Raw genomic sequence first — 288,358 nt, forward strand, 5'->3', positions numbered from 1 at the left:
TGTGGCCCATTGGCGATCTCTTCCACTATCTCTCCCTGGCAGGGCGGCTTTATTTAAAATGTTGGCGCTCCCACGTTTCTTGTACGCCATGCAGAATTGTCCCTTCCAGATCCCCGATTCTTATTTTAGTGCTGTGGAGGGTGACTCCTATTATGGGACGGTGGTGCAGCCCGTATCGCCTTACGCAAACTCTGCCAAAGCTGGTACGACGGTGGTATCACCTTGCCTAACCTGCGCCTCTACTATTGGGCGTCACAACTGGTGGCCGTTAACCAATGGATACATGGTTCGCCCATGAATATGGCCTTCCTCCTCGACAGAAGCCAGACCAGGCGAGAGGGCTACCTGGGCGCCCATTATAGCAAACCGGTTAGGAATAGATATGTTGGACCCATGGCACACACAGTCGCAATCTGGCATAGAGCAAACAAAAGTATGGGGTGGTCGGAGAAACTTACTGCGGCAACACGGCTATGGTCGTCGCAACAATTGGGCTCCCTCTGCTTCCTTCGAGGATTCGACAAATGGGACACGATAGGCATTTCAACGGTGGGCGACTTAATACATAGGGGTAAAATACTGACGTTCGCTGAGCTACAGGCCAGACACTCCCTCTCATTGACAGAATCTTTCCGCTATCTTCAAATCAAACATGCCATCCATGCCGCCATCCCCGACCTCACATCCATACCCGAGACCTCCCCCCTGGAGGATAGACTGCTATCAGAACCCCTCCCTTCGAAGGCTATCTCCTACACATACGGCAAGCTCTGTAATAACCTTCCTGACACCTTCCAGCCACTGCGGGACAAATGGGAGGCGGACCTGGGTCCGTTGGATGACACGGAATGGCAGGCGGCCTTAATGTCCCCTAGAGAGGCGGCAATCTGCCATTGGTTTTGGCTAATCCAACTGAAAGTACTACACAGGGCCTACATGTCTGCTCCGCCGCTAGCCAAAATCGGTAGGCGCCCTGATGAGCTGTGCCTACGGGGCTGCGGCCTACCTGGCACCTTCTACCACACCCTCTGGGTAGGCCTGGTGGTACAGAGATTCTGGGAGGGAACACATCGCAAAATGGGTGACTCCCTGGGTAAGCCAGTCCCACTATCGCCCAAAGAATGTGTCCTTAATGTATGGGGGGCCACCGATTAGAACGACCTGGAGCTACAATGGGCGGCGTTGGGTTTCCTGCTTGTTAAGCGCTCCATAGCTATGAAGTGGGATGCTCCCGGGAGGCCGCTGGTGGTGGGCTGGATGGCTGAGATGGATCGCTGCATGCTTGCCGAAAAAACTGTTTATAAAATCAGAGGCTGCTCCACGAAGTGTGACAAAAAATGGGGACATTGGAACAAATACCATGGCGAACTCTGTGAATCCCCGACGATGGAGCTGGCAATGGCCAGAGTTGGGCCTATATGACGGAATGCATGCAAATCTTTTTCTTGATTATGGTAACCTTGACTCAATTGTGTCGATATACATGTGACTGATTTCATGACTCTGCTTTTTTCTAATAAAAAATTATGTTAAAAAAAAAAAGCTGCATGCAAACTGCAAGGTATATTTTAGAGCTATATGTTTTTGTACAGTCTTTCATTATCCTAATATTTCCAAAAGGGTTCATTTGGGTAGAAAACAAAATCTTACTATTAAAGAGAACCACTAACAGTGGTGTTACGTTTTAAATTTTGAATTTGTGCTTTTCCAGAGTAAGGACTATTTTGCCTATCAGTATCAATGACATGTCACTCCTACACTACACCTTGTAGTCCTGTCTGATGTAAAATTCCCTATACACTGATTTATACACATATGATTGGCTCTGTGCAATGTCTGTGTGATGTAAAGTCCTCCGACACCTTACACTTGTACGAGTGGGGCTAAAAAACTAAATTAATCTGAGAGGCAGTGGTTATGGAGACCTGAGGGTCACGGTTAAAGAGTGCTAGTGAGGGAATCCGTGGCAGAGGTAGCCATTGGGGGGCGCCAACAAATATTGTAGCACAGGGCACCACCAGTGTTATAGCTGGCCCTGCGGGTGACTGACTACGTGACCTGCAGGTCACATCGTGCGTGCGCTCCAATCGATTTTAAGCCAGTCCGGAATTGTTTTGGTTCTCTCGTTGGGACTCCCCCTATGTGTGACACTCCAGACTGCTGAAGGTAAGACCTTCACCACTACTGTCATCAACCGGAGCTTTCCACACCAACCAACCAGCTCCTCATTATGCGCACATGCTTGCCTCCCTCTCCCTTCTCAAATTCCTGGGTGAATGCACACCGCTTCGTTTTCCCACCTGGTTGGTCACCGACGTGCATAGGTTCCCCTGGAGCGCTCCTGCTGAAGTCGAGCAAGACCAGACCCTTAAGTTATGGTCATCCCGGAAGCTCAGTCCAGGACTTACTGCCGGACACCCATAGTTTACCCCTCTTGTACCCTGGGCATATGCATGCTGGGACATTTTCCCGCCTCAGTCTCTATTGTTTGGCATAGGCGCCCTTAATAACCACCGAGTGACACACACCCTCAAGGTTGTTGATGTTATCGCAACTCACTTTGGCCCCTCCATGCTTGTAACAATACAACAAAACTGATTACGTTCAAATGAGACAAAATCATGTTGAGTATTTTTTATGGTTTTTTTCTGTTTTTCGCTCTTCTATCATAGCTGTGCCTCACAGTGGTGTCACCTCAGACTCCCCAGGATATAGCGGCATGGATTAGCAAATTTAGAGGCACAAATATGGAAATTTAGAGGCACTAATATGGAAATTTAGTGGCCTTTTTGCAGCACTTTATTTTACGCATAATCATTCATTCTCAGCCTTGAATCAATGGAAACTGTTTAACCAGAGTATTCTGCTTTGAAATAGTCAACCTGGGATATGGAACAGAGGTAGCAGCCCACAGGTGAAGGCTGTTATCCCTTGTAAATGCAACCTTCCATTTGCTTTAGCATCTTCCATGCGTCGGACGGCCTCGGCCATCCGATGTCACGGTGGGCCTGTGCGGAGGACAGCCGTTGGCCATCCGTTCAGCGCGCGCGTGGAATTCTCCCGCACGGCAGGGGAATTCCAGCCGCGTCGAAGTGGTTAGAATAGATTCTGAGAAGCCCATCAAAGATGGCCTGGTAGCATCCCATAGGAAATGGCATTCCAGAACCTACCTTAGTGAAATTAAATATTTGCCTAAGATCACACAATTTCAGCATGGAAGCCATGATTTTATCCAAATTTTCTGGTTTCACTCTGTAGTGCGGTGAGAGGCCCCCGGGCAGTGAGAGTCAGTGCCCCATTTGTGGTGGGGCCCAGGGCCCTGTTGTGTGTTGAGAGGACCCCGAGCACTGACAGTCAGTGCCTCCTTTGGGGTGGGACCAGGGGCCCTGGTATGCGGTGAAAGGCCCCCTGTCCGCCCTTGCAGTGCGACCTTTGTGATGGAACCATAAGATGTGCCCACCCCTAGAAATGGCAGGAGTGTGGTATGAAGCACTATATACAAATAAGTCGATGTTACTATCACAATCACTCCGTGACTGCATAGTACCTGGGATAACCCTGCTTTATTTGATTCCGGCTTGCAGGGTTTGCTGATCTGTTACTGTTTGTCTTCGAAGATCATTGCGCCTGCACGGGCTTGGGCCCGTTTTGCTACCTCCGCCCTTCATGACGCAACAAGGTAGTTTTTGTGGGCAGGATATGAGCTGCTTGTACAACTGTTTTTAAAGAGTTCTGAACATGTGAAAATGTCACAAGGGAGAGTTTGATGAAGAGGAATGAAAAAACCCACCAGATTAATTGCATCACCTTACTGGCTGGGAGCGGGCACTCCAGACAGCGCGGTGGCCTGGGAAGTGTAGGCTGCTGCGGGTAGAGCACCTCGTCTCCCCCACATTCGGGGTGCCATGTTACAGCCAGCTTGGAAAGCCAAGGTCAGGCAGCCCAGGCCAGGACCTTTGTAGGACCCTTTAACTCTGTTCCATGATGACCCTCAGCATCCCTTCTCTTGTCTTGTGGGTTGTGTCTGCTCTTGGGGGCCGAGTGAAGGGGCAGTTGTGAGGGCCTGTGACCGGCTGGGAGCACTATATGCGGCCCTCGTAGAATTTTCAAAACGCTGGGAGCAGTGAACTGCGCGTGCCCCAATTCCATATCAAAAAGCATCCTCAGGGCGGGCTTCTGCTAAGAAATCACTGGCAGGGTCCCGGATGCGCAGAAGCGGCGAGTTTAATGCGCTGGAGCAAAGTTCCTGCTAACTACAAAATCCGTTTGTAAGCTCATCAAAGCAAAGGCACCGGAGATGCCCATTAGGCAGCTCTGTCCAAGACTAAAACCTCAACACTGACAGATGCACGGCTCAAGAAATAAAGAATGTAGCGACTACACAAAAGTATTTAAAAACAGTAAAGCTGCATGAGCTAATTAAACACTTTCATATCAATCAATCAATCAATCAGGTCATTTGTAGAGCGCACTACTCACCCGTAGGGTCTCAAGGCGCTGGGAGGGGGGGGGGTGCCGCTACTGCTCGAACAGCCAGGTCTTGAGCTTCTTCCTGAAGGAGAGGTGGTCTTGGGTCAGGCGCAGATTGGTCGGAAGTGAGTTCCAGGTCTTGGCGGCCAGGTAGGAAAAGGATCTTCCTCCTGTTGTCGCTCTTCGGATGCGGGGGACGGCGGCGAGGGCGTGGTTGGTTGATCTGAGGAGGCGCTTGGGAGTGTAGAAGTTGATCCGGTTGTTGAGGTAGCTCGGGCCTTGGTCGTGTAGGGCTTTGTGCGCGTGGGTGAGGAGCCGGAAGGTGATTCTCTTGTTGACCGGGAGCCAGTGCAGATCTCTCAGGTGTCCGGAGATGTGGCTGCGTCGGGGGATGTCGAGGATGAGTCTCGCCGAGGCGTTCTGGATCCGCTGGAGTCTCTTCTGGAGTTTGGCAGTGGTTCCGGCGTAGAGGGCGTTGCCGTAGTCCAGTCGGCTGGTGACGAGGGCTTGGGTGACCGTCTTCCTCGTCTCGGTGGGGATCCACCGGAAGATCTTACGTAGCATGCGCAGGATGTTGAAGCATGACGAGGAGACGGCGTTGACTTGTCTGGTCATGGAGAGGGAGGAGTCCAGGATGAAGCCCAGGTTGCGTGCGTGGTCCGTCGGTTTGGGTGCGGTGCCCAGGGCGGGGGGCCACCAGGAGTCGTCCCAGGCGGAGGGCGTGGAGCCCAGGATGAGGACCTCCGTCTTGTCTGAGTTCAGTTTCAGGCGGCTGGTCGTCATCCATTCGGCTACGTCTCTCATCCCTTCGTGCAGGTTGGCTCTGGCGGTGGCGGGGTCGTTGGTCAGGGAGAGGATCAGCTGGGTGTCGTCGGCGTAGGAGATGATGTTCAGGTTGTGTTGGCGTGCGATGGCCGCGAGGGGGCTCATGTAGACGTTGAAGAGGGTTGGGCTCAGCGAGGATCCTTGGGGTACGCCGCAGATGACTTTGGTGGCCTCTGACTTGTACGGTGGTAGGCGGACTCTTTGTGTTCTTCCGTCGAGGAAGGAGGTGATCCATTCCAGTGCCTTCTCCTGGATTCCGATGTTGCTGAGGCGCTGTACTAGGGTGCGGTGGCAGACAGTGTCGAAAGCCGCGGAGAGGTCCAGGAGGATGAGGGCCGCTGTTTCTCCGTTGTCCATCAGAGTTCGAAGGTCGTCGGTGGCGGCGATGAGGGCGGTCTCGGTGCTGTGGTTCGCTCGGAAGCCGGACTGTGAGGGGTCGAGGGATCCATTCGTCTCGAGGAAGGCGGCCAGCTGTTTGTTGACGGTCTTCTCGATGACTTTGGCCGGGAACGGGAGGAGCGAGATGGGACGGTAGTTCTTGAGGTCGGTGGGGTCTGCTGTGGGTTTCTTGAGGAGAGCGCTGAGTTCGGCGTGCTTCCAGCTCTCAGGGAAGGTGGCGGAGTCGAAGGAGGTGTTGATGATGTCCCGCAGGTGGGGTGCGAGGACAGCGTCGGCCTTGTTGAAGACGTGGTGAGGGCAGGGGTCAGTCGGAGATCCGGAATGGATGGAGTTCATGGTGCGGATGGATTCTTCGGTGCTGATCGGGGTCCAGGTGCGGAGGGTGGTGGATGGTGGCGTCGTTGCGGTTGTGGCTTGCGTTGGTTGGTTGTTGAAGCTGTTGTGTATGTCCGTGATCTTGTTGTGGAAGTAGGACGCGAGGGAGTTGCAGAGGTCTTGCGACGGTGTGATGTCGTTGTTTCCGGCGTTGGGGTTGGAGAGCTCTTTCACGATGTTGAAGAGTTCCTTGCAGTTGTGTGCGTTGTTGTCCAGCCGGTCCTTGTATGCATTTTTCTTGGTGGCGCGGATCAGTTGGTGGTGTTTCCGGGTGGCGAGCTTGAGGGTAGTCATGTTGTCCGTCGTTGGTTCCCTTCTCCAGGCTTTCTCGAGGGCTCGACAGTTCTTCTTGGAGCTCTTGAGTTCGTCGGTGAACCATGGTGTTTTTCTGCTGCAGGATCTGCTGGGCGGGGTCCTTAGAGGGGCGAGTTCGTCCGCGCAGTTGCTGATCCACTTCGTGAGGTTGTCGGCGGCCTGGCTGGGGTTCGCTGAGTTGGCGGGAGGGTGCTGGCTCAGGGAGGCGGTGAGCTGGTCGGCTGTGATCTTGTTCCAGCTTCTTCGAGCAACCTGTTGCTGGAGGTGGTGGATCGTCGTTCTTCTGAAGGTGAAGTGGACGCAGCTGTGGTCCGTCCAGTGGAGTCCTGTTGCGTGGCTGAAGGTGACGTCTTTGCTGGATGAGAAGACGGCGTCGAGTGTGTGTCCGGCGAGGTGGGTGGGGGTGGTCACCAGTTGCTTGAGTCCGAGGTTGTCGAGGTTGTCGAGCAGGGTGATGGTGTTGCGGTCGTTGTTGTTCTCCAGGTGGAAGTTGAGGTCCCCCAGGAGGATGTAGTCGGCGGAGGGGAGAGCGTGCGGGCTGACGAAGTCGGCGATGTCCTCGCTGAATCGTGTGCGCGGTCCCGGGGGTCGGTAGATCAGGGTGCCTCTGAGGGTGGTCTTCGGGTTGGTGTGGATCTGGAAGTGCAGGTGTTCAGCGGTGGTGAGGGTGTCGTCGGTGTTGGTCGTGATGCGGATGGTGTCTCTGTGGATGATGGCGATGCCTCCTCCGGTCTGGTTGTCGCGGTCCCTCCGGGTGATCTTGTATCCCTCTGGGATGGCGATGGCGATGTCTGGGGCTGAGGAGGCGTTCATCCAGGTCTCGGTGATGAAGGCAACGTCGGGGGCGGTGGTGTCGAGCAGGTTCCAGAGTTCTACGGCGTGTCTGTGGACGGAGCGGGTGTTGAGTAGGATGCACTTGAGGTGGGTGCTGCTGGAGTTCGGCTTGTCGGGTGCAGGGAAGGTCCGGATGCAGGTGAACTTGCAGGCGAGGCAGCTGAAGGGTCCGTGGGTGTGCTTCGGGGCGGCTCGGTGACATCCTGGGATGTGGCCGGTGTTGAGTGCGGTGAGGTCGGCGGCGCTGTAGGTTCGTCGGGTCGGCTTCCGTCGGTGGGGGCCAGGGGTCCTGGCGCTGGTCGCGTTCCGGTCGCGGACGGGCGCAGACGGGCTTACCTTTGGCGCGCCTTCGGCGCACAATCGGCGCGCCCGCTGCGCGTCACCGCTGCGCGTTCGCACGGTCGCCATTTAAGGCGAAGTGCGCGGGTGGGCGGAGCAGCTGGGAGGCGGGAGCGGGGAGGGTTACAGAAGGCAAAAAGGGGCGTGGCTAAGCGGCGGTGGCGGGAAGGGAGGGCGGGGGGCGTCGAGGAAGGCGGTAGGCGGACAACAAGGAAGGAGGGCAACACGGAGGAGAAAACAAAGTAGAAAACAGGCACAAATGCACGCAAAAGCGGGGAAAAACAAGGGAAAACAAGTTACAAAAGACAAGCACAAATCACTGTAAAAAAAAAAAAATAGTACAAAAAACCACTCGCAGCGGCGGGAGCCGGCAACGAGGCGGCAGCGAGGCAGAGGCGGCTGGGGGCACACGCAGCAGCTGGTGGCCGTGCGGCGCGGGGGTGTCCCACAAGTGGGTCACACTCACCTGCGTCGCACGGTCGCCATTTAAGGCCAAGTGCGCGGGTGGGCGGAGCAGCTGGGAGGCGGGAGCGGGGAGGGTTACAGAAGGCAAAAAGGGGCGTGGCTAAGCGGCGGTGGCGGGAAGGGAGGGCGGGGGGCGTCGAGGAAGGCGGTAGGCGGACAACAAGGAAGGAGGGCAACACGGAGGAGAAAACAAAGTAGAAAACAGGCACAAATGCACGCAAAAGCGGGGAAAAACAAGGGAAAACAAGTTACAAAAGACAAGCACAAATCACTGTAAAAAAAAAAAATAGTACAAAAAACCACTCGCAGCGGCGGGAGCCGGCAACGAGGCGGCAGCGAGGCAGAGGCGGCTGGGGGCACACGCAGCAGCTGGTGGCCGTGCGGCGCGGGGGAGGTTGAAGATGCAATGGGCGCACTGAGAAAAAATAGATAAATAAGTACTTATTCCGCGGGCACTTTTGTAAACATCACGGCATTTTTACAAAAGTGACGATTTAGTAGGCACTTTTGTAAAAATCACTGCATCTTTACAAAAGTGCTGATTTTGCAGCAAATCGCGAAATCCTGGAGGGTCTGACCTATGTGACTTGAGAGAGGTTACATCAGATCACTATATAGTTAAGCTAACATTAGAGGGCTTACACCCCTGACTTTCAATAACCATGTTGCTTTTTGATAAAGAGACTTCTTCATTAGTCCTTGGTTGTTATATGTTTATGGTTTTTTTTTGCTTGTTTATTTCAGATAGACGGTTTACCCCTCCTAATTACTTGGGCCATCGCTTGAGCTTGATTCAAGCACATAGGTGGGCTTGGAAATGGTATGGATAGAGCAGGTGATAGAGAGCAGCAGATGGTGCTGCAGAGGGCCCTACTCTCAGTGTCATTGAGTCCACACCTGGCCCTTTTACTTGAAACCGCTGCTTCCATTCGATACCACCAAAAAGCCAAAATTTGATAACGTTTTTTTACTATTTCATCAATGTCCTATATCTTACCATCTGATTAAGGCATTAGCAATCGATTTCAAGCTAATGCTGAACATCGACTATGAAAGGAACATCTTCAACCAAGCCAGACAGCAAGACTGGAGGCCCTCATTAAGCATTGCAAGTTCAATTAATGAAGAAGCTGTCTGTCTCAGAGTCATCGATGGTTGCCTCTCTGACTCGTTCAGCCGACGTATGCTGTGTGAGACACTCAGTCTGGAGAGAGAGTGCGCATGGTTGCGAGAATAGAAGAGAGTGCAGATCGACAATCTGCTGATATGGAAGCTGGAGTAGCCCAGAGCGAAACAGCATTAAACATGAAAAGTAAGCCACAACACAAGGTCAAGGGCGATGAAGTGATGTCTTGGAGGAAAAAGAAAGTGTGTGTCTGATGCAGATTCTCCTTTCTGCATGAGGGTAGATGTCCTGCAATTGGATAAACTTGCAAACGGTGTGGGAAAGAAAACATTTTGTAATAGTTTGCAAAGTGAAAGAGAAACCAACTGCATCGTGTCAAGAAGAGAAAATGGACACCAGAAAGTTCTAGAAACTCTCTAGCCACGCCCACGCCCACGAGATGAAGTGTTGACACTAATTGAGGCAAGTGGAAACCAAACCAAAACGAAGTCTATCGTCATCAAATTAATCTTCCAATGGTTCATCAACGTTATTGTCGAGCGATAAGTGAAGACGATGGTTGTGCGATCATGGTGTTGACTACTGAACGGCATGAGCACGTGGATTTGGCTTCATGAAGAGAAGAGTCCAAGTCCAAGCAAGATAGTCACATGAAACAACCACGTTCCTTTGGACATTGCCTTAAAATCACACTAAAGGTGAATGGTTGTTCCATACCTTTTATCATCGATAGTGATACATCAATAAACATCATGCCAGAAGACAAATGCAATGAACGGTCACCAGTGCTCCGTCTCATAATGTCAAAGACAAACGTATGCATGTGGGCGGCCTCCATGCCATTGCAAAGTAATGGAACGTTTGTAGTAACCATGCAACACAAGAAGACGAAGGTACATGCACATATTTATGTTCTTAAAGGTACTTTGTCAAGTGCAAGTTTACTTAGTTTCAGTACTGCTGCAGACATGGGTCTGATTTCCATCAACTATACCATAAATGCACATGCAGACATAGTAAGTCAGTTCCTGTCATTGTTTCGTCGCTTCTGAAAGCTTAAGACCATGAATGTACAACTTCATATCAATGAGGACATTCACCTGTTGCTCAACGACATTGTGGAATTGCTTTTCACAACAGGAAGTTGTTGAGAAAGAACTGGAAATACTGTTAAAACATGATATCATTATACTTTCTACTGGTCCAACATTGAACGCTCTACTGGTCCAACACCATGGGTTTTACCCATAGTGGTAGTGCCCAAAAAAACTATGGCAGTGCTGTGCGCATCTGTGTTGGCATGTGCCAAGCTAACAAGGCAATTGTGAGAGAACCAATGCTTAATTTGTGCCAGTGGGTTCCGGTGCTTAGCACTGGAACTTATTTCTCAGGGTGGGGTCTACACTGGACGGCTGCTATTAATGGGCTGCCTCACCAAGAGTAAATAGAAATACCCACGGAGTTGCTTTCATGAAAGGCTACGTGGTGCTTATTTCAGGCAGTTCATAACCTAAATCTTGTTTTTTAGCACTTTGAAAGTGGATGCAGCTGTGCATGTGTGAACCTAGGTGATAGTTTACTCGCCCTGGAGGCACAAGCAGGGTTGTGCCATCAGGATGGTGACATGATTGGAGTAAGTGGAGGAGTGGCCCTAGCCGCTGCTGTGCTACATTCTCCAGGGCTTCTAGGCCCTGGCAGCCCGGGCTCTGCTTCTTTCTCTGGGGCTGCCGTGGCAGCTGTGACGGGGACTGGCAGACGGGGCAGTGGCTCCCATCTGACTTTCCAGAGCTGCTTTCACTTTCAGTTCCAAGCGTGGCCTCCACTTTGAGGCACAGAGTACTGGGAGGTGTAAGGCCATGCTGAGGGGCACTGATCCCAACCCTGGGACCAGCCAGCCAGGCGTCTCCCAAAAGAGGCTGAAACTCTACTGGGAATGGAGGCACAGGTGCTGTGGCCGATGCCTGAGGCTCTAGTGCTGAGCAAGGTGTTACAGTCGTGGAAGGACCTGGAGGCGGTGCGGGCTGATGGTGAGTTGAGGGGGTGAACCACTGCACTGACTGGGGCATGGAGTGAGGGAGGGGAACTACCTTGAGACCTCCAGGCGACAATCATGAGCTTTGCTTACGAGGATTAGTTATGCTGGGGGTGGGGGGGCAGGGGTGTCATTTTTTTGAACACATATTTTATTGAAGGTTTTCTTCATGCAACAATATCTCAATAATCCACACCTTCAATGGCCAAACATGTCCTTAGTTACATTCCAAGAAACCAAACCGTACCCCCCTGCCCCCCAAGTGGTGTGGGCGTGTCAGTACAAAAGGAATATCATGTGTTATGCAGTAGATGTTGGTAAGTGCGCAATGCAATCGGGATTCTGGATGTCGTTCATGCAATCCTAGTGCTCTAGCTTACTTCCTCCACCAGCAGGTCTGATAAGGCCAATACCAGCGTTTCCGATGCTCTCGCGTGCTCCAATGCCTTTTCTTGTTTGGAGCGCCGAGCCTGTCACAACCGGACAGTGCTCTCGGGGTTGACATTTAGGGAGAGGAGCGCAGTGGGGTTCACCTAGCTTCCAATGTGCGCTCCCACCAGGGCCATAAAAGTGTCAAAGAACGGAACCAAGCTGTGGAGAAATACATTGCTCACATTAAAAACTGTAGGAGAAAAAATCTGTAACGAAAGGTTGTTTTATTTCAGAAATGTTTCATGCAAACAACATTTCAGACATAAACTTTCCCCTCCCAGAAGTTTGCCGTCCGCCGAAAGTGTAAAAGTTGTCCGATTTCCAGCAGAGCTTGAAAAGCTGCTTGCTCTGGACAATGTACCAATAATTTAACCTGTGCTGCAATCGAAAAAAAGTTACTCCTGGAAGTCTTAAATTTGGGTAGTGAAGGAGTGGCAACGAAAACTCAAAAAGAAGCCTGACCGGTCAATTCATATTTTATTTTTTTAACTCTTCTACCACAAAGAATTGGCAACAAGGGGAAATGTGATAGTGAATGTGGGCACCATTAATTCTCTCACAGCAGTGCCCTTGCACGGATGGTCACAAGCAGTGCTGGTCACAGGTCTTTCAGCTGCTATTATTCAAGGCGCCTCTAACTGAGAGGAACTGATGCCAATAGGTCTTGCGTATGCGGGATCTATTGGCTTTGTCAATGTTCTTTAGTGGTTTATTGCATTGTGGTGTGGTATGCAATGGCCTGTCATTCCATAGTATTGTATGATATGGCCTTTCATTCTGTAGTATAGTATGTGAGCAGTGTGCCCGCATGAGTGCAGGGTGACTGGTGAATCTGTATGAGTGCAGGGTGAGTGGTGTGCCTGCATGGCAGCAGGGTGAGCACTGTGTCTGTATGAGTGTAGGGGGACTGGTGTGCCTGTATGAATGCAGGAGGAGCAGTGTGCATGTATGAATGCAGGATGAGCTGTATGAGTACAGGGTTAGCAATGTGTCTGTATGACTTCAAGGGGAGCACTGTTTCTGAATGAGTGCAATGGGGAACACTATGCCTGTATGAGTGCAGGTTGGGCACTGTACCCTAATGAGTGCAGGGTGAGCACTGTGTCTGTATGAGTGCACGGGGAGCACTGTGCCTGTATCAGAGCAGGGGGGACACTGTGCTTGTATGTGTGTAGGGTGAGCACTGTGCCTGTATGTGTGCATGGTGAGCGGTGTGCCTGTTTGAATACAGGGTGAGCGGTGTGCCTGTTTGAATGCAGGGTGAGCTGTATGAGTGCAGGGTGAGCACTGTGTCTGTATGAGTCCAAAGAGAGCACTGTGCCTGTATTAGTGTAGCTGGAACACTGTGCCTATATGTGTGCAGGGTAAGCACTGTGCCTGTAGGAGTGCAGGGGGACTGGTGTGTCTGTATGAGTGCAGGGTGAGCAATGTGCCTGTATGAATGCAGGATGAGCTGTACGAGTGCAGGGTTAGCACTGTGTCTGTATGACTTCAAGGGGAGCACTGTTTCTGTATGAGTGCAGGGGGAACACTGTGCCTGTATGAGTGCAGGGTGAGCACTGTGCATCTATATGTGCAGGGTGAGTGGTGTGTCTGGATGAGTGATGTGTCTGTATGACTGCAACTTAGTAGTGTACCTGTATGTGTGCATGGTGAGCGGTATGCCTCTATGAGTACAGGGTGAGCAGTGTACCTGTATGAGTGCAGGGTGTGAGGTATGCCAGTATGACAGCAGGCTGAGCGGTGTGCCTTTACGACTGCAGGGTAGGCACTGTGCCTGTTTTAGTGCAGGATGTGGACTGTGTCTGTATGAGTGCAGGACGAGCGCAGGGTGAGTAGTCCAAACAGAAGCCTGCATTGATTGACATTTCTGGCTCGGGTATGTGCAGTTTGCAGACCTCCATTATTTGCGTTGTGATGCTTAAGTCATTTGTACATCTGAAAAGTGTACTTTTCAGATACCACAGCATTACATACTGTGCATATTAAGGGGTCGATTCCGATTCGGGAAACAAATCCGTACGACGATTCATATTCATAGACGTTTCCGTACGAATCGTACAGATCCGTCCGAATCGCGTAGTACGATCTGTTGCAAGAAAACACATCCGAATCATTGCGAACCGTACAAAAATGAAGTGTAAATCCGCACAACATCAACCCGCACATTGAACCGTACGATTCGTAAAAATGCTGTACGACCCGCCAAGTACGATCCGGACCGGGGAATGAGTACGTGATTCGTACGGTAAACGTCACGTATGAGCAATTCGTACATAGGGCAAAACTATCACATACACACCGTACCCCTAAAGTCAAGGGGTGTACGCACAGGGTGTACGCACCGTACACCTACGACCTTGGGGTGTTCGAACCGTACCCCTACGGTCCATATACCTACGATCATGGGGTGTACGCACGGGGACATACCCACCATACCCCTGAAATCCAGGGGTGTACGCAAAGTACCCCGATGCACCGTACCCCTGCAATCCTGGGGTGTACGCACCGCACCCGGGGGGTGTCCGTTTTGTACACATTTCTAGGCAAAATCTGCTTTTACGGACGTTTTAAGCTCCCGTAGAAAAAGAGTCATACGGAGTGTTGTCGATACAATTCGTACTTGCTGGGTTGGAAAATGCAGCTTCGATCCGTACGGACATCGCGTACTGCGCATTCCGAATGTGATTCTTATGGATTTGTGAGTTGTACGGTCTTCGGTACGATTCGTACGGAGAACTCCTTTGGGTACACATTGTACTACATTGTACGTATGGGTACGGTACTACATACGATTCGTACGGGAAAAAAGCTCCGTATGGCTATTCTGAGGGCATTTTACTGAATCGGAATCGACCTACAAGGGTCCGTATTGTATAATTTATACATATCTGTGGTATTGCATTTTACATGAGACTATGTTATATTTGCATTTTACTTGAGACTATGTTATATTCACATTTTTGAGATCTGAAATATGCATTTAATCAGAGGTTTTAGATGTCCATATTGGGCACATTACAGGACTGAATGATATGCATAAATCAGCAACAGGTCATTCATATGCCAGAGAGGTGCATATTTTGCATCATGTCATATATCCTTTGGCAACAAAATGTACATATACCAGTGGCAAATTCCCCAAATTCTCAGAGCAAAAGAATTGAAAACTGTACAAGGTGTGGTGCTGTCTTTTGCTAATAGACTGGTCCGGGGTAGTTTAGGGTGTTATTTGAAAATCAAGCCTGGGGAGACACAAAATACAACAGAAGTTGATATTCATTTCAGCATAACTTTAGAGTCAGACCTGTCATGGTCAGAAAAGTTCATTATGTTTGGTTAAAAAAGTCATGACATCCAGTCTCATTTTAGGTCAACCATCATATTACCAAGTTAGGAATTCAGATAGGGGTTACATCTGGCTTTCAGCAGTGCCAATTGAGGATGTGGGTGGAGCCAATAGAATGAATTGGTGGAGTCAGTGAAGGGCATGGGAGGGGCCAGGGGAAGTGGGCGTGGCCTCCTACAATCATCTGAGCACCTAGACTTAATATTTTACAAATTAAGGACTCGAGAGAACAACATCCCGCTTCGCACATTGCAGATATGAATACACAGCTGAATGGTTCCAAAGTCTTTTCTCGTCTTGATTTGAACAAGGGGTATCATTAACTCAAACTAGAGGAAAATTGTTTTTTTGAGATATAAAAGACTACGGTTTGGGGTGTCGTTAGCTGCAGTAGTTTTTCAGGATGCCATTCACCCCATAATACAGACTGTCACACATGCTTTTAATTATAGTGATGATATACTGGTATTTAGGGCCACTCAAATAGAACATGACAAAGCCCTTACAGAAGTATGCTGCTTTCAGGCTCATGCCAGTCTCACTTTGAATGCATAAAAGTCTGAGTTTCACAAAACAAATCTCAAATTCTTTGAGCATATTTTCTCCGAAAAGGGGATGACACGAGATCCAGCTAAAGTACAAGCCTTATCGTCCACTACTCCACCACAAGATGTGACCGGATGTATGACGTTACAACGCAGGCTATTACAACGCCTGCCTTTACAACGCGGTTTTTACATCGCATACCATTACAACGCATAGCGCTTTTGAGTGTTGGATAGTGAATAGTTTAATTTACTATTCCAACTCCAGTCCCCGTGGACACTAGGGAAGGTTACTGGATAGTAAATTAACCTATTCCCTATCCTAGAGCGCCCCCCAGTGCAATGCGTTGTAATAGTTTGCGTTGTAATGACCGCGTTGTAATGGTAGTGCGTTGTAAAAGTTTCGTTGCAAGTGATGTTTACCGATGTGACCATGCTGCGATCCTTCCTTGGCATGGGAAGTCACTGTCCCTATACTCGCACCCCTCCCGGGGCGTGGCCTGTCATCCCTCTGACCCCTGAAAGATACTCGATAGTCTTGAGTCAGGAGAGAAAAGTGCCTTTATTTGTGGGGAACCTTTATCTGTTCTGCACAGTGCTTTCCAGGTTTTTTACTGCACAGATGGTTTGGAGGCTCAGAGGAGGGGTAGGGTCAAGAAACAACTGAATGAGTGGTTGTCTTAGAGTGACGCTGAGTCTGGAGGGGTCCTTCCTGGTCCTTCTGGCTGTCTTTGATCCAGGTCTGGTCGACTCTTGGGGTGAGGGGGTCCGTCTCCTTGGATCGGGAACCGGAAGAAAACAACAAAAGAACAAAAGAAATGTTAGGTCTCTCTCCTGGATTTTTACAATGCTGTAAGGGTTAGTGCTGCTGCCACTTGATCCTACCCGTGTGGTGCCTAAGTGAGGGAAGGGATTGGTGAATTAATGTGCTGTGCCCCGTATTCCCACCCACTTACCCCTAAACGAAAAAGAGCCCGGCACTTGCCTGGACCCACGATCCTCCTGGGCCGTGGGGAGGGGAGTCGCAGCCTCTGCTTCCGCCTCCCCTGCTGGAGTACCGGACTCAGGGGCGCTGCTCCCAGAGCTGTTGTCCTCATTGGTCTTCTCCTCAGGTCGGGGCAGGTCCTGCCGTCGCGGTGCTTCCTCTGCCTTTGTGTGCTCAGGTTCAGGGCTTACCTCCGCGTGTTCAGGGTCCGCACTGTCCTCCTTCTCTCGTCTCTTTTTCTCCTCCACTTCTCCCCTCAGCACGAACAAGCTATTTTAGCCCCTCCTTCGGGACTTGCAGCTACCGGCCTGTGAGTTCCGGAATGAGCGTCTAGACCGCTCAGTCCACTTTCTGTTTGGGGTCCATTGCCCACCATGTTGGAGGGGTCATTGTCGTCAGGTCAGGATGAGAAACCTTCACATTGCCTTCCGTCCAGGAATGGATGAGTTGGTCATTCAGTCGCAGGATATCTGGAGAGGAAGTCCACCTGCAGTTTCCCGGGGACATGTAAGGTACAACAAGAAAAGGTTGCAATGCAAGAAAACACCTGAGTACCTTTGGGTTTGAGTCCTTATGCATGGAGAGCCAGGTCAAGGGGGCATGGTCGGTCAATAGAAGGAATCGCTTACTAAGGAAATAATATTGCAATGCTTCCACAGCCCACTTGATGGCCAAGCACTCATTTTCTATTGTGGCGTATTGTGTTTTCCTAGGGAAAAGCTTCCTGCTTAGAAAAAGGATAGGATGCAGGTCACACTTTTCTTCTGGCTGGGATAGGACAGCCCCAAGCCCCCTCCCGGAAGCGTCGGTCTGAAGGACAAATGTTTTGGTGTGGTCAGGACAGGTAAGGACCGGAGCATTGAATACATTGTCTTCAGTAGTGCGAAACTATGTTCCTGAGGGTGGGACCATTGGAAGGGTTTCCCGGTCGTGGTTTTAGTTAGGAGGTTGTAACAAGGCGAGGCTGAGTGACAACGAGGGGTGGTGGACTCCTGGAAATGACCCCGTAATGCCTCCTTCATTACAGACGGACTCCTGGGATTCAGGTCAGGACGGGCTCGAAGAAGAGGAACACGGCGCCTTTAATTGGGAGTTCACGGAGGAGGAGGACACACCTTCGGCATACGTCAGCGATGCTGGATTGGATAAACACCAGGAAGTGATGTTCGCGGCGTGTGACATCACCCCGGAGGAGAAGGCGAGGAGCGCTGTTGGCGAGCGGAGGACCGAAGAGTGCAGCAACGAAGAAGTACGAGGAAGAGACGAAGAACTACACCGAGAAGGCGGAGAAGAGTCCCACGGAGAGCCAGGAGGCCAACGACCCCGTGAGCCGCCGTGCCACTCTCCCGGGGGAGGAGCGTGGCTATCCCAGGTACGGGAGCGTATGGCGGCTTTGGTGGGAAAACGTGTGTAAATAGTGTAAAAAGCCCCGTGATTGTTCTTCCTCGTCTCCCCACCCTCTCATTTCCTTTACCCCGCGTTTAACCCTCACTGTCTGTAAGACCCGCCTCACCTCACTGACTTGTATAGAAATACTTGGTCACCGGTGATTCCCTCCAGTCTCACAACACACGGTCCCTAGGGAAAACTCCCCCCAGTAGACAGTGGAACTAACGGCTCCCTCTCTGTTGGTCTTCTTTTGCATGGGAAACCGGAGCCAAGGGAGTCGCTACATTGACCACATTGACCAGACCTTGATGTGACAACAACAACAACCGGAAAGACGAAAGGTCCCAGACCAGAACGCCACAACGGATCCCAGTCAGTTTGCTAAGGAAAGACTTACCTTTAGAACCCGAAGAACTTTGATGTTACCATCGAAACGCTTGATACCAATAAAACCGTCTTTACCCACACGACCCGGTGTTACTCTCGTTCCTGACCCGCAGTCTGGTACATCAGTCACCCCAGAACCTCAATCCCAGTTCACAGAGGTCAATAAGGGGGGAGGCTGCGTCAGAAAAACAGGGAATATATCTCCTGTAATAACCTACCAACACCAGGAAGGAACGGACATCCTTAACATTTCTCACCTATCTCCTTACCCCATCACCATATCCATGCCATTTCTCCCTCTACTTTACTTCTCTTGCTAAACTTTTCTATTTACCTCTCTGTCTTTCTTTTGTTTTACTCCCGGATCCACCAACCCTCCCGACATTTCTTATTCAGAAGAGCCACAATTCACTGTTCAGCCAGAGAAGGGCACATACAAAGAAAGAAGAGTGGCAGACTAGCCAAGGAACGAGAATTAAGAAGACAATGATCAGATTACACCCGATGGAATGATGAAAACCCTAGGAGCAGTGCTTTGATTTTCACTGTTTCAGTGAGAATGCCAGTTGTGAAGGGTGATTTATTTGTGTACATGAATTTCTGGCAAGTAAAGCTACAATTTCAAGCATTCTTTTCATAGTTCCAGGCATTAGGCCGGTTAGCATCAACTAAGTCGCATTTACTGTATCTTGTATCCAGTTGGACGAACAGGATGTTTAAAAAACGAATTTCACATGAATATCATTGTTTTAAGGTAAAAATCTACATCTAAGGCTGGAAAGACATGGCTTCATGGGTATCTGTCCAGGATGTCTTTGGCTGCTACTTGGCTGGCGCATGCACTCCATCCTGAGCTTTGTAATGGTTTCCTGTGCCTCCATTTCTGAAAGTGTAACATATTGTTTATTGTTTGGCATCAGCATGTTTAAATGAGATGAAAATAGGTAATACATTGAAAGTTGCTCTGAGAGGGGTGCCTCAAAAAGTTATTTTGCTCAGAGCCCAACAACACTTATGATGGGACTGTTGATGCCTTGGGGCTCTTGACCGTTGAAGTTTATTCCAGGTCGAATTGGAATTTCTCCTCTGGACCTCAAGGCTACTCGTTGTACCTGAATGATACCAACACATGTGACGTTATTCTGGATGTGGGACCCGGGAGTCTTCAATTCCTGGTGGTATGGGGTGGGGATACCTGAATGGGGGCATTGATAAGGACAGTATAAAGGATTGCAAATGTGTTAAGTCATAAAATAGTGTAGTTGATTTAAAGGACAGGGTAGAGGTGGAGTGGTCAAGGCTGAAATGAGGTGTATGACTTCATTTTTTTCAGGTATGATTACTAACGTTAAATCACTTTCAGTTAGTATTGCAATGATCGAATTATAGATCCACAGAAGGAGGCTAGGAAGCGTAAAACAACTGCAACAGTATCAGATGGTTTGCTGGATGATTGTTTCAGGGCACGCAAGGACACGCAAGATGATACATATTTGAGTACAAAATTCAGAGCCAAGTTTAAATTGATTTTATTTGGCAGTATAGTCACTTAATTGTCTGGACACAGTGATTCTCTCACTTGTTTTCTCTGAATACTCCACTATTCATCTAGCCTGCTCAACAGGTTAAGGAGGAAGAGAAGGGTGGAGGGTGGATATGATCTTATTCGCAGAATCAGGATTTGAAGACGTGTGCAGCTGACTAATAGTTTTCTAAATAAATACCGGATCTAATGAGTAAACAATAAGTGTGGAATATTCCGATTATTTCGAGTAATTTATATGTCTCTTAGTCATACTCGTCACAATGAAGTAAATTCTAACTCAGGGGACAAGAACATTTCAGAAATATTGAAAATACAAGCCCCGCCCACCCATGCTGGGCACCATAAAAGGGTTAGTATTCCCCGCACCCTCCTGTCACTACCAAGCACCGTTTAATGCCATGATAGTGAGGGAGGGTGCGGAGTAAAGTCTGTGATGAGGATAAGTAGGACTATGTGTCATAAAGATAACCAGAAAAGTATGAAGGTATTAATTAAGGGACAAACTATGGCCCTCATCCCAGTCATTAGTAATGAGGTATACCCAAGCTTAGACTTTCTACCAGCACAGCAAGATGCACAAAAGCAATTCTGTAACTTTTTAATATACTCAGTGACCCAAAACACCCTCCAAAGAAACTAAATCACAATACAAGTCTCTGAACATATTTACGAATGCGGTGCATCCAAAAATGGACACGCAATGGGAATGCCAAAAACAGTTCCAGCACAGCATGGACCGAACATGTTGTGCTCCCTCCTGCATGCATCCTCATGCGAAGGTGGGACAGGGAGCCCTGCAGGGCCTGCTTTGTTCCCTCTCCACCACAGTGTTCATGGAGTAGGAACTTCTATGACACTGCTGGCGGACAGGAAACTCATAATCTGCTTGGAGGAAATGCAGTGGTCTCGCCAAGACTATTGCTGCCTCCTGAGTACTGCAACACCACCAGGGAACGGCACATCCCTGGCAGCAGACCAATGGCAGTCCAACCGCCCTAGCTGTAATAGCCCCTTCGACAGTAGTGAAAGTGGTACACATAACTGCCTGAACAGAAGCAACAGTTTTGGCCTTTGGCAATCTATTTGAAGCTAACCCCTTACACATGTTCCAAGCTAGTGGGTCAGACCCTAGCCTTTAACACTGCAATAAGCACTGTAGAACAGGTCTGGGCCTGTGGTGCAGAGGTGTCTTAGATTACATTATACATAATGAATGGTCTGAGCAGGGGTAGGAGATCAATGCCCCAGCTTTACTTAGCACTAACAACCATGACAGGAGTGTCTCTTCAGGCATTAAGAGACTCATGGACCTAAGATATAGAAATTTTTATAGATGCAGCTTGGAGGTGAGTGCAGGACTATCCAAAAGCAGTCTAGAAATGCCAGATTTAAGTACTGATTCAATATAATCTGCTGTACGACACCGTCTTGGCTACATATGTTTTACTCATCTCTTTTTTTGCAACATTTATTAATTTGTATATTAAAATTCAAGAGGAAATCCATCAACAGGAACACAAATAGGAAAATACTCCAAACATTGCATAAAGGATATAACAATTGTGCCTGCATAGGAAAGATGTACAGGTTATGCACACTTCAAAATGTCCAAGGGTGGTGGCAAGGGGTAGTGGACAGTAGAACACAGAGGGATACGTGAGGACAGAGCACTCAATATGGGGTCAGCCACACAGATTAGCCATAGAGTAGCTCCTAGTACTTTATTAAGAAAGAACAAGGATAAGTGGCATCATGAGAGGTTGGCATTGTCCCCTACCAGGAAGGACCCTCATGCTGCATCAAAGACATGTAGTTTATCATTAGGTTTGTAGGCAGTTTGGTCATGGCTAGCTACTCTGTGGAGATAAATCAGCAACTCTTTACGTGAATGAGGGTAGATTGTCACCTGTGATGGAGTTTGTAAAGCTTGGCCACTGCGAGTGAAGTTGCCAGCCAATGATGCTCATGTGTTGTCAGGTCTTGGAGCTTGGATTTGTTATGGGAAATAGCTAGCTGGGGATAGGGGGATAGCGAGAAAGATGCTATGGCGGGGAGAGGTGTAGCCGAACATTCACCCAGTAACTGATTAGGTCTGAGCAGGACCAGAGAATGTGGAACATGTTGTAGTGGTCAGTAGCACAGTTCCAGCAGCAGTTATGAGGCATGAGCATAACTCTTTAAGTTTGATGGTGATCAATGCCAGTCAGTAAAAATTTTGAAATATAAAAATTTCAGACTGGACTGTCTGAGACCTCTTTCATGATCCAGAAGTTCTGTTGTCTAATGCTCTGGTGAGTAATCCTTGCCCATGAGCTTCTGCCATGTGAATCTAGTTGTGTTATGGGAAGTGCCTGAGTGCAACCTTTTAATAAGGACACCCCAAAAATGGCCCAACATGTGAAGGTATTAGAGAATAGGTCATAGGAAGAGCTTCACAGGCAGTGCCATATATGCACACATAAGCAGTGGACTAGTTTGAAGTACTCCCAGAGATCTGTATTCCGGAGCCCAAATTCTGTTTGTAAGGCTGGGAATGTTTAGACAGTCCACTGGCATACATTTGTTCCACTCGTCCCAGGCCTTTCTCGTGCTAGGACACCCAGTAGAATGATTTTCCACTGATGCAGAGGGCCACATTGTGCCATTGTGATGTTCTTATGTTGTATCCTGAGCCTGTGTTTCTTCCTCCAGGCCACGACCATTGCAGTTAGGATCGGATTCATGACTTCCACGTGATTAGAGGTAGTTTAATATGTCGGAAGGGACATGTTCGGGCAATTAAAGAGATATCATTCTAAACTCACCGGAGTGGAATCTCCCTTGTGAGGCTCAGATATGCAGCCAATTGTGAAAGATGAAAGGCCAGGCAACAAGATTTCATGTGGGGCAAGTTTCAGGCCTCGAGCCTCACTGTTCACCTGTTGTCGAGGTGCTCTAATCCTCGGCTTGTGCCTGCTCCAGATATAGGACCTAAGGTCTGATTTTATGCCAGTCAGGAGTTCTTGAGAACCCTGGCGGTATAGTATACTGTAAAAATAATTCAATCGGAGCGCCACCATTATTTTATTAGGGACAGGCTGAGGTGTGTCCACTTCAAAAAGTACTACTTCGTGCATCCTGTCATGGGTAGAATCTTCTCATCTAGCATACAGAAGAGTCCCTGTGAAACAAATTCTTAGGTATTCAATACTTTCCTGTACCAATCTCATCTTATAGCCATTTATGCAAGCATTAGTAGTACTAAACATAGGAAGGGCATCGCAATTTTCCCCGTTGACAATAATGAACATCGCTGCAGCTATCGAGGATTTAGAATTGAAAAAAAGGAGCAAAATATTGTCAGAATATAACAGAGTTTTTACCTCTTCATGCTTGGTGGAAATACCCTCCACTTCCTGTGCAATTGGGATTTTTTCCTCTAGGGGTTCCAGAGCCAGTAGAAAGAGGAGAGGGGATAGGGAACATCCTGTTAGGTCCCACAGTCAATCCTAAGGACCCCTGAGAGGAATCCCCCACATATGACCTTTGCTGTAGGCACATGGTAAAAGAGGCAAACCTTGTGTAATTTATAACACTTATAATTTATTTATCGTTGTTTTATACACTGATTATCATTACTGAAAGTAACCCGCTATCAGTACTTATTTATGTTTATTTTTATGTGAAGGACCTATGTCATGAATTATAGAATAGCGCGATTACCCACAACATGGCTGCCTCCACACTATCTACACTTTAGTCAGTTTTTAGTTTCCTGCCATAGAAGCCCGCGTCACATGCTACGCCCATAATAATGATGTCAGACGCCAGGCACAACACAATACACAGAATGCCGTGTAACGGGACGGCTCGTATTTTGCAATAGAAGACATAACGGTAAGACCCTCAGAATGGAATACTAGTGCAAAGTGCGTTGCGCACCGACATGTAATATGATTCTTAATAACTGGAGACGATCTAAACGCCACAAGTTAAACTTATTTCATCACGAGTATGTTAGGGATGGTAGTACGACAGACATGCTTGCTTGTATTTTGTCCAAACTGAGTTGGGGTATGATACCAATTTCGACCATGAGTTTCCTTCATTTTTTCAGCAGTCACTATCTAAAAATATTGGAATAATCGTATCATTTATGCTGCAATAAGTGAGTTACTGACACATTTGTATACACTTAAATCACAAGTGTTTACTAACCAGACTGACAATCACGATTGGTTTAAATACTGCTATGTACATGTTATACAAAGATTGACGCCTCAACACAATGAGATTAAGCATTATATTATTTATTTACTTTTTTAGTTTGACTTCCTGATGAAGAGCACAGGGATGCTCGAAATGCATTGGAGATTGGGAGATTTCAATTGATGAATTTGCAAGTTGTATACAATACAAAAAAGCGCATATGGAACGTAATATGCAGGAACTTGAATGAAGCATTGAATGAATAAACTGTTTACTGAAGAAAGTAAATTGATTTTGAACTTTTTTGGAGCCTAATGACCTATAGGAGTGCTCCAATAAGGGATTTGCGATTAAGTACGCTTGGAAGCAAAAGAGATATTTCCATTCCCCTCGGTCAAATGCTTTCTCCTCATCTAATGAAAGCCCCAGCAACTCTGCCACATCACTCCTCGTCTGCCATAAAAGATGTGCGAGTTCCATAAATGATTGTGGAAGCTACTGCCTGAGACAAACCCCAACTTAGATTTGTGTATAAGTTGGAGAATCACTTTACCTAGGCGCGTCACTAATATTTTGGCCATGATCTATTATTCCTTATTAAGTAGAGAGATCGGGCAGTAGCTGGCACAGTCTAATGGATCTTAATTTTCGCAAGAATGTTTGGAATCAGCACTCATCAAGAAATGACATAACATTCCTTTCACGTTGGGTCAGTCCAAAAAAGTAATATAAGAGGCAGGTCCAGAATCCACTGATGGTCGGAATAAATTCTTTATTAGTTGATCCAAACAATAAGATCCAAGTACACAAGTGATTCTCTTTTAGCCAACGCGCTTCGTCTCTTAATCAAGACTTCTTCACGGCTAAAGATAAAACATACACTAATTACTAAAAACAATATATACATATGTACACTATAAAAAACAGATATATATTACAGTAAAAAAGTTTAAACAATATCGAGTTAGCTATTGTACTGAGATTGTATGGAATGTTCTTGAGGACAGCATGAACAATGGTTGATAGAAAGGTATAGGAAGGCAGAAGGAAGGCATTCTTTCTAATTCAACAACTTTGCTTATACAGTCATTTTTATACATCACATTTCCATAAAGTATGGTACCTGTCAGAACATTTATGTTCTTAAGGACAGCATGAACAATGGTTAACAGAAAGGTATAAAAAGGCAAAAGGACGGCATACTTTCTGATTCAACAACGATTCAGCAACTTAGCTTATACAGTCATTTCTATTAATTACATTACCATAAAGTATAGGGCCTATCACAACATTCATGTTAAATATAATTTGATTAAACATGTCACCAAATTAACTCAAACTGTCTGTCACACCTTTAATGATGTATACACTGTGAGAAAATATTAGCACATACCTCAAAAAATAGCGTTTGATCAATTATAAGATATCACTCTTAGTGAGATAAAGCACAATGAGAAACATCAGTTATATCAGTTATATTCCTTTCATTTCTGCAAAGTAGTAAAGCAGAGTGAATAATAATTAATTTAAATTCAACGAAATTATGAGTAATGTTATATAAATAGCACGTATAGTAAATTCTATGCAGTATAAAACTAGACCAAATATAGAGGTATTCTTGTAGAATTTTTAAAGAAAAATAACGTGTTCAGTACAAGCTTGTAAAAATGACACATCTTATGTTATGTAAGACAGCTCCGAATATACAAAGCAATAGTTGTTAGAGACACAAAGTTTTTAAAGGAATATATTGATGAGCAACCTTGTAGCGTATAACCTAAAGAGGTTCTGATCAAAAGAATATTCCAAAAAACATTTGTAAACTATGTATAGAGTCATATCCCACCTATCAATTAATATTTTAAAAGACAAAAATCGATTCAATCAATCAATCAATCATGGCATTTATATAGCGCACTACTCACACGGAGGGTCTCAAGGCGCTGGGGTGGGGGGTCCGCTACTGCTCGAACAGCCAGGTCTTGAGCTGCTTCCTGAAGGCGAGGTGGTCCTGGGTCAGGCGGAGGTGGGTCGGAAGGGAGTTCCAAGTCATGGCAGCCAGGTAGGAGAAGGACCTTCCTCCTGTGGTGGCTCTTCGGATGCGGGGGATGGTGGCGAGGGCGTGGCTGGTCGATCGAAGCTGGCGTTTGGGAGCGTAGAAGTTGAGGCGGCTGTTGAGGTATCCTGGTCCTTGGTTGTGTAGGGCTTTGTGTGCGTGGGTGAGGAGCCGGAAGGTGATTCTCTTGTTGACCGGGAGCCAGTGCAGGTCTCTCAGGTGTCCGGAGATGTGGCTGCGGCGGGGGATGTCCAGGATGAGACGTGCTGAGGTGTTCTGGATCCGCTGGAGTCTTTTCTGGAGTTTGGCGGTGGTTCCAGCGTAGAGGGAGTTGCCGTAGTCCAGACGGCTGGTGACGAGGGCCTGGGTGACCGTCTTCCTGGTCTCGGTGGGGATCCATCGGAAGATCTTTCGTAGCATGCGCAGGATGTTGAAGCATGACGAGGAGACGGCGTTGACTTGTCTGGTCATGGAGAGGGAGGAGTCCAGGATGAAGCCCAGGTTGCGTGCGTGGTCTGTTGGTTTGGGTGCGCTGCCCAGGGCGGGGGGCCACCAGGAGTCGTCCCAGGCGGAGGGTGAGGATCCCAGGATGAGGACTTCCGTCTTGTCTGAGTTCAGTTTCAGGCGGCTTTCCGACATCCATTTGGCTACGTCTGTCATCCCTTCGTGCAGGTTGGCTCTGGCGGTGGCGGGGTCGTTAGTGAGGGAGAGGATCAGCTGGGTGTCGTCGGCGTAGGAGATGATGTTCAGGTTGTGTTGGCGTGCGATGGCTGCGAGGGGGCTCATGTAGACGTTGAAGAGTGTTGGGCTGAGCGAGGAGCCTTGAGGGACGCCGCAGATGACTTCGGTGGCTTCCGATCTGAACGGGGGGAGGCGGACTCTCTGTGTCCTTCCGGCGAGGAAGGAGGTGATCCACTCCAGTGCCTTCTCCTGGATTCCGACGTTACTGAGGCGCTGTACTAGGGTACGGTGGCAGACAGTGTCGAAGGCCGCGGAGAGGTCCAGGAGGATGAGGGCCGCTGTTTCTCCGTTGTCGAGCAGGGCTCGGATGTCGTCGGTGGCTGCGATCAGGGCGGTCTCGGTGCTGTGGTTGGACCGGAAGCCAGACTGCGAGAGGTCGAGGGATCCGTTCGTCTCGAGGAAGGCGGCCAGTTGCTTGTTGACGGTCTTCTCGATGACTTTGGCTGGAAACGGGAGCAGCGAGATGGGGCGGTAGTTCTTGAGGTCGGTTGGGTCTCCTGATGGTTTCTTGAGGAGAGCGCTGAGTTCGGCGTGCTTCCAGCTCTCCGGGAAGGTGGCGGTGTCGAAGGAGGTATTGATGATGTCCCGCAGGTGGGGTGCGATGACAGCGTCGGCCTTGTTGAAGACGTGGTGAGGGCAGGGGTCTGTCGGAGATCCGGAGTGGATGGAGTTCATCGTGCGGATGGTGTCTTTTCGGTGCTGATCGGGGTCCAGGCGCGGAGGGTGGTGGTGGGGGGCGGTGGTTCGGTCGTGGCGTGCGTCGGTTGGGTGCTGAAGCTGTTGTGTATATCTGCGATTTTGTTGTGGAAGTAGGAGGCGAGGGAGTTGCAGAGGTCTTGCAAAGGGGTGATGTCGTTGTTTCCGGCGTTGGGGTTGGAGAGCTCTTTCACGATGTTGAAGAGTTCCTTGCTGTTGTGTGCGTTGTTGTCCAGTCGTTCCTTGAATGCGGTTTTCTTGGTGGCGTGGATCAGCTGGTGGTGTTTTCGGGTGGCGAGCTTGAGGGCAGTCATGTTGTCCGGTGTTGGGTCTCTACGCCAGGTTTTCTCGAGTGCTCTGCAGTTCTTCTTGGAGCTCTTGAGGTCGTCGTTAAACCATGGGGCTTTCTTGCTGCCGGGTCTGCTCGGCGGGGTCTTCAGCGGGGCGAGGTCGTCTGCGCAGTCGCTGATCCATTTCGTGAGGTTGGTGGCTGCTTGGCTGGGGTTCGTTGTGCTGGTGGGAGGGTTCTTGTTCAGGGAAGTAGCGAGCTGGTCCGCAGTGATCTTGTTCCAGCTTCTGCGGGGAGCCTGTTGCTGGTGATGGTGGAGCGTGGTCCTTCTGAAGCTGAAGTGGACGCAGCTGTGGTCCGTCCAGTGGAGCCCCGTGGCGTGGCTGAAGGCGATGTCCTTGCTGGAGGAGAGAATCGGGTCGAGAGTGTGTCCGGCGTAGTGGGTGGGGGTGGTCACCAGTTGCTTGAGTCCGAGGTTGGCGAGGTTGTCCAGCAGGGTGGTGGTGTTGTGGTCGTTGTTGTTCTCCAGGTGGAAGTTGAGGTCCCCGAGGAGGATGTAGTCGGCGGAGGGGAGGGCGTGTGGGCTGATGAAGTTGGCGATGTCCTCGCTGAATTGTGTGCGTGGTCCCGGGGGTCTGTAGATGAGGGTGCCTCTGAGGGTGGTCTTGGGGTTGACGTGGATCTGGAAGTGCAGGTGTTCGGCGGGTGCGAGGGTGTCGTCGGTGTTGGTCGTGATGCGGATGGTGTTCCTGTGGATGATGGCGATGCCTCCTCCTCTTTGGTTGACGCGGTCCCTCCAGATGATCTTGTATCCGTCTGGAATGGCGATGGCGATGTCGGGCGCTGAGGAGTCGTTCATCCAGGTTTCCGTGAGGAAGGCGACGTCTGGGACTGTGGTGTCGAGCAGGTTCCAGAGCTCGACGGCGTGTCTGTGGACGGATCGGGTGTTGAGCAGGATGCACTTCAGGTGGGTGCTGCTGGAGGTCGGCTTGGTGGGTGCTGGTGTGGCGTGGGTCCTGTTGCAGGTGAACTTGCAGGTGTGGCAGCTGAAGGGTCCGTGGGTGCGTCTCGGTGTGGCTCGGTAGCAGCCTGGGGTTCGGCCGGTGTTGAGTGCGTTGAGCTCGGTGGCGTCGTAGGTCCGTCGGGTCGGTTTCCGTCGGTGGGGGCCAGGGGTCCTGGCACTGGGCGCGGTCCAGGCGCGGACGGGCGCAGACGGGCTTACCTTTGGCGCACCTTCGGCGCTCAATCGGTGCTCCCGCTGCGCGCGTCCGCTGCGCGCGTCCGCTGCGCGGTCGCTCTGGGGGCGTCATAAGTAAGGAGCCGGGTGGGCGGGTCAGCTGGGTTGCGGGAGCGGGGCGGCCAATGGGCTGGATGTGGGCGGGGCCGCAGGGAGGCAGCGGCGGGAACCTCTGGGCGTCCGGCGGCGGCTCTGGGTCACTGGGTCCAGCGAGGTTGGCAGGGGGAGATCCGGGCGGCCCAGCGGCGGCTGGGGCGTTCAGCAGCGGAGAAGCAGGAGGCAGGAGGTAGGCAGCGGCAGCGGCAGGAAGCAAGGGGGGTGACCCGGCCTAGTTAAAGGCGCAGTGGTCACTCCCTGTCTGACCCCGCAGGACTCCTTAAGTAAGGAGCCGGGTGGGCGGGTCAGCTGGGTGGCGGGAGCGGGGCGGCCAATTGGCTGGATGTGGGCGGGGCCGCAGGAAGGCAGCGGCGGGAACCTCTGGGCGTCCGGCGGCGGCTCTGGGTCACTGGGTCCAGCGAGGTGGGCAGGGGGAGATCCGGGCGGCCCAGCGGCGGCTGGGGCGTTCAGCAGCGGAGAAGCAGGAGGCAGGAGGTAGGCAGCGGCAGCGGCAGCGGCAGGAAGCAAGGGGGGTGACCCGGCCTAGTTAAAGGCGCAGTGGTCACTCCCTGTCTGACCCCGCAGGACCCCTTAAGTAAGGAGCCGGGTGGGCAGGTCAGCTGGGTGGCGGGAGCGGGGCGGCCAATGGGCTGGATGTGGGCGGGGCTGCAGGGAGGCAGCGGCGGGAACCTCTGGGCGTCCGGCGGCGGCTCTGGGTCACTGGGTCCAGCGAGGTGGGCAGGGGGAGATCTGGGCAGCCCAGCGGCGGCTGGGCCGTTCAGCAGCGGAGAAGCAGGAGGCAGGAGGTAGGCAGCGGCAGCGGCAGGAAGCAAGGGGGGTGACCCGGCCTAGTTAAAGGCACAGTGGTCACTCCCTGTCTGACCCCGCAGGACCCCTTAAGTAAGGAGCCGGGTGGGCGGGTCAGCTGGGTGGCGGGAGCGGGGCGGCCAATGGGCTGGATGTGGGCGGGGCCGCAGGGAGGCAGCGGTGGGAACCTCTGGGCGTCCGGCGGCGGCTCTGGGTCACTGGGTCCAGCGAGGTGGGCAGGGGGAGATCCGGGCGGCCTAGCGGCGGCTGGGGCGTTCAGCAGCGGAGAAGCAGGAGGCAGGAGGTAGGCAGCGGCAGCGGCAGGAAGCAAGGGGGGTGACCCGGCCTAGTTAAAGGCGCAGTGGTCATTCTAATATAATGCATCAGCATATATATGTGCATATCGCAATATGTAGTCCAAAACCTCATGAAGGTGCAAGTTATATATAAAAAAAATTGTATTATATATTAGAGAAGCCAAAGTATAGCCTTATCATATGTTAATAAATATCTTAAGATCAAGTACAGAGAAACCTCAAAAAGGGTAAAGCAAAAAAAATCTTATTGTATATACCCCAAAAGGATGACAAAGGAATTATTAAAATATATGTACCTGTCATATTCATAGTAAACTGGTTTTAGCTGTAAAGAAAAAAGAAAGAGAAAAGAGAAAAAAAGCAAGTGATTCAAGTGCTAAAGCAACACAAAGAAACTCGAAATAGATAAATAAAACCGGGCCACGAGTGTCAAAGCAGCTAGTGGAACTCACTGAATTGAGGCATGGTGGTGTTGCTTAGTTAATTGATTATCAGTTAAGTAAATTGTGTTATACTTATTTATTTTAGTTAGATTTAAAGTGTGGGCTCTAGATTTGTGGGGTATAGTGTAGGAAGGTAATTAAGTAATAAATGAATTACACTTTTTTGACTAATAATTATGAAACTGTTTAGTGATGATGTACATTGTTTATTATTTTTTATATACATAATGTATTTTGGGTTAATTAATAATGTTAATATTAACCCCTTCGTTGCATCCAACTGCCGTCGCGAGCACTACCTCCGTAGTGCTGTGCACGTCCGTTGGCCGATGCGGCCCGCCAACTCCGCTAAACCGCCGCACCGCAGCGGAATTGCCGACGCGGTTAAGCAGTTAAGAGTTTTATATTTGCTTTAAGTTAATAGGGTTATTCAAATATGTAATGTGTTTAGAGTGAAGTACTTCCCTACTGTTGCACATACTGAAGTGGGAATAGTGAATTTAACCGCTACAAAAATCCAACACTTTCCCTAATGTTGCACAGACTGAAGTGGGAATAGTAAATGTAATCCCTCCGAAGTCCATTGCTTTCCCTACTGTTGCACAGACTGGTGTGGGAATAGTAAATCTTACCCTTCCGAAGTCCAACGCTGTCTCCTCAGTTCTCAGAGTACTTTTTAGCTAAACCCAAGTGTTGGATTTTGGCTATCTGGGCACCTTTTGCACCACTACCAAGGGTCAAGGATTGGAAAGGCACCACTTGGGGGGTCAGGACTCACTCAGGCTGGGTCAAGGTATGAGTTCAAGATGGTTGGAGCCTTTTCTGTCCCCGAGGTTCTGATCAGGAGGGCAGCCAACTAGCCCTTGGAGTCAATCTGGTAGTCCTGCGTTCATGAAGTCGAACAGGGCTCAAGCAGGTGGAAAGGCCTCTGAGGGTTCAAGGCAGGCTTCAGGCAGCAGAACAGTCCTTAAAGTTGCAGCAAAGCAGTCTTCTGAAGTAAAAAGCATGAGGCAGTCCTCTGAGAGACCGTCCACGTTTCTGAAAGTGAACTGAAATGTGGGTCTGAGGTTCCTATAGCTGGCGCCTTCTTTGTAGTAGGGGAAGTTTCTAGAGATCTTCCTTTAAAATGCTTGGAATTTCTTGCCTCCCCTGCCCTGGCTCCAGCCTGACTACAGGCGCAATGAAGTGATGTAAAGTCCATTGAGTTAAGGCAGGGCACAGCCTATTGATTTACAAATGGGGCTGTGCCCAGCTCCTCCCCTCGCCCTGACAGTGATGGCCCATCCAGGCACACTTAATTTCTCTATTTTGTGGCTGTCTGGGAGGAATAAACAAAGTCCAACTGCCACTCTACCCAGTCTCGTGACCGAGTAACAGTTTGAAGGCACCAAATAGGGCAGGAAAATGCTAACTTTCTAAAAGTGGCATTTTCAAACTTGTGACTTAAAATCTGATTTTACAGTTTAAGAGGATTTTAAGTTACAATTTCTCAGACACCAAACATGAAACTCCTACTTGCTCTCAAACAAATATTAGCACATATTAAATGTAATAAGGCAATCCACTACCGGATAGGTAAAACTTAAAAGTACATGTCCAACCTTTTAATTACAATGCACCCTGCCCTAGAGACGGCCTATTGCCTGCATTAAGGGTGTAATAAAAGGGGATTTTAAGCCCTGGCAAGGGAGTTATTTTGTGTAATATACAAAAATCCCCTTGGATCACATATCACTCATAATCACCATTCTTACCATACATCCATATCAATGCCAAAAAGAGAACCCCCGTCCAACTGTGGATACAAGCACAACAAAATTGAAGCTCCCAAATTTAAGAAAATATATCATTATATTTTCGTAGTTGGTATCAAAAAGAATGGTGATTATGAGTGATATGTGATCCAAGGGGATTTTTGTATATTACACTGGTTGTGTTGGTACCCTGTTCCTTGGATAGCTGGGCCACTCCCTTTGTCATTTTCAGGAAGGGAGTTATTTTGCCAAGTCAATTTGACAGTTTGAAGCTACCAGCAGGGTCAAATGGCAGACCTGAGACATGTTGTAAGGGGTTACTTTATGTGCGTGGGACAAATAGTGCTGTAGGCCCACTACTAGACCTGAGTATATGGTATACCACTTTTAGAGGGACTTATAACTAAAATAAATATGCCAATGAGGTATAATACAATTTTACTATGTTTTAGAGAGTGGGCACAATCACTTTAGCACTGGTTAGCAGTAGTAAAGTGCACAGTGTCCTAAGGCCAACAAAACCAATCTCAGATAAAATAGGAGGGGTGAAAGCAAAAGGTTTCGGGGTGACCCTGCAGAGAGGACCAAGTATAACAGTAGATAACGCCAAAGTCATGTTGTTCCCAGACTACACCATAGAGGTTCATCAACACCAGGTCTTGTTTGTGGCGGTGAAATGCAGACTGAGGAAGGCAGGGCAGAAATTTTACTTTTCCCTGAGCCTCTCATAGTGATAGTGAGAGGCAAATGTCACTTTCTTGATGACCTTACGAAGGCTTGGGATTGGGCAGATGAACGAGGACTACAACCAGATGATCTGCCCCAGGATTAACCACCACAGCCCAAATGATGAAAAAGACAGATATGGACAAAAACATGGAATGCCCTACTAGAGAGCAAGCCTGCCTGGAGCAAAAGGCTATAGGAGAGGCAATGAGCAAAACACTGGATCATAGCTCCAACACGAACTGTGGGATAGATGGTGGAGAGTCGGATGAGGCTTCATTTCCTGATAGTGAGGAGAACCTTCTTGCGCTCAATCTTACAGGGACAGTCGGCCTGATCTAGAACTGGAATGCTGACTAGTGGTAAAGGTACATAGAACAGACTAAATAGGGGCTATACAACCAAGCTCAAAGGGAGGCTTAACACTCCGAGTGAACTGTGAGTGCTAAGAATGAAATTTATTTGTGACAGCTTATAATAAGTGAGGGTCTGTTTTTGCACTGATCGTGTTGCAGAACCAGACGTCAACATCCTTTTGGAAGAAGATATCCCTATCATCATAACTACAAAGGTAGTGTTGTGTCATTTTCTCTGCTTCTTCAGCACTATCACAGTGTATGCACCTAGACTATAGTTTACTGAAATAGAAACCACACTGACTGATATTAAATGGGGTAGGCACAGCATGAAGTGTCTCTTGATAAGCCCCAACAACTAATTGAGTAGGGAAGGCTAAGGGCCTCATTCTGACTTAGGCGGTGCCAGGTCCGCCCTTCTACACTGCCAAAGCCGTGGTCAGACCACCCGCCAGATTAGGAGTTTCCTCCTGACTGGTGGACTGGTTTATGGTGTTCCGACGGCAGAGCATCCAAAAATGGGCACGCAATGGGAATGCCCAAAACAGTTCCAGCACAGCATGGACTGTACATGTTGTGCTCCCCCCTGCATGCATCCTCATGCGAAGGTGGGACAGGGAGATCTGCAGGGCCAGCTTTGTTCCCTCTCCACCACAGTGTTCATGGAGTAGGAACTTCTATGACACTGCTGGCGGACAGGAAACTCATAATCTGCTTGGAGGAAATTCAGTGGTCTCGCCAAGCCTATTGCTGCCTCCTGAGTGCTGCAACACCACCAAGGAACAGCAGATCCCTGGCAGCAGGCCAATGGCAGTCCAACCGCCCTAACTCTAATAGCCCCTTCAACAGTAGCGCATAACTGCCTGAACAGAAGCAACAGTTTTGGCTTTTGGCAATCTATTTGAAGCGAACCCCTTACACATGTTCCAAACTAGTGGGTCAGGCCCTAGCCTTTAACACTGCAATAAGCACTGTAGAACAGGTCTGGGCCTGTGGTGCAGAGGTGTCTTAGATTACATTATACATAATGAATGGTCTGAGCAGGGGTAGGAGATCAATGCCCCAGCTTTACTTAGCACTAACGACCATGACAGGAGTGTCTCTTCAGGCATTAAGAGACTCATGGACCTAGGATATAGAAGTTTTTATAGATGCAGCGTGGAGGTGAGTTCAGGACTATCCAAAAGCAGTCTAGAAATGCCAGATTTAAGTACTGATTCAATATAAACTGCTGTACGACACCGTCTTGGCTACATATATTTTAATCATCCCTTTTTTGCAACATTTATTAATTTGTTTATTAAAATTCAAGACGAAATCCACCAACAGGAACACAAATAGGAAAATACTCCAAACATTGCATAAAGGATATGACAATTGTGCCTGCATAGGAAAGATGTACAGGTTATGCACACTTCAAAATGTTTGAGGGTGGTGGCAAGGGGTAGGGAACAGTAGAACACAGAGGGATACGTGAGGACAGAGCACTCAATATGGGGTCAGCCACACAGATTAGCCATAGAGTAGCTCCTAGTACTTTATTAAGAAAGAACAAGGATAAGTGGCTTCATGAGGGGTTGGCATTGTCACCTACCAGGAAGGACCCTCATGCTGCATCAAAGACATGTAGTTTATCATTAAGTTTGTAGGCAGTTTGGTAATGGCTAGCTACTCTGTGGAGGTAAATCAGCAAATTCTTACGTGAATGAGGGTAGATTGTCACCTGTGATGGAGTTTGTAAAGCTTGGCCACTGCGAGTGAAGTTGCCAGCCAACGATGCTCATGTGCTGTCAGGTCTTGGAGCTTGGATTTGTTATGGGAAATAGCTAGCTGGGGATAGGGGGATAGCGAGAAAGATGCTATGCCGGGGAGAGGTGTAGCCAGACATTCACCCAGTAACTGATTAGGTCTGAACAGGACCAGAGAATGTGGAAAATGTTGTAGTGGTCAGTAGCAAAGTTCCAGCAGCAGTTATGAGGCAGGAGCATAACTCTTTAAGTTTGATGGTGATCAATGCCAGTCAGTAAACATTTTTTTTTTTCACAACAGATTTTATTGAGTGAATCAAGCAAAGCAATTAATGTGGCGGCCTACAGTCAGGAGAAACCACCAAACATGTTGATACAAGGTATATCTCAGGTTCTGAGTCCAAACTAGGACCGTGGCATAACATGTATATTGTAAACTACCCCCCCTCCACCCCTACCCCAACACCCACCACCCACAGCCCATCCCTCCCCGGTGTCCCTCCCTAACCCCGTGCACGTGTGTAAAGGAACAACTGTATGCGAGCATGGTGCGGCGGGCATGGTGTAAGTCACAGGCCCATGCACAAGTGGATGCCTAGAGCTCTTCCTCAGGTTCGACTGGGGGATCCAGCGTCAAATCTCTATAATCAGCCCACCTCTTCCATATCTTAAAGTGTTTGCGGGGGCACCCTCGTGCTTCGAATATAGGTCGCTCCAGCCCCATGCAAAAATCCAATCCTGCTTTCCATGCACACAAAGGAGGGGCCCTAACGTCCTTCCAAGCTCGTGCCAGGTCTCTTTTGGCTAGAACCAGCCCCAGTAGTAATAAATGACGTTTATAAACATTTCCCCCCACCCCCTCAAGAATATGAAGCATGCCTAATCGATGGGTGCGCGGCAGGTCCCAATTCAACACTTCAGACAGGCAGCTCCACACACCTCTCCAAAACCCAGCTATCCTCGGACACATCCATACAGTATGGAGCAGTGAGCCTACCTCCACCCCACAGCGCAGGCATTCCGGCGACTCAATCAGTCCAGCCTTCCACAATCGCTCGCGGGTGTAGTAAGCCCTGTGGAGAATTTTAAATTGGATGAATCTGAGCCGCATTGCTATTGCAGTCCCACGTGTGGACTCCAGGGCTTCCCGCCAATCGTCCTCGTCCATGGGGCCAATGTCTGCCTCCCAAGCCGTCCGCAGGGGAAGGAGGTCAGAAGAGCAGTGGGTGACCATCGTTTGATATATGCGGGACACTTTTTTGTCTCCGAGATCTCCCATAAACAACTTCGCCTCAATGGGGCTAAATTCGGGGAGCGAGTCTAAGTTAGCAATGCTAGGTGTGAGCGCATGCCGAAGCTGCAGGTACCGAAAGAACTGGGTCCGTGGCATGTGGAACTCCGCACTGAGGTCCTGGAATGACCTGAGGGTAACCCCGGACATCACATGTCCCAGCGACGAGATCCCAATCGCGTCCCAGCCATCGAAGCCCGATAGTGAGGCCAGTGCAGGCAGTCGACCATTAAGTCAGTAAACATTTTGAAATATAAAACTTTCAGACTGGACTGTCTGAGACCTCTTTCATGATCCAGAAGTACTGTTGTCTAATGCTCTGGTGAGTAATCCTTGCCCATGAGCTTCTGCCATGTGAATCTACTTGTATTAAGGGAAGTGCCTGAGTGCAACGTTTTAATAAGGACACCCCAAAACTGGCCCAACACGTGAAGGTATTAGAAAATAGGTCATAGGAAGAGCTTCACAGGCAGTGCCATATATGCACACATAAGCAGTGGACTAGTTTGAAGTACTCCCAGAGATCTGTATTCCGGAGCCCAAATTCTGTTTGTAAGGCTGGGAATGTTTAGACAGTCCACTGTCATACATTTGATCCACTCGTTCCAGGCCTTTCTCGTGCTAGGACACCCAGTAGAATGATTTTCCACTGATGCAGAGGGCCACATTGTGCCATTGTGATGTTCTTATGTTGTATCCTGAGCCTGTGTGTCTTCCTCCAGGCCACGACCATTGCAGTTAGGATCGGATTCATGACTTTCATGTGATTAGAGGTGGTTTAATATGTCGGAAGGGACATGTTCGGGCAATTAAAGAGATGTCATTCTAAACTCACCGGAGTGGAGTCTCCCTTGTGAGGCTCAGATATGCAGCCAATTGTGACAGATGAAAGGCCAGGCAACAAGATTTCATGTGGGGCAAGTTTCAGGCCTCGAGCCCCACTGTTCACCTGTTGTCGAGGTGCTCTAATTCTGGGGTTGAGCCTGCTCCAGATATAGGACCTAAGGTCTGATTTTATGCCAGTCAGGAGTTGTTGAGGACTCTGGCGGTATAGTATACTGTAAAAATAATTAAATGGGCGCGCCACTATTATTTTTACCATCTGTACTTATCTCCACAGGGACAGGCTGAGGTGTGTCCACTTCAAAAAGTACTACTTCTTGCATCCTGTCATGGGTAGAATATTCTCATCTGACATACAGAAGAGTCCCTGTGAAACAAATTCTTAGGTATTCAATACTTTCCGGTACCAATCTCATCTTCTAGCCATTTAAGCAAGCATTAGTAGTACTAAACATAGGAAGGGCATCGCAATTTTCCCCGTTGACAGGTGGAAGGGGTCCTCAATAATGAACATCGCTGCAGCTATCGAGGATTTAGGATTGAAAAGAAGGAGCAAAATATTGTCAGAATATAACAGAGTTTTTACCTCTTCATGCTTAGTGGAAATACCCTCCACTTCCTGTGCAATGGGGATTTTTTCCTCTAGGCGTTCCAGAGCCAGTAGAAAGAGGAGAGGGGATAGGGAACATCCTGTCAGATCCCACAGCCAATCCTAAGGACCCCTGAGAGGAATCCCCCACATGTGACCTTTGCTGTAGGCACATGGTAAAAGAGGCAAACCTTGTGTATGAAGTCCTCACAAAGACCCATATAAAACATGACGCAAAAGAGATATTGCCATTCCCCTCGGTCAAATGCTTTCTCCTCATCTAATGAAAGCCCCAGCAACTCTGCCACATCACCCCTCGTCTGCCATAAAAGATGTGCTAGTTCCATAAATGATTGTGGAAGCTACTGCCTGAGACAAACCCCAACTTAGATTTGTGTATCACTTTACCTAGGCGCGTCACTAATATTTTGGCCATGATCTTTTATTCCTTATTAAGTAGAGAGATCGGGCAGTAGCTCGCACAGTCTAATGGATCTTAATTTTCGCAAGAATTTTTGGAATCAGCACTCATCAAGAAATGACATAACATTCCTTTCACGTTGGGTCAGTCCAAAAAAGTAATATAAGAAGCAGGTCCAGAATCCACTGATGGTCGGAATAAATTCTATATTAGTTGATCCAAACAATAAGATCCAAGTACACAAGTGATTCTCTTTTAGCCAACGCGTTTCGTCTCTTAATCGAGACTTCTTCAGGGCCAAAGATTAAACATACACTAATTACTAAAAACAACATATACATATGTACACTATAAAAAACAGATATATATTACAGTAAAAAAAGTTTCAACAATATCGAGTTAGCTATTGTACTGAGATTGTATGGAATGTTCTTGAGGACAGCATGAACAATGGTTGATAGAAAGGTATAGGAAGACAGAAGGAAGGCATACTTTCTAATTCAACAACTTTGCTTATACAGTCATTTTTATACATCACATTTCCCTAAAGTATGGTACCTGTCACAACATTTATGTTCTTAAGGACAGCATGAACAATGGTTAACAGAAAGATATAAAAAGACAAAAGGAAGGCATACTTTCTGATTCAACAACTTAGCTTATACAGTCATTTCTATTAATCACATTACCATAAAGTATAGTGCCTATCACAACATTTATGTTAAATATAATTTGATTAAACATGTCACCAAATTAACTCAAACTGTCTGTCACACCTTTAATGATATATACACTGTGAGAAAATATTAGCACATACCTCATAAAATAGCGTTTGATCAATTGTAAGATATCACTCTTAGTGAGATAAAGCACAACGCGAAACATCAGTTATTTTCCTTTAATTTCTGCAAAGTAGTAAAGCAGAGTGAATAATAATTTATTTAAATTCAACAAAATTATGAGTAATGTTATATAAATAGCACGTATAGTAAATTCTATGCAGTATAAAACTAGACCAAATATAGAGGTATTCTTGGAGATTTTTTTATAGAAAAATAACCTGTTAAGTACAAGCTTGTAAAAATGACACATCTTATGTTATGTAAGACTGCAACGAATATACAAAGCAATAGTTGTTAGAGACACAACATTTTTAAAGGAATATATTGATGAGCAACCTTGTAGCGTATAACCTAAAGAGGTTCTGATCAAAACAATATTCCAAAAAACATTTGTAAACTATGTATAGAGTCATATCCCACCTATCAATTAATATTTTAAAGGACAAAAATCAATTCTAATATAATGCATCAGCATATATATGTGCATATCGCAATATGTAGTCCAAAACCTCATGAAAGTACAAGTTATATATAAAAAAATATTTATTATATATTAGAGAAGCCAAAGTATAGCCTTATCATATGTTAATAAATATCTTAAGATCAAGTACAGAGAAACCTCAGAAAGGGTAAAACAAAACAAATCTTATTGTCTATATACCCCAAAAGGGTGACAAAGGAATCATTAAAATATATGTACCTGTCATATTCATAGTAAACTGGTTTTAGCTGTAAAGCTGTAAAGAAAAAAGAAAGAGAAAAGAGAAAAAAGAAAGTGATTCAAGTGCTAAAGCAACACAAAGAAACTCGGAATAGATAAATAAAACCGGGCCACGAGCGTCAAAGCAGCTAGTGGAACTCACTGAATTGAGGAATGGTGGCCAGCAACAAAATCAGCGTCCGTGTTCGAGCAGGAAAGAACCCAACACTGTGAAGTTGCCCATTATCTAGCAACTGTTGATGGACAACATTAAAACACCTGTGTGGGGGTGTGTCACAAGACGCCGTGTTGTTTCAAACAGGATGTATACATAAAACCATGGTTATACCACCAGAGAAAAGGGTGTTGGCCATATTGGAACGGGAAAACAAAATAATGCAGTAAAGCATATCCCGATAAATCGGCATATCTTATATGTGTGAAACTATATAGAATAAAGACTAACCTAGATATAGAGCACCTGTGTGGGTGTAGCGATTGCCTGCCCGTTTCGCCGCCTCCAGGAATGTGCGCATTGGTCTGACATGCCACGAATATGCTGGCACTACAGGTACCAGAAGGCCATGGGGCAAGCATCATGGAGGAAAAGGCGGATCAGTTATAAGCACCTCCCCTGCAATGGGAAGGTGCTTGACAATTGTACTTTGTTTTGCGGATGGCGGATTGTGTGTCCCCGCCGGATTCCAGCGAGAACAGGAAAGCCGTGATTACCGAGACATTCACGCTCCTGCTCATCTTCTCTGCATTTAAAGAACTTGGCTGCAGTTTCCGCCGAGAAACAGGTATCAGAGAGGAGTGCGGGCTCGCCTCCTTTCGTCAAGCTACTGTTTGCTATAAACTCTGTTACTGTGTTCTTGATCCCGCAGTCCACAGCTGATACTCTTTAAACTCTCTATCTGTGGCAACGAGACTTTATGTGCCTAGCGCATTTATAATTTAAGGCCTCAAGACTATTGCAGTTATTTCCAGAGCCTTGTGGTTGTGGTAAAAGGCAGTATCAGAGTAATATTGACACAACCTTGATTTATCATTTTCATTTTGGTAGTAAGAGGATCGCTGAGTTGAAGCGCTCTTCATTATGGATGGTATTCATCATTTGTCTGGATATTCATGAACAAAGGAATTACCTTGAGGTTCTATTGAAGATTATTACTTTAAAGCATATTTGGAGCACATTTATTTTTCGTGTTGTGTGACTTAACAACGCTGAACTTTGTGCCTGCTGTATTTGGTGTATTCTACTCTAAAGGTCTTATTATTTAGCAGAAAAGAATACATGGTGAGTGAACCTATATACAAGGCATATTGGATATCAGAGTGTCATATAGAGAGTGCATTCCTCACTTGTGTTATTTCTGTATTCCTGTTCTGCAGTACCCTCATCCTTACGGTTGCTGTACAGTCCCTCTCACCAGACCCAGACGAGATTTCAGAAGTTTTCTGCTACTTTATCATTTTATCCACTTCCCCTTTTCCCCAGAGCGCAATTTCACGCAGTAGGATATACTCTTCTGTTGGAGGTTGTGTTTAGGGAACTGGGGGGGCTATTCATCTTCCATCGCCCCCGCTGGCCACAAGATAGAAAGGTTAGTGGCATTTTACATTTCTTCAGCTACTGACTATCTCGACAGAGAAAAGCGTGTCGGCCATATTAGGAACAGGAAAACAAAATACTGCAATAAAGCATATCCCGATAAATCGCCATATCTTATATTTGTGAAACTATATAGAGTAAAGACTAACCAAGATATAGACCTTCAAAATGTGGCTAACAGAAACATATTAGATAATATTAGAAATATAGTTCAAAGGAAAGAAAAGCTGTTTGAATGTCAAATTGCGTGATATTGCCTAGAGTGAAGGAACTCGTTCCTCAGCTTGTTAGATATTAAAGAAACAAGAAAAGTAAAAAAGCAAATCATGTGGACTCCAGCTGTCTGAGAGCTAACTCTCTATTGCCGCCCCTTTCGTTGGCTTTGACATGTGCAATGGCATGGAACTCAATATTCTTTTCATTTGGATGTTCTGTACAGATATGGCTAGCCATAGGATATTTTAGATCACCATTCCCAATTGCCCAAACATGTTCCTGTATGCGTATTTTTAGGCTACGAATACTACTGCCAACATATGTTTTCCCACAGAAACATATCAGAACATAGATGGTGAAAGTGGTGTTACAATTGATGAATTGATCTACCACAAATTGTTTCGAGCGATTGTACGAAAAGCTAGTGGTTTTATTTTTTCCAAATTTGCAGATACAGCAGCCTCCACATACAAAGAACCCCCGTGGTTTCTCTGGGAGCCACATTTTTTTGCATTGTCCAGATTTGACGTAACTGGGACATTGGGTGTCTCTTAATGTTGGTCCCCGTTTATAGTAATTTTGAAAAAACTTATAGCAAACAATAAATTAATAAATGCCAAACCTCTCAACCACACACTAGTGAATACAGCTACAAACACTCATACGACCTTATATATATACGGTAACAAAATATATAATGATATACAAAAAACTTTTTATTATAGATAAATAGTTGCTTAGTTTCTTTCGTTTGTCCTATATATACAGTTTACATACAGATAATTATTTCAGTGCAAAATTCAATTATACACAGTTAAAAAGAAAACAAAAATTATATAACATGAAACATAGACATATATTACGGAAAGTCAACAATGGATCGGTCAGTATTCTATTGTAGTAGGCAAAAGCGGTGAATTTTGACTACGCGCGTTTCGGCATTCTGCCTTCATCAGGTGACCGTCATTCGCATATAGACTCAACAGGACAACAAACTAAAAAATACAAAATATACATATATACATATTAGAGATTTTAAGGTCGTAACATAATATTATTACAATCCAATAAAAGAAAGCATTAGAGAGAATAGGTCATTATTTACAAAAAAATATATATATACATGTTCTATAATACATTATTTACATAAAGCAGCTCATATGGTGAGAAAGTCCCCCTCATATCTACCTAAGTGAGAAAGTTATTCTATCTACATATATATATTTTAGTTGTTCTAATGTGTTTGCACATTACATCTCAGTTCGTGGAGGCCATCTTGGCATAATATGTGGCTCATTTCCAGATAGCCGACACTTCACATCAGACCATTATCACATATAGTTCAAATGTATCACTCTATACAAGGGCCTGAGATTGAATAATAATAAGGTGGTAATTAGGAGACTGTTAGCTACTCTGGCTGTTTACATTTAAAGATAAGGCCCAGTATCAAGAGCATTTTCATAGATGGATATATGGCACACTCCAATTGCACCTACTTTTTGTTATATCGAGTCTGTTGATAGCGATGGAATATTTTATGGAGACCACATCTATTTTCTTTCTAGTTGATTTAGATCAGATGTAGCTCAGATGTAGCGACAATTTCTGAATAGAAAGAGAGTACATAAATGTTAATGTATCCTATATAAGGGATCACTGTAACTCCATACACACATTTAAGTTCCTGCAAAGTATTTCATCATTATCTTCAATGTATAATATATACAGGGTGTTGACTATGAAGGGGTCTACCTATCTAGTAACTATTGCTGGGGAGAATTAAATTTATTTATGTTAAAGTTCTTATTTACCGTTTTCGTTGGTGTTCTTATGAAAAACATAAGACATGGAAATCCAGTCTTCAGTCGAGATAGTAAGTAGAGTTGTAATCAGGGACTGTGCCCAAAAATCGATGCTACAATTAGTTCTACATCAAAGGAAATATACATAAATAAATTGTGTATACAGCTCCAGTCTAAGTCAGGAATTTTATACTCATACAGATTGGGATATTTTAAAGTCCGGATAAAATAGTTTACCTTTTAGTTGAACAATAGGGGGACAAAAACACCCTAGGGGATTCACGGAGGCCGGCAAATATACTTGATATATATCGAGATGATCCTCTTTTCTGTCGAGATAAAAAGAGCGAATATGTGTCTCTAGAGAAAGATGATTTATAACTACTAGATACAGAGTGGCTCAAAACGGGGACAAATAGATAATGTATTACCTAAACAGGATAGACGGATCCTTATTGCGTATTTACTTCTCAAATAGCGACGTGCACCATGTGGAAGAATGATGAAACATTCTGCAGGGGCAAGATGTAAACCAACAGTCAGGGACATGCTAATGTCGGCCATGGAGTCCTAATGGCAAAACTATTTAACTATCTTAGTCTTGTCAGAAACGTGCTTACCGTTGTACAGATAGTTGTGCTCCGAAGCCAAACCTCCCGGCGGTGTGCTGATTGCTCCAGAATGATATTCACTAAAAGCCGATATTATATACCTAGAGCGAGCCCGCCGAAAAGATGTAGAATTGATTTCACCTGACACATTCCTGGCGCACTTTCAATGACGTCATACGTCTGAGACTATGTTCCGTAAAGATACAGCGGACTAGTCCGGACTAACCCTGGAACGGAGCAAATTCGGAATGGATATAGAGAACAGACTGCTCGTAAAGCGTTTACGCAGTACTATTAGTATAGCCCGTTCTATTAGAATATAGCTATGTATATAGCGGGACGTCCTCTACAAATGTTAGATAGTAACATATTGTGATTTTCAAAAAACGGAATGGTCTAAACAACGAAATTAATTATGATGATCATGTGTCATTCATTATAGACCGATGGTATAGAGATATCCTAGGTCTGCAATATGTGGCTATATATGGTATAAATGATAATGACTATATTGATATTCATGGTCATATATAGATGGGTAAATTAGATAGATAATAATGGAAGATGTAGAAGGAAAAAATTGTGTGTCTATTACATAGTATAGTATATATTAGGTTACAGGATATAAGATGTACTAATTATCCTAGACATAGATTTAGTAATAAATTATCCATAGATGAATACTACTCATAATTTACAAATTAAGTAAATATGAGGTATTAGGATACTTAATGTACTAATAGTCCCAGATATAAATTTAGTGACACATTACCCATTAATTAATATTTCTCATAATTTATATGATAGCTTGCTCCCATGGGATGTCCTGATTAAGGCCTTTAGCAAAAGTATTCAGAGAAAAAATCCAGAAAACTTCACGTTTTTTGCGAATTTTGTCTGGGCAAAGGCCATCACGTGCCTCAATGTGTTCCAAGATTATCCAACGGATATCTTCTGGTTTATGATTTTGCTCAACAAAATGGCCCACCATAGGTGCATTCAACTTGTGAGTCCTTATTGCAGATTTGTGTTCTGTGAGCCTGGTATATAGAGACCTAGAGGACTCACCAACGTAGCCCAAATTGCAGGGGCATAGGAGTAAATAGACGATATTTTTCGTTTTACAGTTAACCATACCTGCAATTTGAATTTTGACTCCATTGTGTACAATTTCCTTGGTTTCGATCGCCTGAGGACATACTTTGCATGTTCCACATTTGTAATTGCCAGTGACTGGATCTAGGTTGGTTAGACTTCTTTGAGTGTGTTTCACGGATGTGGACATGCGTGATCTAACCACCATATCTTTGAGATTTTTGTTTTTACGGTATGCAAAGAGTGGTTTTGGCAATTTTTCTTGGGTTGTCTTATTCGCATTCAAAATGTGCCAATTGGAGTAGATTATTTGGCGTACTTGGTTGTTAAGAATGGAATGTCTTGAAACGAATACCAAGTTAGTCATTTGTTTAGGTTTAGTACCTTGTAGTAAGTGTTGGCGGTCATAGAATCATGCCCTTTTAAAGGATTCTCGTACCAGTCGATGGGGGTAGCCACGCTCCTCAAATTTTTTCCTCATCGTTATTGCTCGTTCATCATAGTCCTTCAACTTCGTACAGTTCCTTCTCAGCCTTAAAAATTGGCTAAAAGGGATACTGTTTTTCTGGTTGGATGGATGGAAGCTATCGTAGTGAAGGATAGTGTTACGAGCTGAGGGTTTTACAAAAAGGTCCATGAATAACTGACCTTGATCATGTTTTATAATAATGTCAAGGAATTCTATTTCAGTGTTGTTAATGTGTGCGGTGAACCTCAAATTTGGGTCCCGTTTATAGACCACTTTACGTTTCGCTGAGACAATGTCCTTTGGGATGCTGTCTGAATTTAGAAGGTGACAGTTTTTTCTGAGCACATTTTAGACCTGGCTACTGTACGAGTTGTACTCCGTGATAAACGTTACTTGTCTCGCATTTGAAACAATATCCTTATTCTGTTTGCTGGTAGGTAGGGAACATGGCACCAATCTGAAGAGACAGACAATATAGGTTCTAACTCAGTAACTGATTTAGATGACAATATGACTTTGAATGATGTAAGTGTGGTTAACTTATCTTGTAGAGAACTTACAAAGAATGAAATAGATGTTTTATGTAAAGGTCTCAATGTTTGTCTTTCAAACAAATGTAATTTCATATTGTCATCTAAATCAGTTACTGAGTTAGAACCTAACAGGAACATGTTAGGGCAATTAGGAATGGTGATCTAAAATATCCTATGGCTAACCGTATCTGTACAGAACATCCAAATGAAAAGAATATTGAGTTCCATGCCATTGCACATGTCAAAGCCAACGAAAGGGGCGGCAATAGAGAGTTAGCTCTCAGACAACTGGAGTCCACATGGATTTGTCGCCTTAGAAGTGTAAAATTTGGTTTTATCAGAATAATAAGTTCCATTATTTCCTGCAATAAATAATGCTAATATTTGTAAATATGCAACAACTTATTTCCCAATATGGATTACATAAATCTGGCCATTGATGAACTTTTGTGATATTGTTCAATATGTGTGAAGCAATGCTGCCCTTCAGTAATACTGTGTCTTAGTCTTAGTCTTAATATGTGAGAGATTATGTTTCTAACGTGTTTTTCTTAAATGTTTTATATAGTCTTTTGGATATAGGCTTCTTTTTTTATAGTTATTTTTATTTATTATTATGGTACATTTCTATGCAGTATATATTTGAATCGTTACATCAATAATGGCCGTCTTTTCATTATTTGGTGGCCAAATGATCTTTACCTATAGTTTATCTTACACTCGTAGTGTTTTTTATGCATCATAGAGTTATCCAAAACTTTACACCTTTTTGTATGCTATGACCTTTGGTCTTGGACTACATTCCAACATGGCTGCCAACCGCGCCTGCTGGGGCTTATATATGTATTGATATTCTCACCACTGGTCCCATTTGTTATAATCTTGAATCGATATATCTTGTAGAGTGGAGAAGTGTAGAGTGGAGAAGTGTGGCTCACTGGTTAGAGGCGGCAGACCCGTAAGCAGAGAAAGGCCCGGGACCAGGGTTCGATTCCCGATGCGGCAGGGTCGTGGACCAGGGTCAGCGGGCTCGATAATTCTCGCCTCGGTGCCTACTCTAGTCAGAGACCACACGCGGCAACTCTGGGCATCAGCTTGCCTCATCTTCACAACGGCCCCCCCAGATCGCCGGGGATGCTTGGTCGCACCTTAGAGATACCCATCTGGGACCATCTCTCAGGGTGAGCCAGGACGGGTTCCCCAGCGGTCGAAGCGTGGAGATACTCCTCCGGGAGTCGATTCCTAGCGCTATATAAACCCGCAATTAAATTGTATTTGAGATATTTCATATAACGCTACCTTTTTTGATTTGCTTTTTACTTTTCTTCTTTTTTCTTTAATATCTAACAAGCTTAGTAATGAGTTCCGGTCCTGGACCACATTCCAATATGGCCGCCAACCGCGCCTGCTGGGTCTTATATGTGTATTGATATTTTCACCACTGGTCCTATTTGTTACAATCTCGAATCGATATATCTTATAGTTGAGATATTTTGTATAACGCTACAGTTTTAGATTTGCTTTTTTACTTTTCTTCTTTCTTTAATATCTAACAAGCTGAGAAACGAGTTCCTTCGCTCTAGGCAATATCACGCAATTTGAAATTCAAACAGCTTTTCTTTCCTTTGAGCTATATTTCTAATAGTATCGAATATGTTTCTGTTAGCCACATTTTGAAGGTATATATCTTTACTCTATATAGTTTCACACATATAAGATATGCCGATTTATCGGGATATGCTTTACTGCATTATTTTGTTTTCCCTTTCCAATATGGCCGACACGCTTTTCTCCGGTGGTGTAACCATGGTTTTATGTATACATCCTGTTTGAAACAACACGGCGTCTTGCGACACACCCCCACACAGGTCTTTTAATTTTGTCCATCAACAGTTGCTATATAATGGGCAACTTCTCAGTGTTGGGTTCTTCCCTGCTCGAACACAGACGCTGATTTTGTTGCTGGCCACCATGCCTCAATTCGGTTTTATTTATCTATTCCTTCCTTCTTTGTGTTGCTTTAGCACTTGAATCACTTTCTTTTTTCTCTTTTCTCTTTCTTTTTTCTTTACAGCTAAAACCAGTTTACTATGAATATGACAGGTACATATATTTTAATAATTCCTTTGTCATCCTTTTGGGATATATACAATAAGATTTGTTTTGTTCTAACCTTTTTGAGGTTTCTCTTTACTTCATCTTAAGATATTTATTAACATACGATAAGGCTATACTTTATACTTTATTTTATATGTAACTTGCACTTTCATGAGGTTTTGGACTACATATTGCGATATGCACATATATATGCTAATGCATGATATTATAATCGATTTTTGTCCTTTAAAATATTAATTGATAGGTGGGATATGACTGTATACATAGTTTACAAATGTTTTTTGGAATATTCTTTTGATCAGAACCTCCTTAGGTTATACGGTACAAGGTTGCTCATCAATATATTCCTTTAAAAATGTTGTGTCTCTAACAACTATTGCTTTGTATATTCGGTGCTGTCTTACATAACATAAGATGTGTCATTTTTACAAGCTTGTACTTAACATGTCATTTTTCTATAAAAAATCTCCAGGAATACCTCTATATTTGGTCTAGTTTTATACTGCATAGAATTTACTATACGTGCTATTTATATAACATTACTCATAATTTCGTTGAATTTAAATTAATTATTATTCACTCTGCTTTACTACTTTGCAGAAATGAAAGGAATATAACTGATGTTTCTCATTGTGTTTTATCTCACTAAGAGTGATATTTTATAATTGATGAAAAGCTATTTTTTGAGGTATGTGCTAATATTGTCTCACAGTGTATACATCATTAAAGGTGTGACAGACAGTTTGAGTTAATTTGGTGACAAGTTTAATCAAATTATATTTAACATAAATGTTGTGAGAAGCACCATACTTTATGGTAATGTCATTAATGGAAATGACTGTATAAGCTAAGTTGTTGAATCAGAAAGGACAACACAATGGTTTCCCTATCATTGGTGGGGCCCTTCACCTAGGATTTCTGTTTCTTATTCTTCTTTCCTTTTCCTCACATGGGTGACTTTTTGCACCCCTATGCATGGGTGACTTTTTGCACCTTGCATTAGGAACAGTGTCCCTTTTTTGGTATACATATTCAATTATGGAGCATGGACACTGGACCTTGTAAAAGCTCCTTGGTCCCCCCTCTTTTTTGTTGAAGTAATTTATGCACGGCGGATCAGCCGTGGGACCGTACTATCCCCTTTTCTTTTCTTTTCTTTTCATTACAGAGCCATGAGACAACATCCTTTCTGACAGTGACGATTGCCTTGACCCTGCATCCGCATAATTGCTGACACGGCATCCACTAAACATTATGTATTTCCACTTATTTGGATGAGACAGGAATTATGTTGGCATTTATATCGTGAATGACACTTTACCCCAGCCCTCTGTACCCTACCACTTTGTCAGTATGAAGTTCATGTATTGGTAAAATCCTCGTGTGCAGGCATTGACAAGTGTGACCCCTTTGGATCTACTGGATTTATCAACAGACTAGAGAAATTGTACTCATACGAGTAGTTCTGACAACCGTCTTTATGGTTTATCAGCCCGAGTTAAGTCGAGCAGAGTCTGTTTTTCTAAAGTCAATTATTATCGTGTTGAACCTGCACATAACTTATGATTCACGGTATGAGTACATTAGGACTAATAGCGCTTTTACAGCGCATGCGTTGGGGAGTAGTCTACTCTATTACTACACATGAGCAGTATGTTTAAGCCCCTGAGCATGCGCGTTGAGTTTCCTGTTCAAACGGGATATCCCGGAAAGGGTCTACGCCTAGCACACCTGACCCCTGTGATCCCTTTTTAAAACAAGTTGCCGTGGATGTCTAAATCATTTCCCTGGCAGACGAATTGATGGGGCAGGTTCAGAGGAATCAGCACTCGGGTGAATATGTGAGTAGCTTGTTTTTATTGCAACGGGCATCGCGACCAATTTTATGCTTTACATAGCACTTTCCGTGCCCGTTTGCTAACTCCCGCTGACCATTTGTTATATTCACAGCCCGGCATTTTGGCGGCGTCCATTGCCTTTGCCAGTTGTGGCCTTTCCTCATTATTGCGAGGTAAGCACGCATTAAGAGACTATACCTTAAGGGCGCCCACCAATTAGGGTGCCGCTCGTATATTACATTTCTTAGTGGTTGAGACCTCTGATTACAAAGTATACATGGACGCTAGTAGGTTCCTGTTCTCCCCTGTATTTTGACATGAGAGGAGCGGCTCTCTTCGTTTATGCTCACATGGGGCCCACCCTTTCCTTTTTGCACGTATTCATGCTCTATTGGGCAAGGGCATTTCTGATACACTGCTGTGAATTTGTGTCTCATGCATCTGTTATTCTTTATGTTTTTATGTATAGAATGTGCACACAGTGGTGGCACACTATGTAGCATCAAGGTGTTCCTGATGTTGAAATCTGTGTCCTATCTTGTTTTGCTTTTCTTTCCTAGGTACTGATCAGGAGCGGTTACATCATGCAGCTGTAGCCAGAAGTTGGGTATACAGGTTACTGCTCCGCCCTGATCGATTTTGAGGGTATTTTAACTTGGTTTTCACGTGCACTTTACATTTTATAACTTTGGACCTGAAGAAGCGCCAACGACCCTTATGGCGATATAGGCGCGAAACATGTTGACCTATGTCCTTCTACACCCGGGCATAGTATGCCATTGGGGCTAGATTTTATTTAGCAGTTGAGTCTGCTCTGGGTACATCATTTTAACAATTGCTGCATGGTGACCCTTTTCTTTGAATTTCACATTACACTTGCACGCACTTATTACCACCCTAATTGAACACAAACAACCCCTCCACCCCACACACCAGCATGCACCATCCGGCAGTCCTATAAAAGATCTCCCATAAAGAGACCCTTTGGGGGACCCGTAGGGAATTGCAGCGCCGGCCCTACGAGGAGCAACTGCCCAATGATGAAGCATGACACCTTCCGAGGTGTGTGAGGGCAACAGAGGACAACACAATGGTTTCCCTATCATTGGTGGGGCCCTTCACCTAGGATTTCTGTTTCTTATTCTTCTTTCCTTTTCCTCACATGGGTGACTTTTTGCACCCCTATGCATGGGTGACTTTTTGCACCTTGCATTAGGAACAGTGTCCCTTTTTTGGTATACATATTCAATTATGGAGCATGGACACTGGACCTTGTAAAAGCTCCTTGGTCCCCCCTCTTTTTTGTTGAAGGAATCAGAAAGTATGCCTTCCTTTTGTCTTTTTATACCTTTCTGTTAACCATTGTTCATGCTGTCCTTAAGAACATAAATGTTGTGACAGGTACCATACTTTATGGAAATGTGATGTATAAAAATGACTGTATAAGCAAAGTTGTTGAATTAGAAAGTATGCCTTCCTATACCTTTCTATCAACCATTGTTCATGCTGTCCTCAAGAACATTCCATACAATCTCAGTACAATAGCTAACTCGATATTGTTTAAACTTGTTTTTACTGTAATATATATCTGTTATTATAGTGTACATATGTATATATTGTTTTTAGTAATTAGTGTATGTTTTATCTTTAGCCCTGAAGAAGTCTTGAATAAGAGACGAAACGTGTTGGCTAAACGAGAATCACTTGTGTACTTGGATCTTATTGTTTGGATCAGCTAATAAAGAATTTATTCCGACCATCAGTGATTTCTGGACCTGCTTCTTATATTACTTTTTTGGACTGACCTAACGTGAAAGGAATGTTATGTTATTTCTTGATGAGTGCTGATTCCAAAAATTCATGCATTTATGGCTTGGGCTTTTGCCCAATTGGGAGTAAACAGGGTTGTAATTCCTGGTTTCTTGAGCACCATCACCAGACTAGTAAGCCACTTATATTAACAGGTGCAGTAGTTTGCCTTGACTCTCCTGTGCTTTGTTTATGTGGATCTTAATTTTCCTTGAATAAAAGGGCAATACTGGCGTTATTGTATTAGTTTCCTAGGGAGCCATTCACCTCTGCCTTCAAAATGACCATGTTAAGGAGATCCTTCCCCAATTTTTTGAACATTCCTGGGAATTCATCCTCCCCTGGAGACGTACATGTTGGCAGTACCGATATGGCTTCATCCATTCCTCCTTGAATTCCCTTACTAGTAGGGATGGACTTGCTTTGAAAAGACAGGTAAATGGAGTGTTGTTAGGGAATCCTCCACCTGTGCAGGGTTGGCCCCCAATTCTGAGGTATAAAGAGAGAAGCCTTAAGTGGCAAGATGATTGATAGTTCCTCAGGGATGTACTAGTAGGTTCTCCATCGCATAATTCATCGCTGGGATGGCCAGAGGGGATACTCTCTGCTACAGTTGTACAGTCTACAGCCTCCCAGCTATTTCCATGTGGTCATATCAACACCACAGAAATGTAACTAAGGATTTGGTGAGTTCTAGCCGCTTCTGTAGGCAGAGGTGGGGGAACCTGTGTATTGCTCTGTGAGGGTACAGACTGTCTTCTCTAAGAGACAGAGATCTGTGTTGGCCTTAAGCTTCGCCATCGGAGAGTGCTTCTTCATCCTCCCTCCAGAATATAACAGCAGGTTATGTAAGATAATCGCTGTGCAGGAATAAGGTAATAATCTACGCAGGACTGAGTTCTATGAGGGCAGCAAAAAAAAGTGTAGTTGGGTAGAGCCGACGCGAAATGTCAACCAATGTGTGAGCACCTATTAGGTCCCAGGGGAGTGCCATATCATTCCAGTTGTGCGTATCTATACATATAATTCAGCCCGGTGTTGAGTCTCGAGCTAGATTCCAATCCCCAGCTAGCAAAACACATGTGTTCCCAAGTGAGGGCAAGAGTCTGATAGGCGTGCAAGGAGGTTGGTTTTGTCAGTGGTGGGTGCATATATGGTTCCCTCAATAATTGGTCCTGTCAAGGCCCGCACAATTTGGCAAAGATCCAACTGCCCTCCTCATCTGCTGAGGTCTTAAGGATCCTACATAGAAGTCTTTTTTCTATGAGGATGGCTTTTTCAAACAATGTTGAGGAACGGCTGAATGAGGAAGCCTCACCTTGATCATTGACTGGCCTACTGGTACTAATAACTGTTCCTACCCATTCCTGTTTAAGCTTTAAAGATTATTCCAGGGACTGGTTGGTGTACTGCAGTAGGGCCATGTAAAATGTTTAGTTTGAAGGTAATGTAAGATTTTCTTTTGCTTAATGTAATGGGACATGCGGTTCACATTCATATTGACTAGTGTCAGTGGTTTGGATTCATGGGGTGGTACCCAGGTGCAGTTAGTAACAGTCTACACATATCAGAGAACCTTGCTTCAGTGGCGATCTGGACTCTATCCTTATCCTTGAGCAATGCTTTCACAGCTTGTAGACCGGCGTGGTTTGAATTTCTTGTTGATGCTACTGCCAACTTCTGGTGTTTTGGCTGATTCTTTGGGGGACTATATGGGAGGAGAGAGTCCTCCTGACGGTAAGGCACAGCCTCAACGCTCGTTGCAATGTCCATTAGGGATTCATCTAGTGTGTCCCTTTCAATATCTCTGGGCTCCTTTGTCTGTTCCTGTTCATCCAGTGCCACCAGCAGCCAAACTTGTTCTAGGAGACAGTACTTGATATTTCTATGCTTCAGTCGAGTGTAAGGAACCTCTTATGCCTAATGCTAGTGGGTATTCAGTAGTTTGTAGAGAAGGAGATCCAACATCCATCAAGAAGAACATCTTATGTTGCATTCTTTGCTGCCAGTAGTATGGCCCTGGTATGCCGGTGGTGCAATGAATATGCTATGATCAGAATAGGATTGGTTGAGTGTGACAGCCAGTAGGACTGGCCGTAGTGGGTCTGGAGGTCTAAGGGTTAAGAGAGTTGTAAATTCAGGAGTTTCTGCACCATTGTTCTCCGGTAGCTTAGCATATTGCTTTTCTCTGCCCCCTCACAGACACCATAAATTCAAAAGTTACCTCTCCTTGCTCTGTCCTTAAACTGCGTCCTGTATAACAGCAAAGAAATTGTGACATCTCACCCCCTGTCTGGGGGTTGATTATAGTTGGATACCACTGCGCCTAATCCTTTGTCTACTTTTTCCAGCTGTGTGCGAATGGAGGACAGCTCCTGTCATATGGACTTTTCTTCTTAAGTCAAGTCCATCATTTTTGTATCTATTGAGAATATAGTGATTTCTATGGTCGATATTTCTATAAGTGGTGTCTCCATATACTTGTCTAATGGAGTTCAGTAAGTATTTTTCAAGGGAGATTGTGAGTGATACAATGCCTCCGAGAAGAGGAACTGGCGAGCCAATTGGCTGTTAGGACAGTGCCACTATTCTCCAAGACCCCCTGGGATCTGGGCAAGTTGAAAGATGCAATGTAGCAGAAGGTGGTGTGGGACTGGAAGGAGGGCAGAGTACCTGCGGATGATCCAAGCCACATGCAGCCCAAAGCCAGGGGAGGGGTTGGGTAGAGAGCAGTTCAGTAAGAATCGAACGGTACGATAACTAGTAAGTTACACCCTTGCACTATCCAAGCAGTTAGTGGAGGCTGCTGTCCTGTTGACAGTATTGTACTGTCCTCCGCCCCCCCCACAAGAGTCTGCTTACCGCATTGCCACTGCTGGAGTCAGTTCCGTCAATCCAACCTCTGCCTCGGAGTCTGCTTCAGGAAGCTAGTGTTCAAGGGGCACTTATTGAGGGGTACTGGGACTGAAGTGATGAGTGTTAGGCCTTTTCTTCATCTATCATGGGGCCCCCGGGGTGGCTTTGGGCATATACAACCTGTGTCATTGTTCTCAATGCCAGCTCCCCCAACTACTGGCACTACTGCCCATTCAGCTCCCTACGTCCCCATTGTAAGTTGAAGCAAGTCTCTGGACACAGCAGTGTAGCAATCCCGTTAGTCAGGTAGTGGTAGTTTTCTTCAGGCCGAGAGCCTGCTCTCCTCAACCACGATCACTACAGCCAACTCTCCTCTGTGTGACCTCTTTGTTAGCGGGGCAGACATCCACACTTGACAATGAGGCAAACCCAGCAGTGGCAGTCTGCAGGCGATGCATTGAGTTGGCATTGGGGCAATGTGGAGAAGCCACCTTCTCTCTCGAAACTCAGTGCTATCTTCAACTGCAAAGATTTCATATGCTTTGCCACAGGTGTGCACGCGTATAGTTCAGCCCCATACTGGGCTGCCACTGGGCATTGCATAGCGGCGGGGGAGTTAGCACTGGTATTATGCATGACAGCGAGCTTCCAGAATGGCAGGATGAGGGAGCGGGAATATTCATATCTTTCTTCAATGACTTCCCAAAAATTCTTGAAATCTGTGATAACAGACTCTGAGCTGGGTCTGGTGGCATAGTGGATTAATGCGTCCACTGTAGGGGCCTGGGTTTGACCTCATGGTCACAGGTTCAAAACCCGGCAGGTCCACTCAGCCTGTCATCCTTTGGAGGTCGATAAAATGAGTACCATTGAGTTGGGTAGCAATAAACATCTGTTATTCAGCGCCAAGATACCCTTGGGTGAACTTGTGCTTCACAGATACATGTTATGTTATAAGCCTCATGTATAAATGTTCTCAACGCAAGCTTGGACCCTCAATAAACCTTTTTCAGAATTGAATCAACATTCCTGTTAGTTGTGTCTTTCAAGATATTCCTCCTAGACATTTAGGTACTACCCACCTGACTAACTACCAAAGAATCAACCAGAACAGATTCTGGTAACTTGGACACCATATGCTGTAGTGGATATAACTGTGACATGACTCTCAGCATTTCATCCCATTAGGATCCTTTCACTGTCTGAGAGTAACATTAAGTATATAAGGACGCAAAGGAACGTGCACCATCTTAGGGCGCAGAAATTGAGGAAGTATGGTTTCTTCGAATGTGCCAGGGTCCTCAGGCACTGGATACCCCATTCCTGTAATGTGAAAAGAATAACTAGCAGCAGATATACTACAATATATTGTCCTCTTTGTTCGCCAAACTACTACCGGAGTCAAAAATACCAGAGAGTGGTATGCCAGGAGTAGTCTCTGAATACGTTTTAAAACATACATCCACATCTTATTTAAAGAGGTGAAGGTCTCCAAAATCAGGTTCTTGATTCTTTTAGCCTTATAACTCCCTCTTCCATGTTTCAATCTTTTTGGCGAGGAAGATTTGTATGAATCACAAATAACAGCAAACAGAAGCATTCTGAAGGTTTTTATTTACAGCAGAAAGGTGTAAATACCAAAACCACCTATTTGTTCACGTTGCCTCTTAAAGGCTGGCAAATTCTCACAGACCCACAAATCAGTCTGCAGATCTGCTGCCTTAAATGATAGTCCATTCATGTATCTGGCACTGCCTCCCCATCATTCATGATCCAACTCCGAGCACTCCTCTTAGCCAATAAAAGGAAGTGATATATCAAGAGATAGGCACGTCCATGCTGTGCACATGGGATTACAAACCAGCTACCACCATGCGCTCTATTTCCCTCATAAAACGCCTGATTTCACAACACGCCTGTTTCCCACCTCCCCCTAACCCCCAAAGCCCAGCATGGAGAGAACATACAGCTACTTTCATGGAGAACAAATCCCAGTAAGGACAACTGCCAGAATCCATGTCACAGAAAGATGCTGGAAATACCTGTCGTTTTTTTAGGTCTCGTCTAGGCAGCGCGTGAGCTATCTCTTCGAGACAAGCTGTATTCATGTATGAACTTTAAGCTCCGCCCATTTTCTACTCATCTTTTCAATTGGCTCCTGTTACTGTCCTGTGTAAATTGTGGCTTTTGATTCGTGAATAGGCTTAGTAGTCCCTCCTTAGTAACTCCTTTTCTCCTGTTGTAATCACATGAGGCCTGCCACTTTTAAATGTGTTGTTACTCAGTATGTTTTATTTACAGTCTGTAAGCTCTATTTTCTTAAATGACTTTCTCCTACCTGTTGTTGCAGGCAGGCCACGATGTCCCGCAACCGCCTGTTTTTTTAAAGCAGCGCCACGCTTTATCTGATGTTCTACTGCCTGCAACAGCAAGTAGGACACTCTCTCCCGCAACCGCTTACTTTTTTTTTGTTTGCGTCCGCTTCAATAAAGGCGGCAACATGTTTCTTTTCTTATGCACGGCTCACCCAACTCGATCTTGAGACTACACACAACCTAATTCTTTTTTTAAAGTAGCGCAGCACGTGTACAATCTTATGTTTTATTTTCAGCAGTGCAGCACTCTGCGCTTCAGCTTCAACAACAGCGGGTGCGCTGTTCTTCTGCACAGCTCGTCCAACTTGATCTAAAATATACCAAATGAACATACATTAAAAAAAAATATATACTATAGATGAATTATATCTCGACTAAATATGCGAACAGTTTGTACATTCTGTTCTTTAAAAGGGGAACTGTTACATTACAAAATGGCTACTCAGTTTGCATTTTAATAGGAATGCCTGAAAATAAAAACAAAGTGTCCTTTTTCAGTGTCAACAGCTGGGGGCGTATCCTCCAACTGAAGCTGGGGTGATTAGCGCCCCTGCTGTTTGAGGCTTCAGGTGGCATTTCCGCTTCCTGCTTCAGTGCTCATGTTGCCCGAGCAGGTCACTCTTTCTCTCCCTGCAGCTCACCTCATCTTTTCCCTATCATGATGGCTCCCGAAGGCGGCAGAAAGCAGCAGTCCAAGGAGTATCTGCTGCTGCTGTACTTGAGCTGCAACCTCTCGGGTATAAACTTTAAGCTCCGCCCATTTTCACAGTTAAGGCAAATCAATTGTGTATCTGCTACGCTTACTGCAGCGTCCAGTGCCCTCAAATTATGTTTCCTTCAATAAATATGAGCTTAACATTTTTCCTGCACCTGGTATGTTAGCAGCCTAATAATGATAAGTGGTGTAGATTGGTTAACAATTCAAAATTTGCGAACATACGTGACAAGAATTTTCAATTCTATTAAGGACAAGGATGCGAGGATTATGCTTATTCTCATTTCTTTAATAGAAAGGCTCAGCAGCCAATAAACAGTAAAAAACGACAGTACCCATGAACACCAGGGTAACAACCATAGAGACCATAGTATAAAAGGCCGTATAGACAGTCTTTCTTCCTTGTTCTTTGTTGAGGAAAACAGTTCAGATCAAAACAGGAAGAAAAAAAAAACTGAATATCAGGAAAGAAGGTAACGAGCGTCGCAGACGTCCAAGATGAACCAGGATGCAGGCAACTGAAGAACACCGGATCCAGAGGTCCATAGAAGGCAAGCGAAGGCAGATGGTACAGAAAAACCTCTACTTCGGGTCAGAACCTGAAAAGAGACATATAGCCGTAATACACATCCAGTGCAGAAAATGTAATCAAAATAAGGGGGGGAGAAAAAACAAGGGATTGGAAATCCATATGCAAATAGTAACATGTTCACAATAGCAATATATGCAGAAATAACAACGGGTTGGATAATCCTCGCCTCCTTGTCCTTAATAGAATTGAAAATTCTTGTCAAACTTCAAAAATCTTTATTCGAATTTTTTCAATTCATTAAAGTACATATCATAATAAATAACCCATAAAATACGATTATCCATATAATACAATTTAAAAAGATACAAATTGAGTTACAATTTAGGCATTTTCCATCATTTTGCACGCTCCAACAGCAATTTTTAAAAAGGTACCAGTGCGGCAAATTAATTCTTCGTTATCTAAATTTAACAGTGGCTTATAGGATTGTTCCAGGGTAATAGGTCTGTGTTTTTAAAAAAACGGAATTAATAACCCTTTAGTGTATTTCACATAAAATTTACAGCCAAAGAGAAAGTGCAGATCATTTTGTCCACTTTGTCCATCACAAGGGCAACAGATTCTAACTTTACTTTGCTGAAAACCCAGAGGAAAATTTAACAGATACCTCACAGTGCCAGCCCTTAAGCGGAATAATAAACTCCTTTCCCAGCTAGTCAGTGGTAGTGTTAAGTACAATGCCAGGGTACATTTAGGCGACACAGTTTTCAAGTATTTAGCAACTGTATTTTTCTCTGATTCAGTCTTCAGCCTGTTCTGCAAATAAAGTGCTCTTAGTGCTTCTTTTAATTCGGATTTCTTAACATTACTAGCTTCAGTTGGATTAACAAAAATATTTCTCATACCCACTTCCTCCAGACTAGTAAACACATAATGAAGCCACGGGATCTTCCTCCCTCTTTCACAACTTAAGCAGTCTCTTATTATCTCTTGTGTAAGTTTGGCTGATTGGTTTGTCCAAACCGAGTGCCAAAATAAAACTGGCCGGGTATTAACAAAGTCTGATACAAATGGTAAATTTAATTCACTATGTGTAATAAAATTCGACGAATAAATAGGCAGACTTAACAATTTCCTACAGAACCTATTCTCTATTTGCTGAATAGTGGTACTTTTCACAATGCCCCATACTTCTGCCCCATAGGTCGCTACCGGGACACATTGTAATTTAAAAAACTTTACAATCGCTTTGGTAGCATCATATCTCTTTGGTCTCGGAATACTTAAAATTGAGTTAGTGGCCTTTGAGAATTTGCCCGTGGCCTGGGCCAAATGCCCAGTCCACGAGCCATTCGCAGCAAAGGTCACTCCCAAATATGGAAAGTTATGAGTTCCGATAAGTTTTCCTTCTCCAACCTGTATGGAGTTCATCTGACGCTTGCCTGGCCCACAAGACATTATAAACATTTTTTTTAAATTTACCCTCAGGTCCAGATTATCCATAAAATCAGTAAAATTTTAAACCAAAGTACAGAGTGAGTTAGGTGTTCGTCCCAGTAGCACTGCATCATCTGCATACAGAAGAGCAGGTACCGGTTTCCCGTTTATTAGCGGGACGTCGGGGGTTGATTTTTCAAGACACTTACTCAGGCCATTAATATAGATTATGAAGAGCAAGGGTGCTAAAACGCACCCCTGCCTGACTCCTCTACCTATATTAATTATTCCTGATAATTCTCCTCCCATACCTATTCTCACTCTGGACTTTGAGTCTGTGTGTAAAAAGGCTAAAAAGTGAACCAGGGCAGCGTCCAGACCATACTCCAGTAAAATAGACCAAATTCTTGTCACGTATGTTCGCAAATTTTGAATTCTATGTCAGGACAGGAGGCTCCGATTATGCTTGTTTAAAGCTGATCCACCACCACAGAAGCAATATGATCAATTGGTTTATAATAAAATGTTTTGAAGACAGAACCAGAAGACCAATCTGCGGCCTTCATAATGTCAAAAAGAGTGACACCCATTGAGAATGCTTTGGAAGCCATCGCCCCTCGTGCTGAATGAGCACCAAAAATGGAAACATCAATGCCAGCCTCTGACATGAGCCATCGTACCCAGCGAGCCAATGTAGCTGGGGTAACGGGGCGGAAAGGTTTCTGCAAAGCAATCAACAATTGACCCTGCATCTCCGAACGTAAAGGAGCAGTACTTACTTCATAATCTTTGACACACTGAACAACACAAAGGTTGGGATGAGTGGGAAAGGAAGGATAGGTAATCGAAGTAGTGTTTGTTTTGGTACGTCTGGAAAGGAGAAAGGTAACACCTTCGGGCGTAAAGCTGCGACCTGCCAAGTCCAAAGCCCGTACATCAGACACCCGTTTGCAGGAAACAAGGCACAACAACATAGACAATTTGGCCGACAGTTGTTTACGGGATAATAAAGAATTGGAAGGCCAAGCCTCTAGAAATCGGAGAACAATAGAAACATCCCACAAAGAGCCGTACTTAGGACACGGAGGTTTCGCCAGACGGATACCCTTAAGCAGCTTGGCAATCAAAGGGTGCTCACCTGCAGGTTTACCAGCAATATGAAGATGGCCCGCTGAAATGGCAGAACGGAAATTGTTAACAGCCCGATAAGCCAAACCGGAGGAAGCAAGAGAGGCCAAAAAATTAATGATCATGGGGGCATCTGCTGAAGTGGGATCAACTTCCCGTTGAACACACCAGTCACACCATCGCTTCCAAGACCCTTTGTATCGTTTGTGAGTATTGGGTGACCAGGCCTCACTAATGAATTTGGAAGCATCTCGAGGAAGGCCTGGGACCGACCAGCGATCCCCGAAATTCACCATGCCAGCAGCTGAAGATTGCCTGACAGTATCAGGACATGTGGATCGTCGAGAGGATCCAGCAGGAGATTCCACTTCTGGGGAAGAAGGAGAGGCACTGCACAACACATCTCCAGGAGAACCGGGAACCACGCCTGCGCCCTCCATAGAGGGGCAATCAGAATCAATTTCGATTGATAAAGTTTCGTGCACGCCAGGACCCTGGGAATCATCATGAACCGGGGAAAGGCATAGCACAGACCCGTGGCCAAGGCTTCCGGGTCCGGCCTCGAACTGTAGAACAGCGGGAGCTGGGTGTTGAGGCGTGAGGCAAACAGGTCGATCTGATATTGGCCCCAGAGAACGGAAAACGCGAGGATGTAGCCTCCAGTCGCTGAAGTCCCGAAGAGGCCTCGAATTCCAATCCGCAATCTGATTGTTGCGGCCGGAAAGATATTCTGCAATAACAGTGATCTTTTGTTGCAGACAATAATGCCAAAAATCTTTGGCTATCTCCGCCAATAACCTGGACCTTGTTCCGCCCAGTTTGTTGATATAGCGGACTGCCGACACGTTGTCCATGCGGAGAAGTATGCAGCAAGTGGACTGAAGGGGAGTGAAACATCGGATCGCAAAGGACCCTGCCAGGAGTTCCAGGCAATTGATGTGGAGAGACAACTCCTGGGAAGACCAACGACCCCCCGTCGAGACAGGACCGCATCGGGCTCCCCAACCCCACAGGCTGGCATCGGACTCTATCACTAGTTCCGGGGACGCACCAAACAGGGCTCGACCATTCCAAGCATCCATGTGGTCCAACCACCATTGCATCTCCCACCTCGCTTCCCTGATAGAGAAATCTGATCTGAATAACGGAGACCTCTCTGGAGATGACGGATCTTCAAACGCTGCAGTGCCCTGTAATGCAGAGGACCCGGGAAGATCGCTTGAATGGAGGACGCCAACAGACCTACAACTCGTGCTAACGATCTCAATGATACAGTCTGTTTGGAAATAACCGAAGTTAATTCCCTCTTGATATACCGAATCTTCCGATTGGGCAAGAGAAGTTGACACGAAATTTAATTGACCTTGAAGCCCAGAAAATCTATCACTTGCGTGGGAATCAAAACGGATTTCCGAACGTTCACCAGAAATCCCAGAGATTGTAAGAGGTCGATGGACCACTCCAGGTGAGATAGGAGTTTGAGCGGACAGTCTTCCATAATCAGAATGTCGTCCAAGTAAATAATCAGGCGAACACCTCGAGCGCGTGGGTGTTCCACGACAGGCCTCAGAAGTTTCGTGAAGCACCAAGGTGCTGACGAGAGGTTGAACGGGAGAACTTGGTATTCGAACCAAGTTCCCTTCCAAAGGTATTGAAGGAACCGACGATGAGGACCGAAGACGGGAATCGACAATTACGCGTCTTTGAGATCGAGACAAACCATCCAGTCCCCCTCTCGAAGAAGATCCCGCAACAGATGGATTCCCTCCATCTTGCAATGCCTGTAAACGACCTCTCTGTTGAAGTCCTTCAGATTGAGAACTAGGCGGGATCCGCCCCCTTTCTTTTCGGCCAAAAACACCGTGCTGACGAACCCCTTTGGATGACTGACAGTCGGGATTATCGCCCCCTTTTTGAGGAGGACGTCTATTTCTATGGAAATGAATTCCTGATCTAGAAGGGAAAAACACAGAGGTGTGGGAGGGTGGGATTGATGCTGGGGCTGATAAAACTTTATTCTGTAACCCTGGACAGTTTCCAGCACCCAGGCATTGCTGGAGATCATACGCCAATTGTGGAGAAAAAATCGTATCCTGCCCCCTAGAACCACATCGCAAGCAGGAATCAGGCTCACCTGAAGTGTTGGAGTCCTGGTAACCACCTTGGTTTCCTCCGGAACGTCCTTTTTCGTACTGGCCACTCCCCTTGCGAGAGGGATAGAAATTGGATCTGGTGTTATAACCGGTGTCGTGGCCTCCTCCTCTCTGGGATTGGAATCCCCTTTGGGACTGTTGTTGAGATCCACGGCCGAACGAGCGTCCTCTATGTCGTCCAGCCATGGCAAAAACCGGACGCATTGCTCGCCGCAGCCAAGCCTGAGCTTTGGCCAAACCACTGAAGTTGGCAACAAACTACGTGAGTTTCTTCAAAAAGGGTTGACCAAACAGCAGGCCTTGTGCCGCAGGACCAGATTCGGAGGTGGAGAGCTCAGCCAACTTCGGATCAAGTTTCAGAAGAATGGAACAGCGTCTCTCACATGAAAATGCACAGTTGGCATTACCCAACTGGCAAATGGCCCTCTGCGCCCACTCAATTAGTTCATCCGGGTCCACAAGGGCTGACGACTCTTTAGCCAGAAATCCAAGATCCAGGATTTTGGTGAGAGGACCTATTAAATCAAGCAGCTTGTCCTGACAAGAACGCCAAGATCTAGCCAGACCCTTTTTCAGGTCTTTGGCGTATTTCTTGAGATAGATGACCATCGTGGGGTCAACCTCAGGAGTCTCCGCTAGATGGTCAGCGAGATCTGGCCTAGGGCATTCGGAACGAAGTCTGGCCCTGACATCCTTTTCGAAAGGTTGGCGTATGTGCGTTTGAACATACTCTTCAACAGCAGGGGAGGGCACCTAAGAAGTTGAGTGGGGATGAACAATATCCGAAGGGTCAAAAGTTAGGACAGGAGGATGAGTGGGGGCATCCACAAAATGCTCCTTACACACCTTCTTCCTAGGGGGGAGGATCTTCATGATCCGAAGAAGTAGAGGAATGTGTGTCGTCGGTATCTGTAGGAGGAGGGGCGGAAGATGTCGCACCCACAACATACTTTGATTTATCAGACGCCAAACTTTTAGCCAACCGTTGAAAGTCAGACTTGTGAGGGTTGACAGGGGATTTAGAGGTCTTACGGGAAGCAGGCAACTAACCTTGCTGTTGCGCATACTGACTTAAATGGCGTTTCAAATGATTAATGGCACGCACAAGTGCCTTGTTCACTGAGTGCTGTACACCCTGATCCAAAGCTTCCACTAAATCATGCTCCAAGGAGCCAGAGGCATCGTCCTTATAGTAATAGTCCTCGTCATCATAATAATCTTCCATGGTTACACAGCGTGTAAATTAAATGCCCACAAGATGACGGAAAATAAATGTGGCCAAAGGCACAATGCAGGGGGAGTGACAAAAACCCCAGAGCAAGCCAACAGCAGAGGCAAACCTGCACACAGTAATTATTAAAATGTGGATTGAGGGCTTGCTGTCACCCAAAAAAACGCACTCTAGGCAAAGCCTTTGCTCGTTGTACAGGCCCAATGCTATTTTTTAAGCAAAAAGCGTAAAAGGAGTTAATTTCCTGAGGCTGTGGGCACTGACGTGTAAAACGACCTTCTAACTCCCGGCATTGTGAGAAAACATAAACAAAGCTGGAAAAAATGGCCGCCGCGCATGCGCGGTAACGGCCGCCTCGGGAAAGTCAGAGAAGAGCTTGCGCACCCAGCGCGAGCCTCCAAACCCCGGTCTTCCGCTCCACAAGCAGAGACATGGGCAACAAGCGCCCGGTCTAAAGGGAGGTGCGCCCACGCTCCCCTACGGAAAGCACACAGACGCGGCAAAGTAGGCAAGCCGCAAGGTAATGAATGCGCCGTGTACGCGAGCGAATCGCGAGTTAAAGCGCCATGTATCGAACAGCTAAAAAGCAAGTAACAAGCATGAAATGTGCAAATAACAGCTGATATCTAGAAAAAAAATGAAGCGCAATTAGAAGCGCTAAGCAATAATAGCAAATAAGTAACGTTACAAGTAGCAAATGCACATATATCTGATACGAATGAAAAAGAACTTAACTGGCTGCGGAGCCGCAAAGAAAGAGGAAGAAAGACTGTCTATACGGCCTTTTATACTATGGTCTCTATGGTTGTTACCCTGGTGTTCATGGGTACTGTAGTTTTTTACAGTTTATTGGCTGCTGAGCATTTCTATTAAAGAAATGAGAATAAGCATAATCGGAGCCTCCTGTCCTGACATAGAATTAGGGTACATTATTAGTTTTTTGTGTGAAAATATAGCAAACACAGTTGTTCCATATTTAGTGTACAGTCTCACTACATAAACATCACAAGACGATATTCACTTTTTTCTTTAAAAAATAACTCCGGGGGCATGGCCAAGATGGAGGGCTGAACGGACGCTCTCGTCTCGAGCTCCCGAGACCCCGGAGCCCTTGAACCGTTCTACACCGCCGATCTCCCCCGGATCAAGCGGAGGAGAGACCCGGCGCGGCTGAAGAGGCGGCGGGGCGGTTTGGACCCCTGGTGGCCCCGTAAATACAGCACGGCGGCCCGCCTCAGACATCCCGGGGGCCGACGTTAGCTGCGGATCCGGCGAGGGCCCGAGACCGGAAACTGCGACCCGAGAGCGCAGCCACAGGCATTCCGGGGCTCTGACGAGAACCGGCGGCCTGACGACGCACCTTTCCCAGGCCGCCGACGTGGCTTGCTGCGGAGGCTCCGAGTGGAGCGAAGATACACCTTCCGGACTGCGGCGGGGGAGGAGCCGGCGAGAGGCCGCCACGCAACTCCGGGGATTGCACGGGCCGCGAGGCCTATCCTTGAGCGGCGCTCCTGATCTTCCTCCAGAGGCCCCCGTGCAGAGGTGGGGCTGCCGATAGCAAAGGACGGCTGGGGGGGCCCGGCTGCCCCCTCGTGCGGTGCGGGAGCCTGCCTGGCCCGGAACCGGAGTACTAGTGCCCGGCCTGCGCAGCGGAGCAGACCTACGTGCCGGCGGCCCTGACTGGCATCGGGCCCTCGTCCCCCCGGCCCTTCCCGGTCTCGGGACCGCGCGGTGGAGCCGGTCCCCTACCGGACGCATCACCAAGTGCGAGGGGCGCCCTGGGACCCACCGAACACTGCCCCGGCAGCCTGAGACGGCGAGCTCGACCGAGAGGGGGTCCGGCCCGTGTTGCCTTTCCCTGTGGCGCAATGTGCCTCTCATAGGCCCTCGTGGTGAGGCGCTTCAGGTACCGGCCCGAAGTCTAGCACCGAGCCATACCGACGTGGTCACTCGGCCCTGGTCGAACGGGGGAACACTTGCTACTCCTGGACCCTGATCTTTCCCGCGCAGCTGGGCTGAGCACCTGCTGAGGGAGACCGTGGCGCCCCCTCCGACGCCTTAGAGCCCCGGAGCCTCGCTGACTTGACCTGGACTGTGCAAGACGCCGAGAGAGGCGAGAAGGCACGACCCCCGACCTCAGCGCCACCTCGCCCAGCGGAATCTTGTGGCTACCCCCCCCCGTGACGCACCCCCACTCCTATAATGTCGAACAACAGAGGGGGCAAGAAAGGTGAGCGCACCCTACCCGAAATGCTGGGCAGAGGGGCACCGAGACAGGACCGGAGTCAACCAGCCCCGAGCCCCCCCACTAGTTCCCGGGGTGCGGAAGGAGGAGAGCCCCCGGTCACCAGGTCCTTTCTGGAATCACTGTTCGGCACCCTCAGAGAGGACTTCCAGGCGTTGAAGCAGGAGGTGGTTGGGGAGGTCCGGGAGGTGCGGAGAGAGGTCGACGCGCTAGGGGAAAGGGTATCCACCGTGGAAGACGCTAATCAGTCCCGAGGAGATTGCGCACCTGCAGCAGGAGGTCCTGCGGCTCCAGGAACAGCAGATTGACCTCCAGTCCCACGCCGAGGATCTCGAGAACCGGTCCAGGCGCAACAACATCAGAGTTCGCGGTGTTCCATCTAAGGAGGAGGGAGAAGACACTGCAGCCTACCTAGGGGACCTGTTTTGTGACATTTTAGGTGAGCCCGCGGACTTCCCGGTGAGAATTGACAGGGCGCACAGAGTGGGCCCGCCGCGACGGGCTTCGGCGCCCCCCCGGACATTTTGGCCTATTTACCGGATTTTCCCCTGAAAGAGCGAATCTTGCGCGAAGCACGGCGGAAGCAACCAGTGAGCTTCCGGAGTCATCAAATAGCCCTGTTTCAGGACTTATCGACGATCACACTGCAGAAACGCAAGTCCTTCAAGATCGCCACGGATTTTCTGCGGGAACACGATACGCAATACTCATGGGGACACCCCTTCAGGCTCATCTTCCGTTGGAACGGAACATTGCATCAGCTTCGGTCCCTCCAGGACACTTGCGGAGTGCTGGGTCTCACCGCGGCAGACGACGATGTCTCAACGCCTCGACGACGCCGCGCCTCCAGGGAGGGATGGCAGACGGTCCGACGGCGGCGACCTGCGCTCCAGTCTTGACGACCGGATTCTCCCACGATCAGGGCTGAGATGGACAGCACCATACGGCCATACGGGAGGCGTCCAGAGATACGTCGTCTGGTGATGTGGCCTTGACGGCCTGAGCGGACTCCGGGGGGAGATCATATTGGCTTCATCATCATTGCAGGTGCGAGGGTTCTGGGGGGGGAGGGGGGGCTCAGAGAGGGCTTAGGTGGTGGCTGGACGTCCACTCGAATACTTTTCCACGGACTAGTCCGTTAGGGACCAGACTGGGACAATGGAGTTTTTTGAGCAGTTGGGGCTGGGATTGAGGGGGGGGGGTGGGGGGGGGGGGGGGTTGCGGGGAGTTGGGCGGTTCAGGGGATGTTTGGAGGGTGGGGATGGGAGGGGTACAGGGTTTTTGCTGGGCTGAATCGTCTTGCTGCTGTGCATGCTTTACCCTCGCACCTCTTTCTCAGGGATGGTTGAGGGTTGTTTGGGGAGGGAACTGGGGTTTGTGCTGTGCTTTCGTTTTTTGCTGCTGCCTTTGCCATGTCCTTCCTCAACAGGTACAGAATTCAGAATGGCATGCTGCGAGGTTAACGCATTTGTTCCGACCCGCATTGCTTGTCTGCCCCGCTTTCCCTACTGATTTGGGTTCACTAAGCGATATTTCACGGTATATTCATGGCCCTTAAGATTGTTACCCTTAATGTGAAGGGCTTAAACAACCCGATCAAGCGTAGAGCGATGTTGTCCCTCCTAGAAAACACCCAGGCAGACATCTGCCTCCTACAAGAAACTCATCTTTTGGCCCGAGATTGTCTCCGGATGAGTTCTCCCAAATTCCCGATACAGCTTTTTTCCTCAGGGACTACTAAAACGGCAGGGGTTGCAATTTTGGTGTCTAGACAGTTTAGAGGGGAGGTCCTCTGCAAAGGGGCGGAACAGAAGGGGAGGCTCCTGGCTTACAGGGTTCGGCTGGGGGGACTGCTGTTCACGGTGGGCTCAATATATAGCACTAATGATCGCCAAGATTTGTTTCTACAATCAGCCCTGGAGGATATCGCGATTACACCGGACAGGCACATAATCATTGGGGGGGACCTGAATATGGTCTTTAACTCTTCCTTAGATAGATCTGTGCAGCGACGTCCACACACAGGGGAATTTTCACAGCTGAGTACCTCTCGCTTACGGGATCTTGATATGCATGATTTGTGGAGGCGCCTACACCCCACCAAGCAGGCCTATTCTTACTACTCTCACGCACACAGAACATACGCTAGACTAGATTATCTCTTGGTCACAGGACCGGTTGCCGAGCTGGCGACGGCGTCCGATATGGGGGTCCTTACATTGTCTGACCACGCCCCAGTGTCATGCTCCTTCCAAATGCCGCCGATGTCTCCCTCACGAGGGGTTTGGCGTCTACGGGATACCCTCTTACATAAACAGACGGTCGTGAAACAGATACGCGACGCGATTACTGAGTTCCGGACACACAATGAGAATGGGGATACCTCCTGGGCAACGCAATGGGCTGCCCTAAAGACGGTGCTACGGGGTGAGTTTATCGCCATCTCCTCCGCGGAAAATAGGGAACGTCAACGGAAAAGGGACGAACTTACGGATACGGTACGAGCACTGGAACGGATGCATCAGAGGACGGGGGCCCCCAGAGTCTGGAGGCAAATCAAAGCAGCCCGGAAGCTTCTTTCCGCGCTCGATATGGACAGGGCGGAGTACGCGGCGCTGCGCCTGAAACACGCGTATTACACTGGCGGCGACAGATGCGGCCGGCTACTCGCGAACAAACTCCGGGTGAAACACCAGCACCAATGGATTAAAGAGCTGTCCCTTCCTGACGGTACTTTGGCCTCGGAGGACCACCAGATTGCGGATGGGTTCCGTCGCTATTACGCTAACCTATATGCGGGCGCACCCCCCTTGGCCGAGGATGACTATCTTGCGTCGGTCGACCTCCCTGTCCTTACCCCAGAACAGGCGGAATACATGGAACGTGACATTAGGCCGGAGGAGGTGATTGCGGCCATCTCGCGACTCAAACATGGGAAAGCCCCGGGACCCGACGGTTACACCCCCCTTTTTTACAAAACTTTTTGTCAGGAGCTAGCGCCACTGTTGACACGGCTCTTCAATTCCTTTGCGGAGCCGGGAGCTATCCCCCCAGACTTGCTACGGGCGACAGTATCAGTTATCCCCAAACCGGGGAAGGTCCGGACTGAGTGCGACTCCTACCGGCCGATCTCGTTACTGAATGTCGACCTCAAGCTTTATACGGGGATCCTAGCGGCACGTTTGGCGCCATATTTACCGGGCCTGGTGGATCCAGATCAGGCCGGGTTTGTCCCAGGCCGACAAACGGTAGAAAATACTAAGAGGGTGGTCCATGTCCTAGAAAAAGCCTCCCGTATACCCGGGGAACGCATGCTGCTCTCGGTTGACGCGGAGAAAGCGTTTGATCGAGTGCACTGGCCTTACCCTGAGAAAGTGCTCTGCAAATTGGGTGTGGGAGAGAAATTTCGCACCTTCATATTTAATTGCTACAAATCTCCCGCCGCGACGATACGGGTGAACGGGTGCAGCTCCGGTCAATTCGTGATAGGGAGGGGTACCAGACAGGGGTGCCCACTGTCCCCGCTACTCTTTGCTCTATACATGGAGCCGTTTGCCCAGAGAATTCGCCGAAACCCGGCTGTGACCGGCGTCCGGATGGGGGGCCACATCCACGCCATTAGTCTGTATGCGGATGATGTGATCCTGATGCTTGATAATCCGAAGGAGGCGCTCCCCGCTTGCGTTGCCGAGATGGACGCCTTCGCCGCGGTTGCGGGCTTCAAGATGAATATGAGAAAGTCGGCGGCCCTGGATGTCTCGCTCACCACGGCCACGAGACTTGAGCTGCAAGGACGATTCCCTATGCAATGGTCTAGGGATCTGGTCCCGTACCTGGGCATACTCCTGGCACCTTCTTTGCCTGCCATGGTGACCGCTAATTACGCAGCCATGGGCAAGAAACTTAAGGAGGAGCTCTCCCGCTGGAGCAAAGGCATGCTGTCGTTGCTGGGTCGGGTCGCTGTGGTAAAGATAACTCTTTTGCCGCAGGTGCTATATTTGTTCCGGGCCCTGCCGCTCCAACCACCGAAGGGGTGGATACGACAGGCTCAGTCCGACATCGCCCGCTTTGTCTGGCAGGGCCACAAACCCAGACTCAGGAGGGCCTTGTCCACGCTGGCACCTGAGTCTGGTGGCCTTGGCATTCCGGATCTGCATAAATATTTTCAGGCGGCGCAGCTAAGGTATCTGGTGGAGTGGAGCAGACAGACACTGGCTATTTCAGGACCAGGCTGTGGCGGGCAGGACCCTACAAGAGGTACCCTTCATGCGCAGAAATCACCGCCCCCCCAATCTCTATGCGTCTTTTGTCACGCAGGTCCCGCTTTGTGTGTGGGACGCCGTGAATGTTACGCATGAACGTACCACCTTCCCGTCTCCGCTTACACCACTGATTGGGAACCCTGACTTCCAACCCGGGATGGAGCCTGGCGCTTTTGCGCTCTGGCAGACAGCCAGATTCTGCGCTCCGTTTCACGTATATGGCCCGGAGGGAGCCGTGTCGTTTGAAGACCTCCGCCGGGACTACCACCTGCCCGAGACTGAGCGTATGCGGTATCTACAGGTACGCCATTGGGCGCTCCAATCGCAAATACGGGCTTTGGCTGACCGGAAACTTACCCCGTACGAGATGTGGCTGGCGACGCGTTCATCGGACGCCAAGCTCATCTCGGACCTATACCGGCTCTTACAACCCCCCACTTACCACATCCATAACCCAGGGAGGGTTCGCTGGGAGCGGGAGTTGGGGAGGGAACGGAGTCACAAGGAATGGGACGATATCTCCTACCGGGCACGTCATTCAGCATACCACACTGGGCTCACCGAAACCTTTACTAAAATTTCCACATACTGGTACTACACACCTCAGAGGTTGCACGACATGAACCATAACATCCCAAACACCTGTTGGCGCGAATGCGGACAGCCTGGCACGCTTACACACATCTTGTGGGATTGTCCGCTGCTAAGTCCTTACTGGAAGGAGGTTTTAGACGAAATAGACCAGTGCTTTAACATTGAATTACCCCGTTTCCCAGCCTATGTCCTGCTAGGGTTACCTAATGGCTTGATGTACCCTTTACGGTCCAGGAGGGGTAGACAGATAGCGATTGCTTTGGGCTCGGCGATCCAAAACATACTTATATATTGGCGCTCCACCACCCTTCCTACCACCATAGGTTGGCTGCTCAGGTTATGGCACGTTCTGGGAATGGAGAAACTGTCCCTCACGGTGGTGGGCGAGGTGGACAGATTTGAGGACTTGTGGCAACCTTTTCACACTCTGCTACAATCGGAATTTAAAGAAATTACTTGTCCCCGATACCTTAGGCTGCTAAGACTGACGTCCCCGATTACCTAGTTGAAATGGGGGGAGGGCGCGATGGGGAGCGTAGATCCTTTGCGATGGTGCCGAATGGGTAAGACGTTTGCTCGGCACGAGGGAGGGAGGGGGGAGGGTTATTCTGGGGGGAAGGCATGGTGGGGGGGAGTTGAGGGGGGAGTTAGTTTTGGGATTTGTCATCATGGCGCTTCCACCTAGACTGAGGCTCTACAATTGCTCAGGTGATACTGCATGGAATTCTGATGGCGCCTCTGGAGCAAAGATTGCGCATTTTGTTATTACGATGACTGTATTCATTGTATGTATTGTTTTTCCCTGTTTCTTAAACTGCAATAAAAATGCTTTAAACCTAAAAAATAACTCCACTGCAAAAACAAAAAATTAAGTAAAAACATTGTCATTTACAATGCCGATTGACCTAACTTTCACAAATGTGAGTCCTATTGCATTGCAAATACTTGTTATGGCACCCTGCTCGAGCAGGGAGAGCTTACATTTTCAGCATTCATCTGGCTTTCTTGTCTGTGGAGGTGGAGTTCACTCATTAGTTGTGACTGGGACGAGAATGGTGGACGTATAAGTGAGGCTTTTATGTTTAAATGATTTCATTTGGCTTAGAACATAGCATACTAATGGTTCAGTCCACAAATATCAAAACTCTGTTGGCTACAACACCGATTATTTTGTAAACATCTTTTTATTAAGATTTTGTTCTGATTACATACAGCAGAATATAAACGGATCGTGCATTACAACCATTATACATCATCATTGCTGGGAGCACTGTGGATCAAATTTGCATTAGACAACAAATTATTGCAAACAGAAATGCGACCCAGTCCCTGTATCACTGCTCAATTAGTGACTGAGTGGTTATGCAAAAGGGTGTACATTGTCTCTATGTACAATGGCTACGACAAAGAGTAGAATGCGATGTTCATCTAAATAAACTATAACTAACAACCTAATCATAAAGAAAAGAAAAAATCGCCATATTCAGCCTGCGGAAATCATGCTGTGGAACAGTTGAGAGGGTGTGTGTGTGGACCAATGTACTGTAAACACTGGAGAGACAACTATGAAGTACCATGATAATAGTGCGTTGCGTGGGGGGGAGAAGCGTCTCGTTGTTAGCTTACTGCTCATGGCTCAAACTCGCCTATCATCAACCAAGAACATCCTGTGACATAAGAGAAACAAGCATTTACAATGCAATGGTTTCGCCTTTGGAAAAGTTAGAGCTATTGGCATTGTAAATGACAAAATTTGTATTTATGTGTTGGTTTTGAAAACAAATAAATAAATGGCATTGTCATTTACATTGCCATTAGCTTAATCTCTGCAGTCACTCTGCAGTCCCTAGCACTCCATAGCACTCCCTAGTCACTCTGCACTCCCTAGCCCTCCCTAGTCACTCTGCACTCCCTAGCACTCTGCACTCCCTAGCACTCTCTAGCACTCTGCACTCCCTAGCAATCCCTAGTCACTCTGCACTCACTCGCACTCCCCTTTACTCCCTCGCACTCCCCTGCACTCCCTCACACTCCCTTGCACTCTGCACGCACTCTGCACTCCCTTGCACTCTGCACTTCCTTGCACTCTGCACTCCCTTGCACTCTGCACTTCCTTGCACTCTGCACTTCCTTGCACTCTGCACTTCCTTGCACTCTGCACTCCCTTGCACTCCCTAGCATTCTGCAGTCACTCTCCACTCCCTAGCATTCTGCAGTCACTCTCCACTCCCTAGTCACACTCCACTCCCTAGCATTCTGCAGTCACTCTGCAGTCACTCTCCACTCCCTAGTCACTCTCCACTCCCTAGTCACTCTCCACACTTTGCCTAAAATCTGAATATTTGTAATGGAAGGCCAAGCCTCCAATGTGAGATCTCCGATAGCATGGAGTACGTAGTAATGCTACTCCAAAGGAAAACAATTTTGAGCGTTCAGTTGGATGCAGCATCGAGGCAGCACATATCTAATTTACTTTGTGTGGACATGTTTATGGAATGATTAAATGCTTCATAGAAAGACAAATCAATGAAAAAGTGTTGTAGTCACAACCAAATAAACAAGTTCTTGCTGAGTCAAGCGATATAAGCTAAACTCATTCGAGACAGACTTCTACCCAAGTCACTAATGGTGACAGGTTCATATTTTAATCAGAAACAAATGGCTCACGGGCGACTGATTCAGAAGTAATCCAATCACCCTTGAACATACATTGGTAGTACCTTCAAAAGACTGTGGAAAGGGAAGTTGTACCACAATAATGAATCATATAGAAGGATCCATTGCCAATACTATGCCACGATTCATGATTATGACTAATGATATGGATAACTACAGTTGCCTTTATGACTAATGATATGGATAACTACAGTTGCCTTTATGACTAATGATATGGATAACTACAGTTGTATAGTAAGGCATACTAGTAAAATATATTCTATGTTGATCTTTAATATAGCAACTACAGATCAGTTTTCCTTTTGTTTGAGATCCTCAAATGAATGTAGCCAGTCCAAACATATATTCAGCTCACAGTAAAAGTAATTCAACTGTTCACACACTTAAAGCACCACAAAATTGCAGAACACACTAAATGGAACCTTGGGGTGCCCCTACATTTGGATGGTGAGAAACCCATAATACACTAATCAACAATCCAAATCCATAAACTCTAGCTAAACAAACCTAAAGAAAAGCAAAATTACTTTCCCCATCAAAGGACTTTTATGAACATGCAGAAGGCTGCCTGCGTTCAGATATCAAGCACATGCAGGAAGCTCCACTATAGGGCTGTATTATTGTTGCGGTCTAGTCTGAAAACGTTTTTTTTTAAATCCCCCTTTGCAAAGTAAAGAGTGAAATGATCACTTCAAATATGTTATTTGAAGGCCTTTAAGACTACTCGACGTTTTTGAAACAATGTACATAAATTCAGACAGGAATCACTCATCTGGGCAGTGTGTGTGTTACAGAGGATATGCCTCCTCTAAGTGTCCACAAGTGACTGGCTTGGCAAGCCTGTGCATTTTGTGGTAATCTGCCCTTCTGAAGGAAGCCCTGTTCTTCTAGAACCACCATAACTTAGGTGTGCTGTTTGGTCCTTGGACGACTGCTTTCCTACAGGATGCAATTCCCTCAAATTCTTGGCATACTGGAAAAAAATATACATAGGAGGGTATGCTCATCTTTGTGTTACTGTTAACAAGCACTCTGCATTTTTGCCCATGTTTTCTGTATTGAGGGAGTTAGTCGTTATGTTTTTTTTTTTTACAAGTGGAAGTGTGCAGAATTATTCTGGGCCATGATTGCCGCACCCAGGAATCAATCCCAAAGGAATGTATCGATCAGCCGTGGGACCATTTGTCATGCTTTCTCTGATCGATTCAACCTTGGAAATCTGCTATGTTCAGCAAACTCCACCGTGATTCAGATACAAATGGGTACCAACTTCAGACCTGCTCCTCACTGGGTGCTTACAGATTTTGCTCAATAGGGAAAAGAGCAAGATTTCGCTAATCGTGCTTTCAAAACAGGCCAAAATGTATGTGAATAAAGAACGTTATTACCGATGGTCTTCAAGGTCAGAATTTACTACATTATGCGGAACAGCTTTTTTTTTAATTACCCATACAGCGTGCTTGGAACCCACAAGTGTCAGCTAAGACTTTACTCTTACTTCATAAGAGGATTTTATCAAAAGGGGGGAAGTACGTTTACCAATACTACAAACGCTGTTCTTATTGCTCCCCTCCCCACACCCTCGTCCTTAATCACCGGTGCGCATATCGGCGCTACAGTAGGTCCTTTCAACCTCCTATGAAAGAACAGGCCGGTCCCCTCCCGGTGCGTCAGGGCGACCAGGACGTATAACAGCATGAATGAACAACAAGCCCTTTTCCACCCTCCAAGGCGCTGGCCAATCCGCAGACGCCGTTGTGAGCTCAGCTCCGGGGAATGTGACACAGACAGGTTTTACACTCAGGATGTTTATCTGTGCCAATGCACAAATGCCCTAACTGTGGACTAATATGTGACCAGCTGAAGAGAACCGGTACATGGGGGAAATGCCGGTGAGCTCCAAAGCGACATTCCTGACAGAGGCAACAAGACTCCTGGCCACCAGGCTTTCCCACGGGCACATGCGATAGATTTCAAGATCACAAAAGGGGCAATTAGTTCACCGGGCAATGAGCACTGCTGGAGCACTCTGTGTAAAGGACACGGCAGGGTGAACACTGAGGAGTTTGTAAAGGCAGCCGGTAGCTTTTAAAAGCCCTTCAAGGAACATTGTCGCTCCATGTCAGACGATCCTCGCAAGAAAATCCAGACAAAATCTGCACACAAGTAATGAGCAAGCATTGGCAAAGCCAACAGTTCTGGCACTATGCTTTTTTTTCTATTTTAATTTTAACTACAAAAACAGACAAATAACTAGATTACCGCACTGCTCTCACTCAGCGGCAGGCAGGAGGGCCGAGCGCTTAAATGCTCTGTCAAATGCCAGGTGCGACACACACGTTCAGGCGGAGAGCAAAACCAAACATAATTGGGAACCAGAAACAAGTCAGGTCCCGGGCCGGCAGCCAATCACAGCGCGGCCCGGGGAATGACGTCACGGGGGTGTCCCGGGCCGGCAGCCAATCACAGCGCGGCCCGGGACAAGGGGCGGGACTTAAAAAAGAGTCAGAAACGCCCCCGAATCGCGTTTTCACGGGGGAAAGCGTGATTGACAGCCAATCTCTTCCAATGGCTAGCCTCCATTTATGGAGCTAGCCAATGGAAGCAGAGGCGGGACTAAGCCCCACACTGTAGGAACATAAGATTTCTCCTGGGCGGAGCTAGGAGCTCCGGCCCAGGCGAAATCTAAAAAAAGGGGGGGGAGTAGGCTGCGTTGGGGCGTCTGTTGTCTCATTGGGGAGCTACGTGTGGTGTGCTGCGACGTCCGGCGGTGTGAGCACTTTAAGAAAAGTGTTCCTGGTCTGCGCAATCGAATATTTGCGCAGGCCGGCAATTTCCCCCTTGTGTAGCGTAGCGCTCTCAGCCTGTGCCCAGATTGTGAGGGATTTCTCCCAATTAGCCGACGCTGGAGGGTCAGCATTCTTCCAGCGCTTCGTAACTAGGCGCTTGGCTGTGATCAAAACCAGATCTCTAAATCTGGATATCGTTTTATTTTTTTTTGTCCGCTGCACAGTCCCAATACGCAAGTCTCCCAGTTAAACTGCAGTAGCGCCTGAGTGCATTTTACTAATGTGTCTTCAACTGCACGCCAATAAGACTGCAGTGAAGTGCAGGATATGTAGCAGATCCGCGCCCACTAGATGACAACGGGGGCAGGCGGAGGTGTGTAGGTGAAAATAATCATTGATCTTGTCCGGTGAGAGATACGCCCTATGTATAATATAAGTCTGAATAAGTTTAAATCTCAAATTATGTGGTATTCATGTGGACCCAGCCATTAGTAAAGCCCACTCTTTATTAGTCCATGGCCATCCTCTATCCACCGCCCACCTCTCGTGGAGTCTCGTCAACGGCATCAGTGTGTGCGTCAGCAGGGCCTCCACTAAGCAGTGCACAACATGCGACCCCTCCACCATTACATGTAAGTATTGGACAAGCGTATGTGTGCGGGGCTCAGTCGTTATGTCTCCCCAGGCCGCAGTCAAGGTTCGTATTATTGCAGCATGCAAAAGGAACTGGCCTGCAGGTAGGTCATTTTCTGCAGACAGCGTATCAAACGTTAGGAGAGTGCCCTCCGCATACAAGTCGCCTATGGCGTCAAGCCCTGCCTCGTGCCACATCACTAACTCTGCTCCGGATATTTTCCCTTTGCCTCTAGGGGTCCCTACTAATGGTATCAGCGGAGCATAAGCGTACGTATCATGGGTCAGATAGAGGCTCCTCCGATAGCACTTATGGGCCAATGCCACATAGAGCTGGGACGGGCAGGGAGGGTTAGTTATGGGATGAAAGAAATTGTGTAGCTGGGGCTGCGACCACGGGGGTACTGCAGTCGCAGTGTCTGCAAGTTCCTTCTCACACGTCCACTTTGACACCGACTGCAGCTGAGAGGCTAGATAGTAGAGTTCCATGTTCGGGACTGCTAGGTTCCCACTGCTTGTGGCCACATATAGCTTACTTAACGCTATACGTGGTCTGCCTTTATTCCAGATCATGTCTCGAAGAATGCCTTCTAGGCTGCGAAGAATACTAACAGGGACCTATACGGGGAGATTTGAAAAATAATATAGCAGCCTTGGTAAGATAATCATTTTAGTTAAGGTGACTCGACCCATTACATTCAAGGGCAGCGTTTTCCAGAAGTGTACCTGCGCTTTGATTGCCGTTATGGCTCTCACAAGGTTTCCATCTAATACATCAGCAGGGGATCTGTAAATGTAGATGCCTAAGTACCTAAACATAGCGGAGTTCCAGGCCAGACCGGATCCATTACTACTGACGTCCGTTTTGGCCACCGTGGCAGTAAAAGAGTAGATGCCAGAATTTGCCCAATTCACTCTAAGCACTGACATACGTTCAAATTGTCGGGAAATATCTGCTATGACCAGAGGTATTGCCTGTAGGTCTCTGATGTACAGGCACAGATCATCTGCATAGAGCGATACCACATGTGTGCTGTCGCCTAGCTTTATGCCCCAATTGTTTCCGCTAGCTCTAAGTAACACCGCCAAGGGCTCCATCACCAGGAAGAAGAGCAGGGGAGATAGCGGACAGCCCTGCCGTGTCCCTCGTCTCACTCTCAAGCTGTCAGAAATTAACTTTCCCATCTTAACCCGTACTGTAGGGTGCTGATAAAGAAGACTCACCATATGGATGTAGCTTTCCCCTAAATCGTATTTGCATAATACAGCCACGAGATAAGGCCACTCGAGAGAGTCAAAGGCCTTCTCCAAATCAAGCACTAGGCATCCGGATCGTGGCCAGACTCTCGGGGCAGAAGCGTGCACACGGAACAGCCTGCGTATGTTAAGGGATGTGCTCCTAGCCGGGACAAAGCTATTTTGATCAGGATGAATTAAAGTCTTCACTAATTGGGCCAAGCGCTTAGCTAGTACTGATGCAAATATTTTGTAGTCGATATTGTGGAGCGCTAGTGGGTGGTAAGATCCAAGAAGTTGCGAGTCGCGACCCGGCGTAAGCAAAGAATTCGGGATTACCTCGTTTTGTGTGGATGTAAGTGAGGAGTCCTCCATGGCTTTTGCATATAGATGTGAGAGCGGCGGAAGCATTAGATCGAAGTACGCTTTATAAAATTCCGCCGACAGGCCGTCAGGTCCCGGAGACTTGCCGTTAGACAAGGAAAAAATGCTGTCTCTGATTTCCTCTTGCAAGAGAGGAGCGTTTAGGTCATCTAATTGCGCGGGAGTGAGCTGTGGCAAAGTGAGGTCTGCCAGAAAATTCTGAACCTCAAGGAGCGTGACCGGCTTACGAGACTTATTAAGTGCATCATAATGGGATATGAATGCGTCGGGAATGGCTTTCTGGGCGTATGCCAGAACCCCCTGCGCTGTGGATAAGGATGTGACAGGAGGGGCCAATAGCTCCTGTCGGGTTAGCCATGAGATGAGCTTGTCTGCCTTGTCGCCCTGGCGATGGGTTCTTTCAGAGTGTGCTGCATAATTTAGACAACGTGATCTGTCTAGCCGATGGGAGTGTTCCGCAGGTGCGCTCAATGCGTCTGCAGCATCCCCAGTCTCCTCCCGCTCAACCTCAGCCAGCCGTCGCTCCACTCGCAGCAAGTCTCCCTCCAATTGCTTACGCATGCCCGCCTGTGCATGTAAACTATGGCCCGTACCACCACCTTAAAGGTGTCCCATTCAATTTGGGGCGTGGAGGCCGTTCCTGTATTATCTTCGAAGTATTGAGCAACAGCATTGGCTAGCGAGTCACGGAAGGGCGCGTCTAGTAAGGTATCAGGCTGCAGCCGCCAAGTCCGGATCGGAGATCTAGTGTTGTCCCATTGGTGGTCTAAAGTGTGGGGGTTGTGGTCAGAGTGTGTTCGTCCCAGATAATGCATGAAGGTTACATGAGGTAGAAAAATAGTAGAGACCATAAAGCGGTCCAGTCACACATATAGTCGGTGAGCCCCTGAATAATAAGAATATATTTTATCTGTCGGTGTTGGTGTCTCCATGCATCTGTCAGGTTCCATTGCTCCGCCCAGTCATTCAATGTTTTCATGGCGTGAATTGTGACTGTGCCTTGTAGAGGGGGGGAACGATCGGTCAAGTGTCGTGTCCAGCACGCTATTGTAATCTCCCCGTAGCAACATAGGGATATCATGCCAGGGAGCTAGTACCTGCGAGATATGGTCGAGGAATGCTCCTTGGTCCGTGTTGGGTGCGTACAGGGAAGAAATCACTAGTGGCCTGCCATCAAACTTGCCCCTGACCACCACATGCCTGCCTTCTATGTCTATTTTAGTATCTGCAACAGTAAATGGGATCCCCGGTCTTACCCATACCAAGACTACCCTCGTGCAAATGCTTAGTATCCCATGGCGAAAAACTGTCCACGCGGGAGTTCTGACTTGGTTAAGTGAGTTTCTTGTAAGAGCACTATCTGTATGCAATGGCGTTTTAGGTAAGAATAAATTTGATACCTGCATGAGGAAGTGTGAATGCCATGTACAGTCCAGGTACCTATTTTAGCTGAGGCCATTGCATATTAAAAGGGACAGCAATACAAGAATGCACAAACATAATGCGAGAAATCAGACTCCACAAACATGGAACAAAACTGTACCATTGGTCCCACCCCGCCAGAATGTCCAAGTCCTAGATATATGCACATGCTAAAAGGCGACCAAGACAATAATGTGAAATATATTTAAAAATCCAAAAACAGGCAAAGTTGCAACAGGCAATCGTCCAAACCTTGTACCAAGACAACATTTACGTAATAGCTAGGGGGGTGCACTAAGCACAACTTTAAAAACAAATAGTATGCAGATAACTTGTACAGTGTTCCGGAGCTCCCTGACTTCGGCCATACATTGATGGGCGGGGGTCGCGATTCATGACATCCAGACCCCTCAAGTCTTGCTGACATCTGTAATATACGTGCGCACTTCTACAAAAGCGCCAAGTGAGCCCATTATCTGTGGAGTAATCAGCCCTCGTTCCTTATACATGTCATAGTTGTGGCGGGACTGCAAGAGGTTGCTGCGTAGGGAAGTTCATTGCGAATCAGGACATGTGCATTAGCTTGAGCGACTGACATAACTGTGTCACGAAAGCAATACCTGGGCGCTGCTGATTAACCAAGATCGGCAGACGTTTACGACATAACATCTAGCAGTTCACACAATCCTTGGGACCCCTGTAAATCATCCGAAAGTTCATTGTCACTGGACGGTCCATGTCTGCTGGAAACGGAGCAAAGAGCTTCTACTGGGGAGCCTGTGATTTCTGCAGCCGCTCGTAGGGTTCTACGTTGTTCAGTCAGTGTTTGGCTCAAACCTGGCCCAACAGCCTGCAAGACCAAAAGTTGTTTCTGATTTTTGTCCGTGCTACGGCGGCAGGGGGGGTGCAGTTCGCACCTGTGTCTGCGAGTGTGAGGTGACAGTCTCAGGGTGTGCAGAAACATAAGAGTCCATCCACTCTTCAGCATCCGTTGGGTTCTGGAAGATGTGAGTTTTTCCATCGGCCATCACACGTAATCGGGCTCGAAACAAAAGAGATTATTGTAGATTGCATTGTCGAAGGCGTTTTTTAACTGCCATAAAGGTAAACCTCTGTTTCTGAACTTGCAACGTGTAATCTGGGAAAAACATAATTTTATTGTTGTCGACCTAAATATCTGGTGTTTTTCGCATTTCATGTAATATAGTGTCTCAATCAATCAAGACATTTATAGAGCGCACTACTCACCCGTAGGGTCTCAAGGCGCTAGGGGGGGGGGTGCCGCTACTGCTCGAACAGCCAGGTCTTGAGCTTCTTCCTGAAGGAAAGGTGGTCTTGGGTCAGGCGCAGGTCGGTCGGGAGGAAGTTCCAGGTCTTGGCGGCCAGGTAGGAGAAGGACCTTCCTCCTGTTGTCGCTCTTCGGATGCGGGGGACGGCGGCGAGGGCGTGGCTGGTTGATCTGAGGTGGCGCTTGGGAGCGTAGAAGTTGATTCGGTTGTTGAGGTAGCTCGGGCCTTGGTCGTGTAGGGCTTTGTGTGCGTGGGTGAGGAGACGGAAGGTGATTCTTTTGTTGACGGGGAGCCAGTGCAGGTCTTTCAGATGTCCGGAGATGTGGCTGTTTCGTGGGATGTCGAGGATGAGTCTGGCTGAGGCGTTCTGGATCCGCTGGAGTCTCTTCTGGAGCTTGGCGGTGGTTCCGGCGTAGAGGGCGTTGCCGTAGTCCAGTCGGCTGGTGACGAGGGCCTGGGTGACAGTCTTCCTGGTCTCGGTGGGGATCCACCAGAAGATCTTCCGTAGCATGCGTAGGATGTTGAAGCATGACGAGGAGACGGCGTTGACTTGTCTGGTCATGGAGAGGGAGGAGTCCAGGATGAAGCCCAGGTTGTGTGCGTGGTCCGTCGGTTTGGGTGCGTTGCCCAGGGCGGGGGGCCACCAGGAGTCGTCCCAGGCGGAGGGCGAGGAGCCCAGGATGAGGACCTCCTTCTTGTCCGAGTTCAGTTTCAGGCGGCTGGTCGTCATCCACTCGGCTACATCTCTCATCCCTTCGTGCAGGTTGGCTCTGGCGGTGGCGGGGTCGTTGGTCAGGGAGAGGATCAGCTGGGTGTCGTCGGCGTAGGAGATTATGTTGAGGTTGTGTTGGCGTGCGATGGCCGCGAGGGGGCTCATGTAGACGTTGAAGAGGGTGGGACTCAACGAGGATCCTTGAGGGACGCCGCAGATGACTTCGGTGGCCTCTGACTTGTACGGTGGTAGGCGGACTCTCTGTGTTCTTCCGTCGAGGAAGGAGGTGATCCATTCCAGTGCCTTCTCCTGGATTCCGATGTTGCCGAGGCGCTGCACTAGGGTGCGGTGGCAGACAGTGTCGAATGCCGCGGAGAGGTCCAGGAGGATGAGGGCCGCTATTTCTCCGTTGTCCATCAGGGTTCGGATGTCATCGGTGGCAGCGATGAGGGCGGTCTCGGTGCTGTGGTTGGCTCGGAAGCCAGACTGTGAGGGGTCGAGGGATCCATTCGTCTCGAGGAAGGCGGCCAGCTGTTTGTTGACGGTCTTTTCGATGACTTTGGCCGGGAACGGGAGGAGCGAGATGGGACGGTAGTTCTTGAGTTCGGGGGGGTCCGCTGTAGGTTTCTTGAGTAGAGCGCTGAGTTCTGCGTGCTTCCAGCTCTCCGGGAAGGTGGCGGTGTCGAAGGAGGTGTTGATGATGTCCCGCAGGTGGGGTGCGATGACAGCGTCGGCCTTGTTGAAGACGTGGTGAGGGCAGGGGTCGGTCGGAGATCCGGAGTGGACGGAGTTCATTGTGCGGATGGTGTCTTCGGTGCTGATCGGGTTCCAGGCGCGGAGGGTGGTGGTGGGTGGCGTTGCTGCGGTTGTGGCGTGCGTTGGTTGGATGCTGAAGCTGTTGTGTATGTCCGCGATCTTGTTGTGGAAGTAGGACGCGAGGGAGTTGCAGAGGTCTTGCGACGGGGTGATGTCGTTGTTTCCGGCGTTGGGGTTGGAGAGCTCATGTTGAAGAGTTCCTTGCAGTTGTGTGCGTTGTTGTCCAGCCGGTCCTTGTATGTATTTTTCTTGGTGGCGCGGATCAGTTGGTGGTGTTTCCGGGTGGCAAGCTTGAGGGTGGTCATGTTGTCCATTGTTGGTTCCCTTCTCCATACTTTCTCGAGGGCTCGGCAGTTCTTCTTGGAGCTCTTGAGTTCGTCGGTGAACCATGGGGTTTTTCTGCTGCTGGGTCTGTTGGGCGGGGTCCTCAGAGGGGCGAGTTCGTCCGCGCAGTTGCTGATCCACTTCGTGAGGTTGTCGGCGGCCTGGCTGGGGTTCGCTGAGCCGGCAGGGGGGTGCTGGCTCAGGGAGGCGGTGAGCTGATCGGCTGTGATCTTGTTCCAGCTTCTTCGGGCAACCTGTTGCTGGTGGTGGTGGATCGTCGTTCTTTTGAAGGTGAAGTGGACGCAGCTGTGGTCCGTCCAGTGGAGTCCTGTTGCGTGGCTGAAGGCGATGTCTTTGCTGGATGAGAAGACGGCGTCGAGTGTGTGTCCGGCGAGGTGGGTGGGGGTGGGCACCAGCTGTTTGAGTCCGAGGTTGGCGAGGTTGTCGAGCAGGGTGATGGTGTTGCGGTCGCTGTTGTTCTCCAGGTGGAAGTTGAGGTCCCCCAGGAGGATGTAGTCGGCGGAGGGGAGGGCATGCGGGCTGATGAAGTCGGCGATGTCCTCGCTGAATCGTGTGCATGGTCCCGGGGGTCGGTAGATCAGGGTGCCTCTGAGGGTGGTCTTCGGGTCGGTGTGGATCTGGAAGTGCAGGTGTTCGGCGGTGGTTAGGGTGTCGTCGGTGTTGGTCGTGATGCGGATGGTGTCTCTGTGGATGATGGCGATGCCTCCTCCCATCTGGTTGGCGGTGCGGTCCCTTCGGGTGATCTTGTAGCCCTCTGGGATGGCGATGGCGATGTCGGGCGCTGAGGAGGCGTTCATCCAGGTCTCCGTGAGGAAGGCGATGTCAGGCGCTGTGGTGTCGAGGAGGTTCCAGAGTTCGATGGCGTGTCTGTGGACGGAGCGGGTGTTGAGCAGGATGCACTTGAGGTGGTTGCTGCTGGTGTTCGGCTTGGTCGGTGCTGGTGTAGTGCAGGTCCGGATGCAGGTGAACTTGCAGGCGTGGCAGCTGAAGGGTCCGTGGGTGTGCTTCGGGGCGGCTCGGTGACATCCCGGGATGCCGCTGGTGTTGAATACGAGGAGTTCGGCGGCGTTGTAGGTCTCTGTGTCTCTGTCTCTGTAGTTAAGCAGGCGGATTAACAATGGTCGCGGATTCAAGCCTGTGTTCAGCGGTCGTGCAGGCACCCTGTGCGCACACTCCACCACAAAACAGGATGAAAGGGTTCCCTCTGGTAGCAGGGAGCGAAGCCAGGCCTCAGCATAAGCAGTGGGGTCCTTTCCCACCTGTCCCTCCAGCAGGCCCACTACACGAACGTTGTTGCGTTGTGTCCGACCTTCAGCATCCTCGACCCTGCCCTCCAAGAACTCGACTCGGTTAATTAGGTTTTGAACATGCTGGTCTGTGGCTGCAACTTGTGGGGCAATGTCAGCTATATCAGTTTCTACGGCCGTAGTGCAGTCTGTCAGTTTGTGGTGATCAGCACGTAAGTGAGTAAGTCGATAGCCACTTTATCTATTTTGTCTTCCAACAAAGTGCGTGTTTGATTGAAGGTCTCTCCCAGCTTTTCCTCTGCTGCCTGCACTGCGTCAAGTTTGCTGGAGGTTGAGTCTGTCTGGGCTTGCGCAGCCATCTTGCTCGTTTTGCTCCTGAAGTACAGAGGTGAAGTTAAAACATCTCCTGCTCCGACCCTGGCGCTGGTGCCCTGTGACATATGTCTATAAGCACAAGCACGTGACTCTGCCCGGTTGACCAGGGCCACAGCCAAGCTGCGCATCCCACCAAGACAACTGCTGCAGGGTGTCTTTGCATATCAGGAAACAGCAATTAGATCACAGTGCACTAGGCGACCATCTTCTCAAATAGGCTACTGGTGTCTCAGAACTGCGACAAAGATGCAATGGGAGGATGCAGCGCTAGGGGTCAGAGCATGTCCCATTCAGGCACGTGGAGACCGTGCCGTGGTCGAAAGCCAGAGTGTACAGTAGGTCATCATTACCGGGGGGGGGGGCGGAGGAGTACAGTCCACCAACTCAATCGCCAGAGAGTGTGCTACATATCCGTGCAACTGGAGAGACAGCCCCTGTCGCCCGTGGGCCCTGTACCATACACCACAACTGCTTGGAGAAACAAGAAGAGTGTCAATGCCCCTGCCGCAGGTAGCCTCCCATGCACCTTCAGAATCGCACATTTACTCATAGTTCGTCACCGCAGAAAACTTCAGGCAATCCCAGATATGCAACATTCAGGAACCCTTGCCATGGGCTGCAGCATCCGAGTAGTGTCGCGAGTCGGAGCTGAGCGGAGTCAATTTCAGAGGAGCTCAGCACTAAGCAGAAGACGAGGTGCAATGGATGTTGTAAGGCAGTGGTGCCAAACTGCCAGGGGAGGGCACAATGAAAGTCCCGAGGCGGCGGTGCTCAGTAGCAAAAGGGAAGCAGGCGGTAGGGCAGCCCTGCAGCAAATAGCTCCCTCCAGGCACTCCAGATCCCACACCATGTCGCACATTAAATCCACCGCGTCTCGGGCCCCATGCTCCAATCCGGGGGGGAGGTCGGACCAGAAGAGGTGAGGCGAGCAGTCCAGGCGAGGGAGGGTGGGGAGAATAAGCGTCCCGAGGGCACATAATCATGCCGAGACCAGTAGCGATGCCCGTCCAGCACAGCTCAGCAGCCCCACCTCCTCCGCCCCCCAGCCCATACCTCACAGCCAATCCGGCTGAAGGTGCTCCAGTCTGCCGGTATCTCTCTTTAGCACGAGTCCAGCAGCCAAATAGGGGACCCCAGGCTGTCGGTGCGGCCCTCCCGGTCTCCGGTCACAGTACGTAGGTTCCAGAACCCAGGGTGAGCAGTTCATGTAATGCGGGGACAAGCCGCGCTCCGGGCGCTTAAAGGGAAAGACGGTCCATAAAGTCCACTGCACATCAGCGGTCTAACCCGGCAGTTCAAAGGCTGATGGCGCTGCACACAGCACTTTTTGGGGAAAAAACGTCACTGGTAGTAGCTCACCACAGTGACCTAGCGCAGCTACGCCACACAATGGGGCAAAGTGGGCGGGGCCCAGCCTTGGGCTCACGTGGGCCAGCGTCCCCGACGTCTGTGAGAATTCACTCAATGTGGCACAGGTCCTGGCGGCGTAGTTCGGTGTGGGGCCCTCGGTCTCGACAAACTTGCCCCGGGTCTGCCCCAGATCCCAAGGGACATCTCCGTCTGTCAGCGGTTACTTCAGGTCAGCTGAATCGGATAATTGCGGCCATAAACAGGGAGACCCCGGCAGAGCTCTACCCGAACACGTTTGCCATGTTTGCTGGCTTAGCCAGGCCCCCATGTTAGCTACAACACCAATATCATATCTCAGGGTCTGTTTCAGAGTTTGGCGGACACAATACTGTGTCACATTGGCGACGGAGTTCCCTGTCCGCCAAACTCTGAAACAGGCCATGAGATATGATATTGGTGTGGTAGCCAACAGAGTTTTGGTAGGAAATTTTACTCTGTCGGTGTAAACCTTCCCCCAGTGGTCCGAGGGAAAACAGGCTGTCAAATGTAAGCCACCCAACTTTTTCCACTATTATGAGTGGGCGTCAGGTTTTATTTTTTTGTACTGTCCATTTCAGCCAGGAACATCCTGGCAAGGTGGGACAATAAAAAAATGACCACTACACCAAGTTGTAGGGCGAAAATTCCCATGCTATTTGGGGCCATTAGGTTTTACTTTTCCAAAAACAACCTGCCTCTCCTGTTTTTTTTCCAAAAGTAAAAGCTTTTAAAAGCTGAGTGTAAGCGTCCGTCACCAACGACGGACACACACCAATTATTTTAATGGGTTTGTATCAACTGCCATAATGACGGATCATGCAAACCCATAGAGTTGCCTGAAGGGCTGGCAGTGAGCATTAAATATGGTGGCAGAGCAAACAAAGGGTGCCAGACATAAAATCCTGTGCCATCCTGACTATCTATAGTATTTTTATTTTTGAAATGTATGTTAATTTGGTATATATTAGATCAAGCTGGGCGAGCTGTGCAGAAAAACAGAGAATCCGCCGTTGTTGAAGCTGAAGCGCGGAGTGCCAAACTCTAAATTGGGCCATCAGTTTCAAACATGAATTCAAGATTCCGGTGTATATACTTTTATTTCTAAGGGAACATCAACAAGAAGATGAGAAGGGAAATACAGCAAAAAACACCCATCTCATGCTGTGGAACAATTGTATGTAACTCCTGTACCAGGGTACCTTAGTCAGAACTTAAAACTTGCACAGCGGCTTAATTTACATAACAATTCTTTAAAATTCTTCTCATCCATCAGTTTGGGAATCTGATATATTACTCTCCATGAAGTCTATCATTGCCCGAGGATTCGTGGAAACATACCTTTGCCACTTGCATTGTATTCAGAATTTCTAGGGTTGCCGCAGAGCAGCATCCTTGCTCTCCGCCAATCGTCCCTTCTTGATGAGTTCTACCCTCTTATTTTGTGTGATACTGTCGAAGTAAGACAATATCAGCATTTTGCTTAGTTTGACAAATAACCATCAGTTTTGAAGGCTGCACAAGTGATTGCCTCTCTTTCCTGTGGGCTCCCCAACGCCACCAGTGCAGTCCCAATTGGTGATGTCTTCCCCTTAGTACCTCTTTTCAGCAAGCTCAATGCTTTGCAGACCTTCAACATAGCAGCATTGGATCCCAACATCCCTGATTCTATAGAGGTGTACTCGGTGCTTAATATGTAACAAAAATAAGTGCCATGGCCCTCGGGAGGAGGCCACTGCAGCTAGCACATCCATTGCCACTACAAGTGCTTCAATGACAGCACCAATACAACTACTAACCATCACACTGCTACAAGTGTGACAATTCAAACAGTTTAAGGCCCTCAATGCCATAAGAATAGCTTGAGTAGGAGGCAGTAGTTGTTTTAATGTATATTTAATTAATAAACAATTTTTGTTATGCTCATCTCTAAATTACACAAACAGCACCACTATGTAATAGCAGTCATAAGTGATGTGTTGACAATTAAGTACCAATGTCAAGCACCGGGAACCATCTGCTCAAGTTAAGCACTGTTGCACTAGCAAATCATCTCTTCCGTTCCCAGAATTCTCAGCCTGTGGCCTTTACGCTATTATCAAGCACCTCCATCCTTGCTCTAGTCAGACCATGGTGCAGATGGCTCATACTTAAAGTCTTATGACTCTTGAATGCTCCTGCCAAATCATGTATGTGACAGTCACTAGACAGGTCTTATCTGCTCATTTTTATCTCACTTTGCCTGACTTTCACATTAAATTCCTCCAAACTGTCTTCAAACACAGTAACTTTTTCGGTAAATATTTCCAATCACTCTATCCATGTCCTTAATCAAATGATAGATTATTGCCTCATCCTGAGTTAAGTTGACAGAAAGACAGTTCTCTGACTCACCCTCTCCACGCTAATGCGGTTAGACACCACTCAATCCATTAACACGTCCAAGTCTACCAGAAAGTTTAAAAGTGGCTGAGGACATGGATTTTCTTCTACATGACACTGCGGTCCTCACAGCTGATTTAACTGAATTTATCATACCGCTTATTCGGTGCGTACTGAAGGATGAAGAAAAAGCCAGTTCCTCTGTTGGCTGGAGTTCATGCTCTGATCTCCCAGATAACCGTCCCACTGAAGAAGGTTAGTTTTTTACTAGTAATATCTCCGGTCACAAACTATACAACAGTATACACAGCCCTAAAGAAATTCCAAAATGTGGGAGCTCAGCTCGTAGAACAGCCTATCCTGCCAATTTTCTGGGATAAAGATGTTTTCTGCATTGTAGCTGACATTTTTATGAGAAATCCAGTAGAACTTGATGATCTTTATCAAATGATGGGTGTTTTCCACATGAGAAAAGTTGCATTGCTTCATGCAGGAAGTTATCACAGTGGATGATGTACTTAACGAGGCTGAAATCTTTGGAAGCAAAACTGTGCAGTCAGTATCGAGCGAAACTCACTATGTTCATTAGTTACAAGGTATGCTCATCATATCTGAGGCTATATTAACATTGTGTTGGAATACTTTCTGGAACAAGAATGACAAATTAGCTTTTGCATATCTTATCCCACAAGTAAACAAGGTGGACTTCATTCAAAAGACATAATGCAAAGCCAGGCAATGTTCAATACTCAGTTCAAAATCAAAAAACCTGAAAACCAGGTTTGCAGAGTTTGTCAAAGAATATGAAGAAAAATCCGGACTTTGCAAGTACTTGGGAAATGTTTTACACATGATAGCTCTGGTGAAAAACTGGCACATGCTGATCAGGAACATGATTGGGAGCTGCACGTGAAGACAGTGGAGTAATTGATTACTGTGTTTCGTGAATTTGATTGCATAAACTACCTGAGATATTGGTCCTGGTATTTCGAAAGAGTAAAGAAGCTAGAGGTGGAACAATCATACCTCTACAGAAAATTCATCTGAAGACATTTTGTGGTGAAAGACAGAAAGGGAAGGTTCAATTCTGTGGCTCCAGATATGAATTTGGAACAGACAATCCAGAGATCACAGAAAAGCTCCAAGGGAGTTGTTGGTCAGACATTTAAAGTTAATATGTTGCTCAATGGCAGCTAGTTTGCCATGAAGTCCTTTCTATGTGCAATGTTTCCAGAGAGATGGCAATTCAAAATTAATGGACCAGTGTGAAATTGTTTCTCACCACTAACTTGTGGGAAAGAGAGGGAACGCCTTTATAAACATGTTGACAGCCTTCTTCGTTTCATGCAGCAGCAAGGAAACCCCTTTGAAATTACCGAGTCTGTGCGACTAGGCAACTTCATGACCAAACAATATTTGCACTATGCAATGTATATTTACGGCCCTGTTGTAGCCACTTCACCCGCTATTTGATCATACCTGCTCTGTGATTTTTACTGTATGATTTGTCAGCTTAGCTCCTAAGTTGTGGAGGTTTTGTTATTGGTACGCAACTACTGCTTATCCCACCAATCCTGCTATTCTTGGGCAGTATATTTGTCAAATATTGTATTATAGACACAATTGGTTGTTGGTTATATACAATAAAAATAAAAATAAATACATTTTTTTAAAAATGTTAAATTCAGTGGTTGGGTGTATATAATCCAAACATCTGAGACACACGTGCTTTAATAGACTCTATGTCCAATATTTAAGATCTAAATCTTAAGCTGATGTTGCATAAATGTATTAAAAATAAATTAAAAAAATTAAAAAAAGAATTGACCTTGCCTGCATCAAAAATTCGACACTATACCTGTGAAACTTGATAAATTATGGTAATCAACAACAAACAAGATGAACTTGGAGATGATAACTTGCCAAAGCATTGCTGATGCTTCAGTGAACACTGAATTTCCAATTATTGCAAGTGGAATGATTGTCAATGAGAAGTTGGTGCCTGCAGAGATATACTCAAAAGGTATGGGCCATATTGTTCAAGAACTTAGCAGCAATTTGGAGGAAGTTGAACTTCGTGTTATGCTACATGTTGAGTGGGCTGTTTGAAATGGTTTCAATCAAGTTATTGTACTCAAATGACACAGATTTATTTATTTATTTATTTTGAAAGTTTTATATGTTATAATTGTGGTACTTAGATTTGTTGCAATGTTCATAAGTTAAAGATAGTCAGATTTATGGATACGTTATGGAACAGGCGAGAGAAGACACTTAATACCACTTCATTTTCTGTACAAGAAACCTGACCCAGAGATGCCCACTGTTCTTATCAAGACACACATTCTTACGGGTGATGACACTATAAACGAAATTGGAACAAAGCTTGGAGCTTCAACTGCTGAATCTGTGAAATTTCTAAAAGGTTTGCTGAGAAAGAAGAAGAATGTGACTTTAAAAATGTACAAATATACTGTGTGCCTGTGTAGAAAACTAGTTCTGATTGTCACACATTTGACAATCTTCAGTACAGTGAGTCCAAGAGATCATTTCCGCTAAGTGACCTTCCACCAACATCATATTTTGTACCTGGACATATTTAAAGAGTGGTCTTCTTGATCAGAAGATGTGTAAATGTTTTGGTTCATGCATATGTAGAGAAAGATCCATGTGAATTTGGTTAAGAAGATATATAGATGGGGTGCTAAAACCTATGACATTTCTAAAGCCTTTACCCGTAGAACTTTACTGCATTACTCAGTACTTCCTTTATTTTGGTTAAATAAACCATAAAAGGTACAATATTGACAATTTAAAAAACAATACATTAAAATGTACAATTTCATAGTGCAATGTGATTTCAAAGTAAAACTTAGTTGTGAAGAGAATTTCGGTCCAGCAATAAAATACTCATCATGCATTTTATTTTCCTTTTTACGATCCATAATATTATAAAAGGATAAAAGAGATGCAGTTAAAACATCCCAAAAATAAATTTGATTTATAAACAAGGCAAGCCGACACCTAGATAAAAAGGAATTCATGAAAGTGCTATTTTTAGAGAGCATTTGACCTATTATACCATATTGTCGGCAGGTATCTAGCAATTGAATACGCCACACAGTTTCTGGATCTGTGTGTTGATCCCTAAGCCCAAGTAATTTGCCGAGGGGAATAATCCATTGAGAACATTGTTTAGCATATGCCTTACAAAAGAATAGCACATGTTTGATATTCTCTGGGACTAGCCAACCCGTCAGGCACAGTTTTCTTATGTCTCCCATTTTCGACCAGGAATGGGTAAAAGAAGCCAGAGGTAGTATACCCAATCTGAATTTAACATAAAGTGCTTTTGTGGCACAGTTAGAAATCATGTTCAGGTATTGCTCATATTCATGTGCACATTTAAACATCAATAAGGAGTCTGCTGGGGTTCCAAAAGAAGCTGCAGAGAGTTTTATGCCTAATACGTAATTCCATTAGGACGTTTCCAGCTTCTCCCGAGCAACTTTGGGTAGTGCAAAAGGCTGTAGCCAGAAACCTTCCAATCCCAATTTCAATAGCCAATTTTTGATGTGTACATGCCAGGGGATCTTCCTAGCATGATGGCCATCTAGTATAATTCTGACACAGTCCCTGTAGAGATCAAGATCCTTATTTGTCCAGAGCCTTGGCCATTAATGGATAGGTTTCGACACAGCAATGTCAGAACCCGATCTTAGATTTAAGACAAATCTAATAGTTAGGGTAGGTGGACTGGTTGGGAGTATCAACAGTCTTAATAAAGGCATTTTCAGCTTTCACAAGGGTGTTAGGATTACAGTTCTCCCATAAATCTGCCCCACACATGGCTCCACCACAGGTTTGAATCTTGTATATCTCCAAGGGAGATATACAAGTGAGTGAAAGTGGGTAATATATTGGCAAATCTTATAATGATCTCAGTTCTTTGCTTTAAGATCATGGCACTTGCTTTAAGATCATGGCACTTTTCTGGACCTGTGCTACCCATCTATGGGAGTCTTCCAGTCTTACACTCAAATAATCAAATTCATGGGAGCTATCTAGAGCCTAACCCCTATGAGTAACTTGATCTTGGGTATTTTCCTCTCATTACCAAAGATCATATACTTTGTTTTGTATTAGTTAATTTCCAGACCGTGGTCTAGGCAAATAAAATTACATTTATCCAAGAGAATAAACAGACCACGAGGGGACTTTGATACTAACAAAGTGTTGTATGCAAAAAGAAGACGCACAATTTTGTAATCCTTTGCCTTCGGGTAATCATTTTCACATTTTAAAAGATAGGAGATGCAACCATTTATATACATGAGAAAGAGTGTGGGGGCTAAAATACACCCTTGTCTAACACCCCTCCGAATTAGAATACCTTCCGTCAATTCCCCTGCAGGGCCCCAGCTAACCCTCGCAATATTTTCGGTATATAATGCCTGGATGAAGTACATTAGTTCATGCAGGACTACGATCTTGTGCAAAGCCACCCGAAGTTTTGCCCTGGGGACTAAATCGAATGCAGCTCGCAAATCCACAAAGGCAACATACAGCACTCCCTGTCATTGTCTACTACCTTTCACTTAACGGGCAGGAATTGCACTATCTGGTCTATGGTGTTAATGTTGGATCTGAATTCCGCCTGTAAGTGGGACAACACTTTGGCTTGGGCAATCCAATCCTGTAGCCTAGATAAAAGTTGCCTACTGTAGACTTTCTGAATATTTTCTATTAGACTTTAGTCTATAATTTCCCGGTGTGGATTCATCACCCTTTTTGTAAATAGGGATTATTTCTGCTTCCTTCCAAGACCTCGGGATTGGTGCACTAGCCATTAGTGCATTTGACAAAGGCTAATAGAGCATCCCATATGCTGGCCTCCCACAGGGCTTTGCTGGTTTCATTACCCCTGGAGTATCCCCTTCTAGACTCAATACTATGTGGTCTTTGGTTACTCTTAGGAGCATCTAAGAGGGCCTTCTTGAAGGTTTTGCATGATTCATTAAACCAACCATTTACTTTTGGTCTCCGAGATCCCCTTCCACTTTTAAGTCCATTACAAACAGGCCACCAATTTTTAGAAATAAATTATCGTGCATTATCATAGTCTGAATGGGGGTTAAGACATGGCACTCTAGACTCCTTTTGTTAGCGAACCTAGGTTTTGGCCAGGTCAGATCGCCCGATGTCTGAATACGCCAGTTCTTGTTAATCATTTTCTTGATGCCATTCGTCATTGAACTGTATGTCGTTACACAAGTCAGTATTCCCTCAGCTGGTTCAAAATATATCTTGTAATTTGGCAAGGAGATCAGAACAACCTACTACAATTCCATACCTGGATGAACGAAAGAGGTACTTGGAGAGCCATTTCAGACACTTGTTGGCCAAACTTTCGTGTGCTTCTTTTCGCTCTCCTCTTGACAAAATTACCACATAGAGGCACGCTGCTGGGGGAAAGTTAATAACAGGAAGATTCCTAGTGTCTTGTGGTTATGCCTCTGGCCCCCTTTGAACAATGCTTCCCCCCTTGATAGTGAAGTTGCCCTGGTTGCAGGCCCCTCCCCGGATTAACCCCTGTATTCAATAAATGCAAACTGCTAGTCTGTCTTTGGGTACTGGGAGCAGCTTCCGCTACTGAGGGAGTTGTTGAAGATGAAGGAGGAGCAAGGTCTACTCTGACATTTGGCCAAGGGAATGATAACCTGGGTTTAGAGATGTCATTTAATACCCGATCAATCTCTGACAAGTGAGCCAAAACAGGTAAAAGTTTGCTTCTTATAATCTCTTCTACTCTGCCAACTATATACTCTACTAAATCAACCAACCACTTCGGTTATTTGCGGTCCCATCACAGTCGAGAGTAGCAATAACAGAGGTGGAGAGTGGCAAATTATTATCAATCATGCTTTTTGCCTGTTTGTCACAGGCAGATTTTCTAATTTTTTCTCAGTTTTTTTGCAACTGCCTGGGCTATTCATGAACGATTTTGTGGGGGAGTGTTTGCTGGAAGGTATTATCTGGAGGGCCTCCAACGGACATAGCAATCTCCTCCCTCGGAATACTTCCTGATGTAACACACACAGGAGCCAGGCAGTGAATGTGCAATATCCTTTGGGCCCAAGGAAAGTCTTTTTTCAGTTTTCTCAATCCTGTTAGAGGGAGCCACACCTGAACACCCTCCAGGAAGAATGAGCAGATATAGGTGTAAGACAGAAGCAGGGACAAAGGCAAGGTCCAGACCCATGTCTAATGGAAACAAGGTCCTGGTGGAAATAAGATTAAAATATAATCAGTACAGTCATTGCCAGGGGATAAAACAGATGGCAATGTGGCTCCGCTGACCGGGATCACAGCGGAGGTGCAGCAACTCAGCAACACAGCACAGCAGCACAGCAGCAGTAGAGGCAGCAGCAGCAGATAACCTCCTTCCCAAGCCACCGCCACCACCCACATAAAAGAAATCAGTTCTCCCAATATAACTGCTCATATATACCAGGAGGCTGCAGGAACTCCGGATCTGAGATCTGGGAATGCCAGTTGTATTGGATAAGAAAGCCAAAAACCCAATCCAAACTAAGTACATGTACTTGCAAAAGCTGTGCTACAACATGATGATCCTGTTGATATGCTCTTCTCAAATGTTCAACATTCGGCAAATGTACCACGAGCGATTGCCGAAACAAATGAATAAAGTGAAGTATGAAAATGTGTCTAAAACAGGAGTGATAAACAGTATTTCTTTTCATATTCAGATCATAAACATTGCTTGGTGTATACATAAATGATTAAAAACCATTATTATTTGTTTCAATCTATAGATGTTTCTTCTTCTGCTATTATAGCTGCCATTTTGGAAAATGTTGGAAGGGTTGCTCTGAGGAGTTTTTTTCTGTCTCCATAAGACTACTTGAACCCAAATCCTATGTTTTGACACCAAAATAAACTATAGGTCTCATGGTTCCAGAAATATTACATCATCACTACAACAAACCTGTCATCTCAAAAAATGTAATCCTGAAAAATTCGGCCTGGATCAGCCATGTCTGCCCAAGCTCAATTACTTTTCTAATAATCCAAAAAAACAAATCAAAAATAAAAATCTGTGGACAATAATTGGTTTACGGTGGTATATCAGGGGGTCAGGATTACCTGTGCCTCCATGGTTGCACTGGTTGTTCTCTACATCTTCCCATCTAGCCTGATTGTTGTGTTAAATGGCCTCCATCCCTCCTCCCCCAGGATGCTTTTAAAATATGCTGGCAGGGTCTACTAATCTAAAGGGGTCAGGTAAAAGAAGTTGGAAATGCAAAAATTAAAGAAGAATTAATTAAAGGAGGAGGTAAGTCTACCATGTGGAATGGAAGAAGCAAAATAAGACACAAACAGCTGTTTTGTGTTATTTTTTGGTTTTGATAAAATGTTTTAAACAAGCATTGGCAAAGCCAATAGACCTTGTGTTGGCTGCCGTGCTATTTGGTTTGTCAATGTTTGGGTTTGCAGACCTTAATTTTTGGGGAAGCTGGCAGATTTTGCAAATCTCAAAAAAAGAATTGGCTAAACACAAAAATATTTTTTTAGCTCACAAATTGTAATTCTTGGCACTAAAGAAAAATACTGTGTGTGTATGTATGTGTGGATGTATGCGTGTGAGTGTGTTATGCATGTGTGTTTGTGCTTCTTTTTGAATAGCAGAAAAGTTAGCCAACGGCTGATCCACTGCCCCAAACTGTATGCTATAATGGGCTGAAAGAGTTGATGCAATATCAATCAATGAAGAGGGCTGGCTGTAAGTAAGTCTATTCCACATATAATTCCAGTTAAAAAAGAACATTCTAACACCTGACCTGAAAACGTCTAAAAATTAAACAGTCTTATCAGAATATTAAACAGGTGTACATGCCATTACTCCTGAAACATTCCAAAAACTTGCTTTTCTCACATATTTGATGTTTGCTTAACTACATTTTAAATAACTTTAAATATTTAAATGTCTCCTAATTTAAATTCTTCTTCCTAATATAGGATTTCATATTCTCTCCACGCGTATATAGTAAAGTAGGCGAAATCTCGACCTAACATGTACTTTTTCGTTTCAGTCTGCAAATTTCAAAGGGTAGTCACATGATATCAGTTTTGCTGTATATATCCTCACCCCACGTGATTTCAAGAGTTCTTTGTTTTGTTCTATCTTCATATTCAGCTGTTTTTATGTCACTTCTTTATTTGAAATCAGATGAAGCCAGTTTTGCCCCGGTTGACCCTTTGCTTGTCACAGAAAATAGCCCATTTCTCTTTTTTTTTCTGGCCTTCTTATGCTTCTTATTTCTCTGCACGCATTTGCCCACGGGTATATAGATGTCAACTTGGCAACTTCGGCTGAAGCAGCTCTGAGTCATCTGCAGAGGATGGGAGTAGAACAAAAAGAAAAGTACATTTCCGTGTCGTTTCCTTCTTGTTTTATTCATTTTCGTATTAAAGGGGTGACTTGGGCTGTAAACAGTTTTCAGGTCACTGCATACATTAAATGGGACAGCTAATTAAGTATAAATCGCAATTTAAATCATAGCATTAAATAGATTCAGGTGCATGTATCCGAAAGAGAACAAGCAGAAAGAATGCAGCTTAGGCTGTCAAAGTCCCAATAGCATCAAAGGGCTCCATGAAAGATTTTGTCTAAGAGCCAAAATAAAAGCATAACAGCAAAAGCCTCAGCAAAGGTTTTGACAAAAGGCCACATTTCTACTCTATGACTCCTATCTACTAGACTGGGCCCAAATCCAGTTACATTTGGTGTTTTTCAGCAGAGCCTGGCTGATGATGATCAAAGTCTGAATGTAGTTAATTTCTAAGTGCATCCCCCTAAGCAATGTCCCTGTTTCTAGCTAAAGTAGTACCAACAGGGGTTTTTAAGAAGGTTTGGGTGAATTTGCAAATGTGGCAATGGAAAACAGTGATACAGAATCACACCCAGAATGTTATATTCATGTGTCCATTTATTGAGGTAACTATTGATATACCAGATACCAGATACAACCTAAATGTTCTCAAAGCAAATCCACTACGGAGGTGGGAGAAGGCGCTGTAGTGCAGGGCGACAGGGTAGAAATACGTATAGAGGGAGGGGCTGAAAGGCGATGCAGGCAGAAAAATGAGTTGAAGAAGAATATTTTCATGGCTTCTGTGAATGTCCATTCAAAGGGAGTCAATCAGATTCAGAATGGAGTGAAGAAGGCATTTAAGGAGGGCTGACTGATTGTTGTTTTTTAGGTGAAGTCAATAGTTTTACGCTCTTGATGCTTAAACTGGAAGCCCCTTGACACCTCTTTAGGGCTAAGGTGGCAGATCTCTTTATCAGTACATTGGTACCTGGCAAAGAAGGTTTGGCAAAGGCTAATATTTAGAGTTATCTCTAAAAGTAACTACGAAATGGAAGATTTAGCAAGGATTTAGGGTGTAAACACATTAATTGGAAGGTCTCTCAGATACATGATTATTTGAAAAAAGAGGGTCGGAGAAGCAAAGAAGGGTAGAATTGGTTGGCTCCTGGAGACCAACTGCATGACTGATTTTTGTGTAATTTAACCTAAGCTTCCTTTGCTCCATTTTTTCTTCTAGCACCCTTGCCCCCGTTGAACCTTTGACGAGGCCTCTTGAAAGACACTGGGAAGAAAGTGGAGTTGATACTCCTTTAAAAGTCCCTTTGACATTTACATTTTGAAAATGGGCAGGTGTGGTAGTGAAAGGAGGTGAGGAACTAGCATTAAATGGTTTTGATTAAGTATTTATTTCTAATGGGATCTGGTATCAGTATTTTATAGAACAGTCTAGGGCTGGGGTACAGTCAGCGGCTGGTTCTCTGGTCAATCTTGCCCTTTGTCTTCCTCTTGACTGTAAAGGAGCTCCTTCCAGGTGTCCAGGGCTAGCCAGCTGTACGGATACCCTCAAAGGGAACCCAAACAAAAGGATCAGCTTTACTTTCAACTGTATATCACCAAAACACCGGTGCCACCACCACCAGGGGGACGTGTATCCAATCCCTGCACACACCTAGGTATACCCCTTCTTACTGGTGCAACCACTAGCCCCTTGTGCACCACTTATGCTTTACACGTGCCCCACCACCCTCACCAAAATGAATGTGCAGCACTTGCCTCTGGCCATGACCCGTCTCCTGGGCCGTGGCGTTGGGACCTGCGGCATCCGCCTCGCTCCCCTGGCTACCGGGCTTATTTCTTTTTGTTTTGTTTGAATCTGTTTATTGAAGTCTTACATTTTACAGTACAAGTACAATGTCATCAACAGTTAGTTCAAAATGTCTTATAACATACAATTACAGTGTCTAAACAATTCCTCATGATAAACAGGGTGTGGCAGTAAGACAGTGGCAGATCGTCTAGAAAATCACTTATGGCATTGCTGACAGATTCATACATTTTGATAGAAATTAAACATTAATCGTTTTAGCAAAATAGCTTAATAGACCACCCGGCTTGGCTACCCACCACCACTCTTCACTTCTGCCATCGCTGAAGGCTAGGACATGGCATCCTTCGGAAAGTGTATGCGTAAGGGGCATCGCAATGGAGGAGGCAGTTAGTAGCACCCAATAATCTCAGGTTACGTGCTCAGGGTCCCCGCTACAGTGTTGCCGCTATTATCAGACTCATGTGCTCGATTAGACTGCAGGTCCGATAGAATAGTATCCCAGTAAGTGGCGATGGGATATTTTGTCACCCCTAGTGGGTCTTCTCTGTGCAGGGCTTTGCTTTCGGCTTGTGCCAAGCAAAGAAGAGTGCAGGTTCAGAAGATTTCCCTCTGTGTGTAGTAAGACGCTTGGCCACTTTGAGGCCTGAGTCTAGAAAGCCGGCGGTCACCCTGTATTTCTAGTGTCAGCAATACAAAGCCAGGAAACATATTTCCCACTTATGCAGATTCAGGCACTCTGTGAATGCAGATAAACTAGAGATGATTCTAGTCCAATAGTTATGTAAACTGGGGCAGGCCCACAGCATGTGTAGCAAGTCTGCTTCAATGAAGGTACAACACAGGCAAGCTGCATCCACTCTGTGATAAAACCGGTTCACGTTGGCTGGTATGAGATAAGCCCTATATGCTTTGTACAGTGCTTGAAATGGAATAATAGAAGTGCAGGTACTCTGTACCAGAGTACCTGCTTGTTTGTGAGAAGTGCTGCTACTCTCCAATTAAAAGTATTACATTTCTCCGGAGAAGTGCCGGTACTCTCCCTCTCCAACTAAAAAAGTGCCGGTACTCAGTACCGCACAGTACCGGCCCATTTAAAGCACTGGCTTTGTAGAGCTGAATAAGCTTAAACCGGGTGTTGCGGCAGATGCAGCCGTCCATTCCTTATCTGCACAGGGCGTGTTAAGTCCGCTTCCCAGCGTTGCCGTAGAGGGAGAAGCTGTGGTATGGTGTAGTAATGAAGGGAGTCAGCAAACCGACGTGTGAGGTGTCTACCCATAGCCATTACATGTAAATATTGGATAGTGAGATGAAAGAGCGGTTCGTTGGTCAGATCCCCCCAGTGATTCCCTACCATGGCAAGCCCTGGATGCCAGGATTAATGGCAGTTCACTGGAACACTGAGGTGCCTGGAATCCCTGCTCCTGCTCCCTCGAGTTGGAAGCTGGCTGCTTCCTCCGACCGGTTTCGTCCTCCAGCATAACCTGTTTGACTTGCCTCGCTTTCTCTCCACGCCGCATCCTCTTCTCTGGCGTCTCCTCCTCCTATGAAGCTGGCCGCTTCCTCTCCTTCTCGTCCCTGTTCCTCGGGGGAGTGCACGGTCTGCCTACACTTTTCTTCCCGCATTGGTATTCCACCCCCATGCTATTCTCACTGCCCTCATTTTGAATGCGATGGGGACATGGCCACTCACCCGTCTCTGCCAACAGAAGCAATGGTATATTGGAAACAATAATGGGGTGACACGGTGTCCCTCAGAACCTGGGTATACGTATTAAACAAAAACGATGAGTGTCAATGTAGTAGTGCTTATATAGCGCACGTATCACCCCTGAAGGGGTATCAAGGCACTGTACACATACCGCTGTGGAACCCTTCCTGGCCTTTCCCAGTGAAGTGCCCACTCCTGGGCACCCCCAAGGTGAAGCCAGGCATCCTAGCGCTGTTGGGGCCGTTGTGGAGATTAAGCAAGCTATTTCCCAGAGTTGCAGAGTGGGACCCATGCTTAGAATAGGCACCGAGGCGAGAATGATCAGGTCCGGGGAGATTGAGCCCCAGACCCGCCGAGGCGGGAATTGAACCCTGGTCCCGGCCAGACCTTTGCATCAGGGCCTGCCGCTCTAACCAATGAGCCACACTTCTCCAATGTCACCAATCATCACATGTCACCTTCTCACCACAGTCACATATTCCTTCTTGCAATTAGACTTGTAAATTGCGTCAGCCATAAATAGATGACATTTAATGTAATTTTGAATACAATATTGAATACTAAACCTTGGTGTGTGTTATGTTATATTGATTTCTTCTTTTTCTCAAATCATTGGTATTTGTTACAAGTAAGCTTTATGCTTTAAAGCAATTGAAACCCCAACTGAACCTTCTATTTCTGTTTAATATGATAAAAGCACTGGAGCGTGGGGATCTTGCTGCTCTGCCTTATGTTATCGGCCATGATGTAGTCCGCCCCTGATCCCCTTCTCTCCTCACAGCAGGACAGTGGTGGTGACGGGTAAGGCCTGTGGAACCTTGTCAGCCACCACATGTAACAAGGGTGTCTATTAATAAGAATGGGTCACTCTTATTGGTCTGCTGATATGACCCAACATAAGGTGCTGACCAATGGCACCTGTTGCTTCGATGATAGGACCTAACCTAAGGCTGTGCACAACAGTGCTCAAAGCTACTGGTAGGACCAGTGATAAGAGTATTAATTGCAAGTCCTCGTCTGGCGTGGAAATAATGTTATCCCACATGGCAGCCAATGCGTTTTCTTGGTAATCGCCTGAAAAGACACCTGTAATCCGAGCCAAAACAAGACAGGCTGGCTCCTTAAAATCAAAAATGTAAGAAAAGCAAAATCAATTTCTCAAGAAAAAATGGGAGAAGGGAAAGGGAGGGTGTCTCCATCTCCCCCCAGCCCTATTTTAAAAAGCACAGAAAGGGGAAAATAAAATAGCACATTGCCCAAAAGACACAAACTAAATATTTAAAAACTGCGTTTTTAAATTCAATGAAATAACAGAATTCAAACACAGTGGTAAGGTTGTTTCTCATTGCAATCCTGATACCTGTCCATATGTTTTGATCTCATAATCTAGTTTAGGTTTTTTGGCCTTGGGCCTGTCATTTCCCTAGGTTTATTCAGCCTTCAATTAGAGATGACTTGAGCTGAGCCAGCAAACAAATGATTGCTTCTCAGCCTGTCATTATCTGGCGTGTGGTGACTTGTCACGATCTGAACTTTTCTTACCAACTTTGGTGCGTTAGAATAGTTCCCAGTTTCGGTTCTTGGAGGTTCTGGTCGGTCCGAGGTCGGGGCAGCCCCTTTCGGTAGCCACAGTGCAATTATGTATTGCCAGAGCAGACTGTGCCCTCCAGAAGGAGTCCCAAGAGGAAAAACCCTGAAGGGAAAAAAACGCTTACTGCAGGCGGCGAATCAAGGAATGGAAAGGAGGTGGTAGAAGATAGTCAGCGGTGAAGCCAGAAATAACCAGCAATAAAGAGTCAGACCAGAAAATCTGAAGTTCCAAGCAAGGACAAAGCCACGAATGCAATTCAATTAGGAACAGAAAGTGCCAACAGGAGTGAAGATACATCAATGAGGAGTGAAGATGCACCAATAGGAGCAAGTATACAACAGCAGGAAAAGGGAGTGTTGTAACGCAAGGAAATTAAAGTTTCTGCCCCTTATATACCCACAAACTGGAAGTGATTCAACAGGAAATGAACAGTCATAATTTTAAGATAGGGAAATAGTAGTGAAACAATTGATAAGGTCGCCATTTTAGAATGGTGTAACAAAAACCCTTCCCAAGGCATTCTGGGAGCAAGACTGTTGTATCATGAGAAGAAGACAAGTAGGAAGATGGCCCCCATACAGGGGAATGACTGCTGGAATATTGTTATAAATACCCCCTGGCTTGAGGTAAGAGAAATGGCTAATTCAGGGAGTAATACAGGAAGTTGCAGTCCCAAGACTGGAACCGCAACATGCCCTAAACACTACAGATATTACAGTGGGCCGCAGCATAGATCTGCGGCGTGCCAGAGAAAAAGAGGAAGGCGTTGCTGGCCGAATGTGGTCTGCCGGGATAAAGGTGAGAGCGTCACAGAACATACCTGAAACGCTCTAACTATACCAGCAGGCCGCTGCCAAAAAATGTGGCGTGCCCGAAAGGAGATGGAAGATGCCTATGGTTGAACTTTTGAATCATATTACTGGTATGAAAAAACGATAAACAAAAATTAATACTTTTATCTTGGCAATAGATTTTGCCTATTTACTTTTTAATAATTTTTTTAATTCGTTTTTAATCACAAAAAGAACACATAATCTACTGGACAGAATGTCACATTAATACAAAAACAGTCCAAAAACAAATATATTATATCATATTATGCATATCACTACACATAAACGTTTCCATACATTTAAACACAACATATAATGTGTCACAAAACAATTATATATATACACAATACACAACAAATAATCTGTCACAAAACAGTTGATATATACATAATCAATCTCATCTAGTTGTAAAAAAGTTGAACAACTAAAACACCCCTAGACTTGGAGGATAAATGATTCTAATACTCTAAGTGTTCGAGGACTTAAATCAGTTTACTCGTTATTCAAGGGCTTGAATCCCATTGCCACATAATGTCATAGCCGACGCGTTTCGAGTTCTGGTTTATGGATTACCGGACTCTCATCAGGGCTGGATTAATCTTTTCTTTAAAAGACTGTTTATGACAAAAAAACTAAATATATTTTTGTTTAGAAAGCTTCCCAACTACCTTTAGGTGCTCATTTCATCGTTAACTCAAGACCTGGCCACATACCTGTATGGTGCCAAAGTAGGTTGTTGGCCTTCGAATTATGTTTCTACGCAGTGGGTGCCACTCTGCAACAAAATATCGGTTTCTTGGTGATACTGTGTACCAAATGCCTCTTACATTACATTTAGCGGCCTTTTGGAAGAAAATTTACCTTATTAGTGGTGTATTGGTAGAATCCACTTTTATTCAATATTGTTCGGGTCAGGGCAGGTGGGTGCCACTCTGCAAGAAATTATCGGTTTCTTAGTGATACTGTGTACCAAATGCCTTTTACATTACATTTAGCGGCCTTTTGGAAGGAAATTTACCTTATTAGTGGTGTATTTGTAGAATCCACTTGTATTCAATATTGTTCAGGTCAGGGCACTCTGGGGTCTTTAAATCTGAAAAAAACGGGCAATGGCAGTTTAGCCATATATACGTATGTTGTAAAGGGAACTATAATCCAAACACTCACAGGAGGCTACTTACTCGTTAGTCGATCAAGAACTGCAAACTGAGGGGAAATTATTCATTTGTCCATTCTGATCGTTGTTAGTTTTTCATCGATTTTTTCCTAAAACCGTTTCTGTTGGGTGTAAAATCATACCTCAGAGATACGACTGATTTTATAACAAAAGTGGAGGGTAGACAATTCAATGAAGAGACACAAATAATGGTTACACTGGATGTAACATCCCTGTATACCCAAATCCCTCAGGATGAGGCAGTCCAAGTGATGGAACGGTATTTGGAGTCGAGGGAAAGACCACACAGGGTTCCAACACCATTCTTCATCTCATTGGCTGAAATATCACTTCGAAGTAACTACTTCAAATTTGAGAATGAATTTTTTGTACAGATTAAGGGTACAGCAATGGGATGTCCTTATGCGCCAGAAATGGCAGTTTTGTTCATGGCCCAATACGAAGAGAGGTTTATATACAGCAATAACCCCTTTTCAGGTAATATACTTCAATGGCTGAGGTATATTGACGATGTCTGGCTCCTGTGGCAGGGGAGCCAGACTGAGCTGGACCAATGTTTTGACTAGATTAATACAGGACACATTGATATTAAATTTTCCATACAGTCCAGCAAAACTAGGATGACGTTTCTTGATGTTTCAGTCAGCCCTTACGAACAAAAACTAATTACATCTTTGCATAAAAAAGAGACTGATAGAAACACTATACTTCACTATAGAAGTTCACACCCACAGTGTTTAAAAGAGAATCTCCCGTATGGACAACTATTGAGGATCAGAAGAAATTGTACTGAATTGGTGGAGTTTGACACTCATGCAGAATCCTTTTGTAAGGAAATGGAAAAGAGGGGATATCCTAAAAAATTGTTGAAACACTCTAAGAAAAGAGCTAGATTTACCCCTAGAGAAAATCTATTACAGAAAAAAGTTAAAGCAGAATTGGACAAACTTGTTTGTGTGACAACCTATGGGCCTCACACGAACAAGTTTAGACAAATCATGTTAAAAAACTGGCATCTGCTTGAGAACTTAGAACATCTAATACCTAAACCCATTTTTGCAATGAAAAAGAATTTAAGTATAGGTCAGCAGTTAATAAGAGCAGACAGCTATATTCCAAAACCCAAGAGTGACCTAATTACGCAATGGAATCTAAAACCTGTTTGTGGACACCACAAATGTGGCAATTGTGTGGCCTGTTACGCAACGTTGGAGGGGAATGTTTTTGACCATAATGGAATCAAATGGAGACATGACAGTTTTACAAATTGTAAAACGAAAAATGTAATTTACGCAGTGTTGTGCCCATGCAACAAAATATATATTGGCAAAACATGCCAACAGATCAATATGAGAATAACACAACACAGGTCGAGGATTAGGAGAAAAGTTCTGACTGCTCTCATGGTCGAACATTTTTTGTCTACTAATCACAGTGAGAATGAGTTCTAATGGACCATTTTGGCAGGGATTGACCCAAAACATCGGTCTCCATGCATTGAAAGTGCCCTATTACGCAAAGAAGCTTATTTAATCATGAAATTTGACAGCATAAACAGAGGACTTAATTGTATGAGTGAGCTAAATAGAGTGTAATCCACATTCAGTATTGCATTTCACTGGGTCGTTTTACACTACAGAAGGACACCAATCTGTCAATCCTGCTGCGCTGATCTACATGCGCTCCACACACATACATTCTAATAAGTACATTTAGTATAGAACTATGATTAGTATTAAACATAAGAATCATTGAACCCGTTAGTTAAATTTCCGATCCGGAAATGCAACTCCCAAAATGCATTTTCAAGAACATAGGGAGGCTCTCTCACGCGATTGGTTCAAATCGCGGTCACGTGGCAACATGACCCGGTAATCTAACAGGAAGCTGTTCCCGGTTCGTCTTTTCTCTAACTCGGAATGAGAGAGAATTTGAAATAATCACAAAAGCCCCCAAAAAGGTGAGATACTTTTGAAATCATTACAGTGCAGCATAGCATTGTTCGTTTAGTAAGCGGGGACTTAAAAATTTTTCCTTGTAGCCCGTAGCTGAAACACTAACAACGATCAGAATGGACAAATGAATAATTTCCCCTCAGTTTGCAGTTCTTGATCGACTAACGAGTAAGTAGCCTCCTGTGAGTGTTTGGATTATAGTTCCCTTTACAACATACGGATATATGGCTAAACTGCCATTGCCCGTTTTTTCAGATTTAAAGACCCCAGAGTGCCCTGACCCGAACAATCTATACTACTATTATAAAGGAAGAACTTTGAACCTTTGAGGCGGGTAAACTCGGGAACCACATCGCCAATCCACACACCCGATACATCGTTGTAATCGTCAGGGTGTGCAGATGGACATAGGCTATATAAAGTAAAAAAATATACGTTATTTAAAAAATTTAGCGAAAAAAAAAGTAGTCCCGTGGAAAAAGCGCCGGCCGCGACCTGCGTGCTGACGTCAGGAGCGCGGGGAGGAGCGGCGTCCAGGAGCGCGAGGAGGAGCGGCGGACATGGCGCGGGGAGGAGCGGCGGACCAAGCGGGGAGGAGCGGCGGACAGGCGGTGAGGAGCGGCGGACAGGCGGGGAGGAGCGGTGACCAGCGGCGAGGAGCGGCGGAGCGGTGAACTGAGGAGCGCGGGGGAGGAGCGGCGGCTGAGGTAAGGCTCCGGGGGCAATGTCGGGCCAGGCGAGGGTCGAGGAAGGCGGGGGACGGAGCGGGGGGGCCGGGGTGGGCGGGGGCCCTGAACACTCATGGCGGGGGGCGGGTGGGGGCCGGGGCAGACGGGGGCCCTGAACACTCATTTAGGGACGGGCTGCTATGTCGGGGCGGGCGGAGGTCGGGGAAGCCTGATTGCTCCAGGACAAGGTCGGGGCGGGCTGCTAGTATTGAATACAAGTGGATTCTACAAATACACCACTAATAAGGTAAATTTCCTTCCAAACGGCCGCTAAATGTAATGTAAAAGGCATTTGGTACACAGTATCACTAAGAAACCGATAATTTGTTGCAGAGTGGCACCCACCTGCCCTGACCCGAACAATATTGAATAAAAGTGGATTCTACAAATACTCCACTAATAAGGTAAATTTCCTTCCAAAAGGCCGCTAAATGTAATGTAAAAGGCATTTGGGACACAGTATCACTAAGAAACCGATATTTTGTTGCAGAGTGGCACCCACTGCGTAGAAACATAATTCGAAGGCCAACAACCTACTTTGGCACCATACAGGTATGTGGCCAGGTCTTGAGTTAACGATGAAATGAGCACCTAAAGGTAGTTGGGAAGCTTTCTAAACAGAAATATATTTTGTTTTTTTGTCATAAACAGTCTTTTAAAGAAAAGATTAATCCAGCCCTGATGAGAGTCCGGTAATCCATAAACCAGAACTCGAAACGCGTCGGCTATGACATTATGTGACAATGGGATTCAAGCCCTTGAATAACGAGTAAACTGATTTAAGTCATCGAACACTTAGAGTATTAGAATCATTTATCCTCCAAGTCTAGGGGTGTTTTAGTTGTTCAACTTTTTACAACTAGATGAGATTGATTATGTATATATCAACTGTTTTGAGACAGATTATTTGTTGTGTATTGTGTATATATATAATTGTTTTGTGACACATTATATGTTGTGTTTAAATGTATGGAAACGTTTATGTGTAGTGATATGCATGATATGATATAATTTATTTGTTTTTGGACTGTTTTTGTATTAATGTGACATTTTGTCCAGTAGATTATGTGTTCTTTTTGTGATTAAAAACGAATTTAAAAAATGAAAATAGGCAAAATTTATTGCCAAGATAAACGTATTAATTTTTGTTTATCGTTTTTTCATACCAGTAATATGATTCAAATAATCTGAGGTTTAGGTACATTTCCAGTTTTTTGATATTAAGGCCCTACCTACCCTCTAACCCTTTGGGCCAAACCCCCCCTTTTTCATATGGTTGAACTGCGGCCCGCGGCAGTGAGAACGACGGCACCTCGACGGTGAAAATGAGGACGCCATGGTCTACACCGATGCCCTCGGCATAATAGTTACAAGCATTTCTGCTGCCGCTGGGGCATAATATGACACACCAAATTTACAACACTGGCATAATAATACGTTTTCTTGTTATTTAGGTTGGAGATTTTAATCTACATCTATGTAATGACAGTAGAACTATTCCCCATGGCCGGAGGGTTGAAAGTGACTAATTTTAAATATGTCCCACATGGAGATGCAGTTAACAGAGTTTTGTTTTTTAGGAATCTGAGCTTTGCTAATAACTATTGGAGCTCTGATGCACCCCTCCTTACAACATTTAAGGGCAATAGGAATTGTTGTAATATTGACTATGTCATCATCTCAACTGATTTGTGTCCCCTGTTGCAAGGCTACGAGGTTGTAGTAGTGACCAGATTCCGCTAATTTCAAATCTTTCCCCAGATCTGGTTGAGAGAGGCAAAGATGATGGTCAATCAACTGAATTTTCATGAAATGGAGTATAAGACTTACGTCGGCAAAAATTCACCATGACAAAGTCAAACAGGAGCTCATTAGGGAGAACCTACGTGCTTTCTCAACTATAACCTCGTGTCATGAACCCCCGGGGAGAATTGCAAAGGCTTTCGGTGATCTGTATGTCTCTAGTTCATCCAAGATTCTAATTAACAAACCCCTTATTATTAAGCCCCTAAAGGCTGGTTTAATCATGCATTCTCTATAGTGCACAAGTGACTAAACATGGCCCTTTTGGAAAAACCTCGCTGCTGGGAAGAAATTAATCTGAGTAGAAGCATATACAAGAAGGCCTGTGAGCGAGGGAAACAGGAGCTTCGGAAGGAAGCATGGGAGGATCTGGAGAGGGCAAGTAACTTAAAAGATAATGTCACTTTCTGGAAAATCGTGAATAAAACATTCTTCTTGGGATATAGTATTCCTACTATTGACACAAACATCACTGTACACACCTGAGTGGAACATTTTCCAGCTATTTTTAGCTGTGTAAATGATACTTCTTCACTAATTTTTTTAGAAGACTTATAGCCGACCCAGGAAGATGTTCTTTTATTCAGTTAATCAATCCAGGTAAAAGAGGTTATCATAGCAATTAACCAGACACCCGAGGAACGCCCCAGGTCCGGATGGGGTCCCCATCAATCTGTTTAAATCAAGTTTTACTTTGTGGGCACCTGTCCTCACCTGTCCTCACAAATGTTTTACGGGCCACTGCATCTGGTCATCTAATTCCATCTTGGAAGGAGGCAGTGGTGGTTCCAATTTTAGGAATGGGAACAAAAATATACCCTGTTGTTACTCTTTACTGAACAGTTCATGTAAGGTATTATCTCCAACCTGGAGACTTGGATAGAGGAGAAGCAGATACTCTCTAGGGCGCAATATGATTTCCATAACATTTTGGACATTATGGTTTGATTTAGTCACGTTTTATAAATGTTTTTTTGTTTAGTAGCACGTACATGCAGTGACAAAAACTTATTAGAACAGAGGCCCTGAGGAAAGCCTTGGGAGGTTGCCCCCCCTTTTTGGCAGAAACATGTCGGCCCATATGCAGCTATTTGATTAAACTGTTTTTTTGCGCTGTTGTTGCTTTTAAATTAGAAAGGGACCCACAGCTATTAAAGTAGTTTTGCTGTTTGTCTTCTATTCTATTTTTAAATCACAGTCACTAATTCACTTCACTTTTTGCACTGCGCTTATTCCCAATTAGTGGTCACACGCATGGTCTGCGAGTAACTGTGGGCTGTAACCAAGTCCTCTATGGTGGGAATGGAGATGGTCTTGATGATCTAGAGACGACCCATCCTAACCTTTTGGATGACCAGATGATAAAACTAGATCACTAACAAGACTTTGATGGGAATCCATCTTTGGACATTGGGTCTCACCTACTATTACTGGTGGCTAAATGTGTTGGGCTATCAACCCTTTTGCTAAGACTCTAAGGTCTTCTACCTCGCACCAAGGGTGGCTCCTAGTCTTAGTGATCTAGAGTACCGTTGGACTCTTTATTAGACCCCCAGGTTTATTGAGTTGTCCACTAATGATAAGTGCCTAAACCTACAGCTTATCCTAGGTAAATATGTCAATGCTATTGGGAGATTCATACATCTTGCATCTTGGATCTTTTTAGCACATTTGATATGGTAAACTGTCCTATACTGTGGTCCATTATGGAAAGACAAGGGTTTGACAAATCATTAATTAACCTGATGTACAGGCTGCGTTCGGACACAGTGGCTGAAATGCATTATGGGATAAATTGGAACACTATGTCCTGGATGGGTGTGCGTCAAGGCTGTATGATGGCCTTCCTGCTCTTTTTAAGGTAAAGTGGAAAACTTTACATATGTAGGGATTGAGTTTGATTCTAGGTTAAGTTGGGACTTCTTATGTAGATCATGTATACGCTAATTACAGAGATCTATTGATTCCTTACTTAATTTTGCAAGAAGACTGGGCCCCAAACCATCGAAAGAATGTATCACAATTTACAATACTAAATGTGTTGTGATAGCCTCTTATGAACCAGGGGTGGGGGCTACAACATGAAGACACTCTCCAGAATTTTTTTTTTTTTGTAAATAAATTTTATTGCCATTTACAATCAAAACGGGCATCATATTTAAGAACACAACAGGTCATTGTATCGACATGGCACTCAATAATAAATTACATTCTGAGCCCGCAAAAACAATCCTACCTCCCTCCCCCCGTCAGACCCCTCCACCCTCTGTCAGTGCGCCTGCGACTAAGAACCTAAAAGTATAACCTACACGGGTTACCACTGTACATCAAGAATTCTCCTTATTGTGTGATGCAAAGGGGATGTCTCTGCAGCTAATCTGGTAGGGGAAAAACCCCATCCACCCCTCCTACGCCAGGTACAGGTCCAGTGGGCAATGCATCCCTAATCTCCATCATCCTCTCCTTCACTGGAACCCTCTGTAGGAGTCTGTAGCGCTGTCACCAGAGCCTCCGAAGCTCTGGCCACAGCTAGGGATTTATCATTATCCAGTCGTCTGGCTTGCTGCAGCCGGAGCGTTCCCTCAGCTTGCGCCCAGCGCAGTAGATTCGCCTTCCACCTCAGATAACTAGGGCCTATGTTCGATTTCCAATGCAGGGTGAGCTCCCTCTTGGCCAGAATCAGACCCAGGTCGTAAAACTTGCTAGTAACTTTTGTCCGGGATGTATGCGGGAACCAGAATAATAGACAGATTCCCATGTCCGCCTCAAGCTGCCGGCCTGTGACAGTATTTAAACAATCCACCACCGCCGCCCAGTAACCTGCCAGGTGTGGACATGACCAAAACATGTGGGAGAAATCAGCCCCATCGACTCTGCACCTCGGGCATTGCGAAGGAGCGCCATTAAAATACTGTGAGATCTTAATCGGAGTCAGGTATGCCCGATGTAAGGTAAAGAACTGTACTAATTGAAATCTAACGTTCCGAGTACCCTTCAAGGCGCGTCGGATCAACTGGGGCCATGTCGACTCAGGAATGGGTCTTCCGATATCCACTTCCCACCTACTTCGCAATCCCTCGAGCGGCAACAAAGTCTCAGTTGAGAGCCTCGTATAGAGGCACGTCACAGCTTTGTAAGTACCAGCGGCAATAACCATGTATTGGCAGCCCAGAGAAGTCGGAGGCTCCGAGAGCCCCATACTCCAATGTTTCTGGATGCCAGCAATCAACGCAGCATGAAGCAAATAATCTCCCCTCGGGAGCCCGTAAGCAGTCTGCAACTCTTGGAAAGTCAGTAGGGCCCCATCCTTATAGAAATCGCCAACCATATGTAGCCCAAGGTCTTCCCAACCAACCAATGCCGACCAATTGCCACCGTGCGGGAGAGCCGTACACATTCCTAGCGGAATCTCCGGTGCATACGGATGAGTGGTACCCGATCGTTTATGACTCCGATTCCAACAGAAACGAATGGTGCGTTCCTCCAGTGTGAGTTGATCTAAGTCGATCCTCTGGCGTAATACTATAAAAGAGAGTACGTGTCTGGGAATCAATCTGCCCTGCGGACCTTCCAGTCCCCTGAACTCCAGAGCCACTGCCTGCGTAAACCATTGCAATTGTGCCGCCAGATAGTACCATTCAAAATCAGGGACTGCTAGGCCTCCCTCAGCTCTGGGACGCAACAGGGTGGTCAAAGCGACTCGTCGTCTGCCCGAACCCCAGATGAAGCCTGTGGTCAAGGAACGTAGTTTCCGAAAAACTGATGCTGGGATCCATATCGGCAACGTGCGAAAAAAATACAGTAGGCGAGGGAGCGCCACCATTTTCAACAGGGCCACCTTCCCCGCTACCGAGAGAGGCAGGGTACGCCAAAACCCCATGCTACTCTGTAGGTTCCTGATCACCCTGTGCACATTGCCCTCCAACAGATCTAGTTGAGAGTGGTAGATATGGGTGCCCAAATACGGGAGACAGTGATGCTCCCAGCGAAGGTTACCAGTGATCAGGGGTGTATTTTCTCTGGGGGTCATGGGGAAGAGACAAGACTTTCCCCAATTGACCTTTAGTCCCGAGAGGTGGCCAAAATTATGAAGCAGGAGTTCGGCCCCGTGCAGGGAGTCGCGTATATCCGCCAGGAACATCAGTAAATCGTCAGCGTACAAAGAGATATACTGGGTCTCGCTCCTCAGCATCAAACCCTCGTACGCCTGCCCTAGCCGAGCATGAGATGCTAAGGGCTCAATGGCCAGCGCAAACAAAAGGGGGGACAGTGAGCACCCCTGGCGCGTCCCACGGCCCACCTAATAAGCAGCTGATATTGTGGCGCCCGTTTTCACCCTAGCCGTAGCTGCATTATAGAGCAACGTAGTCCATTGGACAAACCGGTCGCCCAATCCGAATGCTACCAGAACTCGAAACAAGTAGGGCCACTCAACACTGTCAAATGCCTTTTCAATGTCGATTGAAAGCACAGCAGCCTCTGGGAGCCCTTCGAAATTCTCCCCCATTAGCCGAATGAGCCGGCGTATACATGTCGCCGTGGTGCGCTGGAGAATGAAACCCGCCTGATCGGACGAATCAGCGCCCTCATGTGTGTTAGGAGTCGAGTCGCTAGAATCTTGCTCAAGATTTTATAGTCGACCGTAAGCATAGATAATGGTTGATAAGCTGAGCGAGAGCTGGCATCCCCCCCACGCTTCAATAACGGGATTATAAGGGCCTCCCGGGCAGTCGCAGGCAATATCCCGGTGTCCCATGCTTCCCTGTAGACAGCCCGCAATCGTGGGGCAAGTATGTCTACGTATGCTGCATAAAACTCGATTGGTAAACCTTCCGTACCAGGGGTTTTACGGCGAGCCATATGTTTTATTGCTGTACGAATCTCGCCCTCTGAGATCTCTCCTCCCAGGCTATCTGCCTGTGCTGGATCTAGGCGCGGTAGATGGGCCGCGATTAGGAAACCATCAAGGTCTCCAGGTACTTCCGGCATCGCACTTCTATAAAGGCGTTCATAGTAGGCAAAGAATTGGTCATTAATTTCCATCTGGGAGTACACCAAGCGGCCCGTCATAGTAGACAGGGACAAAATCGGGGTGCCACGGGAGGCAGGATTAGCCAACCAGGCCAGCAGAGAGCCCACTTTATTCCGTTCTGCATGAACCCGAATGAGGTATTCCTTGTGGTCAAAACAACGAGACCGTTGCATGAGGCCCCGAATCTGTGTGACTGGTCCGCTCTGCCTGACGTAACCGATCTTCGCTCTTCGCAAGATCCTGCAGCAGAGTTCTGCGAGCCCCCGCTGTGGAGGATATACACACCCCCCGAATCACCGCCTTAAAGGCATCCCATTCGAGGGCCCTACTTGTTGCCGTCCCCTCATTTTCGGTAAAATAACTCTCTATACCTTCCTGCACGCCAATTTTAAAAACTGAGTCTTCTAATGCCAGCGGGTTCAAACGCCAGGTGGGAATCGCCTGTCGCTGTCTAGTCCATTGGATCACCACCAGACAGGGATTATGATCGGAGATCGTTCTCGCCAGGTACTCGCTATGGCGGGCCAAACCCTGAACACATGGGGAGCATAAAATACTGTCTAGTCGAACATGCATGTCATGTGGAGTGGAATAAAAGGAATAGTCCTTCTCCGCTGGGTGGAGTGTCCGCCAAGTGTCGACCAGGCCCCACGTGTCTTGCCAATCTCGTCTTCCCTTCGCTACCCTACGCACTGGTGACTGAGCTAGTGGTGGGTGTGACCTATCCATTTCCACATCAACAACAGAGTTAAAGTCCCCCCCGAGCAGGACCGTGCCAGCTAAGACCGTCGCCAACTTGCCAGACAGGCGGGCAAAGAAGGCAACCTGCTCTACATTTGGGGCGTAAACACTACACAGTGTCAAGTCCCTGCCATCTAGGCGGCCCTGCACTGCCACAAACCGCCCTTCAGGATCCACTATTGTAGTTAGAGGTTGAAATGGAACACCCGCTCTCACCCATATCAGAACCCCCCGTGCAAAAGCAGAAAAGGTAGTATAAAACAATTGGCCCCGCCACCTGCGCTGCAAGGCCCGCCCCTCAGTTTGATCAAGATGCGTTTCCTGTACGAAGGCCACCTGGATCCCCCTGCGCACCAAATAGGCATGCACTTTGTGGCGTTTTACCATGGAATTCAAACCCCTCACATTCCAAGTTAAACATTTAAGTTCAGGTAGGGTCCCCATGCAAAAGAACATACATATATCGTCTCTTCGTCAAATCCCCGGGCGCACTGACAGTCCCAACAAACCCCAAAACAGCCCAACAAACCCCCTTCCCACCCACCCCCAGAACAGGCACTAAACTGCAGGAACCCATCCAAAGTCAAGTTCCCCAATTAAAGAAAACCTCTGGTAGCCGACAGAGTCTCACAGCAGGTGTGAGAGCTAGGGGGGTCCGGCACCACAGTATCATGGACAGCGAATCTCTCGTGGTCTGGTGACCCACCCTCCTACATAAGTCCACTGTTGTCCCTTAGACATCGGCAGCCATCGTAAAGTCAATCAACGCAATTTTGCCAGCATCACATCAAATCTACAACCCCCCCAAGCCACCCTGGCATCCCCCTGCTGCAGGCCCCCAAGCACATATTCGTACTATACCATAATGAGGGGGGTACAGAGGTTACTCGTCCAAGAGGCCATCGGCAGTTCGTGGTGTGACATGGGGCAACATCTGGTCACCCCCGCCCAAACCGCAGATGTTGCGTCCTCCGAGCCCCTGCGAGACCCGGAGACCACCACCGAAGCAGAGGTCACCGCCTTGGAAATAGTGGAAACCGCCCTGAGGGCCTCTTTGCGTTCCACTTCAGTTTGCGACTCAGAGGGCCTCCGCGCCGGTTGTCCCCTGTTCCGTCGGCTCCGCCTAGGTTTAGGTGAAGTGGTCCGCGACTCCTCAGACGCCATGTGAGCATCCCCCCCAGTCCTATACAACTCCAACCAGGCCCACACCTCCTCGGGAGTGTCATAGAAGAAGGATTTGCCATCCATCATTATCCGCAGCCGGGCTGGAAACAAGAGCGAGTATCTGATACCCTCCTCTCGAAGAGCTTTCTTCACTGTTAGGAAAGTGGAGCGGTGGTGTTGTACCTCAAAGGAGTTGTCAGGGTAGATGGAAACACGTGCATTGTCTACTTGATAAGGCCCCATCGCCTGAGCTCTCCTCAAGATCAAGTCTCTATCTCTGTAGTCCAGAAGGCGTGCCACGACCGGCCGGGAGGGGTCGCCCAGCCGCGCCGGGGGACGGGCCGGGACACGGTGAGCCCGCTCCAGCGTGTAGAATTGAGTCAGCCCCTCAGGAGCAACCACCTCACGTAACCAAGTCTCCAGGTAGCTCACCATGTCATCCCCCTCTGTTTTTTCCGGCAAACCTACTACGCGGATGTTGTTGAGCCGGTTGCGTCCCTCTGCGTCCTCAGCCCTCTTCTCCAGCAGCAGCACCCTCCTCTGAAGGTCCCCCAGGGCGACATCCGTCGGTTTTTGAGCTGGTGCCAGCGAGTCCAGCGTAGCTTCAGCTTGCGTGACGCAGTCTACTAACTTCCTGTGGTCCGCTCGCAGGAGCCCCAATCCCGTGGCAACCTGGGCAATGTCATGATGAAGGGCCTCCCTCGTGTCAGCAATGGCTTTCAGGATTTGTTCCATCTGGCTCTGCTGTAGTCCCGTCGCAGGGTCCCCGGTCGGGCCCGGGTCCCGATCCACGGAGAGGTCCGCCGCAGGGTCAGGGGGCATTGCGCCCGGTTTCGGGCGTGGTTTTACCATCGTACCACCGTCCAAGCAGTGCACCGGGCCCTTGTCCGCAAATCAACGCCCAAGGCCGGTTCGTCAGGAGCACCCCTCTGGAAAGATAAGGCGTACCTATGAGCACGGAGGCGATAGGGCCCTTCCCATCAGCAGTTTCCACGTTAGAAGTCCGTCCGGGCACCAAGATGGCCCCAACCGGCCCCGCCGTCAGGCGTCCCGGGGAGCCGCCGGACCACCTCAGGTCCCAGGTGACCCGCAGTGCCGCCAGGAACAGAAGCCAAGACGATCCCGATGCGCCCAAGGGTGAGCCAGTCGCAATCCAGCAGTAGCGTCTCGACGCCGACACGATGGCGAGCCACAAGCAATCCTCCAGCCGTGCAGGGCGGTCTGCGTTATGCAGTCGGGGTCCCAGCTCACACAACCCCAATGTCTGCCCGGGTGCAGGGCCCCAGAGAGTGCCTCCCAGTAATAATGTCCCTCGGCAGGAGAGGCGGGCCCCCGTCAGCGCCCCCGGGTCCCTCGCCGCTGATGCGTGGATCGTCAAAGGTCACCGCTAGGTTGACCCACTCCCCCTCTCGGGCCGCAGGGTCACCACTCGGACGGCGAGGTGGAGCATCCAAGGATTACCGGCACTCCGGGTCAGCAGGGAGAATCGGAGCCACCGACCAACACCGTCAATTAGGCCCCCACAGAATCTCGGCCAGGGCCTAAGCCAAGAGCTCCAGCTCGCGTGGGTACATGGCGCAGTCCCATGGAGGCATCAATAGGGGCCCCCTCAGATTGTTTCCAGGCTTCCCCATGGTGTCGCTTGTTCCGGGCCCAGGGGCCGACAGGCTGATGGCAGTGTCCGCAGGTATCAGGGCCCAGCCGGTCGCCCCGCAACCTCACCTCAAGGGCCAAGCAGAGCCAGAATGTAGCGCCTCCTCCGCTCGCCAGGGCCACCGCAGGGCACCGCCGGGATCCCCCAGCTGCACCGAGGCTCGCCGCTCCTCCGGTGACCTGACTCCGATTCTCGCCGGTGCACCGGCCGACACCGTGAAGTGGGGCCGACCCCCACGCACTCCGGCCCGGCCAGCCAGCTACTCGAGGTCGGGGATGAGCTCTCTGAAGAAGGCCGCACAAGATGGCCGGTGCCGGACGGAAGGACTCCGGGGCAATTCGGCGCCGCTCTGCTGTAGGTCGGCCCTCGCTACTCCGGATGGCTCCCCAGGGCCCGCGCAGCCCAAGGTGATGACTGCCTGCCCTCCAGGGACAACAGGGCCAGATTGAACAGGATAAAGCAGAGGGTGAGCACGGAGCTTCGTGCTCACGCGTCCATTCCTGTTGGTGGCCAAGCCACGCCCAAGACACTCTCCAGATAGTAGAAAATAAGTTATTGCACAAATTGATGGCTGTGCCTCAGTCTCTGTCCACTCTCGTATGCCAGGTAGAAGAGTTGTGCTGGGGCTTGAAGATTAAAATGTTGCTTCTTTGGAATGATTCCAATCAATCGCATTGGTTTGTGCAAAGCATATTTATTGGCATATCAAGTGAACAGCCAACACGTGTTTCACCCCTGAATGGCCAGCAGGCCTGGGGCTTCTTCAGGGCAGATATAATACGTTTATTTATTTCCGGCTTTTAACGTAGTCAGGTTCAATCTACTCATCTCGGCGTAATGCCTGGTCTCTCCAGCTCCGGTTTTGGTAACTTGCTGACTCTCGTATGCCACCTGGAGCTAGGTGTAAATATTTTAGAGAACAAAATTAAACTCAGTCCCTTACTTCTCTGGGTAAGGATCTGGGTGACACCAGAAGCCAGTCTCACGATAATATTAAAACAATCACTTGGTTGAGTTATGTTAAATGCGTTTTTGACACCTTGGGAATTTTAGAGTATTTTACAAATCCAGACAGTATCACGAGTGGTATTAAATCCTTTGTTAAAGAACATTTCTATAAATAGCGGGAATAGAGACACCGGAGGGATTTTTATCAACCACACACAGTTTTAAACTATATACCTATTACCTATTACATCCTCAGTAGGACTGGAGTTTTACTTGTCTCTGATACAAAATGAGAGGCACAGATTTTATCTCACTAGGTTGCATTTTAACCTTATTCATTTTCTTATAGCATACCCCATTAAGAGTCACTGATTTACCAATTTCCCTAATTGTCCCTGTGATTATGATACAAAACAAAGCACTCTTGTTGTTCCATACTTTGAATTCTTTGCATATGACAAGACAGCCTTTATTTTTTTGCAGAAGTTAGATACCTCTCAAATTTGTTAAGCAGTGATTAACTGGCACATGCATCAATATTGCATTTTGCGATTCCTTAATTGCGAAAAATAAGGAATCGCAATTAAGGAATTGCAAACTGCAATGCATCAAGAAATTGCTGAAAAAATAGCAATTTCTTAAAATTCCTTAATTGCGATTCTCTAATTGAGAATCGCAATTAAGGAATACCTCCCCATCCCCATCCATGGGCCTAGAGGCCCATAGGAATGAATGGAAAGACATTCTTAATTTGCAATTCACCATTAGAAATTCGCAAATTAAGAATGCAATTTCAAGGGTGCAGGGGTGTCCAAAGGACACCCTATTGCACCTCTGAAATCTGCTTAATAGTACATTTTGCACACTCACATGCCCCAAGGGCATGTGTGTGTGTAAAATGGAACTTTGAAAAATGCACTTTAGTGCTTTTTTCAAAGTTTTCGCAAATTACCATGAAGGTCAAGTTCATGGTAATTTGCTCCTCTTATTTGCGAATTCGCAAATTTTAAAAGTTTGATGCATTGCATTTAAGGAATCTCAATTTGAGATTCCTTAAATGCAATCGCAATTTAAGAAATCACAATTTTGCGATTTCTTAAATTGCGAAAATTACAAAAATTATAAGGTATCTCAAAAACGGGAATTGCATTCGCAAACAGACGAATTTTGGGATTCGCACCATTTGCGAATGCAATTTCCTTTGATGCATGTGCCCCTAAGTATCTTATTCACCAAGAAGAGGTATGGACTAGCTGTATGCTCATAAAGACCATACTTGTTGTGGGTGTGCATTGTGCAAATCGAGGTCAGTTTCTCTGTTTTCTATAACTGTACATTGTATTCTTCTATCATTCATTTTGTATGATGTTTTACGAACAGAAATGTGTTTTTATTGTATGTTTAATGAATTGTGCTTTTATGGCTGGATTTGCAGTCAAATAAAGTTGATTGATGATGATGACACACCTTACTGCTGGCTCGCGAATGGCCTTCTAACTACCTTGGATTAAAAAGCTTTCTTTCCTGGCACACCTTGTGAGACATTTATATTGTTGAAACCTTCAGCCTGAACTAACTTGAGCTGAATGCCATGCTGACCAACTTGGTTAACTCTTACTAAGCCTGTGATGCCACTTGGGAAAGTGGGTGACATCTGTGTAACATATGGCTATAATGCACCACTGAATTCCCAACTGGGGCTACAGTTTCACTTTCTTAAATCTAGCTAAATCTGCCTAACTCTAGCTGACTGCTGGTCAGACAACTGGATCTCTCCAGTATGAGGTGGCTGTACTATGTGCTGGGGCCAGTGGTGCTGGAACAATTTTGACAGTAAGGATGCTGTTATCCATGTTACACCACTGATCGCATAGGGATTCGGAAGAATCCAAGCATCAAACAAAGAAAAAGAGCAAGAGTTACAAATGAGCCATGCCCATTCAGCAGAAGAGTGTTAAGGGTGTAGTATGTAGCTGGTGTTGCAGTTAGGAGCACGCCATCACAAGTATATGGTAGTACACTGTCATTTATCGACAGCACATTTTACATTGAAATGACCACTCATTTTACACATACAGTTTTAACTAAATGACTATGTAGCGCACAAACCATAATGTGTGGAAATTGGATTTCAGTGAATATTTGTAATTTGCCCATCAGCAAGTAAAGTGTCTTGATTTGTTTTGATCCTAATTAAAAGCTTTGTTTCCATCACGCTTCCACTTCAGAATATTTAAATAGTGGTTCATTTGTGCTTTCCATACTATTTATTTTGAAATATTTGTACAATTAATTTATTCACCACTGCATCAGTGCAGGTCGCGCTGCCGGCTGGCTGCTATTTTAATTAACCCTTAGCCTATTTTGGTTGCTTATTCTTTTTTATCCCCTGATTTTACTTACCGCTTTGCAGGGCCTGTGTCCCCTCACTTGCATATAAATTGTGGAAACTACACCGCCATTTGGCGGGTCCGGGTCCCGGGGCTGGAGACTGGTGGGCGCCATCTTTGTTTGGGGTGAGTGTGTGCTTGCGCGGGCGCCATCTTGGAGCGTCCTGACGCTCGAGGTGGTTTGGGAGACGCCTATTTAAAGTCGTCCTCTTCCGCGCAGCGGAAACGCGCAGAGGGACGCCGTCGCTTAGCCGGAGTCGTGCCAGAGTCCTGCCCGTCTGCGCTCGTCCGCGTCGAGGTAGCGGGCGCGGGCTATGGACTCTGGCCCCCTGCCACGGCAACACGATGTGTAATATCGTTCCGTGTAAGTACGACCGTGCTAGTATTCTCGCTGTACGAGATACTCTTCCAGTATGTAAGCATGTCCCATTATTTCCTCTCTTGGGACCTTATGACTGTTCCTGTGGCTGGTTTTCTTTGACCGCACCCACGGGGGTGCGTTCTGTGCCAGGGACTGCTTACGGCACTCATACAGATCGCACTGAGCAAGTCCTAAACGTGTGGAGCCTGAATGTCAGATCTTTGGTCAAGCACTATCAATTCCTTCGGGATATGATAGATTCGGATTCTCCAGATATCATCTTTTTGACCGAAACTTGGCTACAAGATGCTGACACCGCCATTATAAATCTGGCCTTCCCCTCCACCTATACGGTGTTTACACTGAACCGTACAACTAGGGGAGGTGGTATCGCCATGGCGATTAAATCCTGCCTATCGGCTGAATGGAAGCCTCAGAACCTTCCCATGTGTGAAAGCGCCTCCTTTAAGGTAAGGATAAGCCATCACTTCACCTTTAGTGGCATCCTTATCTATCGCCCACCTGGGAACGATACCGTCTTTAAGTCCGCACTGGTAGATGTGGTCAGCTCGCTAGTCTCTAGCTGTGCTAATTTTAACATCGTAGGGGACTTAAACATTCACTTCGATCTGATGTCTTCTTCTCCTATTAGCTCTCTGCTAGCGGATCTTGAAGCGATGCAACTTAACCAACTAGTTACCTCCCCCACCCACATAGGAGGACACATACTTGATCCCTTCTTTACCACCTTAATCCGGGCCAAAACATCTGTCCCGTTGGCGGTGGGTTGGACGGACCATATGTTGGTTAAAGTGGCGTGTCCCTTAGATAATCCACAATTGAAACCTGTGGATAAACAGATCCTCAAGCGTAGCTGGCGGAAACTCAAGCTGGAGGAATTTGTTGGGATATTGGAGGCACAGCCCTTAGGCAAACTGCAGAATGTGGAACAGGGCTACGAACAGTTCTGTAACTGGGTTCTCACGGCCCTCGATTCTCTTATACCTCTGCGCTGGTCTAAATGTCATGCTAAGACCCGCAGTCCCTGGTATAATGAAAACCTTGCCGAGCTTAAAAGAACGTGCCGGCAAGCTGAGAGAGCCTGGAGGAAATCCTTTGATCCCATGTTAAAATCACTGTACTTTGCCCAGCTCAAAAACTATCACAGAGCCATCTGTCAAACTCGGGCAGCTTATTATGCTACTGAGTTCTCCAATAGTTCCAATCCCTCCAAGCTTATCTTCAAGGTACTTAAAGATCTGATGGGGAAACGGGCCACCTCGATAGAAATCTGCACGGATTCACACTGTGAGAGCCTGGCATCCTTCTTCGTGGAGAAGGTGCAGGCAATCTACCGAGGTTTTACATCTTCCGTCCCCGCGGAGGCTCCGAGTACTGTGAAGACTTTGGTTGTGGAGACCTTGTCCTTCTTGCCGGCTATGTCTGTTGAGGTATTTGACACTCTAAGCCTCAAAATTAAATCTGGCTCTCCCTTAGATCCATTGAAGCCGGAGTTCTTCACTCTTCTCCCGCCGCTGTGTCGTGAGCCCATCCTGGATCTTATCAATCTTTCCCTTACTGAGGGCGTGGTTCCTCCATCCTGGAAGCAAGCTGTGGTCAGCCCTATTTTGAAGAAACCCAATCTTGACCCCTTGCTCCCGGAAAATTACCGGCCCATCTCCCTCCTGCCTTGGACCGCAAAGGTCACTGAGGCACACGTGAATACCATTCTGTCTACCCATCTCTCTCGTAATAACATTCTTGACGAGAGTCAAAATGGGTTCCGCACTCAACACAGCACTGAAACGGCCCTGCTCTTCATGACCGAGCACTTGCGGTCAGTGCTGGATGCGGGGCAGACAGCGGCGCTCCTGCTGTTAGACCTGAGCGCCGCATTTGACACGGTGTCTCATGACATTTTAGTGCGGCGTTTGGAGGAAGTGGGTATCGGAGGGAAAGCTCTTGAGTGGTTCCGCTCCTTCCTTTCGGACCGGTGTTTTAAAGTGGCCATTCCACCTGGCCAGTCCTCGTTCCACTCTCTCGGTCTGGGAGTTCCCCAGGGCTCCGCTTTAAGTCCTACACTGTTCAATCTGTATGTGAAACCGCTGGCTGCTGTCGTCAGGGAATGTGGCCTTACCATGACATCGTACGCCGACGACACGCAGCTGGCGGTAACACTTAGCGGAGACCCTGAGGTGAATGCGCCCAGATTTCGAGCTGGACTTATAGCTGTGGCTAAGTGGATGCGTTGCAACTGCTTACAGCTTAACGCTAAAAAAACCGAGGTCCTGATTCTAGGGAGGCAGACGGAACTTTGGGGAGACCAGTGGTGGCCTCCCGAACTGGGGGTCTCTCCCACTCCAGCGGCCGAAGTTAAAAACCTGGGGGTGTGGCTGGATTCCCATCTTTCTTTTGCCAGCCATACGAAGAGGGTAGCAGCTACCTGTTTTGGTATCCTGCGGGGACTGAGGCCTGTCCTTAAGTTCTTCGACCCCCCCACGCGGCAACTGGTGGTTCAGGCCTCCATCTTGTCGCGATTGGACTACGGGAGCGCTTTGCTACTTGGAGTGAACCAGGCTGAGGCTTCTAGGCTTCAGATTGTGCAGAATGCTGCTGCACGTGCCATTGTGGGCCTTCCGAGGCGGTGTTCTGTTTCCACTGTTCTGACTTCCCTTCATTGGCTTCCGGTCAGACAGAGAATCAAATTTAAGGCTCTCTGTCTGACATTTAAGATTCTGAAGCTTTCCTCCCCTCCTGCCCTTGCGGGCCTTATTGCTCCGTATCTGCCCACACGTTCCCTCAGGTCTGAATCTCACCACCTGGCGATTAAGCCTAGGTTCAGACTGAGTAGGATGGGAGGGCGCTCCTTTCGCGTTCTGGCAGTTGACCTATGGAATTCTCTCCCTGTACACATCCGTGCCCTGGATAGTCTTATTCTTTTCAGGCGCGCTATTAAAACCCACCTGTTCGCTTCTGGCAATTGATCTCCTCTTTCCCCGGCTCTGATCTGTTGTGTTGTGGTATCTGGACAGGCGCCAGGACGCCCCTTCGCTGGGGCAGCTGTGCGCCGAATAAAAGTTATTAACATAACATAACATAACATAGGTATTTATATTTTGCTGTGTTAGAAGAAAACAACATCCTACAGCATTTCCGTTGACGGCGGCAGGATTGTCACAAATTTCACTTTGTAAAATAGTCACACTATGCAGTAAGAGAAAGAAAGGTAAACATCAATCTCCATGTGAAAAGAATAAGCACCATTTTTTCAGACGACTAGACTAATATTTGAATTGTCTTTGAACATACTGCAAAGGTGACAAGATAAAAACAAACTTTAAAGTCATATTTAATGCTCATTTACATTCGGTTATTTTGGGGGTGCTGCAGTTGCGATTGTGGAAATGAAGGAATACTGATGTTGAGTGTCTGACAATGGTGTGAAGTCTTAAATAGGATTGTGGGAGTCCCCAGTCCTTGTGTGATGAGTTGTGTGGATTGGTGAGGGGTGGACAGTAAATGCCTGAGAGTCATGCAAGGTGTGATCAGTACTCTTAGTTGAACAACTGGAGTGCCCCTAATCACCGAAATGCTGTAGTCTCACAAAGTAGTCCAGCATGGGTTTCCACCTTGCTGTGAATTTGTGCATTGTCTGAGTAAGGTTATGTGTTTGCAGTTCCATTACCAATAGCTGCATAGTTAATTGGACCAGAATGTGATAGGCGTGGCTCCTTCTTTTTCCAAAATAGGGCTATAAGCTCGCCTCACCGCCCTCGACATGTGCTTTATCAATGCTCAGTAAGTCGTGTGATACCAGACCCCCCAGGAGGTCCTATTTTACTCCCAACAGCACCAGCCCTGGGTCAACTGGGATGGGGATGGGCATGGTCCCTTTAAAGAGCCCCGAGGCTTCCGTCCACAATATCTGCATGACTTTATGGAGAAAAGTCCCTCTGTCTTTACCACACCATTGTTATTCCTTGGCTACAGTGGGAAAGATGAGGCATAAGCGCATAAAGGTCATGTACCCCTGATAGAGTACCTTGTAGGTGGATTCATGTGAGGGATGCTTTGGTAGATCGTTAGTATATCAGCCCACACATTATTGATACTGAAATAGAAAGGACCAATGCAGATCCAGAATATTCCAGGGTGATCAGTCAGGCTGAGGATGACCGATTTTTCTTTGTTGATCTTGAACTCGGAAACTATCAACTCCCTGGGCCCATCCGTGAGATCTGGACAGTGTCTGCGTAGAGACCGATCTTGTTCTCTTCTCTCATAAAAGAGATGCCCCTAATGTCTCTGCGGGGACCTGATTTCGATCACAAACAGTTAAGCCACAATGACAAACAACAGAAAGGAAAGCAGAAATTTCTGTCCCACACCTCTGTAAGGGACAGCCTTTAAAGGGGAAAGTGTAGGATATTTATCCATTTGCTTGTGGCAATGCTGTGGGGATTGGTATTCGGCAGGATCCCCGCTTTTCATCCTCTACCCAAATTGCAGTTTGTCCCAAACATCTTTAAGGAATTGCCAAATGACCCGGTCAAATGCATCTTTGGCATTGTGAAGCAGTAAGAGTGTGGGGATTTCCTACGTTCTGTCCTTTCCCATCAGATAGACAAGTCGCCTGTTGTTATTGCTGTCCTAACACTCCTTCATGAAGTACATTTGATAGGAATACATCAGGTAGAGCATGAGTGCTTCAAGGTGGTAACTAGGATCTTTTTAGAGATTTTCGCATCTCTGTTTAATAGCTTTATTGGCCTCTAAGAGGTGCACTTATGGGGATCCTTTCCCGGTTACGCCTCATACAAAGTCGGGGAAGGCCTGACCATATTGAATGACAGGAGACATGTTTTATAGTAGTACACTACAAAACCGTCCGGACGTGGGTGATGCCTGGCAGCATGGTTCTGAGGGCATTGCAGGTCTGTAAGACCTCTATAAGGATTTCAAGGGAGCCCATCACCTCCGGCTTTAGTGGATTTCATTCACATTTCCCCTGGTAGTCTTCTGTGTCTGCCTTACAATCGCCCCCCTCAACAAATAGAGCTTAAAAGTTGTCTATCCAGGTTGCCTGCATGTTATGTTTCCTAGAATAATGTATGACACTTTTTAGGTCTCGCCTGTCGATGCGCATGCGCATCGAGCTTGCGAGACTATTGCGGCTTAACCACTCTTTAACTAACAAGCAAGGAATCGTGGCGATTCCTTGCAGTGCCCGTGACTTTTAAGCTCAATGCGCATGTGCATTGAGCTTAAAAGCGCGTGCACATCAGTTCCCTCAGCCGCAATCGCCGTCTGTTCCCTCAGCCGCATTCCTCCGACACCTTTTGAAGTGAAGCTTAGCTTCACTTCAAAGGCCCCGGCTTCTTCACACCCACATGCCGCTCTCCCCGCTCCGCCCCCTCCCCTGCCCGCCGTGTGCATTTCTCCTACACCCCCTCCCCACAGCAATGCCCTCCGTCTGTTTTACAATTTGAAGAGGTAATCGGAGTCTCAAAGAGATAAGAGGGATATTTGGATCCATGTCTAGTGGTGAGGAAAAAAAGAGAATTGATGTCAGCGCATGCCAGTGGCGCCGCTATAGGTTCCCTCGTCTCCTGTTTCCCTCTCCTCCTCCAATCTTGCAATGATTTCTCTCTCTTAAGCTTCTCCCTTGTGTGTAGAGTTCATCTCCCTTCGGGTTCTCTCTCTCCTCTCGACCATCTGTTTCTCTCTCTCCTTTTCTCTCTCCTTTCCGCTTCTCGTTGGTCAACGATTCACTACAACCCGCTCCTCTCACACACAGGATCGCCTCTAGCTTTAGCTGCGTTCCTTTGTTTCTCACACTTGTGTGACCCCTCCTGCACTCTCGGGCCCTGCCATTCACTTCCCTCCCCCGCCTGTGTTTTCCCATAACTTCTCACCAGCAATGCTTTTCACCCCTTTTCCTCTCTGCTCCTGTTCTCACGCTCCCTTCTCCGCTATCCCATGGATCTGACACCCCCCACCCCCCCTCACCCTTACTCCATACTTCAGCCTCCCCCTGCACACACACAGCTATGCAGTTTCAACTTTGCACCCGCGAGATTCCCCCGCCCCCAACCCCGATATCCCAAGAACACCCTTCTACCCTAGCCCCTTCAGGGGTTCACACATCTCACGCGCTTTTTAACCTCACCCCTCGCCCCCCCCCCCATGCTCTACCTATCTCCACTCTCATTCTGCCCGCTGTCTCGTTCTCTCTCTGTCTCCACTCACAGACGCGTCTCTGCAGCCCCCCCCCGTGTTCCCTAACACTCTCCCCACCCTATCTGGTAGTTGTTCTTGGCAGCGGCGGCTGCAGCTGAATTGCAGGAATACTTTCCTTTATTTAGGAGCAGCCAGGGGTTGGGAGCGCAGCTTCTCACATCTGGAACTCATTGGCACCCATTTGGACACAATGTGTTGCCCATATATATATATATTTTGATTTTTTTTTTAACTCTTTATCGGCCGCGGGCTACGAACGTGAAGCCAAGAGCCACGTGTCCGGGAGGGCGCGGGTCAGAGGTCAGGCCGTCTGACTGTCCTGTGATATCACTGAAAGACGCTGTTTGTATATTTCTTTGTGTTATTTTTGTCAACTTCCTCGTAATATAGTGGTACAATTTTGAATTTAGTGAACCAGGTCTCCCTTGGAGCAACAGGGAAGTGGGGAGTTTTAAACTCGTCACCCCTGCAGAACCGAACAAGGGGCCCTCATCCGCCATCTTAAAACCTGGTCATGGGTCAGTGCCATCTTAACTCAATGTGGCCCGCTACCAGCATCCAGTCATGTCCTATTATTCTCACTAGTACATCAGTCTGGTTTCATTGTGCACTCAGGTGCGTGGCGTTCACAAGTACATCACTATGTTTTTTTGTATCACAATCAGGATGCCTCACCCTCAACCCCTCACCCTCAACCCCTCACCCTCACCCCCTCACCCTCACTCACCCTCAACCCTCACCCTCACTCACTCTCAACCCCTCACCCTCACTCACCCTCACTCACCCTCACCCTCACTCAACCTCAACCCCTCACCCTCACTCACCCTCACCCCACCCTCAACCCCTCCCCCTCACTCACCCTCACCCTCACTTACCCTCACCCCCTCCCCTCACTCACCCTCACTCACCCTCAACCCTCACCTCAACCCCTCACCCTCACTCACCTCACTCACCCTCAACCCCTCACCCTCAACCCCTCACCCTCACTCACCCTCACCCTCACTCACCCTCAACCCCTCACCCTCACTCACCCTCACTCCCCCTCACTCACCCTCACTCACCCCTCACTCACCCTCACCCACCCTCACTCACCCTCACCCTCACTCACCCTCACTCACCCTCACCCTCACTCACCCTCACCCTCACTCACCCTCACTCACCCTCACTCACCCTCACCCTCACTCACCCTCACCCTCACTCACCCTCACCCACCCTCACTCACCCTCACCCCTCACTCACCCTCACTCACCCTCACTCACCCTCACTCACTCACCTCACCCACCCTCACCCTCACTCCACCCTCACCCACCCTCACTCACCCTCACCCTCACTCCCCTCACCCTCACTCACACTCACCCTCACTCACCCTCACCCTCACTCTCCCTCACCCTCACTCACCCTCACCCTCACTCACCCTCAACCCTCACTCACCCTCAACCCCTCACTCACCCTCATCTCCCCTCACCCCCTCACCACCCCTGACTCACCCTCACCCTCACTCACCCTCAACCCCTCACCCTCACTCACCCTCACCCTCACTCACCCTCAACCCCTCACCCTCACTCACCCTCACTCACCCTCACTCACCCTCACCCCTCACCCTCACCCCTCACCCTCAACCCCTCACCCTCAACCCTCACCCTCACTCACCCTCACCCTCACCACCCTCACCCTCACTCACCCTCACTCACCCTCACTCACCCTCACTCCCTCACTCACCCTCACTTACCCTCACTCACCCTCACTTACCCTCACTCACCCTCACTCACCCTCACTCACCCTCAACCCCTCACCCTCACTCACCCTCACTCACCCTCACTCACCCTCACTCACCCTCAACCCCTCACCCTCACTCACCCTCACTCACCCTCACTCACCCTCACTCACCCTCACTCACCCTCGCTCACCCTCAACCCCTCACCCTCAACCCCTCACCCTCAACCCCTCACCCTCAACCCCTCACCCTCAACCCCTCACCCTCAACCCCTCACCCTCACCCTCACTCACCCTCACCCCTCACCCTCACTCACCCTCACTCACCCTCACTCCCCTCACTCACCCTCACCCTCACTCACCCTCACCCACCCTCACCCTCACTCACCCTCACCCACCCTCACCCTCACTCACCCTCACCCACCCTCACTCACCCTCACCCTCACTCACCCTCACCCTCACTCACACTCACCCTCACTCACCCTCACCCTCACTCACCCTCACCCTCACTCACCCTCACCCTCACTCACCCTCAACCCCTCACTCACCCTCAACCCCTCACTCACCCTCACTCACCCTCAACCCCTCACTCACCCTGACTCACCCTCACCCTCACTCACCCTCAACCCCTCACCCTCACTCACCCTCACCCTCACTCACCCTCAACCCCTCACCCTCACTCACCCTCACCCTCACTCACCCTCAACCCCTCACCCTCACTCACCCTCACTCACCCTCACTCACCCTCACTCACCCTCACCCTCACTCACCCTCACCCACCCTCACCCTCACTCACCCTCACCCACCCTCACCCTCACTCACCCTCACCCACCCTCACTCACCCTCACCCTCACTCACCCTCACCCTCACTCACACTCACCCTCATCCTCACTCACCCTCACCCTCACTCACCCTCACTCACCCTCAACCCCTCACTCACCCTCAACCCCTCACTCACCCTCAACCCCTCACTCACCCTGACTCACCCTCACTCACCCTCAACCCCTCACCCTCACTCACCCTCACCCTCACTCACCCTCAACCCCTCACCCTCACTCACCCTCACTCACCCTCACTCACCCTCACTCACCCTCACTCACCCTCAACCCCTCACCCTCAACCCCTCACCCTCAACCCCTCACCCTCACTCACCCTCACCCTCACTCACCCTCACCCTCACTCACCCTCACTCACCCTCACTCACCCTCACTCACCCTCACTCACCCTCACTCACCCTCACTTACCCTCACTCACCCTCACTTACCCTCACTCAACCTCACTCACCCTCACTCACCCTCAACCCCTCACCCTCACTCACCCTCACTCACCCTCACTCACCCTCACTCACCCTCACTCACCCTCAGCCCCTCACCCTCACTCACCCTCACTCACCCTCACTCACCCACCCTCACCCTCACTCACCCTCACCCACCCTCACTCACCCTCACCCTCACTCACCCTCACCCTCACTCACACTCACCCTCACTCACCCTCACTCACCATCACCCTCACTCACCCTCACCCTCACTCACCCTCAACCCCTCACTCACCCTCAACCCCTCACTCACCCTCACTCACCCTCAACCCCTCACTCACCCTGACTCACCCTCACCCTCACTCACCCTCATCCCCTCACCCTCACTCACCCTCACCCTCACTCACCCTCAACCCCTCACCCTCACTCACCCTCACTCACCCTCACTCACCCTCACTCACCCTCAACCCCTCACCCTCAACCCCTCACCCTCAACCCCTCACCCTCACTCACCCTCACTCACCCTCACTCACCCTCACTCACCCTCACTCACCCTCACTCACCCTCACTCACCCTCACTTACCCTCACTCACCCTCACTTACCCTCACTCACCCTCACTCACCCTCACTCACCCTCAACCCCTCACCCTCACTCACCCTCAACCCCTCACCCTCACTCACCCTCACTCACCCTCACTCACCCTCACTCACCCTCAACCCCTCACCCTCACTCACCCTCACTCACCCTCACTCACCCTCAACCCCTCACCCTCAACCCCTCACCCTCAACCCCTCACCCTCAACCCCTCACCCTCAACCCCTCACTCACCCTCAACCCCTCACCCTCACTCACCCTCACCCTCACTCACCCTCACTTACCCTCAACCCCTCACCCTCACTCACCCTCACTCACCCTCAACCCCTCACCCTCACTCACCCTCACCCTCAACCCCTCACCCTCACTCACCCTCAACCCCTCACCCTCAACCCCTCACCCTCACCCTCACTCACCCTCAACCCCTCACCCTCACTCACCCTCACTCACCCTCACTCACCCTCACCCACCCTCACTCACCCTCACTCACCCTCACTCACCCTCACCCTCACTCACCCTCACCCTCACTCACCCTCACTCACCCTCACTCACCCTCACTCACCCTCACCCTCACTCACCCTCACTCACCCTCACTCACCCTCACTCACCCTCAACCCCTCACCCTCACTCACCCTCACTCACCCTCACCCTCACTCACCCTCACTCACCCTCACCCTCACTCACCCTCACCCTCACTCACCCTCACCCACACTCACCCTCACCCACCCTCAACGCCTCACCCTCACTCACCCTCAACCCCTCAACCCCTCACCCTCACTCACCCTCAACCCCTCACCCTCACCCACCCTCAACCCTTCACCCTCAACCTCTCACTCACCCTCACTCTCACTCACCCTCACTCACCCTCAACCCCTCAGCCTCACCCTCACCCTCACCCTCACTCACCCTCAACCCCTCACCCTCACTCACCCTCACCCTCACTCACCCTCAACCCCTCACACTCACTCACCCTCACCCTCACTCACCCTCAACCCCTCACCCTCACTCACCCTCAACACCTCACCCTCACTCACCCTCACCCACACTCACCCTCAACCCCTCACCCTCACTCACCCTCAACCCCTCACCCTCACCCACCCTCAACCCTTCACCCTCAACCCCTCACTCACCCTCACTCTCACTCACCCTCACTCACCCTCAACCCCTCAGCCTCACCCTCACCCTCACCCTCACCCTCACTCACCCTCAACCCCTCACCCTCACTCACCCTCAACCCCTCACACTCACTCACCCTCACCCTCACTCACCCTCAACCCCTCACCCTCACTCACCCTCAACACCTCACCCTCACTCACCCTCAACACCTCACCCTCAACCCCTCAGCCTCACTCACCCTCACCCTCACTCACCCTCAACCCCTCACCCTCACAACACATATTGTGTTACAATAGGTGTCACATTTGCGAAAGATAAAACTATCTAGAGATGTAGCATAACGACCAGAGCTGCCATATAAGTCACGTAAATACAAAACATGTTGCATTCCAAATGTTATAGGTGTCACTCATCCATTTGCAAAACGAAAAATGTCAAACTCTTCTATTGCGAGACCTATTGCATTTTCAATGCTTGTTTGATAAAAGTAAGCAATGCTGTGCACCTGGATTGAGGCGTCTGTTCGCTTCATTTCTTTGATATTTCTACAAACACGTGTTTGGGCAGATCACGGATAACCGGGCTTGCACGCAAATGGATGAAAAAGAAAAAAAATATATAGAGGATTGAAATTGGATGAACAGGTGTGCACTCTCACCCCCCTTTTCTGATGTAGTACTTTCTGCCTATCGAAGAGTTGCACCCACGGATGAAGATGATGTAATATAAAAAAATGAGAGAATCACATGAGAGACTAAGAAAGAACTGTTCCCCAAAGAGATTGACATGAACTACTTTTTGAGAAACAAGATGGAGGACTGTTTGAAACATTCATCGACTAACGGATGATGTTGGAGAATGCTCACGTCAAAAGCGCTTTAATGTACCAGTTAATAACTGTCACAAATTGCAATTATGGGTGGGCGGTGAATTCATGTGAATGTATCGGAACAAAGTGAATGATTTGGACACAGATAAATTATGCACAGACATTAGAGTGAATTACGAGAGGTACGGGCATATGATGCATTATGGGATTGGTAGGATTGAGCATTATGGAGGGCTGATTTTTCCTGATGAGACACGCTTTTACAGATGCTGAGGTGACGATAGTGGTGATTGGGTAGATACACGAGTATGGTAAAATAAGGTACAGACAGGGTTGCTGCGTTAGTCGGAGGGAGAAAAAAGCGATTAAAAAACAGTCAGCGCGCAAGGCCAATATCGATAGAAAGCGGCTAGTGAAAGTCAGGGAGTGGGTGTTTACCTCTAAAAGGGATTAAATCTACAGGTAGCTTAAAGAACAACAATGTTGATTGGCTAGATAGTCGAGGGGTGGAGACTAGATGAAGGTATCTAAGAGGAGTGAAGAGCGTTTCACTAGAAGGATCATTAACACGAGGGAAAACTATCGGCAGGTCCGTTTGTTGAGGTACGTGTTCGTTTCAGAAAAAACTTAGACGGGAGGGTTAACACACAGTAGAAGGGGTTTTGCGGAGGAATTAATGCGCATATAATGAGACCGTTTGAATAAAGATAAAGGTACATGTGGCACTGTGTCAGTTGGGGAGAGAGGGTTCCAAGACAGTGGATAATAATGAATTCAGAGGGCAGACGTTATGTACTGGGCTAGTCACTTTTGATGGGATGTATTTTATAGAAACACTTGTAACCATATTCTAGATTTTGGTCGACTACAGTCTAACAGGCATGTTTTAATTTAATTTGTAGATAACCCCTGATGAAGAGCCTGGTACGGCTCGAAATGCATTGGGTAAACATAGACTTACCTTTGAGGATGACTTACGCACACTCCATGCTTCGGAATAAGGCCTGGATTGGCATTTCGTAAACATTAAGGAAAATGTGTATAAGTGTCTCTCATGTGATTGGAGTAATTACAAAGATGTTCTGAGAAGTAAAGGACCAAATATGAATAAAACTTTGGAAAAAAGAAAAATGTATGACACTTTTTTGATAAAAGTAAGCAATGCTGTGCACCTGGATTGAGGCGTCTGTTCGCTTCATTTCTTTGATATTTCTACAAACACGTGTTTGGGCAGATCACGGATAACCGGGCTTGCACGCAAATGGATGAAAAAGAAAAAAAATATATAGAGGATTGAAATTGGATGAACAGGTGTGCACTCTCACCCCCCTTTTCTGATGTAGTACTTTCTGCCTATCGAAGAGTTGCACCCACGGATGAAGATGATGTAATATAAAAAAATGAGAGAATCACATGAGAGACTAAGAAAGAACTGTTCCCCAAAGAGATTGACATGAACTACTTTTTGAGAAACAAGATGGAGGACTGTTTGAAACATTCATCGACTAACGGATGATGTTGGAGAATGCTCACGTCAAAAGCGCTTTAATGTACCAGTTAATAACTGTCACAAATTGCAATTATGGGTGGGCGGTGAATTCATGTGAATGTATCGGAACAAAGTGAATGATTTGGACACAGATAAATTATGCACAGACATTAGAGTGAATTACGAGAGGTACGGGCATATGATGCATTATGGGATTGGTAGGATTGAGCATTATGGAGGGCTGATTTTTCCTGATGAGACACGCTTTTACAGATGCTGAGGTGACGATAGTGGTGATTGGGTAGATACACGAGTATGGTAAAATAAGGTACAGACAGGGTTGCTGCGTTAGTCGGAGGGAGAAAAAAGCGATTAACAAACAGTCAGCGCGCAAGGCCAATATCGATAGAAAGCGGCTAGTGAAAGTCAGGGAGTGGGTGTTTACCTCTAAAAGGGATTAAATCTACAGGTAGCTTAAAGAACAACAATGTTGATTGGCTAGATAGTCGAGGGGTGGAGACTAGATGAAGGTATCTAAGAGGAGTGAAGAGCGTTTCACTAGAAGGATCATTAACACGAGGGAAAACTATCGGCAGGTCCGTTTGTTGAGGTACGTGTTCGTTTCAGAAAAAACTTAGACGGGAGGGTTAACACACAGTAGAAGGGGTTTTGCGGAGGAATTAATGCGCATATAATGAGACCGTTTGAATAAAGATAAAGGTACATGTGGCACTGTGTCAGTTGGGGAGAGAGGGTTCCAAGACAGTGGATAATAATGAATTCAGAGGGCAGACGTTATGTACTGGGCTAGTCACTTTTGATGGGATGTATTTTATAGAAACACTTGTAACCATATTCTAGATTTTGGTCGACTACAGTCTAACAGGCATGTTTTAATTTAATTTGTAGATAACCCCTGATGAAGAGCCTGGTACGGCTCGAAATGCATTGGGTAAACATAGACTTACCTTTGAGGATGACTTACGCACACTCCATGCTTCGGAATAAGGCTTGGATTGGCATTTCGTAAACATTAAGGAAAATGTGTATAAGTGTCTCTCATGTGATTGGAGTAATTACAAAGATGTTCTGAGAAGTAAAGGACCAAATATGAATAAAACTTTGGAAAAAAGAAAAATGTATGACACTTTTTTGATAAAAGTAAGCAATGCTGTGCACCTGGATTGAGGCGTCTGTTCGCTTCATTTCTTTGATATTTCTACAAACACGTGTTTGGGCAGATCACGGATAACCGGGCTTGCACGCAAATGGATGAAAAAGAAAAAAAATATATAGAGGATTGAAATTGGATGAACAGGTGTGCACTCTCACCCCCCTTTTCTGATGTAGTACTTTCTGCCTATCGAAGAGTTGCACCCACGGATGAAGATGATGTAATATAAAAAAATGAGAGAATCACATGAGAGACTAAGAAAGAACTGTTCCCCAAAGAGATTGACATGAACTACTTTTTGAGAAACAAGATGGAGGACTGTTTGAAACATTCATCGACTAACGGATGATGTTGGAGAATGCTCACGTCAAAAGCGCTTTAATGTACCAGTTAATAACTGTCACAAATTGCAATTATGGGTGGGCGGTGAATTCATGTGAATGTATCGGAACAAAGTGAATGATTTGGACACAGATAAATTATGCACAGACATTAGAGTGAATTACGAGAGGTACGGGCATATGATGCATTATGGGATTGGTAGGATTGAGCATTATGGAGGGCTGATTTTTCCTGATGAGACACGCTTTTACAGATGCTGAGGTGACGATAGTGGTGATTGGGTAGATACACGAGTATGGTAAAATAAGGTACAGACAGGGTTGCTGCGTTAGTCGGAGGGAGAAAAAAGCGATTAACAAACAGTCAGCGCGCAAGGCCAATATCGATAGAAAGCGGCTAGTGAAAGTCAGGGAGTGGGTGTTTACCTCTAAAAGGGATTAAATCTACAGGTAGCTTAAAGAACAACAATGTTGATTGGCTAGATAGTCGAGGGGTGGAGACTAGATGAAGGTATCTAAGAGGAGTGAAGAGCGTTTCACTAGAAGGATCATTAACACGAGGGAAAACTATCGGCAGGTCCGTTTGTTGAGGTACGTGTTCGTTTCAGAAAAAACTTAGACGGGAGGGTTAACACACAGTAGAAGGGGTTTTGCGGAGGAATTAATGCGCATATAATGAGACCGTTTGAATAAAGATAAAGGTACATGTGGCACTGTGTCAGTTGGGGAGAGAGGGTTCCAAGACAGTGGATAATAATTAATTCAGAGGGCAGACGTTATGTACTGGGCTAGTCACTTTTGATGGGATGTATTTTATAGAAACACTTGTAACCATATTCTAGATTTTGGTCGACTACAGTCTAACAGGCATGTTTTAATTTAATTTGTAGATAACCCCTGATGAAGAGCCTGGTACGGCTCGAAATGCATTGGGTAAACATAGACTTACCTTTGAGGATGACTTACGCACACTCCATGCTTCGGAATAAGGCCTGGATTGGCATTTCGTAAACATTAAGGAAAATGTGTATAAGTGTCTCTCATGTGATTGGAGTAATTACAAAGATGTTCTGAGAAGTAAAGGACCAAATATGAATAAAACTTTGGAAAAAAGAAAAATGTATGACACTTTTTTGATAAAAGTAAGCAATGCTGTGCACCTGGATTGAGGCGTCTGTTCGCTTCATTTCTTTGATGTTTCCTAGTTGCCCACTTTCCATCTCATCTCTTTACTTTTGAAATGTGTGTCTTCACGCTTTGAAAGCTCAGCTTCTTGGCTAGGAGGAAACCTTACTTGTCCCCCGCAGAATACAAACTCTGACTTACTTGTAGCAGTCTTGTTTCTGACCTAGTTTGGCATCTGAGGAATAGCAGTTCTTGTTGAGTATTTTTGATTGGTTTCTATATTTCTATACTATCTAGGATTCATAACTCCACAGTGAGATATTTTTTTTCACCAACCTGTTTTCCTGGTCTTGCACCTTTTCAATGCTGATTTTCACCTTAAAGGCATCCCAGAGGGTACTAAAAATCATTTCCAGGAAAATGTCATAACAAAAAAGTTGTTTATCATTTCTCCCGTGGTCGCCCCATGTACTGGATCCGGAAGTGTGCCCACCTGGTTTCTCCAGCATGACTCCCCAGACGGGTATACATTCACTTCCCATATAATTTGCACATGTGCATGGTTGGAAATCAATACTATAGGACATGGCCACTTCCTTGGAGAAGCAAATCAGATACTGTGAACTCAGCAAGTGATCTATATGTGAGGATGTGGCATGCACATGACAATAGTGAGAATTTTAACTTTCTCCAAGGTGAAAGTACCTCATGCGTCAATCAGGCTTAAGTCTGATAATTATATTTAAGCACCCGTGACATGACCACTGTGCCCATGTATGACCACAGTCCATATCCACCTTATGGTCTCAGGAGAGGTTGAAGTCACCTTTAACTATCAGATCTACCTATGTGTCCCCCAGTTTGTCACAGAAGAGGTTTCCGAGGGAATACTTGGACTGTGTTGGGCTTAAAGATTCAAAAGGGTAGAGTGTTTTGTACAAAGTGAGTTGGAGTTTAATAAACCATCCTACCCTGTCCTTTTTATCTAGGACTCCTCCGTGTAGGAAGGTGGATATCTGACTATGGTTACCCCCAAACTTTTTGCCTGGTGTTTAGCTGGTTTTTGACATAGTTGGCCTGGGATCCTTCTATTCAGGGCCCCAGGCTAATTGCTCTCTCCTTAAAATGGACTCCATGTACCTTAGGTACATACACAATTGGAATTGGCTCACCTTATTGGCCCCTGTAACAGTGTACCCAGGTACCCAGGGCATAGGTGCTTCCAAGGCCTACCAGGGGCTGCAGCATGTATTGTGCCACCCCTGGCCTGACCTCCATATTTGACACAACTGGCTGATCACTCAGCTGGGGTAAGTCGGTGTAACCACCCCTTACTTAGGTGTAGTATGCCTATACCTAACCTAAAATGGACACATATGTTCCTATCAGTCACTCCTATGGAAGGCCTCATCAATCCTGGAGGCAGAGTGCTTGGAAATATGTGAAATGGTGCCCTGGCATGAGCTGAGCCTGTCTGCAGCTTTCGGAACCATGTCCTTTAGCTGTTCCATGATATTGCCATACCATATACTCTTAAGTGCATTATAATCCTCGCGGTTAAATGCTATCTTGGGTTTGGCTTTATCAAAACATGTCGAGTAAGGTGTCATACGAATTGGAATACTACCCCCTCGCCAGTTCTGGTGACGGGGGTAGCATTCCACCCTTCTAGAGGGACACGACATGTACCTAACCTGAACCCCGGTTAAAGTTAAACAGAGCCTTAGCATCACAAAATGGATGCTGCCACCACAGACACAAGTCTGACCTCCTGCTGCTGGGCGCCCTTCCAGCGAGGGCAGCTTGGACAAAGGGTTTCCTGCCTGGGGAGGTGCTAGCACCACCCCAGACAGGATTTTGTGTATTGGGTAGGACAGGGCTGAATAGAATCAGACATGCCTGGGGCACACAAGGTGTCCCTGTGCATAGGCCAGTTCAAACCGGTGCTGGGGCTTTCCTGCCCCAGTCCTGGCGCGAAACTGGACAAAGGAAAGGGGGTGTACCCACCCCCCTTCCTGGTTCCACCCAGAGGAGGGACCTAGTAGGTGATCCGGTCCCCCAGATTCGAATAAGAGTGGGAGCTGTGTACTGAGACTTGAGATCATCCTGAATCAACTTGAAATACAGAAGAAGACTGGACTTCGACATTCTGCTGCTCAGAAGATGGAGAGAATCTCCCTTGTGGCCAAGGAGTGACCACCCTGTTCACACAGGCACCATCCAGCAACTCGACGTCTGCTTTGCCGCCACCTCCCGCCGGAGCCCGAGCCCAGAGCCTGACAAGACCCAGACTCCCAGACTTCTCACAGCTCGATCCACAGTCCCTGCAAAGAAGGGACCCGTGGAGGCACCGAGAGACGTGGGACCGGACCTCTTGGAAGACCCCCGAAACGCTGACTGCGCAGCATCAGAGGCACCCTCGATGCTGTGCTTTGGGGTTTGAGAAGCCCCAACCTCGAGCAGCTCGTGCACCGAAGATCAGCCCCCCAGCATCTCCACGATCTGCGTGGGGCCCTTTTGCACCGTGCCACTCGACGCGCCATCCCGGCCACTTGCCACGTGGCTAGCGGCCATCTTGGCAACGAAACCTACAACTTTCACTGCGGGTCTGGTTGCTCCAGACTTGCCCTTGCTCCTGTAAAAAGGAGCCCCTGCTCTGACCTTGCTGGTCCGAGTAACAAGCCTTTTTCGATTCCTGCGTGGCTTGCATTAGCCAAGGCCTGTTTGCTTCAATCAAGTTGCCGACACCGCCAACAGTGAGAAGCCTGCGTGGGACAGCTCGTGACCGACTCCTGGACGTCTTCGACCCCTCGTGTCCACGTGGCTGCAGAAAGAAGCTACACCTCGATGCCTGTTTGCACCCGACATCGCCTGGTTCCAATCTGGTTCCACGGTAGTCACTGGCTAGTGCCTTTGAACATTGTCCCCTCTGCTTTCAGGTCTTCACCTCTTCAGATCCACCCTTGGATCCACCGGAACTCTTCACATCGAGCCGCCTGCAGCATCTTCAGCTCCAAGCACCATCGACCTGCGTGACGAAACCCGACACTACTTCGACCCTATGCACCCGCTTCCTGTGGGTGAGGTAACTCAGCTCCGCCGGTGTTCCCACACTGGTACACACCTCTAGGGTCTGTGTCTAAAGTTTCATCCTTCTAGGTCATTCGGAAGGTTCCTTTCTAACTAACTTTGTACTTTTTACGCACCATAGACTTTGCATTGGTGAGTGCGTGCACTTTAAACACTTCACCGAGTCCCGCGGGCCTTTCCCGACTTCTTCACTGTTAGTCCCGAACAGCTCCAGCAATTCCCCAGGCCCTAGGCCTATTTCCTGTCCAAGTGGCATCTCTTATACCACTTTCTTAGTATATGGTTTAGGTGGCCCCTAGGGCTCATCCATAATTGTGCAACTTTTGTGTATTTTAACTGTGTTATGTTTTAACGCATTTGCTTCTGTGCTCATAAAGAGTATCAGGGTTATTTGTAGGAATAAATCTATATATTTTTTCAATATATATCTGTGTGGTGTCCTTTCATTTGGTATTCAAGGGATTGTGTATGGTAAAACAGCTTGCTTCACATGCCTTTACAGAGTTTAGCCTAAGACTGCTTAGTCCATGCTACCCCTAGGATAGCTTGTCTATAAGGTTGACTTTACAACCTGCATCATAAGGGTTGCTTGGCATGGTACAAGGTGATCACTAGAACTAGTGAGCATCATATACCAGGCCAACTTCTCACATTGGTGAGCAGCGGATTGGGATTTGAGCTTGCTGTTGTTTTACCATTACAATCTTTGAAAATATCATTTGAAAGATCATACAGGTACCTGATAGGTACACTAAAACAAGACTAGATATACTTAAGTTCTACTGAACTTAGTTGTTGTAGAGGATAGGGAGTAGCACACCCTGACTACAACTACTAGATAGGTTTTGTAGGAAAACACAAGTGTAGGTAGATTGCAACACATCCACCACACTAGAGCAATGTCTGGAGCAGAGGTATCCACTGAACCAACCTCTGTTGAGAGTGACCCTCCAAGGGCACCATCCAAATTTGCTACCTTTCCATTTAAGGAACTGAGGCAACTGTGTTCCATGAGAGGAATCAAAACAGGTCCTTCTCCTACAGCAGGACACCTCAGAGAGCTGTTAGACCAGTCTGAAGCTCTAAGGAACTCCAAACCAGGCCCCTCAGGGACTGGAGATGGAGGATCTCCCACTGAAGATGATAACCCTGATGCCCCTGCCCCTGTCATCCAGATAGATGAGGAAAACCAGACCACTGGGAATACTCAGCCTGAGGAAGAAAAAGAGGGGGAGGAGGTAGAAGAAAGTGATTCTGATGATGATAGAGATAGCCAGGTGTTAGTCAGCAGGCTTAACCAGGCTAACCTAAGCTTATTTGGGACTGAAGGTGGGTCCAACCCATTCAGACCCCCAAATGGAATTAACCAGGAGCATAGGAGGAGGAGGAATCACTCAGGTGAGTCCAATACTTCCCATGTTTCTAAAGGTTCTCATGGCAACTCCAGAAGGGAGTTGACTAGCCCTCAGAGAAGGGAACATGAGGCCAAAATGAGAGAGGCTGAACTTAGGATCCAGAGACAAGAATTAGAAGTTGCCCTGGTCAAAGAGAAACTTGCTAGAGCAAGGCAGCCTAGAGAGAGTGGATTAGATTCCACTGGTGGCAGCACTATCCCTAAGGATAAAGACAGGTCCTATGACAATAGAAACCTGAGTAAGATTGTGCCCCCCTACAAAGTTGGGGATGATATCCACAAATGGATGACTGCACTTGAGAGAGCTTGCAAAGTACAGCAGGTCCCTCAGGAGCAGTGGGCAGCAATCGGGTGGCTCTCCTTTGAAGGTAGAGGCAGAGACAGACTCCTCACAGTTAGTGATGGGGATTCTAGAAACTACCTGGTCCTGAAGAGTGCTCTGATTGATGGGTTAGGCTTAACCACTGAACAGTACAGGTTAATGTTCAGAGACACCCAGAAGACACAGACTCAGGACTGGTCTGAATTTGTTGAATGTGCCACTAAGGCTCTGGAGGGCTGGTTGCTGGGAAGTAAGGTTACTGACTATACAGGATTGTATAATTTAATTATGAGAGAGCAAATCTTAAGTAATTGTCAAAATCAGCTTCTACATCAGCACCTGGTTGACTCTGATCTGACCTCCCCACAAGAATTGGGTAGGAGGGCAGACAAATGGGTCAGAACCAGGATCAGGCCTAAGAACCAGGGTGGTGACCAAAAGAAAGAGACTACCAAGCCTCAAGAGAAGGGTGGGGATAAAAGTAAGGAAAAGACTTCCCCAGGGCCCCAAAACTCCAAGGATGGGGGTGGGTCCCAAGACACTTCTTCAACCCAGAAAAAGCCTTATTGTCATGTCTGTAAACAGGTTGGGCATTACAAAACAGACAGCTGTTGTCCCAAGAATGGCAATAAAGAGAATATACCTCCAAAGCCAGCTCCAACACCTCCTGTTACTGTCAGCAGTAATCCCCCAGGAAGTGGGAGCACACCCAGGAATCTGGGTGGGTTTACTTTTGGAGGACAGGTAGATTCTGGCCTAACCAGGTCCCCTACCTCAGATACTCTTGTCTATGAGACTGGCATGGGGTTTGCCAATTTCACTGCTTGCCCAAACACTTTGAGCAAGTATAGACAGGAGCCCCTCATCAATGGCTTGAAATTTGAGGCCTTTAGAGACACAGGGGCTAGCATCACCATGTTGGCTGAATGTCTAGTCCCCTCAAGGCAACTTTTACCTGATACCACATATCAGGTGACAAACATTGATGGAATAGAAACCAATCACCCCATGGCAGTAGTAAATCTTAGCTGGGGAGGTGTCACTGGCCCAAAGAGAGTGGCAGTGTCATCCAACTTGCCTGTAGATTGTCTACTGGGGAATGATTTAGAAATCTCAGCCTGGGCTGAGGTGGAACAAGAAACCCATTCTAAAATGGTAAATCTCCATGGAAAGGTTAGTGGGGCCGTGATGGCTACAGCCCCAATCCAAGATGTCCTTCCTGAAAAGGTTGGTAGGGCTGAGCAAACCTCAGCCCCATCTTTAGCTAACTTCCCTCCTGAAAAGATTAGCAGGGCTGTGATGGTAACAGCCCATACCCAAACTGAGTCTCCTCCTGAAAAGGTTGGTGGGGCTGTGATGGCCACAGCCCAAACTCAAACTGATACATGTGTTGTGAAGCCTGAAAAGATGGATCACTCCACACAAACAGAGAGCATTGAGGAGGAAGAGAAATCTCCCTCCCACCAGACTTTAGGAAAGGATCAGCCTCCTCAGGGAACTGATCTTACCCCTGATGAAGGAACTGCCCCAGAGGTAGTCAGGCCTAGCCTGACAGAGCCTCTGATGTCAGTGGACCCTTCTCAGGTGGGACCCAGTCTGGAGCAGGTATCCTGCCCCTCTCTAGCTTGCCTTACTCAGCCCAGGGCTGCAGAGGACAAGAAGGACAGTGAGCCCCAAAGGGCCCCCTGTCAAATAAAGCACCCCCATCAACAGATTAGGGGCACCGAAACTAGTAGCCCTAGTGAGGTGAAAACTTTAAAAACTCCTGAGGGAGCCCCCTTAAAAGTAGTTAGGGACCTCCCACAGATGGATTCTGTTGGGCACAGCCAAACCTGGGACCCCAAGGCCCCAAACCTGACCTGTCCCCCCAGTAAGCCAACAAGAGGGACCCAGCCTCCAGCTTTAGGTAGCCAGAGGTTGACCCTGAGAGCACAGTGCAACTCAGTCAAAGAAAGAAAGGCACACATGGTGGAGAGTGATTGGAGGAAGCTGAGCCCTACAGAGGAATCTCACTTCGGTACTCCATCCCAACACCAGCCTTTAACTTTGCAAAGACACACCACAGGTAGAGATTCCCTATGGTGGAGACCCTCAGATACCCTTAGGGTGAGGGATTGCTTAGTGGACCATGAGACAGGGGGTAACCAAGCCAGAGCTGGTACTTCCTTATATGGCCACTTAGGCAATATAGGCGTACCTGGTCAAGGATAGCCTTATCTCCTTTCGTTTGGGGGGGGGGGGGTTATGTAGGAAGGTGGATATCTGACTATGGGTACCCCCAAACTTTTTGCCTGGTGTTTAGCTGGTTTTTGACATAGTTGGCCTGGGATCCTGCTATTCAGGGCCCCAGGCTAATTGCTCTCTCCTTAAAATTCACTCCATGTACCTTAGGTACATACACAATTGGAATTGGCTCACCTTATTGGCCCCTGTAACAGTGTACCCAGGTACCAAGGGCATAGGTGCTTCCAAGGCCTACCAGGGGCTGCAGCATGTATTGTGCCACCATATTTGACACAACTGGCTGATCACTCAGCTGGGGTAAGTCAGTGTAACCACCCCTTACTTAGGTGTAGTATGCCTATACCTAACCTAAAATGGACACATATGTTCCTATCAGTCACTCCTATGGAAGGCCTCATCAATCCTGGAGGCAGAGTGCTTGGAAATATGTGAGATGGTGCTCTGGCATGAGCTGAGCCTGTCTGCAGCTTTCGGAACCATGTCCTTTAGCTGTTCCATGATATTGCCATACCATATACTCTTAAGTGCATTATAATCCTCGCGGTTAAATGCTATCTTGGGTTTGGCTTTATCAAAACATGTCGAGTAAGGTGTCATACGAATTGGAATACTACCCCCTCGCCAGTTCTGGCGACGGGGGTAGCATTCCACCCTTCTAGAGGGACACGACATGTACCTAACCTGAACCCCGGTTAAAGTTAAACAGAGCCATAGCATCACAAAATGGATGCTGCCATCACAGACACAAGTCTGACCTCCTGCTGCTGGGAGTCCTTCCAGCGAGGGCAGCTTGGACAAAGGGTTTCCTGCCTGGGGAGGTGCTAGCACCACCCCAGACAGGATTTTGTGTATTGGGTAGGACAGGGCTGAATAGAATCAGACATGCCTGGGGCACACAAGGTGTCCCTGTGCATAGGCCAGTTCAAACCGGTGCTGGGACTTTCCTGCCCCAGTCCTGGTGCGAAACTGGACAAAGGAAAGGGGGTGTAACCACCCCCCTTCCTGGTTCCACCCAGAGGAGGGACCTAGTAGGTGATCCGGCCCCCCAGATTCGAATAAGAGTGGGAGCTGTGTCCTGAGACTTGAGATCATCCTGAATCAACTTGAAATACAGAAGAAGACTGGACTTCGACATTCTGCTGCTCAGAAGATGGAGAGAATCTCCCTTGTGGCCAAGGAGTGACCACCCTGTTCACACAGGCACCATCCAGCAACTCAACGTCTGCTTTGCCGCCGCCTCCCGCCGGAGCCCGAGCCCAGAGCCTGACAAGACCCAGACTCCCAGACTTCTCACAGCCCGATCCACAGTCCCTGCAAAGAAGGGACCCGTGGAGGCACCGAGAGACGTGGGACCGGACCTCTTGGAAGACCCCCGAAACGCTGACTGCGCAGCATCAGAGGCACCCTCGATGCTGTGCTTTGGGGTTTGAGAAGCCCCAACCTCGAGCAGCCTTTGCACCGAAGATCAGCCCCCCAGCATCTCCACGATCTGCGTGGAGCCCTTTTGCACCGTGCCACTCGACGCGCCATCCCGGCCACTTGCCACGTGGCTAGCGGCCATCTTGGCGACGAAACCTACAACTTTCACTGCGGGTCTGGTTGCTCCAGACTTGCCCCTGCTCCTGTAAAAAGGAGCCCCTGCTCTGACCTTGCTGGTCCGAGTAACAAGCCTTTTTCGATTCCTGCGTGGCTTGCATTAGCCAAGGCCTGTTTGCTTCAATCAAGTTGCCAACACCGCCAACAGCGAGAAGCCTGCGTGGGACAGCTCGTGACCGACTCCTGGACATCTTCAACCCCTCGTGTCCACGTGGCTGCAGAAAGAAGCTACACCTCGACGCCAGTTTGCACCCGACATCGCCTGGTTCCAATCTGGTTCCACGGTAGTCACTGGCTAGTGACTTTGAACATTGTCCCCTCTGCTTTCAGGTCTTCACCTCTTCAGATCCACCCTTGGATCCACCGGAACTCTTCACATCGAGCCGCCTGCAGCATCTTCAGCTCCAAGCACCATCAACCTGCGTGACGAAACCCGACACTACTTCGACCCTATGCACCCGCTTCCTGTGGGTGAGGTAACTCAGCTCCGCCGGGCCGAAGACGGCTGCAATGCCAGAAACCGGTCCCCGGAAGCTTGTTTCCTTTCCAGTAAAGAATTGGCTTGGTAGTTTGGCCTGCCCTGTTCCCATGATGCACTGGGCCAGGGACAGACTAATTTGCATGTAGCCAGGTTCTGAACTGGGATGGTGCAGTGAGCTAAAAAACGGTGATGGATCAAGCCCTGATCTTTTGACTGGGTAGGAGTGTTCTGATTAACTCAGATACTCTGTCCATCACCACCCCCTTTTCTGAATCGTTTTGGCCACTATAGGAGTGGCAGGGTATGCTTAGATGTGAGTCCCTTGCTCACTGCACCATTAGGATTCAAGCAAGCCGGGCCGAAGACGGCTGCAATGCCAGAAACCGGTCCCCGGAAGCTTGTTTCCTTTCCAGTAAAGAATTGGCTTGGTAGTTTGGTCTGCCCTGTTCCCATGATGCACTGGGCCAGGGACAGACTAATTTGCATGTAGCCAGGTTCTGAACTGGGATGGTGCAGTGAGCTAAAAAACGGTGATGGATCAAGCCCTGATCTTTTGACTGGGTATGAGTGTTCTGTTTAACTCAGATACTCTGTCCATCACCACCCCCTTTTCTGAATCGTTTTGGCCACTATAGGAGTGGCAGGGTATGCTCAGATGTGAGTCCCTTGCTCACTGCACCATTAGGATTCAAGCAAGCCGGGCGAAGACGGCTACAATGCCAGAAACCGGTCCCCGGAAGCTTGTTTCCTTTCCAGTAAAGAATTGGCTTGGTAGTTTGGTCTGCCCTGTTCCCATGATGCACTGGGCCAGGGACAGACTAATTTGCATGTAGCCAAGTTCTGAACTGGGATGGTGCAGTGAGCTAAAAAACAGTGATGGATCAAGCCCTGATCTTTTGACTGGGTATGAGTGTTCTGTTTAGCTCAGATACTCTGTCCATCACCACTCCCTTTTCTGAATCGTATCTGAAACTGGTCCTGATGTATTAGTTGTGTTTCTTGGAAAACCCTTAGCTATATAAATTCACACATGTTGGGGCTTACATGGGGAGTTTAGTCCCTTCAACTTAAGGAAAAGTAGATTGAATGTTTATGCAGGGTATAGTTAGCACTGCCTGTGTCTCCGATAAGCTCCCTTGTGTCTCGCCATGTGTGTCAGTGTGTCCCTCCACTCCCCTCATAAAACAATTAATAAAAAAATGTACTGGCCAATTGGGCCCAACTGAGAGTCTGTAGGGGACCTGCCTACGATGTGTATGTGTTTGGCACACAGAAGGTGATCGCCCCCAGTCAGTTTGGGCATGTTTTGATGTGGTGTGGGCCGTTCCGCCCTATGAGGTATAAACAGTCCTAGGCGGTAGGATTATAGAAATAACTTGTAGCCATTGGACCACCCCACCCAACCTCATTAGCCCACCGGTTCCTTCCCCAGTCTTGCATAGTCACCAAGAGGTTGTCCTGGCTCTATCTAGGCTTCTGCTGCTTGTCCAGCTTGAGGCCCCTATGTTCTCATATATATTGTCACGGTATGTGTATGTTGAGTTAGGTATAGAAATATATACATATTCACATGTCGGTATTTTGGTCCTTAATATTCTGTGCACAATATTGTGCAAACTCGATATTCCATCATCGATATGAATAATGAGTAAAGTTATTTTTACCATCCCCAATGCTAACATCGATCCATCTAGGAACCAGAGTGGGTAAAGATCGTTGTTTAAATATAAGGAGGAAATATGCCCTTTTACTCTAGGTGTGTAATACAATCTTGAATATTTTCTGTCCCTTCAACATACAAGCACATAGGACTTTACTAAGTTCTATATATTTTAATTATGCAATTTAACGAAGACATGTCACATTTGATATCCTCATCATTATAGATACCATTGCATTTGTCTAAGGTTTTTTCAATATACTTAATTTTTGCATTTAGATAAATATAAGATGAAAGAGAGACTGCTACATCCTAATAGACGTGCACCATTATGTTACCACAGTAGCAACAAGTGTATATAAACATACCACTATGCCAGTTTAACTACATTTGCTCAGACAAACAATTAGACAGAGACAACAGTAGGCAAAGTTTAGTCGATGTTCATCATATACATGCTGAAGCCTAAAGAGGCCTAATGTGGTACCGCTGGTAGATCACCCCCCACTCGCCAGGTATTTGGCGCTTACTCAAGGAGTCACTGCACACTCTGAATCTGGGGATGAAGCTATATTTAATTAGTCTGCAATTTAGCGTTTGGCCTCAGGGTACTCAGACGTTCTCTGACAAACGCAGGAACAACTTTCCTCCCTTTCGTCTGTTGCATTCATTTTTCAACAATAACCTGGTGATCAATTTTCTTTTCTAAGAACTGGAATTTCATAAAACTCTAACGTCCAACAAATTAAGGACACTGAACTGAGATGTTTCTCTGCCAGTCTGTACCTACAAACCTTTTTGTTTCTGTGGAGGAGAATTAGACGTGGTTCGTTCGTTATCACACGAGCTCTCAGTGTCTGTACAACATGTGGTGCTCAACAAAACACCAAAATAATCGAGTAGAGTAATATATCCAATATATCGTCAGTTACTAGAGGACATGAAACCCTTGGCTACAGGTAATGTAACCCTTCTCATAATTATAATGTGCAGGAGCGTATATATCAATTGTGCAGCTGGTGCAGTGGCACCGGGGCCCAGGGGCCCCCTGAACCAAAATAATGAACGTATTTCAATAAACAAGTAGGTCATGGGGGCTATTTAGCTTTTTTGCACTAGGACACTTTGCATCCTTGTTCCGCCACAGCTAATGTGGGTGATTTTAACTGATCAAAACGTTACCTTTTGTTCCTGTTTGTGTTGTCCTTTCTGAGTACACTGCGATCTTTTTTATTAAAAGCATGAACAGAGCAATGCTCTGCCGGGTAACAGCTCTGAAGCACACAGCCTTCACTTAGTTACGATTTGATCTCATTGGAGTATTTCAGCAAACCAGGTCTTAAAATTGAATACTCAACTGTCTGCAGAACCGCGATTAATTCTTTTGATAATACCGGTGCCGACTTTAAACTATTTTTCCCTGCCTCTGACAAACAATTACTTTTATTTACTGCAAAAGATAATAACATCAGAGGCTTCAGTTCACAGTCACTGTTTTTCAACCCCGTATAAAAAAATATATATAATTGAATAACAATATGGCAAGGGACAGCGATCGACCGTGAGACTTGTGTCAGAAGCCTCTCTCACCGAAGCTATTGTATTACCAATGTCTGGAATATCTGCAATATGTGTCTACCAAAAGATTTAACAATAACCGCGCTCCTACTGACAGAACCCTCACTAAGAACAGATTTTAAGGTTGCGCCAATAACAACACTTGCGTGCAGGGTCGGATTGGGATCACAATTCGGCCCGGGCACTGACGAAAAAAGTGGCCCACATTCAAGAGGCGTGGCCCATATTTAAGGGGCGTGGCCCACATTCAAGGGGCGTGCCCTTTCATGAAACATTTTTTGCACAGACAAGGAATGAAAGTGGGAGGATACTGTTCTTGCACAGGACACAGGGCCAAGGTGACAATGGCCTACATGCTGAGCAACTAAAAAAAATAGCAAGGCCCCTTTCTGTCACAAAATTATTCCAGCCCTCCAGCACAGGAGCACCTGAAAAGCAGCAAAGCCCCTGCTATTACTAACCTACTTAGCCCTCCCCAGACCTTCAGCTCAGGAGCACATGAACAGAGGTAAGGCCCCTGCAATTAGTAAATTAATCAGCCCTCCAGGCCTCGGGGAAAATGTCCTGGCAGGGGAGCACGAAACACAGCTTTCTGGGTCATCCAAGGTAGCCAGGTAGCCAGGGGGGAGGCTGAGGTGAAGCTGGTGCATGGGAAGTGCCTTCCCAGTGTGTTCTGGCAGTTTGAGTGTTTACCATTTACTGTTGTATTACCCTTGTACCTGTGTATGGTACCCTTTTGTAACTTGCACACGTCACTTTTCTCTGGTATCACACTGTATGCTACCTCTCACTTTTGTTTGCTTTCGATACTTGCACAAGTGCCACCATTCCCTACGTAACGTTTGTTCTTGTGCTGGAGTGTCTGCCATTTATTGCAGTATTATACCTCTACTTGTACTTTGTATGCTTTTGTAACCTGCACACATATCACTTTTTCCTCCTGTAATGTACCGATTGCTACCTCATGTATTTTGGTTGCTCACTATTGTAACTTTTGATTCATGTTACTTAACGTTTGCTTTTGTAATGTGTCCACTTGTAATTTTTCTCCTCATGTATTATTGCTGTTCCTAGTGTGAAGCGCTCTGAAACCTTCGGGTAAAGTCCGCGCTATATAAAATCGCATAAATAAATAAATAAAATTAAAAAAATTCCAAACATCACCTGGCCCCCACAGCAAGACCCATTCTTCCTCGCCCACTATGCCCTGAATGTGAAGGGCTGTGGGCGAGGTGTTAAGACTAACACTGTTTCTGGGCTGCATGGGCCCCAGGGGGGCCGAGGTGAAAATGGCTCAAAGGCCTGAGAAACACCTGGCCCCCAGGGAGGCCGATGCTTGCAAACAATCACCCCTCCCCAGCCCAGCCTCAGCTTGATTGCTTGGCAGGGCAGGGGTGAAGGAGAGGCCACAGCTGACAATCGCTGTCCGGCCGCACAGCGAGGCTGCTTTCATTTTCTCTGTCTGTCTCCGTGCACTCTGTGGGCCGTTTTTTTTTCTCCCCTTTCCAAGTCCACTCTCTGTGGACTGGGACAGGGGAGAAAAAAACGGCCCACAGAGGGCACTGAGGCACCGGCCCTTCGGCCCATGCCCGAATGCCCGCCTTGCCAATCCGCCCCTGCTTGCGTGAGAATCCAACTGGGTTTTTGTCCAGCCGCGGCCCGTACAGGTAAAAGCGGTGGGCTGGGAGAGTCGGGGAGTTGGGGATTTCGACAGACGAAGAGGAGGGAAAATTAACTATTTATTTAATTTTCCCTCGTCATCGCCTGTCCAAATCCCCCCTCACCCGCCATATTCGGCCCCACTGCTCTTGGGCCGCGGCTATTTCTGTCAGTGGTATTTTAAGGATTATCAGCCACAGGCCAGACATATTTTGGGGACCCTTGTTCTGAACAACTTTACATTTCATTGCTAATTCAAGCCTGCATGATGCCAAACAATACTGAATTACACTAACACTTGGGACCCAGCAATCCATAAAATCTCAGTGGGTAATGGTACGAAATTAAATGAAATCCCAGTATTTGTAAAGCGCACAGCTACCTCTGAAGTGGTGTCCCAGCTCTGGGGGCCATCAGGAAGATTAAGCGAGCTATTGCCCAGAGTCACATTGAGCTGGGCTAACCTGCCGCCAGCACCGGGGATCGAACCGTGAACCCTGTAGTTCGGAGTCAGGCACCCTGGCCTGCTGCGAGGTAGAGAGGTTCTGATAGGACAACCCACAAAGATAGTGTGAGAGAAATGTCGTTTTCCCCGGGACCCTCTAAGAAATTGGAGGTCCTGGGCAATTGCCCACTGTGCTCATGCCGTAAAACGCCTCTTTTTTTAGTAGGATTAGGATAAGGCAGAAGCATCCAAAATCAGTTGCAAGATATGAATCACTTGCAACTTTTTAAACAATATCCCCCACATGCATCAAGGTAGGTTTTTATGATTCCTTAATTGCGATTATTAAGGAATCACAATTATGGAATCGCAAAAGCCTATGCATGTAGGAATCGCTAAAAAAAATAGCGATTCCTACACATTCCTTAATTGCGGCTCGCAAATTGCGAGTCGCAATTAAGGAATGGCTTCTCATTCGTTCCTATGGGCCTGCAGGCCCATAGGAATGAATGGGAATTGCATACACAATTTGCGAGTACCCATTAGGTACTCGCAAATTGCGCATGCAATTTTAAGGGTGCCAAAAGGACACCCTATTGTACCCCTGAAATTGTAATGAGCACCCGTGTTGCGCACACACATTCACCAACGCTACTCAATGTAGCACAATGTTGCAACTACACATATAGCCCACAAATATTGTGGCAAATAGAAGCAGATGCAAATAACGAGAACTATCAAGCCAGCATTAAACAAAGATACTAACCAGTGATATAATGTTCGACCTCCTTCAACAAACAACTCCATTCCTTGAGCAATCAAAAGGTAGGTCCCGTTCAACCCCAGAACATGTTAAAAGTACCTTGCTGTGCTGTATCCGCTCTCATCGGGTGCCTTCCAGATCACAGTGGCTGTATTATCAGCATTTCTGCCATGTGTGGCCTGATTTGGGTGAGTCTGCTAATGCTGTCTAGCCAGCAGCCTTGTGCCACTGGTGAAGGGCTTTCCACGGCTAAGCCAGCTCTGCTGTTGAAAACTCAATGGTTCTCCTGCATTATTCAAATAAGATGAAAGAGCCACAAGGTTAGAAGAGCATGACGTCTGCCAGGCTCTATCAGTGGTTGGGCCTGTACTGTGGAACATGCTCCCACTTCTGCTGGGGCAATGTCCAGATCATTTGATCTTTAAAAAAAAGTTGAAAACTTTTTTGTTTAAAATGTGACATGGCATTAAACCTTTCCACTAGCTTTCTTTTCTCATGACTGGCTATTCTTCCTCCCTCTCTGTCACTGGCGTTTCTTTTTGGGCGCAGAGATACTCCTTCGGGAGTGGATTCTAGCGCGATACAAGCCCATAAATAAATAAATAAATGGCAGATGTCCTATATCCACAAACCTCATAATGACTTGCTAAATACCTATTTCTTAATTTCTACAATAGAGGTTTGATTCTCAAAGGTATTTTCACATGTAAGTTTGAGTGATAGGCAGGCCTTCCATTGCTATGGAGCCAATGATTTTACTGCTGCACTCTGTCATGTACAGCGGCGGCCCCACCATTAGGGCAAAGGAGTGCCGCAGTGTAAAACTCTCAACCTAACTGTCTTAGGCAGATGGGTAGAGAGCAGGCAAAGGCCCCTGTGCCTGCTGGAGCATCGAGCATCGAGGCAGCCCGTTCCAGCCAATCCTGGCGCTGCTCTCATGCCGCTCATCTGCTTCATGAAAGCAGTGTTAGGATTTGGAGAGGGGAGCTGGCTGAGTGCGACAACAAAAGGAGAAAGGGAACAGGAGGAAAGTGACATAGAAAAAGCGGGGCAACTGCTACTAACTCTCAATGCCTTCACATCAGTGTTTCCAAAGAGCTTTTGTCGATGCACTGCTAAAATAGCTGAGTTTATGTCAGCTTGCATGTGAGTTGCAGAGGCTGACTAAAGAAGAAAAACTAGTCCCTCATCAGCCATAATGGAAATGGGGCCAGAATGGAACTGGGTGATGGAAATAGGAAAAACATGCACGCATGAATGGTTTGCTGGCCATGATATTTAAACATACTTCCTAAAGGGCTGGCTTGGTAACTCAAAGCAGCCCTGGCAATTTTGTCAGATCAGTCCCCATGGGGAGGCGCAAGTGTGAAGCACTGCTGCTTTTGTTTCTGGGGGCTGATATTGCAGCACTCCTGCAAAACCAGCCCCCAGTAACAAAACCGACTTCCACCACTGCAAAACCGGCCCCCACTTGTCCAGGTTCCCGGGAAAATGCCCTATACAGCCAGTCCAGCCCTGACTGCCCAGTATGTAGAGAACTTCAAGTGCAAAGAAATCCACTGGTGTGGCCTTGAAAATGCGCGATCCATGGAAATATCTGAAAGACTGTGTGACGAGGACATGGGTTACCATCATTGGAAAAGTGTTGGATCTTTTACTAGTGGACCACTTTGGGAGCTCTGATGGAGCACCTCACTGAATCAGATATTGCGGAACCTAAATATCTGTTGCAGCAGATAGGGGGGCAGTGAACAGGTTACATCAGAAGTGAGAGCGTCCACAGCAGTAAGATTCAAAAAGATTTCCTTCAAAACATACTTTTGTAACATGATACATGAAAATTACAGTTTGATAGAAGACTTTTAGGGAGAAGATGTAATTATACTCAAAAAAGGCATTGACGGGGAGGAGCTTGGCGGGCATCCGTGATGGCCGCGTGAGCACAGAGCTCTCCGGACCCCCGCCACTCCCGGCATGATATCCTGAACATATCCTGATTCTTCACGAGGATTTATGTAGAGGACGCTGGGCTGATCTTCCTGTGATTTTTGGAATTTGATTTGGACCCGGGGCGCCGAAGATATGGCGATTTGAACTTTCGCGGTCCGCCCTTGGGGTGCGCCCGGGACTGGGTGAGGCTCTCTGGCCGTCTCGGAGTTGAACAACAACGGCAGGGGGATTGGACTTGTGGGTCCCCCTCTTAAGTTTCGGTTTCGATTCTGCCTCAGACTGAGACATCTGGCAGGGGAGTCTGGCCTGGGCCGGGTCCGGCACGCGGTACGGCTGTCGGGCCTTTGGCTGGCTTATTCTCCTTTCAAGCTGGTCCTCTCCTAGTGGTACCCTTGCAGCGGCCTTTTGGTCCCGACGCCCTACTTTCCTGTGGCCATTTCCATCGGGCCGAGTGAGTCTCCTGGTGGCGCGGTTTCCGACATGGCGGGCAGAGGGGACCGAGAGACACGAAAGACCAAGACGCCCCTGCGTGGGGGCCCGGTCCAGTCTAACGTTATGGACCGTTACACCCATGCGAAGGGATCTCCCGGAGCTGCCCTGCCTGGCCCAAGTGCGGTTGATCACGTCGTAGACGCATCAACGGAACCGACCTTGCAGGACATCATGGGCGCCATTTCTGGCATAAAGGAAACGATAGGTCAACAATATGAAGCTTTGGCCCACAAAATCGACACCGTGGCCATTGATGTGAACTTGATTCGGGCCGACCTATCTAAAACCAATGAGAAGGTGAAGTCATTGGATCTCAAGTCATCCAGCCTCACGGCAGACGTCTCGGAGATACAGACAGAGATTGGCAATCTCCGTAGGGTGAACGATTTCATGACCCGGCGCTTGGAGGACTTTGAGAACAGGGCACGTCGCTGTAATGTGCGTGTGGTTGGCGTTCCGGAGAATCCAGAACCGCACTCTGTTGATCTCCTGGTTGAGGACCTGATCCAGAACTACCCCTCTCCGTCTGGGCTGAGTAAGTTCTTCGCAGTGGAGCGTGCCCATCGTGTTCCGGGAGGCCAGGGTAAGCCTGGCGCCCCGCCGAGGCCTATTGTTGCGAAACTCTTCCACTATAGGGATCGGGACGCTATCCTGCAGGCATCACGTGTGAAGGGCCCGGTGGCCTTTGAGAATGCCACGGTGAACTTTTATCTGGACTTTTCTCAACTGGTGCAGAAACAGCGTATGGGCTTCCGTGGAGTCAAGAAGCGTCTCCGGGACATGGGATTGCGCTACGCTATGCTTTTTCCGACCAGGCTGCGAGTTGAGTACAATGAACGAACCTTTTTCTTTGATCGGCCTGATTCTGTGAATGACTGGCTGGACTCCCTGCCGGACCGACCTCCTGCGGCTGAGTCCGCCGCCCACCCGGGTGGTGCTGAGGGTGGTGTAGAGAGCTGAACTGTTTGTTTATGCCCGTGTCCTCGTGTAAAGTAACTTCTTCTGGGATTCTATGCCTAAGTGCCTCTGCTGTCTGAGTGATCTCTTTGTTATTTTTCTTGTTGGGGTGGCGGGTGGGTCAGAGCCTTTCCTCCTCCGGGGTCTTTTTGTAGAATGGGGGTTCTTGGGCGACAGGCACACTGCATGTTGGGGTGGCTTTTTAGCTTCTTGCAGGGGTGCAGGGTGGGGGGTGTTTCCTTGATTGTTGGGGGGTGGGTGGATGGGAAGTTTGATGTTTGTGTGTTGTGTTCTCAAGGCGATTCTATCTTGCTAATGATGTTTTTGATGTCATGCTCATTGGAGGGGGGTTGCGGCGTTGCTATATGGGATGGGGGGTAGCGGGTTGAGGTTTATTTCGTGGAATGTTAATGGTCTGGGGGATCATATTAAGCGGGGTGTGGTGTTGCGATGTATACGACGTTTGTCTCCAGATATTGTTTTTCTGCAGGAGACTCACTTGGTAGGCAATACATGTCGTGCAATGAATAGGTGGGGCTATCGCCTCGCCGCACATTCGGGGTTTACCACGGGTTCCAGGGGGGTGGGTATCCTTGTTCGGGCTTCCCTCCCCCTAGCTATTGATGATGTGATCCTTGATGATCGGGGGCGGTACGCCGTCCTCGTGGGTCGCTATGAGGGTCGAACCCTTTCCTTGTTTGCCGTTTATGTGCCCCCCTGTCTACAGACCTCTACCTTTTCCGATTTGGGCCGTGTGTTGTTGAACCTCCCTGATAGTACTCTCTTCATAGCAGGTGATTTTAATTCTGTGCTCTCCGGTCTACATGATCGTCACCCCCCTAGGGACACCCCTTTGTCCCAACAGTGGCTGGGTGGGTTTCTGGATACGTTCGGCTTGGTGGATTGCTGGAGACTTATGCATCCTACTCAGCTTCAATACACTTTTCACTCTGGGGCCCATGGGAGTCTGTCTAGACTGGATTATTTCCTGATGCCTGCGGCGCAGTCGCCAGCGGTTCGTGAGATTAGGCACCTTCCCCGGGGCATCTCTGATCATTCCCCGCTCTGGCTTTGTTTTGAGGTGGGGGTGGAGGCGGCGGGCCGGGTGGCTCCTATAAACCCATGGTACCTCACCTCCCCCGAGACCCGCAATCTCTTGATTAAGTCTTTGGACAATTATTTTTTGGACAACGAGGGTTCCGTCTCTTCTGCTGTATCCCTGTGGGAGGCCTTTAAGACAGTGATTCGCGGGCAGGCCCTTGCCCTTATTGCCGAATCCAAGAAGGCGAGGAATCGGGAGGTGGTAGACCTTGAGAGGGAGATTGCTGAGATAGAGGCTGACCTAGAATCGAACGTTACATCTGATAAACTCCACGCCCTGGGTCTGAAGCAATTTGCTTATAAGTCTTTGGTCACAGATGCGGCTAAACTGATGTTTCGGGAGCAACAGGGTCGTTTGTATGATGTGGGGGACAAAGCGGGTAAATTACTGGCATGGTTGGATAAGACGGAGAGGGCGAATCGTGTGGTGCCTGTGATTCAGACTTCGAGTGGCGTGGGAGTGACAGACCCGGTTGAAATAGTTGAATGTTTTGCGGATTATTTTCGTGCGGTTTATACTCCTGTGTCTGAACGGGATGTTGATGACTCTCGCCTTTTGTTGCGTGATATAGCTCTGCCCTGTGTTTCCGATTTAGACCGAGTCTCTTTGGAGTCCCCTTTTACTACGGACGAGATAGCGACGGCCATTCGCTCACTCCGTTCGGGCAAGGCTTTGGGCCCGAATGGATTGCCAATTGAATTGTACAAGCTACGTCCTGACAAGGTGGCGCCCTATCTTCGTGCCATGTTTTTGGAATCCCGCGAACGGGGTATTCTCCCATATGATCAGCGTTTGGCTACGATAGTTGTTATTCCCAAAGAAGGTAAACCTCGGGACCTTTGTTCGTCTTACAGGCCCATTTCCCTTTTGAATGTTGAACCCAAGGTCCTGGCTAAGCTCCTGGCAACCCGCCTCTTGACGGTCATTAGTGGCTTGGTTCATCCGGATCAGTCCGGATTTATCCCACATCGCAACACGGCTCTTAACCTACGCCGTCTCCACGGAGCTGTTGCGAGGGCGGGGCTTCTGACGGAGCCGGCCATTTTGGCTTCGCTGGACGCCTCGATGGCCTTTGACACGGTAGAGTGGCCCTATCTTTGGGCAGCTCTTGAGAAATTCGGTTTTGGGCCTGAGTTTATTGGTTGGGTGAAGTTGTTATACGCCGCACCCTTGGCACAGGTAGTAGGAAACGGTCGAGTTTCTGTCCCCTTCTGTCTTGGTAGGGGGACCCGTCAGGGGTGCCCCCTGTCTCCGTTGCTTTTCCCGCTTGCTCTGGAACCGTTGGCTGCGTGGCTTCGATGGGAACCTTCACTCAAAGGGATCCGTTGGTCACCGGATTTTGAAGACCGCGTCTCGCTTTACGCGGATGACATTCTTCTGTATCTTACTTCCCCGCGTAAATCTTTAAATGTCTTATTCGACGTTCTTACTTCGTTTGGTGCTAACTCGGGTCTGGTTATTAATTGGGCTAAGTCCTGTGTATATGTTCTCTCGGGTGTTTTGCCCCCATTACCGAACAGGTTTCCTGTCCAGGTTGTTCACTCTGGCTTCAAATATTTGGGGATTTTTATCACGCTGGACTCCTCACTCCGGTTCGAGCGTAACCTCCTTCCCCCGCTTCTTAGACTGCGACTGGATGTGGCCCGTTGGCGTAAGCTACCCCTGTCTCCTCTGGACAGGGCTGCCCTTTTTAAAATGATGTCTTTGCCGCGATTCCTATACGCGCTTCAAAATTCTTATGACGACATTCCCGCTACCTATTTCCAGGAGATCGAGAGTCTTCAAAGGCAACTGATCTGGGACGGGCGTCCATGTATCGCCCTTGCGAAACTTACTATCCCTTGGTATGACGGGGGCATGGCGCTCCCGATATCAAGAGATATTATTGGGCTGCCCAGCTGTCTGCCATTAACCACGTAATGTATTCCCCGGGTCGAGATCCGGCCTTTGAGATGGATAGACTCCAGCTGCCGGGAGGGGATTTTAATAGAGCGCTTTATTCCAGATCGGCCGGGCGCCATCTTGTGGGCCCGTCCAGGATCGCAGTCAATGTGTGGCGCGCCGCGAATGTGAGTTTGGGATGGGAGAACCGACTGACAATGGCGACCCCGCTTTATGCTTCTGAACGTTTGGGGTGTCTCTGGTCTACTAAGGGCTTTGACCGCTGGGATATGATTGGGATATGTAAAGTGGGTGACGTCTGTGTGCAGGGTGGAGTGAAGTCTTTCCAGGCCCTTAAGGCAGAATATGACTTGAGCGATAGAGAGTTTTTTCGGTATTTGCAGGTCCGGCATGCCCTGGCCTCAGTCCTGACTACTGATGTGACCCTGCCCGAGTCCTCTCCCCTTGAGGATCGTATACTGGATGGACACCTGCCCGATAGCACTATCTCCCTTATCTACAAGAAACTTATTAATAATCGCGCTGACTTATTGGTCCGACTTCGGGAGGTTTGGGTCGGTGACGGACTGGACTTGGATGACGAGGATTGGCAGTCGGCACTCTCTTCTCCGAAAGAGGTCGCCATCCCCGCCCGTCTCCGTTTGGTTCAACTTAAGATCCTCCACCGCGTGTATATAACTGGTCCGCGTCTGGTTGTGATGGGTTTTTCCCCGGATGGTTTATGTAAGCGTGGTTGTGGGATGAGTGCCACATTTCTGCATATTCTTTGGGAGTGCCCGGTGGTAGCAGCCTACTGGATTGATGTGCTTGCGGTGATGACTGTTGTGACTGGTATTACCCTGCGGCCTGAGGCCCGACGATGCCTGTTGAACGTGTGGGAACCCACCGACTATTCTGTGGCCCAGACCAGATGGGCGACCTTGGGATACATGGTCGCGAAGCGGGACATTGCGCAACTTTGGGGCGCATCCAGACCTCCCGAAGTTTCGGTGTGGGAGGATAACATGGACTGGTCCATGTTCCGAGAGAAGACCGTCTATGTGGCTAGGGGCAGACCCAGGGCGTGGACGAAGATTTGGGGTCAGTGGAATGCATATCGTGGAGATATTTGTGCCCCTCCCTTGGTTAACGCTCCAGATGTGACCCTATCTCCCTAGGCTGACGTTCCCGAAAATTTTTCATATGGTCTTAGGATTTTCCTGCCCTCCCCGCTGGCCCCCCCCCCCGGCCATGCCGAGTTTCATTGCTTCGCTTTTGTCTTCCTGATTAGTTGCTTTCCCCTCCGCCTCCTGGGCTGACTTGATTACTGTGCATTCGCCTTGTTTAGAGTTTGTTGTTTTTATGATTAATATAAAAATTGTCATGTCCTGTCCTATGCTTCGAGCAATAATTGGTACCTTCCTTGCGCCCGGCCACGGGAATGATCGTTCGCTACTTATGTTGTGCGTTGCTATTAGCGGCCAGCCCGTGTGGTTGTAGGCCCATCTCTGTAACTCTTATTTTATTGCTCAATAAAAAAAAATTTTCTTAAAAAAAAAAAAAAAAAAAGGCATTGACGGCATTGATAGTATTTAGGAGTTGGTCCCAGATGAGACCTTTGAAATTCTGGTACACAAAGCCTTTCAATATCACAATCTTTCATATTTTTGCTTGATTGAAAGTCATTGTCATGAAAGGCGTGCAAGCAATCGCCAAACGCATGGTATAGTGTTGATAATGATTTTCATAGGAGCTTAAATTTCCAAAGAATATTTTAAATAGTAAATGCAACGTAATTTTATTTAGAAAAAAAAGAATGGATGCCCCCTTTGCAAGTTCAAGTTCAAGTTCTGCATTTATATAGCGCACTACTCACCCAGAGGGTCTCAAGGCGCTCGGGGGGAAGGAGGGTGCTCACTCATCGAATATCCAGGTTTTTAATTGTTTTCTGAATGAGAGGTGGTTCTGGGTAAGGCGGAGGTAGGCAGGGAGAGAGTTCCAGGTTTTGGCCGCTAAGTAGGAAAAGGATCTTCCACCCATGGTGGATCTATGGATACGTGGGATTACGGCGAGGGCTTGATTGGTCGATCGAAGTTGGCGGGTGGGGGTGTAAAATGACAGGCGCGTGTTAAGGCATTCGGGTCCAAGGTCGTAGAGTGCCTTGTGTGCGTGGGTGAGGAGACGGAACGTTATTCTCTTGTTGACGGGGAGCCAGTGGAGTTCTTTCAGCTGACCGGAAATGTGAGATTGGCGGGGGACGTCTAGAATGAGTCTAGCTGACGCGTTTTGGATGCGTTGGAGTTTTTTCTGTAGCTTTGCTGTTGTTCCGGCGTACAGGGTGTTACCATAGTCCAGACGGCTTGTGACCAGAGCGTGAGTGACCGTCTTTCTTGTTTTGGAAGGGATCCAACGGAAGATTTTTTTAAGCATACGTAGGATGTTGAAACATGATGAAGAGACAGCGTTGACTTGTCTGGTCATCGAGAGGGAGGAGTCCAGGATGAAGCCCAGGTTACGTGCGTGGTCTGTGGGGGTGGGTGCGTTTCCCAGGGCCGGTGGCCACCATGAGTCATCCCAAGCGGAGGGTGACGATCCTAGGATGAGGACTTCAGTTTTGTCCGAGTTCAGTTTAAGGCGGCTGTTCTTCATCCATTCGGCTACTTCCTTCATTCCTTCATGTAGGTTGGTTTTGGCGGTGTTTGGGTCTTTGGTGAGGGAGAGGATCAGTTGGGTATCGTCTGCGTAGGAGATGATGTTGAGGTTGTGTTGTCGTGCGATGGAAGCGAGGGGGCTCATGTAGACGTTGAAGAGGGTGGGGCTGAGTGAGGAACCTTGAGGTACGCCGCAGATGACTTCAGTGGCTTCTGAACTGAAGGGGGGTAGGCGGACTCTTTGAGTTCTTCCGGCGAGGAACGAGGTGATCCAGTCCATTGCTTTCCCTTGAATTCCAACATTGCTGAGGCGTTGTATAAGGGTGCTGTGACAGACTGTGTCGAAGGCTGCGGAGAGGTCAAGTAGGATGAGGGCAGCTGTTTCTCCGTTGTCCAGTAGTGTTCGAATGTCATCGGTTGCTGTGATGAGTGTGGTTTCGGTGCTGTGTTTGGCTCGGAACCCAGATTGTGATGGGTCGAGGGATTTGTTGGATTCGAGGAAGGCGGCAAGTTAATTGTTGACGGCTTTCTCCATGACTTTGGCGGGGAAAGGAAGGAGTGAGATGGGGCGGTAGTTCTTAAGGTCAGTGGGGTCTGCTGTGGGTTTTTTCAGGAGGGCGCTGAGTTCAGCATGTTTCCAGCTTTCCGGGAAGGTAGCGGAGTTGAGGGAGCAGTTAATGACGTCTCGGAGATGGGGTGCGATAATGGAGTCGGCTTTGTTGAAAATGTGGTGGGGACATGGGTCGGTAGGTGATCCAGAATGGATGGAGTTCATCAAGCGGATGGTGTCTTCAGTGGTGACTGGGGTCCAGGCGCAAAGGATGTTGGGGGGGAGTTTATCTTCGGGTGTGAGTGGGGTGGGCTGATCTCTGGGCTTGTTTTCGAAGCTGTTGTGTATGTCTGCGATTTTGTTGTGAAAGAAAGAGGCTAGGGAGTCGCCGAGGTCTTGGGAGGGAGTGATGTCGTTGGTGCCGGCGGTGGGGTTGGTGAATTCTTTGGTGATGTTGAATAATTCTTTGCTGTTATGGGAGTTGTTGTCAAGTCGGACCTTGAAAGCTGCTTTTTTGGTGGAGCGGATCAGTTGGTGGTGTTTGCGGATGGCGTTCTTGAACGTGGTTAGGTTTTCAGTGGTTGGGGTTTTTCTCCAGGATTTCTCAAGTGTGCGGCAGGACTTCTTGGATTGCTTGAGTTCATCGTTGAACCAAGGAGCTTTCTTGCTTCCTTGTTTGATTTGGTGTTTTTTCAAGGGTGCTAGTTCGTCAGCGCTGTGAGTGATCCATTGTGTGAGGTAGGTGGCTGAGATGTTTGGGTCTGATGATTTTGAGGGGGTGTTATGGAGAAGCGATGTGAAGAGCTGGTCCGTGGTAATTTTGTTCCATTTTCTGCGGGGGATTGGTTTTAGGTTGTTGTGGGTTGTGGTTTTCTTGTAGTTGAAGTGGACGCAGCTGTGGTCTGTCCAGTGTAGCGCTGAGGTGTGAGAGAAGGAGATGTATTTGCTGGAGGTGAAGATTGGGTCGAGTGTGTGTCCGGCACAGTGCGTAGGGGTGTCAACAAGTTGTTTAAGTCTGAGATTGGCGAGGTTGTCCAAAAGGGTGGTGGTGTTGCTGTCGTTGGTCTTTTCCAAGTGGAAGTTAAGGTCTCCTAGTAGAATGTAGTTCTCGGAGGGGAGGGCGTGTGGGCTGATGAAGTCAGTGATATCTTTGCAGAATTGTGTGCGGGGTCCTGGTGGCCTGTAGATGAGGGTGCCTCTGAGAGTTGTCTTGGGGTCGGTGTGGATCTGGAAATGAAGGTGTTCGGCGTTTGCGAGGGCGTCGTCGGAGCAGGTCGTGATGCGGATGGTGTTCTTATGGACGATGGCGATGCCTCCTCCTGTTTGGTTGCTGCGGTCCTTACGTATAATCTTGTATCCGTCAGGGATGGCTGTTGCGATGTCGGGCGCTGATGAGGCGTTCATCCAGGTTTCTGTGAGAAAGGCGACGTCCGGCAATGTAGTGTCGAGTAAGTTCCAGAGAGCAATGGCGTGGCTGTGAACCGAGCGGGTGTTGAGTAGGATGCACTTCAGGTGGTTAGTGTCGGGGCTTTGTTTGGCGTTAGTGGGGTTGGTGTGGGTCTTGGTGCAGTCAAACTTGCAGGAGTGGCAGGCGAAGGGTCCATGGGTGTGTCCAGGAGCGGCTTGGTAGCAGTTTTGGAGGCGGCCGGGGTTGAGTGCAGAGAGGGTGGTGGCATCGTACGTAATGCGTGAGGGGTGGGTGTTACGGGGACCAGGGGGCCCGGCACTGGGCGCGGTCCAGGCGCGGACAGGCGTAGACGGGCTTACCTTTGGCAGGAAACCTCCAGACTAAGGATGTCTACTGAAAATGTTTGAAGGGATGATGTGGTTGTGGTCTGACAAGGTAATCATACCTCTTCATATTTTTTCACAACTTAAACCACCATTATATTACATATAAGCAATCTGTTTACGAACATTTAGGGTCTGATTTCGATGTTGGGTGGAATTCCTTCCACCTGACACCAACTCTGTTCTGGGACCGATCGACACCCGGTCCTCAGTCCTGACTGCCTCATTAGGATGCGACCGAACACTGTTTGGTCGCATTCCTACATTTCGCTATGGGAGCATGCGTTATAGCTGTAAACCGGCCGTAATACATGCTTACATGGTGAAATAAGAGGTGTGGTTTATCCCTGCACCCTGTTGCAGGCACCTCAAGGTGCCTTCTGCAGGGTGCAGGGATCAACAGGGGGGCATCATAGGTGCCCCCTTGGCCTCACACCGGAGGCCGTGCTCCAAAGGGGGCCTTGCTGAGGGCCCCCAAACACGCTTTCCGACATGGTTTCCATTTCGGACTGGCCGGCATGGGAATCATGTCCGAAACCATGCATTGTAATCTCAAGAGTGAAAAGGCCCTCACTTGAGATTACTGGCTGGATACTGACTAGCCGACAGGCTCTCTGAGCCTGTCAGAAGCTAGCCAGAATAATCGGCTGGTTTACTCTCCGACCGCCTATTTCTTAATTAGGCAGTCGGAAAGTACACCGAGGAGCCCATTGCGATGTGGCTCGGAAATCTCCGACCGTCGGTCGGAGCTTTCCGAGCCGCATCGTAATCACCCCCTTTAAATGTTTTTAAAGATTTGCATAGCAGCTTAGCTTTTTCCTTTCTTGCAAGGTGTTATTCTGTCTTGAAAGCTTCAAGGAATAACAGTTAAACACCTTATTACAGAAGCTAGGGTCCACTCCTGACAATCTGCATAATATGTTTGAGGAGAGTGTGTAGTTGTGCTCAGATTAGTAATCATAAAGGCACTATGTCGTTGGCCTGACAAGTAGTTTTTTAATTAATTATGGGCATTTCGGGAGGAGCCTAGCTCGCGACCGAGATGGCCGCGTTTTAGCTCGGCTCCGTTCAACCGCCTGTTTTCTTCGTTTATCCTGTATTTCTCCTGCCCCGGGAAGCCCTCGTTGCTGTGTTTCGGTATTGCAGACACTTTGCGGACACTTACCCGTTGCTCCGGTGATCCTGGGTGCTGTCGATCCTGTGCGGTGGTCCCGCTCGGAGCCTCCGGGGCGGACTGGCCTGGACCTCCTTGCTGCGCCGGGACGTGACGGAGCGCGATGGTCGACCCTTGCTGGCGCTGTGGATCTGGTTGCGGAGGCTGATGTGCGAATAGGCCTGCTGTGCCCGTTGGCGGACCCGACTGGCCTGGGCCTTGGGGTGCGAACGCTGCCTCCTGCGGGGGAGCCTCCTCATTTATCCGGCTTGGTCCCCCCTTTGTTCCCCGGCCCGGCCATTTTGGATTTTCCGCCCGGGCTCGGAGAACGGGGCCGGCGGCACGAGGGGGCCGACGAACATCCTTCTTCTGGTGGGTCTCCTTCCTGCCTTGGGGCGCCCTGCCGCAGTTCGGCTGACCTCCTTCTGCTTTGGTGTTGCCCCGGCCGGGGCCCCCGACGACCGAGGGCTTGCTGGGCTTCTAAGATGGCGGCCGACCCTGGGAGTCTCTGCCGGGCCTGGGCGAGCACTGGGGGCCCGCCACACGGCCCGGATGTCGGATCTTGTGAAGGGTTTCCTGCACTTCAAGTTGTCCTGGATGCACTATACTCCTGGCGGACTTCCGTGGCTGCGCCTGTTTCCCCTGTGGAGGCGGACCCACTTTTCGAATTGTACGGGCCCCCGTCGTCGGATTTGGCTTCCTCGTTGCAGGGTACGGCTGGTGTGCTCCTGGTCTCTGTGCCTCCGGCGGAGATCGCATCCTTGGGTTGGAGACTCTCCGACGCCCTTCGTCGTCCTGCTTTGTTGCCTCGGCCGCTGGTCTGCGGTCCGTTTGCATCCTGTCCAGGCCTCGATGATCCTTTCTGTTTCTCATCGCGTCGGCTCCCCGGCCGGGGCGCCTGTGCCGACCCAGCTGGGCTTGCCTCGTTGGAACTGTCCTTAGAACTGTGCCTGCGGCGCGAAGGTTGTACCGTAACTTTTTTGTATCCTCCGTATTTTCTTTCAAGTTTCTTCTCAGGACTGCCGCTGGATTTACTCCTGAACCCTGTGTCCCTCGTCGTTTGGACTTTGTTTGTTTGGATGATTACAACTTTGGACAAAAGTGGACAGGGCTGAAATGACTTATTATATGCGGTAGTCTCGTTTCTGATCTATGACCGACATGTGCTGTGGTGATGTTGCGTAACTTCATGGGACTCCTGAAACTTATCCTAATATCGTTAACTTCCCGTGGGCTCTGCCTCTCCCCTTTTCACAGGTGGTGGGATGGTTGCAGATAATACTGTTTTTTCGCCCTCTCCCGTGCGTAATGTTCCCTCCTTTCCCTGGCCCTTCTTTTTTGCCTTTGTTTCTACCTTGTTTCTTTCTTCTATATTTCGGGTTCTATTTAGGGCGACAGGCACGCTGCTGGGGGGTTGGCCGTAGCCTTCTGCGGGGGTGTAGGGTGGGCTTGTGGGGTGGGTGGGGGGGTCTGTTGCTGTTTTTGGGGGGTCTTTTTCCTCCTTTTTTCTCCCTTTTTGGTTCTATGGCCCTTGTGTATCCCCTCTTTCGGGGCTCTGTCTCGTCGTCTGTCCCCCTGGTGTCTTTCTGGGGTATTTTTCCGGTACCACGATGATTGTGATTTGCTGGGTGTGTCTTCTTTATTTTTAATGTCTATTCTGTACCGGGTTTATGTTTTCCTGTTTCGTCGCCCGGGGGCGGGTGTTTGGGTAAGAGTCCCTTTCTTTTCCTTCTTCCCCTTTCCCTTCCCCCCCCCCCTTTTGTGGGGTTCTCTTCTTTTATTGGGGGTACGTTTCGTATTGTTTTTGTATTTGGGTCCTTTTCTGTGCTGTTCGGTGGGGCGGGTGGTGGCTGCGGTGGGCGGGCATTGGACGATGTGTGCAGTGGCCTTTCCTCATGTCCGTTGTTTTGACCGGTGCTTATTGGTATGCCTATTTCGTATTTGTTTCTCCTGTTTTTTTTTACGATCGCTGTGTTGCTGCCCGCCGCGGCCCCACCCCTCTGGTTTGTCTCACGGCCCGCCATACTCCTGAACTCCCTAACCCGTCCTTTAAAAATAAGAAAACTACCTTTCTAATTCTTTGCTCCTGTGACTGCTCTAAGATGCTTGTTATTTCTCCTGTTTCTTTGCCTTTGTATACTGTGATAATCTGTGCATTGCTCCTGAAATTCTGCTCTGTGGTGGCCAGCCCGGTGGGTTGTAGGCCCGTATTTGTGAGCTCTCTCTGTACAATAAAGGTTTTCAAAAAAAAAAAAAAAAAAAAAAAAATTATGGGCATTTCATGTTGCCCATAGCTATTATTATGGTTTTGCATGTATCCATTTTTATTGATATTTAAGCCGAACATTACGACCATATGTGGGTCCCATAATGTTTCCAAGACCATCTCTAGGATATCAGACCTTAAGAAGCAGTTTAGCGCGGTGAGCTACCTTTATCTACTGGGCTGTGTGGATCCTTACTCTCATTTCTATTTTACAACTTTTTTTAAAGATTTTTATTAGTGTTACTCACCTGTGTGAATTTTGTTGCTTGCATTTTGCACATTCTCCCCGCTAATTCCTCAGTCCGCCACGGCAGTTAGTGCTGATTGAGCGGAAGGATGTAGTTCCTCCCCTCCTCCGGAACAGCCTTCTCTTCCGGCGGGGTGACAGGCTAGTCTTTTTGGCTCCTGCCACTATAAGTGGAGCATTCTGGGCCGCCGCGCAGCGGGCACGCTGCAGGTGTGCAAAAGGCGTACCAAAGGCAAGCCCGTCTGTGTCCAGATGGGGCCAGGGGCCACCCACCATGCCCGTTTGAAGCCCGACCAGCCCCTGAGGTATTCAAGAAAAGTCTTAAAGGAGCTGGAGAGACCTCTACCCGATCTGTGCTATCACTCACTGCGGGTATATGCAGAGGTTCTACGATACCAGATGCTCTTTTGCATCTGACCCAAATAAGTCAATACTCAGGCAAGATAACCTGAAGTTTGCTCTTGTAAATTGTAGGTCTCTTTCTAAACATAAAATTGAAATCTGTGATTTCATCACAGACAACCAGCCTGACGCCATGTTTCTTACCGAAACCTGGCTGAATGCGGACTCTTTCCCCGACATATTAGAAGCGCTCCCAGAGGGCTGTGGCATCCTTAGACAAGACTGTCCTATCAGGTATACACTACGGGGGAGATTTTCCAAATCTCCACGCAACACAGCGCAGTCCCCCGCGAGTCTGCGCTTCGTTGCGCGACAGGGAAGGAGCAGGAGAGCATCATATTTTCAAAGATATGGCTCTGTCCTCCCCTTTCCCTTGCGCCAGCGCTGATTACAGCTGCCGTACACCACGCTCACACCTTAGCGCCGCAGCGCTAAGGCGTGTGTGGGAGTCCAGCCTAGGTTTTGTACAGGAAGGATGCCCTTCCTGTACAAAAAACTATGCCTAGACACGAGGAAAAGCTTTTCCCATTTTGAAGCAAGGAGAAATGAAAGCATTTCTCCTACCTTGCGCTTAGTTTAAAATGGCGCAGTTTTCTCACGCTAAACCTAATCTACTGTATTTAATAAATTGTGTTTAGCGTGAGAAACCTTGGGTTGTTGCATGAACGCACCACCCTTGGTACGCTCCGATGGTGCAAAGTAATGCGAAGCAGCGCTGTGCACAACTTCGCATTACTTTTACGTTATTTACAGCACTAAACAAGTTTAGCACTGGAAAGTAAAGTAGGAAAAAAAGATTTTGTGTTGTTTTGCGTCACATTTGGTGATGTAAACACGGTGCAAAATCTTAGTAAATCTGCCCCTTCATCTCCTTATTCCTGATCCAGGATTCGGGTAAAGTAGTTTTGTATATGCCATGATGTTGGCGCCGCCTGTGAGACATTTCTGATTCTGGTGTTGTAACACCATGTAAATTTTTTCCAAATATTCACACTTTTCTGGCAACAATAGTATTCGAGTATTCATTTCCTTTTGGTTAGCCACCTCAGCATTAGTAGTTTCTAGGATACTCTCAGTTTTCTCACCCATATCCACCACTCTCTGGTCAAGTCCAACAAGTCCAATGGCATCTTGTTGAAGGCAGTTCAATGCATCCTTGCCTTTTCCTGCTGCAAATTCTCTTTCCATTCCATGTGGAGTCTGTGCGACCTTATACAGAGATGTTCCTAAGTTATTTGCGTGTCCTCCTACTTTGGCACCATTTTGGGCAGAGTGCAAGTCTCCCCAGGGCTTTTGAACCCATTCCATCAATGAGTTCTAACCTGTAACCTATATGTATTTCTTTTTGGTCTTTCAGTCCTTTTTCAGGTATCACTTCTGAGAACGTTTGCAGTCAAATGAGGCAGTGATGCTTTAATTTCATGAACCATTGTCATCAACTAAATCCATGGTGACTGAATGATCCCATCAGTTGTCATTCTGTTTGGTCATAAAGAAGGAGCGCAGGCTGGCTGATAGCAGAACATCCCCATTTTCTGAAAAGTGGGCCACCCTGATCACAAATTAAGACAAGCCTTGCAAGGGCAACGCTGGAACTGCATGCCCAGCGTCAGAGGATGGGCACTACACAAGTGGTACACAAAATAATCTAGATAAAAACAAACCTTGACGGATTTAAGCACTCTCTCCAGAGTAGTGCTCAAGTTCCAAATCCGCTAAAGCCGTGCCTCCTTTAGCCTTAAGTTGTTCATAACTAATGGAAGTCCAGTAGAACCCTTCTCTTCAAAACCCGCTGAATGGGGATAACATAAAAGAATCAAAACCTGCCAGAGGGTGATATAATCTAGCTATAGCGCTTTGAAGTGGCTTTACTTTAGAACTCACTATGAAGACGGCAGTGGTAGACAACGATTTGTCAGAGGTGGACTATATTGCATCACACACCATAGACGAGGACCCGCTCCAAGGGTAGCTGGCATCTCAGAGTTGCCCAGTGAAAAGTTCTACTATGACAAGTCAATGCATTAATCAAGGTTGGGGTGCTCGGGCCGCCATCCATGCACATTTTCATCAGAAGGGCTTGACTTGGGCCTCATTTCCACCTCAATGGTGTTTGAGGTGCGCCTGCACCCTGTGAGCACAAGATGTGCTCAGGATAACGCACCTGTCAGCTGACTGGCAGGAAACACCACCAATCTTCATTGCCTTGTCAGGCAAATCCCGCAGGGCACAGTGACTATCGGTTGGGAACTGGACTGGGGAAGGTCACAAAGGGGAACGTTGTTGACGTGGCCATATGGCATTGTGCCTTAAAGTACTAACACAAGATGACGATTGTGTTCGATAAAATGACTGAAGCTCGGAGAGGGAAACATGATTTGCCGAGGGCCACACTGCATGGAAGCAGAAGTGACGAGATTCAGTTCCCAGGACTCCTGAGAATCCACATTTCCCAATAGCCGCATCCAATAATGTCAAGATATCACGACCCAAGTTGACTGTTCATATTTGATGGCAGTCGGTGGACTGCTTAATTTTTTACCCCAGTTGTACTTGCACTGTTACTCTTCCACTTTTCAATTGCTTTGGCTGTCCAGCCTTCCCATACCCCCTATCCTAGTGTGATACAATAGTTCGAGCCAACGTACCATTAAAGCTTGGAACAACACAAATAGAGAACAGGGAGACCTGTTTGGCCACAGGGGAAGAGTTCTAAACACCGGCTGTGAAGGTTCATGGGCATGCCAATGGCATTCACCTTGGCCTTCTAAGAATCCTGAGACATTTGGTAGTGACAGACCAGCACTTCTACAAGCATGGAACCAATGGAAAAGGGCAACTACAAATTACAGTTTAGTGCAAACCTATCCCCTTCCCGTTGCATTCTTTTCCAGCTGAACTGAGGATCTTGTAACCATTCAAGATTGAAACCATGAGGCCAGGGCCAGATTCATCATTGAGCTGCATTTCTGAAACAAAGATGCAGTGCCATTCAGTAAGCACTGTCATACTGCTTTTTGGCCTGGACACAAACAAGAAGTAGGAAAGAGGAGGGTTAGAAAGCAATCTGAGAAGCAAGGGAGTTTAAAGCATACCTATGTTAAAGAACCACAGATAGTGCAAGCAAGTCTTCGTTTGTGTGGTCATCAGCGTGGATAGGTGCATTTTGAGTTTCCTTTTGCGCATTGGTTTACCATTACCTCATTCTGCTGTGAAACTACTGTCTACCTCAAAAGGATGTTTGTTTCAGTGGTTAAGGTAAATATCTGAAACTTTAGATTTAATTGGACAAGGCCACTTTATGTAGAGAAGCTAGCTCTTTCAGACAGCTGATTTATACATTAGGGGCAGAGACTTTGAACATTTTAAATGAATTAGTAATCAGGATACATATTACAAAACCACACTGAATGGGTTGCAGTTGTACTAGGTTTACTACATTATCGTTTAGCCAAGTGTGCATGGCCGGCAGAACTTTTTTTTAGGAATAATGTGGCAAAATTCATAGGATTTCTAGAATTTCGATAAAGTATTACCGAACATTAACCTAGCCTTCAGTTTTGATTCTTTCCTCTGCCCATGTAATTTTATCTGCTATCATCCCCGAATCACTGACATATTATCGAAAGACACAATATCGTGATACAAAATTATCGGCACAAAAATATCGAAAGCATTAATATCGACATCCTATACTTAACTAGAAACATACAAAAATATCGGGTACACAATATCAACATACATTAACACCGATATCAATAATATCGACTACATACATATCGAAGGTAATAAATATCGATCACATTAAAATTAATACACCTGGACAAAAATATCGAAATAACAAATATCGTAAACAATAATATTGTCTATTTAAATATATTGAAACTTAATATATATATATTTAAAAATACTTTCAAGATAAAACTATTCTTATTGCCAATAAAATACACACCTCTCATTTAAATATATATTTATAAACATTTTTTTAAATTCTAAAACATATAATATTTATAAATTATATTACTAAAATATTTATATAAAAATATTTTAATTTATTTTAAATATAAATAAGTAGCATTTGCCTTATCTAACTACATTAAACTCTCACAAAAATTCAAAAATACAAACTGACCAATGAACACACAGAAATACAAATATAACCAATAGCAAACTAATTGCTAATTACAACCCTCTATATAAACAATTACCCATTAAACACAAACCACATGCTACAACAAACGAAAGGAGATACATCTGTGGATGAATTGGACTACACCTAGAAAAACATCAAAATTAACCCGAAAAATGAATGGATTTCAAGTAAGTAACTCTTTTAAACTAAATATAAGTAACTGCTAAAATGTAAAATATTATCAACCTATTTTAATTATTAATAAATATCCACTTTTCATTTTCTAAAACAACTTCAGAATACTCTACTAATAAATCACAGACAACTGATTTCTGAAAACAAAGAAACTACTAAGAAAGTTATTATAATCTCAATATTAACTAAATGGTAAAATCTTTTAAATAAAATACAAGTTATAATGAGTAAATCACATATATTTTTCTCCTAACGCTACAGAATACTCTACTGACAAATACAAGACAACAGAACTCAAAAACAAAGATACAACTAACAAAGTAAGTATAGTTAAACACTAAAGTAACTAGTACAATTCCAAAAAATGAGCACATGTTCTAATTAATTATACATTTCTACTTTTTATTATCTCCTACCACTACAGAAAACTCTACAGACAAAAAACAGAGATCAAAAATCCGAAAACCAAAGATACAACTAACTAAGTAAGTATATTCAAACACTAAAGTAAATGGTAAAATGTTAAAAATTTAAACACATGTTTACATTTCTAACACATATCTACTTTTTATTTTCTGATACCACTACTAATACTCGACTAAAAAAGAACAGACAACAAAACTCCAAAATCAAAAATAAAACTAACAAAGTAAGTATAGCCGAACACTAAAGTAAAGTAAATGAGCACATGTTCTAATTAATGACAGATATCTACTTTTTATTTTCTCCTACCACTACAGAAAACTCTACTGACAAAATACAGAGATCAAAAATCCGAATACCAAAGATACAACTAACTAAGTAAGTATATTCAAGCACTAAAGTAACTGGTAAAATGTTAAAACTCAAAATACATGTTTACATTTCTAACACATATCTACTTTTTATTTTCAGATAACACTACAGAATACTCTACTAAGAAAGAACAAACAACAAAACTCCAAAATCCAATTTAAAACTAACAAAGTAAGTATATTCAACATTTTTATTAAAATCCTACACTTATTTGCAGCCAAATTTATAGCAAAAATTGGCACTGAAACTCTAACAATATACAAGATCAAGTAATAAAAATACATGTATTTTTTCCTAACAGATCAAAGAAAATCAGAAAACACAGGCCACAACTAAAGAATAAAAGATATCAAAATATGAAACAGATTTCCAAAAAATGTAAGTATATACAATACAATTGTTTACTTAATTAAGTTTAAAAACATACATTTCCTTTTAAATAACTATTAAATATATCTCTTGTAGATTAACAAACAACAAAATGACTGAAGGAGCTGAATTTGTAACCAGCCAGAAAGGAAAGCTATTACTCTGCTACATGGGTTACACTTATACCCAAGAGAAACAATTTGGGATGAAAGTAAATTGGAAATGTTGCAAATATTATTCCAACAAGTGTTATGGAAGGGCAACAACTAGAGAAGCAACTGTACTTTATACAAGGGAACACAACCACCCACCAAACGTAACAGAAATAGAAGTTAGAACAGCATAATAAAACATAAAAGAGGCAAGCACAGGTTCCCAAAAACCAACCAGCGTCCTATTAAAAGAAGAAATTCCCAAAATTCCAAAACAGCAATAACACAGATGCCAAATATTCTTGCACTAAAAAGAACTATAGCACGAACAAAAAGAACTACTACTACTACCACACCACCTCCAAGAACATATAGCGATATAACTTTAAATGCCAACCAAATTATAACTTTAAACAAACAACCATTTATCATTTACGACAATGAAAGCAATGATAAAAGACTTATAATTTTTGGAACAAATATGAACCTAATAAAACTTCAGCAAAGCCAATATTGGATGATGGATTGGACTTTTAACATCTGTCCCAAACCCTTTTTCCAATTATACACTATACATGGCCTATATCAAAACTGCAACATACTTTATGCACTACTACCAAATAAACCTAATTCCACATATATGGAATTATTAAATACAATCAAACAAAAAACTAATGACTATTCCCCTGAAAAAATAATCCTAGATTTTGAGCAAGCAAGGCTTTCAAGTATCTTAAAAATATACCCCCATACCTGCATTCAAGGCTGCTATTATCAGTTAAACCAGTGTCTATGGAGACATCTACAAAAGACAACTTTAAGCATAGAATATGCAACAAACTCATCTTTTGCATATCAAATAAAAAAACTCATAGCACTGGCTTATGTTCCAGAAACAGACGTAGCAGAACACTACAACATTCTAATAGATAGCACCTTTTATAAACAAAATGAAGCAAAATTAAGTCCATTTTTAGACTACTTTGAAGACACCTGGGTAGGCAGACTCCATAGATCTGGCCACAGAAGAAACCCAAAATTCCTAATACCCTGGTGGAACGTTTACAGAAGCACCTTAAATGGTAAATCAAAAACAAACAACGCAGTCGAAGGTTGGCACAATGCCTTTCTACAATCAACTGGCAGAACTAAACCAAGTTTAGAAAATTTTGTTAAATGCCTACAAAAGAACAAAGCTACCAAGAGTTCCGAATGGAACAATCCATTACTGAACTAGCCCCTAAAACATCTAAACAAAACAAGCAAATGCACAAATACCTAGAACAACAAGTAAAGTTATATCCTAGCACAAAAGGCATTGAATACCTAAACATAATTGCCAAAACACTACTCTAAATAAATCTGAACACCAAACCAGTCCCTAAAAATAAAACCTAAACAATCTAAATAACATTTAATAATTTTTTTTCAAAACGATTTAATGTATGCAATATATATAATATGTAATTACATATATATGCACACATTACTTTCAATTAACAGCAATAAAACAGAACTATAATCATAAATACATTACCCACCCACAAATAATAAAATAAAAATAACTTACCAAGCATTTTGCAAATCCAGAATAATCCTTCTCCACCAAAACAATCCAGTTAGTGAAAAGTTTACCCCCAAAAAAATGAAAAAATACAAGTGTTCCAAAAATCGTCAATCCATCCAACGAAGATCCTTCAAAGAACCATAAAAATCCCGAAAATTGTTAAAAAATAGAACAAACGCTCCAGGAAAACCGAAAAATTTAAAGAAGTGTTTGAAATCCATTAGTTAATAAAACTAGCAAACACTTCCTTAAAAAAAACGCTCCTTCCAGTATGGCGAACACCTGCAACAAAAATACATAAAACATACATTCCCACCCACATAAAACAACAGATAAACAACTACTAACATTAGTATTAACATTATATTCCTACTACATATACTTTAAACATGGATATAGTAACTCTACAAACAAGCCTAAAACAAGCTAAAACTAGGAGCAGCTACCACACGTAAATAAACCATCTCAAAAACTTTAATACAACTCACTTACATCTAACAACACTAAATAGCACCACACTACTCTCAAAAATACATTAAAACACACATAAAACATATAAAACAAACCTTACCTTAAGCGACGTGAAGTGTCTCCCAACCGCGAGCTGCTCTCCATCCAAATGACACAAAGCGACCTAACCCGGTTACAAAATAAAAGACCCAAAAGTAACAAAATAGTCCAAAATAACAAACATATTATTAATTCTGTCTAAATTCACCTATAATAATTAAAAAATCACTACTATATTTTATAAAATGTTTTTTTCTTCCTTGTATTAAACAATTGTGAAATATGTTGTAAAATTGGAAAAATAAATATTATAAAATAAATAATATTTATTAAAATATTATTTGAAATGTTATAAAATGTTACAACATTTGTGATATCAAATTTCAGTTTGTATATAAATAAACATGTTAAAAAAAATGTGTATACAAATATATTGTTTAAAAAATTAATAATAATATTTTATATATTAATATTAATTTAAAAATTGTATCTACTAGCAACATGTGTAACACTATAAAAATGTTATATTATATTTATTATTTATTTATTTATTTTTTTAAGCTGTTATTTTTTTATTTTTTTTACGAAATCCAGTAAATGTTTACAGCACATTTATATACATTATAGCGTTTTCTGGCCATGCCACAGATATTTTACAAATTAGATCATTGCACAAAAAGTGGGGAAAAAGAATGAGAAAAACAATAGAAAAGAGAAAAAGTGAAAGGAAAAGAAAAGAAAACGCAAAGAAATATACATAATAATAAACTTTGTAAGAAAAGGGATTTTAAGTTTGCAATTACAGTTTAACAAGTATTGACTGTATCTCCATTGATCCCCTGCCTGTTAGTCATCCCATTTTTCCAATCATCTATAGGTTGCCATATCTTCCTGCCCAGGATTTGAGCTCTTCTTCCCTTTCTATCATATATTGCTTTTTCTAAATTATAGGTAGATAGTAGCCTAGCAATCAAGTGGGTATATTGTCCGTCCCGCTCGATACCCCCAACAGTATTAACTCATCTGAAAGCTTTATTTTTAAACCCAGTGATCCATCCATGAAGTGCTCTATTTCCCTTTTTAGGGAGTACAATTGTGGGCATTGTGAAAACATATGTACGATATCTGCACTCGTTGAGACACAGCGCGGGCAATTTATTCCCTGTATTACCTCCCCATTGTGCAATCCTAGCCGGGGTGTGATAAAGTGAATACAAGGTCTTGTAATGCTGCGACTGTAGGGTTGCTGAACATAGTATTGTACAGCCCAAGTCTAAAGACAGTTGAAATCCGTCTGGCTGTAGCCCCACTTTGTCAGCCCACTTCGAGGCAAACTTACCCCTATCATCACTTCTATAAGCATGCAATTCTGCGTATAGTTGCCGGATTGTGCAGTGTGTGCAGCGTTCTACATACTCCATTACACGACATATACCTAAGCCCAGTGCTCCTCCCTGTTTCTTTAAAAGATAGCTCCTTATTTGAAGGTATTTAAAGAAGCTGTTTCTCGCTACCTTGAACTTTACTTGTAGCTCCTGGAACTGCAGGATACCACCCTGTTGATTCATGAGATCCCCAATCTTCTTAATCCCCTTATTATGCCATTCCCTCATAACCGTATCGCCAAAAATATCCCCAGGTAGGGAATGATTCATGTACATCCGTGTATATCTGTTAACCCTGCCTAGACCCATTTTTTTTGTAATCACCTTCCAGATTTTGTATGCAGCTTGTAAGGTCTTGAATTTTGTGCGTTTAAAGTAGCTAAAATCAATTGTATTTAAAAACCCGTTTTTAGCCCCATCACCCATCAGTGCAGTGTATACGTTTGTGTATCTGTACGACCCATCCCCTTGGTCTGTTCCCTCACTCCCAATTAAGCCCTGGAAATACTGTATGGCCACAGCCCAATAATAGAGCCTAAAATCAGGTGCGCCCCAGCCCCCTTCTTCCCTAGGAAGTGTGAGGTATCGATAGGCCCTCCTGGTCTTCCCCTGTGACCAGATAAGTTTATTTACTATTGATTCTATCTTATTAAACCATAAGTGATCAAAATATAATGGAATTGCCCTAAATAAATACAGAAATTTTGGAAATGTAATCATTTTTATCACGTTTATGCGTCCCATCAGAGTCAGATGCAGGTTATGTATTCTCTCCGTATTTTCCTTAACTTTATTCAAAAGTGGTCTCATATTAACTTCTACTAATCTGTCTAAATCTGCCGTAACTTTTATGCCCAGGTATGTTGCTTCCTCTACCACTCTAACATCTTGATGTATCATGACCGAGTTCTGTACTATTTGTGTTTTTTCCTTATTAATCCGGTATCCTGAGATTGCTCCAAAGGATGATGCTTCCTTCTCTATCTCGTGAAGAGCCCTTTCTGGATTAATTGTGATCATGGCGACGTCATCCGCATATGCGAATACTTTATAGCTTTTAGCATGTAATATAACTGGGGGAATCATATGATTCATTTCGAGTTTCCGCAATATAGGGTCAATGTATAGGGCGAACAGGAGCGGCGATGCTGGGCATCCCTGGCGCGTCCCGCGCTTAATCTGCACTGCCTCACTGTAGCCTTTATTAATTCTTATTCTGGCGGTGGGATCTAAGTATAATGCCTGTATCGCCTTGATATATCCACTACCAATACCAAACCACTCCATTACCCCCCACAGATAGCCCCAGGAGACCCTGTCGAAGGCCTTCTCTGCATCCAGAAATATAGCCGCGACAGGGTCTCCCGCAGCCCCCATAGCATCTAAGATGGTGATCATTTGTCTGGTATGCTGAGTGGTCCCCTTCCCCGGTATAAACCCGTGCTGTGTTGGGCTGACTAGTTGCTCTATAACCTTACTTAGTCTTTGTGCAAGTGTCTTTGAATAAATGTTTGCGTCCGCATTCATCAATGTGATCGGTCGATAAGACCCTGGTTCTAGCGGGGTTTGCTCTTCTTAAGTATCACAATGATATCTGCCCCTGCCCATGATTGTGGAACTGAATTCCCTATCTGTGCCTGAATGAGAGTTTCATACATGTCTTTCCCCAGCAAATCCCAAAAAGTTTTGTAAAATTCTGCTGGGATTTGGTCCGGACCTGTGGCTTTCCCTGATGGAAGGTTTTTCACTGCTTCCTGGACCTCCTGTAATGTGAATGTGAGATCTAGCTTTTCCTTCTCCTCATCCTGTAGCGCTACATGTGGAATGTCTCTCAAATACTCCATAATTTCTGAATTTGTGATGCAGCTAGTTTGCTGATAGAGTGTAGCGTAAAAGTCCCTAAACACCTCTTGCACCTCTTCTACCTTGTTAACTACTCCTCCCACCCTATCATGTATTTCCTTAATCTCCCCTGCCGCGATATTTTGTCTTGTCCGGATTGCTAGGAGATGACCTATCCTTTCATTATACTCGTAGTATTTCTCCCTTTTAGCTAGGTAATTGGCTGCCATTCTCCTAACTATACTTTCGCTAAACTCCAGTTTATTCACCTCTATATTTAGTAGTATATCTTCTATAGGATCTTGGTTGGAGATGGCTACAATTAGTCGATCTTCTAACTCTGCTAGAAAACCTAGTTTCCTATCTATCTCGGCTTTCTCCTTCTTATTCCTTTGTAACGTATAGCTAAGGGTCTCCCCCCTGATACCCGCCTTGAAAGCATCCCAAACAATGCCAGCTGATGTTGAGCCTCTATTGACCTCCCAGAATTGCTGGATCCAAATGCTCATTCTCTTTAGATATTTTTCTTCCTTTAATAAGCCTCTTTCAAACGTCCAGATATAAGGCTTTCTACCTCCTCCCCTATCTAATGGGAGAGTTAGGACTAGTGGGTTATGATCCGAGAGGAGCTTAGGGAGCCTCTCCAGCCGACTAGTTCCCACCAGAGTGCTAGATATGAAGAAGTAGTCTAATCTAGCGACCATCCTGTGTGGGGCCGAGTAATATGTACTCCCTGTCCCAAGTGAGTATTTCTGGGCCCATACGTCGACTAGTGCATTGTGGTGTGCCAGATTATAAATAGCTTTGCAGGTTTTCTTCTTCCTTCCCCCATATACGCCCCCTCCCGTCATACCCAGACCCTTCAAACCATCAATATTAAAGTCCCCACAACAAATAATTGGCTCCGGCCATAGTGGTAGCTCCTGATCTAAAAATTCAAAAGTCTCTGGATCATCGTCTGTGGAGCCGTACACCGAAACAATCGTGCAACATCCTACTGCTGATTCCCCCTCAACTATAACCCATCTTCCTTCTTGATCCTCTTTTTTTCTTTTAAGTTTGAAAGCCCCCTTCTTAGCTAAAATGGCAACCCCCTTTATCTTAGATTCTTGTCCAGTATATGCAAGTACCTCGAAGCCCATTTGGCCTAGCACGTAGTTATTTCTTCCCTCTATATGTGTCTCTTGAAGACATACTATATCTAACTTCAAGATTCTTAGCATAGCAGCCACTTTCTGTCTTTTTCCCCCGTCATTTATCCCGCAAATGTTTATAGAGGCGATCCTCACTGCCATCTAAATATTTTATATTTTTCCTTACTATTGTACCAGCTGCCCTTTCCATCACCCCTTATGTGCAGTACCTTTTGCCCGAAAACCCTGTGCTGTGTAGTTCCTCACAACGTGCTGTTTTATCCAACTTATTCCCCTGTTCCTGGACCCTTCTCCCCCCCCTCTGCTGACCCACCCCCCCTGCTACGGGCAAATAGGTCAAATAGACCTATGTGTAACCTCTATGTTGCTGTAGTGCCGCCTCTCCCTCCTGGCCCTACCTCCTACACTTCCTCAATATTTTATGCTGGAAATCTACATGTAACCTATCGTGTTTTAGCTGGACTGCCTCCTCTGTTTTCCCTCCTACTACTACGTTGTTCTGTAAGTTCTGCTAGGAATTCCCCTGCCTTAATTTCTGAGAAAAACATCCTGGTTCGCGCCCCATTGATAATCTTTAGCCTTGCTGGGTACAATAAGTATGCCTCAGCACCTTCTTTCTGAAAGGGAGTAATCAGCTGCCTTAGCTTCCATCTTCTTTCAACAGTTACATGACAAAAGTCTGGTCTTGAAAAAAATGTAACCCCGTCGTGAGTTTTCCTAGAATCAGGCCTAGCTCTCTCAATGATTTCCTGCCGAGCCAGGAAGTTCCCTAAGAAGACCAGTATTGCCCTTGGTAGTGTATCTTGCTGGCCCCCTCGATGCTTCTTCATTGTTAGTGGAAATCTGTGGGCTCGCTGGACTTCCGTCTCCCACTGCCACTGGGAGTCAGGGAAGGCTCCCTTCAAAAGCTTAATTACATACCATCTCGGATCTTGCCCTTCCAGCCCTTCTTTTATGCCAAGGAGTCTCACGTTATTTCACCTCTGGCGATTTTCAAAGTCTTCGATCTTCCATTGTAGGTCTTCCACAATCTTCCCCTGCTCGGTTTTAAAGTCCTGCCAGTCCGTTGTATCATCCTCCAGTCTCCCAGTGCGCTCTTCCACTTGGGTGACCCTCTCCTCTACTTCTTCATACTTTTTGTTGAGCTTTCTAACCGTTGCTTGTATCTTTTTTGTATCTCTTCTTGCTCTCCTACTTTCCATCCTGGCCTCGGATTGTATCTGTTTAAGTGTACCGAAAATTAACTCCATTGTTACATTCTGTGGGGGAGGTCTTCCACTTGCCCCTTCCTCATTCCCATTTTCCTGATACACTCCTGAGGTGGCTGAATAATCCCATGACAGTTTTTGTATCATACTGCTCGGAGGCCCACCTCCGTTGCGTATTGTCGTGAGCTTCTTCTTTCTTTGCGTACTTTTATCCCTGGAGCTTCTTGTTGTGTCTGAATCTGTAGTGTCACTCAGGGATCTCTCCCCCTCAGAGTCGCTCATATTAGTAGAGTCTGTCCCTTCATTAACCGTGTAAAACTCGGAGGAGCCTACCCTGGTTCCCTTACTCCCAGCATGTTCATGCTCCTGCTGGGAATCCAGACTTGCTAGACTCCCCCATTTCAATTCCTGTGTCGGGGTGTTACCAGAGTTCATCCCTGCTTCAACTAACATCAAGGCATCTAGCATTTGTATATTGTTTTGCTTTTCTAGTGCCTCCAAAGCTTCCACAGCGCCAACATCCACTCCTGCCCCCCCCCTGCTCCTCACCGCTTATCGCAGACGCAGCCTTCTCCACCTCCTCCTCCTCGCTAACGAGGCCGGTGCTCTCCGTGAGATGCGGTGTTCTCTGTCATCTCAGCGGGTAGCCGAGCAACTCTGACGCTTGCGTCCTCGAGGACGGCAATTTCCACTTGCTCCGCTTCCGCATTCGCCTCGAGTAAATTCGTTCCGCCGGCAGCCCCCTCCTCAGAAATCGAGGGGGGGGTGCTTTAGCCGAAAACGATTCTGTCAAGGTGGGTTGCCTCATGTTTACTGCATCTTTGCTGGGAGGGGGGGGGTTTGATCGTTGAGATCTGTGCGGCTCTTTCCCAGTTACAGCGTAGCCCTGTTGGATCTCTTTCTGTGTCTTACACGCTCCGGTCGAAGTCGATCTGAGCTCCAGTCTCCTCTCAGCTCTCTCCGCTATCTTCTGCTGGGCCTTTGTTAATGTGCCGGGTGCAGGGTTCTGTTTTTTGGACGCTCCCGAGTTCTTTGGAATTGCCCCTGGGCCATGCCCTGGTGTCAAACCTTTAGCTGTCCCGGCTACTGAGGGCAGTTTCTCTCTTTCCAGCTTAGTGCGGTGCGACATTGCACAGAGTGTTGTAGTTGCTCCGACTAGTTTCCTTAGGTAATTCTTACAGTCCTGAATTACTGCAAGGACCACTTGCTTCACCCAAGGTTTTCTCGCTTTGGTACCGCTCCCAAGTGAGGTATCGTAAATCAGCCCTCCAGAAAGCGGCATATCCGTTACCAGCTACCAGCATACCAACATCACAGCCCTGGGTAGGAGAGAGAGTGTAGTGCGACTTCTCTCTACAGCGCTATAGCGGCCATCTTGCACTTGACAATATTATATTTTCTTATTATTATTTAAAACAAAACTTACATCTGTATAATGTTTTTTGTAAACAAATATACATTTTTGACAAATGTAAAAAATTTAATTTCACAATTATTATCTCTGCAAAATATATGATACCTAATAAATGTATGTTAAAGAAAAAAATATTAATACATTTCTGTGTTTTTATTACTTTGATCTAAAAAAATTATTATTTCCCATACACAAAAATTATATACATTGATTTATATACATAAAGAAACTACTCTTCCCACGCCAATCCACATAAATTACATGTAGATGCTGGACACTAATTAAATATAATTTACTATTCCCACTCCAGTCTACATAAAATTGAAGTAGGTGCTGGAAACTAATTAAATATAATTTAATATTCCCATTCCAGTCTACATAAAATTAAAGTAGGTGCTGGACACTAATTAAATATAATTTACTATTCCCACTCCAGTCTACATAAATTTGAAGTAGGTGCTGGACACTAATTAAATATAATTTCATATTCCCACTCCAGTCTACATAAAATTAAAGTAGGTGCTGGACACTAATTAAATATAATTTACTATTCTCACTCCAGTCTACATAAAATTTAATTAAATGCTAGAAAATAATTAAATATATTTTTCTATTCCCACACCAGTCTACATAAAATTGAAGTAGTTGCTAGACACTAATTAAATATAATTTACTATTCCCACTCCAGTCTACATAAAATTGAAGTAGGTGCTGGACACTAATTAAATATAATTTACTATTCCCACTCCAGTCTACATAAAATTGAAGTAGGTGCTGGACACTAATTAAATATAATTTACTATTCCCACTCCAGTCTACATAAAATTTAAGTAGATGCTGGACACTAATTAAATATAATTTACTATTCCCACATCAGTCTACATAAAATTGAAGTAGGTGCTGAACACTAATTAAATATAATTTAATATTCCCACTCCAGTCTACATAAAATTGAAGTAGTTGCTGGACAATAATTAAATATAATTTACTATTCCAACTCCAATCTACATAACATTGAAGTAGGTGCTGGACACTAATTAAATATAATTTACTATTCCCACTCCAGTCTACATAAAATATAAGTAGGTGCTGGACAATAATTAAATATAATTTACTATTCCCACTCCAGTGTACATAAAATTGAAGTAGGTGCTGGACACGAATTAAATTTATTTTACTATTCCCACTCCAGTCTACATAAAATTGAAGTAGGTGCTGGACACTAATTAAATATAATTTACTATTCCCACTCCAGTCTACATAAAATTGAAGTAGGTGCTGGACACTAATTAAATATAATTTACTATTCCCACTCCAGTCTACATAAAATTTAAGTAGGTGCTGGACAATAATTAAATATAATTTACTATTCCCACTCCAGTGTACATAAAATTGAAGTAGGTGCTGGACACGAATTAAATTTATTTTACTATTCCCACTCCAGTCTACATAAAATTGAAGTAGGTGCTGGACACTAATTAAATATAATTTACTATTCCCACTCCAGTCTACATAAAATTGAAGTAGGTGCTGGACACTAATTAAATATAATTTACTATTCCCACTCCAGTCTACATAAAATTTAAGTAGGTGCTGGACAATAATTAAATATAATTTACTATTCCCACTCCAGTGTACATAAAATGTAAGTAGGCGCTGGACACTAATGAAATATAATTTACTATTCCCACTCCAGTCTACATAAAATTGAAGTAGGTGCGGGACAGTAATTAAATATAGTTTAATATTCCCACTCCAGTCTACATAAAATTGAAGTAGGTGCTGGACACTAATTAAATATAAATTAATATTCCCAATCCAGTCTACATAAGAATGAAGTAGGTGCTGGACACAAATATTTGTTGTAAATTTATAATTTTATAAAAACTAACCACAATTATTTCATATACAGCCAAGATGAAGCTACTAAATGTAATATTTTTACAATATTTTTAAAAATTAAAAATACATTTTGAATTTTTTAATAAAATTTTATAACAATTTTTAAAATTTAGATTTGGTTTGAATGTAAATTTTTTAATTTGTTCATTATTTATATAAATGTATAATTCAAATTACTCCCCAGCCTAATGCCCTAAAATTTAAATCACCACTACTATAATAAATATTACATTTATTTTAAATTTAGAAATTTAAAAGTTCAAAAAATGTTAAAAAAAACATAATTTAAATATTTGTAAATACATATGTAAATTTGTTAACTATTAATTTTTCTAAAACATATTTTAAAAAACTCCCCACCCTTATCCCCTAAGAACCAATAACCCAATCCTAAAAAATATATATTTAATGTTTTAATTAAAATTATTAAATATTTAAAAAAAATATTTCATACATATTATTATTTTAAAATAAATACTTATTAAATATTACTTATAAATTATACTACCATTTTTTTATAACATACACTCAAAAAATGTAATTAAATTTATTTATAGAGGATTTTAGTTTTAATTTTTTTTAAAACACTCCCCACCCTTATCCCCTATAAACCCAATAACCCGCTCCTAAAAATAATTAAAAAAAATTTAATTTTAAAATAATATTTAATTATTTTTCATAATTTTACACATATTAATTATTTGAACAAAGTATTAATACTTATTATTTATACATTTTAATAAAAATATTTTGAAATATTTGAATTTTTTTAATAAAATACCTACATTTTGTATTTTTAAAATTGTCAATATAGAAATTTCTTACACAAATAATTATTTTTTTACATACTTTTAAAACACTCCCCACCCTTATCCCCTATAAACCCAATAACCCGCTCCTAAAAATATATATATTTTTTATTATTATAATATTATATTTATTTTTATATATTTTTTATAACATTTACAAATTATAATACAATATTAGCATAAATTATATATTTTTAACTATTATTTACAATTATACGATATTTTTTATTGTCGATATTTTATCTTCCAATATATTTACTTACGACATTATAATACACATACTAATAACGATATTTTTATATACGATATTTAAATTTTCGATATATTTAACCTTCGATATTAAATCTTCGATATTTTGTCATATCGATATTAAAATTTCGATATTATGTCTAATTACCATCATCTCCAGGTATTTATAAAAATTGGTAGTGATCAATCTTCTATCATTCACATAGCAATGATCTTTGCATATCGGACTACCAAAGGTCAGACTCGCTATCTGATTTAATATTTACCCATTCACATTTGCAAATACTCAGAGGACATTCAGAGCCTGTTGAAAAACCAAGGGAGTTTGGTCACCTATGATTTACATAAGCGTAATAAAATGCAGATATTGACTTTTTTCTAATTTTTGAGGAAAATAGACTTCGGTTATAAATTACTAGTCCTAGTTATACATAAAAAGGGTAAGAAGGAGGAAGTAGCACACAACCCTGTCTTACCCTGTCTGCCCATTTTATACTCACAGCTTGTCTTGGCTCATTTGTTTGAGATAGCTTTGTTACCCAATAATGCTCACAGATAAGAATAGTTGAGACTCCCCATTTTAGAAACTTATTTTCACATTACAGAGGTACCGTTCCTTTTTTCACTGAGCACCTAACCATCAATAGATTCTGCCCATTTCAACAGATTGGCCACCAATATTTTTGTTTATGTCATAGAAGGACTATTCTAAATTGTTAATAGTTTATAATTGTAGGAAGGTGGATACCTGACTATGGTTACCCCAGATTTTTTTGCCTTGTGTTTAGCTGGTTTTCGACTTAGTTGGCCTGGGATCCTGCTAATCAGGGCCCCAGGCTATCTGCCCTCTCTTTAAATGGACTCCATGTACTATAGGTACATCACCAATTTGGTACTGGACACCTTGTCAGCCCCTGTACCATGCACTATAGGTGCTCAGGGCATAGGTGCATCCAAGGCCTACCAGGGGCTGCAGCGTATCTTTTGCCACCCCTGGCTGGTACTTAAATCGACACAACTGGCTGTTCACACAGCTGGGGCAAGGTGGTGTACTCACCCCTTGCTTAGATATAGTATACCTATGTCTAAACCTATATCTGGACACATATGCACCTATAAGTCACTCCTATGGCAGGCCTTTACAATCCTGGAGGCAGAGTGCTTGGTTTTATGTGAGATGGTGCTCTAGCATGAGCTGAGCCTGTCTGCAGTGTTCGGAACCATTTCCTTACTGCTGTTCCTGTGTTACTGCCATACCATATACTCTTAAGTGCATGATAATCCTCGCGTTTAATGCTAACTTTGGTTTGGCTTTATCAAAACATGTCATGTTTGGTGTCATACACTTTGGAATACTACCCCCTCGCCAGATCTGGTGATGGGGGTAGCATTCCACCCTTCTAGAGGGAGAAGACATGTTACATTACTTTAAAAAGCGGTTAATCCTAACCAGAGCCTCAGCATCACGAAATGGATGCTGCTGCCCCGACACAAGTCTGACCTCCTACTGCTGACCGAAACTTGGCAGGGGAGGCCTGGACAAAGGGTTTCCTGTCACAGGGAGGTGTTACACCACCCCAGACAGGAGATAGTGGATTGGAGCAGGGAGGGCTGAAAGAAACTAGACACTGCCTGGGGCGCACAAGGTGTCCCAGGCAAAATCCAGTCAAACCGGTTCTGGAGCACTCCAGCCCCAGTCCTGGTGCGAAACTGGACAAAGGGAAAGGGGTGTAACCACCCCCTTCCTGGGTCCCACCCATAGGAGGGACCTAGCAGGTAATCCAGCCCCTTGATTTGGAATAAAGGTAGGAGCTGTGCTAGTGCACATCAGATTATCCTGACTGAAACTTATGAAACGAAACTCTGGACCCTTCAACATCCCACTTGACATGGAAGACTGAAGAATCTCCCTTGTGGTCAAGGAGTGACCACACTGTGCAAACAGGCACCATCCAGCACCTCGACGTTTGCTTTGTTGCAGTTCCCGCCAGAACTCGAGCGACAGAGATCGACAAGACCCAGCGTGCCTGCCTTCCAACAGACCAATCCACAGTCCCTGCAGAGCTGAGACCCGTGGAGGCGACCTGAAGCGTGGGGCCAGCCATCTTGGAAAAACTACGAAGCGCTGACCGTGCAGCATCCAAGGCTCCCTTGAAGCTGTGCATTAGAGTTTGAGAAGCTCCAGCCCCGAGCAGCTTTTGCACCGAAGCTCACCCCTCCACACTCATCGAGTGCTGCGTGGGGCCCTTTTGCATTTTCCTGCTTGACGCGTTGGTCTGGTCACTTGCCCGTTGGCTAGTGGCCCCAGGACCGATGAACCTTTGAATTTGCTCTACTAGTCTGGTTGCTCCAGACTGGCCCTCGCTCCCCTGAAAAGGAGCACCCGCTCAGACCTTGCTGGTCCGAGTAAGAAGCGATCTTCGAATCCTGCATGGGTTGCCTTTGCCAAGACCTGTTGACTCCGATCCGGAAGCCGACACCGTTGACAGTGAGAACCTTCGTGGGACAGCTCATGATTCACTCCAGGACATCCTCAGTGCCCCAGAGACCACGTGGCAGCGGAGACAAGCTTCACGACAAGCACCTGATTGCGCCCGACATTGCCTGGTTCCTTCCTGGTTCCTTCCTGGTCACTGGCTAGTGACCCAGACTCTGTTCCCTCTGCTTTCAGGTACTCTACATCTTCGATCCACCCTTGGATCACACCGGACACTTCTCTTCTGGACGCCTGCAGCATCTTCATCTCCATGCACCATAGATCTTGGTGACGAAACCCGATACATCTTTGCACCTGTGCACCCGCTTTCTGTGGGTGAGGTAACTCTTGAACGCTGGTGCTCCTGTAGTGGTTTACACCTCTAGTGTCTAAGTCTAAAGTTTTGTCCTTCTAGTCCAGTCGGAAGACTCTTAAAACTGTAACTCGATAACTTTTACGCACCATTGACTTTGCATTGGTGCATGCGTGTGCTTTTAGCACTGCACCCGAATCCCGCGGGCTACTCCCGTCCTAACTGCTGTTAGTCCAGTGTAGTCCCAGCAATTCCCAAGGCCCTAGGCCTTACCCCTGATCGATTAGTGATTCTTATACCACCTTTTTGATATATGGTTTGAGTGGCCACCGGCCTCATCCATAATTGTGCAACTTGTATATGTTATACTGTGCTTTTGTTTAAACGCTTGTGCTTCTTTACTCATAAAGAGTATTGGGGATTATTCTGAGAATAAATACATATATTTTTATAATATATAACTTGTGTGGTGTCCTTTCATTTGATATTACAGGATTGCATATGGTAAGACAGCTGGCTTCACATGTCCTCTTGAGTTAAGCCTTTAGGCTGCTTAGTCCATGCTACCTCTAGGATAGCTTGTCTTTAAGGTTGACTTACAACCACCACCATAAGAGATTGTTTGGACTGATATAAGGTGCCCCCAGAATTGGAGACATCATACATCAGGCCAACTTCTCACATTGGTGAGCAGCGGTACGGATTTGAGCTTGCTGTTGTTTTACCTTTGCAATCTTTTATCAAATTGAAAGATCACATTAAGTACCATAGGTACATGTAAACAAAGCTTAGCATATTTAAGTTCTACTGAACTTAGTAGTTGTAGGCAGAAGGGCTTAGCACAGCCTGACTACAACTCACTAGCAAGGTACAGTAGGAAAACACTTAGGGGCCGATTCCGATTCGGTGAAAAAGCGTTCCGAATTGCGGTTCGGAGCGTTTTTCCCCGTACGAGTCGTACCCGTAGGCGTCCCCGTACGAATCAGCAAGTACGGCTCGTAAAAAACGGCATACGAATCGAAAGTCCATACGAATTGCAGTCGGCTGACGCTCGACGCAACGTCCGAACGTAAAAAGAGCGCGTCTCCCGAACCAGGAAGTACGATCCGTGTAGAACACACTTCGTACGGCTCTTTTTCTACGAGAGCTCACAACTACCGTAAAGCCACACTCCGGCACGAACCGCACCCCGGTACGCGACAAGCAGGACATGAACGCCATCGTCCATCTCATCCCTATCCTGTACGGCCACCACCTCGTACTTAGAAACCGACGACGGCGCAGAAGGTGAGTACAACGAAGTCCAACATACCTGTACGTGTTGCCACACGCGCACATCTCCATTGCACGACTGTAATGTCTGGGTACGTTGGTCCACACACTCCCGCACTTCACCAGTGTAATACGGAGATGTGCCGCACCTACGTCATCGAAGTACGTCACCGCACTTCACCAGTGTAATACGTGCAGCATGTACGCCATCCAGCTGGGGTACGGTACGTCAACGACCTCGGGGTACGGTACGGCACCGCACAACACCAGTGCAATACGGAGACGTGCCGCACCTACGTCATCGAAGTACGTCACCGCACTTCACCAGTGTAATACGTGCAGCATGTACGCCATCCAGCTGGGGAACGGTACGTCAACGACCTCGGGGTACGGTACGTCACCGCACAACACCAGTGCAATACGGAGACGTGCCTCACCTACGTCATCGAAGTACGTCACCGCACTTCACCAGTGTAATACGTGCAGCATGTACGCCATCCAGCCGGGGTACGGTACGTCAACGACCTCGGGGTACGGTACGGCACCGCACAACACCAGTGCAATAGACGTGTGGGACATACGTCTGCAATGTCATTGTAAGTGCAAGTATCAGAGTGTGTGTGTGGACAACACCCCCACCAGTGCCCACCACTGCCCACCAGTGCCCAGCATCAGAGTGTGTGTGTGGACAACACTCCCACCAGTGCCCACCAGTGCCCAGCATCAGAGTGTGTGTGTTGACAACACCCCCACCAGTGCCCACCAGTGCCTACCAGTGCCCAGCATCAGAGTGTGTGTGTGGCTGAGACCCCCACCACTGCCCACCAGTGCCCACCAGTGCCCAGCATCAGAGTGTGTGTGTGGACAACACCCCCACCAGTGCCCACCAGTGCCCAGCTTCAGAGTGTGTGTGTGGACAACACCCCCACCAGTGCCCACCAGTGCCCAGCAGCAGAGTGTGTGTGTGTGGTTGAGACCCCCACCACTGCCCACCAGTGCCCACCAGTGCCCAGCATCAGAGTGTGTGTGTGACTGAGACCCCCACCAGTGCCCACCAGTGCCCAGCATCAGAGTCTGTGTGTGGACAACACCCCCACCAGTGCCCACCAGTGCCCACCAGTGCCCAGCATCAGAGTGTGTGTGTGGACAACACCCCCACCAGTGCCCACCACTGCCCACCAGTGCCCAGCATCAGAGTGTGTGTGTGGCTGAGACCCCCACCAGTGCCCACCAGTGCCCAGCATCAGAGTGTGTGTGTTGACAACACCCCCACCAGTGCCCACCAGTGCCCACCAGTGCCTACCAGTGCCCAGCATCAGAGTGTGTGTGTGGCTGAGACCCCCACCACTGCCCACCAGTGCCCACCAGTGCCCAGCATCAGAGTGTGTGTGTGGACAACACCCCCACCAGTGCCCACCAGTGCCCAGCTTCAGAGTGTGTGTGTGGACAACACCCCCACCAGTGCCCACCAGTGCCCAGCAGCAGAGTGTGTGTGTGTGGTTGAGACCCCCACCACTGCCCACCAGTGCCCACCAGTGCCCAGCATCAGAGTGTGTGTGTGGCTGAGACCCCCACCAGTGCCCACCAGTGCCCAGCATCAGAGTCTGTGTGTGGACAACACCCCCACCAGTGCCCACCAGTGCCCACCAGTGCCCAGCATCAGAGTGTGTGTGTGGACAACACCCCCACCAGTGCCCACCACTGCCCACCAGTGCCCAGCATCAGAGTGTGTGTGTGGCTGAGACCCCCACCAGTGCCCACCAGGGCCCAGCATCAGAGTCTGTGTGTGGACAACACCCCCACCAGTGCCCACCAGTGCCCACCAGTGCCCAGCATCAGAGTGTGTGTGTGGACAACACCCTCACCAGTGCCCACCACTGCCCACCAGTGCCCAGCATCAGAGTGTGTGTGTGGACAACACCCCCACCAGTGCCCACCACTGTCTAGCATCAGAGTGTGTGTGTGGCTGAGACCCCCACCACTGCCCACCAGTGCCCACCAGTGCCCAGCATCAAAGTGTGTGTGTATAACACCCCCCACTGCCCAACAGTGGCCAGCCTTTACAACAAAAACCTACCATTCTTAACCACATTACCACCAGGAGATTGACACATGTCAACATACCTATATTTTAACATCACACCACCTCCCAGGCACACAGCAGTCACAGACATTTTCACACAAAATAAAGTTCAGAAAAGGAATATAATAGCTTTATTCAGCTGGTTCAAAATAGAAAAGCAAATAAGAGTCCTCGCTCATTAAAGGCCAATGGCCAGTCCATAGATGTCTCTGCAACAGTCTGTGCCTCCATGGGTGTGCTCACACCCAAACTTGCCTGCACATGGCGTTTAATCCGCTGTGGAAACTACGGGGGCACCATCTGTGGAATCCTCCGGCACCGCATGGACAGGAGAGGGAAGGACAGGTGGAGTGGGTGCAGGTGTAGTGGATTCATCCACACTGGTTGGGGCATCGCCAAAAGTAGCTTCAAAAACCTGGCTGCACACCTCAGCCAGTGCCGAAAAACTACCACCTGAACCCGGGGACACATTGGGGTTGGAGGTACAGGGCTGTGAGTCAGTTCTACTGGGTGTGTGGATGCGTGTGTGAGGTGTCTCCCCTCTCCCTGTGGGTGTGCCTACTTCCCCTTGAGAAAGGGTGCGTGGAGCTTTGAGCTTCTTATGCTGTGTGTGTGCGCTGGGTGTGTCTGACCTGTGGCGTGTGCCTGTATGCTGTGTAGGTATGTGAGAGGCAGAGGTGGATGGGTCTGAAGGATGGGGGGGACAGATGCTGCTGGGTGTACAGAGCTGCCATCAGTGGTGACTCCATGGCAGCCACAATCCGACGTAGATCAGACATGGCCGATGACATGCCCTTCATGAACGACACCACCTGTGTAAGTAGTTGTGTATGTCCATGGAGGACAGTCAGCATGGATGTCTGACCTACTGCAATCTGCCGGAGTAGGTCCACAGTCTCAGCACTGAGGGCAGCAGGGGACACAGGGGCAGGGGCTGCGGTGCCGGGAACAAAGGAGACACGGAGTCTAGCACGGACCCTAGGGACACTAACGACTGGGAGGGTGGAGATGGTACTGGAGGAGGGGAGGGCAGCCAAAGAAGAAGATGTGACCATTGCTGTATATTCCCCCTCCTCCTGAGAGTCTGACTCAGAGTTGTCGGCATGGTAAGATGTGTCAGTCACATGTCGTCCGGCCTGCAGACTCTCCTCACCCTCCGTGCCACTGCCTCCCTCTGACTCCTCATAGCAGGTGGCACTGTCGCTGGGTCCCTCTGCCTGGTCCGCGCCTGTGTCTCCTCCAGATTCAGATGATGATGCTGTGGGCAAGGAGAGCAACAAAAACATATCAGTCACCTGTACACATCAGACATATAAGCTACAATACATTTTGCCTCATTTCTAAACATGGCATGCATCATGAGTCACATGACACAGAACTCTGCACAATGCAAAGTCTAGTTGTGGCCAATTGTGAGAGACACAACGCTCAATGTATAGTAGGATACAAGCAACAGGCAAGGAAAAAACTAGTATGAGAGACACAATGATGATCCACTGCCTGACAACAGGATAGCTGATTATGCATCCCAGCTCATTTTCCCACCCTGCCACCCAAACCCAGACCTGGACATGTTTGAATTGCTTACACCTTGTGCCACATGGGAAAAGTCCTGCCTGAACTGAAATGTGATGCCATCCTGGGACATGAATCAAGTGTAACATCACCTCACACTGGCATCACAGCTGTTGACACCCAAAGCCTCATTGTGTGGCTGACCATCATTATTAGTTAGAAACAACATTCTACGTCTTTGGCGAATATGCACACACGCACTGCCCAGTGTGAGTATGCATAAGCCCAAAATATTGCACATGTACATTGTGCACCTGTATCCAACACATGACAATTCGAAAGAGTACCATGGACCAAGGCCACTGAGGCAGACTCGTGCAGAAAACACATGTTGAGACTCAAGATCAGTGCCAAAATATGAAGAATGGCAGACACAGTGAACATGTGGTGCTACATGTAATGTACCAACAGGTGTCACAGACCCACCTCCAACATGATGATGTGCAAAGGAAGATGCATACTGAGACATTGCACCATAGGAGTACATGTGAAAAACAAACATCAGCCAAAGCGCAGGGCAAATGTGGAGTACGGCAAAAAATGTAAAGAAGCAGCTGCAGAAACTGGGACATTCTAATGCCAATGCATGGAGTGCCTGTCTGACCACACCACTCAAACTATGGGAGTGTTACCATGCCTTGGAGCACTGCAGGGAGCATGTGACACACATGACAACAAACAGACATGTACCTACCCCCTACTTGCTGCTGTCCCTCCTGCAACTGCCTATGGAGGTCTGGGAACACCACTTCCAGGACCCGGAGCATGTGGGGGGTAAGGTGGCGGGTGCCGCCATGCCGGCGTGGAGCTTCCAGATGCAGCTGGACTCTGGCGATGCGGCAGGTCCAGCACCGGATGTCCTGCCACCTCTTCTTGATGTTTCTGAGCCTCCTGCGAGGCCCCCCCTCACTCCTGACAGCCCTGGCGATGTCCACCCAGATTTCACCCTTCTCATAGGCAGATACCTGTCACAAATGTAAAGTAAAAGAGCATCAGTACACTGTAGTGTAGTTCCTATCATCCCAATAGGCTCTGCGCATTGGAATAATACCTACAGCAGTAAAGGCCTAGACCAGACGTTAACTAGGTCTACTACTGTCGATACTAGACTTAAAGTTTTGGGTTTGCCAGCTTAGCTCAGAGTTCACTAGAAACTTTCTCGAATGTTCAAGGAGGACTTAACTTCCCTGATTAGACAAGAAGGGATTTAGTTTCTGACAACCATAGAACATGACAACTTTGCTCTCCCCTAATCAAGAGTATATCTCGAGAGTCGTGTGAACAAAAGGCAATTTATTTTACTCAGTCAGTACGTGCATTCTTAGTCTCATCAGATTGTAGAGAAAAGGAAGAGACGGGCGTGTTCAATAAAAAGGTGTTATTTATTGATCAGTCTCTTTTCTCATACAAGAGAAATGGATCGATATTATTGCAATACTTATAGTTAAGTAAAGTGCATACATTAAAAGCAATAGTATAAAATAATACTGTAAAAACATTGATATGGTTTCTAAGCCATAAGATGTTTAAAATGAATAAAATATATTACATACACATATACATTTGACTGAACGTACTCAACTGGTGTTTCTAAATACGCCTACCCCGTGTACCTGACCTAAGTCTAATACGTGGGCGGGAATAGAAAGTTACAGTTTAAGTTAAGTTTGTTTTTGCCAAGTGAATAACTAAAGAATTCTCTGTGAGGGGTTATTCAGTTCTGTACCTGGAATCTAGGTTGAATGAGGGATGGTATCTCTCGTCTCTGGTCTCGATATTCCAGGCTGCCTGCGAGGGCTACCCAGAAACGCCGGTGCTGGATTTCTCGGCAGGAGAAAGCAGCTTCTCTCAGCGCGTCAGAAAGGCGGGGCTGCGCCAGCAGGGTCTGCTCTGCTCTTCGCTTCGGCAAGTATGGCTGCTCCGTCTCGTCACCACGCGTGTGTTTGCATAGGGCAATATCGGTAATATTTATACCTTTAAGGTGCCGAGATTGACGTAAGGATGGACATAGATACGTCAATAAGGATGTCATACGACTTGCTCGTTAGCACATTCTTTTACTGAAGTTCTCGGTGAAATCAAAACAATGGCCGCAGGGTTTTGCCCAGGTTGTCATAGGTTTGATTTGTTATGAGAACTCAGTATGCCTTATCAGGGGCTGGAGGAATATCGCTTGTCTAATTAGATCGCAAGCGTTATGACCTAATCAGATAACACGTTCCTGTGCCGTAGTGTGACTGCGTCAGATAACGGTATCTGCATCATGGGGGTTTTCTGCCTCATGGGCTGACTACTTAGTTAACTTGTTAGTTTGTTAACCAGAATAGGGTCAGGAATAGGGGGATCGATTCAGAACCTATAGGAATACATCACACCCACTCCACGCTAACTATGGTCATATTTACTAATCTATGCATAGTATAACATAGTACAACATACTATAGAGTATAGTGTATACCTTACCACCCCAAAATACATAAAATGCATTTTGAAATTTTTCAAATATACGGAAAAATTGCAGTCATATGTATTGCATGCACTCAAGCTGTAGAATAATGCCAAAGTAATCGCATTTGTATACATTATTGCTATTTTGTATATGAGAATTACACATGAAATGGCTCTTAATACAGAAGAAAAGTTCGAGACCATTTCATCACAGAATATAATAACAATGAACACACCAGCGGGCAGCTAATGTCTATAAGCTATCTAAAATTTAGAAACCTTAGTTCTCTAAGAATAGTTCTTATTTTAAGCAGAAGATAGTGTCCCGAAAAATATGCAAAAATATTCTGGGGCTGCTGAAAAATTGCTGTCCGTGAACTGGAGGGAAAATTGTTCATGTGACTTTATTTTTAAAGTTGAAGGCCGAATTCAGGGAACGCCGTGTGCGAGCTTGTTCAAAAGTCTCTATTTCTGTTCCGGCGAGAACATCATATCATTTAGGCTTTCGAAAAAACTGTCAACAGCTTCCTGGGAAAGTTCCACTAACTCGGATATAGGTGTAATCATGCATTCGTGCGCATGATTGTCTCCATTGACATTCTGATTCGCATTGCTGACAGAAGGTCGTACCTGATCGATGCTGCTTTCATCTTGAACTTCACTACCCATCAATCGTAGTGGTGAAGCTTCCACGAATGCCGTCATCAGGATTGGTAGCCTTTGAGGGCAGCACAAAGCATGAACCTTGATCGGGCTCAACAATGTTTCTGCATCCATTGGCGCATCCGATTGTAGCGTCAGACAGGTGTGTAACACGCATTCTTCTCCGCATAGCAGACACCTTAATACAGGTAAAACACATCTTTGCCACATTGGTCGAAATGATAGAAACCAAGTCATGTTCAGGTCTCTAAGCCGGGAGAGTCCCAGGATTTTTGATATCCGGTCCCGGTATCCAATGGCTAGGATTGTTTCTTCCCTTGTCGCAAGAGTTTTGTCTGTGACATGGGTTGCCATAACGAAAAATAAGGACTAAGAATAGGATTCCTGCAATTAGTCCCAAGATCAGGGGAAGTCCGCCAAAAATCGAATGGACGAAATCTGGAAAAATACCCAGTATGGCTTTGAATGGTGTTAATGCCATCGAAAATACTGTCTTAAATACCTTTGAGACCCCATTGGTATCAGAAATATTTAAGATTTCGTTTAGAATTTCCGCGAAATGTATGGGGGAATTAGTTGATAACAATGAATGTATCTCTGCAGTCGTCCTTGCGACTTGTAGATCATACGTTTCTTTTGATGACGTGAGCCTAGTAGGCGTCTGAAGAAGCACTGTTTTCATTCTGCTTAAAGTATCTATTCGAATAGAAGTAATTTTCAAATTGGGCCATGCCCTTGCCTCCCTGTCTGGAAAGGAGCTGGGGAACAATGAGCGTCCACAGCACTTGACCTTCGCAGTCGTAGTTACTAGATAAGGAGTCCCGGGCATAAGACTACAACATCTGCGGTCTACAATTAGAATGTAACTCCCATTGTAGAGTCTTTGAAAGAATGGTTCTATCTCTGTTGCAGGTGCGCCTTGCTGGTGACATGAAAGGTTGTATGAATTCCCTTCACAGGCTCCATGCAAACTAATTCCGTTACACAGAAGTGTGCCACTTAGTGACATCGCACAATTGTTGCCACTAAGAAACACTTTCTGTCCTTTATTACTGACACATGCATGTGAATAGGGCAGGTTCCATGTTGTTTTAAGGTACCCCTTTCCCAATTTCTCGTACATGCCAGCCTGTATATATTTTTGGCAGTATTGAAACCTGAAGGTTGAGATTGGAATATTTATTATCCCATGTATTATCCATTCACTGACAGGTCGTTCTGACATTGTCACTGGTAATCTTTCGAGTTTCTCAATGCTCAGGATTGTATAATCAGCACCCTTTTGTGCCATACTGATTTGTCTATCAGTAAGGTTAAAGATTTGGAATAGTGACATTGTGTTGATTAAACGCCAAGGCACATAGCCTGAACGCAGATTTTGTAACGTCCAGCCAAGCTGTACAATAGAGCGCAATTGTGACTGACCGTGTTGTAATAACAGTAAGTCTTGCGACAATATGTCGATTGCTGAAGACACAATGCTGTCCAAAGAAAAAATTCTGGAGGACAGAGTCATTAACCCATTGTCCACTACAGAAAGTGATTTTTCCAAATTAATACGGTCAATTTCCCGTATTCTCTCTGCTGTTTCAATTTGAGTAACCTTCCAGGCCTCATTGTATGCTGCATATACAGAGGCTGCTATGAAACGTTTTTGACGCTGTTTGCGTGGTCCCATTATGAAATCACGCAAGTCAGCACCATCAGTAAGTAAAGTTAGGTGTTGCTTAATTTCTGCCAGTGTGGAAGTTTGTAGCCATTGAAGGCATAATTTGCCCACACTGTAGGTTGTTATTATCCCTGGGTGATGTCTTTGAGGATATCTAGGGTCTGGCCTGGTCATTTTGAACCCCTGTGTTTTATTCAGGAATCTGTCTTGACAGTTATTTGTATCTGTGGGCCAGATCAACCATTGTTTCCAATCAGGATGTGTTCTGTTTTGGTTTAATACATAATTTACGTCTATCTCTTCATCTGTAGAGCTATTGCTGAGCATTGTCGGCTTTGGAATAGACGGTTTATTTAAGTCTTTGATTTTAGCTAGGCCAAGACAGGTAGTTTGTTGAACAGTGTCATTTAAAAATATCATTTGTTCTGGGATCATGCAGGCTCTAAACAAAGATTCTATACCCTGCACTTGCCATTCTTTTGTACCCCAAACACTTTTCAATTCAACATTCTTGTCCCAATAATCAAAACCAAAAGTATTCATTTGTTCAAAAAATGAGTCTGAATATATCAATTTTGTGTTGGTTATCATGGTCTTTGTCCCTGTCTTGTTTGACAATTAAAAATAGAATGCTTCAGCATTACTTGTGTTAAAACCTGAAAAGTATGAATATTTGTCATAGAAGGTCCTTGAGCTTCCTTTTGGAGGGGTTGCACAATGTTCCCATTGATTATAATTTAAAACATTTCTAGGTTGTGCAGATCTATGTAAAAAATGGTTACCATAGTGGTTATAACAGTACATATATCATAATTTGTAGAACCCTGCAAATAATCATGTTTGGTAAATTTAGCAGACATTACTAAGTCAGACATCATATTATTAATGCTTTCGAAGTCCCAATCATCAGCAAATGAGCTTGGTTTTGCAAAGTCACTCAATGAGATCTTAATTTGGTGTGGATATTTCAGGATTTCGACCGGACCATAATTTTCATAGTCAGTGTTGTCCCAGGCTACCCCACCCGGTATCGGATTGGCTGTGAAGTTGACTGAAGAAAGTTCTCTTTTCTCGATGTGTGAAGATGTGTGTGGTTTGAGGATCAAGTTGATTTTCTGACTTGCTGTGTCCATTTTTGCATATTTTCCCTCAATGAAGCGTCCCAAAGTTAGTATCATGATGAGCCAAAGTATGAGGATAAATGCACCAAAACCCACCCAAAATTCAATCCATGGGGAAATCAGATATGTTTCTTTCAGTTGTTTCAAAAGTTCTTTAGCTTTATCTTTAAAGGTTTTTGATGATGGCTGTGTCTTTGATTCACTGAAGCCTTCAGAGGAATCATCGAAGTTTATGAAGTAGCCGGATGCTGTTCTGTCAATTGTTCCAATTGGTTCAGGATTACTGTTTCTTGCATTTTCACTTGGTACTTCCTTATAGATTGGTGTGTCTCTGCTAAATGTTTTTATTTGGGTTTTCAGAGGTCTGAGTTTCTATTGCATTGTTGCATAGTCCTTGTTGTTCTTCTGTAGGCGTTTCGAATGTGATGAGCCTCTTCATTAGGACCTCTGTACTGGTAGCAAACCTTGGTGTTCTGCTACTTATTGGGAGTCCACTTGGCCTACTGTTTGTTATCGGCCACATGTTGTGGTTTTACCAGGTCGATGGATACAACTCGGTTCTCCTTTTTTCCAGCAAGTGGCGGTAGTACAACTGATCTTGTCCCGTTGACAGACAAGACAGGAACTGCTTTTCTGTAAGAAGGCCCAAATTCCTTCTTTACCGCGATCTTTTCCCTGACTAGATCCCCGACTTTTGGAATCCAGACAGGTCTTGCTGGGACAGGTGGTGGTTCTTCAGTGGTTGTTGGCTGTTGTTTCAATTTTATGTTGCTCAGGTCTTTTCTTGTTTTCTTTAAGTCCTGCAAAATAGCCAAACGGTCTTTGATATCAAAGCTTTTTTCTTCTACCACTGAAGTCTGACTATCAATGTCAGAGATCAACATCCTAGTTCCAAATAATAATTCGTACGCACTGAATCCCTTCAGAGAATTTCTTGGCAAGTTATTTAGACTACGTTGGACACTTATTAGATGTTTGACCCACCCAGCTCCCGAACCTAATATCCTTTCCGCTATAGATTGCTTTATGCCTTGGTTTTTTCTTTACACCATCCCGTACCCTCAGGAAGGAAGTGAGAAGATTCCCGCTGGGCTATGCTCATTTGGTCATGTTTCCCCTCAGGCTGTTGGGCTAGAGTGAAGACAATGGTCAAACGTAGCATGCTCTTAGCGTATATGCCATTTAGACTCGCAAATCTTTGTATAACAGTCCAGACGTCAGCCGAGTGCTGGTGATCTACATTATAAGTGGAACTAGCCTGTATATGTTAATCGCAACCCTTCCTTTTTACTCCTGATTTTTCCTGGAGTAAACCGACGAGGTATTAAACTGTTTCTCTCCCCACTGCGATCTCTGTTGCAGTTTGGGCAGTTTTTTACAAACATGGTGTGACGCAGGCTCATGCCTGGCCACCAGTACCGTGATTGTAATTCTTCCAGAGAATCTTTTATTTTTAGGTGTCTGAGACCCTCGCCCATATGTGCGTCTGCGATTAACAAGTTTCTCCTGTCTATGTTTGGAATCACCCTATCCCCCACTCCAGGGATTCGAGCAAAAGGGACGGAGTTTGCATCGATTATGTATGTATAATTGAGTGGATAGTTGATCGGTAACGCTGAGCAGTCGCCTTTTGATGACGTTTTCACTGCCAGCACTGTTTCACCGTCAATGTATTTTAATGTACGCTTTTTTCGAACTACGGGAGCCGATTTAGTGGCTGCCGCTGTGGCTGTTTCAGCCAATGAATTCCCTGCAACGTGAACGCCATCACGCTGATGACTCAGTGAGTGTGTCACGTGAGTCTTTGGTAGTTCTTTTTGTAAAAGAGCTATTTGTTCCCAGAGCAGTTTCTGCTTTATTGGTGCATCTGTGTCATCTTTGTAACCGTTTCGAATCCATGTCTGCAAATCCTTGTTATATGATTTGACGCAGTAATATGAATCTGACACTATAAGTGTCGGGAATTCGCGATCCGCATTATCTAGCGCCATTTTCAAAGCTAATATTTCAGTTTGTTGTTCTGAATTAGTTTCTACTGAGTGTGTTTTTGTTAATAGAGGTTTTAGTTTACCTCCGCGCCACACTTCTTTTGTAATCCCACATGTGGGGTTGTATGCCTGTTCGCCCCAAACGGGGGGTTGAGCATGTCCGTCTGTATAAATTACACAGGCGTAATGTCGTAAAGGCAGAATATCGATTGGCAGAGGATATGTTTTTTCATATTCTAGATTTTTTAATTCTTCTAGTTCTGGATCAAAGTAGTAGTACACTTTGTCCGTTGTGATTGAATTCACCCATTGTATCCATTCCGGATTCAATGTTGTTGTTGGTAAATTACACGGTGTTGTTAGTGCCTCAAATGCTGATTCTGCTGTTCTGACTGTGATATGTCTACCGTCCGCTTGATCTTTTTCTCTAGCTGTTGCGGTTTGAACTGCATGAACAATTTTTTCTTTGTTGCTGAATTTCTGTTCAGCTTCTGTGTACAAGTGTGATTTGAATGCAATTGGTACCTTTTCTCCCTCATTAGAGGTCAGGTATGTGAATCCGCATCTCCCTGGGATGACTCGAATCACAAGATTGCGTGTGTTATCACGTGTTTCTAATTTTGTTTTAATTAGCATGTCTGTTTGTAGGGATCTCAAAATTTCTGTGTGTATTTGAGTCCAATTGGATCTTTTAAAATCTGGTTTTATCAGATCATAAAGGGGTTTAACCCTTTCTGCGTAATTTGCAATGTATGTTCTTCCGAAATTTAGGAAGCCTAGAATCGACTGTAGGTTTTTTAGTGTTCTAGGTGCTTGGATTACGGCACATTTCTCTAGGAAATTGTCAGCCAGGCTTTTGCCTTCACTTGATAATTCATATCCTAAGAACAGGACTGTCAGATGGGCAATTCTGGATTTTTTAAAGTTGAATTTGTAACCCTCTGCAGCGAACCCAAGTATTATGGTGTTCACTCTTTTCAAGTGAGTCTCCAAGTCATCATCTGTTAAGTAAATGTCATCGACATAAGATAATGCTTCATCATCATATAGTTGTAGTAATTCTGTTACTCTCGCTGAGAATACTCCCGGGCTGTTCTTGTACCCCTGGGATAACCGACAGAATTGTTTTTGAGTGCCATTTATTGAGAATGCAGTTAAATATCTGCTCTCTGGTGCTATGTTTTGACAAAAGAATCCATTAGAGATGTCTAATGTTGTTTTGTATTTTTTGCGCACTATGTTATTCATTAGTGCAGCACTATGTGAGTTTTGCACTGCAAAAGTTTTGCAACATGTGTTAAGGTGTCGGTAATCCAAAACTAGACGGTATGAATTGTCTGGTTTGGAGACCGGAAACAAAGGGTTGTTCATTTGTGAGGTGCAAGTTTCAATCACCCCCTGGTATTCTAACTGATCTAGTATTTCATTTACCTGTTTTTTAGCTTCTTGCTTAATTGGGTACTGCCTTTGTGCAGTAGGTTGTGATTTTAACTGGATTTTGTGAGGAGGAGAGTCCTCATCCCATCCCACGTGATTTTTATATAAAGCAGGAGCTAGAGCCACTGCCCACTTTCTAGCAAGTGTGTATTTTTTATGAATAGGAATTTGATTTGAGAAGGCAGGCATAATTACTTCTTCGCCATGAGGGCACTCCCTGACAAACTCTGGTGGCCAGTCTTTTTCAGCTAGAAGGATATCATAGCCCTTGGAGAGATTATCCCAAAATAGTCCCCTTATTTTCCTAGTCTTATCTCCCTCTATACGCAATGTTATTTCGTATATTTTGTGAGGTTTGCTAACTCTGGTGTCCGCAGTTTCCACTTGAAGATATTCATTTGTGTCCACTGTCTCCAGATGATTCATAAGGACTTTGCGAGCTATGCTCACTTCTGCTGCGCTGTCTAGCATTGTCTGAGCCCATTCTCTGTTTTTCAGTTGTGTCCTCAGTATTCTCGGCATTGTTAACTACCTTGATACTGGCTACCTTCTTTTTTGGAAATTGTAATTTCTTTTTTAGCTGAGCAGGTTCCTTGTCTTTGGACTTGGTGTGCTCTTCTCTTTGTTCTGATCGTCCTCTTCTTTCCGATTTCTGCGAGGAAGTCTGAAAAGATTGAGAGGGACGTGTATCAATGTCTTGATATCTATCAGGCTTTTTTATATTATCCCTATTTCTAAGGTTATATCTTTTCCCGGAGGGGTCACTCTGGGGTGACCTGTGTCTTTGGTTCGTAGATTTTTCTCTTCGCCTAGGAGACCTTCCTCTGGACTGGAATTTCTTTTCTTTGGGATTGGATTGTTTGTTTCCATCCCAGTTCTTTTTTGGTGATGTAGAATTATTATTAAAAAATATTTTTTCAGGACTTTCAATTAGTTGCGGTTTTACTGGTATTCCACCTAAACTATCTCTACCTAGTTCCTCATAGGATTTTTCTATGATTCTGGCAATTTCAGCTGGTTGGTCTGCTATATCTGTCTCTTTTAACCTCTGGCGGATCGCCACGTTTGCTGCTTCTCCTTTTATGTTGGCTAATAGTATAGCCGAGACCTGCTTGAAGTCTTTTAGTAATTTCATACCAAGAGTTAAAGCGGGTTCAGGACCATATTCATCTTGAATTTGTTTTAGCACATCTGGTATTACCAAAATGGATGGAACACGTGCGTTTTTGTGTAGATGGAAGCAAAGACTGTACCCCAAGTGTCACAGTCCTCAATGTGTGGTGCGATTCCCATTGGAAGACAGATAGTCAGAATCCTGTGCTTTTCTAGCGGGGTGGTGTCTGGAAACACCGCCTCTATTTGGGTGATTTTCTGCGCTAGCCAGAATGGTATTTGTTCCCGTTTAGCCGGTACTTTACCTAGGCAGGACTGGATGTTCTGTGGTGTAATTTTATTTGTGTTCCCCTGGTGAGGGGTCAGCTGTGGGAGTTTAATCGCTGGCTGAATTGTTGAAGTCCGCATCACATATTGGACTAATTGTCTGTGTATTTTTATTAGCTGTTTTAGCTGTGTTAAAAGGTTTGGTGCAGACATCCCATCGATGTCTGGATGTGGTGTGTATCCGGCTAGGACCGGCCACGTTGCTCCTGGTCTACCTAAAGGACCGAGCCTGGTGATGTGATTATTGTGTTTTAGGGCGCCATCAAATAAGAGCAAATGCTCTTGAAATTTGAGTGGTACTTCCACCTCCTCGAAAGGAGTGTACGTTTCAGGAGGTTCCTCTATTTTGTAATAGTGGAAGTACTTTGTTACAGGATTTGCTGCTGGAAAATTTATCCATGAATAGTATACCTCTGTCTGCCGATATTCGTGTGCCTCAATTACGAATATGACTGTACCACCTCTAGGTGTCAGTCCATTTTCTATAAGTTTTATGGTAATAGATTTCCTTTTAATGACCGGGATGAGTATTATATCCTCGTCTGCTGCCTGCATGGTAGCATCAGCTGCTGCGAGTTCAGTTGCTAATCTAACTGCCTCTCTTTCATCCTCATTGTCTGACATTTTACTGTCCAAAAGGTTTTTTCTTTTGTTTGCAGATCAGGTTTCTTATGGAAACAAAGATTAGATGCACAATATTTTGGAACTGTGTATCCTTCAACGTTGACTTGTACCAAGAACCATACATAGGAGTTCCCTCCTGCGAGGTCTGGCGGATATAACCTTTCACCCACTCCAGACGTCTTTGGAGTATTTGGGAAAAGGGGTCTGAGTGAGAAAGCACCACTGAGTTACTCTAAATGTCTTACGTTAGTTTTATCGCCCTTTCCAAATGCGTTGGGCGCCATGTAGTGTAGTTCCTATCATCCCAATAGGCTCTGCGCATTGGAATAATACCTACAGCAGTAAAGGCCTAGACCAGACGTTAACTAGGTCTACTACTGTCGATACTAGACTTAAAGTTTTGGGTTTGCCAGCTTAGCTCAGAGTTCACTAGAAACTTTCTCGAATGTTCAAGGAGGACTTAACTTCCCTGATTAGACAAGAAGGGATTTAGTTTCTGACAACCATAGAACATGACAACTTTGCTCTCCCCTAATCAAGAGTATATCTCGAGAGTCGTGTGAACAAAAGGCAATTTATTTTACTCAGTCAGTACGTGCATTCTTAGTCTCATCAGATTGTAGAGAAAAGGAAGAGACGGGCGTGTTCAATAAAAAGGTGTTATTTATTGATCAGTCTCTTTTCTCATACAAGAGAAATGGATCGATATTATTGCAATACTTATAGTTAAGTAAAGTGCATACATTAAAAGCAATAGTATAAAATAATACTGTAAAAACATTGATATGGTTTCTAAGCCATAAGATGTTTAAAATGAATAAAATATATTACATACACATATACATTTGACTAAACGTACTCAACTGGTGTTTCTAAATACGCCTACCCCGTGTACCTGACCTAAGTCTAATACGTGGGCGGGAATAGAAAGTTACAGTTTAAGTTAAGTTTGTTTTTGCCAAGTGAATAACTAAAGAATTCTCTGTGAGGGGTTATTCAGTTCTGTACCTGGAATCTAGGTTGAATGAGGGATGGTATCTCTCGTCTCTGGTCTCGATATTCCAGGCTGCCTGCGAGGGCTACCCAGAAACGCCGGTGCTGGATTTCTCGGCAGGAGAAAGCAGCTTCTCTCAGCGCGTCAGAAAGGCGGGGCTGCGCCAGCGGGGTCTGCTCTGCTCTTCGCTTCGGCAAGTATGGCTGCTCCGTCTCGTCACCACGCGTGTGTTTGCATAGGGCAATATCGGTAATATTTATACCTTTAAGGTGCCGAGATTGACGTAAGGATGGACATAGATACGTCAATAAGGATGTCATACGACTTGCTCGTTAGCACATTCTTTTACTGAAGTTCTCGGTGAAATCAAAACAATGGCCGCAGGGTTTTGCCCAGGTTGTCATAGGTTTGATTTGTTATGAGAACTCCGTATGCCTTATCAGGGGCTGGAGGAATATCGCTTGTCTAATTAGATCGCAAGCGTTATGACCTAATCAGATAACACGTTCCTGTGCCGTAGTGTGACTGCGTCAGATAACGGTATCTGCATCATGGGGGTTTTCTGCCTCATGGGCTGACTACTTAGTTAACTTGTTAGTTTGTTAACCAGAATAGGGTCAGGAATAGGGGGATCGATTCAGAACCTATAGGAATACATCACAACACCTGGTCCATGTTCAAAAGACACACATATGTGCACAAAATACTTGATGACAACAGGGCATCGTAGGCTCCACACATTTGCATCATTGTCCAGGAGTATGTGGCCTGTGAGCAAACACTGCTGCAGTACATGCCATTGAAAGGCTACAGATGACATGACGTGCGCTAAACACTCTTAGAGCATGGCACTCGCAGAGCAATGTATGCTACATCTGGGTGCACTGCAGCCCGTGACACGCTGTCACACACCCCACTACAAGAAATAACCCTCTTGACACAACACTGTACACCCTGGCATTCACTCCCAACAACATTGCATCTATACACCATACATACACAGTGGCCATTATGTCACACACACAACAGGTGCACACTCCAAGGTATTGCACACATCACTCACCTGATCCCCTGGTCTCCCATACAGCTTGCTGTAGTTTGGCAGGAGGGCATCCAGCAGGGCCTTGTTCTCAGCATCAGTGAATGCAGGTGCCCTCTCCATGCTCAGCAAATCAGGGTCCAGAGGATTCAGAGACAGCAGCTGTGGTTACCACACCAATGTTGTGCAGGCAAGTGCCCTCTGACAGCCACATGCTGCCTTATATCTGTGCTGCAGAGGGTCTGTGAGTCCAAGGAGTAGTGTGTGATAGGCCACCATAGTTAGCATCCTATGTTCCATCCAATCACATCACACATAAGGCCATGACACACATATGCATGGTTTGAAAACTGAGCCTGAGCTGAACAACAACATTTGCAACATTGTATACTTTAGCCCAACTGAATTTCTTAGAACACCTGTAGGAGGCTCAAAAACTCTGTATCCATGACAACCTGGTTGCATTTTGATCAGTACACTGTTCCCCTAGATGTTGGCTATGTATTTATTCAAATACCCACACAAGTACGGTGACATTGCCGTATGCAACCCATCCAATGGTGTTACGAGGCGTACACACGCACGTACCATTGGGGTACGCTTGGCTCGCGTATGGCTGAAATGCAATAGGCAAACGAGGCGTACACACGCACGTACCATTGGGGTACGCTTGGCTCGCGTATTGCTGAAATGCAATAGGGAAACGAGGCGTACACACGCATGTACCATTGGGGTACGCTTGGCTCGCGTATGGCTGAAATGCAATAGGGAAACGAGGCGTATACATGCACGTACCATTGGGGTACGCTTGGCTCGCGTATGGCTGAAATGCAATTGGGAAACGAGGCGTACACACGCACGTACCATTGGGGTACGCTTGGCTCGCGTATGGCTGAAATGCAATAGGGAAACGAGGCGTACACGCGCACGTACCATTGGGGTACGCTTGGCTCGCGTATGGCTGAAATGCAATAGGGAAACGAGGCGTACACACGCACGTACCATTGGGGTACGCTTGGCTCGCGTATGGCTGAAATGCAATAGGGTAACAAGGCCTACACACGCACGTACCATTGGGGTACGCTTGGCTCTCGTATGGCTGAAATGCAATAGGGTAACGAGGCCTACACACGCACGTACCATTGGGGTACGCTTGGCTCGCGTATGGCTGAAATGCAATAGGGAAACGAGGCGTACACACGCACGTACCATTGGGATACAGTGCGCCAGACATGCTCAAGTGTACAATTGTGTAGGCTGCGTCCCTGTCCTACCCCATGTCACCATTGGGAGAGTGACTCCAGGAAATCACATAGCAGGGATGTAGTCTACACTCATGTCTAGGATGTGGATGCATACATCAGCATGGCATCCATACATCAGCATGCCCAAGGTGTGGCAGACATAGAAGAAGCACAGGGACTGTGACCTTGTGACTCAGTTGATGTGTGAAGAGCTGGCGAGACATGTCATCAACCATATTTCACATGTGTATCACATGCATTGAACACTTCACACCGGAGTAAAGTCTGCAACATATTGTGATGTACATCAACACTGGAATGCCACACCATTCAGTACAGGGAACTGCCCCATGATGACAGCAACATGCCCACTGTCACAGAGGTGTAATAGCCGCACAGCATGACCCTGTGTGATCACGTCATGTGTGTGCCATGTGCGACATTGTGCATGATGTTAGCATATGAAATTTACAGGTCAGTATCATATTACTCACCTTTGAATATCCCCAAGTGTCATCCTGGATATGGCAATTACCTCTCAGCACTACACTTGTGTGTCGGTAGGCATGGCCTGCGGCTCAGCATGTGTTGTTGGCGTTGTGTGTGCCGTGATGACGTTGTCTGAGTACTCAGACGTCACCTCTGCATGCACACGTCAGGAACTTTTTTTCACAACACAAGCGCTGGTCCCGTATGAGTGTAAGCTTAGTCATTTTTCCACCAAAATCATAGTACGTTCACTTCTGACCATTTCACTTGGATTGTCTGACTCCGGACGGTGCCAATATGGATGTCCGTTTTAAAGCCTGTTAGGAATGCCAACGACTCATGTTGGTGACTGACCCTCACCGCTGGTGTCTCCACTGTTTTCACGTCAAGCACAACAACAAGAGCTGCTCCGACTGCCGGGAACACACCTATGAATCCAGGTGTGATTGAACCCACAAGCCGCTCAGACTCCAGCAGTTGGCCCTGCACCACTATAGCTCATGGTTTGGACGTAGGACGAGTGCCTGGGCGTGGGTGTTGAGACATCAGAGCCCCTGAATTACACATCAGTCCTCCAGGGATGAGTCGTCAGGTATCCCAAATAAGTCAAAGATATGTCATCGCACTTCCAAATCCCCACAATGCACGTGCAATGCTGCATGTGATCCGGGTGACACCGGCCATGCGGCTCTGTCAGATTAGCCGCCGTCGTAGCCTGCACCACGACCTCCGGGCCCTGCCCTGCATGTGAAGCAGGAGGAGTCAGTGCACTTCCTCATGTCCATGATGTCCCTCACCCCAACAATGGCCTACGCGTCGGCTCCTGGCCCAGCGGACCCGTCTGGGGGCACGAGCGTGTCTGGTGAATTGCCCCAGACGCCATCTCTCGCTTTGTCCCTGACGCAGGCGGCGCATACGTCCCGGAACCGCTGGGACAGACAGGATGTGAATGGTCACCCTGGTCCTCGCTGGTTCACCTCACAACCTCACTGGCAACAGTCCCCCAGGTGTCAGCCTTGGTGCCGTTCTTGGGTGGTGCTGTCCCCAATACCACACACTGTACGGCTCCAGCGTGGAGACTGTGCGGCTGAACACCGCTATTAATGCTGCATGGGGAGTAAAACTTCAATGAGCCTGCCACAGCTCATTACAATGGGTGTTAATGGGTATTGGTAGGGTCATGAAGACCCAGTGGCACGTGAGTGTCAGTCCCAAGACGACAGGACAGGTGGACTGGGGGATGCGAGTGGTCTGGACACCTAGCCTGACACTGGTGATGTCTCTACTCCAAACGTGTTTTTGGATGAGCGGGCAACGTACAGTGTAGTGTTTACTTGGGTGGCCGGAGCCTTGCCCCTTCATCTCCCCGTTGCCGCCGTGAGGACCAACCTCCTCACTGAGGTCTTTCAACTCCACTCACGCTCCGCTGTGCCTCTGCAGGCCTATCTTCAGGAATGTACTGTATCTATATTGGCCAGCATGTACAGGCACGCTGCATGTTTGGCTGTAGATAGGCACGTTGTCAGACGCCCACACCCCTCCCCGGACTGACCATGTTCCCTGTCCTCCCACCCCACCCCAGAGAGCATGGGCATCCAGGCCCCCAAATCACAGACCACATTCCCGTTAGCTCCGCTGTAGAGGGCATCCAAGAGGTATGAGCACTACGGAAACATGTCTTCATCCTCCCTAAGTCTGGGAGTGGGCTCTTCCTACATCACATGCCTCTTTGTCTGCTACCCACACTCTCTGTGGGACATGGTTGTGTAACTGCTGGCAGAGTGTGCGTTGTAGGTACGGGCAATACTTGGCCACGCCCTTGTAGGATGCCAATCACCCACACTGTCTTTTTTCCGGTGTGGCCTGGATAGCCCCGACTCACTGGGCAGATCGATGGCATCCAGGGAGGCAAATTTGTCAAAAGCTTGTCATGTATTCAAAGTCGGGATTATGCGACTAACTACTGTTCCTTACTGATATCTTGTTACAAAACGTAAGTAACTAGTCCATACAGTTCAGTACATTTGCTGTAGGAGCATCTATGTTGTGTCCTTGGCGTGGTGACCTGGTTTCTAATGTACATACACCATGCCCCATGTGTTAATTACCCACTCATATGTGTGATGGCAGCACAGACCATTTGTCACAAATCTAAGATTTATGATGTATGATGATGGTCATGTAATAGTTAGGGAAAGTAAACACCGCAACATGACTAAGGCAGAACTGTGCAAATGATGGCACATGTTGTGTGTGTGTGTGTATTGCTGTCAGCTGTCTGGATGTGCAGACAAGCTGCTACTGACATTCACATGAGGTGTGTCACTGACATGATACACTGTCAATGCTCACTAAGACCTTTCCATCAGATCATTTGTATGCATGTCATATCCATTCCACACACCACAGGTCTTTTACTTTTCACGGAGGAGTGGCTGGGAGCTGGCACATGTTACATCTGTGTGTATCCCACGCCACACTCAAAATTGTCAAGATAATTTGAAGCAGTGTTGCTTGTGCCATGTACATTGTTATTGTCATAGTCAGACAGTTGAAGACATATTTGATAAATTGTGTATTGCAGGGCACCCCCTCTGGAAAGGCCGTTGCCTGACTTGGAAGCCATGAGGGAGCGGAATTGCATCCGTCGATATCGATTCAACAGACAGATGATCAAGGACCTGACGGACAGGCTGGAGGCTCACCTACAACCACGCCACAGGTATCCAACTGCGCTGACACCCAAGGTAAAGGTGATGGCAGCCCTCCATTTCTTTGCCACAGGTACGTTCCAATTCACCATAGCTGAGGTGGGAGGGATGTCTCAGACAATGTTTAGCCGGGTATTGGGTGATGTATTGGCAGCTATGTTGCTGCACCTGGATGAATTCATTACATTCCCTACTCCAGAAGAGTTGACAGATGTCAAGGGGGAATTCTATGCCCTGGGCCGCATGCCACATGTAATTGGTGCAATTGATGGTACACATGTTACTCTGGTGCCACCACAGGCTCAGGAGCAAGCGTATCACAACAGGAAACACTACCACTCGATAAATGCCCTGGTGGTGTGTCTTGCCAACATGATTATCTCACATGTTTGTGCACGTTTTCCAGGATCGTGCCACAATGCTTTCATCATGAGGCGTAGCAGGGTACCACAGATGATGCTGCAGCTGCACAACCACCGGGCATGTCTTGTTGGTGAGTATACCCTGTCAGCTATGTATGTCAGTATGTCACAACTTCATGATCTGCATCAGATTACACACTCATTTCCATGATGTCAATTTGCAGGAGACGCTGGATATCCAAACATGCCGTGGTTAATGACTCCACTACGTAACCCCAGGACAGCTGCAGACCAGCGGTACAACAATGCTCATGGGAAGACCAGGCGGGTGATCGAGCGAACTTTTGGACTCCTGAAGAGCCGGTTCAGGTGCCTGGACAAGACAGGCGGAGCCCTCCAATACAGCCCACGCAAGGTGTGTGACATATTCATCGTGTGCTGCATGCTACACAACATGGCAGTGCAGAAGGCCGTGCCACTCTACCTTGATCCTGATGAGCTGGAACATCCGCCCGTTGAGGATGAAGGCCTTGCCCAGGATGCCAGCGACGAGGAGGGTGAAGATGATATCCGGAGTCACCTCATCCGCAACTTCTTTTCATGATGGTGAGTCATAGCAGCTGTAATCTGAAACATCTACTATAGAGTTGCATGGGTAGCATGCTGTGTATGCAACAGACTGTATGCAAGCTCACTTGGATGTTTGTTGTGCAGTGTCACACAGGTGCAGATGTAATACAACACACATACGTGCTATGTGTGCATTTTGAATGTACAGGTGTACTACAACATCTGGATAATAAACAGGACATTGTCAAAATGACATGAAACAGAACTTGACCCCTTGTGTGCCACTCTCATCCACAGCTCGCCCTGCCGGTTGTCCGTTGGGGTCATCGTGGTCATCCTGCTATTGCTCATCATGATTGCAACGTCAGCCAAATCAATGGAGCATGCATGGACATGTGGAGAAGTCAATTTGGGTAAGGACTCATATGAGGCTGTTTAGCGTTGGTATGTTTTGAAACGTGTGGTACATGTTCATGTGCATGTAGTGAGACCATGCATACATGCAACTACAAAATGTTACTTATTACATGTATGCCCACTCCCATGACAGGATAGTCACCCCATCTTACTGTCATCTGTTGTAGTTAGAGACTCTGGTGAATGCATCTATGTGTGTAGACATGGATACTGCAACATTGCATATACCATGGCTTTACATTGTGTCAGAGGTCACAACCATGGACTCTGTGGGGGATTGCAGCCTCACTGTGTGCATTAGAATGTGACTGGATCCTCTCCTCCAGCTTGTGGGCCAGTTCCGTTTGATTACCATCAAACCATGTGGTGTAGGATGCCATCTGTTTAAAAGATCAACAGCGGCTCTGATAAGTTTCTCCCAGAGATTGGGGAAAAGGCCCCCTTTAGAGCTACTGAAAATATATAGCGCCAAATGTCAGGCCATTGCGCTGTATGGAGCGGGTGTCTGGGGACACACTGATTCAAGCTCCATTCAGATAGCAGAAAACGCGTTCTTAAGATTCCTATTGGCCACCCCAAGAGGCACCTCAATCTACGCCTCCCATCTAGAGTTAGGAATCCCTTACCTGGAGGACTTGATCAAAATACAACCTCTGATGCTGTGGCGGCGCATTTGGACGTCTGTGAAAAATGCGCTGACCCAGTCTATCGTAGCCGACACAATGGCTCTGGACAAGTCTTCCAGAGTAAGATGGCTTTCCTATATCAGAAATTTCCTAAGAGATCTTGGACTTGAGAAATATTACTCCCTCCCAGAGGCCATAATTGATCTCTCAAAAAAGGCATTAAAACAACAAGCCCTCCACCATCTAGAGACGCTACGAATGGCATCTGAAGCGTCTAAAATCTCGGTCATTCATGCAAATATGGTACAAATACCGTTTGGCATCCAGCCCTATTTGACACTACAGGTATCAACCTACGAGAGAATGTTGATGACCAGATTTAGGCTAGATACCTTTTTCAGACTGGTCGCGTTTCCCATGAGAAAAGGAAATGAAGCTAATAATTCTTTATGCCCCTGCGATGAAAAATCAACTCAGTCTAACCTACATGTAACCATGTTTTGCAAATTCCACCGCCCACACAGATCAATTTGGTTACTTCCTATACTGAGGAGCTGGGGCATCAAACAATGTAGACCAGCAATGCTTAGACTCCAAATGCTTGAAACTGAAACAGTTTGTTACTTTGTTCTCAACTTTTTAAAATGTGTCATGAAACACAGGCAAAATTTATAACAAGTATTTTTTAACCAGAATCGACTAATGATATGATTCAATAACATGATGTCTATTTGTCATCTGATATATGTATGAAATTTTAGTGAATCTCATTATCTTATGTAATATTGTAATGTCTATTGTAATTTTGTTTTTCTTTCAATGCCTCTTTTATGGTTTTTCATTTTTTTTTAAAAACGAATAAAGAAGTTTATATATATATGTGGTGTAGGTGTGGCACAGTCTATGTTCCACATGTTGAGATAACTGTCCTGTCATTCTGTTTACATGGATGCATTGCCCCTTGTTGCAGTATATCATGTCACTGTCATGTCGTTACCGCAGTGCAGCTCGGAAATACAGCTACACCAGCCTTCACAGTGAGTAGCAGTTCTGTTTTGATTCACATGATGCCATGAATGTTTAGCATGAGAAATGACAATGTTTGGGTGATGCATATGTGAATTATTGTGTAGCACCAGTGGAGTGCGGTCATTCCCATGAATCTCTAGTCCCGTGCAGCATTACTGGGCAATGCTAGGGTCTCATTATGTGGCTAGGATCAACATCACTTGCACTTTATATCTTTTAAACCTGCATATCATGTTTAGCATAGTAATGCATACTTGACAATTCAAAAGACTGGCTACTGAGTGCCTTCATTGCATGTAGATCATTAGCTTCGTCATCATATGTGATACTTACAGCTGTTGTGGGTCAAGTCAAGTTGGGGTACATGGCCCTTATGGGTACCCATAATCACATGCAGACATTACAGTTAGCCTTAGTAGCATTGCCATATGTTTCCATTTGTTTGTAAGGTCAACCTCATCTGAGCCAGTGAATGATTTGTAACAACATAGATCTCATTGCATGGTAGCTCACTTGAGAGCGTTACACATGACTCGAATGGATGACAGACTGTCCTAGGTTTTATGTGTCTGTGTCATAGCATCGGATCTCATGTGATACCATGATTACTCATCTAAAATTGTATACAGTCAGTAAACTTCACAGGTGTGACTGGTACCGTGTAGCTAATGATGTTTTTGAAGTGTCAGTGACATGAGAATGTACTCCTAATGGTTATTTACCTCTGTTTCGGGTCTCCCTCCCAGCAGTTCCCATCCTCTCCTTCCCTCGCCTGATCACCCTTTTGTGTCTGTCGTTTGTACTCAGACCAAGGGGCTATTTGGAGGTGGAACCCTTTGAGCATCACACCACTCTGATGAAGAAAGGTACGGCCAGTCCTTGACAGGCTTGTAGCCAATAGTACTGCTGAATTACGGTGACATCATTAATAGTGTTATTTGGAGTTCTTGCCAATGCTCATGTATGTTTAATAATGCTCTATGGGCTCACAATGTAAATAATCATGTTGTGCATGACGTCTGACTTCTACAGATTATTGTGCCGCCTTGATGTCAACGCACATGTCCTTCTAATGTGCATGTATACTATTTAGCATGAAGTTAGCTTATGCTTGTTATGTGTTTACCTGTAAAGTGACCACACGCATGGTGTGGGAGAGGCTAGAATACTATGTTGTGTGTGAGGTAGATGGCTTTGTAGTTGCTGTTTGGCTTTGAACACACTAGCTGTAGTCTACACCTGCTGACGCTGTGTGTCTTGTGCCCCACTTGTCCGTAAGGGCCCTGATCCAGTGGCTGTGATCTTTGGTGATTACTGTGCCATTTTATTTGCAGTGACCCTGAGTGAGGCAGACACTCCTGCCTTCATATACACATGTCACTTTGTGGCTTGCAAATGCACTTGTGGTATGTGCTTGTTTTAAAAGTTGTCACACCCCTCCTGCCAGCATGTCTTCACTCATTGCTGCTGCTGCATATACAGCCACCATGCAGCACACATTATCCAGGGACACAGAGACCTACAGGATGACTCTCCTTCCATCCATTTATAGACCATACTCATGCCACCCTACACACAGACAACCCCAGACATTCACCCTCCTGCTATCACAATGCTTCTAACTCAGCCATTGCAGCTGCTATGCCTGTGTGTGCAACACATACTGGCACGACTATGGCAGATTCACATGACATTGGGTCTATGTACCACCAGGTCATGTGCCGTGTACAGCACACACACACCTTCCATAGGCACAATATTGTACAGTGTTACCTTGTCAACGCCACAGCAGCAAAAACATAGCTGTCACTGTCAGTCAAGTAGCCACAGGGGACACAAACCATGACCACGTCTCTTGGGTGTGGTGTGATTTCCCCGTTCTGGTGTAGGTATTTGTCAGATGTGGGTAGTTGTTCTGTATGCGTTGCCCCCATTACAGTAGTATAGTACTTGTAGCTACATAGCGGTAGGTCACCTATTCAGGTGTGCTTGTGTAGAGTGCTACAGCCCATTGCCCAAAGTCTGTCCTGCCACCCTTGTCCTGTGCGCCATTCATCACATCCACAGTACTGCATCATGCAGAAGATAGTTCACATACCTAAGGACACAGTTGTAGGTACTCCCTACGTGGACCACTACTTTTGTCACACTGATCTGTACACCTCAAAGTGACTCTCCTGGGCCTGCCTGTGATAGCAGTTTTGGGCTCCAAACCCCCCTCCAGCATTTACTATCCCACACAGGTGTGTCTTTCCATCCATGTATCTAGTTGTTAGGATTTTTGGCCCAATGTGTGTCCACACTCAGATTCTGATCCAAGTGTGTGGTTGGCTGCTGTTTGTTGGATACCCTTGCATTTCATACATTTGCACACACATATCAATTTATGCTGTGGTTCAAAGATAACTAACCACATGCGTATGAGGATTAGTATATTTATTGGGAGATCTTGTGGAGGAAACGTGAATAGGTGCTGTACAGAAAGGGGTGGAATCCAAAGTTCACTGCCGGAGATGAGATGCCTTACAGTTTCAGTCAACAGAGTCCAGGCCACAGTGCTTGGCATCATTGGGCAGACTGTGACTAGCATGTCCATGTGGGAGAGTCTCATAGGGGATGCTGTTGCACCCAGGGGCAATATGCCAGGTCCAGTGTCCTGGGAGATGTGCATGGCCCACTGCCCCTCAACGTCTTAGCCGTGGACGACCCACCTTCCTTGGGGGACCCTCAGGTGCAGGCCTGGACGATGCATGGGATGCTACGTCAGAGAGTTCCTCCTCCTCCTCCTCCTCCCTCCCTGTGGCTGGTGTCACATTTTGCCGTGAAGTTGCTGGCCTTGTGACACAGGGAGGGTGCTGCATGTTGGCAGCTATCTGACGTAGCGATTGGCTCATTTCCCGATGCACCGTCAAGAGCTGAGCCAGACTTGCCTCCACCCGTCCATAATGTAGGTCTTGCCTGGCTATTTGCTCTACCTGCTGTTCTTTCACCTGGTTGAGGGCCTCCGCAAGCTGGCCTATCTCCCTGGTGTCTCGCCGGTATGCCTCCAGGATGTTAGCGAGTTCAGGCATATCGGGTGCTGCAGCTGACTGGCCAGAATCTCGCCTCCGCCTTCCGCCACTCCCACCACCCTGACCCACATGAACACGGCCTGCGCTTGTGGGCACATCCAATCGACGGGCCCCTGAGTGCTGCCAGGGTGGAGGTCGTCAGCAACCTCAGGGGCGCCCGACAAAGGGTGTCCCTCATTTTCAGACTGGCTCTCTTGTGGATCATGGGCAGGGCTGTGACCTGTCTGCTGGGATGTGGTGGGAATGGGTCCGGTGGTTGGCTGAGATGTAGCTGGTACAGTTGCTGCAGGCGTTTGGGATCCAGAGGAGCCAGGTTGGTTTGGCTCATCCACAGTGCGTTGAGTGGCGTCGCTGTCGGTGGGGTCTGGGTCCTGCTGAGCCTGGGACTGGGATCCTTCTCCCCCCTGGTTGGGGGGGGGCACACGTTCCCCTGTGTGTGGGAGAGACAGACACTGTTAAGGCACTATCAAGTGACATCTTGTTTAGTTATCCATTATGAGCATCACAGTTCCACAAGCTTTACATTGTTGACATTGTTCTGTTGTGTATGTAGTGGTAGTAAATTGACATGTACTCTGGGGTATTTTCATTCTTCCATTCTCTTGACAATGACTGACACAGCCATTGCTGTGTCTTGTATTGGCGGCACAACACATGTAAAGCATTGGTCATGTTCACGCAACATCCAGGATACGGTGTAAATCCTTATGTCTGCGTCAAGCATGCACAGAGTTTAGATACAGCATGTTGATGTAAGAGACAGAGCATCATTAATTTGCATGACATCTACTACTTTGGATGTCTTTTGCTGTACCGTGATGGCCAAACAATGCCAACACCCCTGGACCTGTACACACACTTATAGATCATGGCTTTTGAACTTGGCACTTCTGTAAGACGCATTACCTTGTCAATACCCATGTCCATGTTGGTACTTCAGTGCATCCACAACGTTCATGAGATGGGGCACGTGCATTGTTTGAGCGGCACAATGGACTTGAGCATCTGCTATGTGCATGTATGAGTAGTATGAGTTTTCATATGAGTGAGTGTTTTGTTATGGTACATGACAATTGGGACAGTGTTGCACTCCAAAGCCTGTCCCCAGGGGATGAGTTTCTGTAAGGCGGGTGTAGGATAGGCCATGGTAGTAGTTTGTGTGTGATTTGCAAGCGTCCATCGTTCATGATTTAGCTGCCCCCTGATGTAGCATGCTGGCATAATTGTGGTTTTGTGTTCATGCACAGGGTGTGTGACCTTGTCCTGGCATTTGTGTTTGCAGTGATCACAGGAGGGACTTGTGCTGCCTACACCTTTGGCCATTGTGTAATACAGAGGTTTCCGATATGTGTGTCCTGACACAGTACAGTGTTGGCTGGAAATGGTGTGTGTGTTGCAGGCACTTAGTGGATGACTGCTTGTAATTAGGAGACATCCCTAAACATTCTGCTCTATGGTGTTTGTAAGGCCTGTGCAGTGCTTGGGTGCAACTGTGTGTGTGCCCAGGGAGATGCGGTGAGGTGACAGTGGGAGGGAGGGTGACAGTGGGAGGGAGGGCGACAGAGGGAGAGGGTGACAGTGGGAGAGGGTGACAGAGGGAGAGGGCAACAGTGGGAGAGGGCGACAGTGGGAGAGGGTGACAGAGGGAGAGGGTGACAGAGGGAGGGAGGGCGACAGAGGGAGAGGGCAACAGAGGGAGAGGGCGACAGAGGGAGAGGGTGACAGAGGGAGAGGGTGACAGAGGGAGAGGCTGACAGAGGGAGAGGGTGACAGAGGGAGAGGGTGACAGAGGGAGGGAGGGCGACAGAGGGTGACAGAGGGAGAGGGCGACAGAGGGAGAGGGCGACAGAGGGAGAGGGTGACAGAGGGAGAGGGCGACAGAGGGAGGGAGGGCGACAGAGGGAGAGGGTGACAGTGAGAGAGGGTGACAGTGGGAGAGGGCGACAGAGGGAGAGGGCAACAGTGGGAGAGGGTGACAGTGGGAGAGGGTGACAGAGGGAGAGGGCGACAGAGGGAGGGAGGACGACAGAGGGAGAGGGCAACAGAGGGAGAGGGTGACAGAGGGAGATGGTGACAGAGGGATGGAGGGCGACAGAGGGAGGGAGGGTGACAGGGGGAGAGGGTGACAGGGTGACAGGGGGAGGGAGGGCGACAGAGGGAGGAAGGGCGACAGAGGGAGAGGGTGACAGAGGGAGAGGGCGACAGAGGGAGGGAGGGCGACAGAGGGAGAGGGCAACAGAGGGAGAGGGCGACAGAGGGAGGGAGGGCGACAGAGGGAGAGGGCAACAGAGGGAGAGGGTGACAGAGGGAGAGGGCAACAGAGGGAGAGGGTGACAGAGGGAGAGGGTGACAGAGGGAGGGAGGGCGACAGAGGGAGAGGGCAACAGAGGGAGAGGGCGACAGAGGGAGAGGGTGACAGAGGGAGAGGGCGACAGAGGGAGAGGGCGACAGAGGGAGAGGCTGACAGAGGGAGAGGGCGACAGAGGGAGGGAGGGCGACAGAGGGTGACAGAGGGAGAGGGCGACAGAGGGAGAGGGCGACAGAGGGAGGGAGGGCGACAGAGGGAGAGGGCAACAGAGGGAGAGGGTGACAGAGGGAGACGGCGACAGAGGGATGGAGGGCCACAGAGGGAGGGAGGGCGACAGGGGGAGAGGGTGACAGGGGGAGGGAGGGCAACAGAGGGAGGGAGGGCGACAGAGGGAGAGGGTGACAGAGGGAGAGGGCGACAGAGGGAGGGAGGGCGACAGAGGGAGAGGGCAACAGAGGGAGAGGGTGACAGAGGGAGAGGGCGACAGAGGGAGGGAGGGCGACAGAGGGAGAGGGCAACAGAGGGAGAGGGTGACAGAGGGAGGGAGGGCGACAGAGGGAGAGGGCAACAGAGGGAGAGGGCGACAGAGGGAGAGGGTGACAGAGGGAGAGGGCGACAGAGGGAGAGGGCGACAGAGGGAGAGGGTGACAGAGGGAGAGGGCGACAGAGGGAGGGAGGGCGACAGAGGGTGACAGAGGGAGAGGGCGACAGAGGGAGAGGGCGACAGAGGGAGAGGGTGACAGAGGGAGAGGGCGACAGTGGGAGGGAGGGCGACAGAGGGAGAGGGTGACAGTGGGAGAGGGTGACAGTGGGAGAGGGCGACAGAGGGAGAGGGCAACAGTGGGAGAGGGTGACAGTGGGAGAGGGTGACAGAGAGAGAGGGCGACAGACGGAGGGAGGGCGACAGAGGGAGAGGGCAACAGAGGGAGAGGGTGACAGAGGGAGACGGCGACAGAGGGATGGAGGGCGACAGAGGGAGGGAGGGCGACAGGGGGAGAGGGTGACAAGGGGAGGGAGGGCGACCGAGGGAGAGGGTGAAAGAGGGAGAGGGCGACAGAGGGAGGGAGGGCGACAGAGGGAGAGGGCAACAGAGGGAGAGGGTGACAGAGGGAGAGGGCGACAGAGGGAGAGGGCGACAGAGGGAGAGGGTGACAGAGGGAGAGGGCGACAGAGGGATGGAGAGCGACAGAGGGAGAGGGTGACAGTGAGAGAGGGTGACAGTGGGAGGGAGGGCAACAGAGGGACAGGGTGACAGTGGGAGAGGGTGACAGTGGGAGAGGGCGACAGAGGGAGAGGGCAACAGTGGGAGAGGGTGACAGTGGGAGAGGGTGACAGAGGGAGAGGGCGACAGTGGGAGGGGGAGACAGGGTTGGAGGCAGGTTGTTTGTGCTTGCTCACTTGCTACACTGCCTTACTGTGTCACTAAATATTATATCTCTGGAAGGTGTGTCCACAACATGATATTGTTTACGAGCTGTGGTCTACTTTCTTGTGTGATATTTCCCTATCCCTGTACATTGGGCATGGTGCCTGGGTGAGGCCCTGGGGCATATGGGATGAGAGCAGCCTCCTACCCTCCACCTTCTACCCTTTGTGTGTCCCACTTGCAACAAACCACTTTTAGTTGTGTCGTGCTAGGACTCATGGCCACCCACCCCATGCTGCTGGGCACTGTTGTAAGTCCACCCATGTAACATGTATTTTTTGTACACTCACCAGACTCAACGGCTCCTTCTATTCCATGTACTCCCACCGGTGGCAGCAGGGCCATGACTTTCTCCTCCCAGGGCTGGTATACAGGAGGTCTGCGGGGACCACCACCTCCAGTGTGGTGTGCAGAGGCGTAGTCCTGGTCCATTTTCTTCTTGACCATCCTCCGCAGATCATACCACCTGGCCTGGCATTCCCCTTTGGTGCGCCGGATGGGTGCAACAGCATTGACCCGGTCTACGATCCTCTCCCACAGGCGTGTTTTTTCGGCCATGCTGGTCTGTCTGACCAATGCGCCAAACAGCTGTGGCTCGACTCTGATGACTTCATCTGTAAGTATCTCCATCTCCGGGTTAGTGAACTTTGGATTCTTGGGTGTGGTCATGGTGTGGGGTGTATGTGATTGAGGGGGTGATGGTGTGTATGGATGAGGGTGTGTGGTTGTGATTGTGAAGGGGGTGGTGTGGGTGTAGATGTGATAGGGTGTATGTGTGAAGGTATGTGGCTGCAATAGTTGGTGTGCTCTCTGTTTCTTTGCAAGAATGGGTATGTTGCAAAGGATGATGGGTTGTATATGTGGACCCTTTTATTGGTCAAATAGTGGGTATGGCTTAATTTGAATTGGTTGTGTGTGTGTTATATGAGGTGGGTGTTAGTGTTGACCTCTGTTTGGCTGTGACCAGGACATTGATTCTGTATGGTGTGTACACAGGAGACATGTTCAGTGTTGTTGTGCCGCTTGTTTGCAAAGTCCTTGTGCTGGTTTGGGTGTTGGCGTTATGTGTGCGTGTCGTACTTGGGCGTGCGATTGACTGGTACGGGCCGTTGGCGGGTGGGGGTTTTCGCGTAGGCTTGTTGGGGGGGTGTGCGTGTCGTACTTGGGCGTGCGATTGACTGGTACGGGCCGTTGGAGGGTGGGGGTGTTCGCGTAGGGGGGTGTGAGTGTCGTACTTGTGCGTGCGATTGACGGGTACGGGCCGTTGGCGGGTGGGGGTGTTCACGTAGGGGGGTGTGCGTGTCGTACTTGGGCGTGCGATTGACTGGTACAGGCCGTTGGCGGGTGGGGGTGTTCGCGTAGGGGTGTGTGCGTGTCGTACTTCTGCGTGCGATTGACTGGTACGGGCCGTTGGCGGGTGGGGGTGTTCACGTAGGGGGGTGTGCGTGTCGTACTTGTGCGTGCGATTGACTGGTACGGGCCGTTGGCGGGTGGGGGTGTTTACGTAGGGGGGTGTGCGTGTCGTACTTGGGTGTGCGATTGACTGGTACGGGCCGTTGGCGGGTGGGGGTGTTCGCGTAGGGGGGGTGCGTGTCATACTTGTGCGTGCGATTGACTGGTAGGGGCCGTTGGCGGGTGGGGGTGTTCGCGTAGGGGGGTGTGCATGTCGTACTTGTGCGTGCGATTGACTGGTACGGGCCGTTGGCGGGTGGGGGTGTTCGCGTAGGGGGGTGTGCGTGTCGTACTTGTGCATGTGATTGACTGGTACGGGCCGTTGGCGGGTGGGGGTGTTCGCGTAGGGGGGTGTGCGTATCGTACTTGTGCGTGCGATTGACTGGTACGGGCCGTTGGCGGGTGGGGGTGTTCGCGTAGGGGGGTGTGCGTGTCGTACTTGTACGTGTGATTGACTGGTACGGGCCGTTGGCGGGTGGGGGTGTTCGCGTAGGCTTGTTGGGGGGGTGTGTGTGTCATACTTCTGCGTGCGATTGACTAGTACGGGCCGTTGGCGGGTGGGGGTGCTCGCGTAGGGGGGTGTGCGTGTCGTACTTGTGCGTGCGATTGACTGGTACGGGCCATTGGCGGGTGGGGGTGTTCGCGTAGGCTTGTTGGGGGGTGTGCGTGTCGTACTTGTGCGTGCGATTGACTGGTACGGGCCGTTGGCAGGTGGGGGTGTTCGCGTAGGCTTGTTGGGGGGGTGTGTGCGTCGTACTTGTGCGTGCGATTGACTAGTATGGGCCATTGGCGGGTGGGGGTGTTCGCGTAGGGGGGTGTGCGTGTCGTACTTGTGCGTGCGATTGACTGGTACAGCCGTTGGCGGGTGGGGGTGTTCGCGTAGGCTTGTTGGGGGGGTGTGCGTGTCGGACTTGTGCGTGCGATTGACTGGTACGGGCCGTTGGCGGGTGGGGGTGTTCGCGTAGGGGGGTGTGCGTGTCGTACTTGTGCGTGCGATTGACTGGTACGGGCCGTTGGCGGGTGGGGGTGTTCGCGTAGGGGGGTGTGCGTGTCATACTTGTGCGTGCGATTGACTGGTACGGGCCGTTGGTGGGTGGGGGTGTTCGCGTAGGCTTGTTGGGGGTTGTGTGTGTCGTACTTGGGCGTGCGATTGACTGGTACGGGCCGTTGGCGGGTGGGGATGTTCGCGTAGGCTTGTTGGGGGGGGGTGCGTGTCGTACTTGTGCGTGAGCGAGGGGTACACATGTGGTATGTGTTGACGCTGCTAGATGCGAGCCGCATATTGCCGTACGAATCATTATTCAAGTGCGATAACTTTGTTCCGTACGATTCGCTGTCAGGCTTCTCGTACAGGATCGTACTTGTGTGTTTGTACGGGCTGGTTACGAATCGTACGGTAGGATTCCCGATGCATGTTCGTACGGATCATCGACTGTGATTCGGACGGTTCGGTGATATTCGTACGGAAATCGACGGGAACGGATCGGAATTCGCAGGTCGGACGTAAAGTTCCCATTCGTACGGATTCGGATACGGATGCGAGTCGTACGGCGGAATATTTCACCGGATCGGAATCGAGGCCTTAGTGTAGGTAAGTGCATCACTTACACCTCACTAGAGTCATGTCTGGCACAGGTGAAGCTCAGAGCTCTCTACCTGTGGTGGTTGACCCTCCACAGGCAACCTCAGACTATGACAAATTCAGCCATAGAGACTTGAGTGCCTTGTGCACTGCAAGGAAGCTGAGAAAGGGTCACAACCCTACCATTCCCATCCTGATAGCCATCCTGGCGAAGGATGCTCTTGAGAAAGCTAGAGTAGTTCCCTCAGGGTCAGGAGAAGGAGTGACCCCCCAGATACTGAGAACACCTCCCCAGAAGTAGAAAATGAGGAGGCAGACCCTGAATCAGAAGGTGAAGAGTCAGATCAGGATCAGAGGGGAAACCAGGTACCAGTTGTGAGGCTTAGCCAAGCCAACTTGGTCCTACATGGGAATGGAGAAGGGAATCACTTCTCCAGACCCAATAGCAGAATTCTCCCTGGCAATAGAAGGGAGAGAACTCCTTCCAGGGATTCTCACATTTCTAGTGCCTCAAGAGAATCTCAGAGGGGAATGACTTCACCTCAGAGGAAAGAGCATAAGGCCAGGATGAGAGCTGTTTGACTCCAAATAGAGAAGGAGGAAGTAGCCCTGGCCCAAGCTAAGCTTGCCTTTGCAAGAGAACAAAGATTATGTGGGGAGGCTCCTACTGGTGGCAGCATTATCCCTAAGGATAAAGACAGGTCCTATGACCATAGAAACTTGAGTAAGATTGTGCCCCCCTACAGAGATGGGGATGATATCCACAAATGGATAACTGCTCTGGAGAGGGCCTGCATGGTACAGCAGGTCCCCCAAGATCAGTGGGCAGCAATCTTGTGGTTCTCCTTTTCTGAGAAAGGGAGAGATAAGCTCCTCACAGTTAGATCTGAGGATGCTAAGAACTATACCGTCCTGAAGAGTGCTCTTATTGATGGGTTTGGCTTAACCACTGAACAATACAGATTGTTGTTCAGAGATACCCAAAAAGCTCAGACTCAGGACTGGACTGATTTTGTAAATTGTGCTACTAAGGCTCTGGAAGGTTGGCTACATGGCAGCAAAGTACATCACTATACAGGATTGTATAATTTGATTATGAGGGAGCAGATCCTAAGTAATTGTCAGAACCAGCTTTTGCACCAGCACCTGGTGGACTCAGATCTGACCTCTCCACAAGAATTGGGTAAGAGGGCAGACAAATGGGTCAGAACCAGGATTAGGCCTAAGAATCAGGGTAATGACCAAAAGAAGGATACTTCCAAGGCTCAAGAGAAGGGTGGGGATAAATCTAAAGAAAAGTCTCCCACAGGGCCCCAAAACTCCAAGGATGGGGGTGGGTCCCAAAACACTTCCTCTGACCAGAAGAAACCTTATTGCCATGCTTGTAAAAAGCCTGGCCACTGGAAAACAGACAGCTGTTGTCCAAAGAATAGCAATAAGGAAAATATTCCTCCAAGTAAAGCTCCAACACCTCCTGTTACTGTCAGCAGTAATCCCCCAGGTGGTGGGAGCACCCCCAAGAATTTGGGTGGATTTACTTTTGGAACTCAGGTGGATTCTGGCCTAACCAGGTCCCCTAATACAGATACTCTTGTCTATGAAAATGGCATGGGGTTTGCCAACTTCACTGATTGCCCAAACACTTTGAGCAAGTATAGACAGGAGCCCATCATCAATGGTCAAAATGTTGAGGCCTACAGAGACACAGGGGCTAGTATCACTATGGTGACTGAGAATCAAGTCCCCTCAAGGCAACTTTTACCTGGTGCCACATATCAGGTGACTACCATTGATGGAGTGCAGAAATATCATCCCATGGCAGTAGTAAATCTCAGCTGGGGAGGTGTCACTGGCCCAAAGAGAGTGGCAGCCTGGGCTGAGGTTGAACAAGAAACCCTTCCTAAAATGGTAAATGTCCATGGAAAGGTTAGTGGGGCTGTGATGGCTACAGCCCCAATCCAAGATGTCCTTCTTGAAAAGGTTGGTAGGGCTGTGCAAGACTCAGCCCCATCTTCAGCAGAATCCCTTCCTAAACAGATTAGCAGGGCTGTGATGGTAACAGCCCATACCCAAACTGAGTCCCTTCCTGAAAAGGTTGGTGGGGCTGTGATGGCCACAGCCCAAACTCAAACTGATTCATGTGTTGTGAATCCTGAAACTATGGATCACTCCACACAAACAGAGAGCATTGAGGAGGAAGAGAAATTCCCTCCCACCAGACATTAGGAAAGGATCTGCCTCCTCAGGGAACTGATCTTACCCCTTGTGAAGAAACTGCCCCAACGGTAGTCAGACCTAGCCTGGCAGAGCCACTGATGTCAGTGGACCCTTCCAAGGTGGGACCCAGTCTGGAGCAGGTAACCTGCCCCTCTCTACCCTGCCTCAGTCAGCCTAGGGCTGCAGAGGTCAAGAAGGTCAGTGAGCCCCAGAGGGCCCCCTGTCAAATAAACAACGCCCATCAGCAGATTAGGGGCACCAAAGCTAGCAGCCCTAGCCAGGTGAACACTTTAAAAATTCCTGGGGGATCCCCCTTACAACTAGTTAGGAACCTCCCCCAAATGGACACTGTTGGGCACAGCCAAACCTGGGACCCCAAGGCCCCAAACCTGACCTGTCCCTCCAGTAAGCCAACAGAAGGGACCCAGCCTCCAGCTGTAGGCAGCCAGAGGTTGACCCTGAGAGCACAGTGCAACTCAGTCAAGGAAAGAAAGGCACACATGGTGGAAGATGATTGGAGTAAGCTGAGCCCTACCTTAGTGGAGCCTCACTTCAGTACTCCATCTCAACACCAGCCTTTTACTTTGCCAAAACACACCAAAGGTAGTGATTCCCTATGGTGGAGACCCTCTGATACCCCTAGGGTGAGGGATTGCTTAGTGGACCATGAGACAGGGGGTAACCATGCTAGTGCAGGTACTTCCTTATATGGCCACTTAGGCAATATAGGCTTACCTGGTCAAGGATAGCCTTATCTCCTTTCGTTTGGGGGGGGCTATGTAGGAAGGTGGATACCTGACTATGGTTACCCCAGATTTTTTGCCTTGTGTTTAGCTGGTTTTCGACTTAGTTGGCCTGGGATCCTGCTAATCAGGGCCCCAGGCTATCTGCTCTCTCTTTAAATGGACTCCATGTACTATAGGTACATCACCAATTTGGTACTGGACACCTTGTCAGCCCCTGTACCATGCACTATAGGTGCTCAGGGCATAGGTGCATCCAAGGCCTACCAGGGGCTGCAGCATATCTTTTGCCACCCCTGGCTGGTACTTAAATCGACACAACTGGCTGTTCACACAGCTGGGGCAAGGTGGTGTACTCACCCCTTGCTTAGATATAGTATACCTATGTCTAAACCTATATCTGGACACATATGCACCTATAAGTCACTCTTGTGGCAGGCCTTTACAATCCTGGAGGCAGAGTGCTTGGTTTTATGTGAGATGGTGCTCTAGCATGAGCTGAGCCTGTCTGCAGTGTTCGGAACCATTTCCTTACTGCTGTTCCTGTGATACTGCCATACCATATACTCTTAAGTGCATGATAATCCTCGCGGTTAATGCTAACTTTGGTTTGGCTTTATCAAAACATGTCGTGTTTGGTGTCATACACTTTGGAATACTACCCCCTCACCAGTTCTGGTGATGGGGTAGCATTCCACCCTTCTAGAGGGAGAAGACATGTTACTTTACTTAAAAATGTGGTTAATCCTAACCAGAGCCTCAGCATCACAAAATGGATGCTGCTGCCCCGACACAAGTCTGACCTCCTGCTGCTGACCGAAACTTGGCAGGGGAGGCCTGGACAAAGGGTTTCCTGTCACAGGGAGGTGTTACACCACCCCAGACAGGAGATAGTGGATTGGAGCAAGGAGGGCTGAAAGAAACTAGACACTGCATGGGGCGCACAAGGTGTCCCAGGCAAAATCCAGTCAAACCGGTTCTGGGGCACTCCAGCCCCAGTCCTGGTGTGAAAGTGGACAAAGGGAAAGGGGTGTAACCACCCCCTCCCTGGGTCCCAACCATAGGAGGGACCTAGCAGGTAATCCAGCCCCTTGATTTGGAATAAAGGTAGGAGCTGTGCTAGTGCACATCAGATTATCCTGACTGAAACGTATGAAACAAAACTCTGGACCCTTCGACATCCCATTCGATGTGGAAGACTGAAGAATCTCCCTTGTGGTCAAGGAGTGACCACCCTGTGCAAACAGGCACCATCCCGCACCTCGACGTTTGCTTTGTTGCAGTTTCCAGACAGATTCTGAGTGACAGAGATCAACAAGACCCAGCGTGCCTGCCTTCTAACAACCCGATCCACAGTCCCTGCAGAGCTGAGACCCATGGAGGCGACCTGAAGCGTGGGGCCGGCCATCTTGGAAAAACTACGAAGCGCTGACCGTGCAGCATCCGAGGCTCCCTTGAAGCTGTGCATTGGAGTTTGAGAAGCTCCAGCCCCGAGTAGCTTTTGCACTGAAGCTCACCCCTCCACACTCCTCGAGTGCTGCGTGGGGCCCTTTTGCATTTTCCTGCTTGACGCGTTGGTCCGGTCACTTGCCCGTTGGCTAGTGGCCCCAGTACAGATGAACCTTTGAATTTGCTCTACTAGTCTGGTTGCTCCAGATTGGCCCTCGCTCCCCTGAAAAGGAGCACTCGCTCACACCTTGCTGGTTGAGTAAGAAGCAATCTTCGAATCCTGCGTGGGTTGCCTTTGCCAAGGCCTGTTGACTCTGATCCGGAAGCCGACACTGTTGACGGCGAGAGCCTTTTTGGGACAGCTCGTGATTCACTCCAGGACATCCTCGGTGCCCCAGAGACCACGTGGCAGCGGAGACAAGCTTCACGACAAGCACCTGATTGCGCCCGACATTGCCTGGTTCCTTCCTGGTTCCTTCCTGGTCACTGGCTAGTGACCCAGACTCTGTCCCCTCTGCTTTCAGGTACTCTACATCTTCGATCCACCCTTGGATCACACCGGACACTTCTCTTCTGGACGCCTGCAGCATCTTTATCTCCAGGCACCATAGATCTTCGTGACGAAACCCGACACATCTTTGCACCTGTGCACCCGCTTTCTGTGGGTGAGGTAACTCTTGAACGCCAGTGCTCCTGTAGTGGTTTACACCACTAGTGTCTAAGTCTAAAGTTTTGTCCTCCTAGTCCAGTCGGAAGACTCTTAAAACTGTAACTCAATAACTTTTACACACCATTGACTTTGCATTGGTGCATGCGTGTGCTTTTAGCACTGCACCCGAATCCCGCGGTCTATTCCCGTCCTAACTGCTGTTAGTCCAGTGTAGTCCCAGCGATTCCCAAGGCCCTAGGCCTTACCCCTGATCGATTAGTGATTCTTATACCACTTTTTTGATATATGGTTTGAGTGGCCACCGGCCTCATCCATAATTGTGCAACTTGTATATGTTATACTGTGCTTTTGTTTAAACGCTTGTGCTTCTTTACTCATAAAGAGTATTAGGGATTATTCTGAGAATAAATACATATATTTTTATAATATATAACTTGTGTGGTGTCCTTTCATTTGATATTACAGGATTGCATATGGTAAAACAGCTGGCTTCACATGTCCTCTTGAGTTAAGCCTTTAGGCTGCTTAATCCATGCTACCTCTAGGATAGCTTGTCTTTAAGGTTGACTTACAACCACCACCATAAGGGATTGTTTGGACTGATATAAGGTGCCCCCAGAATTGGAGACATCATACATCAGGCCAACTTCTCACAATAATTGAATTTTATTTACATTTGAACAGTTCTTTGGAATCCTGCATTGCACAGAAAACAAGTTTAATAATCTTCTCTTGCCAAAAACTCAGTTGCACAAGATTAGTGTTTAAATGTCACTTTTTAAATCCCAATAGGAAATAATTAAAGGCTAGAAATCAATTTAAATGAAAAAACAACCCTTGAACCTTCAATTTTATAAAATCTTGTAACATTCCTCAATAGGTTACTTAAAATGAGATTGTGGGAAATTAAGCGCTAAGGGAGAGAGCACAGACGTGCCACAGAGACATGCATAATCCAAGTTTTGCTGCTTACTTGCAAATGCACTAACCCATCAGAACATCCAAACTCAAACTATTTTAAAAACTACTCACCCATTCATAAATCTAGGGCTGGTGGGAAGGAAGGGTAGGCTGGTCCAGGTCTCAGACACACCTAAAGGCCTCATACAACCTCAAGCTCATCCATAGCTTTATCCAAACACCTTGCCCATGTCTCATGCCAGTGTGTAATTTGTAATGTATTTTACAACAATTAATAATAACCACGATACAGTATGTATAAAATACAGTATATAAAAATAGTCATGATCTATGCTTCTGATTAAATTATATAAAGTATTCATAAAATGACTTCACAAATCAAAACAAGATCTGACAATAACGGGTTTGTGTTATATCTAACAGTCACAATCATTCACACGATGCTGCTCTCTAACAATGTAAAACTTTTTGTAGAAAATGTCATTGTCTGTGTGAACAATAACTTGTTGGTGACTACAAAAAAATTGTAATGGTCTCTGCTATAGTCCTTGAGCCTAATGTTTTCAGTAGCGTCAAAGTTATTAGTCACATATAGATTTTACCATCATGAGTCAAAAGATTCCTCTCCACCATTCCCAGCCCCCGACTGTGACCATAGGTCAACACAGCTCGGAAAACATACAAGGGTCTCCGTGAACTTCCATGGGCTAAATCACAATCATTATTTAGACTATTGCTGATCTGTTAGATACTCTTGCAAGGTAGTTTATTTATGTGTCACTCTCACAATTTATTTCTGAAAAACAAATCTCTACCACAATTATATAGCAATTTTGATTATGTCATAATTTGGAGTAGCATTTCCCTAACCTTGTGGGTTGCGGGACGATTATTGGTGGGTCGCGAAAGTCCAAGCAATAGATAAAGACCCCTTTAAATTCTGTATTTAACTTATCACATTTGCTGCACTTCAAAAACAGAGGTCAAATGTTAGGTTATGTCTTCTCACAAATTGCTGCTTATTTTCCTAAAATGGTGATTGGTGTTTACAAACTACTCTTACTGTGCACTCAGAGAAAGATAAGTAAAATGAATTGTGTGGCAATCTTGCTGGAGTACAGTGAGTGTGAAACGAAAAGCTGTATATTGTCATTTTCTGTAACACATAATAAAATGTAAACATATGTAAATGAACTATGCACATTCAGCAGTTAGGAAATGAAAAATGAAGCATTTTTTTGTAATTCTAAAATGTGATGGAAAAAAAGATTTTAAAAGTATTAAAACAAATCATGACATTTTACTTGGTGATGCACAAAGTATAAATATTAATTGAAACTGGATTTCATCACATTATCATTTGTGTGCCATTTAATTTTATCAGTAAATTGTATGTCTGTGAAAATTTAGTGGCCATTTCAATTCAAAATGTGCTGTCTGTAAATGAAAGTGCGCTAACAGACGAAGCTTTAGTTACATTAAAAAAATCACTCGCCTCATATCTACTAAAGCTATGTTGGTCACAAACGTTTGCAGTTCTGACAATTGGGTCATGGTTCTAAAACGTGGGGAAGCACTGCATATAAAGTATAACAAGCAATTTTGGAAATAATAAGTAAACATTAGAACAGGCAATTATTAGAAATGTAAACACAAACAGGATCCCCAACAAAGGTCAATGGGAATCTACATTATATTCTTTACCAATCTCTATCTCAGCCCTTTATACAATACTTTACTCTTGACTTCCTAAAGTGAGTGCATCTGTCACAGAGGTAAAATTTGAGTTCTTAGATAGAGCGCTCTTAGTTCAGTATGGGTGCTCTTAGCATCAAATTACCTCTCCCCAGTACAGCTAAAACCTGTATGTTTTATACACTTTTCCACAGAAAGTATGAAGCATCTTTTTATTTGATCATGGGTTGTGCTTGACATAATGATAAAGTAGGATATGCATTTACGTCATACTTTACTAGCTGACCACATTGTGTACATGAGGTGATCGGTACACAGATGGTGAACATTGTGTTACCAGGCAGAATGCATGCCTTTGTACATCATTTGTTACATGTAGATTGCAATCCTAAGTATATCATTTGTTTCTAGGATGAATACAAGCCTTTGCGCATGGCAAAGGTAATTATTGATGACAGTATTCACTACATATACTTATCAGCTATGTTAGCATCTCAGAAAACATCAAGAATCATTAAATACTTTAGACCATCATCATTATTTCACAACATGACAAATTAGTGAGTGTAAGCCATGTGTTATTCAGCCATGGGGCAGGCATCTAAAGTTGTAGGTTATAATCAGGAGAAGTTCACCACGTTAGTGCCAGACAAATCCATAGCAAATGCCAGATTTCTACTTATTTTAACCTGCGTACATCACATACCTTTGCAGGAGCATGATACAAGGTATCTAGAATTGAGCTTCAAGTTAAACTGTTTGAGGTAGTCACCAAAAGACGCAGAGCTTGATTTTGAGTGACAGGGTAGTCACCAGAAGCTGTAGTGACGGCAGGGCCTTGCGTGCACACATTGCTATGTTAGCTTAAGCTTATTAAATGTTTAAACGCCATTTTGCAGCTTTTGCACAAGACACTGCATGTATCTGTTGTTGTAAGATAACCTGCTTGAATTTCTTCACATGAGAAAGACTTGTTTTCAACATCCCTAGACTTACATCGCAACCTCAATCTGTACAGTGTGTGCAGAAGCCTCCAAGGTTACCACAACAATGTAAGCTGTTATTCGGGCTGATCGTCCCACGCTCTAGACACAACATGCAGGTAGGGAGACGGTGGCAGTGTCTCCCTGACCCGCTGTTCACCCGCTGGCAGAGCAAGACTAAGGATCGTCTGTCTTTATTACAAGGGCTGCGAGGAGTTAGGAAGCACTTTTAAAACTTGTTATGGTTTTAACTTTTTGTGATTGATTTTAATAATCCACATTAACTATTTGCTGGAAATTCTCCTGACACTCTCCCCGCATTGCCTGGGCTCGATACTGCAGCCTGCCCGCCCCGGTCCGACTCGGCAATTAGTGCCGTTAGAGCGGAGGGCGGACAGGTAAGAGCCAGGCACATCCACATCCACTTCCGCTAGAGCGGAGGTCAGCGCTCTAGTCGCTACCTTAATCTGGGCTATTTAGGCCGGACAGAGCTTCGAGTGGCTGCGGTAGGGAGACGGTGGCAGTGTCTCCCTGACCCGCTGTTCATCCGCTGGCAGAGCAAGACTACGGATCGTCTGTCTTTATTGCGAGGGCTGCGAGGAGTTAGGAAGCACTTTTAAAACTTGTTATGGTTTTCACTTTTTGTGATTGATTTTAATAATCCAAAGTAACTATTTGCTGGAAATTCTCCTGACACTCTCCCTGCATTGCCTGGGCTCGATACTGCAGCCTGCCCGCCCCGGTCCGACTCGGCAATTAGTGCTGTTAGAGCGGAGGGCGGACAGGTAAGAGCCAGGCACATCCACATCCACTACCACTAGAGCGGAGGTCAGCGCTCTAGTCGCTACCTTAATCTGGGCTATTTAGGCCGGACAGAGCTTCGAGTGGCTGCGGTAGGGAGACGGTGGCAGTGTCTCCCTGACCCGCTGTTCACCCGCTGGCAGAGCAAGACTAAGGATCGTCTGTCTTTATTGCGAGGGTTGCTAGGAGTTAGGAAGCACTTTTAAAACTTGTTATGGTTTTAACTTTTTGTGATTGATTTTAATAATCCAAATTAACTATTTGCTGGAAATTCTCCTGACACTCTCCCCGCATTGCCTGGGCTCGATACTGCAGCCTGCCCGCCCCGGTCCGACTCAGCAATTAGTGCCGTTAGAGCGGAGGGCGGACAGGTAAGAGGCAGGCACATCCACATCCACTTCCGCTAGAGCGGAGGTCAACGCTCTAGTCGCTACCTTAATCTGGGCTATTTAGCCACGCCCCTCCACTAAGCGCGCAGCGGTTGCGCGCAGGGGGCGCCTTCGAGCGCGCCTAAGAAGCGCCGAAGAAAAGCCCGTCTGCGTCCGTCCGCGACAGGACGGGACCAAGGATCATGGCCTCTACACCTAGGACTCCTGACCCACAGGTTAGCACTATAATATCCTATTCAAGGAATAAACTTCTTAGTCTGAAACCTATTTCTCCTGCAACTTGTATGCGTGAGATTTGGCCTAATTTTGAGGGTCCGTTCTCATGTGTAAAATGTCGCTTTCAGGCTTTTTCTATATGCCCAACTAGGGATAATCCATCAGTCATCTCTACTACAGCTCCGGCAGAGCTGTCCCCTCAGACACCCTCCCTGTCCCGTTCAGTCAGTATATTTGCTAATAGTCATGTCGCCGGAAAGAGATCGTTAGGACTAAAGTGTTTCCTACTGAACATACGCTCCCTACCTAAACATTACCAACAATTATGGGACCTTATTAACACAGACATGCCAGACATCTGTTTTCTCACGGAGACCTGGCTAAAACCCCACACAGTCCCCGCAATTATGTTAGGAATCCCTGTTGGATATAAGATTTTTCATCTTGATCGCTCGATAAAAATAGGAGGGGGTGTGGCAGTTGTCTATAAAGAGAGTCTTAAAGTCACAGTACTTGATCAAACATGCGATGCTCAGATGGAAATAATGACCTTCAAAATTTCCCTCTCCTCTAAAATACAGTGGAAAGGAGCATTAGTATATCGCCCCCCTGGCCCATGTTCAGATTTCTCACTCACTCTTATGGAACTATTAGCCCCTTACTTTAGAGCCAAGGAAGATTTCATTCTCCTTGGAGATTTTAATGTTCACATAGATCTACCCAATCATTCTGATAGTATGTCCCTGCTCGCCGATTTCTCTAGTTTGGGACTGAAAATCCAGAACAAGGGCCCAACACACTCGGGTGGGCATACACTTGACCTAATCTTAACCAACTGCCCTAAAATAACATGCTACCCTCCCACTACCATCAGTTGGTCAGACCATTATATGTTAAGTTTTACCTTATTAGGCTCTCAACCACCACGACAAAAACCTTCCCCTGCAATATGGAGACGGAAATGGCACAAAATAACTGTAGAAGGATTGCAGAAAGTATGGAATGAGCCCACTCTCTCCGAAGACGATGACATTGAACTAGGCCTATCTAAGTTTAATAAAGCACTCCTAGAAGCAATCGATTTACTTGCACCGCTGGAACTACATAAGCAATGCTCCAAAACTAAGCAGGAAATATGGTATACGGAAGATTTAAGGGCAGAGAAACAACAATGTAGAAGATTGGAGAAAATGTGGAGGAAAACGCATACACCCATTAGCAAAAAACACTATTTGGAGGTACAATCCAATTATTATAAACACATAAAACAAGCCAGGAGAAAAAGACTCGAGTTACAGATAACTGAGGCAGGGAACTCTACCAGAGAACTTTATAAAATCTTGCAATCATTTGTCAAACCTATAGCCTGCGAAAGCCCGGATGATTTCAATCAAACTCTATGCGATGATATTTCCGCATTTTTTGAGGATAAGATTGATCTGATTTACGAGAAAATCACCAAAGCATCAAATATTAGGGATACTGCCGATTCTCCCTGTCCTCAGCCAGTTAAGAGCGAAAGCAGCAGGCTTACTTTGATTCCAGAGATCAGCCTGTCAGAAGTCACTACCCTATATAACCTAATTAAATCAGGCTCACCTACAGACTTATTACCTGCAAAGATGATAGCTCCATTAGGCAGCCTGTTAGCTCCGAGCTTCCAATCATTGATTAATCTCTCCCTTAAGGAAGGAAAGATTCCCAGTGTCTGGAAAAGGGCAGTTGTGAACCCTGTCCGCAAAAATACTGCGTTACCATGGTCGGACCTTAACAACCTCCGTCCAATATCCCTCCTACCCCATCTGAGTAAGATGACTGAGAGGCATGTCAATACTCACCTGTCTAAATACATCGAGGCAGCGGACGGCCTGGACCCATCTCAATCTGGGTTCAGACCAAATCACAGCACAGAATCAGCTCTCCTCTCCGTAACCAATACCATCCGGATGGCACAGGATAGAGGAGGCTCTATGATTCTGGTGCTGTTAGATTTGTCCGCTGCCTTCGACACGGTGTCTCATGACACCCTCGTCAGTCGTCTGGAGGAGGTAGGAGTTGACGGAGTGGCCCTTTCATGGTTAAAAAGCTTTATATCCGGCCACTCACAAAGTGTTCGATTGGGCTCCCATTCTTCCATCTTTAGGGAGCTCACCAAGGGGGTTCCACAGGGCTCATGCCTAAGCCCCACATTGTTCAATGTGTATGTGGCCCCCCTGGCGAAAATTGTGAGAGAACATGGGTTCACACCAATATCCTATGCTGATGACACCCAGCTATTATTCCCTTTCCAGAACATGACACCAGCAGTAAAAAGCTCTTTTGCTGCAGGAATGAGAGCGATAGCCGGATGGATGACCTCCAACTGCCTGCAGTGTAATGTAGGCAAGACGGAGGTCATGCTCTTTGGAGATGCTCCGCTCCTCTGGTCACCTGAGTGGTGGCCTCCTGAATTAGGTGCGGCCCCATGCCCAAAAGAAACTGTAAAAAACCTAGGTGTTAAGCTTGATCTGTCCTTGGTACTCAAAGATCATGCCACACTGGTTACAGGAACTTGCCTGAGGGTGATTGGCCTATTGAGGAGAGTCTTCCCCTACTTAGCAGACCATCACAGAAAAACGTTGGTGCAGACCCTAGTAATCAGCAGGCTGGATTACTGCAATGGGCTGCTCATCTCTGCTAATGAAGAACAGCTAGGCAGGCTACAAGTAGCCCAGAATACGGCTGCTAGGCTGATTTTAAATGCTCCAGCCAGGTCTCCCTCTCGTCCTCTGTTAAATAAACTACACTGGCTACCCATTCGCCAGAGAGTGAAATTTGAGATATGTTGCATCATCCATAAATGCTTGTTCGGGGTTGGCCCCAGGTACCTAACGGAAATCTTTAAACCTTATGAGCCAGGCCGAACCCTGCGCTCCAAAAATCAAGCCTTGCTCCAGATACCTAGGATTAAAAGAGAGAGACAGGGAGGCCGAGCTTTATCTTACAAAGGTCCCACTCTCTGGAACTCCCTACCTGTCACCCTTAGGCTAAATTCTAATCTGCTTACATTCAGGAAATGCCTGAAGACGCACCTATTCTCGATCTAGTTGCCTCTCACTAATGTTGCACAGATGTCTCTATCTGGCTCAGCTCACGGAAAGAACAAAAGCGCGGAGATACCTCTTCGGGGTTCGAATTCCTGCGCTATAAAAGAGCTAAAAATAAATAAATAAATAAATAAATGCACACAGCTGCATCTAACTGAAATTCTTGCACCTTTAATATTGCACTGCATGCATGATTAGGGCACTTGGAAAACATCCTTTTCCTGAGAGAGAGAGAGAGAGAGAGAGAGAGAGAGCTTTTGCTAACCCTGATATGATTCACTTTTGCCAATCTTGGAGGTATGGGGTTCCCCATTCAAACCTAAGAGACCTTCTATTATTATTAAAAAACCTAGTACCTAGCTGGGGAGGGTGGTATACAAGGCACTATAGGACCTGTTTCCACTATCATTGTAATGTGATTTCACCCTTTGTGGTTTATGGAATTGTAACAATGCTGATCGTATTATTTTTAATCATATGGCTGCTTATATTAGCAAAAATACTGCATCTTAGAGCACATTGTTAAAATAAACATTTTAATCTTTACAGTGTCTCTATTTACATTGTGGACTGGTATGAGAATTACAAACGAAAGAGTGTTCTTGATTCCCACCATTCCTGAGAGTAACCTAAGTCGCATGTTCTGGGTTGTCTAATCATTGGTAGCTTCGCTATAGGACGGAGAGCTAATGAGACACTGATCTTAATCGGTTAGTGTTTCCAGGTACTGAGGTGAGTTTTTTGGTACACCACAATTCACTGAGGTCCTCAGTCTCTGTGCAAAGTTCTGTGTATGAGCAGAATCCCAGCAACAAAGCGTGGCAGAGAACCCAGTCACCCAAACTGGAGGTTCGTCTGCTCCATTTTAGTTGGATAGACTATCGTGTTTCTGCTGGCAGTCTTGGTGGCTCCGGTGGTGGAAACCTAACACAGACGCGCCAATGGATGTGAGGTTGTTGGTGTAAGTACATCAGATTCCCCACTCTGGTGTACCTTTTTTTCCCTTCATGACTGCTAGGAAAAGCCAAACAGAAAAAAAACAGACCCTGGGAGAAAACTCCTAGCGTGTCAGGGTCACTAACATATCCACCATTCAAATTCATTTCATATTTCACTACACTATTTCACCACTAATCTTTTATGGGTTCCGGAGTAGCGTACTATTCGCCCAAAAAAGCGCTTCAACACCCCATCAGATGTATAAAGCATTATATAAATGTAAACCTTTTTCCCCTCTTCTATCTCTCCATCCAGGGTAGCAAGCGCTATATAAATGCAAACCTTTTTACCTCTTCTATCCCTCCACTATCCTTCTAAATCCAAATAACTGACTAACATATCCACCACTCAAATCACTTTCATATTTCACTATACTAATTCACCACTAAACCTTTATGGGTCCGGAGTAGCTTGCTACTCTCGAAAAAGCGCCTTGACGCCTCGTCAGGGTAGTAAGCACTACATAAATGCAGTTACAGTACAGTACAATACAATACAAATAATATGTTGTTTTACAAAAAGAGACTCCAAGGGTGATGGGGTAATTGATATTTAGTTTTACGAAAACAAACTCATGATTTGTGTGCTTGTTTTTGCTAACAAAGTTTGAAGAGTTGCTTCATGAAAAATGGTGACCGATCAGCAGGATTTCCTGGGACCTGTCACCTCTGAAGGCACAGAGCTCTACGGCAATGTGATGGAGATCTCTAAATATGACAAGCGCTTGTTCGCCTGAGTGGCAGAGGTAGTGGCCTTCACTACCCCTGCGGACAATGCTCTGACCACCAAACTGTAAACAAGCACCTAGTTATGAGGTTTCTCATAGTTGAGGTATGGGTAAGTGGCAATATGTAGTCCACAAATACCTCCAACTGAATTTACGTTCTCAACCCACTCCAAATAACAGACAATGTGAATAAGTAGGCCAACTTACAACTGTAAGGCAAGGCCCTTTGTTCCTACTGGCCCCGGGTTAACTCTCATCTATAAGCACAATATCGTCTCTAGAGAGTTAGAAGCTAGAGGCAAGATATTCGCTTTGAGAGTTATTGAGGGCCACCTACAACCTTTCTCTTTCCTAGGCCAGTGTTAACAAACTTGCACTTTTGTGCTGTGTGGTCTACAGAGATCTCATTTCTGGGACACCCTATTCCTTGAGCTGATGAGCTTGTGGAAGAGCTAGGTACAGAAAAATTTCCAACGCATGATTACTAGCGTATCACTCTTCACATAGAGAAAAATAAATCTTTGCAAATGCAGAGGCACTTTAATTTACAAAATGCACTTGCCAATTTACAGAGATTAGCTGAATAGGAACCAGCGGGGCTACAGAATATCTGTCTCACCTATCTAAATGACAACACAGTTTTCAGTGAGAGTTGGGTGAGCAAAGGGGACACTTTCCAAACATGTTGGAATATCTGTAAATGACCAAGGGGATCTTCAAGGAAATCAAGTGTGTGGGCTTTTCTCTGAGTCCCAAGGCAGTCAGTAGTTAACAGGGCAATATACTCGATAAGCACTCATGTTTTTTTTTTACTGTTGTTATCTCATTGTTTCAATTACCAATGAAATCAGGGCTCCCCTTGTACTTAACTTTATAGAGGTAGCTAGATCAAGCAGCAAAGTTTCACTCCAAAAGGCAGCAGATGGTTTGGAACTATGTAAATCCCCACTATAAATGCAATGCCCATTTGGAGCTGTAATTATTTTAAATGTTGCATCAGGAAGGATCCTCACCAAAAGGGAGGTGATATTTCACAGAACCGTGGCATGTCTCCCCAAGAAGCAGGAAAAGTGCAACCATCATCTAAAGGAGACATCTTGTACTTAGAGTGTACCACACTTTCTGCCAGAGGCAGAGTAGAATTTGCACTGTTTCGCTAAGTGGCTCCTCCTATGACATAAGTGTCCTTGTTGTGCATATTTCCATGAAATTGGGGGTAATAAATATAAACGCCACCTTCTGTTTCTGGGCTTTATCAGCGGCGTGACGAAACTTGAGGGAGCCCCTCTGCAAAGAACATTTAGGGGGACCCCCCACGCTCTGGATTCAGCCAGGAGCTCTAAGGTCAGGGGCCTACTGCGCATGCACCAGTGGCTGCTGGTGAATCCTAAAAGTGGTGGAACGAAAAGCTGAGATCCAAGTTGAAGGAGCAAGAGAGTACAGCAAGTACAACAAAGGGAAAGAGGAGTGTTCGGGGTTGGCCTTCCCAACTGGGCCCTTTAACCACTCACATTTCAGCTTTAAATAAATTCAGTCATTTGTCTCCAAAACATCAATTTGTTGGTTTATGAAAGCAGACACATTTTGCTATTAAATACTAGCTTTGCATTCTTGAAAAATAATTTAAATTCCCTAAATCAAGAAGTTATATTTTTTGTGAAAAAGTTCAGTTATTGTCATGAACCACTGCAACACATGGATAGATTCTGCCTTGAATATCTATTTGTCATAGTTGCATGTCATATGCGCCAGTCATATGCCAAGAATTACCACCATTATGCAGAAGCTAGCATGAGGGATGTGCACCACCAGGCAATGAGACAGGAATTACAACTATAATGCCATGGCCCGCATTTTACCAGGTTTGGGCACCATTATACCATGAATGAGCACATTGGGCCGATGTGTACCATCATTATGGCAGGGCCAACATTATGTCATGTTACTTTATTTATTAAGTACACACTCATGGAACATTGCTGGTGTTGAAATGGGGTAGCTCTGTAGAATCTCACTAGTGGCCGTGACAAGCTCCCCTCTTTACCTAGTGATAGTTTTTTCTACACAAAGGCATGTCGCAGGCACTATGAAAAAGAGAGAACAAGATATGAACGGCTTTCTTATTTGTCTCTAACAGTCCACCCACTCTCGTTACAGCCCTTCCCAATGTAATTGGCTATGGGGCACTGGCGTACAGTTCTCTGCTGGACAGCTGAGGGTCACGACTTCAGAGCCCACTGTGTTTATTCCCTGCTCTGTGTTAATTCATGGTCTATGTCGTGGAACCTTAATTACGCCCTGTAGTATTTCATTGTCTCTTATTCACCACTGTCCACCTACTGTATTTACACCCTGTAGTATTTCGTCTCTCATACACCACTGTCCACCTACTGTATTTACACCCTGTAGTATTTCACTGTCTCTCATTCACCACTGTCCACCCACTGTATTTACACACTGCATTTCATTGTCTTTCATACACCGCTGTCCACCCACTGTATTTACACCCTGTATTACATTGTCTCTTATTCACCACTGTCCACCTACAGTATTTACACCCTTTCGTATTCCATTGTCTCTCATACACCACTGTCCACCTACTGTATTTACTCCCTTTAGTATTTCATTCTCTTATTCACCACTGTCCACCTACAGTATTTACACCCTGTATTTCATTGTCGCTCCTACACCGCTGTCCACCCACTGTATTTACACATTGTAGTATTTCATTCTCTTATTCACCACTGTCCACCTACAGTATTTACACCCTGTATTTCATTGTCGCTCATACACCACTGTCCACCCACTGTATTTACACCCTGTATTTCATTGTCTCTTATTCACCACTGTCCACCTAAAATATTTACACCCTTTCGTATTTCATTGTCTCTTATTCACCATTGTCCACCTAATAAATTTACACCCTTTAGTATTTCATTCTCTTACTCACCATTGTCCACCTACAGTATTACACCTGGTACTTCATTGTCGCTCATACACCGCTGTCCACCCACTGTATTTACTCCCTGTAGTATTTCTTTCTCTTATTCACCATTGTCCACTGTCGCGTATTAGGAGAGACAGACCGGAGACCAGGTCGTGGGATATAGGGTTTTATTTTGATAAATTATTTCTTCTTTTTGGATGAGTGTCTTTCGCGGGAAGAAGCAGCGGGGTCTGTCGTGAAGGTGCTGGCCATAGGGATCTGCCTTTAAACGTGTCCCTCCTCTTCGTAAGGTCTTCTATCCCCGAACTGGTAGATAGGGTATTTCAGCGCCTTCCTCCGGATTTCCAGCGTAATGGAACCCAAAAGAACAAAAGAGGACAGGAATCAGATGTCCGTCTGAGAACTATGCTTGTAGGGGACCCGGGGTGTGAGGGAACCACCAGTGCTATTTCACTATGTATAGCCTTAAGGGCTGGAGTGTAACAGAGAGTGCGAAAGGGAGGGGGGTTGTAGAGGAGTGATGAAACTTGGTAGGACGTGCCCACTCTAACCCACTTCACTACCTCTTATCAGACCCGTCCCGCCTCCCAACCCAGTTCGACACCCGTTGTCGTACCTGGGAAAGCCAGACTCCTCCGTGAGTCTGGCTGGACGATTCGCCGGAACGTTGGCCTCCTGGCTTCTCGTCTGCTTCTTTCTGTTCGTCGTTTCTTCGGTCTGCTGCTCCTTCTTCCCTCCGGTCTCGTACGCGGAAATCTGTTCGATCTCCAGCGTCGGTGACGTCACACGCCGACTTTAGGACTTCCTCCCTTTTTACCAATGCTCTCGCGGCCACGTCACTCCCGGGCGGTTCTTTCACAACTGCATACGCCTCCTTAAAGGGACACTCGTCTTCCTTCTCCTCTTGTGTCCCCCACAGCGGATCTTCCTCGTAACTCCAGTCTTTCTGTGTTTGTCGAAAAGAGGGGAGAGTCGAGGCGTCAGCAACCCACCAGTCTAATGAAGGCGCCTTATCCTCAAGTGTCGAGTACTCCCGGTTACACTCCTCCCCCCTGGTTTCTCCCGATCGGGGAGAAGAGCTGACCGAGATAGGAAATCAGCATTGTTCTCTTGCCCTTTCCTGTGCTTAATTATCATGGCAAAAGGTTGCAAAAATAAAAACCACCTAAGAATGCGTTGATTTTGGGACTTATTTTTATACATCCACTGTAGTGGAGCATGGTCAGTATATATGACAAATGGTTTCCCCTCCAGGTAATATTTCAACTTATCTACGGCCCACCGTATAGCTAGACATTCTCTCTCTATTGTGGGATATCTGGCCTCACGCGGGTGAAGCTTCCTACTGATAAACAATAAGGGGTGTTCCAGCCCATCGGCACCTATTTGAGACAGTACTGCTCCTAAGCCTGTACTAGAGGCGTCAGTGGCCAAAAAAAGGTTTCTTCAAAATTTAGGGGATATCAACACTGGGTTTGTAGTGATAGCTTTTTTTAATTGGCTGAATGCCTCTCTGGCAGATTCCGAGGGATATTGTACCTCTCGTAGTTTTTCTTAGGAGATCGGTCAAGGGAGAGGCCATTTGAGCGAAGTTGGGTAGAAACCTCCTATAATTACCGATCAGTCCTAAAAAGGCCCTGAGCTCTTTTTTTGATGTTGGAAAAGGGGTATTAACTATCGCCTTTACCTTTTCCTCCTGAGGGGCTATGGCTCCATTCCCTAGCAAGTAACCCAAGTATTTTACCTTAGAAAATGCAGCTCTGGACTTTTTAGCATTGACATGCAGACCTGCTGTTTGCAAAGCGGACTGGATGTTTCGTATGTGTTCGATATGTTCGGGCCACGATGCACTGAAGATTACTATATCATCAAGATATACGGAACAGTACTCCATATGTTGTTTAAGGACCTCATTCATGAGCCTCTCAAACGTTGCCAGGGCTCCATGAAGCCCAAACGGCAGAACATTGAACTCATAGAGTCCGTCCTCAGTTGCAAAAGCTGTTTTATGTTTATCTTCTTCCCGGAGGGGCACCTGCCAGTACCCTTTTGTCAGGTCTAGTGTAGTAATATATTTCGCCTCTCCAATTTTTTCTATCAATTCATCCACCCTTGGGATAGGGTATGCATCACAGGATGAAATTGCGTACAAAGCATGAAAGTCCATGCAAAATCTTGTAGACCAATCCGGTTTAGGTATCATTACAATAGGAGATGACCAGCTACTGCGGGATGGTCTTATCACTTCTAATTTTAGCATATCTTGTACTTCTTGCCTGACATCTTGTCTTCGGGCGGCGGGTATTCTATATGGCCTTAGTTTGACTCGAGCCCCTTTCTCTGTTTCAATGCTATGCTCAATGAAGCTGGTACGCCCGGGTTGATCTGAAAACATGGGGGTGTAATATTGCAGCGTGGCTTGAAGTGTTTTTTTCATCAAAGGGTTTAGCTCTTCGTTTATGGGCAATTGCACCAAAGTGGAGGTGTCATGAATGGTAGGCAAAACAAACTGTGCTGACTTGGGAAGGGCACCCAACCATTTTTTAAGGAGATTGATATGGAAGCATTGAGTTCTAGAAGATGTTATCCTCACTCGGTAGGTGGTATTACCCATGGTTTCTCTGACCTGGTAGGGTCCTGTCCACTCTTTGTGAAACTTTTTACCAGAAGTAGGTAATAGCACTAAAGCCCAGTCTCCCTTTTCTAACTGTCTCCATTTCTTTCCTCTGTTGTAGTACTTTGCTTGTTTTTGTTGACTTTTCTCTAGGTTAGAGTAAGCAAGATCTCTCAGCTTACCTAACTTGCTTTTCAACATTTGGGTGTATTGTAGGATGGACCTGTTTTCTTCCTTTTCCTCATTTTCCCAGGCTTCCTTGGTTATGTCAAGTAAAGATCTTGGTTTTCTCCCATACAAAAGTTCGAAGGGAGAATACCCCTTACTACTCTGGGTCTGTGCTCTGAGGATATACACGGCCAAAGGCAACAGCATGTCCCACTCTTTGTTCTCTAAAGATAACATTTTGTGTAAGGTTGTTTTTAAGGTACGGTTATACCTTTCCACAAGACCATCTGTCTGTGGGTGGTAAGCTGAGGTCTTGATTTGAAGGATATTTAGGGTTTTACAAACTTCTCGCATGAGATGTGAAACAAAGGGAGTTCCCTGATCTGTTAAAATTTCTTTTGGGAACCCTACCCTTGAAAATAACTCTATGATTTTTTCGGCTATATTGTTTGTGGTAGGGGCTTTAAGCGCGAATGCCTCCGGAAATCTTGTGGTGTAATCTACTATAACCAGGGCATACATGTGGCCTTTCGCTGTTTTTGGGAACGGACCTATAAGGTCCATCCCTACTCTTTCAAAGGGAGTCTCTATAATAGGGAGCAATTGTAGAGGGACAGTTGGAGGTTTATTCAGATTTCGTTTTTGGCATACTTCACAAGTTTTACAAAAGTCTGAGGCCTCTTTATATATTCCCGGACAATAAAAATTCTCCAAAATGTTTTGTAGAGTTTTTTCTGCCCCGGCATGTCCTGCCGTTAGATGTGAGTGTGCGTAATATAGTACTTGGTCTCTGAATGGTTTAGGAACCAACAACTGTTTTGGGTACGGAGCTTTGCCCTTCCGGTATAACAACTCATTTTCTATAATAAACCGGGGATAGGACTCCTGGGTACTTGACTGGTTTATGTGGGCCATTTCCCAAGCATTAAACAAGGACGCATCATTGGCTTGAGTGAATTTAAAGTTTCTGTCTAACACCCAGGGCTCGGTGGTTACTAGGGCAGGGGCCAGAACTTCCTTTAGTGGTGGGCCTTCTCTCACTTCTTTTTTGAACATAGTCATAAAGTCTGGGTTGTCTACTCCTATAATTAGATCTTCTGGGAGCGATTCTATTACCCCTACCTTTACCATACAAGGCCTATCTGTGGGATATAAGGTTATCAGTGCTACGGGGTAGGGTTTTACATCCCCATGAACACATCGTATGTGCACTATTTTTCCTGGAATGATCTGGCTAGAAAGGACGAGGGAGGTTTGGATAAAGACTGCCTACATCAAGAGTCCAACAAGGCCTCTATGGGTTTTTCATTAACTGTGACCCATACATAATAGGAGGTTCCCATCTCTGCTGAGTACATCACGGCTCAGGGAATGTAGCCGACTTCCATCGGTTACTCTGGTGGCTTCTTTCTGGGACACATACGGGCTATATGGCCCCACTCTCCACACTCGTATCATTGCGGTGTTTTCAGCGGAGGAACCTCAAATTTGAAAGGTCTTGTTCTTTATGTTTCTATTCCAGGTTTGGGCTTCTTTTCCGTTAACTGGATTGTTGCGGTTTTTGTTGTTTCATCCCGTCCCAGAGCAGTGATCTCGGTTGTGCTCTTGTATAGTTTGCGGCCATTTCTATGGCCTGTGCTGGTGTGAGTCCAGAGTGTTGCTTTAAACAGCACTGCGTACCATAAGGCAGTGCTTCCATGAACTGTTCGAGGTAGATGCTATTCATTATCTCATCCTTACTCCTGGTTTCTGGATGCAGCCATTTGTCTGCCGCGGCTTTTAGTCTAAAAAATAAAGTCTTGGGATTTTCTCCTTGGATTCCTTTTTCTTTTCGGAACTTTACCCTATATGCTTCTTCGTCTAGCCCCAGGTGATCTAATATTAAAGTCTTGATATCCTGGTATGGGGTGTACCCTAAGGGGTTGGCTACCTGATAGGCTTCCTGGGCTGGTTCTGTCAACAGGGGAGCTAAGAAAAATGGCCATTTGTCCTCTCAAAATTTGCAAGAAAGGCGTCAGGGTCATCCCCTGTTAGGTACCTTTGTAATGCGACTCCGGATGGGTGGGGTAAAGGAGGACGTCTTTCAGGCACCCCAGTGGCTCCTGGTTCTTGAATGGCTTTTTGCAGGCCTTCTAGCTGTGCAGTCATCGCGTTTTTAAACACCTCCCGATCCGCCTGTGCTGAAGTCATTTGGCGTTCGACTGCCCACTCCAGCTTTTCCTGACCCTTAATTAAGTGTTGTATTAATTGATCCATCGCTGTAGACGAGATGGAAGGGTCAGATCCCACTTCTGACACCAGTTGTAGCGTATTAGGAGAGACAGACCGGAGACCAGGTCGTGGGATATAGGGTTTTATTTTAATAAATGATTTCTTCTTTTTGGATGAGTGACTTTTGCGGGAAGAAGCAGCGGGGTCCGTCATGACGGTGCTGGCCTTAGGGATCTGCCTTTAAACGTGTCCCTCCTCCTCCGAACTGGTAGATAGGGTATTTCAGCGTCTTCCTCCGGGTTTGCAGCGTAATGGAACCCAAAAGAACAAAAGAGGACAAGAATCAGATGTCCGTCTGAGAACTATGCTTGTAGGGGACCCGGGGTGTGAGGGGACCACCATTGCTATTTCACTATGTATAGCCTTAAGGGCTGGAGTGTAACAGAGAGTGTGAAAGGAAGGGGGTTGTAGAGGAGTGATGAAACTTGGTAGGACGTGCCCGCTCTAACCCACTTCACTACCTCTTATCAGACCCGCCCCGCCTCCCAACCCAGTTCGACACCCGTTGTCGTACCTGGGTAAGCCAGACTCCTCCGAGAGTCTGGCTGGGCGATTCGCCAGAACGTTGGCCTCCTGGCTTCTCGTCTTCTGCTTTCTGTTCGCCGTTTCTTCGGTCTGCTGCTCCTTCTTCCCTCCGGTCTCGTACACGGGAATCTGCTCGATCTCCAGCATCGGTGACATCACACGCCGACTTTAGGACTTCCTCCCTTTTTACCAATGCTCTCGCGGCCACGTCACTCCCGGGCGGTTCTTTCACAACTGCATACGCCTCCTTAAAGGGACACTCGTCTTCCTTCTCCACTTGTGTCCCCCACAGCGGATCTTCCTTGTAACGCCAGTCATTCTGTGTTTGTCAAAAAGAGGGGAGAGTCGAGGCGTCAGCAAACCACCAGTCTAATGAAGGCGCCTTATCCCCAAGTGTCGAGTACTCCCGGTTACATCCATCTACAGTATTTACACCCTGTATTTCATTGTTGCTCATACACCACTTTCCACCCACTGTATTTACACCCTGTAGTATTTCATGTCTCTCATACACCACTGTCCACCTACAGTATTTACACCCTGTATTCATTATCGCTCATACACCGCTGTCCACCCACTGTATTTATCCACTGTATTTACACCCTGTAGTATTTCATGTCTCTCATTCACCACTGTCCACCTACTGTATTTACACCCTTTAGTATTTCATTCTCATTTCATTCTCGTAATCACCATTGTCCACCTACAGTATTTACACCCTGTATTTCATTGTCTCTCATACACCGCTGTCCACCCACTGTGTTTACACCCTGTACTATTTCATGTCTCCCTGTATTCAATATCGCTCATACACCACTGTCCACCTACAGTAGTTACACCCCTTTGTATTTCATTGTCTTTCATACATCACTATCCACCTACTGTATTTACACCCTTTAGCATTTCATTCTCTTATTTACCATTGTCCACCTACAGTATGTACACCCTGTATTTCATTGTCGTCATACGTCGCTGTCCACCCACTGTATTTACACTGTGTAGTATTTCATGTCTCTCATACACCACTGTCCACCCACTGTATTTACACCCTGTATTTCATTGTCTCTCATACATCACTGTCCACCTACTATATTTACACCCTGTATTTCATTGTCTCTTATTCAACACTGTCCACCTGTTTTTACACCCTTTCGTATTTAATTGTCTCTCATACACCACTGTCCACCTACTGTATTTACACCCTTTTGTATTTCATTGTCTATCATACACCGTTGTCCACCCACTATATTTACACCCTTTTGTATTTCAGTGTCTCTCACACACCGCTGTCCACCCACTGTATTTACAATATTTCGTATTTCATTGTCTCTCATACACCACTGTCCACCCACTGTATTTACACCCTTTAGTATTTTATTGTCTCTTATTCACAGCTGTCCACCCACTGTATTTACACCCTGTAGTATTCCATGTCTCTCATACACCACTGTCCACCTACAGTATTACACCTTGTATTTCATTGTCTCTTATTCACCACTGTCCACCCACTGTATTTACACCCTTTAGTATTTCATTGTCTCTCATATACCACTGTCCACCCCCTGTATTTACACCCTGTATTTAATTCTCTTATTCACCACTGTCCACTCATTGTATTTACATCCTTTCGTATTTCATTGTCTCTTATTCAACACTGTCCACCCACTGTATTTATACCTTGTATTTCATTGTCACTCATACACCACTGTCCACCCACTGTATTTACACCATGTATTTCATTGTCTCTCATACACCACTGCCCACCTACTGTATTTACACCCTGTAGTATTTCATTGTCTCTCATACACCACTGTCCACCTACAGTATTTACACCTTGTATTTCATTGTCTCGTATTCACCAGTCCACCCACTGTATTTATACCCTTTAGTATTTCATTGTCTCTAATATACCACTGTCCACCCCCTGTATTTAATTCTCTTATTCACCACTGTCCACTCATTGTTTTTACACCCTTTCGTATTTCATTGTCTCTTATTCAACACTGTCTACCCACTGTATTTATACCTTGTATTTCATTGTCACTCATACACCACTGTCCACCCACTGTATTTACACCATGTATTTCATTGTCTCTCATACACCACTGCCCACCTACTGTATTTACACCCTGTAGTATTTCATTGTCTCTCATACACCACTGTCCACCTACAGTATTTACACCTTGTATTTCATTGTCTCTTATTCACCAGTCCACCATCTGTATTTACACCCTTTAGTATTTCATTGTCTCTCATACACCACTGTCCACCTAGCGTATTTACATCCTCTAGTATTTCAATGGCTCTTATTCACACCTGTCCACCTACAGTATTTACACCCTGTATTTCATTGTCTCTCATACACCTCTGTCCACCCACTGTATTTACACCCTGTAGTATTTCATTGTCTCTCATACACAACTGTCCACCCACTGTATTTACACTCCACCTACTGTATTTACACCCTGTAGTATTTCATTGTCTTTCATACACCACTGTCCACCTACAGTATTTACACCCTGTATTTCATTGTCTCTCATACACAACTGTCCACCCGCTGTATTTACACTCCTACTGTATTTACACCCTGTAGTATTTCTTTTAAAAAATATATATATTTATTGATTTTGTCACATATAACAAACAAACACCCCACCCCCTACCCTCCTCCCTCCAGGTCAGACATTTTAACACATGAAAATTCTGTACATGATCCACAAAACCCAACTTTGGTAGTTTCATAACATTTTCCTTGGCATTTAAGGCATTCTTTAAGCAATTTGATCAAAAGAGCGTAAACCAAGGAGCAAAAAGATGTGGATCATAAAACATAGAGTAAACTATCCTTTTGGGCTAGTCATAAACAGGGTCTTAAAGCAGGTTTAAACATTTACTATACAAATTAATCAAAACCAGGCATATGAATCAAAACGGCATGTTTATCCAAAATTATACCATGCTCGATTGGGCTTGACACCAATCCATTAAAGGGGCCCAAATTCTCAACCCCCATTTGCGTCTCTTCTTACCCTTTCTTTTATAAATAGCAATTTCTAAAATAAAGATAGCTAATAACCTTGCAAGCCACTGCTGAAACGAAGGAGCAGTCGGATTCAGCCAGGCCAAGGCAATGCAGATCCTTAACACAGCCATGGCAATAAAAATGAATCTCCCCCAGTTCCGGGAAGGTCAGAGTCGACAGCCCCTAACAAGATCATTTCATCAGATAACCTCACAGTTCTTTTTAATACGACCGATAAGAATTTCTCGATCTCATGTTTAAGCAGAATTAGTCCGTCATATGTAGAGAAGATATGCACACAATCAGCTTCGAATAGGTGACATCTAGGACAGCATCCCCCTTTACCAGCCCCCCATTTGGCAATTTTATCCGGAGTGTAATATAAAAAGAAGCAAGTTTTATAAAATTGCACCTGCAGTTTAGTGGACATGAGACATGTTTGTGACGTTGCATAGGTTTGGTGAAATTCCTCTAGAGTTATGCCAATTTTCCCCTGCCACTTTTGTGCCGTTTTCTCCATGTCATCTGGAAACAATATATTGATTGTTGAATATATCCCCCCAATGGTGTTTATGTTACTATTAATTAAGGTTTCTACAAACTTTATTTTCACTGAGATGCCCCCTCCCGTCGCTCTACGTGTAACAAAATCTCAAATTTGGAGATATTTAAAAAAATCCCTCCTATCCAACTGAAATTTTTCTCTTCTTCAAACGACAACATCCCAACGCTTGAGAAGAGGCAACCCATATGTGTAATTCCAGCCGTGACCCATTTCTTAATACAATTATCTCTGAAGATCTCTGGTAAGTCGGGGTTGTCCCATAAAGGAGTGTAATAAGAGACTCGCCCGATGTACAGAATTTTCCTCACTGCTTTCCAAGTTTTAAAACCACTAAATAAAGTCTTAAATTTGACCTTCTTGTAACTGTTATGAAGATGCTGCCATAGATAGCCGCGGCTTTGATTTCCTAAGTTTATTTGAAATATAGAAGGCTGATAGCCCCCAGCTACCTCGTCCAGCCTTATATTTTGTAACAATTTCTGGCTATAGAGGAGGCCAGACGCCCAATAGTATGCTTTAAGGTTTGGGAGGGCAAGTGCACCTCTGTCTCTTGGCAGAGTCAAAAATGTATAGGCACGCCGGGGTTGAGAATAGGCCCAGATGAAGCTAGAAAAAGTATGCTCCGTTGATTTCAGGCATTGATCAGAGAATTCTAAGCAGATAGTTATAAAAAGATAAAGAATTTTAGGAAAAAAAACATTTTCATGGCATTGGCCCTACCTATAAGGGAGAGATGTAGGTTATCTAACGCCGCAGATCTTTTTGCATGACACTCAGCATAGGTTTCATGTTTAGTACCACCAAACACTCAAGTTTGGATGTAATGGAGATACCCAGGTACGTCACCTCACTAACCACTAAAGGTTCATTCATCTCTATCTCCTTATTCACAACAATCTGAGTCTTCGCCTGATTGAGTGCATAACCCGAAATCACTCCAAATCTAGTTGCCTCGCTGGTGGTTGCAGGCATAGCAGTTTTTGGGTTTGTGGTCACAATGGCTATGTCGTCAGCATAGGCCAAGGTTTTGGTGGAATAACCCTGTGATATAATTGGTTCTATCTCGCTATTTCTTTCCAATCTCCGAATGTAAGGATCAAGATACAGTGCAAAGGGCAGGGGGGAACATGGGCACCCCTGCCGAGTTCCTCTAGTTATGATTAGTTCCTTTGTGAGACTACCATTCACCATTACCATAGCCCTGGGGTTGACATATAGTTTTTGTACTGCTTGAATAAACCCCGAAGTAATATCCACCCTGACCATGGCACACCACAGAAACTGCCAAGAGACCCTATTGAAGGCCTTCTCGGCGTCGAGAAGAACCAATGCCATAGGGTCTCCTGCGATTTCCGAGTGGTCAAATAGGGTAATCACTCTTTGAATGTGATTAGCCGCAGATCTTCCAGGCACAAAACCATGCTGATAATTGGCTATAACTTTATGGATGATAGGAGGGATTCGATTTACTAAAAGCTTTGATAAGATTTTGGAATCTGCATTTATTAGCGTAATTGGCCGATAAGAGCCTCGCTGTTCTGGCGGTTTATTTTTTTGGGGGGGAAATTACTATCTTTGCGCTAGACCATGACTTGGGGGGAAGGCCACCTTTGAAAATATAGATTAATAAATCCAATAAGATATCCTTCAATTAGTCCAGAAAGAATTAAAAAAATTTGGATGGTAAGTTATCTAAGCCAGTGGCTTTCCCTTTTAGTAGATTTTTAATTATAGTCACAATCTCTTCAATATTAGGGTTTTCTTCTAGTATATGTTGATCAGTTTGGGAAAACCTAGCAGCCTCACTACTATCTAAATAGTTTTGTATCTCTGTAGCATCTCCTCCCCCTCCTAGGTGTACAGAGTACTATAAAATTGCAAGAAAGCCTCTCTGATCGATTCTGGGTCAGTAATTAAACCTTTCACCGGATCCACTATCTCCCGAATCAGATTAGCAGAAGCCTGCTGTCTCATACGGATAGCTAACTGGTGGCCGACCTGTTCGTTAACCTCGTAAACCAATTCTTTATTAGCTGTGGCTTTTTTGATAGCTTTCTCTGTAAAAATATCTGCGATAGCAGCCCTTGATATAGCAACTAGTTTCTGTTGTCGATCAATCTCTTCAGTCCCAAGGTTTCCCATAGTTGCCTTTATCAAACCTTCCTCTGCCAACCTGAGTACTCCCTGCAGCTCTCTCATACTCTCTTTGGCCATTCTGTTAGCATTTAGTGAGCATTGTAATGTTTCGCCGCGAATACCTGCCTTTAGGGCATCCCAAACAACTTCTATTGAAGCACTCCCCAGGTTGTCTTTCAAAAAATTACCGATCCATTCTCGCATATGTAAACAATACCCCTGATCAAACGACAACGATTTCTCAAAGTCCATGAGCTTGGATTTGGATGTCCTTGTGCTAAAGTTAGTGTTCAGATTAGGGGGTTGTGGTCTGAAAGAATTCTGGGTAATTTAATAATTTGGGATTTAGTTTTAACAGAGTTGGAGATCAGGAAGTACTCTATTCTAACGTGCGTGTGGTGGGGATTAGAAAAGAATGTATAGCCAGGGTCAATTGTGTTAGAATTATGCCACCCATCAATTAGTCCGTGAGTTTGACACGTGTTTTATAGCCTTAAAGACTTTAGGCTTACGTCCCTTATACACCCAGTCCTCCTTTAAAGACCAGTCGCTAGGTAGGTTGATATTAAAATTCCCGCAGATTACTAACGGTACAGGCCAAAGTGAAAGTTCATTAGAGATATCATTAAAAACCATTGGGTCGTCTGTATTACTCCCATATAAAGCACAGATCGTTATCTTCTGCCCCCGTCTATCCTGATATTCAGTGATTGCCCATCGACCAAATTTGTCACTCTTGCTGCGGGAAAAAATATATCCCGTGCCCTTGGCTAAAATTGCAACACCCCGGACCCGAGCCCCTTATGTTGTTGTATTTCATTGTCTTTCATACACCACTGTCCACCTAGAGCATTTATATCCTGTATTTCATTGTCTCTCATATACAATTGTCCACCCGCTGTATTTACACCCTTTCGTATTTCATTGTCTCTCATACACCGCTGTCCACCTACTGTAATTACATCCCGTAGTATTTCATTGTCTCTCATACATAACTGTCCATCCGCTGTATTTACACCCTGTAGTGTTTCAATGTCTCTCATACACCACTGTCCAGCCACTGTATTTATACCCTTTCATATTTCTATGATTTCTTCATGTCTATATTCTCTCAGCCTCCATTAGCCATCTTGGAACAATAAAGTCATAATAAATTACGGCAAAAGAAACATACTTTGGCACAGCCAATAGTTCTGCAACCAACGTCAGACCTTTTGGCTTTGCCACAGCTTATTAAATATGACATCTTACATGGATTCTCCCCTTCCGACCCACAATGTCTTTCCCTTCTTATGTGTGTCCTACTTTCTCCCACAAGACTCTGGTAATAGTTTGCTCCACTCCCATTTGGTTCCCTGAATATATCTCTATTATTTTTGGCATTTCGTTGCTGTTCTAGGGGCTCATTCTATGCTTCATTAGACTTTAAGTACCAATTTATAACATGCTCTTTATTGGATTCTTCAATAAAAAATATTACCAATGTGACTAACAAGAAATAGAATTCATAGGAAAACAAACATAAAATAAAAAGTGCACATCATGGGCGGAAACTGAATACCTAAAATGTATTTAAAAAAAAAGAAAATGAAGGTTCTGTGCTGTGGAACCTGTGAATGACTTTTCCCAACTCTACAGTACTCCGGAAGCCCATGAAATGTGAGTTTTTCAGTTAAGCTGGAGTCAGTGGTGTAGCACGAGCCTCACACGCCCTCATTTAAGGAGGTGAAAATGGCCCCCTGGCTCCTGGTTGGGTAGTGAAAGGCAGCTGTAGTCAGTGTGCCCCTCCCATTCCTAGGCCCCGATGCCACTGCACATGCTGCACCATTGGTACGTACGCCCATGGCCAGAGTCTAAAAGTAAATAAAGGGCTGATGATAAAGCAGGTCAATAATATTAGGCAGGTGCCTAGGGTGCCAGCACCAGACAGTGCCAAATTGACACCAAAAGCATCAAATATTACCAATTTGTTCCAAGGTGGGAGCAAAAAAAAAAATAGAATTTTGCTGAAGGCTCCAGATAGTTTTGCACTTGTTCTCAAATGTCGCTCAAAAATGTGCAACAACCACAGACATGTTCTCCCTTCCTTTGCAACTGGGAAGACCACGGATACAAATGAAACGAGGCATAACAGCCAGAGATGCTGGCTTTGGAACTGGAGGATCATGCTCGAGTCTCAGCGTTGGTTCAACAACCTGTGATTCTGGGCAAATCACTTAATATCCCTGTGCTTAAAAAATAAGTGTGATGTTGTGTATTGTAACTGGTGCTCATGTAAAGCGCTCCAATACCTCGGGGGCGAGCATGCGCTATATTGAACTATTAAAAAGTACTCTTTGTCATTTTCTACACGTACATACATCCATTTTCAAACATTCTTGAGCCATTTTTTGTATCTCTTCTTTAGAGACCTGGGAACATTTCCATGTCGGCCAAGGTCATGGAGGCCCATGTAAATCTGGCCCTCACAGAGCATATGACCCAGGTTAATGTCCTGGATCCCGTGCAGAATGGGTTCCGTGCTGGTCACAGCACCGAGACGGCCCTTCTGGCAATGGTTGAGCACTTGCGGATTGTATTGGATGCAGGTCAAACGGCAGCGCTTATTTTATTAGACCTGAGCGCTGCCTTTGACACTGTTTCCCATCGCATCCTTCTACACCGCTTGCAGGACATTGGCCTTGGTGGTTCAGCTCTGCAGTGGTTCCGCTCCTTCCTTAGTGATCGCTCCTTCTGCGTTGCCACCCCTCCCTTTCAGTCCAAATTCCATCCGTTGGACCTGGGGGTGCCTCAAGGCTCCTCGCTGAGTCCCACGCTTTTTAATCTGTACGTGCAGCCGCTGGCTGAAGTCGCCAGGCAATGGGGCCTAACCATGGTCTCCTATGCCGACGATACTCAGCTGGCGGTTACGATCAGCGGGGATGCCAAGAAGGATGCCCTCAGGTTCCGCAGTGGACTGAGAGAGGTGGCCAGCTGGATGAATAACAACTGTCTCCAGCTGAACGCATCAAAAACGGAGGTGATGATCGTTGGAAGGGATGCGGACCTCTGGGGAGATGGATGGTGGCCTTCTGAGCTGGGAACAGCGCCAGCCCCTGTCCTGGAACTCAGGAATTTGGGAGTATGGCTTGACCATACGTTAAGCTTTGTGACTCACACGAAGAGAGTGGCGGCCTGCTGTTTTGGAGTATTACGCGGGCTAAGACCCCTGCTCAAATTCTTCGATGCTCCTACAAGACAGCTGGTCATTCAAGCGATGATTATTTCTCGCCTGGACTATGCTAGTTCACTCCTTTTAGGAGTGAACCAAGCTGAGATTCTCCGTTTACAGCGAGTCCAGAATGCTGCGGCTAGGGCGGTGGTCGGCTTGCCTCGGGCTTGCCCTACCTCCAACACTCTGCGGTCCCTACATTGGCTCCCGATGAATAAGCGAATCCAATTTAAAGCCCTCAGCATGGTTTTTAAAATTCTTCGTGAGTCGGCACCTTTGCTACTTAATAATTTGATTTCTCCTTATGTGCCAACTCGCTCACTTCGCTCCCTTGGACAATCCTTGGTGGTTGTGCCTCGGTTCAGACTCAGCCGGATGGGAGGACGCTCCTTCCGAGTGAAAGCTGCAGTTCTCTGGAATGCGCTCCCCCTGGAAATCCGTCTTCTGGATGATCTAATATCTTTCCGTAGGGCCTTGAAAACTTTTCTGTTTTAAACTCCCCCTGTTTTAAGTGCTCTGTTTTTGGTGCTGGTTTTAGTGTTGTGTTGTGTCTGCCTTTCCCTTGCGCCAGGACGCTCCTTTGCTGGAGCATCTGTGCGCATTAAAAATGTTACATAACATAACATAACACTGTCAGCATCGGGGACACTGCAGGCCACTGAGGAAACACTCTGTGCCATCCAGGGAGACGCTCCAACTCAAACAGGGGGAGGCCTATGGCATTTCCAATGCTTTCTTACCTTCCAATGCGTCCCAGCTGGTCCTGTTCCCGGAGGGAGCTGCAATCCTTCTCCTGCCCCTGTCAGCTCTCCGTATGCTGCCTACCTACTTCTCAGAGGCTGTGCCTTGTGGGGAATACTGTCTCTGGGGCCCCCACCCCCATCCTTTTTCCGGTCCTGGCTCGTGGTTCTGACTGAAGAGAAACAATGTAACTTGTTACTTCGTTTCTCTTCAGACCTGGGTCACGGGAGGAGCTCGGAGCAGGCTGCAGACTGCACCTGCTGCTTTAGAGCCTGTCTCTCTCAGAGCTCTCTGCCGAAGAGCTAAGGGGCCCCCTTCATGTACATGGACACTGGGGGGCTGCGGGGGTGTTTGTTACGCCCCCGGACTTAATCATAGCTAGGAGAGACATAGCCTGGCTTTGGAAAGCACCTACCCCTCCGCTGATAGCAGGGTCAGACTGGGACCCAAAACCAGCCCTGGCACAGTGCTTGGCCAGCCCCCCAGGGGCTTGGGGGTGCGACCGAGATATTTACCAGGGCCGGTTTCTGCGATTTCGTTACAGTGTCCGTTATTGCAGCTATGCTGCAAAAACAGCCCTGTAACAAAATTGGCCCCCAGGGTCCCAAAACCGTCCCCCAACCCTGATGGCCCACCGGGGAAATGCCCGGTGCCCGCTATGGCCTGTCCGGCCCTGGCTGATAGGTGTATGGAGGCAAGGACTTGATTTTTGTATAGTCCTGGGGCGTCCGGTATTCATTGCCCGAGGATGTCCACAAAAACACCCCAAGATATGGCAACACTGGGGAGATTACTTCGGTATTCTATTGCCCCACCCCACCACTAGACACACACAATATGCCCTAACGGAGGTATAGTCATCTCATATTAATTATGTTCTGTGTACAAGATGATAATCAGATGACACTGGGATCCTGCGAGGAGATGCAATGGGGCTATGACATGCATTAGTATTATTGTTTAATATTGTTTAATTAATGTATCTGTTACAAAATTACGCCACGGTCATGTACTATACGAATATGCGCCTGTATAACGGGCACTAAGGGTCAACTGTGGCTACAAATACAAATAAAATATGTTGTGAAAAAAATGTGCATATTTCCATCCACCAGTCTGTCAGCTACAGTACCTCCCCCACACAGGCAGATGTAAAATCCACTGGGTAATCTGTATTTTGGGCCCTAAAGTCTGAACTGGAATGTTTGTCTGTGAGTTATGCTGTATAAATTAGCAACACAGTCCATCACTTTTCTGGCATTATGCAGTTCTGGAAGAATGGCAGATAGGGGATGAATAAGAGGTTGAAATTTGTAACACTTGGTTATGTGTGAGGTGGATAGGCTTGTTGTAAATCCAGCAGCACCATGCTACTCCCTTTTTATTGAAAGTTTGATAAATCAAGGTTCTTATGCCTCTCTGACACATTTTTAGTCATTTTGTATCTATATCAATTCATTCACAGATTACTCAAAACGATATAGAGAGGAAAATGAAAAGTAGCTTGAAGGGGAAAGTGCAGTTTGCAATGTGACAATCTGACCTCAATGTTCCAGTGTATTGACATCATTGACAATTGTCCTGAATGTGTCAGTCTATTAAGATAAGGTTAGACTCTGAGAAGAGATGTAAGCAGATTGTTGACCATTCCTGGAATTAGATAGAACATTATTTGAGATTCCTATGGGAGCTACATTAAGACACCACAGAACACAGGGACTCTCAGAGGTTTGCAAACCTAGCCAGTGACCACTAAAAGCCAATCATTGTAGCCCACCAGAAAACAGGATGTGCACCTAAGTTGAAAAACCTCAAAGGCCACACAACAGCAAGTGGTCACTTGTGCCAACAACTACGTAAGTCTCTTATATTTCCAATTCTCATTGGAGACTCACTCTTTTCCTCACGCCCTTTGACCCTCATCTCATGCCCACTCAGGTGCCTGTCACCACTCACTTGTGTGCTTGGGTTACCACCTCTCTCCTGGGATGTTTCAGTAGAAACTATGCACTCCCAGCTACACATGGCGCTTCCTCAAATTATTGTCCTCATAAAGTCAATCTCCAGCTTTTTCTTTTCTACCATCTGATTCAGGCCTCTGCCATCACAGTAAACACAAATAGAAGTTGAAAAAGAAATGGATACAAATGGTTAAGATCTTGTATGGGTATGCAACTTACATGAACAGTGAACAACGAAAGGGTAAAATATGATCTCCTTCCAGGTGCAGATTATGTGGGCCCCATCTCAAACACTTGGTGGGAATCTAAAAAAGTCTTATAGACTGGTGTTAAAAAAACTGAGTAGGTGCAACAGGATTGGTGGTATTAGTGGTTGAGTTAGTCCCTAAACTGGGTGAAATGTTGTCATGCCCATTTCACATTGACCGATGTGCAAATCACCATTATCCTACCTCTTGCCACACTTACCTGTATAAAAGGCCATTTGTCCTGTCATGTTACACATTACTGTAGTACTCTGAGGAGGATATTCTCAAGAACGTGCGATAATCATCACCAAAATAAGTTAACGCAATTGTTCATATCGCCATCCATCAGGGGAAAATAACTCTGTATTAACGTCGTATTCACAACATGGCGGTAACCTGCGATAGTTTCCCGATAACATGTCAAATGTCCGCGATAAAATTACCGAGATGGCGATAAAAATCTAATCTGATCCGCAGCACTGCAAATGGCAGTGCCCCCAGTAAATGCAGCATATGTGCACGGTACAGTTCCACGTCACAGGGGTTGTTCATGTGTCCAGGATGTTCTGCCATTGCTTTAGTGGCTCTGGTTGAAGCGGCAATGTACTGACCTCTGCCAGTTCTGTGGATGAAATGCCACAGCTCGGATCAATACGTTGTTTTAGCGTGCAATGGTTGTACGCCCGGGATGGTGTGGGAGTAAGTGTGAAGGCCATTCCATGCAAGTTTACTTTGAGCAAGGACATCTGTCTGTGGGGTGTGTATTCGTTGGTCTTTCATTGGGCTGTGCGTAGTGTGGGAGTCATCATCAGCTGCTATAGTATCAGTCAGGGGGTGCCGGGCACAGACAATTCAGAGGTTGGAGGTGCAGATGTGCTCTAAGGGTGGGCGTAGTATGCATAGTGGGGCTATGCGAAGCTACGCAAAGTGGGCATGAAACTACGCCCACCCACGCACTTCGCATAGCCCCACTACGCGCCGCCCACCTCCCTCCCGCCCTCTCCTAAATACCTAATTAAAGCTAAATATACTACAAAAGTAAATTAAAGGCACTTACCTGGTCTGCGGCGTCCCGGGGCTCCCTCTTCTCTTTTGCGCCGCCGCGTCTTCTATCCCAATGCGCATGCGTAGCCGCCCGCACATGCGCATTTCTCACGAGAAATGCGCATGCGCGGGCGGCTGCGCATGCGCCTTGGGATCGAAGACGCCGGAGCGAAAGAGAAGAGGGAGCCCCCAGACGCCGCGGACCATGTAAGTGCCTTTAATTTACTTTTGTAGTATATTTAGCTTTAATTAGGTATTTAGGAGAGGGCGGGAGGGAGGCGGGTGGCGGGCAACTTCGCTCCGTCCACGGAGCGTGCGTAGTGTTGCCTACTACGCCTACTTTGCAAAATGCAAAGTAGGCAACACTACGTTCACTCCGTGGGCGGAGCGTAGCACTACGCCCAGGGTTAATGTGCTCCCGCCTGATAGTTCAGACAAAGGAGCTTTCATCCCTAATGTTAGTTTATCATCTGCTTGCATTCAGGAATTGTGATGTGGCTTGTTGGGGGTGGGGTGCGATGTCTACGACTTTGGGATTCATGTTTGACATGTCTTGCATGTGGCAAATGAGCGGCATCGCTGTGTGTTACGTTGCCTCACAGCTGCTCCTCCCTCCCCCCGAGCCTATAGTGTGCGCTGCAAGGTTGCATCACTTGCACTCCTACGACACACCATTGTCATGACTGTCTGCGCATGTCCACAAGCCTGACAACGACACTGTGATGTTGGCCGTTGAAGTTGGGCGGCCACTTGAGTGTAGGCCTATGGTAAGGAAAGGGCGGACACAGATGTAGAGTTCATGCCTGGCTGAACTCGCACTTCGATGAGGGCTAGGCATTTGGCTCATGCTGCGGCAATACAGATATACACAACACTTGGCGTGTATGAGCCAAGACCCCGAGCGTTCCTTTATTTCTCCGTTCGTGCGAGCCCACCCTCCGGGTGCATACTACATTGCAACATTGGCGATTGCGTGCCAGGTGGAGCCGACACTACTATAGAGACACACGCATTAGTTACTTCCTTGTCCAGGCCAGAACTGAACCATGCCCAGAGCCCCGGGCAAATTCTTCACACCCCTACGCTGGACTGGCTTACGCGGCCCAGCCCACTCCGCTTATGCTTACAGGGGGGAACGACAAAGCTACATGACCGAGGTCTTCCTCACTGCTTGAGGTGACATGGTTGTGTCCACTGTCCACAACACTACAAACACCAGCAGTATATGTCCACATGGACATGTCTGTGCTCTGCATACTGAAGTCCGTCCAGCACATCACCGCCACACTTGGCATTGTGTACATTCTTATTCATGGGTGACAGAACTTGACTACGTGAAGGGCACGCTCAGAGCAGGCGCGGATTGAAACCATGAAAGCATACAGACAGTGCAAGCCCACACTTACAGAAGACAGAGCTTGGCGCAGAGCGTTAGAATAAAACAGGGAACCCGATAGACATAAGGGCCGGTAAATTGACAGCTTGACCCTTACTCGACATCCTTGAGGGCAGGGGGACATGTGTTGTAAGACAGCCTGCCCATTGGTAGATATCCTTGACACCATGTGGATACGAGTTATAAGAAACACTCAAGACAGATCGATAGTCCAAGGGAGACAAGGAGAGCTCCGGTTCAATATTGAATGACATGCGAAATGCACTTGAAATAAAACGCTCTAGGCTGCCCCCGTCATAACGACATATTGGCTCTGACACCTGGAGTGTGTTACGTATCGGTAACTATATGCTATAAACTGATGGAATGGGTAGTGTATGAACCTGCATGAGCCGATAAGATGTTCCAACTGCATTTAATGTGGTTGTTTGCTGTTGATGATACGTGCGAGACCATGAGTATGGGTCTTCACCATGACAACATTGATCCCAGCACATTTATTGATATTGCCGCCTTCCATTTAGTCTCCCTCTTGATCTAGTTTAGCACATGAGCAATGCCTCCTACTTTACTTGCCGGGTACTGTTGAAGCCTGGTTAGTCTACATAATTGGGTGAGTCCTCATGGATGTATCTCTGCTGTTCAGCATATGTGCCACAAGGGCTATAGTTCACACTAGCTCATTGTGGGCACTCACTATGTGGCACTGTTTTTTAAAACTGTTTTAGAGTCCTCAATGCAATTGCATTCAATATTTCACCAATAAAGATAAGAAGTCAGAGTCACAAGGGAATCGAATTTGTATATATATGTGTACCATATCAATTTGAACAATGTCACATTTTGTCTTTCCACACAGGTAGTTCCAGGTCTAACAGGTAAACTAATAGGTAGATACTTGGCTGATGTGAGTATAAATCCATGTCATCAATTGTAAGGTATAGATAGTCTTCACTGTTCTGGTCCTGAAGAATCGCAGGTAGAATATACTTAAAGCGAGAAACATGTTGACCTTTACTCACCAATAGGGACGCTCAAATCCAAGACATAAAGCTTAGCAGAGCGCCTCATTGCTTGTTTTTACTCAGGGTAGGAGACCTCAAGAATAAAGTTTGGCTTCACTGGTACTCCCAGCCCTATTTTAAATCACTTTCTCAAACTCATACATCTACACATTTCTGGCCCCTCACCACCACTTCACCATACGGCTATTGGAAAAAGATCTCTGCCAAAGTGCCCCTACTATAGAGAGCCCATTGGGTATTGCACCGTCAACCCAACGAGGAGCATCCCAGATAAGGAAGCATGAAACCTGAAAGGGTGTGTGAGGGCATTATAATCCAATATATGGACCCCCAACTTTGAACCCCCACAGTCAAGTTGGTCACTGTCTCCCTTGCTCTGACACCCAATCATTGAGGAACAGCATAACCTTATTTTCCGACACTTCGTGACTTGCCTCCTTCACACATACTTGGTTCCCACCTCTCCCCACATTCTGCAATTTTGTGGTTGAGGGGCCATTCTGTTTTCGGAAGGTCAGCTGTCTTGTTCTGTGCTGCCTCGGTGGTAGTCCGGGGGAGCGGTCCGGGGGGGGGGACCTGGAGGTGGTGGCGGGGGGTGTCGTGGCCCTCTTGGGTCTCTGAGCTGCATTATCAGTAGCTCCATGACAAGTGTTGGTCGTCAGATGTGGCTCTGGGCAGGGATCCCTTTCGTACTGCAGGTTGTCGTCCTGCTTAACACCAATAAAAGGCAGGTGTTAAATCCTTGCTGCTAACGCACCCTATCGCCTGTTTTTGGATTGCATCACAGATCTGGCTGGTCATTGAGAATAACGCAAAGTTTTCATGACTTTTTGCATGGGCTCGCCTACTCTGCATATCATTAGCATTAGTTGTCGCTCTCATCCGTGACAATATTTTTGTGGGAGCTATTGCTGGCAGCTATCGGCACCAGCTTGAGAATAGGGTGATAAATCTATCGCCTCTTTGGTGGCGCTGAAGTGCCGATAAATCGCGATAAGTCCTTGAGAATATGCCCCTGAGTGTAAAGCACTGTTGTGATGCTTATTTCCACATTGCTCCATATTAAAATTACAGGGTCCTATACAAAAAGCTTATGAAGAAGCACGCATGATTATTGTGTTTTAAATACAGGGCTTAGTGGAAATGACCACATGTGCCAATTAGAGGAGGGGGGAATATGTTTGTATACATAACTATGCTCAGTGCTGCTCCAGAATTCTTGAGCAGACCAGGCTGATAGGGGCTGCACTGAGACTGGCACCTGCATCTTTCTCTAGAAAGCAGAATTAGAGGCTGGCACTGCAAAGGAAGGCAGTGTCTCTCCTACGCATGGACCGATACGCATGATAGAAACTGCCACCTGATTACAAGCAGCTCCAAAGGTTCACAAGCGACCTGTGAAGTAGTAATGTGGGGCTGTTTACAGTTCATGCATGAACATTGCCTTATGTAGGTCCCTGCCATGAAACAATTGCATGGGCAGCTATTGGAGGACAAGCACATATACAAGCACATATCCCTTAAGGGAGGCTGAAGAGGGGGGCAACGCAAATAGCACAAACGAGCCCCTACCCTTGCAGCACCACTGTGCTTTCCTTAGTGGCTTGTTGATTCAGTTGCAAGGATGCCACAGGCTATTATGTAGACAAAAATGGCTCTCCATGCCCCTTTTGTTAGTAGAGGTTCATCATAAATAGAGTGCAGTTGACCCTTCATACTGGGGCAAAGTGCCAATGCACCTCATGCACTAGTAAAAGCTGCCTGCCTGGGCAGGTCCTCTGTCCACAGTCACTCTCAAGGTGCACACAGATGCCTCTACACATTATACCAGCTGTACATGCTATTCTTCTATACTTCTTTTTTTCAAACTCTTTTTTATTAACAATCGACTCCAGCCAGGAAATAGATTACAGCATAATCAAGCAAACAGTTCAATCAGGTACATAGAATTGTGGTCACAACATAACACATCACAGTCATTGAGACAAATCAAGAAGAGTGCATGTCTTCAAAGGTTGGTAGCAGTGGTGGGGTACAGATGTCACCTCTATAATCGTTCCACAGCCCCCATATCCGGGATCACTTCCTAGGGCATCCACGTGCCACATAAAAGTTTTCTCACGGAACATACTCCAATCCATATTAGTCTTCCAGTCTTTTAGCGATGGAGGGGCAACTGCCCCCCAAGTTTGGGCTATATTCCTTTTGGCCACCTTGAAACCAAGTGTGGCCCATTGTGATTGGTGCGTGTTCAAGTCTGTGGGCTCCCACACATTAGGCAAGCACCTATGTGCCTCCAAGGGCAGGGGGACTCCCAAGACTGCCCCCATTACTCGGTGGACCTCCCTCCAATAGGGCTGAACAATTGGACATTCCCAGATTATATGTAGGAAAGTGCCCAGCTGACCACACCGCCTGCGACAGTCCCCCGTGGGTGCCCTGCCCATCAACACCAGTCTAGGTCCAGTCATGTATATTCTGTGCAGGATTTTAAGTTGGACCAGGCGCAGTCTAGCAGAGATACCCACCACTCTGGGGGAGGACTCTGCCTGCTGCCAGTCCTCATCTAGCTTGAAACCCTCCGCCATCCATTTTTGCTGGAGCTGTGTGAGGGGGTCATCCATATTATGTATTAATTTATTATAAATCAAGGAGATCGATTTCTCAGCGAGGTGCCCGTCTAATACCCTAGATTCCAATGGGGAGGACTCAGGGGGGGAGGAACCCACGAGGAATGGCCGATCGCAAGGCAAGTCATATTTGTATGTAGCGAAAGAGTTCTGTGTTGGCTAGTTCATGTTGTTCTTGTAGGGATGCAAATGTTTTAATGTATCCCTTGTCCCACATGTCCTGGTTACGGGATATGCCTATCATATCCCATTTGTCAAACCCTTCATTTGCCATAGTTTTCCCAATTTCTCAGACTCACAAATGGGGGTGGCCAGTGTCAACTTACCCTCCCAGCCCAGAGATCTAGTGGCGGCATGCCAGACAGACACTGAGTGCCCTGTGGGGCCAGTTAAAGCTGGGTGAACTGGTTTAGAATATAGAATTCTGTTATAATTACCCCCCCCCGTAAGTAGCCACCTGTCCATTCTATAGCCGGGGTCATCAGAGGTTCCATAGGTGCTATAATTGATGGCGGCCAGGTGGGCGGCCCAGTAGTACTTCTTAATGTCAGGAAGGGCGATTCCTCCGTCGTACCACTGGATCACTGACACAACATCGACAGACAAAATATCGAGAGGAAAAAATATAGAAGTAAAAATATCGACTGCAAAAATATCGACTTCCTATCTACAAACAGGTAAGTACAAAAATATCGACTCCAAAATATCGAGTGTAAAATATATAGACTGTCAAAATATCGATTTTTTAAAATGTCTTAAAAGTACATTAAAAGTAATATAATAATAAATTAAATTAATTTAAACATATTTAAAATACTTAAATAAACGTAAAATTGAGAAATAATTAATGTAACTGAAAAAAATATATATATTTTAAATACATATATATATATATATATATATAGCAGCTACCAGAACACCAGCCTGCCGCACTCCTGGGCGGGTGCTCACGTAACGGGGGTGTACCCGTCAAATATATACTGCTCCCAACATCCACAGGCCCTCAACCTGATAAGGAATGCAGCACTCGCGGGGGTGGTTTTCAATCCGTTTTTAATAGAAAACCCTCAGCACATCAAGACGCGTTTCAGCATTGGCTTTTGTTAGTTGGTGCAACAACTGACGAAAGCCAATGCTGAAACGCGTCTTGATGTGCTGAGGGTTTTCCATTAAAAATGGATTGAAAACCACCCCCGCGAGTGCTGCGTTCCTTATCAGGTTGAGGGCCTGTGGATGTTGGGAGCAGTACATATATATATATATATATATATACATATTATTTACAAAACATATACAATATTTTTACCGTAGGATAGCGAAAGGGTTAAAATTACTATTCCCACTCCAATGAGTGCAACAGTAGGGAAAGCGTTGGATAGCGTAGGGGTAAAAATTACTATTCCCACTTCAGCGAGTGCAACAGTAGGGAAAGAGTTGGATAGCGTAGGGGTAAAAATTACTATTCCCACTCCAGCGAGTGCAACAGTAGAGAAAGCGTTGGATAGCGTAGGGGTTTAAATTACTATTCCAACTCCAGTGAGTGTAACAGTAGGGTAAGCGTTGGATAGCGTACGGATAAAAAATACTATTCCAACTCCAGAGAGTGCAACAGTAGGGAAAACATTGGATAGCACAGGGCTAAAAATTACTATTACCACTCCAGAGAGTGCAACAGTAGGAAAAGCGTTGGATAGCGTAGGGGTAAAAATTACTATTCCCACTCCAGTGAGTGCAACAGTAGGGAAAGCGTTGGATAGCGTAGGGGTAAAAATTACTATTCCCACTCCAGCGAGTGCAACAGTAGGGAAAGCGTTAGATAGCGTAGGGGTAAAAATTACTATTCCCACACCAAAGAGTGCAACAGTAGGGAAAGCGTTGGATAGCGTAGGGGTAAAAATTACTATTCCAACTCCAGGGAGTGCAACAGTAGGGAAAGCGTTGGATAGCGTAGGGGTAAAAATTGCTATTCCCACTCCAGCGAGTGCAACAGTAGGGAAAGCGTTGGATAGCATAGGGGTAAAAATTACTATTCCAACTCCAGCGAGTGGAACAGTAGGAAAAGCGTTGGATAGCGTAGGGGTAAAAATTACTATTCCCACTCCAGCGAGTGCAATAGTAGGGAAAGCGTTGGATAGCATATGGGTAAAAATTACTATTCCCACTCCAAAGAGTGCAACAGTAGGGAAAGCGTTGGATAGCGTCGGGGTAAAAATTACTATTCCCACTCCAAAGAGTGCAACAGTAGGGAAAGCGTTGGATACCGTAGGGGTAAAAATTACTATTCCAACTCCAGCAAATGCAACAGTAGGGAAAGCGTTGGATAGTGTATGGGTTTAAATTACTATTCCAACTCCAGTGAGTGTAACAGTAGGGTAAGCGTTGGATAGCGTACGGATAAAAATTACTATTCCAACTCCAGAGAGTGCAACAGTAGGGAAAACATTGGATAGCGCAGGGGTAAAAATTACTATTACCACTCCAGAGAGTGCAACAGTAGGGAAAGCGTTGGATAGCGTAGGGGTAAAAATTACTATTCCCACTCCAGTGAGTGCAACAGTAGGGAAAGCGTTGGATAGCGTAGGGGTAAAAATTACTATTCCCACTCCAGCGAGTGCAACAGTTGGGAAAGCATTGGATAGCGTAGGGGTAAAAATTACTATTCCCACTCCAAAGAGTGCAACAGTAGGGAAAGCGTTGGATAGCGTAGTGGTAAAAATTACTATTCCCACTCCAGCGAGTGCAACAGTAGTGAAAGCATTGGATCCCGTAGGGGTAAAAATTACTATTCCAACTCCAGCAAGTGCAACAGTAGGAAAAGTGTTGGATAGCGTAGGGTTAAAAATTACTATTCCCACTCCAGCGAATGCAACAGTAGGGAACGCGTTGGATAGCGTAGGGGTAAAGATTACTATTCCCACTCCAAAGAGTGCAACAGTAGAGAAAGCGTTGGATAGCGTAGGGGTAAAGATTACTATTCCAACTCCAGCGAGTGCAACAGTAGGGAAAGCGTTGGATAGCGTAGGGGTAAAAATTACTATTCCCACTCCAGCGAGTGCAACAGTAGGGAAAGCGTTGGATAGCGTAGGGGTAAAAATTACTATTCCCACTCCAGAGAGTGCAACAGTAGGGAAAGCGTTGGATAGCGTAGGGGTAAAAATTACTATTCCCACTCCAGAGAGTGCAACAGTAGGGAAAGCATTGGATAGCGTCGGGGTAAAAATTACTATTCCCACTCCAAAGAGTGCAACAGTAGGGAAAGCGTTGGATAGCGTAGGGGTAAAAATTACTATTCCAACTCCAGCGAGTGCAGCAGTAGGGAAAGCGTTGGATAGCGTAGGGGTAAAAATTACTATTCCCACTCCAGCAGGTGCAACAGTAGGGAAAGCGTTGGATAGGGTAGGGGTAAAAATTACTATTCCCACTCCAGAGAGTGCAACAGTAGGGAAAGCGTTGGATAGCGTAGGGGTAAAAATTACTATTCCCACTCCAGAGAGTGCAACAGTAGGGAAAGCGTTGGATAGCGTAGGGGTAAAAATTACTATTCCCACTCCAGAGAGTGCAACAGTAGGAAAAGTGTTGGATAGCATAGGGGTAAATTTTAATATCCCCACTCTAGTGAAAATAAATTAATATAAATCACATAATTATAACTTAAACAATTAATAAATTTTAATTACCACTTAATAATTAATTAATTACCAATTAAAAATTAATTAACAAATTATTTAAAATAAATACCAATTAATTAATTATCATGTTTAATTAATTATATTAAATTACTTCCCACCCTATTCCCCTATAAACCCACAACCCGCTACTAAAAATAAAATAATATTATTCACATAATTATCAATTAATCAAATAATAAAATTTAATTATCAATTAACAATTAATTAATTACCAATTAAAAATTAATTGACAATTTATTCAAAATACATACCAATCTATTAATTAATTAACATATTTAATTAATTATAATAAAATTACTTCCCACCCTATTCCCCTATAAACCCACAACCCGCTAAATAAAATAAAATATTATTCACATAATTGTGAATTAAACAATTAATTAAAATTAATTATCAATTAACAATTAATTAATTATCAATTAGAAATTAATTTTCAATTAATTCAAAATAAATACCAATTAATTAATTAACATATTTAATTAATTATAATTAAATTACTTCCCACCCTATTCCCCTATAAACCCACAACCCGCTACAGAAAATAAATTACTAAAATTAAAATATTTAACAATTAATCAATAAAAATTAATTACCAATTACATTTTAATTAATTACCAATTAATAATTAATTAACAATTAATTCAAAATAAATACTAATTAATTAATTAACATATTTAATTAATTATAATTAAATTACTTCCCACCCTATTCCCCTATAAACCCACAACCCGCTACAGTATTATATTACACAAAAAATAAAAATTAATATTAACTTACCCAAAATTCGATATTTTTGTTGTCTATATTATGTCTAGTCGATATTATGTCCATTCTATATTTTTGATTCGATATTATGTCCATTCTATTCGATATTAAAATGTTCTAGTCGATATTTTGGTAGTCTATATTATGTCTAGTCGATATTATGTCCATTCTATACTTTTTTACTCGATATTATGTCTAGTCGAAATAAAAAACTCGATATTTTGACTCTACACCGTACCACTTCAGAGTCAGTTTACTAAAGGGTATTTACGGTGACCCATCCCACAGATGCTCCCTCTGAAGTTGTTCAATTTCTTTGAAATAGGTGGCGGGAACGGCCTCTAATGAGATCTGCAGGGCGTAGAGGAAGCGGGGGAGGGACATCATTTTAAAAAGGGCGGCCCTCCCCGATAGGGACAATGGGACAGTTCGCCAACTTGAAATGTCTCTCTGCAAGCGGTGGAGAGGGGGAAGGAGACTGTGATTGTAGCGGATTACAGGATTCAAGGATAAGAAGATCCGTAAATAGTTGAACCCCGATGTACTGATTTGAATCGAGCAGTTGGAGGGTAGAGCGGGCACTCCCCCATGACGTGGTTACAGGTGAGACTTGGTCCAGTAGATTTTGAATCCAGAATACCACCCAAAGATTACCAATATGTCCATTAGGACAATTAAAGATCTTCGAGGGTTGGTGAGATATAGTAGCATATCATCAGCGTACAGAGACATCCTGTCTTCCCAGTCCGCCGACCAGCGGAATCCTCGGATCATCAGATCCTGTTGGATCCAAGCCGCTAGTGGCTCTAGTGCCAAGGCAAATAGGAGGGGGGAGAGTGGGCAATCCTGACGGGAGCCTCGGCTCAGGGCGAAGGTGTATGACTGTTTGTTATTGAAACCTACCTTTGCCAGTGGCACCGCGTACAGAAGGCGAACCCAGCCAATGAAGTCTCGGCCAAATCCCAGCTTTTAGAGTACAGCAAAGAGATAGGGCCATTCAACCATATCGAACGCCATTGTAGCGTCTAAAGAAACCAAGATTGCCGCTTCACGTATCGTGTTTGCTCTCCCAAGTACCCCGTGGACTTGGCGGAGGTTTAGTGCCGTGTTCCGGCGTGGAATGAAGCCTGACTGATCAGAGTGTATGAGAGTTTATATGACCTTGACCAGGCGAATTGCGAGAACCTTCACAAGGGTTTTCGGTTCAGAGTTAAGAAGAGAAATGGGCCAATACGAAGTGCAGTCTGTTTTCTACTTGCCCTCTTTATGGATTACGACTATGTTAGCCATGAGTTGGTCTTGTGGAAGTTCCCCCAGCTCCTTACTCTCCTCAAACTTGACTTTAAGGTGCGCTGATACTTTATCCGGACAGAGTTTATATCATTCTATGGGTATACCATTAGGGCCAGATGCTTTTCCAGATTGAACTGATCTAATGGCATGGGCAATTTCATATGTGGAAAGAGGGCTGTCCAGGAGTTGCCTGTCCGCTAAGGTAAGGGTGGGCAACGTGATATCTTTTAGTAGGTCGGTGGAGTCCGCCTCTGTATAGGGCGTCCCCGCTCTATAAACCGCCTCAAAGTGTGTAGCAAAACAGGAAGCTATATCTTGGGGGTCTACTATGTCGGTGATTAATGCATCATGGAGGACCAAAACCAATCTACTCGCCCATTCCCGCTTATCTAACCAAGCTATCAATTTTCCCGCCTTGTCCCCCAAGTCATAAAGTCGCCCAAGCTTTTCCTGTCCCAGGGTACGGCTGCGTCAGTAACAAGGGCTTTGAATTAAGACTGCTTAAGCTGCAGTAAATGGAGCGTATTCTTCTATACTTTAAGAGAGGGTCCAGGAAGGCAGACTCAGTGACATCACAAATGACGTCATCAATTGTAGTGTAGTTTCTATATTCCCAATAGGTTCTGCGTATTGGAATAATATATCCTATAGATTTGACATAGGACTTATGTCTACTAGTTCTCTATTGAATATATTAGATGTAATTGTGAGTGCCAGCTAGCTCAGAGGTCACTAGAAACTTTCTCGAGTTCACAAGAAGGGATTTAGTTTCTGACAACCGCATAAACATGACAACTTTGTTTCCCCAAGATAAAACTGATCTTCAGAGCCGTGGAAACAATAGATAGATATTTTACTCAGTCACTCGTGTATGCTTCGTTTCACCAGAGTTTGCAGAGAAGTAGATAGACGGGCGTTTTCAATAAAAGTATTTATTGAACAGTCTTCTTTCTCAAGCAAAAGAAATGAACTGCTACAATCGTAATACTGGTTGCAAAATATAATTCATACCGTAAAACGAGTAGAATAAAATAATACTGTGAGAGCATTATATGGTTCCTAGACCATAGATAAATACATACATAAATAACAATGGCTAAAAAGTACTCAACTGGTGCTTCTAAAATACTCCTACCCCGATGTACCTAACCTAGGTCGAGTACGAGGGAAGAAGTAAGTGAGGTGTAGCATAAATTTAGTATTCTTTGTCAAGAATCTATCCCAGATTTCTCTTAGGGTCTAATCAGCTTCGTACCTTGGTTTAGAATGAAGAAGGTCAGGCACAGGACTCGATTTCCCAATAACCTGCAGGGGTAGCTTGGAAACACTGGTCTGGATTTCTCAGCAAGAAGAAAGACAGCGCCTCTCTCAGTGCGTCTGCTGGAGGGTCAGCTTCCTTCGGCACTTACTGTAGCAGGATGCGTCGGGCAAGTAGATAGTCGAACTGCTCCAAACCAAAGTGTGCTTGCTATGGCAAGTGTGGGCATATTTATACCTTGAAGGTGCAGACTTTGACGTAAAGGTGGACATAATAACGTCATCAAAGAGTCTCAGTTCTTTGAAAACGCCATGAGTTCTTGGACAAGTCAGTATTCGAGCAAGGGGAAGTCCCTAGCTGCTGAAGCAGAGTTTTCCAAGAAATCGTTGTGGATTTTTAGAACTAGTGGAAGTAGCCATGCCGTATTTGGACTGCATGAGCTATGTCTAAATAAGGTTATGATTTCTATGTCTATATAAGGATATGGTGATTTATGCCTATATTAGGGCATGAATCGGGAAATTTACACTAGGGTCCTAAAATGCTATACAACACCCACTCCACGTTTATCATGTTCAACATTACTAAGTTCAAGCACTAAAACATATTCTAAAGCATGTGTTTACAATCCCACCCAAAAATACATTAAAGTACATTTGAAAATGGTTGTACACGAAAAAATGAGCATTTGTACTGTACGCATTTTAAAAGCAATGATTTCATCGTAAGCGTATACTATAATATTAGAAATGCTAACCGAATCGATCATGAAATTACATTTATGAAATGGCTCTTAGGTACAGAAGAAAAGTCGAGACCATCCCATAGCAGAATATACAAGCTATTTTGGTTTGCGAATTTAGGTCAATATTGTTTCAAGGAAGTATTCAAAGAATCCTTGTTCTGTAGGAATAGAACTACTTTAAGCAGATTCCCTTGTGCCAAAGTTCATTGTGTCTGGAAAAAAGTCAAATAAAAAAATAGAGTTCCAAAGTAAGAAGCTTTTGTTTTGAAAAAAGTGAAGGTCGAATTTCAGAGTTGAAAGAACGTTGTGTGCTAACTTCAAAAGTTATTCTCGGTGTCAGGAGAAAACATTAATTCGTCTAGGCTGGCAAATAATTCGTCTACCACAGTAGATGAAAGTTGAACCACTTCATTAAGTAGATCAATCATACACAGATGAGAAGCATCGCCGTCAGTCGCATTAGCAATGTTCGCAGTTGATGGTACCTGTGTGCCTGTTGGTCCGCGTATCACACCTACAGCTGAAGTTGCCGGTGAGATCTCAGTGAATGCCGTCATCAGGATTGGTAGCCTTTGTGGAAAACACAATACATGAGCCATTACCGGATCCAGTAATGCCTCAACATCCGTTGACATAGCTGATCGAAGTGTTAGACAGATATCTAACACGCATTCCCCTCCACAAAGCAGGCATCGTAGAACAGGTAAGATGCAATCTTGCCAGATTGGTCTGAATGACAGGAACCATGTGGTATTCAGATCTCTTAAACGAGCCAAGCCAAGGATCTGTGTTATGCGTTCACGATACTGCATTGCCAGAAGAGCATTCTCCATGGTAATTTGGTTATCGCTGGTGACTGGACTTGCCATAACGAAACAGAAGAAATAAAAATAGTATCCCTGCTATGAGTCCCAAGATGAGAGGCAGGCCGCTGAACACAGAGTGCACGAAGTTAGGAAAAATGCCCAGGACTGCTTCAAAGGGTGCTAACAGTCCCGAAAAAATCATCTTAAATACATGTACAATACCACTGATATCAAATATGTTTAAGATATGACCTTACATTTCTGCTAAATGTATGGGGCAGTTTGTTGATAATAATGCATGTATCTCCGCACAGGACCTTGCAACTTGCAGATCATACTGTCAGGTCTTTCGTGAGTGCTCCTCAGGATTGGATCGATGCTATACAGGGGCCCACCTCTAGATCATCCCAAGTCTGGCTGTCAAGGTCACAGACTGTTAAGGAGATCAAGCGGGGGAAATTGTGGGTCCGGAGGGGAACTGCTGGGCAACAGGAACCGAAAACCTGTAGATACAGAAAGCAAGGGATGAGCGGTAGGATAACTCTCAGCTTAGAGACTTACTATCTACTATACTACATGCATACCTCACCTGTTAATCATACAGGTGTGCCAAAACGAAGGAGTGAAATTAAGGGCTCTTCTACTTCCCCTGGTTTCCTACTATAAGACACAACAAAGAAAACATGAAAAAACCCCAGTCCCACTCCCTTCCCGTGGCCCTATGGATACAGACAGATACGAAGGTAACCACACCTACCCAGAACTGGGAATGAAGATAACCAAGATGCCCGGGACCTGCACTCAGTCTATAACACTCCTATTCGGTATCTTCCTGGTTATTACGAAGGATTCCCTCTCCGAGGAAAGGTATGAGTAGACTGTTAATTGGATACCTCCCCTATATTGATAGTTCACAAAACATGTGTCAGGTATAACAGTAAAAAATAGAATCCCAGCAGAAAGCAAAACACAGCGTCTCTACAGATCCTTCTCTGTAAGCGCAAACAGTAAAGTGACTCTCCAGAAATGAACAGGCGGCACCTAAGCCTAGGTGTCCAGCAATGATAGGAGCAACGCGCTCCCCGTAAGAAACTCTGGAGCCAATAGATCGAACCCCAGGCTGCAAAGCAAATGCACTTCAACAAGCACACCACTCGAAATACGAAAACCTGATACAATGTTCTTTGTTCTCGATATGGGCGCTTCCTAAGCCCCACCACAATAATCCATAGTCCAGGGGTACGAGAAGACCGGCAATCCGCTCTCGTTGCGGGCGCTTCCTAAGCCCCACCTCAATAATCCACAAATCCGGTAAAGCGATAACCAGCTTACCGCTAGCCACCTCCAAGAAACGTCAGCAAGAGTTCAGGCAACACAAGCAGGAAACTGCTCGCCAAGCAAAATAATCGGCAGCGCTTCCTTGGGAAAACGCCATGATATCCTTTCCGGTCACACAGCGTCATTCTAGCGCGCCGCGCAAAGGATCAGGGGAATTGTAGTTTTTTACTCCATACAGAGTCACATAGCAGTCAGTGATTTACCAGCGGCCGGGGAAACCTGACACATACGTCTCTCTGGACGATGTCAGTGGCACAGTTTTTTGTAAAAGAATGGCTTTCATTCTGCTTAAAGTATCAATTCGTATAGAAGAGATGTTCAGTGAAGGCCATAGTGGGGACTCCCCGTCTGTCTTAGTTTTTGGAAACAATACTTGCATACAACAAGTGACCCTGGCTGACACACTAACCAGATATGCTCTCCCTGGCATCATTCCACAACAGCTGTGATCATTCAGCATTATGTAGCTTCCATTGGAAAGCTGCCTAAAAATTGGATCTATCACTGCTGCCGAGGAACCCTGCAGGTGGCATGATAAGTTGTTTGAAGAACCATCACAGGCTCCATGTAAATTAATGCCTTGACAAAGAAGGGTACCGCTCAGTGTTGTTTTACAGTTTTTACCACTAAGAAATACCTCCTTTTCCCCACTCCAACATTTGTGTGTGTATGGTAAATCCCAGGTCGACTTTATGTACTCTTTACCCAACCTTTCATACAGACCTGCTGGTATGTGTTTTAACTAAACACCACTGGGTATGGGCTCCCAAGCAGCAAGGCCAAAACCTGCCTTGTATAAACTACAAAAGAAATTGCCAATGCTGCTAATCTTACTAAATCAATTATTTGTCTCTCTCACACACGAATAGAACACTATGTGGGAAATATCTAATTTTTTGAATCAATCTTTTTGATTTTGATTTTATTTCAAATCTTCATTGTTTCATTTAATTTTTGTACATTTTTATATTCCAAAGAACCATTTAAAAAAAGACATGACATAAACAAACATTTATAGTTGTACCATATCCCCTTCATCTCAATCATGCACACTATCACTAAAGATCTTTAACACATATACTCAACATACACTCACACACTAATATCAAAAAACTTTTTGTGTACAAATTATATACAATTTTTTTGAAGAAACCATAGAATCTAATTTCAAAATCATAAATTACTGTAATACAAGTATCATTTGATTTGGCTTATGGTTTCAATAGGACAAGGTCTACGCGTTTCGAACTCTCTTTAGTTCGGAGTTCTCATCAGGACCATAGACTGTAAGTGAAAAAAGAGAGGGGAAACCCTTATTAGTTAATCGTGTGGTTGGAAGACTGGTATAGGCTCAACAGCCACCTCTCTGCCTCTTACCACTCTAATCATCCGGGACACCTCAATTCCTTAGCTAACCAACACCGCGAAGCGGGACCACCTGAATAGTAAATAAACATGTTGGTTTTTCTTCCATCATTGCCACAAGCATCCATACTAAATCACTCACTGTTTTATGGGGAATACGCCTTTCTTCACTCTGTTGAGGAGAACGGGCGTTTGATTAAAATGGGCTTGGTCAATGTGCTAATAAATCTGTGGTCAAGGAGTAAGGGTTGCTTAGTACCTTACCTATTTATTGTACTTTGGCCACACGTAGATTGTGGGTTGGACAGCGGAGAAATATTTTCGACCGCGATGAGTCTGGAAAATAAGAAATTGTATTCTTATTAGAGTTAGAGCAACGCGCTATCTGTGGCGTTATATGGCCGATTTTATGCTCAACTTGGATTATTCTATTCTGCTCACCTTTTTCGGCTCGTTCCGTTTTCGAATTCAATCAAACCGGTCCCTCGCTCTCCAGCATTCTGTGTGTTTCCGCGTATATTTGTGTTTTGTTACTCCAGGTCACGTGATTTCTGTCGATTCCGCGGGCGCCATCTTTAAGTGGCCGGATTTCTTCAATAGTACGCTGTATTTGTGTTTCACCGATTCATCTTCACAGTGTTGGATGTTTGGTACATTATCTTGGGTTCACATTTGGGAGGTTATATTGGGTGACTATCTGGGTACTTTTCGATGATTTTGAATTTGGCGATTTTTTTCTGTTTAATGTTTCGTGGGGGCCATCTTGCATCAGGAAACTTATTCACAAGGTTATAGGCAGTGCTGTGGAGACATTGTTAGAACTATGTCAAGAAAGCATTATAGGGATGCAATCTTGATCCTCTTTATAATTTGTACATTTCGGACAATTCATTCAGTCCATCCATGGCTGAATTGAATTTTACGATCATCCTTGCTTCCTTCCGTGCAAGCTTTGCTTCTAAATCACCACCTCTTAAGTCTTGTTCGACTTTAGTGATGACTGTCCATCGCAGTTCATTGTCTCCATGGTTTTTTATTTGCCAGTGATTAACCAATGGAGCATTGGGGACTTTTCGTTTTAGTCGTGATCTATGTAGCTGAATTCTTGTACGAATCTCTTGATTCGTTTTGCCGATGTAGAGCAAATTGCATGGGCACTTAATCCCATAGATCACATACCGTGATTTGCAATTTGTGAAAAAATCGTGTTTCCACGTTATTTCATTATGTTTAAAAGTAGACCCCTCTTCAGTAGAGTCACAACAATTGCATCCACCACATTTGTGGTGTCCCATAACTGGGGGTAGTCCCATCATAGTTCTTAAGGTTGGTTGTATTTTCGTTGGTAATGCTACTCTGACCAGTCTGTTTGCTATGCTTGATTCTTTCTTAAAGGCAAATAGGGGAGGTTTCTTTAGTTCTTCGCATAGATTGTTCACCAATTGCCAATTATTGTTTACAACCTTCTTTAACATGTTGGAATTGGGGCAATATGTGGTAACTAATACTATTCGGTCTAGTTTCTTTTTGACCTTTTTCTCCAATAGACATTCTCGTGGTGTCCACCACGCTCGTTTTTTGGAACGTCGGAGTAATTTTTTAGGGTATCCACGTTCAATTAAGTTGGTAGTTAGTTTATCAGCATGTTTTAAGTATTCTTCTTTATCCTGGCAATTCCTGCGAATCCTTAAATATTGCCCATAGGGCAAGTTTTCTTTTAGGCTTCGGGGGTGGTTGCTGGAGAAATGCAATGATTTATTCCGATCAGTTTCCTTTCTATATAGAGTGGTCTTCAGACCTCCTTCCTCCGAAGGGTATATCTCAACATCCAGGAAAGGAATTTTATTTTTTGAATAAGTCAGGCTAAATTTAATTTCCTCAGTTCTATTGTTCAACCAATCATTGAAATAAATTTTTCAGCTCTTCTTCGGGGCCAGACCACACAAAGAAAATATCGTCGATGTAACGATTCAAATTTTTGATCCACGTTCCAAAAGGGTTATCATGGTAGATGAACTTTTCTTCGTAGCTTGACATTTAAAGGACCGCCAGTTCTGGAGCAAACGCGCAACCCATTGCCACGCCGCCTACTTGGAAATAAAAGTCTCCATCAAAATAAAAGTAGTTCTGGTTTAATGCAAACTGTGCCAATTGTGCAATGAATTCTGTTGGTACTTTTTGTGGTCGCTCTCTTGTATCCAATACAGATTTTAAAACTATAAATGTTTGTTTATGTTATGTCTTTTTAGAAATGGTTCTTTGGAATATAAAAATGTACAAAAATTAAATGAAACAATGAAGATTTGAAATAAAATCAAAATCAAAAAGATTGATTAAAAAAATTAGATATTTCCCACATAGTGTTCTATTCGGGTATGTGTTTAAGCAATACTGAAACTGGTGATGGTGCCATGTAATCTCCATTCAACGGCTGGTTTCTCAGAAACGGTTATTGGTAATCTTTCCAGTTTTTCTATGTTCAGCACTGTATAGTCTGCTTCCCTCTATGCCAAAGGGATTTGTTTATCTATAAGGTTAAAGACAGTAAACAATGACGTTGTGTTGATTAGACGCCAAGGCACATCGCCAGAGCGAAGGTTTTGTAACGTCCAGCCCAGCAGCATTATAGAACGTAATTGAGACTGGCCATGTTGTAACATTAGCAAGTCTTGTTCCATTATGTCTATGGCAGAGGATACGATGCTGTCCAAAGAATAAATTCTGGATGACAGTTGTTAATCCATTGTCAACTACAGAGAGTGCTTTCTCTAAATTAATACGATCAATTTCTCGTATTCGTTCTGCAGTTTCCATTTGCGTGACTTTCCATGCTTCATTATAAGCAAAGTAAATACCGGCGTATATGAAACGTTTATGACGTGGTTTGCGAGGTCCATGTAAGAATTCTCATAAGACAATGTCATTTTTAAGTTAAGTTAAGTGTTGTTTTATTTCTGGGAGTGTAGATGTTTGTAGCCATTCAAGGCACAGTTTTCCTACATTGTAAGTTGTTATTATCCCTGGATGTTGTCTCTGGACAAATCTTGGATCTGGCCTAGTTACTGTAAACCCTTGTGTCTTGTTCAGGAATCGATCTTGACAGTTATTCGTGTCTGTTGGCCAGATTAACCATTTTTTCCATTCAGGATTACTTCTATTTTGTTGTAAAATATAATTTACGTCTACCTCTTCATCTGTAGACCTATTACTATCAGGTGTAGGCTTAGGTATGGAAGGTTTGTTTAAATCTTTTATCTTAGCCAGGCAAAGACAAGATGTATGTTGCACAGTTTCATTTAAGAACAGTATTTGTTCTGGGATGATGCAGGCTCTGAATAATGCTTCTAAACTTTGTACCTGCCAGTCTATTGTGCCCCAGACAGTTTTTGTCTCAATGTTGTCTTTCCAAAAGTCAAAACCTAATGTCGACATTTGAGCATAATAGGCCGCAGAATAAATCTGTTTAGTGTTTGTTAACATACTTTTCATGCCTGTCTTATTAAAATTTTTAAAGTAAAAGCTTTCTAGATTTGTGACATTAAAACCTGTAAAGTATGGGAACTTTCTATAGAATGTTGTAGAGCTACTTTGTGGTGGCGTTGGACAATGTTCCCATTGATTATAAGTTAAAACATTTCTAGGATTTGCAGATTTGTGCAAATAATGATGACCAAAATGAATAAAACAATACATTTCTTCATAATTTGATGAACCTTCTAAGTATTCATGTTTTGCACATTTTGCTGACATTTCTAAGTCTGCCATCATGTTATTAACAGTTTCAAAGTCCCAATCATCAGAAAATGTACTCGGTGAAACAAAGACACTCAAGGAAACCTTAAATTGGTGTGGAATCTTCAACAGCTCAACCGGGCTATAAATGTCATAATGGGTTCTATCCCATGCTATTCCACCAGGTAGAGGAACGGCTGTGATGTTCACTGAAGACAGGTCTCATTGTTCACGATGAGATGATTTGTGTGGCTTCAGGAGCAAGTTGATGTTCTTACTTGCTGTGTCCATTTTACTATATTTTCCATCTATCAGCTTTCCCAAACTTAAAAGAAGAATGAGCCATAGTAGGAGAAAAAGTACACCTAACATAATCCAAAATTCAACCCATGGTGAAGTCAGATATGTAGTTGAAAGCTGGTGACCAAGGGCCAGATGTAGGTAAATGTCATTTACCGATTCTTAAATACCGAATTTTACCGATTCGGTATTCAAAAATCGGTAAATGACATGTAGGTCAAAAATCGGTATATTTTACCGATTCGGTAAAAGTCGGTATCGGACTTTCGGTAATTACCGAATCGGAAATTACCGATTCGGTAATTACCGAATCGGTAATGGCCATACAACCCTATGGGCCAAAAGGCCCATAGGAACGCATTAAAAATACCGATTCGGTAAATACCAAATCGGTAAATACCGATTCGGTAAATACCGAATCGGGAAGCAAGCAAAAGTGAAGCTAATGAGAACAGCCAATCAGGTGCTACCACCCTCCCCCTCCCAACCAGGAAGTGGCTACCCAGGCAGCTGCAACTCATAAGAAGGTTCTGGAGAGGCAGTCAGAGCTGAGCAGAGAGACAGAGCAGCAAGGAGAGATTTGTTTGGAGTGAAATAGAGAAATAATGGCAAGCAGCACAAAGAGCCAGAAGGCTGACCGAAAACAAAAATTAAAGTTTAGCAGCATGGAGCTGCAGGTACTGGTTGAGGAAGTTGTGAGGGTCCACAAACAGCTTTTTGGCAGGCTGTCCCTCACTGTAGCAGAGTCAGCCAAAAGAAACCTGTGGCTTGCCATAGGAGAGAAGGTGAATACTGTGGGTGTGACCAGCAGGAGCCAAGAGGACCTGAAGAAAAGGTTTTACGACCTCTGTAGCCTCACCAAAAAAAAAATGGCAGAGATCCACAAGCAGGCTGGTGTGACCGGTGGAGGCAGGAACCCTGCGCCCCCCCTGACTGACCTTGAGGAACTGGTGGCCTCCACCATCGAGCCTGACAGTGTCGTGGGAGTAGGAGATGTGGACAGCTCAGCCAGAGCTACTACGAAAGGTAAGAGGCCTGCGCAGCATGACACCCCAAAGCAAACTGCTTCCCTTTAGCCTATGTGTACAGCCCAACCCCAGTCCAGTACTGCTAGCACTATACATGAGCAATGCATTATGGGAAATGTAGTCAGCAAATGTAGGACCACATGTAAGTGCACAGAAAACAGCAATGCATTGAAAGCCAATCACAGTAATGAAAGTGAAATGTGCAATGCATTTATTGTAATGACTGTAAGACAATAGCACTCAGTGTACATACGCTTCTTTATACCTAGGGCCAACATCAGGCAGTGGACCATCTGCCTCACAGGGAACTGCGCCAGCGAGGGAAGAGAGTGTTGTGGCAGGTCCAAGCACCGCAGAAGCCTCACAGGAGGAAGAAGACGCCACTGCCCTCTCCCATGAGAATGACACTGTTCGTTCCCTTGTGTTTCCCCACTCCCCACACGTTTCCCAAACCCCCCCATTGGTGTTCTCACCTGAGAACTCCCCATCACAGTCCCTGACAACACCTGCTACCTCACCAGCCAGGAGGAGACATGTGGCCCCACTGAGAGTCATGGCGGGAGGAGAGGGTGAGGCTCCAGCAACCATTGAAGTCACTCCTACTGCACAGGTGTCCACACATCAGTCCAGCAGCACTCGCAGCCGCCAACTCACTCCCAGCAGTGCAGGTCCACCTGGAGAGGGCACTGTGTTCCGTGGCCTTGAGGGGAGCATGGTGCGCATCCAGCGCATGCAGGGCAAATCGATTCAGGCCTGCCACCGCCAGTTTAGGATCCTGAATCAGCAAATGGGAGACATGGGCAAGGGCATCAGTGCTTTAGTTGAAACAAACAGGGAGGTTGCAAAGACCAACACTGACATGACCACCGCCATCAACCAACTGTGCGCAAAAATGGATGCCCAGGAGCAAACAAGGCGCAGGGATGCGCGTGTGCACAACAGGGCTATGCACCGGCTGGCCACGGCAACATCCCAGCTATGCCGTAGGAGCGCCAACATGCAAGAAAGCCTCACGCAGAACACCGCGGAGGTAACCAGGGGCATGGCCAGGATTACCAGTGCCCTGGAGGCCATGATAATCTCCCATACTGCTGCGAATCCTGCCCTGGACGTGGCTGAGGCATACGACAGCAGCAGCCGCAGCAGCCCGGCTAGCGCAGTTGTTGAGCCACGCCGGAGCACCAGGCGCTCAGCTGAGCCTGCATGCCATGCTGAAGGGAGTGAACCACACCCCAGTGGGTCTGCGAAGCGCGCCCGTAAATGACATTTACAGTGTGGTTGAGGCAACCTGGGACATTAGCAGTCCCTATGTTCAAAAAGTTATTATTTGTTCAACATCAGTGCATTAACGTTGTGGCAACATTAATAATACTTTTTTCACATTCACAAGCTGTCTGTGTCTCTTTACTCACTCAGAAATAGTTGTCTGTTATCTCCTCACGTCTGTATCTGCCATCACTTGGTGTTGACACTCCAGCAGGTTGTCTGTCAGGCACAGCATTGTCGTCGTCATGATCCTCGTAGTCAGACAACTCCACCTCAGTACCCTTCCTCACAGCCAAGTTGTGCAACATGGCACAGGCAGCAATTATCTTGCAGCAGGTGATGGGGGTATACTGCCTTGCACCTCCACTCTTGTGAAGGCATCTAAATCTGCTCTTCCAGATGCCAAAGGTCCGTTCTACCACATTCCGTGTACTTTTGTGGGCCCGGTTATACCTCCTTTGGCTGGGTGTGGAGGGGTTGAGGTAGGGAGTGAGGATAAATGAACGTAGGGCATATGCACTGTCTCTTAAAAGGGAAATGGGAATACATTACTCAAATGCATACTTGTAATTCTTACTGCAATAGGTGTTGAAGGGGTCACACACTGTGTCTTACCTAGGAGGTATCCTTCGCCAAATTCCCCTGCAGACAGCCGTGCATAGATGCCGCTGTTCTGAAAAATATAGGAGTCGTGGGTACTCCCAGGGAATTTCACAACAAGGTCTGTGATGACGAACTTTGCATTGCAAATAACCTGTACATTGATGGTGTGGGTGGACTTCCTATTCCGGTAGATGTATTCTGTGGCAGCAGGGGGACAAATGGGGATGTGCGTGCCATCAATGCAGCCGATGATATGGGGAAATCTAGCCATCTGGTAGAACTCGGATTTGGTTTGAACCAGTTCAGCATGGGTGGTTGGAAAAGAAATGTAATGCTCCATCCTATGCAACATGGCGTCAAGGAATTTTTGAAAAAACCTTGAGAGGCTGCTCTGGGTCACCCCACCCACGGCAGCAACCACGCTCTGGTAGCTCCCTGACGCCAGCAGGTGGAGGCTGCACAGCACCTGTACATGGTGTTGAATTGCATGTGCCCTTGGGTGGTGTGCTGCAACAGTGGTTGTAGGTCCCTGATGAGCTCCAAGATGGTGTCTGGAGCCAACCTGTACCTCTGCAGTATCTCTTCCTCTGTGAGCATGAACAGGGTCACCCTCTGCCTGTAGACCTGCTCCTGTCTCAGCCATTCCCTCTCTCCTTCCTCCTGTAGCCGTAGCCGTCTTGCAATGACATAAAATGCCGCCATTGTGCAAACAGAATTGCATTTTGGGTCCATTTTTATAGGCTGCACCTGGTTACCACCTGATTTGAACCCATGGTAAATACCGACTCTTAAATACCGAATTTGAAGCAAATTCGGTATTTCAGAGCCTCCCTACATCTCAATCTTCAATTTTACCTATTCTTAATTACCGATTCGGTATTTTACCGAATCGGTAAATTTATCCGATTCTGTAAATTTTCCGAATCGGTAAATATTCCGAGTCGGTATTTTACCGATTCAGTAATTTTTCCGAATCGGTAAATTTTCCAAATCGGTAAATATTCAGAGTCGGTAAATTTTCCGATTCGGTAAATATTCCGAGTCGGTATTTTACCGATTCGGTAAATTTTTCCGATTCTGTAAATTTACCGATTCGGCCTAATTTCTATCACCTACATACCGATCGCTCAATACCGGTCGGTAACGGCCGAAAATCGGTATTTTCGGCCGTTACCGACCGGTAAAGGGCTACCTACATCTGGCCCCAAGTTCTTTAACTCGTTCCTTGAAATTTTTGTTTGTTGGCGTTGTTTCAGGTTCACTGGAATCCTCAGAAAAGGTATCAAAGTTGATGAAATAGCCAAAGGCAGTTCTATCAATTATTGGTATTGCATCCGGATTATTCGGAATCGCTGGAGCATCTTGTTCCCTTGACATGTTAGTATAGTCAGATGCTACATCATTGTAGACTGGAGTTTCTTGACGAACTGTTATTTGGGTTTCAAGAGGCACAAGTTCCATGGCTTTGTTGCATAGTCCTTCTTTTCTCACTGTAGATTCTTCAAAGGTGATGAGTCTTTCAGTTTGAAACCCTTGGATGGTAGCAAGATTTGGTCTTCTGCTACATCTTTGGAGTCCACTGGGCCTGCTATTTATTATCGGCCACATGGTGTGGTTTTACCAGGTCGATGGACACAACCCGGTTCTCCTTTCTACCAGCAAGGGACGGCAGTAACACTGTTCTTGATCCGTGGACTGCTAGTACAGGTACTGGTTTTCTATAAGTAGGCCCAAATTCCTTCTTATCCGCTATTTTCTCTCTGACCAGAGCCCCAATCTTTGGAATCCAGGCAGGTCTTGCTGGGACAGGTGGTTTTTCTTCAGTGGTCTTTGGCTTTTGTATGGTGTTGCTTAGACTTCTTCTTGTTTCGTTTACGTCCTGTAAAACAGCCAAACGATTTTTGATATCGAAGGGTTTTTGTTCTACCACTGAAGTATGACGATCGAGGTCTTCGACCATCATTCTAGTACCAAAAAGGATTTCATATGGAGTGATTCCACCCAGAGAATTTCTTGGCAGATTATTAAGAATACATTGGACACTTATTAGATGTTTGACCCACCCATCACCCGAACCTAATACCCTAGCTGTTATAGATTGCTTTATGTCACAGTTTTTTCTTTTCACAACCGAATTTCCCTCAGGATGGAATGGACTTGAGTACTGCAATGCAACGCCCAAGCTGGCCATGGCCTCCTTGTAAGCCCTAGAGCTAAAAGCAGGACCCTGGACAGAATGTAGTGTGCCGATTGCGTATGTGTCGATAATGACTCGCAAATCATTTATAACAGTTCGGGCGTCAGCCGAGCACTGAGGCCACATCCAAATGAATCTTGTCCTAGTATTTGTGGGACCGCTTTTGTCCATGGGGACGTCTGAGCGTGGATAGTCTAATGCTATCTAACAATGGTGTTTACCTGCACCCACAGACCTCCCCATTGGTGGCGCCTGTCCTTCTTTCCAACACAAAATATCACTATCAATATGCTCTGCCTAGGTCCCTCCATGCTACCTCTGACACATGCTAGCCCCTTACATGATCACTGACATTTCACGACACCACACATGTTCTCTTTTATAGCATTGATTCTATATCGCCAGTTACTCTCGCTCTGGTCCTGTTCGTGATGAGTATGACCTTGTTTTTTTTCTATTGCCCTATCAGCTCGAGCCTTTATATCCGAGCGTGTCTTTAATGCCTCTGAGTTTGTTGATTGTTGGGATGTTTTCTTCAACTTAAAAAATACTCACTGAAAACACTGTTCTGCTGCGGTATATCCTCAGGTGCCTAGCACTACCGGTCATGCTGCCGCTGTCGACTGCTCTTATGTTACGCTGCCGGGCCTCCGGGATGCCGGTCACAAGGCTGTGTTCTATCTGCTTGCTACGCTTGTTACGCTGCCAGCCTCCGGGTTGTAGGCATCAGAAGCTGTGTTTTGCCTGTCTTCCTATACAATAAAGCAGTTTTGAACACCCCAAAAATTTTTTTTTTTAAAAACAAATAAAAAAACAATGGTGTTTGTACTGGGCTGGCTACACTGTAGTCAGGAAACTGGTGGCGCTCCAAGCTGTGATCTCTGTAACAGACATCGCAATAAATACCAAATTCGTAAATGTGGGCGCTCATCCCTGGCCACCAGTACATCTCTTGCAATTCTAATAGAGATTTTGAGATCCCTCGATGTATCGGACCCTATCCCATATGTGCTTCTTCAATCAAAGCACTTCTCTGATTCCTGTTTGGGATTACTCTATCCCCCACTCCAGGTATATAGCAAAAGGAACGGAGTTTCCATCAATTATGTATGTATATTCGAGAGGATAATTTAGAGGTAATGCAGCTCCGCTGCCTTTGCTTGTGGCATTGACAGCGAGCATGGTTTCACCATCTATTTTTGTTTTTGAACAAGTGATTGCAGCTACGGAAGCCGTTTGCACAGCTGCCTTCGCGGCTTCATCATCCAATGAATTCCGTTCAACGTGAACGCCATCACACTGATGACTCAGTGTATGGATCACGTTAGTCTTTTGTATTTCTTTCTGTAATAGAACTACTTGTTCCCAAAGCAATTTATGCTTGATTGTGCCACCTTTTGCATCTTTGAAACCGTTTTGAACCCAGTACTGCAAGTATTCATTGTAAGACTGGATGCAGTAATACGTATCGCACACTATGAGTGTGGGGAATTCGCGATCGGTATTTTCAAGCGCCATCTTGAAAGCCTGTAGTTCAGCTCGCTGAGCTGTACAGTCATAAAATCTGGTAGATATTTGAGACAGAATTGTTTCCTACTCTGCGGTTAATTTGTAATCAGTCCCTCAACAGTGGGGTCGTGCCACTGCAGTGGAAACAAGCTTTAGTGACTCCTCTGCTCAAAAAGACCTCCCTGGATCCGGAATGTCCTAAGAATTATAGGCCGATCTCTCTCTTGCCCTTTCCGACCAAAATTACGGAAAAAGTGGTCAGTAGGACGCTCTCCAACCAGCTGGAGCAGCATAAATTGCTGAAGGAGGCTCAGTTTGGTTTTCGGCCTGCTCATGGTACAGAGTCGGCCCTGGTGACCGTGATGGACAAACTTCGGATGCGGGCAGACAGTGGTCATGCAGCTATTCTTATTCTGCTGGACCTGTCTGCCGCGTTCGACACAGTCAATCATGGGACTCTGTTGCGCAGGCTGGTGGAAGTGGGGGTGAAGGGCTGTGCTCTTTATTGGTTTCAATCCTTCCTCACGGGTCGAACGCAGGCAGTGTCTCTTCCTCCTTACCGTTCTGATCTGATTAACATCATACATGGGGTGCCACAGGGCTCGGCAATCAGTCCGATTCTTTTTAACATATATATGTAACCTCTGATTGCAGTCATTAAAGAGCATAAGATTAACATCACAAATTATGCTGATGACACGCAGCTTATTTTCTCATTGGAGGGAGAGCATTCTACCTCTCTTGAGGAGTTCCATTGTTGCTTGCGTGATACGGCTCTGTGGCTGAAGGG

The sequence above is a fragment of the Lissotriton helveticus genome, chromosome 3_2 (assembly GCF_964261635.1).
Source record: "Lissotriton helveticus chromosome 3_2, aLisHel1.1, whole genome shotgun sequence".
NCBI classification, from domain to species: Eukaryota; Metazoa; Chordata; class Amphibia; order Caudata; family Salamandridae; genus Lissotriton; species Lissotriton helveticus.